The following is a 284,609-nucleotide window of genomic DNA, read 5'->3' on the forward strand; positions in this document are numbered from 1 at the left end:
GCATATGCCCCTTCAAAACAGAACACCTGTGTCCCTTGGATAAATACCTAGTACTGCAATTGCTGGGTTGTAGGGTAGTTCTAGTTTTAATTTTTTGAGGAACCTTCATAGTGCTTTACAGAGTGACTGATCCAGTTTGCATTCCCACCAGCAGTGGAAAAGAGATCCTCTTTCTCTGTATCTTTGCCAACATCTGTTGTTGCCTGAGTTGTTAATGTTAGCCATTCTGATAGGTGTGAGGTGGTATCTCATCGTGGTTTTGATTTGTATTTCCCTGATGATGAGTGATGTTGAGCATTTTTTCATGTCTGTTAGCCATCTGGATGTCTTCTTTGGAGAAGTGTGTATTCATGTCTCTTGCCCATTTCTTCACTGGATTGTTTGTTTTTTGAGTGTTGAGTTTGATAAGTTCTTTATAGATTTGGATACTAACTATCTGATATGTTGTTTGCAAATATCTTCTCCCATTCTGTCAGTTGCCTTTTAGTTTTGCTGATTGTTTCCTTTTGAAGCATTTTTTATCATCGCTGCTTTAAAAGTTTTGTCAGATAATTTTAACAATTCTGTCATCTAGGTATTGACATCTATTGGTTGTCTTTTTCATTCACTTTGATTTCTATTTATTTTTTTTAATTTAATGTTTGTTTATTTGATACAGAGAGAGAGAGAGCAAGCCTGATCAGGAGGAGCAGAGGGAAAGAGAGACAGATCTGAAGGAGGGTCCAGGCTCTGAGCTGTCAGCACAGAGCCTGATGTGGAGCTCAAACTCATGAGCCATGAAATCATGAGCTGAGCTGAAGTTGGATGCTTAACTGACTGAGCCACTCAGGCGCCCCAAAATCTTTATATTTCTTAGTTTGGTGACTAATTTTAATTTGAAATATGGACATTTTCACTTTATGTTATGAGACTCTGGATATTATTTAAAGCTTGCTGTTGTAAATCTGGCTTTCTCTGTCATCACTCTTGCACAGGAAGTAAGGAACTGTCTCATTACTTCCAGATGTATGTAAATAGGAGTCCCACTTCCCCACTTGGCCTCCATTGACAGAGAGTGAGGGATATCCTCATTAGTGATAGGTGGTGTTGATTGTTATCCCTCCTCATATCTTCTTTATAAGCGGGTGTTCTTATTACATCTGGGTTATGATGAAAATCCTGACTCTTTCCTAGCTCTTTTCTGATACCACTCAAAAGGAGAAAGGGGGTAAACAAAAGCTAAAATGAATTATTGGGACTTTATCAAGATAAAAACTTCTGCACAGTGAAGGAAACAATTAACAAAACTAAAAGGCAGCCTACAGAATGGGAGAAGATATTTGCAAATGACATATCAGGTAAAGGGTTAGTATCCAAAATCTATAAAGAACTTATCAAACTCAACACCCAAAACACAAATAATCAGGTGGAGAAATGGGAAGTAGACATGAATAGACATTTTGCCAAAGATATCCAGTGTCTAACAGACACATGAAATGATGCTCAATATCACTCATCATCAGGGAAATAGAAATCAAAGCCACAATGAGATCCACTTCACACTTGTCAGAATGGCTGAAATTAACAACACAGGAAACAACAGATGTTGGTGAGGATGTGGAGGAAGGGGAACAGTCTTTCACTATTGGTGGGAATGCAATCTAGTGTAACCACTCTGGAAAACAGTATGCAGTTTCCTCAAGAAGTTAAAAAAAGAACTACCCTACAACCCAGCAGCTGCACTACTAGGTATTTACCCGAAGGACACAAAAATACAGTTTTGAAGGGGTACATGAACCCTGATGTTTATAGCAGCATTATCAACATTAGCCAAACTATGGAAAAAGCCCAAATGCCCATCGACTGATGAATGGATAAAGAATAGGTTGTGTATGTATATATAAATGGAGTATTACCCAGCCTTAAAAAGAATGAAATCTTGCCATTTGCAATGACATGGATGAAGTGTATTACACTAAGCAAAATAAGTCAGAGGAAAACAAATATACCATATGATTTCACTCATATGTGGAATTTAGGAAACAAAACAGATGAACATATGGGAAGGGGAAAAAAGAGAGAGGGAACCAAACCATAAGAGACTATTAACTATAGAGAGCAAACTGAGGGTTGCTGGAGGGGAGGTGGGTGGGGGGTGGGCTAAATCGGTGATGGATACAAGGAGGGCACTTGTGATGAGCACTGGGTGTCATATGAAAGCGATGAATCACTAAATTCTACTCCTGGAAAAAAAACTGCAAAAGCAGAATATAGAACAGTGTGTCTATCTAGAAAACCATACACCAAATGTTATTAGAGGTTATTGCTGGAAGCTGAGATTTGGGGAAATTTTTACTTAATTCTTATACCTTGATATATTGTTTTCAGTTCCTACAATGAGTCTGCAACTTTTTAATGTAAAGTCACAATTGTGATCACATATATTCCTTTTCTAATGTGGCTTTTTTTCCTTTCCATTTTTTCTTTCCATTTTTTCCCCTATCTTCCTCCCTTCCATGGCAACATGACCTCCACCTTACCATATGTAACCTATATTAAAAATTTGCATACTCTTCCATGTTTTTCTCTATATTCCCCAAATCCTATCTAGATATACACACACATATTTGGGGAGTTTTTTGATTATTGATTTATCAAAAAAGCAGAGGGGGAAGACAGTATCCACATTTTCCCCACATATTTCTGTTTTTACTAAGCAATACTTTATGAAATACATCATTTTTATGATCAAAACTAACAATGAAGCTGTTTTCATTAGGAGAAGAAATAAAGTTCCCATTTGCTAACACTGACTAGTTCTAGGATTGCTCCATTGAGAAGTGTTAGAAGAACCTGAAATAATGTCAGAAATGCTCACCTCTCAAGCCAAGAATCCCCTCAGAATGAATCTAAGCCTTCTATTGGTCAAACTCAGAGAAGTTTGGCCTAGCTCAGAAGGAGGGAAGTCTAGTAAGAGAGGTGGTGCTAGTACTTGTGTTAGTCCTTTAAAATCAGCCAGCTCTCCTGAAGGAAGGGTGCAAGCATCACATCTTACCCATTTTATGTAACTGTCCAGGATTTTTCCCTCTTACTTTTCTGGATAATTTCCCTGGTCTTATGTTAGCGTTTCTGCTGTCTGCTTCTGTCCTCTCAGGATAGGTGATCTGTCTGGACTCTCCTCTTTGGATTACTGATCCACACTCTCAAATGGCACGTTTTCCAGCTCTAAACATACCTAACAGATTTGATGAAAATGTCCCTGATCTTTGCAGAGAGAGGATTCTCATACTTTGGTCCTCTAATGGACCTAGTTCCTTGACACCTTTCATCCTAAGTGTCCCAATGTGAACAACCAGGACCCAATGACAGGCTCTGGATTCCAATTTTGCCACAGCAACCTGGAGCGCACAGGCCTCGGCACTAAAATTTGGTCCTCTCTGAAGATGCGCTCCCTCCAGGATGAAGGTCGCACTCCCCACTGCTTTATGACTGGCCTCCCCCTGATCAGATCCACCCAGAAGAACTATGCACTCCTCAGTGTCCGTTTCCTGCTGACCCAGAGCTCAGTCAGATAAAATTAGCCCATTGCTCACATCTAACAAGTGTCAGAGTCCAGCTGTGGGGAGGGGAGGGTAGAGCTGAGCCCAGCAACACTCTTGCCTGGCCAGTAGGACATGTGGACTGACAGCACCTGTCCAGCGAGTGTCCCCAGCCCAGCGCCTACTTGTTCCCCAGGCCTAACTGCTCCAGGGATTGGAGACTAGAGACAGGCAATTGCTACCCTCCTTTTCCCACTGCACACCCACGCTACACTGCCTTCAAAACGACTGGGCCCTGGGATCCGGGAATGGGGGTGCTCACAGGTATCCCTTCCCACCAGGTCTCCATGCCTACCCTACACTCAGGGAGTGCCTGGAGATGGAGATGGGGCTGTGGTCCCGCGGGTCCCGGGCATCGCTTGGTTCTGCCACCGTCCTCTGGCTACACTGGGCGGGAAAGGGCAAGGTTCCTGCCTCCTCCACCCTGTGGCCCTCCATCCACTTCCGCGTCTGGGGAGGGTAAGAACCCGGGAGACGCGCCACAGAGATGTATCTGACCCTGCTATACTCAGATGGGAATCAGGCCCGCCCAGGGGAAGGGGGCGGGAAGAAAGGCGAGAGAACCCAGCGCCAGGTCCTGCCAACTGCTCAGAGAGCCAGATGAATAGACCGCAACCGCCGCATGTCCCGGGCTGCGCTCCTCCTCCATCCCCCTGCCCCCACTGCCCCGCCCAGACCACCACCTGCAGTGTCGCTGCCCCCACCTAGCGCTTGGTCCCGAGCCCTGGAGGCGATCCGGGCTGGACCAGCGACAACTCTGTCCTACCTGAGACCCTCTTCTCTCTTCCCCTTACCTGATCTGGCCCCAAGGCCCCAAGGTTAGAGTCAGCCTGCAGCTGGTGAAGGATCTAAGCGGTTCTGCGCAAGGGGCTCTCAGAGATGCGGGGACTGGGGGGTGGGAATCGCCTCCAGGAAACGCTTGGGTCCAGAGCAGCCATCCCCCTCCACCTGCCTCTCCAACCTCCAACCCTGGGCAGGGCCTGTGGGGCGCCTCCTCCACGCAAGTCAGCACAATGAGGCTGCTTCTTCCAAAGAATTGACCAACTCCTCAATCCCGAGTCCCCCATAATAGCTGTCCCCAGAACTCCTGGGGAGGGGTGGGCAACCACGTGGGTGAGAGCTCCCAGCTCAGGTCTGCTCCCTCACCACATGGTCCCTGGATACCACTCAGGGTGAAGGTGAGCCCCCACCAGCTGCCCTAGGTTCACACAGGTATACTAGTGGGATTTCCTAGGCTTGAGAAACCTCCCCCAAACATGAACGGACCAGATTGACTCTAAGAGCCCCCTCCTCAATTTGCTCCCCATCCAACACTCCTCCACCCTACTCTCCATCAACCTGCTTCCTTCAGCCATTTGCCCAAGTGGAAGTGAAAGAGAGGGAGAGGGTAACCACTCCCACTCCCCTCTCCCACTCAGCCACATACACTCTTCCTCCCCTAGGATGGAGTCTTCTGGGAGGCTCAGCCCTGCAGTTCCATCTACCTCAAAGCCTTGCAAAGGCCAGAGTTTCCTTCTGTCAGTGAGACATCTTTCAACTACTAGCCTCCTCATTCGCCCCACCCGCACCCCTCATGCACAGACACACTTCCTTCTTCCTTTGGCTCCATGAACACACAGAGACTCCCTTCAATGATAACAGGGTGCCCTCACCTTTGGGTGGGCAACTTACAGTTCACAGGTGCTCCAATATCCCTCATCACATTTTATCCACCCCCTGCAACCCTGAGAGGCAGCTGCTCTTATACCTGCTTTACAGATGGGGAAAGGGAGGCCCTGACAGGAACTAAGTGCCAGTTTTCCAGCCCTTCTCCAAGGATCTTTCCACCTTTCCTTACAGAAAGTAGGGAGATAAGTGAATCTCTCATTTCCCCCTGACTTCTCAGAAAGTCTGCTTGCTGCTCCTGGAGTCAGTACCTGCTGCCCCCAGGCCCCCTCTGTCCCCCAAGGAAAACTGGGCAGTAATGGCACCACAGTCCCAAAATGGAGGCATGAAGCCTGCAGAAGCTGAGCCAGAATCCTTGTGCACCCCCCATCCATCCACCCACCCCAGCCTCTCCTATGGAGGGAGAGGAATGAAGAGAGGAGTATGGAAGAATAATTAGGAGTCCCTAATCTGCCTTTCCCTGGGAATACACAACACTATCTTCTGGGTTACTCTGTGCCTCAAAATGGAGGTAAAACTCCAAAGTGAGTTCTCCTGTGCCTTACTCCCTCAGTCCTCTTATTATTCAATAAAATTATTACCACTGAGGGCTAATTTCCAGGGCTTTGCTTGATATCCAGAGGCCCTCAAAGGCTCTTTTTCTGGGCTGGTTATTGGAGGGGAAGTCAAAGTTACTCATTTTAAAGTAATTGTTATCACATACCCTCTGTCTGACAGCATGTATTTCCCCAGGTCTCTCATCCTTCCACATCTGGCTTATTGTTAGAACTTACATGACCTGCCCAGTTTCAAAACCATGCCAACTCAGATGTCCCCAAAAGGCTAACCAAACTTCCCAGGATATTTGCATGACTTTCTACTTAGGGGCCTACCTCCACAAAGAAGACCACTATGCATACTCACCTATGAGGGTTTCCTGTTCTCTAACAAGAACATGTGGAATAGATCTTAGACGTCCTAAGCTTATATTCTTTGTCATTTATTTGTTCATAAGTTTAGACAGTTACTCTTTGGGCTTTAGTTTATTTCTACAATTGCGTTAATAATAATTATTCCTCAGTGATAATATAAGACCTCACGCCAGTCAGGGTGGCTAAAATGAACAAATCAGAAGACTATAGATGCTGGAGAGGATGTGGAGAAACGGGAACCCTCTTGCACTATTGGTGGGAGTGCAAACTGGTGCAGCCACTCTGGGAAACAGTGTGGAGGTTCCTCAAAAAATTAAAAATAGTTCTACCCTATGACCCAGCAATAGCACTGCTAGGAATTTACCCAAGGGATACAGGAGTGCTGATGCATAGGGGCACTTGTACCCCAATGTTTGTAGCAGCACTTTCAACAATAGCCAAAGGATGGGAAGAGCCTAAGTGTCCATCAACTGATGATTGGATAAAGAAATTGTGGTTTACATACACAATGGAATACTACTTGGCAATGAGAAAGAATGAAATATGGCCTTTTGCAGCAACATGGATGGAACTGGAGAGTGTTATGCTAAGTGAAATAAGCCATACAGAGAAAGACAGATACCATATGGTTTCACTCTTATGTGTTGTTCCTGAGAAACTTGACAGGAGACTATGGAGGAGGGGAAGGGAAAAGAGAGAGTGAGGGAGGCAAACCATTAGAAACTCTTAAAAACTGAGAACAAACTGAGGGTTGATGGGTGATGGGAGGGAGGGGAAAGTGGGTGATGGGCATTGAGGAGGGTACCTGTTGGGATGAGTACTGGTTGTTGTATGGAAACCAATTTGACAATAAATTTCATATTAAAAAAAAAGATCATAAAAGTGAGTCAGTGAATTTATATTGATTGTTCCAAAGTAGATGTGCAATAAATGTTCCTGTAAGGGAGCCCCAAAGCAACCTTTCTACTGTTTGGTTCTAAGACCCTGTCAGGCTTACATTGACTCTTCATGTTAGTTTTATTTGTTGTAGGCACCAGTACCTTAGCCATTTTCCCTCCTTCTACCTTATGTCATACTCCACTATTTTATGCTCTTCCAGATCACTAGTGCTGGCTAAGTAGTCACACTTTTTTAACCACATGACTCAACCTGTTTTCCCTCCCCCACCACAGTAAATTTTTGTGATGAGGAAGAAAGAAAGAAAGAAAGAAAGAAAGAAAGAAAGAAAGAAAGAAGAAAGAAAGACGTTTCTATGGGTATAAACTGTCCTGTATAGGCTGCCTTGAAAGAACTAGCTGGGCTAATCAGATACTTCGTTTCTTAACTAAAAAATATGAAATAGAAAACTACAATAACAAAACAAATAGTGAATTATTATAGCTAAAAGATCATAAGGTATAGCTGGGGCTGAAGAAGCCATGATAGGCCTTGTACAGGGAGATTTGTGAGTAATAATGAGTAATTAGAGGCAGTCAAGTGGTGGTGGGGTGGAAAGAAGAGCCACTTGGACACTAGAATGAAGACTCTAAACTCTTACTGAAATTCTCTAGGGCTAAATTAAAGCACAACTATCCCCCCACTCTAATCTTGGTGAGGTCTGTTCCTATTAGTGCTTATTCTTGGATTTATGTACTACTTCTAACCTGTTCTACTCATAGCCTTAGAATAAACTTCACTTTATATGAGTTAGCTTAAGTGAGTTTCTTGAAGCCAATTGAGCCTGAGTAAATACTCTGTTCTTTTTTGAATTTCTCATGGATTATAATAGAACATTTTTCCCTGGGATAAAATGACCAAATATAAAAATGGATTTCATTTATATTTAGACGTGTACAAAATAATGATAGATCTTAGTCAGAAGCCCAGCTGTGATATATCTATAAATATTTTGCCTGAAAACAGGGATGGAGAGAAATGGAGACCTCTAATAGAATTCAGGATCAGTTGATGTAGGTTGAAGGGCTATTGTGGCAATTACAAAGGAGCTCATCCAAGTCATGTTGATATAAATATAGTGGTGGGAGTGTAGTCTTGCAAAAATAATCAGGAAAGCCAAATCACTGCCTTGAAAGCTCTTGGCTCTGCTAGCTATATCAACACAACATGGAGCTACCTGTCTAGTTTGGCTAACCTCCAGATGAGTCAACTGGTTCCTGACTTAGTGCTTTTAGAATGCTCCAGTTTATCTGTAGGACTTTCTACCTCATTTTTCTTCAATCCTGTCACCTTGCCCCTTCACCTTCTTACCTCTTATTTCCCTGACTTGGATTCCCTGTCTTATCTGGTTACTTACTCCTTAGCTCTTCTTGTATTTCTGCCCTCCCTGCCTCAGAAGCAAACCTATGGCCCATAAAGCCATTTGTCTATCATGACAACTTGATGTTGGAAGAATTGACCCAGAGTTCTCTGCTCTGTCCTGAGGTCCCTGGCTGAGATCCTACAGATTGTCTAATAAATGTGTTTCATTCCTCTACTAATCTGGTGTCTATATTCACTCTGGAAGTCTCCATCCTTCCATTTTTCCTGCAACAGTCTCCTAACCCACTCTAAATGTGTATATAAATTATCTACAGCTATAGACTGGAAATAAATGCAGCTACTTTGCTGGTGCGGGCTTGCGACTTGGCTCTGACTCAATCCCTCACCAACAGTAACTAACTTATCTACAGCATGTCAGCCAGTGCAAAGAAAGGGCCTAGAGAATAGACTGAAGCATGGAGGATAGAGGGTGTTCTTTCTTAGACGTTGTTCTAGACACAGTGCTAAAAGACAAATTTTAAAAAATTGGTCCAGAGACTTAGGCATGACAACCTGACTAAAGTTTCTATACCAAGATTCTTCAGTTACAGGCAACAGAAACCAATGTATGCTACTTCCAGCAAAATAGGGAAATTTATTATAAGGAATTAGAGGTGTCTAACTAAACCCAAGGTCAAGAGTGTTATTGAATTTCAGGAATGGACCAGAACAGGCAACTGAAAAGTCTTTAGAAACTTAGATGTAGACAATATCATTGATCATTCTTTTTAGATGTAGATAATATCATTTATCATTCTCTTTATAATTTGTCTTTTTGCTTCACTCTCTCTGATGAGCAGTTTTCTTAGCTCCACAGAAAGTATGGAGAAATACAATTTCCTTACAGAGCCATGGCGTCATTATTTACTTTCTTTTTTTTAATGTTTACTTATTTTTGAGAGAGAGAGTGTGATCAGCAGACAAGCATAGATGGGGGGGGGGTGGTGGGGGACAGCATCCAAAGCAGGCTCCACGCTGACAGCACCAAGCCCAATGTGGGGCTCGAACTCACGAACTGTGAAATCATGACCTGAGTCAAAGTCGGAGGCTCAACCAACTGAACCACCCAGGTGCCCCTATTGTTTACTTTCTTTTTTTTTTTTTAATTTTTTTTCAACGTTTATTTATTTTTGGGACAGAGAGAGGGCATGAACGGGGGAGGGGCAGAGAGAGAGGGAGACACAGAATTGGAAACAGGCTCCAGGCTCTGAGCCATCACTCAGAGCCCGACGCGGGGCTTGAACTCACGGACCGCGAGATCGTGACCTGGCTGAAGTCGGACGCTTAACCGACTGCGCCACCCAGGCGCCCCTATTGTTTACTTTCTAAGGTTCAACCACAGGGGGAAAACAATCTCTCTCTCTCTTTCTCTCTCTCTCTCTCTCTCTCTCTTCTCTCTTTCTCTTTCAACTTCAATTTTTTGGGAAGGGCTTCTAAATAGTCAGGTGCTCATCCTTAGGCCAATCAACTTAGGCCTAGGATTGGAACAACATTTATATATCACATTCACTGACAGGATCCCACCCCTTTAAGAAAGAAACTGGGAAATGGGGGCAATTTAAGGAGCCATATGAACTGCACAGATACTCCAAAAGGGATTCACCATAATGACCAAGCAGGTTTTTCTTTGAGTTTTTATTTAAATCCCAGTTAGTTATAATGCAGTGTAATATTAGCTTCAGGTGTACAATATAGTGATTCAACACTTCCATACAACACCCAGTGCTTACCATAACAAGTGCACTCCTTAATCTCTATTTAACCCATCCCCACACCCACCTCCCTCCTGGTAACCATCGGTTTGTTCTCTATAGTTAAGATTTTGTTTCTTGGTTTGCCTCTCTCTCTCTTTCCCACCCCCCTTTGCTAGTTTGTTTTGTTTCTTTCTTAAGTCCACATGTGAATGAAATCACATGGACAACATGGCTAAGATGTGAGGTTATCCTCTAGAAGCTGAGAGTCACCTACAACCAACAGCCAGCAATAAAATAAAGCCTCAGTCTTACAGCTGCAAATAAATAAATTCTGCCAACAACTAGTGAGCCTGGAAGAGGACCTCAAGCTCCAGATGACATCACAGTGAATGAGCTTTGATTATTTGTGTCCTTCAAGGAGTTTATCTATTTCATCTAAATTGTTGAATCCATTGTCATAAAGTTGTTCATAATGTTCCTTTTTCATCCTTTTTGCAGAATCTTTAGTGACATCATCACTCTCATTCTTGATATTAGTGATTTGTGTCTTTTCCCAGTTTTCCTGATCAGTCTGGCCAAAATTGTATCAATTGTATTCATGTTCTTTTTTTTTTTTTTTTAATTTTTTTTTCAACGTTTATTTATTTTTGGGACAGATGAGAGACAGAGCATGAACGGGGGAGGGGCAGAGAGAGAGGGAGACACAGAATCGGAAACAGGCTCCAGGCTCTGAGCCATCAGCCCAGAGCCTGACGCGGGGCTCGAACTCACGGGCCGCGAGATCGTGACCTGGCTGAAGTCGGACGCTTAACCGACTGTGCCACCCAGGCGCCCCTGTATTCATGTTCTCAAAAAGAACCAACTTTTGCTTTCACTGATTTTCTCCATTATTTTACTGTTTTCTGTTTCATTTATTTTTACACTTAATCCTTACTATATCTTTCATTCACTTACTTTTGGTTTAGTTTGCTCTCTTTCTAGTTTCTTTTTTTATGTTTATTTGTTTATTTTGAGAGACACAGAGACAGCATGGGCACAGGAGGGACAGAGAGAGCGAGAGCGAGAGCGAGAGCGAGAGCGAGAGCGAGCGAGAGAGAGAGAGAATTCCAAGCAGGTTCCACACAGTCAGTGCAGAGTCCAACACAGGGCTTGAATCTATGAACCATGAGATCATGACCTGAGCTGAAACCAAGAGTCAGATGATTAACTGACGGAGTCACCCAGGCTCCCCTCTTTCTTTATAGTTTCTTAAGATGGAAACTGATGTTGTTGAATGGAAATTACTCTTCTTTTCTAAGAAGAATGCACCTTTTCTAAGAATGCACTTTGTTCTGAAGAAGAAGCACCTTTAGTGCTCTAAAATTTCCCCAAGGAAATACTGCTTTAGTGGCATCCCACAAATTTTGTTATGTTGTATTTTTGTTTTCATTTAGCATATAATACATTCTAATTTCCCTTTTGACTTCTTCTTTGATCTTTGAGTTACTTAGAAGTGTGTTATTTAGTTGCCAAATATTTGTTGATTTTCCAGAAATCTTTGGTTATTGATTTCTAATTTAATTCCATTTGGTCAGAGAATATACTTTGTATGACTTTAATCTTTTATTTTTATTTTATTTTTATTTTTTTATTTTTTTAACCTTTTTATTTAGTTTTGAGACAGAGAGAGACAGAGCATGAACGGAGGAGGGTCAGAGAGAGAGGGAGACACAGAATCGGAAGCCGGCTCCAGGCTCTGAGCCATCAGCCCAGAGCCTGATGCGGGGCTCGAACTCACGGACTGAGAGATCGTGACCTGGCTGAAGTCGGACGCTTAACCGACTGCGCCACCCAGGCGCCCCTAATCTTTTAAAATTTATTGAGACTTATTTTTCTCATTCTGAGATGTGTGTAGTGATATTTCATTGTAGTCTTAATTTGCATTTTTTGGTTGCTAGTAATGTTGAATATATTTCATGTGCTTATTTGCTATCTATATATCTTCTTTGATAAAGTGTCTCTTCATGTCTTTTGTGCATCTTCTAATTGGGCGATTTGCTTTATTATTGTTGACTTTTGAGTATTCTTTATACATTCTAGGTACTAGTCCTTTGTTGGATTTGTTGTTTGCAAATATATTCTTACAATCTGCAGCTTGTCTTTTCAACTTTTCAGCAGAATTTTGAACCAAGCAAAAGTTTTTAATTTGGATGAAGGTAGTATAATTTATCAAGTTTTTTCTTATATAGATTATTTTTTTGTGTGTATAGTCTATGAAGTTTAGTTTTCTCAACTTTATGGAGATATAATTGACATATAACAATGTGTAAGTTTAAGGTATACAATGTGATAATTTGACACAAATGTATATTGTGAAATTATTATCACAATAAGGTTAGTTAATGCCTCCATCACCTCACGTAATTACCATTTCTTTTTGTGGTGAGAACATTTAAGATTTCTCTTAAATTATTAACATATTAAAATAATATGAAAATATATAGTTTTTAATTAAAACATCACTCATCATACAGTGTCTTCAATAAATGGTGCTGGGAAAACTAAATATCCACATGGAAAAGAACGAAATTGGACCCTTACCTAACAACACATGCAAAAATGAACTCAAGATCCTGCTCTTAATTTTTGTTGGATATATATCCAGAAGTAGGATAATTGGATTATATAATTATTTTTTTTTTAATTCTAAATCATCTATACCATTTTACATTCCCACCAACAATACACAAAGGTTACAATTTCTCTGATTCCTCACCAACCCTTGTTATTTTCTGTGTTTTCTTTTTTCTTAGTAACAATCTTAATGGATATGAGGTGGTATCTCAATGTAGTTTTATTTTGTATTAATGATTATTGATGTTGAGCACTTTTTCATGTTCTTACTGGCCATTTGTATATCAAATGTAAAAATTTCTGAACATCAAAAAAAGTAATCAGAGTGAAAAGGCAATCTATGGAATGAATAGGAGGAAATATTTATGAATCATACATCTGATAAGGGTTAATATCCAGGATATATAAAGAATACCTACAACTCAACAACAAAAACCACCTGAACAACCCAATTTAAAAATGGGCAAGGGACTTGAATAGACATTTCTCCAAAGAAGATATACAAATGGCCCCAAAGTGTATGTGCATCCTTGTGCATAGTTGGAGGGAACATGCAGCCATTATAGAAAACAGTATGGAAGTTCCCGTAAAAAACTAAAAATAGAATTACTATATAATTGAGCAATTCCAATTCTGAATATATATCCAAAGGAATTGAAAACACGATCTCAAAGGGATATTGACACACCCATGTTCATAGTCAAGAAGTGGAAGCAACCCAAATATCCATCAATGAATGAATAAACAAAATGTGATATATACATAAAATAGAGTATTACTCAACCTTAAAAAGAATGAAATCTTGTCACATGCTATAATATGGATGAATCTTGAGGACATTAAAAAAGACGAATACTGTATGAGTACACTTATATGAGCTATCTAAAGTGGTCAAACTCATGTAAACAAAAACTAGAATGGTAGTTGTTGGGAGCTGGGAGAACAAGAAATAGGGAGTTGTAGTTCTATGGGTATGGAGTTTCAGTTTTTCAAGATGAAAATGTTCTAGAGATCTGTTGTACAGCAATATGAATACAGTTAACACTACTGAATTGTACACATTTAAATGGTTAAGATGGCAAATTTTATGTTATTTTTTTTACCACTATTTAAAACATTCTAATACTTTCAAGTATTACAGGTTAGTTACATTCTTTGTCTCACATAATTACCATTCTGTTGTCGTTGTATGGTTAAAACATTAAAATTGTACTCAATAGCAACTTTCAAATATACAATAAAGTATTGTCAGCTATAATCACTATGCTGTACACGAGATCCTGAGAACTTATCATCTTATAACTGATGGTTTGTAATCTTTGTCCAATATCTCCCCATTTCTCCCACCCCTTAGCTCTTGTAAATTGCTGTTCTACCATCTTTTGCTATGAATCCATTGTTTTTAGATTCCACATGAGTGACATCACAGAAATTGTCTTTCTCTGACTTATTTCACTTAGAATAATGGCTTCAAGGTCCACCCATGTTATCACAAATGCCATGATTTTCTTATTTCCATGGCCTAATACTCTATTATGTGGAATTCAATACATCACATCTTCTTTATTCATCTGTAGACAGACAATTAGGTTGTTTCCATAGTTTGGCTGTTGTGAACAGCGCTGTAATGAACATGGGAGTGCAGATATCTCCTTAAGATCCTAATTTCATTTCCTTTAAATATATACCCAGAAGTGAGATTGCTAAATCATATATATGATAGTTCTATTTTTATTTATTTATTTATTTTGAGGAACCTCCATGCTGTTTTTTATCGTGGCTGCACTGATTTACATTCCCATCAATGGTGTACAAGGGTTCCCTTTTCTCTACATACTTGACAGCAATTCTTATCCCTTGTGTTTTTTTTTTTATTATGAAATTTATTGTCAAATTGGTTTCCATACAACACCCAGTGCTCATCCCAACAGGTGCCCTCCTCAATGCCCATCACCCACTTTCCCCTCCTTCCCACCCCCCATCAACCCCCAGTTTATTCTTAGTTTTTAAGAGTCCCTTGTGTTTTTAATAACCATTCTAACAGGTGTAAGATAATATCTCATAGTGGTTTTGATTTACATTTTCCTGATGATTAATGATGTTGAACACATTTTCATGGATATGTTGACCATTTGTACATTTTCTTTGGAAAAATGTCTATTAAGCTCCTCTCTCTATTTTGTAATCAGGATTTTTTCTATTTCTGTGAAAAATGACATTGGGATTTTGATACGGATTTTATTGAATGTATAGACACCCAAAGCTTTGGGTAGTATGGACATTTTAATAATGTGAATCATTCTGATCCATAAACATGGGCTATCTTTTCATTTGTTTGTGTTTTCTTCTGTTTCTTTCATTAGTTTTCAGTGTACAGATTTTTCACCTCCTTGAAAAATGTATTCCTAAATATCTTATTTTTTTGGATCTTATTGTGAATGGGATTGTTTTCATTATTTCTTTTTCAGATGTTTTCTTAGTGTACAAAAGCAATAGATTTCTGTATGCTGATTTTGTATCCTTACAACTTCACTAAATTAATTAATTTGTTCTATCAGTTTTTTGGGGGTCTCTTTAGGGTTTTCTATATATAATATCATATCATCTGTAAACAAAGACAATTTTACTTCTACCTTTCTTAACTGGGTGGCTTTTAGGTTTTTTTTCTTGCCTAATTGTTCTGTTTAAGACTTCCAATATGATGTTAAATAAGGATGGTGAGTGTAGGCATGCTTATCTTGTTCCTGATCTTAAAGAAAAAGCTTTCAACCTTTCACCATTGAGTATGATGTTGGGTGTGGGTTTATCATACATGGCCTTTATTGTGTTGAGACCTGTATTTTCTATAATCAACTTGTTGAGGGTCTTTATCATAAAGAGATGTTTAATTTTGTGATTTTTTGCATATATTGGGATGCTCATATGATTTTTATTTTTCATTTTATTTCTGTGGTGTATCACATTTATTGATTTGCATATGTTGAACCATCTTGCATCACAGCTATAAATCCAACTTCATCATGGTGTATGAACCTTTTAATGTGCTGTTGAATTCAGATTGTTAGTATTTTTTTTGAACATTTTTGCATCCATGTTAATCAGGGATATTGGTCTGTAATTTTCTTTTCTTGTGATATCCTTGTCTGGCTTTGATGTTGTAATAATGGAAAAACCTAATGTTTCTACCTCTGTATAAGGAAAAACCCAGCTCTTCCCAACAGTATTTCTTTCCTCTGAGTCACCTTTACTACTAACACAAAACACTTCATTTCTGGTCACCAAATGTGTGGAAGTATTTCCCTATACCACCAAGAAATTCTTAGACACCAGCAAAGAGTCCAAGAATTCAACTCAATTCTGACACTATTTGCTTGGAGATAGCATCATATTCCACTGGTTAAAAGTTCAGTCCTACAAGACTCCCTCCTTCACCAATTCAAATGCCATTTGCAAGCCCAGGTTATCACCTTTGCTTCTGATCAACATACTATATATAGATTGGAGGCTCCAGTGATCTTTTCCTTGTGTTTTACTAATTTGCTAGTGTGGCTCACAAAACTCATAGAATTTTACTTAATAGATCATCAGTTTATTGTAAAATGATATAACCCAGGAACAGCCAAATAGAAGAGATATATAGGGCAAGGTATGGAAAAAGTGTATGCCACTCTCCCAGCACTACCACATGTGCACCAAACTGGAAGATGTCAGAACCCTGTACTTTTGAGATTTTATGGAGGCTCCATCATGTAAGCATGATTGATCATGAACTCTATTTTCAGCCCTTCTCTCTTCTCAAGAGAATGAGGTAGGAATGAAAATTCTTAGCTTCTATTCATGGCTTGGTCTTTCCAGTGACCGGCCCTCACCTAGAAGCCATCCAGCAGCCTGCCCAGAGCTGCCTCATTAGAACAAAATAACCACTCCTATTACCCTCGAAATTATAAGAGTTTCAGGAGCTCTGTGAGAAGAACTGAGGTCAAAGACCAAATATTAGAACAAATGATGTTCCTTGTGCTCTTATCACTTAGGAAATTACAAGGGTTTCAGGAGCTCTGCATCAGGAACCAGAGGCAGAGACCAATATATATGTTTCTATTATCTCATAGATGTTAAGATAATGATGGACTTGTAACATAGTTGGGGAGATTTCCTTCTTCTTTTTTCTTCATTTTTTTTGGGAAGAGTTTGAGAAGGATTGACATTAATTCTGCTTTAAATGTTTGCTAGAATACACCAGTGAAACCATATAGTCCTGGGATTTTCTGTGTTGGGAGGTGTTTGATTACTAATTCAATTGCCTCATTTGTTATTGTTCATTCAGACTTTCTGTCTCTTAGTGTTTCAGTCTTGGTAGGATTTTTCCTTTTGATTTGTTTCTGTTTTTATTTAAATTCCAGTTAGTTAACATACAGTGTAATATTACTTTCAGGTGTACAAAACAGTGATTCAACATTTTCATGCAACACCTGGTGCTCATCACTATAAGTACACTCTTTAATCCCCATCACCTATTTAACCCATCCCCACATCTGCTTCCCATCTGGTAACTATCAGTTTGTTCTCTATAGTTAAGAATCAGTTTCTTGATTTGTTTCTCTCTCTCTCTCTTTGTTACCCTTTGCTCATTTGTTGTTTCTTAAATTGCATGTATGAATGAAATCATATGCTGTCTTTCTCTAATTTCACTTAGCAGAATACTCTCAGGCTTCAAACACATCATTACAAATGGCAAGAATTCATTCTTCCTTATGACTAATATTCGATTTTATACACACACACACACAAATATATATATACCATATCTTCTTTATCCATTCATCAACTGATGGACATGTGGGTTGCTTCATTATGTTCGCTATTATAGATAATGCTGCTATAAATACTGGAGTGCATGTAATCCTTTGAAATAGTATTTTTGTATTCTTTGGGTAAATACCTAGTAGTGCATTGCTGGATTGTAGGGTAGTTCTGCTTTTAACATTTTGAGGAGCCTCCATACTGTTTTCAAGTTGCTGCACCAGTTTGCATTCACACCAAGACTGCAAGAGGGTTCCCCTTTTTCCGCATACTCACCAATACCTGTTGTTTCTTTTATTATTGATTTTAGCCATTCTGACAGGTGTGAGGTGATATCTCATTGGAGTTTTGATTTGTGTTTCCCTGATGATGAGTGAGGTTGAGCAAATTTTCATATGTCTGTTGGCCATCATATGTCTTTTTTAGAAAAATGTCTATTCATATCTTTGCTGATTTTTTAAATTGTATTATTTGTTTTTTTGAGTGTTGATTTGTATAAGTTCTTTATATATCTTGGATACTAGCCCTTTATCAGATATTTCATTAGTGAATATTTTCTCCCATTCCATAAGTTGCTTTATACTTTTGTTGATTGTTTCCTTTGCTGTGCAGAAAGCTTTTTATTTTAAAACAGTCTGAATTATTTATTTTTGCTTTTGTTTTCATTGCCTTGGGAATTTAGAAAGAATTTCCATAAATAATATAGCTGATGTCTAAGAGGTTACCATCTGTGTTCTCTTCTAGGATTGTTATGGTTTCAGGTCTCATGTATAAGACTTTAATCAATTTTGAATTTATTTTTGTGTATAGGGTCAGAAAGTGGTCCACTTTCATTTTTCTGCATGTTTCTATTCAGTTTTCCCAACTCCATTTGTTGAAGAGACTGTCTTTTTACCATTGGATATTCTTTCCTGCTTTGTTGAAGATTAATTGACCGTATTGTCATGAGTACATTTCTGAGTTTTCTAATCTGTTCCATTGATGTAAGTGTCTATTTTTGTGCCAGCACCATACCGTTTTGCTCACTACAGCTTTATTTTTTTGAAGTAGATATTCGGGTTTATTTTACTTTATTTTATTTTTGATGTACATCCATATTAGTTAGCATAAGGCGCAACATTGATTTCAGGAGTAGATTCCTTAGTTCCCCTTACCCATTTAGCCCATCCCCCTCCAACACCCCCCTCCAGTAACCCTCTGTTTGTTCTCCATATTTATGAGCCTCTTATGTTTTGCTCTCCTCCATGTTTTTATATTATTTTTGTTTCCCTTCCCTTATGTTCATCCGTTTTGTCTCTTGAAGTCCTCATATGAGTGAAGTCATATGGTACTTGTCTTTCACTGACTAATTTCACTTAGCATAATACCCTCCAGTTCCATCCACATAGTTGCAAATGGCAAGATTTCATTCCTTTTGATTGCCGAGTAATAATCCATTGTATATATATACCACATCTTTTTTATCCATTCATCCATCGATGGACATTTGTGCTCTTTCCATACTTGGGCTATTGTTGATAGCGCTGCTATAAACATTGGGGTGCATGTGTCCCTTCAGAACAGCACACCTATATCCCTTGGGTAAATACCTAGTAGTGCAATTGCTGGGTCATAGGGCAATTCTATTTTTAGCTCTTTGAAGAACCCCCATACTGTTTTCCAGACTTGCTTTCCCACCAACAATGCAAAAGATATCCTCTTTCTACACATCCTTGCCAACATCTGTTTTTGCCTGAGTTGTTAATGTTAGCCATTCTGACAGGTGTAAGGTGGTATCTCATTGCGGTTTTGATTTGTATTTCCCTGATGATGAGTGATGTTGAGCATTTTTTCATGTGTCGGTTGGCCATCTGGATGTCTTCTTGGAGAAGTGTCTATTCATGTCTTTTTGCCCATTTCTTCACTGGATTATTTGTTTTTTGGGTGTTGAGTTTGATACGTTATGACTAGATTTTGGATAATAATTCTCTGCTATGTCGTTTGCAAACCTCTTCTCCCATTCTGTCAGTTGCATTTTAGTTTTGGTGATTGTTTCCTTTGCTGTGAAGAAGCTTTTTATTTTGATGAGGTCCCAATAATTCATTTTTGCTTTTGTTTCCCTTGCCTCTGGAGACGTGTTGAGTAAGAAGCTGCTGTGGCCAAGATCAAAGAGATTTTTGTTGCTTTCTCCTCGAGGATTTTGATGGCTTCCTGTCTTTCATTGTGGTCTTCCCTCCATTTTGAGTTTATTTTTGTGTATGGTGTAAGAAAGTGGTCCAGGTTCATTCTTCTGCATGTCGCTGTCCAGTTTTCCCAGCACCACTTGCTGAAGAGACTGTCTTTATTCCATTGGCTATTCTTTCCTGCTTTGTCAAAGATTAGTTGGCCATACGTTTGTGAGTTCATTTCTTGGTTCTCTATTCTGTTCCATTGATCTGAGCATCTGTTCTTGTGCCAGTACCATACTATCTCGTTGATTACAGCTTTGCAGTATAGCTTGAAGGCTGGGATTGTGATGCGTCCTGCTTTGGTTTTCTTCTTCAAAATCACTCTGGCTATTCGGGGTCTTTTCTGGTTCCATACAAATTTTAGGATTATTTGTTCTAGCTCTGTGAAGAATGCTGGTGTTACTTTGATAGGGGTTGCACTGAATATGTAGATTGCTTTGGGTAGTATCGACATTTTAACAATATTTGTTCTTCCTATCCAGGAGCGTGGAATCTTTTTCCATTTTTTGGTGCCTTCTTCAATTTCTTTGATAAGCTTTCTATAGTTTCCAGTGTATAGATTTTTCACCTCTTTGGTTAGATTCATTCCTAGGTATTTTGTGTTTTTTTGTGCAACTGTAAATGGGATCGATTCCTTGATGTCTCTTTCTGTCGCTTCATTGTTGGTGTATAGGAATGCAACCGATTTCTGTGCATTGATTTTATATCCTGCAACTTTGCTGAATTCATGAATCAATTCTAGCAGTTTTTTGGTGGAACCTTTTGGGTTTTCCATATGGAGTATCAGGTTATCTGCGAAGAGTGAAAGTTTGACCTCCTCCTGGCCAATTTGGATGCCTTTTATTTCTTTGTGTTGTCTGATTGTCGAGGCTAAGACTTCCAATACTATGTTGAATAACAGTGGTGAGAGTGGACATCCCTGTCTTGTTCCTGACCTTAGGGGGAAAGCTCTCAGTATTTCCCCATTGAGGATGATAGTAATGTTGGGTCATTCATATATGGCTTTTATGATCTCGAGGTATGCTCCTTCTATCCCTACTTTCTTGAGGGTTTTTATCAAGAAAGGATGCGGTATTTTGTTGAATGCTTTCTCGGCATCTATTGAGAGGATCATATGGTTCTTGTCCTTTCTTTTATTGATGTGATGAATCACATTAATTGTTTTGCGGATATTGAACCAGTCTTGCATCCCAGGCATAAATCCCACTTGGTTGTGGTGAATAATTTTTTTAATGTGTTGCTGGATCCGGTTAGCTAATATCTTGTCGAGGATTTTTGCATCCATGTTCATCAGGGAAATTGGTCTATAGTTCTCCTTTTTAGTGGTGCCTTTGTCTGGTTTTGGAATCAAAGTAACACTGGCTTCATAGAAAGAGTTTGGAAGTTTTCCTTCTATTTCTATTTTTTTTGGAACAGTTTCAATAGAATAGGTGTTAAATCTTCCTTAAATGTTTGGTAGAATTCCCCTGGAAAGCCATCTGGTCCTGGACTCTCGTGTTTTGGCAGATTTGTTATTACTAATTCGATTTCCTGACTGGTTATGGGTCTTTTCAAATTTTCTATTTCTTCCTGTTTCAATTTTGGTAGTGTATATGTTTCTAGGAATTTGTCCATTTCTTCCAGATTGCCCATTTGATTGGTGTATAATTGCTCATAATATTCTCTTATTATTGTTTTTATTTCTGCTGTGTTGGTTGTGATCTCTTCTCTTTCATTCTTGATTTTATTTATTTGGGTCCTTTCCTTTTTCTTTTTGATCAAACTGGCTAGTGGTTTATCAATTTTGTTAATTCTTTCAAAGAACCAGTTTCTGGTTTCATTGATCTGTTTTGTTTTGTTTTGTTTTGGTTTGGTTTGGTTTCAATAGCATTGATATGTGCTCTAATCTTTATTATTTCCTGACTTATGCTGATTTGGGGGTTTATTTGTTGTTCTTTTTCCAGCTCTTTAAGGCATAAGGTTAGGTTTTGTATCTGAGATCTTTCTTCCTTCTTTAGGAAGGCCTGGATTGCTACATACTTTCCTCTTATGACCGCCTTTTCTGCGTCCCAGAGGTTTTGGGTTGTGGTGTTATCATTTTCTTTGACTTCATACACTTTTTAATTTCTTCTTTAACTGCTTGGTTAGCCCATTCATTCTTTAGTAAGATGTTCTTCAGTCTCCAAGTTTTTGTTACCTTTCCAAATTTTTTCTTGTGGTTGATTTCGAGTTTCATAGCGTTGTGGTCTGAAAATACACATGTTATGATCGCGATCTTTTTGTACTTACTTAGGGCTGATTTATGTCCCAGTATGTGGTCTATTCTGGAGAACGTTCCATGTGCACTGGAGAAGAATGTATATTCTGCTGCTCTAGGATGAAATGTTCTGAATATATTTGTTAAGTCCATCTGCTCCAGTGTGTCATTCAAAGCCATTGTTTCCTTGTTGATTTTCTGATTATATGATCTGTCCATTGCTGTAAGTGGGATGTTGAAATCCCTTACTATTATGGTATTATTACCAATGAGTTTCTTTATGTTTGTGATTGATTTATATATTTGGGTGTTGCCACATTTGGCACATAAATGTTTACAGTTGTTAGGTCTTCTTGGTGGATAGTCAATCATGATATAATGCCCTTCTTCATCTCTTGTTACATCTTTATTTTAAAGTCTACATTGTCAGATATAAGTATGGCTACTCTGGCTTTCTTTTGTTGACCATTAGCATGATAGATTGTTCTCTGTCCCCTCAATTTCAATCTGAATGTGTCTTTAGGTCTAAAGTGTGTCTCTTGGAGCCAAAGCATAAGAGAGTCTTAAAAACTGAGAACAAACTGAGGGTTGATGGGGGGTGGGAGGGAGGGGAGGGTGGGTGATAGGTATTGAGGAGGGCACCTTTTGGGATGAGCACTGGGTGTTGTATGGAAACCAATTTGACAATAAATTTCATATATTGAAAAAAAAATAAAGTGTGTCTCTTGTATGGAACACTCTCCAGTTCCATCCACGTTGCTACAAAGGGCCATATTTCATTCTTTTCATTGCCACGTAGTACTCCATTGTGTATATAACCACAATTTCTTTATCCATTCATCAGTTGATGGACATTTAGGCTTTTTCCACAATTTGGCTATTGTTGAGAGTGCTGCTATAAACATTGGGGTACAAGTGCCCCTATGCATCAGTACTCCTGTATTCCTTGGGTAAATTCAGCAGTGCTACTGCTGGGTCATAGGGTAGGTTTATTTTTAATTTTTTGAGGAACGTCTTGTAAACAGCATATAGATGGATCTTGTTTTCTTATCCATTCTGTTACCCTATGTCTTTTGATTGGAGCATTGAGTCCATTGACGTTTAGAGTGAGTACTGAAAGATATGAATTTATTGTCATTATGTTACTTGTAGAGTTGGAGTTTCTGGTGATGTTCTCTGGTCCTTTCTAGTCTTTGTTGCTTTTGGTATGTATGTATGTATGTATGTATGTAGTCTTTTCTCCCCTCCCCTTAAAATTTCTTGCAGGGCTGGTTTAGTGGTCACAAATTCCTTTAATTTTTATTTGTCTAGGAAACTTTTAATCTCTCCTTCTATTTTGAGTGACAGCCTTGCTGGATAAAGAATTCTTGGCTGCACATTTTTCTGATTCAGCACATTGAATATATCTTGCTACTCCTTTCTGGCCTGCCAAGTTTCCGTGGATAGGTCTGCTGCAAACCTGATCTGTCTTCCCTTGTAGGTTAAGGACTTTTTTCCCTTGCTACTTTCTTGATTGTTTCCTTGCCTGAGTATTTTGTGAATTTGACTATGATATGCATTGTTGATGGTCGGTTTTTCCTGAATCTAATGGGTGTCCTCTGTGCTTCCTGGATTTTGATGTCTGTGTCTTTCCCCAGGTTAGGAAAGTTTTCCATTGTGATTTGTTCACATAATCCTTCTACCCCTTTTTTTCTCTCTTCTTCTTCAGGTACCCCTATGATTCTCATGCTGTTCCTTTTTAATGAGTCACTGATTTCTCTAATTCTTAAATCGTGCTCTTTCGCCTTAGTCTCCCACTTTTTTTTCTGCTTCATTATTCTCCAGAAGATTGTTCTCTATATCACTGATTCTCTGTTCTGCTTCATCCATCCTTGCCATCGTGGCATTCATTTGAGATTGCAGCTCAGTTATATGATTTTTTATTTCATTCTGACTAGCTTTTACTTCTTTTATCTTCACAGAAAGAGATTCTAATCTATTTTTAACTCCAGCTAGTATTATTATTATAATGATTCTAAATTTTGGTTCAGACATCTTGCTTGTATCTGTGTTGGTTAAGTCTGGCTGTCGTTTCTTCCTGCTCTTTCTTTTGGGATGAAATCCTTTGTTGTCATTTTGAAGCAAGAAAAGGAATTTTTGAGGTAAAAAATTAATTAAAATTAAAAAAATTAAAATTAAAAAATGAAAGACAACAAACACAAAAAAAATCAAATAAATGATGCTAGAGCTTAGGAGTGTTTTCACCTGGGTGTTGAAAGAAGCTTGATAGATTAGAGACAAAAGAGAAAGTAAAAAAGAAAAAAAAGGAAATCACTTGAAAATTTGAATAAATGAATACACTGAAATAGAATAAAATGAAATGATGGAAATGATATAGAATTTGAAAGAATTTACACAAAAGTAAAAATATAGTAGAAAAAATTAAAGAAAACTATTTTAATAAAAATTAAAAATAACAAATTTTTTTCTCTTTCTGTATTCAAGAAAGAGAAAAGAAACAAAAAAGAGCAAAAAAAAAGGAAAAAAAAAAGAAAACTGAGTAGATGGACCAGTGAACAGACTGAAATACGATTGAAATTACTTCATTTTTCCCTAGAGGTCAAACTATGAAGCACCTTATAGTCCGTAAACTAAGCACGTGGAGAGACTTGTGTTCCTGAAGAGCAAGGTTGGTCCATTTGGGTGGGACTTAGTATAATGGCTCCATTCTCTACTAGATGGCATTGCTTAGCTTACTGGGCTGGATTGTTGTGGTGCTTGTAGGTGTGTATGTGCATGTGTGGGAGTGGTGAAAATGGCATCAGCCAGATACCCAGTCTCTAGTATCCGAACTCTGTTCTCCCCGATCAGTAATTGCACACCCATCCTTTGTGGCTTTCATCAACTCCCCGCTTTTATACTGTCCATGACCAAGCTCCTGGCAGCATCTCCCTCCTGAGTTTTATCTCAGATGGGGCTGTGTTTCCCGACCCCTTACTTCTAAGGGACTGTGTCTTTGACCCGTTCTGCCCCTCTGCGGGAGGGTCTCACCAAGCAATGGCTGGGTGCCAGCTGCACCCAGGAACATTCACGGGACATCCTGTTGCCGATGCCCGGAGACTGCAGCTGAGTTCCATTCTGCCCTAGAAAAAGTTCGCGCAATTGTGTGGCAGCAGCGTTTCAGGGATTATGGCAAATCACAACACGCATCTGGCACCAGGCTTCACCCCCAACAATCTTGTTCTAGCACCAGTGAATGTGGTTGTTCCCTGGGTCCACTGGGGCCTTTGCCTTTTGGGGAGCCACACAGCCTCTACCAGATGTCCTCCCAGCAGGGGAAATGCCTCTCCTGGTGTAGCCCAAAGAACCACAGACTTCACTCTGCTCCCGGGGATTCACCCTTCCCACCAGAGAACCACCAGGTATCAAGCTATGGAGTTTCAGACACTGTGCTCCCCCTGTTTATAGAGTCTTAATGGAATTTAAACCCTCTCCTTTCTCTCTTTTTAGTTCAGTCCTTGTGGCTGTATCTACTTTTCCACTTTCTCTCCAGCTGCTTTTGGGGGAGGGTGCTTTTTGTGTATTCTCGCCCCCATCTCCGTCCTCTCTCCACAAGCAAAAACAGCTCCCTGCACTTCGTTGTTTCTCTCTCCCCCAGTTCATCTCTCCGTGCCACCTACCTGCTGAGTTGTGTGGTTCAGATTGTGAAGATTGTTGTATTAATCCTCAAATGAGTTTTCTAGGTGTGCAGGATGGTTTGGTGTTGATCTGGCTGTATTTCATGGATGCGAAACACAAAAAGCTTCCATGCTGTTCCGCCATCTTGGCTCCTCCCCCTGATTTTTAGTTTTATATCATTGTGGTCAGAAAAGATAGTTGGTATGATTTTAATCTTCTTAAATTAGCTGAGACTTGTTTTGCGACCTATCATGTAATCTATCATGGAGAATATTTCATGTGCACTTGAGAAGAATGTGTACTCTGGTGCTATTAAATGGAATGTTCTGTTTATGCCTGTTAGATCCATTTTGTCCAAAGTGTGGTTCATGTACATTTCCTTATTGATTTTTTTTTTGTCTGGACTTCTACCCATTGTTGAAAGTGCGGTATTGATGTCTTCTACTGTTATTGTATTTTTGTCTATTACTCCCTTTAGGATCTGTTAGTATTTGCTTAATAAATTTAGGTGCTCTGATGTTGAGTGCAAATATATTTATGATTGTTATATTTTCTTGATGCATTTACCCCTTATTATATAATTACAATTTTTGTCTCTTTTTATTACCATTTTTGGCTTAATGTTGGTTTTGTCTATTATAAGTACAAAAATTCCTCTTCTCTTTAGTTTCCATTCACATGGACTCTTCTTTGCAATCCTTTCATCTTGAACTTATTTTTTTTTTTTTTTATAATATATGAAATTTATTGTCAAATTGGTTTCCATAAAACACCCAGTGCTCATCCCAAAAGGTGCCCTCCTCAATACCCATCACCCACCCTCTCCTCCCTCCCACCCCCCATCAACCCTCAGTTTGTTCTCAGTTTTTAACAGTCTCTTATGCTTTGGCTCTCTCCCACTCTAACCTCTTTTTTTTTTTTTTTTTTTTTTTTTTTCCTTTTTTCCTCCCCCTCCCCCACGGGTTCCTGTTACGTTTCTCAGGGTCCACATAAGAGTGAAACCATATGGTATCTGTCTTTCTCTGTATGGCTTATTTCACTTAGCATCACACTCTCCAGTTCCATCCACGTTGCTACAAAAGGCCATACTATGGAAAGAGCCTAAATGTCCATCAACTGATGAATGGATAAAGAAATTGTGGTTTATATACACAATGGAATACTACGTGGCAATGAGAAAAAATGAAATATGGCCTTTCATCTTGAACTTATAATATGTCCTTAAAAACTGAAGTGAGTGTCTTGTAGGCAGCATGTAATTTGGGTCTTGTTTCTTTTTTTAAATCTGTCCAGCCACTCTATGCCTTTTGTTGGATAATTCAATCCTTTTATGTTTACTAGAATTCTTGGTAACTAAGGACTTACTAACCTTATTTTTTTTCTGGCTGTTTTGTAGTGCTTTGTTTCTTTTTTCTCTATTGTCTTCTTTTGTGAATTGATGATTTCCTTTAGTAGTATGCTTTGACACCCTTGGCTTTTATGAATCTATACTTGGTTTTTGTTTTGTGGTTACTATGAGGCTTACACAAACTATCATATATATATCATATATATATAGACATATTTCTATTTTATGTTGATAGGAATTTAATTTCAGTCATATATACAAAAACCCTAATCTTTTACTCCCCCTTTAATGTTTTTGATGTCTCTATATCATTTTGTATTGTGTATCCATTAACAAATTGTTTAGCTACAGGTAATTTTAATACCTTTTTATATTAACCTTTATACTAGAGTTAAATTAACACACTGACATATTACAGTACTAGAGTATTCTAATCTGACTAATCTGACTATATGCTTACCTTTACCAGTATGTTGTATATTTTCAAAAGTGTTCATGTTACCAATGAACATCCTTTTATTTCAGCTTGAAGAACTCTTTCTACCTTTTCTACTTTAATTTCTTAAGGACAACTTTGTGTGTAAAGTGTTTTTGGTTGGCAGTTTCTTTCAGCACTTTAAATATATCATCCCATTTTGTCCTGGTCTGCAAGTTCTCCACTGAGAAATCTACTGACAGCATTATGATGATTCCATCACAGGAGAAAAAATTTTTTTTGTCGTTGATTTTAAAATTCTGGATTTGATTTTAGTTTTATTATTATGTGTCTTGGAGAAGATCATTTTGGGTTGAAAATTTGAGGCGACCCATTATATTGATAAATGTGGTTATCCAAATCTCCAGGTTTGAGGAGTTCTCAGCCATTGTTTCTTTAAATAACATTTATACCCCCTTTTCCTTCCACTCTTCTCTTTCTGGTACTCCAGTGTTGCATACATTATTTCTCTTGATGGTGTCCTATAAGTCCCATAGGCTTTCTTCATTTATTTTCATTATTTTTTTCTTTTTGTTCCTACAATTGGATAATTTCAATTGATTTGTCTTGTAACTCACCAATTCTTTGTTCTGTTTGGTCTAGACTGGTGTCGAACCTTTCTATTAAATTATTTATCTCACTCATTGTATTCTTCAGCTCCAAAATTTCTGGTTAGGTATTTAAAAATTTTTTTTAATGCTTATTTATTATTGAGAGAGAGAGACAGAGACAGAGCATGAACATGGGAGGGGCAAAGGAGCAAGGGAGACACAGAATCTGAAGCAAGCTCCAGGCTCTGAGCTCTCAGCACAGAGCCTTATGTGGGGCTCAAACTCACAAACCATGAGATCGTGATAAATTCCTATTGCTCGGTAATAGTGTAATTTTTTGAGGAACTTCCACTTTATTTTCCAAAATGGCTGCACCAGTTTGCATTACCACCAACAGTGCAAGTGGGTTCCCACTTCTCCATATCCTTGCCAATATCTGTTCTGTCCTGAGTTGTTAATTTTAGCCACTCTGACTGGTGTGAGGTAGTATCTCAGTTTGGTTTTGATTTGTATTTCCCTGATCATGAGTGATGTTGAGCATTTTTTGATGTGTCTGTGGCCATCCGAATGTCTTCTTTGGAAAAGAAGTAAGTCCTTAGACATTCTTCTGCCCATTTCTTCACTGGATTGTTTTTCAGATGTTGAGTTTGGTAATTTCTTTATAGAGTTTGGATACTAACCCTTTATGAGATATGTCATTTGCAAATACCTTCTCCCATTCCATCTGTTGCCTTTTAGTTTTCTTGATTGTTTCCTTTGCATTGTACAAACTTTTTATCTTGGTGAGGTCCCAATAGTTCATTTTTGCTTTTTTTCCCCCTTGCCTTCAGAGCCGTGTCGAATAAGAAGATGCTGCAGCTGAGATCAGAGAGGTTGTGGCCTGTTTTCTCCTCTAGGGTTTTGATGGCTTCCTGTCTTATATTTAGGTCTTTCATCCATTTTGAGTTTGTTTTTGTGTATGGTGTAAAAAAATGGTCTAGGTTCATTCTTTTGCATGTTGCTGTCCACTTTTCCCAGCACCATTTGTTAAAGAGAATTTTTTTTCCATTGGATACTCTTTCTTGCTTGGTCAAAGATAGGTTGGCCATACTTTTGTGGGTCCAATTCTGAGCTCTCTATTCTATTCCATTGGTCTATGTGTCTGTTTTTGTGCCAATACCATGCTGTCTTGATGATTACAACTTTGTAGTAGAGGCTCAAGTCTGGGATTGTGATGCCTCCCAATTTGGTTTTCTTTTTCAACACTATTTTGGCTATTCGGGGCCTTTGGGGTTCCATACAAATTTTAGGATTGTTTGTTCTAGCATTGAGAAGAATGCTGGTGCAATTTTGATTGGGATTGCATTGACTGTATAGATTGCTTTGGGTAGTATTGATATTTTAACAATATTTATTATTACAATCCATGGGCATGGAATGTTTTTCCATTTCTTTGTGTCTTCTTCAATATCTTTCATAAGTTTTCTATAGTTTCTGCATACAGATCTTTTACATCTTTGGTTAGGTTTATTCCAAGCTATTTTATGTTTCTTGGTTCAATCAAAAAAGGGATTGATTTCTTGATTTCTCTTTCTGTTGCTTAATTATTGGTGTATAGAAATGAAACTGATTTCTGTAAATTGATTTTGTATCCTGAAACTTTGCTAAATTCATGTATCCTTTCTAGCAGCTTTTTAGTGGAATCTTTCGAGTTTTCCATGTAGAGTATCATGTTATCTGCAAAAAGTGGAAGTTTGACTTCTTTGCCAATTTGGATTCCTTTTATTTCATTTTGATGTCTAATTGCTGAGACTAGGACTTCCAACACTATGTTAGACAACAGTGGTGACAGTGGACATCCTTACTGTGTTCCTGATCTCAGGGGGAAAGCTCTCAGTTTTTCCCCATTGAGGATGATATTAGCTGTGGGCTTTTCATATATGGATTATGACATTAAGATATGTTCCCTCTATCCAGACTTTTTGAGGGTTTTTATTAAGAAGTTTGCTGTATTTTGTCAAATTCTTTTTCTGCATCTATTGACAGGTTCATATGGTTCTTATCCTTTCTGTTATTAATGTGATTGTATCACTTTGATTGATTTGCTACTATTGAATCAGCCCAGTGGCAATGAATCCCACTTGATCATGGTGAATAATTCTTTTTATACACTGTTGAATTTTATTGGCCAGTATCTTGCTGAGAATTTTTGCATCTAGTTTCCTCAGGAATAGGGAATGTGATTCTCCTTTTTATTGGGGTTATTGTCTGGTTTTGTAACAAGGGTAATGCTGGATTTGTAGAATGAGTCTGGACATTTTTGTTCCATTTCTATTTTTTGGAACACCTTGAGAAGGCTAGGTATTAACTCTGATTTAAATGTCTGGTAGAGGTTGGAGAGGAGGAAGATGGCCGTGTAGGAGGATGCTGGGCTCACCGCGTCCTGCTGATCAGTTAGATTCCACCCACACCTGCCTAAATAACCCAGAAAACCACCAGAAGACTAGCGGAACAGATTCTTTGGAGCCAAGCATAGATGAGAGGCTCACAGAAGAGAGTAGGAAAGGCAGAGAGGAGGTGCGCGCTACACGGACTGGTGAGAGGGAGCTGGGGTGGAGGGGCAGCCCGCCGGCAAAGCAGAGCCCCTGAGTCTGGCTTGCAAAAATGGAGGGGCAGGCCTGAGTGTGTTCAGAGAGCAAGCGGGACTTAACACCTGGAAGGTTATAAGTTAACAGCTCTGCTTGCAGAGCAGGAGGGCTGGAGGACAATGGGAGGGAGAGTTGTTGAGCCCCGGAAGACAGAGCTCAGCTTGGTGGGGAACAAAGGCACTTGCCAGCGCCATCTCCCTCACCCATCCCCCAGCCAAAATCCCAAAGGGAACCAGTTCCTGTCAGGGAACTTGCTTGCACCACGCAAACACCAAAGGCTGTGCTTCTGTGGATCCATTCCTCCGGCGGCGGGTCTGACTCTCAGTGCTGCAGGGCCCCTCTGAAGTGGATCACTGAAGGAAAAGTGAGCTGAGCCTGCCCCTCCTGCTCCTGTGCACCTTGCTGATCCACCACAGCTAATACACCAGATCCCCAGCACCACAAGCCTGGCAGTATGCAAGTAGCCCAGACAGGCCACGCCACCCAACAGTGAATCCCGCCCCCAGGAGAGGGGAAGAGAAGGTACACACCAGTCTGACTCTGGCCCCAGCCGTGGGCTGGGGAAAGATATCAGATCTGACTGCGGCCCTGCCTACCAACACAAGTTATTCAAGACAGCACAGGGGAAGTGCCCTGCAGTTCCACACCACTCCAGGGACTATCCAAAATGACGAAACAGAAGAATTCCCCTCAAAAGAATCTCCAGGAAATAACGACAGCTAACGAACTGATCAAAAAGGATTTAAACAATATAACAGAAAGTGAATTTAGTATAATAGTCATAAAATTAATCGCTGGGCTTGAAAACAGTATAAAGGACAGGAGAGAATCTCTTGCTACAGAGATCCAGGGACTAAGGAACAGCCAGGAGGAGCTAAAAAATGCTATAATTGAGCTGCAAAATAAAATGGAGAGGACCACGGCTCGGATTGAAGAGGCAGAGGAGAGAATAGGTGAACTGGAAGGTAAAATTATGGAAAAAGAGGAAGCTGAGAAAGAGAGATAAAAAATCCAGGAGTATGAGGGGGAAAATTAGAGAACTAAGTGATGCACTAAAGAGAAATAATCTATGCATAATTGGTATTCCAGAGAAGGAAGAGAGAGGGAAAGGTGCTGAAGGTGTACTTGAAGAAATAATAGCTGAGAACTTCCCTGATCTGGGGAAGGAAAAAGGCATTGAAATCCAAGAGGCACAGAGAACTCCCTTCAGACGTAACATGAATCGATCTTCTGCACGACATATCATAGTGAAACTGGCAAATACAAGGATAAAGAGAAAATTCTGAAAGCAGCTAGGGATAAACGTGCTGTAACATATAAAGGGAGACTGATAAGACTCATGATGGATCTCTCTACTGAAACGTGGCAGGCCAGAAAGGAATGGCAGGAAATCTTCAATGAGATGAACAGAAAAAATATGCAGCCGAGAATCCTCTATCCAGCAAATCTGTAATTTAGAATAGAAGGAGAGATAAAGGTCTTCCCAAGCAAACAAAAACTGAAGGAATTCATCACCACTAAACCAGCCCTACAAGAGATCCTAAGGGGGATCCTGTGAGACAAAGTACCAGGGACATCGCTACAAGCATGAAACCTACAGACATCACAGTGACTCTAAACTCATATCTTTCTATAATAACACTGAATGCAAATGGACTAAATGCACCAACCAAGATACATAGGGTATCAGAATGAATAAAAAAACAAGACCCATCTATTTGCTGTCTACAAGAGACTCATTTTAGACCTGAGGACACCTTCAGATTGAAAGTGAGGGGATGGAAAACCATCCATCATGCTATGGGAAGTCAAAAGAAAGCTGGAGTAGCCATACTTATATCAGACAAACTAGACTTTAAATTAAAGGCTGGAACAAGAGATGAAGAAGGGCATTATATAATAATTACAGGGTCTATCCATCAGGAAGAGCTAACAAATATAAATGTCTATGCGCCGAATACAGGAGCCCCCAAATATATAAAAAATTACTCACAAACATAAACAACCTTATTGATAAGAATGTGGTAATTGCGGGGGACTTTAACACCCCACTTACAGAAATGGATAGATCATCTAGACACATGGTCAATAAAGAAACAAGGGCCCTGAATGAGACATTGGATCAGATGGACTTGACAGATATATTTAGAACTCTGCATCCCAAAGCAACAGAATATACTTTCTCCTCGAGTGCACATGGAACATTCTCCAAGATAGATCACATACTGGGTCACAAAACAGCCCTTCATAAGTATACAAGAATTGAGGTCATACCATGCATACTTTCAGATCACAATGCTATGAAGCTTGAAATCAACCACAGGAAAAAGTCTGGAAAACCTCCAGAAGCATGGAGGTTAAAGAACTCCCTACTAAAGAATGAATGGGTCAACCAGGCAATTAGAGAAGAAATTAAAAAATATATGGAAACAAACGAAAATGAAAATACAACAATCCAAACGCTTTGGAATACAGCGAAGGCAGTCCTAAGAAGAAAATACATTGCAGTCCAGGCCTATCTCAAGAAACAAGAAACATCTCAAATACAAAATCTAACAGAACACCTAAAGGAAATGGAAGCAGAAAACAAAGACACCCTAAACCCAGCAGAAGAAGAGAAATAATAAAGATCAGAGCAGAAATAAACAATATAAAATCTAAAAAAAAACCTGTAGAGCAGATCAATGAAACCAAGAGTTGGTTTTTTGCAAAAATAAACACAATTGGTAAACCTCTAGCCAGCCTTCTCAAAAAGAAAAGGGAGATGACCCAAATAGATAAAATCATGAATGAAAATGGAATTACAACCAATCCCTCAGAAATACAAGCAACTATGAGGGAAGCCTATTAAAAATTATATGCCATCAAACTGGACAACCTGGAAGAAAGGGACAAACTCGTAACACCCACACACTTCCAAAACTCAATCAGGAGGAAATAGACAGCTTGAACAGACCCATCACCAGTGAAGAAATTGAATCACTTATCAAAAATCTCCCAACAAATAAGAGTCCAGGACCAGATGGCTTCCCAGGGGAGGTCTACCAGACGTTTAAAGCAGAGATAATACCTATTCTTCTCAAGCTATTCCAAAATAGAAAGGGAAGGAAAACTTCCAGACTCATACTATGAAGCCAGCATTACTTTGATTCTTAAACCAGACAGAGATCCAGTAAAAGAAGAGAACTACAGGCCAATATCCCTGATGAATATGGATGCAAAAATTCTCAACAAGATACTAGCAAATCGAATTCAACAGCATATAAAAAGATTTATTCACCATGATTAAGTGGGATTCATTCCTGGGTTGCAGGCCGGGTTCAACATTCTCAAATCAGTCAACATGATACCTCACATTAATAAAAGGAAAGAACCGGGGCGCCTGGGTGGCGCAGTCGGTTAAGCGTCCGACTTCAGCCAGGTCACGATCTCGCGGTCAGTGAGTTCGAGCCCCGCATCAGGCTCTGGGCTGATGGCTCGGAGCCTGGAGCCTGTTTCCGATTCTGTGTCTCCCTCTCTTTCTGCCCCTCCCCGGTTCATGCTCTGTCTCTCTCTGTCCCAAAAATAAATAAACGTTGAAAAAAAAAATTAAAAAAAAAAGGAAAGAACCATATGATCCTGTCAATGGATGCAGAAAAATCATTTGACAAAATTCAGCATCCTTTCTTAATAAAAACCCTCGAGAAAGTCGGGATAGAAGGAACATACTTAAACATCATAAAAGCCATTTATGAAAAGCCCACAGCTAACATCAGAGAGGAAAAGACCTCTCTGTCTTCAGCCATAGCAATTTCTTACTTGACACATCCCTAAAGGCAAGGGAATTAAAAGCAAAAATGAACTATTGGGACCTCATGAAGATAAAAAGCTTCTGCACAGCAAAGGAAATCAACAAAACTAAAAGGCAACCAACGGAATGGGAGAAGATATTTGCAAATGGCATATCAGACAAAGGGCTAGTATCCAAAATCTATAAAGAACTGACCAAACTCCACACCTGGAAAACAAATAATCCAGTGAAGAAATGGGCAGAAAACATGAAAAGACACTTCTCTAAAGAAGACATCCAGATGGCCAACAGACACATGAAAAGATGCTCAACGTCGCTCGTCATCAGGGAAATACAAATCAAAACCACACTCAGCTATCACCTCACGCCAGTCAGAGTGGCCAAAATGAACAAATCAGGAGACTATAGATGCTGGAGAGGATGTGGAGAAATGGGAACCCTCTTGCACTGTTGGTGGGCATGCAAACTGCTGCAGCTGCTCTGGAAAACAGTGTGGAGGTTCCTAAAAAAATTAAAAAAGACCTACCCTATGACTCAGCAGTAGCACTGCTAGGAATTTACCCAAGGGATACAGGAGTGCTGATGGATCGGGGCACTTGTACCCCAATGTTTATAGCAGCACTCTCAGCAATAGCCAAATTATGGAAAGAGCCTAAATGTCCATCAACTGATGAATGAATAAAGAAATTGTGGTTTATATACACAATGGAATACTACGTTGCAATGAAAAAGAATGAAATATGGCCCTTTGTAGCAATGTGCATGGAACTGGAGAGTGTGATGCTAAGTGAAATAAGCCATACAGAGAAAGACAGATACCATATGTGTTCACTGTTATGTGGATCCTGAGAAACTTAACAGGAACCCATGGGGGAGAGGAAGTAAAAAAAAAAAGGTTAGAATGGGAGAGAGCCAAAGCATAAACAACTCTTAAAAACTGAGAACAAACTGAGGGCTGATGGGGGGTGGGAGGGAGGGGAGGGTGGGTGATGGGTATTGAGGAGGACACCTGTTGTGGTGAGCACTGGATGTTGTATGGAAAGCAATTTGACAATAAATTTCATATATTAAAAAAAAAATAAATGTCTGGTAGAATTCCCCTGGAAAGCCATCTTGCCCAGGACTCAGTTTTGAGAAAATTTTTGATAACTGATTCAAATTCTTTTCTGGTTATGTGTCTGTTCAAGTCTTCTATTTCTTCCCATTTGAGTTTTTGTAGTGTGTTGGTATCTAGGAATTTGTCCATTTCTTCCAGGTTGTTCAGTTTGTTGGCATATAATTTTTCATAGTATTCTCTAAATAATTATGTGTGTTTCTTTGGTGTTGGTTGTAATATCTCCTCTTTCATTTGTGATTTTATCTGGGTTCTTTCTTCTTTTTGAAAAGTCTGTCTAGGCGTTTAGCAATTTTGTTTATTTTTTCAACAAAAACCAGCTCTTAGAGTTATTGTTGTGTTCTACTTTTTAAAAAATTATATATTGTTTATTTCTTCTCTAATCTTTATTATTTCTCTTCTTCTGCCTGCTTTAGGGTTTCTTTGCTGTTCTGCTTCTAGTTCCTTTAGGTGTGTGGTGGTTTTGTGTTCAGGATTTTTCTTTCTTTCTTTCTTTCTTTTTTTTTTTTTTTTTTTTTTTTTTTTTTTTTTTTTTTAGAGAGGATTGGATTGCAATGTATTTTCCTCTTAGGGCTGCCTTTGCTGCATCCCAAAGTGTTTGGACTGTCGTGTTTTCATTTTCATTTGTTTCCATATATTTTTAAATTTCTTCTTGAATTGCCTGGTTGACCTATTCAATCTTTAGTAGGATGTTCTTTAACGTCCATGCATTTGGAGGCTTTTTAAATTTTTCTTGTGGTTGATTTCAAGTTTCATAGCATTGTGATCTGAAAATATCATGGTATGATCTCAATTCTTTTATATTTATTGAGGGCCTTTTTGTGACCCAGTATGTGACCTAACTTGGGGAATTTTCAATGTGAACTCGAGAATAATGTGTATACTGCTGCTTTTGGATGAAGCGTTCTGAATATATGTGTCAAATCCATCTGGTCCAGTGTATCATTCAAGGTAATTGTTTCTTTATTGATTTTCTGCCTAGATGTTGTGTACATTGCTCTAAGTAGAGTATTAAAGTCCCCTGCATTTACTGTATTCTTATCAATAATATTGCTTATGTTTCTGATTAATTGACCCATATATTTGGGTGTTTCAAGTTGAAAACATAAAAATTTACAATTGTTAGCTCTTCTTAATGTCTAGACCCCATAATTATGATATAATGCCCTTCTTCATCTCTTGTTACAGCTCTTAATTTAAAGTCTAGTTTGTCTAATATAAGTATGGCTACTGCAGCTTTCTTTTCACTTCCCATAGCATGATGGATGGTTTTCCATCCCCTCACTTTCAATCTGAATATGTCCTCATGTCCAAAATGAGTCTCTTGTAGACAGCATATAGATGGATCTTGTTCTTTTATGTATTCTAATACCCTACGTGTTTTGATTGGAGCATTTAGTCCATTTATTCAGAGTTATTATTGAAAGATATTGATTTAGTGTCATTGTTTTATCTGTAGGTTTCATATTTGTGGTGATGTCTCTGGTCCTTTGCAGACTTTGTAGCATTGCACTCACAGAATCCCCCTTAGGGTCTCTTGCACGGCTGGTTTAGTGGTCATGAACTCCTTCAGTTTTTGTTTGTTTGGGAAAAGCTTATCTGGCTATTCTGAATGATAGACTTGCTGGGTAAAGGATTGGTGGCTGCATATTTTTCCTATTCAGCACATTGAATATTTCCTGCCACTCCATTCTGGCCTGCCAAGTTTCAGTGGACAGGTCTGTTACTACCCTTATGTGTCTACCCTGGTAGGTTAAGGCCCATTTATCCCTGTTTTCAGAATTCTCTCTTTATATTACTATTTTGCCAATTTCAATATGATGTGTCATGGTGAAGACCTATTTTTGTTAAATCTGATGGGAGTTGTCTGTGTCTTCTGGATTTGGATGTCTGCTTCCTTCCCCAGATTAGGGAAGTTCTCAGCTATAATTTGTTCAAGTGAACCTTCTGCCTCTTTCTCTCTTTTCTTCTTCTTCTTCTGGAACTCCTATGATACAGATATTATTAAGTTTAATTGAATCACTTACTTCTCTAATTCTCCCCTTGTTGTATAGTATTTTCTTATCGCTCTTTTTTCTGGGAATAATCATTTTCCATAATTTTATCTTCTATTTCACTTATTCTCCCCTCTGCTTCCTGCATCTTTTCTGCCACTGTATCCAGTTTATTTTGCATCTCATTTACAACATTTCTTAATTCATTGTGACTATTTCTTAGTTCTTTGGTCTCTGCAGCAATAGATTCTCTGCTGTCTTCTATGCTTTTTTCAAACCCAGCTATTAATCTTAACACTATTATTCTAAATTCTTGATCAAGTATATTGTTTATATCTGTTTGAGCAATTCTCTAGCTGTTATTTCTTCCTGTAATTTCTTTTGGGAATTCTTCCGTTTTGTTATTTTTGCTAGTTTTCTGTCCCTTATATGTTTTAATACCTTTTATGAGTCCTGAACCTGCGAGCACTACTATATTAAAAACGGTCCCATTCTGTCCATGGCCTGGCCTTTCAAGAGGTGTTTTGGCATATGCTTCATGCTCTTTGTTGTCACTCTGGTTGCTTTAACTCCCTATTCATAAGTGATGGGTTGGACATCCCACCACAGGTGCTTTGTTTTGTTCATTGAAGTAACCCTGGAGAAAATTTTTTAAAAGGGTTGGTGGTAGAAGAAGACTTATCCAATACAAAAAGAAAAATGACAAATGTGGGGAAAAAGAAAAGAAAATATATTGACCAAGTAGAGAATCAGAGAAACTATATGGCTTAATGCAGAAAGAGAGAGAGAGACAGGAAAATAAAGAACAAGGAGATACATAAGAGGTATAAAAACAATAGATCAAAAATGTCTCCTTAAACAAACCAACAACCGGAATAACCAGAATAGAGAAGGGAAGAAATAAGAGGAAGAAAAGTAAGAGAAAGAATAATAATAATAATAATAATAATAATATATACACATGAATTGACCGGGGAAGAGCCAAGATGGCAGAACAGCATGGAAGTTTTTTGTGTGTCTTACGTCCATGAAATACAGCCAGACCAACACTAAACCATCCTACACACCTAGAAAACTGATTGGATGATTAACAAAACAATCTGCATAACCTGAACCACAGAATTCAGCAGGTACGTGGCTTGGAGAGGTGAATCTGGGGAGCAAGAAGCTGCGGAGGGTAGGGAAACGCTTTTGAGGGCGGAGAGAGGATGGAGACTGGGGAGGGGGGGAGAATACAGGAAAAGCACCCATCCCCAAAAGCAGCTGGAGAGAAAGTGGAAAATTGGAAACAGCCACAGGGGCTAAACTAAAAAGGGAGAAAGGATAAAGGAGAGGGTTTAAATTCCATTAAGACTGTAAACAAGGGGGGCACAAAGTCTGCAACTCTGCAGCTCGATACCTGGCAGTGCTCTGGTGGGAAGGGCGAATCCCCAGGAACAGAGTGGGGTCTGGGAGGTTCTCAGACCACACAGGGAAAAGCGGTTCCACTGCTAGAAGGACATTTGGTAGAGGCTGTTGAAGCCCCCTGGTCCCAGCAGACCCCGGAAGGCAGCCACATTCGCTGGTGCTGGGGCAAGGTCGTTAAGGGTGAAGCCTGGTGCCAGATGTATGTTGTGATTTTCCATAATCCCTGAAACGCTGCTGCTATACTGTCTTGCAAACTTTTTCTGGGATGTGCTGGCACCTGGCCACAGTCTCGGGGTACCGGCAGCAGCAGGGTCCAATGGGTCTTCCTGGGTGCAGCTGATATTCGGCCATTGCTCATTCAGCCATTGCTCGGTGAGATGCTCCCACAGAAGGGCGGAGGGTCAAAGCTGTGGTCCTTTGTAAGTAAGGGGCGGGGAAAACAGCCGCATCTGAGACAAAACTCGGGAGAGAGGTACGGCCTGGGGCCTGAGTGAAGAAACAGGGAGTGGATGAGAGCTGAAGAAAGAGGATGGGTGCATGATTGCTGATCCAGGAGAACAGACTGGGTAGCTGGATGGTGCCATTCTCACCGCTCCCGCACATTCGCATATGCACCTACGAGCACCGCAACAATCCACCCCAATAGGTTAGCAGCGCCATCTAGTGGAGAGTGGAGCCGTTATACTGAGCCCTGCTCAACTGGGCCAACATCGCTCTTCAAGAGCACAAGTCTCACCACCGGCTTAGTTTATAGACTATAAAGTGCTACATAGACTGAATTCTAGGGGAAAACGAAGTAATTTCAGTCCTACTTCAATCTGTTAGCAGGTCCATCTATTCAATTTTCTTTCTTTTTTTTCTTTTTTACACTTCTTTTCTTTTTCTTGAATACAGAAAGAGAAAAAATTCATTTTCATTTTCAATGTTTATTTAAAATATTTTCTTTAATTTTTATTACTATATTTTTTACTTTTGTGTAATTTTTTTCAAATTCTATTTTACTTCCATCATTTTATTTTAGTCTACTTCAGTGTATTCACCTTTTCAAATATTCAAACAATTTCCTTCTTTTTTTCTTCTTTCCTTTTCTTTTTTCTCTTTTTTGTTTCTTTTCTTTTTCTTGAATGTAGAAAGAGAAAAAATTCATTTTTACCTTCAATTTCTATTAAACATATTTTAATTTAATTTTCATTACTATATTTTTTGCTTTTATGTAATTTTTTTCAAATTCCATTTTACTTCCATCATTTCATTTAGTCCACTACAGTGTATTCACTTTTTCAAATTTTCAAACAATTTTTTTTTCGTTTTTTATCTTTTTCCTTTTTTTCACTTCTTTTCTTTTTTCTTGACTACAGAAAAAGAAAAAACATATTTATTTTTTATTTTTATTAAAAATATTTTTCTTTATTTTTTCTACTATATTCTTTACTTTTGTGTATACTTTTCCAAATTCTAATTACTCCCATCATCTCATTTTAGTCTACTTCAGTGTATTCATTTTTTCAAATTCTCAAATGATTTCCCTTTTTCTTTTCTCCCCCGCCTCCTTTTTTCTCAAATCTATCAAACCACTTTAAACACCAGACCAGAACACACCTAGGATCTAGCATCATTTATTCGATTTGTGTGTGTGTGTGTGTGTGTGTGTGTGTTTAATGACAAAACGAAGGAATTCACCCCAAAAGAAAGAGCACAGAGAAACAACAGCCAGGGATTTAACCAACACAGATAAAGCAAGATGTCTGAACCAGAATTTAGAATCACAATAATAAGAATACTAGCTGGAGTCAAAAATAGATTAGAATCCCTTTCTGCAGAGATAAAAGAACAAAAATAGAATGAAATTAAAAATGCTATAACTGAGCTGCAATCACGGATGGATGCAGCGGCAGCAAGGATGGATGAGGCAGAACATAGAATCAGTGATGTAGAGGACAAACTTACAGAGAAAAATGAAGCAAAAAAAGAGGGTGATTAAGGCAAAAGAGCACGATTTAAGAATTAGAGAAATCAGTGACTCATTAAAAAGGAACAACATCACAATCATAGGGGTCCCAGAAAAGGAAGAGAGAGAACAGGGATAGAAGGGTATGTGAACAAATCGTAGCAGAAAACTTTCCTAACCTGGGGAAAGACAGAGACATCAAAATCCAGGAAGCACAGAGGACCCCCATTAGATTCAACAAAAACCGACCATCAACAATGCATATCATAGTCAAATTCACAAACTACCCAGGTAAAGAGAGAATCATGAAAGCAGCAAGGGAGAAAAAAGTCCCTAACCTACAAGGGGAGACAGATCAGGTTTGCTGCAGACCTATCCACAGAAACTTGGCAGGCCCAAAAAGGAGTGGCGGAATATATTCAGTGTGCTGAATCAGAAAAATATGCAGCCAAGAATTCTTTTTCCAGTAAGGCTGTTATTCAAAACAGAAGGAGAGATAAAATGTTTCCCAGACAAACAAAACTTGAAGGACTTTGTGACCACTAAACCAGCCCTGCAAGAAATTTTAAGGTTTAAGGGGGACTCTCTGAGGGGAGAAAAGATGAATATATATATATATATATATGAATATATATATGAACATGAATATATATATATATATATATATATATATACATCAAACATATATAAATACCAAAAGCTACAAAAATTAGAAAGGACCAGAGAACACCACCAGAAACTCCAACTCTACAAGCATCATAATGGCAATAAATTCATACCTTTCACTACTCACTCTAAATGTCAATGGACTCAATGCTCCAATTAAAAGACGTAGGGTAACAGAATGGATAAGAAAACAAGATCTATCTATATGCTGTTTACAGGAGACCCACTTTAGACCTAAAGACACCTTCAGATTGAAAATAGGTATGGAGAACCATCTATCATGCTAATGGCCAACAAAACAAAGCCAGAGTAGCCATACTTATATCAGACAATCTAGAATTTAAAATAAAGACTGTATCAAGAGAGGCAGAAGGACATTATATCATGATCAAGGGGTCTATCCACCAAGAAGACCTAACAATCGTAAACATTTATGTGCCAAATGTGACAGCACACAAATATATAAATCAATTAATCACAAGCATAAAGAAACTCATCAATAGTAATGCCATAATAGTAGGAGACTTCAACATCCCACTCACAGCAATAGACAGATCATGTAATAAAAAAAATCAACAAGGAAACAACAGCTTTGAATGACACACTGGACCAGATGGACTTAACAAATATATTCAGAACATTTCATCCTAGAGCAGCAGAATATACATTCTTCTCCAGTGCACATGGAACGTTCTCCAGAATAGACCACATACTGGGACACAAATTGTCCCTAAGTAAGTACAAAAAGATCGAGATCATAACGTGTATATTTTCAGACCACAATGCTATGAAAATCGAAATCAACCACAAGAGAAAATTTGGAAAGGTAACAAAAACTTGGAGACTGAAGAACATCCTACTAAAGAATGAATGGGCTAACCAAGCAGTTAAAGAAGAAATTAAAAAGCATATGGAAGTCAAAGAAAATGATAACACCACAACCCAAAACCTCTGGGGCACAGCAAAGGTGGTCATAAGAGGAAAGTATATAACAATCCAGGCCTTCCTAAAGAAGGAAGAAAGATCTCAGATACACAACCTAACCTTACGCCTTAAAGAGCTGGAAAAAGAACAGCAAATAAAACCCCAAACCAGCAAAAGACAGGAAATAACAAAGATTAGACCAGAAATTAATGCTATGGAAACCAAAACCAAACCAAACAAAAACAAACAAAAAAACAGTAGAACAGATCAATGAAACTACAAGCTTGTTCTTTGAAAGAATTAACAAAATTGATAAACCACTAGCCAGTTTGATCAAAAAGAAAAAGGAAAGGACCCAAATAAATAAAATCACGAATGAAAGAGGAGAGATCACAACCAACACAGCAGAAATAAAAACAATATTAAGAGAATATTATGAGCAATTATATGCCAATAAAATGGGCAATCTGGAAGAAATGGGCAAATTCCTAGAAACATATACACTACTAAAACTGAAACAGGAAGAAATAGATAATTTGAAAAGACCCATAACCAGTCAGGAAATCGAATTAGTAATAACAAATCTGCCTAAACATGAGAGTCCAGGGCCAGATGGCTTTCCAGGGGAATTCTACCAAACATTTAAGGAAGAGTTCACACCTATTCTCTTGAAGCTGTTCCAAAAAATAGAAATGGAAGGAAAACTTCCAAACTCTTTCTATGAACCCAACGTTACCTTGATTCCAAAACCAAAGATCCCACTAAAAAGGAGAACTATAGACCAATTTCCCTGATGAACACGGATGCAAAAATCCTCAACAAGACATTAGCCAACTGGGTCCAATAATACATTAAAAAAATTATTCACCAGCACTAAGCAGGATTTATACCTGGGATGCAGGGCTGGTTCAATATCCACAAAACAATTAACATGATTCATCACATCAATAAAAGAAAGGACAAGAACCATATGATCCTCTCCATAGATGCAGAGAAAGCATTTGACAAATACAGCATCCTTTCTTGATAAAAACCCTCAAGAAAGTAGGGATAGAAGGAGCATACCTCGAGATCATAAAAGCCACATATGAACGACCCAACGCTACTATCATCCTCAATGGGGAAAAACTGAGAGCTTTCCCCCTAAGGTCAGGAACAAGACAGGGATGTCCACTCTCACCACTGTTATTCAACATAGTATTGGAAGTCTTAGCCTCGACAATCAGACAACACAAAGAAATAAAAGGCATCCAAATTGGCCAGGAGGAGGTCAAACTTTCACTCTTCGCAGATAACCTGATACTCCATATGGAAAACCCAAAAGGTTCCACCAAAAAACTGCTAGAATTGATTCATGAATTCAGCAAAGTTGCAGGATATAAAATCAATGCACAGAAATCGGTTGCATTCCTATACACCAACAATGAAGCGACAGAAAGAGACATCAAGGAATCGATCCCATTTACAGTTGCACAAAAAAACACAAAATACCTAGGAATGAATCTAACCAAAGAGGTGAAAAATCTATACACTGGAAACTATAGAAAGCTTATCAAAGAAATTGAAGAAGGCACCAAAAAATGGAAAAAGATTCCACGCTCCTGGATAGGAAGAACAAATATTGTTAAAATGTCGATACTACCCAAAGCAATCTACATATTCAGTGCAACCCCTATCAAAGTAACACCAGCATTCTTCACAGAGCTAGAACAAATAATCCTAAAATTTGTATGGAACCAGAAAAGACCCCGAATAGCCAGAGTGATTTTGAAGAAGAAAACCAAAGCAGGACGCATCACAATCCCAGCCTTCAAGCTATACTACAAAGCTGTAATCAACGAGATAGTATGGTACTGGCACAAGAACAGATGCTCAGATCAATGGAACAGAATAGAGAATCAAGAAATGAACTCACAAACGTATGGCCAACTAATCTTTGACAAAGCAGGAAAGAATAGCCAATGGAATAAAGACAGTCTCTTCAGCAAGTGGTGCTGGGAAAACTGGACAGCGACATGCAGAAGAATGAACCTGGACCACTTTCTTACACCATACACAAAAATAAACTCAAAATGGATGAAAGACCTCAATGTAATAGGGGAAGCCATCAAAATCCTCGAGGAGAAAGCAGGCAAAAACCTCTTTGATCTTGGCCACAGCAGCTTCTTACACAACACGTCTCCGGAGACAAGGGAAACAAAAGCAAAAATGAATGACTGGGACCTCATCAAAATAAAAAGCTTCTGGACAGCGAAGGAAACAATCAGCAAAACTAAAAGGCAACTGACAGAATGGGAGAAGATATTTGCAAATGACATATCAGATAAAGGGTTAGTATCCAAAATCTATAAAGAACTTATCAAACTCAACACCCAAAATACAAATAATCCAGTGAAGAAGTGGGCAAAAGACATGAATAGACACTTCTCCAAGGAAGACATCCAGATGGTCAACCGACACATGAAAAAATGCTCAACATCGCTCATCATCAGGGAAATACAAGTCAAAACCACATTGAGAGACCACCTCACACCTGTCAGAATGGCTAACATTAACAACTCAGGCAACAAGAGATGTTGGTGAGGATGTGGAGAAAGAGGATCTCTTTTGTATTGTTGGTGGGAATGCAAGCTGGTGCAGCCACTCTGGAAAACAGTATGGAGGTTCCTCAAAAAACTAAAAATAGAACTACCCTACGACCCAGCGTTTGCACTACTAGGCATTTATCCAAGGGATACAGGTGTGCTGTTTCGAAGGGACACATGCATCCCCATGTTTATAGCAGCACTATCAAAATAGCCAAAGTATGGGAAGAGCCCAAATGTCCATCGATGGATGAATGGATAAAGAAGATGTGGTATATATATACAGTGGAGTATTACTCTGCAATCAAAAAGAATGAAATCTTGCCATTTGCACCTACGTGGATGGAACTGGAGTGAAATTAGTCTAAGTGAATTAGGCTAAGTGAAATTAGTCTGAGAAAGACAAAAATCATATGACTTCACTCATGTGAGGACATTAAGAGACAAAACAGATAAACATAAGGGAAGGGAAACAAAATAATAGAAAAACAGGGAGGGGGACAAAACAGAAGAGACTCATAAATATGGAGAGCAGACTGAGGGTTACTGGAGGGGTTGTGTGAGGGGGGATGGGCTAAATGTGTAACTAGCACTAAGGAATCTACTCCTGAAATCATTGTTGCACTATATGCTGACTAGTTTGGATGTAAATTAAAAAAAAATAAAATGTAAAATTAAAAAATAAATTATAAAAAGATTTGACCAAGAATCAAATCAGAAAATGCAAAACCACTGGACCGATATCTGACAGTTCCTTGGAACCAGTGGCATTGCTGGTCTAGAGGATGGGCTGTCTGCTTCAATCAGTGTCAATATTGCTCTGTTAGATACGCAGTTACCAGGCATGGAGGGGCGTGGTTTGATGTAGGCAGGTCCTGCCTCCACTGTGGGCCCTTTTCCATTACTTGAATCTCCACCTTGTTGGTGATGGGGAGAAAAATGGTGACACCCCAGTCTCCCCTCCCTGGACCAGGTGACCCAAAACACTGGGTTCTGGCCATCCTCCCAGTGCCTTGAAGGCATTAGCGGACCAGTCCGTCCTGCTCCACAGTCTCCCACACCTCCCAGGCACTTGGCTGGGAATCAAACCCCAATGTCATAAAGGATCCTGTTCTGGGAGCCCTGATTCCAGAGTAGTGCCACTCTGCCCAGGCAGCCAACAAAGGGCCCTGGCTGGTGGGAACTTGCAGGGTCTTTTGTTCTTGGAGGAGGTATATGTCTTCTTCCCACAGCACTCTAAGGAGGGGATTGCTCTCTCTGACTGCACCTCTGAACTTGCTACCCAGCCGGGGGCTGGCTCCCTCTTCCCCAGATGCATGAACAGGGTGGCCGATCCCAGTCCAGAGAATGCCTCGCAACCCTGGAGCAAGTTAGAAATTAGTTGTTTGCCCTTCTTCTTCTTCTTTTTTTTTTTTTTTTTATTCCCCGGTGTGTGGTTTTTCTCTTGTCCAAATACAATCCTAAAGTTCCACAGCCTCTCTTTCTCTTCCTTTTCTCTCTCCACAGAAGGGGATCCCTCCCCTCTCTGCCTATGCCGACCATTTTATCTCTCCCAATTCGTAATCACACACCTATGGCTCACCAAGTTGTCCCTGTGGTCCCCTAGAGATGTTTCTGTCACTCTGTAGCCCAGATTCCTGGAATTCCAAGTCTTCTGTCTTCAATACTGCTGTATTTGACGGATGAGGAAACTTCAGGTCCCCCTACTTCTCCGTCATGTTAACTCACCTCCCTCTGAGGTGTTTGTGTTAATCTCACCTCTTTCATTCATGATTTTATTTATTACGGTCCTTTCTCTTTTCTGTTTGATAAGTGTGGCTAGGAGGTTATCAATTTTAGTAATTCTCTCAAAGAACCAGCTCCTGGTTTCCTTGATTTCTTCTATTGTTGTGTGTGTGTGTGTGTGTGTGTGTGTGTGTATGTTTATATCATTTATTTCTGCTGTAATCTTTATTATTTCCCTTCTGCTGGCTTTACACGCTATTTGCCACTCCTTTTCTAGCTCCTTTAGGTATAAAATTAGGTTGTTAATTTCAGACTTCTCTTGCTTCTTAAAGTAGGTCTGTATTTCCAAATACTTACCTCTTATGACTGCTTTTGCTGCATCCCAAAGGTGTTGGATTATCATGTTTTCATTTTCATTTTCTTCCATGTATTTTTTAACTTATTCTTTAATTTCCTGGTTAATCCACTCATTCTTTAGTAAGATGCTCTTTAACATGTATTTGTGGTCTTTCCAAATTTTTCCTGTGGTTGACTTCAATTTTCATAGCGTTGTGGTCTGAAAATATGCATTATATGATTTCAATCTTTTTGTACTTGTTGAGGCCTGATTTGTGACTCAGTATATGATCTATTCTAGAGAATGTTCCGTGTGAACTTAAAAAGAATGTGTATTTGGGGCACCTGGGTGGCTCAGTCGGCTAAGTGTCTGACTCTTGATCTTGGCTCAGGTCACGATCTTGTGGTTTGTGAGACTGAGCCCCATGTCAAGCTCTGCACTGATAGAGTGAAGCCTGCTTGGGATTCTGTCTGTCTGTCTGTCTGTCTTTCTGACCCTCCCCTTCTCATGCTGTCTCTCAAAAATAAGTAAACATTAAAAAAAAGAATATGCATTCTGCTGCTTTAGGATGAAATATTCTGAATATATCTACTAAGTCCATCTGATCCAGTGTGTTATTCAAAGCCATTATTTCCTTGTTTTTTTTTAATATATGAAATTTATTGTCAAATTGGTTTCCATACAACACCCAGTGCTCATCCCAAAAGGTGCCCTCCTCAATACCCATCACCCACCCTCCTCTCCTTCCCACCCCCCATCAACCCTCAGTTTGTTCTCAGTTTTTAACAGTCTCTTATGCTTTGGCTCTCTCCCACTCTAACCTCTTTTTTTTTTTCCTTCCCTTCCCCCATGGGTTTCTGTTATGTTTCTTAGGATCCACATAAGAGTGAAACCATATGGTATCTGTCTTTCTCTGTATGGCTTATTTCACTTAGCATCACACTCTCCAGTTCCATCCACGTTGCTACAAAAGGCCATATTTCATTTTTTCTCATTGCCACGTAGTATTCCATTGTGTATATAAACCACAATTTCTTTATCCATTCATCAGTTGATGGACATTTAGGCTCTTTCCATAATTTGGCTATTGTTGAGAGTGCTGCTATAAACAATGGGGTACAAGTGCCCCTATGCATCAGTACTCCTGTATCCCTTGGATAAATTCCTAGCAGTGCTATTGCTGGGTCATAGGGTAGGTCTATTTTTAATTTTCTGAGGAACCTCCACACTGTTTTCCAGAGCGGCTGCACCAATTTGCATTCCCATCAACAGTGCAAGAGGGTTCCCGTTTCTCCACATCCTCTCCAGCATCTATAGTCTCCTGATTTGTTCATTTTGGCCACTCTGACTGGCGTGAGGTGATAGCTGAGTGTGGTTTTGATTTGTATTTCCCTGATAAGGAGCGACGCTGAACATCTTTTCATGTGCCTGTTGGCCATCCGGATGTCTTCTTTAGAGAAGTGTCTATTCATGTTTTCTGCCCATTTCTTCACTGGGTTATTTGTTTTTCGGGTGTGGAGTTTGGTGAGCTCTTTATAGATTTTGGATACTAGCCCTTTGTCCGATATGTCATTTGCAAATATCTTTTCCCATTCCGTTGGTTGCTTTTAGTTTTGTTGGTTGTTTCCTTTGCTGTGCAGAAGCTTTTTATCTTCATAAGGTCCCAATAATTCACTTTTGCTTTTAATTCCCTTGCCTTTGGGGATGTGTCGAGTAAGATTGCTACGGCTGAGGTCAGAGAGGTCTTTTCCTGCTTTCTCCTCTAAGGTTTTGATGGTTTCCTGTCTCACATTCAGGTCCTTTATCCATTTTGAGTTCATTTTTGTGAATGGTGTGAGAAAGTGGTCTAGTTTCAACCTTCTGCATGTTGCTGTCCAGTTCTGCCAGCACCATTTGTTAAAGAGACTGTCTTTTTTCCATTGGATGTTCTTTCCTGCTTTGTCAAAGATGAGTTGGCCATACGTTTGTAGGTCTAGTTCTGGGGTTTCTATTCTATTCCATTGGTCTATGTGTCTGTTTTTGTGCCAATACCATGCTGTCTTGATGATGACAGCTTTGTAGTAGAGGCTAAAGTCTGGGATTGTGATGCCTCCTGCTTTGGTCTTCTTCTTCAAAATTACTTTGGCTATTCGGGGCCTTTTGTGGTTCCATATGAATTTTAGGATTGCTTGTTCTAGTTTCGAGAAGCATGCTGGTGCAATTTTGATTGGGATTGCATTGAATGTGTAGATAGCTTTGGGTATTATTGACTTTTTGACAATATTTATTCTTCCAACCCATGAGCAGGGGATGTCTTTCCATTTCTTATATCTTCTTCAATTTCCTTCATAAGTTTCTATAGTTTTCAGCATACAGATCCTTTACATCTTTGGTTAGATTTATTCCTAGGTATTTTATGCTTCTTGTTGCAATTGTGAATGGAATCAGTTTCTTTATTTGTCTTTCTGTTGCTTCATTGTTAGTGTATAAGAATGCAACTGATTTCTGTACATTGATTTTGTATCCTGCAACTTTGCTGAATTCATGTATCAGTTCTAGCAGACTTTTGGTGGAGTCTATCGGATTTTACATATATAATATCATGTCATCTGCAAAAAGCGAAAGCTTGACTTCATCTTTGCCAATTTGGATGCCTTTGATTTCCTTCTGTTGTCTGATTGCTGATGCTCGAACTTCCAGCACTATGTTAAACAACAGTGGTGAGAGTGGGCATCCCTGTCGTGTTCCTGATCTCAGGGAAAAAGCTCTCAGTTTTTCCCCGTTGAGGATGATGTTAGCTGTGGGCTTTTCATAAATGGCTTTTATGATCTTTAAGTATGTTCCTTCTATCCCGACTTTCTCAAGGTTTTTATTAAGAAAGGGTGCTGGATTTTGTCGAAGGCCTTTTCTGCATCGATTGACAGGATCATATGGTTCTTCTCTTTTTTTTTGTTAATGTGATGTATCACGTTGATTGATTTGTGAATGTTGAACCAGCCCTACATCCCAGGAATGAATCCCACTTGATCATGGTGAATAATTCTTTTTATATGCCTTTGAATTCGATTTGCTAGTATCTTATTGAGAATTTTTGCATCCATATTCATCAGGGATATTGGCCTGTAGTTCTCTTTTTTTCCTGGGTCTCTGTCTGGCTTAGGAATCAAAGTAATACTGGCTTCATAGAATGAGTCTGGAAGTTTTCCTTCCCTTTCTATTTCTTGGAATAGCTGGAGAAGGATAGGTATTATCTCTGCTTTAAACGTCTGGTAGAACTCCCCTGGGAAGCCATCTGGTCCTGGACTCTTATTTGTTGGGAGATTTTTGATAACCGATTCAATTTCTTCGCTGGTTATGGGTCTGTTCAAGCTTTCTATTTCCTCCTGATTGAGTTTTGGAAGAGTGTGGGTGTTCAGGAATTTGTCCATTTCTTCCAGGTTGTCCAATTTGTTGGCATATAATTTTTCATAGTATTCCCTGGTAATTGTTTGTATCTCTGAGGGATTGGTTGTAATAATTCCATTTTCATTCATGATTTTATCTATTTGGGTCATCTCCCTTTTCTTTTTGAGAAGCCTGGCTAGAGGTTTGTCAATTTTGTTTATTTTTTCAAAAAACCAACTCTTGGTTTCGTTGATCTGCTCTACAGTTTTTTTAGATTCTATATTGTTTATTTCTGCTCTGATCTTTATTATTTCTCTTCTTCTGCTGGGTTTAGGCTGCCTTTGCTGTTCTGCTTCTATTTCCTTTAGGTGTGCTGTTAGATTTTGTATTTGGGATTTTTCTTGTTTCTTGAGATAGGCCTGGATTGCAATGTACTTTCCTCTCAGGACTGCTTTCGCTGCATCCCAAAGCGTTTGGATTGTTGTATTTTCATTTTCGTTTGTTTCCATATATTTTTTAATTTCTTCTCTAATTGCCTGGTTGACCCACTCATTCGTTAGTAGGGTGTTCTTTAACCTCCATGCTTTTGGAGGTTTTCCAGACTTTTTTCTGTGGTTGATTTCAAGCTTCATAGCATTGTGGTCTGAAAGTATGCATGGTATAATTTCAATTCTGGTAAACTTATGAAGGGCTGTTTTGTGACCCAGTACATGATCTATCTTGGAGAATGTTCCATGTGCACTCGAGGAGAACGTATATTCTGTTGCTTTGGGATGCAGAGTTCTAAATATATCTGTCAAGTCCATCTGATCCAATGTCTCATTCAGGGCCCTTGTTTCTTTATTGACCATGTGTCTAGATGATCTATCCATTTCTGTAAGTGGGGTGTTAAAGTCCCCTGCAATGACCACATTCTTATCAATAAGGTTGCTTATGTTTATGAGTAATTGTTTTATATATTTGGGGGCTCCGGTATTCGGCGCATAGACATTTATAATTGTTAGCTCTTCCTGATGGATAGACCCTGTAATTATTATATAATGCCCTTCTTCATCTCTTGTTCCAGCCTTTAATTTAAAGTCTAGTTTGTCTGATATAAGTATGGCTACTCCAGCTTTCTTTTGGCTTCCAGTAGCATGATAAATAGTTCTCCATCCCCTCACTCTGAATCTGAAGGTGTCCTCAGGTCTAAAATGAGTCTCTTGTAGACAGCAAATAGATGGGTCTTGTTTTTTTTATCCATTCTGATACCCTATGTCTTTTGGTTGGCGCATTTAATCCATTTACATTCAGTGTTAGTATAGAAAGATACGGGTTTAGAGTCATTGTGATGTCTGTATGTTTTATGCTTGTAGTGATGTCTCTTGTACTTTGTCTCTCAGGATCCCCCTTAGGATCTCTTGTAGGGCTGGTTTAGTGGTGACAAATTCCTTCAGTTTTTGTTTGTTTGGGAAGACCTTTATCTCCCCTTCTATTCTAAATGACAGACTTGCTGGATAAAGGATTCTCGGCTGCATATTTTTCCTGTTTAGCACACTGAAAATATTGTGCCAATCCTTTCCGGCCTGCCAAGTTTCAAAAAAGAGATCAGTCACGAGTCTTATAGGTCTCCCTTTATATGTGAGGGCACATTTACCCCTTGCTGCTTTCAGAATTTTCTCTTTATCCTTGTATTTTGTCAGTTTCACTATGATATGTCGTGCAGAAGATCGATTCAAGTTCCGTCTGAAGGGAGTTCTCTGTGCCTCTTGGATTTCAATGCCTGTTTCCTTCCCCAGTTCAGGGAAGTTCTCAGCTATAATTTCTTCAAGTACCCCTTCAGCACCTTTCCCTCTCTCTTCCTCCTCTGGGATACCAATTATGCGTGTATTATTTCTTTTTAGTGTATCACTTAGTTCTCCAATTTTCCCCTCATACTCCTGGATTTTTTTTATCTCTCTTTTTCTCAGCTTCCTCTTTTTCCATAACTTTATCTTCTAGTTCACCTATTCTCTCCTCTGCCTCTTCAATCTGAGCTGTCGTCGTTTCCATTTTGTTTTGCATTTCGTTTAAAGCGCTTTTCAGCTCCTCGTGACGTTCCTTAGTCCCTTGATCTCTGTAGCAAGAGATTCTCTACTGTCCTCTATACTCTTTTCAAGCCCAGCGATTAATTTTATGACTATTATTCTAAATTCACTTTCTTTTATATTATTTAAATCCTTTTTGATCAGTTCATTAGCTGTTGTTATTTCCTGGAGATTCTTCTGAGAGGAATTCTTCCGTTTGGTCATTTTGGATAGTTCCTGGAGTGGTGAGGACCTGCAGGGCACTTCCCCTGTGCTGTGCTGTATAACTGGAGTTGGTGGGCGGGGCCGCAGTCAGTCCTGATGTCTGCCCCCAGCCTGCCGCTGGGGCCACAGTCAGACTGGTGTAGCCTTCTCTTCTCCTCCCCTAGGGGCGGGATTCACTGTGGGGTGGCGTGGCCCATCTGGGCTACTTGCACACTGCCAGGCTTGTGGTGCTGGGGATCTGGCGTATTAGCTGGGGTGGGTAGGCAAGTTGCACGGGGGCAGGAGGGGCAGGCTTAGCTCGCTTCTCCTTAGGTAATCCACTTCAGGAGGGGCCCTGTGGCAGCAGGAGGGAGTCAGATCCGCTGCCGGAGGTTTGGCTCCACAGAAGCACAGAGTTGGGTGTTTGAGCGGAGCGAGCAAGTTCCCTGGCAGTATCTGGCTCCCTTTGGGATTTTGGCTGGGGGGTGGGCGGGGGAGATGGCGCTGGCGAGCGCCTTTGTTCCCCATCAAACTGAGCTCTGTCTTCCGGGGGCTCAGCAGCTCTCCCTCCCTTTGTCCTCCAGCCTTCCCACTTTCTGAGCAGAGCTGTTAACTTATGACCTCCCAGACGCATAAGTCGCGCTTGCTGTCGGAACACACTCCGTCTGTCCGGCCCCTCTGCTTTTGCAAGCCATACTCAGGGGCTCTGCTTGGCCGGCGAGCCGACCCTCCGCCCCGACTCCCTCCCGCCAGTCTGTGGAGCACGCACCACCTTGCCGCCCTTCCTACCCTCTTCCGTGGGCCTCTCGTCCGAGCTTGGCTCTGGAGACTCCGTTCTGCTAATCCTCTGGCGGTTTTCTGGGTTATTTAGGCAGGTGTAGGTGGAATCTAAGTGATCAGCAGGACGCGCGGTGAGCCCAGCGTCCTCCTACACTGCCATCTTCTTCCCATTATTTCCTTGTTAATTTTCTGCTTGGATGATCTGTCCTTTGCTGTAAGTGGGGGTGTTAAAATTCCCTACTATAATTGTATAATTATCAATGAATTTCTTTGTTATTAATTTCTTTATATATTTGAGTACACCAATTTGAGGTCATAAATATTTACAATTGTTAGATCTTCCTTTTTGATAGACCCCTTTATTATTGTATAGTGCTCTTCTTCATCTCTTGTTGTAGTCTTTGGTTGAAAATCTATTTTTTCTGATATAAGTATGGGTACTTTAGCTTTCTTTTGATGTCCATTAGCATGATAAATCCTTCTCCATCTTTTCACTTTCAATCTTCAGGTGTTTTTAGGTGTAAAATGTGACTCTTGTAGGCAGTATACGGATGGGTCTTTTTTTTTTTCCCCCATCCTGATACCCTATGTCTTTTGAATGGAGCATTTAGACCATTTAAATTGAGAGTGATGATTGATACAAATTTAGTGCCTGTTATAGATTTATAACCTCTTAGTTTGGTGTTTCTGGAGGTTTTCTCTGTTCATTTCTATTCTTTGTTGGTTTTAGTCTTACTTTCCCACTCAAAGAGTCCCCTTTAATATTTCTTTCAGGGCTGGTTTAGTGGTCACAAACTCCTTTAATTTTTGTTTGTCTGGGAAACTCTTTTTCTCTCTTTGTATTGTGAATGACAGCCTTGCTGGATAAAGTATTCTTGGCTGCATATTTTTCCCATTCAGGATGTTGAATATCATGCCACTCCCTTTTGGCCTGCCAACTTTCTGTGAGACATCTGATAACCTTATTTGTTTCCCTGGTAGTTTAGGGATTTCTTTTCCCTTATTGCTTTCAGGATGTTTTCCTTATCTGTATATTTTGCAAATTTTACCATGATATATTTTTTTCGTGTTGGCCTGCTTTTGTTAATTTTGATGGCAGTTCTTTGTGCCTCCTGGATTTGGATGTCTGTTTCCATCCCCTGATTAGGGAAGTTTTCAGCTATAATTTGCTCAAATATACATTCTGCCCTTTTTTTTGTCTCTCTTCTTCTTCTGGTACTATGATATGAATGTTATTTTGTTTTATGGGGTCATTGAGTTGCCTAAGTCTACACTATGATCCAATATTTTTCTTTCTGTCTTCTTTTCAGATTCATTGTTTTCAAATAATTTTATCTTCTATACCACTTATTCATTTCACTGCTTCTTCCATCCTTGTGGCAATTACATATAGTTGGTATTGCACCTTGGTTATAGCATTTTTTTTTTGGCCTGACTAGATTTTTGTTCTTTTATCTCTGCAGTAAGGACTCCCTGGTATCTTCTATGCTTTTATCAAGCCCAACTAGTATTCTTATGATCATTATTTTAATTTTTTAACATTTATTTATTTTTGAGAGACAGAGCATGAGCAGGAGAGGTGCAGAGAAAGAGGGAGACACAGAGACTGAAGCAGGCTCCAGGTTCTGAACTGTCAGCACAGAGCCTGACATGGGGCTCAAACTCATGAACCATGAGATAATGACCTAAGCCAAAGTCAGATGCTTAACCAACCGAGACACCCAGGCACCCCCATTGTTTTAAGTTCTTGTTTAAGCATATTACTTATATTTGTTTTGATTATATCCCTGCTCATGACCTCTTCTCATTCTTTCTTTTGGGATGAATTCTTCCGTCTTGTCATTTTGACTAGGTCTCTGTCTTCTGCATGTTAGGAAAGCTGTTGTTTTCCCTGCTCCTGGGAGTAATGGCTATATTAAGAAGAGGTCACATAGTGTCCAGGGCCTGACACTTCAGGAAGTGTTTCTGGTGTATGCTGTGTGCATTCTGATTTTGCGTTTTGATTTCTCTTTCACTCAGGTAAGTTCTCTGCAGAGTTTCTCCTTGTCTGTCATAGGCATAAGTTTGGATTTTGTCCACTGTGTGGCATGTTTTTTTTTTAATGTTTATATGTTTACTTTGAGACAGAGAGAGAGGCCATGAGCTGGGGAATCACACACACACACACACACACGGGGAGGAATAACAAGCAGACCCCATACTGTCAGTGCAGAGTTTGACACGGGTCGAGCCCACAAACCATAAGATCATGACCTGAGCTAAAATCAAGTTGAACGCTCAACCAACTGAGCCACCCAGGCACCCCCACTTTGTGGCACGTTTTAACTAGGTGTGTTTTGATCTGCTCGTTATAAGAGGCTAGATCCTATTTCCCTTAGAGCTAAAGGTTTGCAGTACTCTATAGTCAGTAGACTTGGTGAGTGAAGGGGGTTTGTGCTGGTCTTCTGGGGGGAGGGGCCTACTGCTGTTCTGACTCTCAGGCACACTTGCCCTAGCAAAAATGCACCTGCAGATGCTTTTTGCAGGGGTATGGGGCTAGATGAAAGCAGCTCCAGCCTCCACTGTGGGTGCTGTGCTGCTCTGTGAAGTCCGTCCATGCTGATGGGTGGGAGTAAAAATGTGTCAGCCAGCTCTCTTAGCTCAGGAGAGGGGAGTTTGTGCCTGACCCTGTTCAGAAAGTCCTCACAGGAGAGTAAACAATCTCCTTTGGTTTATCCCAGACTTCCCTCAGATCCCTGCCTTTACCTTGTCTGTGTCAGGGTTGTCTGCCTGCCTAGCATTGCAGTGCACCTATGTTTTATCTCAGACATAATGGCTGAGTTTTGAAACTCCAAACTTTAGGCACCTGGCATGGTGCTGACCCTCACTGGTCCTCTGGGAGAAGGTCTCACTCTACTGTGACTGGTGCTGTTTTGTCCCAGAATGGCAGTCGCATGAATGTGCAGGGGATTGGAGTTTATGGTAAAGTGCAGCAAAAACCCTGTGTCCAGGTTAGCTGTCTTCAGCAGGTGTCTCTGCCCTTATGCTAAGGAATGGTGCAGCTCAATGGGGCCTGCTTATTCTTTTGTCCTCGAAGAGGACAGTGCCTCTTCTCCCAAATGCACTCCAAAAGGGGAATTGTCTCTCCCAGTGTGACCCAGGGGATCTTCAGATGTTGCTGCTCCTGGGCCTCTGCCCTCATTCTCCACAGGAACACCTCTAAGCCCACCAGACTCCATCCTGGCAATGGTGCTGAATTCTCCAACTTCAGACTTTGAACTCCACTGCTTGTGAAAATTTGGAATTATCAGTCCCTCTCATTCTCCCTGCCAGTAGTTTTGGGGAAGTGTTTTTCTTGTGCAGTGCCCTGTGCCCTGTTCACTCTCTCTCTGTCTCTTTTTTTCTCTCTCTCTCCTCTCTCCCTGATGAAGGCTCTCTCCCCTCCACTGCACCATTGATTCATTTCTCCCCCAAATCATGTCTCTGCATCTCCTACCTTCCATGATGTAGCCTAATTTACCCCTCTAGTTGTGCAGTTTGTTCTCTCAGTCCTCAGATTGATTTCCTGCATGTTCAGAATGATTTGATATTTATCTAGCTGTGTTTGAGGGACAAGGCAAGCACAAGGTCTTCCTCCTACTCTGCCATCTTAACTCCTCCCTTTCTATCAAAGTTTCTTTATCCATTTGTCTACGAACATTCAGGTTGTTTTTTCAAATGCATACTTCATTCCTCTTGGTGTTTTTTTATTTCTAGCATTTCTTTTGATTCTTTCTTAGATTCTTTTCATTGCTTACATTACCCATCTGTTCTTTCATGCTGCTTACCTTATCCATTAGAGCCCTTAGCATAATAATCATAGTTATTTAAATTCCTGGTCCAAAAATTCCAAAATCCCTGCCATATCAGAGTCTGGTTCTGATGCTTCTTATGTCTGGCTTCTCTTGAAATTGTTTTTTTTTTTTCTTTTAGAATGCCTTGCAATTTTTTTGAAAACAGGACACAATGTACTGGGTAAAAGAAGTGGGGTAAATTGGTCTTTATTGATGTCATAATAAGTATGGGGAGAGGGGATATATTCTGTGGACCTGTGATTAGCTCTCAGGCTCTTAGTAAGTCTGTGTTCCTGGGTTGTGACCTTAACAAGTACTTCTCAGTTTATTTTTTCCCCTTATGTAGGTCAGAAGGATCACTATGCTTGAGTTGGGTATTTCCCTTCCTTTAGGTTGGATGGGCTTTAATAAAACCCCAGTAGGGTACACTGTGCTAAAATAAGTTGGAACACAGTCCTCATTGTAAAGAACAGAATACTCTGGGCATATTTCAAAATGACTCCCTTTTCCATTCCCCTGCTAGAAATACAAGGAGATTTTTCTCCTTGTCTTCATTGTGAGAATCTGGCAAGGCTCCTGAAAGTAAAAATTACAAAAGTGTTGGGAAACCTCTATTACTAAGCCCCTTGGAGTTTTTACTCTCAAACTTTATCCACGTTGAACCACCAGCAATTTATCAATTTCAGTTTAGGTTTTCCTATGCCAGCACTGCTTTCCATGAAAGTTTCTGCTTTGGGTTTCTATTGTGGTAAATGTAATTCTTTATCTGCCAGTTTGTGTCTCCAATATTGGGGGCATCACTTTGCCCTGCATCTTCAATTCTTTGACGGATCTACAAAGAGTTGTTGATTTTTTAATCCGTTTGTTTTTTTTTTCCTTGTTGCTAGGATGAAGTGATCATTTCCAAGTTCTTTACATGCTGTACTAGAAAGTGCAAGTCTTTCCTTCATTTTTGAAGGTTAGTTTTGCTAGATACAGAATTCTTGCTTAATGTTTTTTTTTTTCTAGCACCTTAAATGTCATCTCACTGCCTTCTGGTCTCCATGGTATCTGGCATCTGGCTGTTAACCTTATTGAGAATCCCTTGTACATGTTCAGTCACTTCTCTTTTGCTGCTTTTTTTTCCTTTTGGCTTGGGACACTTTGAATAAAATGTGTCTCAGTGTAGATCTCTTTAAGTATATCCTTCTTGAAGTTGGCTGAGCTTCTTGGATGTATAGATTTGTGTCTTTTCTCAAATTTGGGGAGTTTATGGTCATTAATTTTTAAAATATTATTTCTGCCTTCCATCTCTCTCCTTTCCTTATATGAATCCCATTATGTGCATATTAGCACTTTTGATGTTATCCCACGAGTTTCTTAGCCTTTATTCATTTTTCTTCATATTTTTCTCTTTCTACTCTCCAGACTAATTTCAATTGACCTATCATCATGTTCACTGATTCTTTCTTCTGCCTGCTTAAATTGTTGTTAAATCTCCTAATAATTTTTTAATCTCAATTATTGTACTTTTCAGTTTTAGAATTTCTATTTGGTATCATATATATATATATATATATATATATATATATATTCTCTATTTGTTTAAATATCATTCTCCTGGCTTCCTTTTTCTGTTAATGGTTTTCTATATATCTTTGAGCATATTAAGATCATAGATTTAAAGTCTTTGTCTAATTTTTCTAAAGAAGACATTCAGATGGTTAACAGACACAGAAAAAGATGCTCAGCATCATTCATCATCAGGGAAATACAAATCAAAACCACAATGAAGTACTACCTCACACCTGTAAGAATGGCTATAATTAACAACACAAGAAACAACAGGTGTTGGTAAGGATGTGGAGAATAGGGGAACCTTCTTACACTGTTGGTGGGAATGCAAACTGCTGTAGCTACCCTGGAAAATAGTATGGAGATCCTTCAAAAAGTCAAAAATAGAACCACCCTATGACCCAGCAATTTCACTACTAAGTATTTATCCAAAAGACACAATAATACAGCTTTGAAGGGGTACATGCACCCTGATGTTTATAACAGTATTATCAATAATAGCCAAGCTATAGAGAGACCCAAATGTCCATTGACTGATAAATGGATAAGGAAGAGGTGGTATATATCTACAATGGAATATTACTTAGCCATAACAAAGAATGAAATCTTGCCTTTTGCAATTACATGAATGGAGCTAGAGTGTATTATACTAAATGAAATAAGTCAGAGAAAGACAAATACCATATTATTTCACTCATATGTGGAATTTAAGAAACAAAACAGATTGACATATTAAAAGTAGGAGAAAAGAAAGAGGGAAACAAATCATAAAAGAGTCTTAAAGATAGAGAACAAACTGAGGGTTGATGGAGGGAGGTGGGTGGGCTAAATAGGTGATGGGTATTAAGAAGGGCACTTGTGTTGAGCACTGGGTGTTATATGTAAGTGATGAATCACTAAATTCTACTCCTGAAAACAATATTACACTATAGGTTAACTAGAATTTAAATAAAAATTTGAAAAACGTAGTATTTGTCTAGTAAGTCAAATTCCTGGGCTTCTTTATAGATAGTTTCTATTTTCTAACCTGTAAATGGACCATAGTTTCTTATTTCTTTGCATGCCTCATAATTTTTTATTGAAAACTGTACATTTTGAGTATTCTAATGTGACAACTCTGGAGACCAGATTCTCCCTCCACCCTAAGACTTTTTCCCCCTGCTGCCTATTATGGGTTGTTGTTTGCTTATTTAGTGTCTTTTCTAAACTATTTTTATGAAGTCTGTATTCTTTGTTGTGTATGGCCATTGAAGTCTGTTAACTATTGTTTTGACAGAGTTACTTTAAATGCTTGGAGCCAACAAATGAAAAAGAAAAAAAAGGAAAGGGAAAAGAAAGAAATGCAAAAAAAAATGCTCTTCTAATCTCTCTCTATTGGTTATGTGTTTGCACACCTTTTCAATGTTTAGCTAGGTCATTTATAACCCTGCCTTAGCTTTCACTTCCTACATGTGTCAAGCCTAAAAAACAGCCAGAGGTGAAAGCTAAGGGTCTCCTCAAGCCTTTTCAAGCATGTGTCTTGCCCTGGTTATTATACACACGGGTTTCTTGATTACCCAGTATACAGAATAACATTTTAAATAACTTATTCCCACATATATTTCCTGTCCAGCCTATTCCTTTCCAGGCTTCTAAATCTGTCTACTGCTTTTATCACGTGTTGTCCTTTGCCCCAAGTTGCTACAGCCAATACCTATGTCTTTAAATGCTTGTGACAATATCTTGCCTGGAAGCCACCTGAGCGAACTCTGATTCAAAAATAACAAAGAGAAACCTTTATGCCAGTTCTTGAGGGAGCCTCTGGGCAGGTTGAGACCCATAACACAATTCTTTAAGAGTACGGTCCATATTGCTCCCTCTGGCACTAGCAACCTATACCAGTTGAGCCAGCTACTGTCCTCATAGCTGCTGCTAATCTGAGGTGTGGAGGATGGTAAGTGAATAATTTAAAACACCACAGCAATCTCTTACTACAAAGCAACACCTTCTTCCTTTGCCAAATCTTGGTGTTGTTGTAAGTGCACTTTTGTTGTAAGTTTTTGACCTGATTCCAGAGTTTTCCGAATCTGATTCTGATAGTTTTTTTCTAGATCATTAGTTCCTTTTGGGGAAGGTTGTATACCTGGATTTCCCTACTCCATCATTTTCAGTGACTCATATACCCTAATTTTTAAAACACTATGGTTGCCAATATAAACAGTTATGACTGCTATGTGACCCCTAAGGGCTGAAGTGGCTCCAGAATTTCCAAATAGGCACTTTTTAAGGATGGTAGAGGGTACTGGTTGGAGGAGGGGACTAGGGAACTTTTCTTCAAGTTGTGTTTGCAAAGCACATTAATAAATTTGAGAAAACACCAGGTGTCAATATCATAGATGTGTAAGGACTGATGAGAATTATGGAATGAGGTGTTGAATCCTTCCCAGACCCCTCCTGATGCTACTGAAGTAGCAGATGGTTCTGTTATTGGGAACCTGATTCTGAGACTACATGTAAGGATGGGAAGATGAGCCTGCTCAACCACTAATAGTCACTTCTTGAGAGGAACTTAGGAGTCAAGCAAACTCATCTGAATTTTGGGTTAGGCCCAGAATTTATTGAGCCCTTTTCTATCATTCTGTTCTTGGGCTGGAGGAATTATATAGCCTGATCAGGTGTAAAGGCCAGAGCTGTAAATACTTCTCAGGTTCATCTCCATTACAACACATTCCCCTCAAATCCACAGTCTGGGAGGCTGTTGAGAACCACTGTGCTCTGGACCTGGATGCTCTGAATGGATGCTTATCCAGGTCAAAAGGAACTCTCTGACCATACATTGATGCCTATGGCCAGTAGGGGGCAGCTGGACTTTAGAGACTATTAACCATCACCTCCCACCCCTTCCTGCCCAAGGCTAATTTTGAATGGAAACTTCCCATTTTTTTGCCCCCATAACTTCTCCTTGGAGCCTTAAGTACACTGCAGAAAAGTGGGCAGCTTTTTAAATCACCTTAGACATAGTCATCAAATTACCCCTTGGGCCAGGACAACACTCAAGTCTGGCTATTGTGATTTACAGTCTTTGAATGTCATCACTGGGGGACCCTTGGGGATTACCTGGGCCAGGGCTTAGGTTTTATTTTTGTTTTCTTGTTTTTTTTCTTCAAATTAAAGGTGCAAGTCTTTTGGTTAAAGGGTGGTGATGATGGTTGCTAGTAGGAGGCCTTGGGTTCAACACTGGCATGAAGAGATGACTCAGAATTCTAGGGCAGTGTTATGCAGCTTTCAGTTCTATCCAGAGCACCTATATTATTTTCGCCATATCTCCCAGCCAGTGCAATAATATTTATTTAATATGTTTCTTTAAATTGACTCACTTTTTTTCTTAAATAAATTCAGTCTTATTCTATGTAATATTATAGCTTTTAATGCTTTAGCCATATTTTTTTCTAATTCATATTAAAATACATACACAGCTGTTGAAATTTAAGATTTGTTTCTGGTAACACCTAAAATTGTCTCATGTCCTTGTATTACACTCTAGGAAAGGACACTCTATGGCACTAAAAAGCACAGTTGGGAAAGTACTCATTTTGCTTCATTCTATTGTCAGGTAAGGACAGTAAAAAACCCAGAATGGGTAAGGAACTCACCCGAAGTCACTCAGTGACAGAGATAGGACTTAAATCGAAGTCTACTGATTCCCAGTCCTTTGTTACTTTCACTGTACCAGATTCCAAGGGCATTAGGAAGCATCTCCACCATCCAGACTCTCCTATAGGAAGGAAGGAAAGAAAGAAAGAAGGGTGGAAGAAGAAAAAAACTATTGGAGTACTGAATCAGGCTTGGTACAGAAACTGCAGCTCAGTAGGGCCAAGGCAAATGTGGGGTACAATGATTTCTCTTGTCCCACTGAGCCAAGTACTTTTGAGGGCCCATCTTCCAAAGTCTGGTCTCATTTGCTCATATGCACAATGTGAAATTATAGAGCTCTTATCATGTGCCTGAGGACACAAGAAAGGAGCTAACATTCCAGGGGGTGAAACAGCTCAGTAAACAGCTGATTAGAGGGCTGGAATGGCTTTTCTGTCCTCTCAACCATGGGGACTGAGAGGTGTTAAATACCCTTCAAATTCTAGGGCTGGCAACCTATTGCCAGACAAATGCCATGGCCATGGAGTTCTTTGATTTTTTTTCTTTTTTTACTACTGGCATTTGTCACCAGTTTCTCCTCCTTTCCCCTGCTCCTTCATCTCATGTGCAAACACAGAACCCACCATCCAAATAGGAATGAACATATTGAATGTGGCCAGAAACTCAACCCCAAGAATACTGAGCTCTGGGCTATGTCTCTTACCAACCTCCTCCCCTGCCCAGACTTGTTCATAAGGCACTTAAAAAAGGAAGTGTTGGAAATGGGTTTCTAACTGATTATTATCATCTGATTCAGGTAGCTCTATTTGGCTTTCCCTAGTTGAATGAGAAGTTGGGGCTCACTCCCACCTCCTTCATACACGTAATGCCTCCCCAGAAATCTGAACATAGGGATTTTGTTGTTAATTGGCTGGCAGGGCTCTGAGGCTACTTTTACTACCATCTCTACACCTCAAAATTTCCAAGTCCCTAAAACGAAATCTCCTAATAGGAAGAAGACTTGAAATATTGTTTCCTTCACAAGTATTCCATGGATTGGATACCTCCCAGACAGAGGAGTGTTCACTTTGAGGGAGCTCCACTGTTGTAGGTAATAGACTTGGCCTTCCTGCTAAAACTGGGGCTCCTGAGGCAATGAGTAGGGAGAGGGGAAGATATCACCAGACTCATTTTTAGCTCTTTCCCTACCTCTCCTTTCAGTATTCTTCTCCCTGTTTGTAGTTTTCTCTCTGGTTCTTTCTCACTCCATTCACATTCCCAGGGCTCTCAAGTACCCCCACACTTACCAATCTGATAAATTCATTTTCAGTGGAAAAATTTCTGGATGGATATGGGAAAACCTGGGTTCAAACCTTTGCTTTTTCATTTACCAGTTGAGTAACTTGGAGTAAAATAATTTCACTTCTCTGGGCCTCAATTTTCCCTTTGCAAAATGAGCATGATAATCCCTGACCTGGCCACCTCAGAAAATTGCTGCATAGATCAAAGGGAATACTGGACATGAAGTTGCTTTGTGATGAGCCAATCATAATGCACATGTGAAAGGTTGAGTGAGTCACCTCTCTTTGGGGGCTGGTATTTTGAAAGAACATAACTTGAAGGAAGCAGCCATTGTACAGCATTTAAACATCAGGGAAGTATAGGCTAAAGGGGGGAGGCCCAGGCCACTTTGTTGACCTCCTTATTATCCACAACAACCAATTTTAAACATCAGCTATGTGTTAGACATTCTTCTAGATACTGGAGATATAAATTCATCCCTCCGTTAAACTGACATTCTATTAGTATCCAAAATATATAAATAACTTATAAAACTCAACACCCGGAAAACAAATAATCCAATTAAAAATGGGCAGAAAACATGAATAGACATTTTTACAAAGAAGACATACAGATGGCCAACAGACATATGAAAATATGTTCATCATTGCTTACCATCAGGGAAATGCAAATCAAAACTACAATGAGATATCACTTTGCACCTGTCAGGATGGCTAAGATCAACCACACAAGAAACAACAGGTGTTGGCAAGGATGTGGGGAAAAGAGCCCTCTTCACTATTGTTGGGAATGCAAACTGGTGCAGCCACTCTGGAAAACAGTACGGAGATTCCTCAGAAAGTTAAAAATAGAACTACCCTATGATGCAGCAATTACACTACTGGGTATTTACCCAAGTAATGCAAAAATACTAATTCAAAGGGTTACATGCACCCCAATGGTTATAGCAGCATTATCTGCAATAGCCAAATTATGGAAACAGCCCATGCTGTCCACTGACTGATAAATGGATAAAGAAGATGTGGTATATATATATATATATATATATATATATAATGGAATATATTACTCATCAATAAAGAAGAATGAAATCTTGCCATTTGTAATGATGTAGATGGATCTAGAGAGTATTATACTGAACTAAATAAGTCAGAGAAAAACAAATACCATATGATTTCACTCATATGTGGAATTTAAGAGACAAATGAGCATAGGGTAAAAAAAAGAGATAGAAGCAAAGCAAGAAATGGACTCTTAACTACAGAGAACAAACTGTTACCAGGCAGGAGGTGGGTGTGGGATGGGTTAAACAGATGATGGAGATTAAGGAGTGCACTTGCAGTGATGAGCACTGTGTTGTATGAAAGTGTTGAATCATTATATTGTACACCTGAAACTAATATACTGTATAATAGCTGACTAGAATTTAAATAAAAACTAAAAAAAAATAAATAAACTGATATTCCAGGATCATAGCAGGAATCTAAGAAGAAGAGCTCCTATCTCCAGCCTAGGAAACTGAATCCAAGGTCTAGTTCTGAGCCTTAGGGCTATGGAAGAGCCTTCAGTAACTTGATTTGATTCTTCCCATACAAAATCTGTTTCAGCAGTAATTCAGCAATATAACTCATTTGCTGAGGCCCTGGGTAGATCCAAAGTAATGTATATCATGTATTCAACAACAGGCATTTAATTTTAAAAATGTTTATTAAGTGCCTACTATGTGCTTGTCATGCTGTAAGTGTGTGGATAATGAATGGAAGAGAGTGTATAGAATGAAACAAGGTGGAGTTTCTGCCCCTGGAGAGCCCCCAGCCTAGTGAGGGAGAGAATAAAGAAGTAGGCCACATGACACAAAGCTGGGGTTGCTCTAACAGTTTAACCCAGTAATGGGTGAAAATAGATGCCCAGTAAAAGTGAAATATACTTGAGTTAAATGTGCTATGGGAATACTGAAGGAAGCATTTATATGGCCTAGGATATGGAGGTAGCTTCATCAAAGAGGTGACATTAGAGCTGGACCTTGAAGGTAGAATAGATTTTTAGTAAGTAAAAAGGGAAGTAAATCACCCACCAGAACTGTCACAGGTAAAAATATGACAGTTCCGAGAGAATAAACAAATATTTGGTAAACATATGAAAAGTACTTTTAATTAGGGAAATGAAATTAAAATCACAACACCATTTGTACCAGAATAAGTAAAATGAAAAACATAAATAATACCAAGTATTGTCAAAGATGTGGAGCAACTACTAGTGAGGGTATATATTGAAATAATCACTGTTTTACAAGATCTACTAAAATGTGAAGCAATGCATGTCTTCTGACCTAGTGTTTCCATTTCCCAAGTATATATCTAACAGAAATATATACTTATGTGCAACACAAGACATGTTCATAACAGCACCATTCATTATAGTCAAACACTGGAAACAACCCAAATGTCCATGTCCATGTAGTATATTCATTCAACAAAATAATATGCAGCAATGAAAATGAATAAACTATTGCTATACACATGATTACTCTCATAACCATAATATTGAAAGAAGCCAGACACAAAAGAGTACATGATGTATAATTCCATTTATATAAAATGTCAAAATAGGCAAAATTAATCTATGCTTTTAGACATCAGGATACTTGTTACCATTGCAGCAGAAGGAGAGGTTGTAACTGTAAGTAGGCTTCTAGGATGCTGGTAATGATATGGTTGCTATGATAGGGGTTCTGGTTAAATGAGAGTGTTCCATTTGTGAAAATTCAGTGAGTTTTACATATCCACTTTTCTAAATAAAAGAGCTAACAATGAAAATCAAATTACTTTGGTTCCTTACCAAAGTAATCCAGTGGAGGAAATGGAAATCTTTTCAACAAATGGTACAAGAATAATTAGATATCCATATGAAAAAAAAATAACCTTAACCCTTACCTTATACCATATACAAATATTAATGTAAGATGGATGTGTCTAAACATAAAACCTGAAATCATAAAGCTTTTAGAGGAAAACACGAGACTATAATTAGGGGGTGGGCAAATATTTTTAAAACAGGTCACAGAAAACAGTACTCAAACAAGAAAAGAAAGACTAAATTAGACTTCATCAAAATTAAAATGTCTGCCCAACGAAAGACATTGTCAAGAAAACCAATAGGCAAACCATAAAGTGGGAGAAAATTTTGTAAAACATATATCTGACAAAGGACTGGTATCCAAGATGTGTAAAAAAATAAAACTCTTACAACTCAATAACAAAAAATAAATAGCCCAATTAAAAACTGTAGAAAATAGGAGCGCCTGGATGGCTCAGTCAGTTAAGCATCCGACTTCAGCTCAGGTCATGATCTCATGGTTTGTGGGTTACAGCCCCATGTCAGGTTCTGTGCCAACAGCTCAGAGCCTGGAGCCTGCTTTGGATTCTGTGTCTCCCTCTCTCTCTGCCCCTTCCCTGCTCTCTCTCTCTCTCTCTCTAAAAAAAAATAAACATTAAAAAATTTCAAAAAAATGTACAAAATATTTGAACAAACACTACACAAAATAAGATGTATGATTGGCTAATAGGGACATGAAAAAAATACTCGCTATCATTAGTCATCAGGTAATTGTAAATTAAAACCACTTGTACAGTCACAAGAATGGTTAAAATAATATTTTAAAATGAAAATACCAAGTATTGTTGAGGATATTGAATAAATAGAACTGTTATATACTGTTGACTGGAGTATGAAATGGAACAACTTCTTTTGAAAGAGTTCTGGCAGTTTTTTATGTAGTAGTTAAATATACACCTTACCCCATGATCTAACAGTTGCACTTCTAGGTATCTGCCTAAAAGAAATGAAAATATGTTCATGAAAAGACTTGTATACAAATGTTCATAAAAACTTTATTCATAGTAGCTCCAAACTAGGAACAACCCAAATGTCCATCAACTGGTGAATACAATACAAATACAATAGAATACTACCCAGCACAACATGACTAAATCTCAAAAGCACTATGTTGTGAAAGACACCATGCTCAAAAGGCTACATACTGTATGATTCCATTGATATGAATCTTTAGAAAAGACACAACTAATCCATGGTGGTTCTCTTAAAAATGAGGTGGGGGTTTGACTGGGAAGGAACATGAGGGAAGTTTCTGGGGTGATGGTAATGCTCTATATCTTGACAAAGGTTTGGGTTATAGAGGTATATGCGTTTGTCAAAATACAGCAAATATTCCATTAAGATTTACATATTCTACTGTATGTAAATTTTATCTCAAAAGAAAAAAAAACCGTAAAAAATTGAACTCTAGTAATACACATGCTTCTGCATATATATACAAATATTTTCTGTATTTGGGGAAAATATGTATTGATGTCTTCAATTTACTTTGAAGTGCATTAAAAAGATGGATTGATGGATCAATGGAGAGTTAGATGGACAATTATTTCAATTTGGAGAAGAAAGGTTGCAAAAAGGGAGACAAGGGCATTTGGGATCAGTGAGGTAGGAAAGAGCTCTATTCTGCTTGGGTTTAAATCTCATTGTGGGAAGTGGCTCAGGAACTAATGGAGAGTTGAACAAGGTCTGAAAAATGAGGGGCCCAATGTGGCAGCTCAGGAGTTTGGACTTTATTCTTTAGACAGTAGGGAATCATCTGAGATTTTTAAGCAGTTGAATGACATAATAGGAAGTAGTATGGCATGGAGAAATGTCCTGCGGTTAAGGACCTAAGAGACAGGGGTCCTGGTCCCACTCACAGCATTTCTTTAGACAAATAGGTTAAAATCTCCAGGTCTCAGAAAGTTTTAACAAAATACATTCCTCCTCCTTGTTCCTTCCCTCATCCAAAAAGAAGCCCTGGAAAAACTGAGTTTAATCAAGCACAGAAGGAACTCTGTAAATATGTACTGGAGGAAAATAAACTGCCTCTTCTTTGTCCTTACCCTCAACTCCCTTGCCCCTACCCCTGCCCCTTGCATCCTTGCCCCTGATCCATTTGAATAATGTTTTCCTGCCCTTTAACTGGCTTTCTTTATCTGCAGGGTCAGCAAGTTGGACTTGAAACTTGGCCCCTGGGCCAGAGCATACCAGTCACTCTCCTCTAATTCAGTTGCTGATACCTGGTTCTGGCCTCAAGGCACACCACCGTTTATTTTTTCTGTCTCTTACTCTAGAAACTTTCTATACAAGGGTTTTAGGGTCCCTAAAGGCTCTAGGTCTGTGGCTATCTTGGAGTCTGAGAAGTCACCCCCAAAAGAGGTGGACCAGGCAATATCTGGGAGTGCAGAAACACATTGTCTACTCCTAGTTTCCCTCTGCTACACTGAAACACACCCTGCTCCACCCCTCAAGTTTCCCTCACCTTGCTGTCCTATGATCTTTTCAGCAGTTAGTGTTTCTACCACTGACTTGGTGCTTGGGAAGTTATCTTACCATATATATATATATATATATATATATATATATGACTTACCTCTCTAGCTAGATTGTGAATTCTTAGAGGTCCAAATGGGAGGAGGCAAGCAAAAGATATTGTAAGACCAGAGCACTTCCTAAATTGAACAAAACAAAATACCTACCAAATGTGATTCCCCAAAGTCTTTACTGAAAGAACCTTCTCCATGTGGTGGGAAACTCCTAGTTCTTATCATGCCTCTGATATTGCACTTTCCTCCTGAAGTTTCTCACTAATTATTCTCCTTTAACAACCTAACCCAAGCATGGGCACAGAACTGTTTGCTCCATAGGACAGAGGAAACTAAGCTGAAATGTTAAAAAAGACAATAGTAAAGGGAAGGATATTATAGCAAAAGGGAAATGAATATCAACAGTACCGCAGAGCTAGATAACCCAGCTTTAAAGATACAGCCTGTTCTTTAGGGCTAGCAAGTCCTAGTGTATAATAGTTGCTCAATAAATATTTGTTAAATGAATGAATATCTATACACAGCAGAAATAAAACAGTGTCACTCCCTCAAAGAGCTTAGACTCTAGTGGGAAGACATGTTAAATGCGTAGTTTTAATATAATTTTATAAGTTCTGTGATAGAAAATTGTAGTGGTTAAAATAACAGACTCTGGAGCCAGACGGCCACAGTGTGAATCATAAGTCCTTGGACAAATGATGCAATGTTATTCTCTGTCAATTGTAAAATGATGCCCCTACCTTATATGTATACTTATATATCATATTGCCTTCCACCAGGATTGGAGGTAATTGGAAGAAAAATCTTAGATAATTTAGATGGCACCTTAAGTCTTTTTCCTTCTATAGGCTTCAGTTTTCTCATCTGTAAAATGAGGAGTTTGGACTTTGTGGAAGGTCCCTTCCAGCTCTGACAGTCTATGTTTTTTCTACATTTTGGAACTGAACCAATGCCAAATAACATAGTAAATTGTTTTCTTCTTTTTTTTCAGTGAAGGCAATCTTCAAACCATCTTGCTGTTAACATTAATTGACCACAAACTACATGTTAACATTTATTGAGTGCCTACTACATGCCAGGTACTATGCTAGGTGCTTCCCGCATTTTATTGCTAATCCTCATGACAAGCCTGAAAGATGAGCCTCATCCTTATTGTGTATGGATTTTGTTAGTTGAAGTAACTAAATTGATTGATTGGTTGATTGCACCTTTTTTGTATCAGGCATCATGTTAAATGCTAAGGATACAAAAATAAATAATGTTGACCCTGTGTTCAGGGAGTTACAATCTATGAAAGGACATTGAGATGCAACACAGGCAAGGTCCACTCTTTTTTTTTTTTTAAATATAATTTATTGTTAAGTTGGCTAACATACAGTGGATACAGTGTGCTCTTGGTTTTGGGAGTAGATTCCCGTAATTCATTGCTTACTTACAACACCCAGTGCTCATCCCAACAAGTGCCCTCCTCAATGCCAGAAGATGTGGTTTATATATACAATGGAACACTACTTGACAATGAGAAAGAATGGAATCCTGCCATTTGCAGTAATGCGGATGGAACTGAAGGGTATTATGCTAAGTGAAATAAGTCAGTCAGAGAAAGACAGATATCATATGTTTCCACTCATATGTGGAACTTGAGAAACTTAACAGAAGACCATGGGGGAAGGGAGGGGGAAAAATAGTTACAAACAGAGAGAGAAGGAGGGAGACAAACCATAAAAGACTCTTAAATACAGAGGACAAACTGAGGGTTGATGATGGGGGGTGGGGGAGAGGGGAAAATGAGTGAAGGCCGACTCTTTACACTGCATTGCAACCATACACCTGAGACACCTCTGTTCCAGCCATACAAGGGTTCCACTTCTCAGGATAGGAAACTTAAACAAATTTTTTTTTAAATTATTTAATGTTTATTTATTTTTGAGAGAGAGACAGAGCACAAGCGGAAGAGGGGCAGCGAGAGAGGGAGACACAGAATCCAAAGCAGGTTCCAGGCTCCAAGCTGTCAGCACAGAGCCCGATGTGTGGCTCAAACCCACGAATCGTGAGATCATGACCTGAGCTGAAGTCAGAAGCTTAACCGACTGAGCCACATAGGCGACCCTTAAAATTTTTTTTTAATGTTTATTTATTGTTGACAGAGAGAGAGAGAGAGAGAGAGAGAGAGAGAGAGAACATGAATGGGGGAGGGGTAAAGAGAGAGAGAGAGGGAGACACAGAATTTGAAGCAGGCTCCAGGCTCTGAGCTGTTAGCACAGAGCTTCAACTCACCAACCGCTAGATCATGACCTGAGCCAAAGTCAGACGCTTAACAGACTGACCAATCAGGTGCCACAGGACAGGAAACTTTTAAACTAGGTTTAGCACAATGTTTAGCATCTAGTAGCCTCTCAATAAATATCTCTTGAATGAATAAAAATGAATAAATAAAAGGATTAAAAACTCCATTCCATTTCTCCCTTGGATATAATCAAGAAACTAATCCATTTAATCTTTTCTCTCACTTCAAGCTTTGCTATTCCGTGCTGGCCCTCAAAAGGTTAAGTATTTCCTATCTCATTCTTTCCTGTAATGCTCTGCTGCTACTGTCGTCTTTTCCCCTCTAAGCTTGTTCTAATAATACACCAACCATTGAGCAGAATTGTTTCCTTGGCATTCAGGAAGCAGGATCCATGAATATGGCCAATTGATTTGTTTTTAATGTACCTATTATTATGAATAGCCATTGGCTCAAGCTGAAATCAGGATACATCCAATATCTTTTCCTTTCCAAGCCTCCACTTTGCCCATCAGAATGTGTCAATATTCAAATTCATTTCCCCATAATATGAGTTCCTATTAGTGGTATGACCTTATTATGGAGAATAAAACCTAAGTCGTCTCTGTTTTTGGATGTCTTTGGCCACTACTAGAGCACCTTGTCTCCTTTTCACAATCAATCTCACTTGGCTCTTGGATTCAAGGTGGTGCTGTGTCATCACAACTCTTAAGTTACCCTCATATGAATGAAGGTATGAGGAGATGAATAAAGGAAAGTGAGTAAAGGAGGAAAAAAATATGTACTCACTTTCTCGAGAAAGCTCTCAAGACATCATCCATTCCCAAGTAGTTAGGATGAGTTAAGCACAGAGGAGGGGGATAATGAGAATGACCTACTGAATTCTGCTCTAGCCAGAAAAATTCTATTTGAGAATAGAAGAGGCCCAAAACAAGGAAATACCTTTGGCCTAAAATAGAGAATGTCAGGGATCAAAGGGCTTTCAAAGGTCATATAGTGTAGTGAATCCCAAGCACTAATCTGCAGATCCATGATAGTCTGACATTTTCATCAGTAGACACATGAGAAAAATTGTTGCCTACTGACATTTCCTGAGATAGTCTTCTTAGTAAAAGACTATGGCCCTTCTAAATTTTCATTATTTCATTATTAAAATATTATTTCATTAATGATATGCTACTGATGATACATGTCCTCACATGGCAACATTGAAAACTGACATCTTTATGTTGGTCCCAAAAGCTTTCTGAGACATTTTACAGAAATTATCCTAGTCTTTGAGATGTAAATTTTGGGTTGCTATTGTTTTGGTCTAGTGGTTTCAAAACCTGCCTGTGCATCTATATTACTGGGAGACTTGTTAAAACCATGAATTTTTGGCTACCACCACCAGATATTCTGATTGAGCAAATGTGGAGTGGGACTGAAGAGTCATTACTGTTATAAAAGTCTCTAGGTGATTCTGATGTGTGACCAAGTCAGAGAACTACTGTTCTGCTTCACCCACTAGTATGAGTAATCAAGGCATAAGCAATGGGAATCATTCCATACTGGCTTATCTCTGTTAGGGAAAGAAAGAAAGCACATTCTTTCACTTGTATAAACCAGAGAATTTTATTAATATTTCCACTAGAATGTAAGCTCCACAAGGGCAAAGACCATTGTATGTTTCCAGCGCCTGACATAGTAACTGGCACACAATTGTTGCTCAATAACTATTTGTGAAATGAATGACTGAATGGCATAAGAAAAGCAATAGACATGCCTCATTAATTCAAGACTAATCCTCCTATCTGCTTTGATGAACTGAGTCTGGAGATTCAGAAAAGACATAGAATTTCAACTGGAGAACGGTGAGAGGAATGGGTGGTGAGGTTTGAGAGATCAGCAGACAGGTGTCCAGAAGTCACAGAATGGTGGGTAATCCAGTGTGTTTGGCTCCTGAATGGAAAAAAAGAGGGGGGAACAAAGTGACAGAGAATGGTGCTAGACAGGTTGAATATGAGATCTTCAGAAAGAGGCACCAGGTTTTTTGTGTGTGTCCTTGGTATTTAGTACAGATCCTGGCAGATAGAGTCTCTTAGTAAATATTTGCTAAGTGAATAAGGCTGGTCACAAACCATAAAGGACCTTTCATGCCTGGCTGAGGAATTTAAACTTGATTCAAATGGAGAATCATTGAAAGTTTTTAGAGGGGCGCCTGGGTGGCTCACTCAGGTAAGCATCTGACTTCAGCTCAGGTCATGATCTCACCTTAAAAAAAATTAAAAACAGAAAGTTTTTAGAGCAGAGAAATAGCATGATTGAAATTGTATTTTAGAGCTGTAATTGACAGGATTATTTAGAAAGAGAAGTGACCAGAAGTCACAGGCATCTCAGACCTGTGACTCCTAATTCCCAAGCTCCGTTAACACTGTTACCACTCTTTAATAGAAACCAGATCCAAAAATAAATTAAAAGAATTATTCACCATGATCAGGTTGGATTTATTCCTGGGATGCAGGGCTGGTTAAACATCCACAAATCAATCAATGTGATACATCACATTAATGAAAGAAAGGATAAGAACCATATGATCCTCACAATACATTTGATAAAATACAGCGTCCTTTCATACACATAATTTATTGTCAAATTGGTTTCCATACAACACCCAGTGCTCATCCCAACAGGTGCCCTCCTCAATGCCCATCACCCACTTTCCCCTCTCCCCCAAACCCCATCAACCCTCAGTTTGTTCTCAGTGTTTAAGAGTCTGTTATGGTGTGCCTCCTTCCCTCTCTGTAACTTTTTTCCCCCTTCCCCTCCCCGCTGGTCTTCTATTAAGTTTCTCAGGATCCACATATGAGTGAAAACATACAGTATCTGTCTTTCTCTGACTGACAATTTTCACTAAGCATAGTACTCTCCAGTTCCATCCACGTTGCTGCAAATGGCCAGATTTCATTCCTTCTCATTGCCATGTAGTATTCCTTTGTATATATAAATAATATATTTATCCATTTCTCAGTTGATGGACATTTAGGCTCTTTCCATCACTTGGCTATTGTTGAGAGTGCTGCTATAAACATTGGGGTACAAGTGTCCCTATGCATCAGCACTCCTGGATCCCTTGGGTAGATTCCTAGCAGTGCTATTGCTGAGTCATAGGGTAGCTCTATTACTAATTTTTTGAGGAACCTCCACACTGTTTCCCAGAGCGGCTGCACCAGTTTGCATTCCCACCAAAGTGCAAGAGAGTTCCCATTTCTCCACATCCTTTCCATCATCTGTAGTTTCCTGATTTGTTCATTTTAGCCACTGTGACCAGCATGAGGTGGTATCTCAGAGTGGTTTTGATTTGTATTTCCCTGATGAGGAGTGACTTGAGCATCTTTTCATGTGCCTGTTGGCCATCTGGATGACTTCTTTAGAAAAGTGTCTATTCATGTCTTCTGCCCATTTCTTCACTGGATTATTTGTTTTTTTTGGGTGTGGATTTGGTGAGTTCTTTATAGATTTTAGATACTAGCCCTTTATCCGATATGTCATTTGCAAAAATCTTTTCCCATTCCATTCGATGCCATTTAGTTTTGATTGTTTCCTTTTCAGTGCAGAAGCTTTTTATCTTAAGGAGATCCCAATAGTTCATTTATGCTTTTAATTCTCTTGCCTTTGAAGATGTGTCGAGCAAGAAATTGCTGCAGCTGAGGTCAGAGAAGTATTTTCCTGCTTTCTCCTCTAGGGTTTTGATCGTTTCCTGTCTCACATTCAGGTCCTTTATCCATTTTCAGTTTATTTTTGTGAATTGTGTGAGAAAGTGGTCTAGTTTCAACCTTCTGCATGTTGCTGTCCAGTTCTCCCAGCACCAGTTGTTAAAGAGACTGTATTTTTCCCATAGGATACTCTTTCCTGCTTTGTCAAAGATTAGTTGGCCATACATTTGTGGGTCAATTCTGGGTTCTCTATTCTATTCCATTGGTCTATGTGTCTGTTTTTGTGCCATTACCATAAACTCTTGATGATTGAGGCTTTGCAGTAGAGGCTAAAGTCTGGGATTATGATGCCTTCCATTTGGTTTTTCCTCTTCTACATTGGCTATTCAGGATCTTTTATGGTTTCACACAAATTTTGGGATTGTTTGTTCTAGCTTTGAGAATAATGCTGGTGCAATTTTGATTGGGAATGCATTGAATGTGTAGATAGCTTTGGGTAGTATTGACATTTTAACAATATTTATTCTTCCAATCCAGGAGCACGGAATGTTTTTTCCATTTCTTTGTATCTTCTTCAATTTCCTTCATAAGCTTTCTATAGGTTTCAGCATACACATCTTTTACATCCTTGGTTAGGTTTATTCCTAGGTATTTTATGTTTTTTGGTGCAATTGAAAATGGGATCAGTTTCTTTATTTGTCTTTCTGTTGCTTCATTATTGGTGTATAAAAATGCAACTGATTTCTGTACATTAATTCTGTATCCTGCGACTTTGCTGAATTCATGTATCAGTTCTAGCAGACTTTTGGTGGAGTCTACCGGGTTTTCCATGTATAGTATCATGTCATCTGCAAAAGCGAAAGCTTAACTTCATCTTTGCCAATTTTGATGCCTTTGATTTCCTTTTCTTGTCTGATTGCTGATGCTAGAACTTCCAACACTGTGTGAAACAACAGCAGTGAGAGTGGACATCCCTGTCGTGTTCCTGATCTCAGGGGGAAAGCTCTCAGTTTTTCCCCATTGAGGATATTAGCTGTGGGCTTTTCATAAATGGCTTTTATGAGTTTAAGTATGTTCCTTCTATCCACACTTTCTCGAGGGTTTTTTGTGGAAAGGATGCTGAATTTTGTCAAATGCTTGTTCTGCATCGATGACAGGATCATATGGTTCTTATCTTTTCTTTTATTATTATTTTTTTATGATGAAATTTATTGTCAAATTGGTTTCCATACAACACCCAGTGCTCATCCCAAAAGGTGCCCTCCTCAATACCCATCACCCACCCTCTCCTCCCTCCCACCCCCCATCAACCCTCAGTTTGTTCTCAGTTTTTAACAGTCTCTTATGCTTTGGCTCTCTCCCACTCTAACCTCTTTTTTTTTTTTTCTTTTTCCCTCCCCCTCCCCCATGGGTTCCTGTTACGTTTCTCAGGATCCACATAAGAGTGAAACCATATGGTATCTGTCTTTCTCTGTATGGCTTATTTCACTTAGCATCACACTCTCCAGTTCCATCCACGTTGCTACAAAAGGCCATATTTCATTTTTTCTCATTGCCACGTAGTATTCCATTGTGTATATAAACCACAATTTCTTTATCCATTCATCAGTTGATGGACATTTAGGCTCTTTCCATAATTTGGCTATTGTTGAGAGTGCTGCTATGAACATAGGGGTCCAAGTGCCCCTATGCATCAGTACTCCTGTATCCCTTGGATAAATTCCTAGCAGTGCTATTGCTGGGTCATAGGGTAGGTCTATTTTTAATTTTCTGAGGAACCTCCACACTGCTTTCCAGAGCGGCTGCACCAATTTGCATTCCCACCAACAGTGCAAGAGGGTTCCCGTTTCTCCACATCCTCTCCAGCATCTATAGTCTCCTGATTTGTTCATTTTGGCCACTCTGACTGGCGTGAGGTGATACCTGAGTGTGGTTTTGATTTGTATTTCCCTGATAAGGAGCGACGCTGAACATCTTTTCATGTGCCTGTTGGCCATCCGGATGTCTTCTTTAGAGAGAAGTGTCTATTCATGTTTTCTGCCCATTTCTTCACTGGGTTATTTGTTTTTCGGGTGTGGAGTTTGGTGAGCTCTTTATAGATTTTGGATACTAGCCTTTTGTCCGATATGTCATTTGCAAATATCTTTTCCCATTCCGTTGGTTGCCTTTTAGTTTTGTTGGTTGTTTCCTTTGCTGTGCAGAAGCTTTTTATCTTCATAAGGTCCCAGTAATTCACTTTTGCTTTTTTTTTTTTTTTAAATTTTTTTTTTAAATTTTTTTTTTTTAATGTTTTATTCATTTTTGAGACAGAGAGAGACAGAGCATGAACGGGGGAGGGGCAGAGAGAGAGGGAGACACAGAATTGGAAGCAGGCTCCAGGCTCTGAGCCATCAGCCCAGAGCCCGACGCGGGGCTCGAACTCACGGACCGCGAGATCGTGACCTGGCTGAAGTCGGACGCTTAACCGACTGCGCCACCCAGGCGCCCCTCACTTTTGCTTTTAATTCCCTTGCCTTTGGGGATGTGTCGAGTAAGGGATTGCTACGGCTGAAGTCAGAGAGGTCTTTTCCTGCTTTCTCTAAGGTTTTGATGGTTTCCTGTCTCACATTCAGGTCCTTTATCCATTTTGAGTTTATTTTTGTGAATGGTGTCAGAAAGTGGTCTAGTTTCAACCTTCTGCATGTTGCTGTCCAGTTCTGCCAGCACCATTTGTTAAAGAGACTGTCTTTTTTCCATTGGATGTTCTTTCCTGCTTTGTCAAAGATGAGTTGGCCATACGTTTGTGGGTCTAGTTCTGGGGTTTCTATTCTATTCCATTGGTCTATGTGTCTGTTTTTGTGCCAATACCATGCTGTCTTGATGATTACAGCTTTGTAGTAGAGGCTAAAGCCTGGGATTGTGATGCCTCCTGCTTTGGTCTTCTTCTTCAAAATTCTTTTGGCTATTCGGGGCCTTTTGTGGTTCCATATGAATTTTAGGATTGCTTGTTCTAGTTTTGAGAAGAATGCTGGTGCAATTTTGATTGGGATTGCATTGAATGTGTAGATAGCTTTGGGTAGTATTGACATTTTGACAATATTTATTCTTCCAATCCATGAGCAGGGAATGTCTTTCCATTTCTTTAAATCTTCTTCAATTACCTTCATAAGCTTTCTATAGTTTTCAGGATACAGATCCTTTACATCTTTGGTTAGATTTATTCCTAGGTATTTTATGCTTCTTGGTGCAATTGTGAAAGGGATCAGTTTCTTTATTTGTCTTTCTGTTGCTTCATTGTTAGTGTATAAGAATGCAACTGATTTCTGTACATTGATTTTGTATCCTGCAACTTTGCTGAATTCATGTATCAATTCTAGCAGACTTTTGGTGGAGTCTATCGGATTTTCCATGTATAATATCATGTCATCTGCAAAAAGCGAAAGCTTGATTTCATCTTTGCCGATTTTGATGCCTTTGATTTCCTTTTGTTGTCTGATTGCTGATGCTAGAACTTCCAGCACTATGTTAAACAACAACGGTGAGAGTGGGCATCCCTGTCGTGTTCCTGATCTCAGGGAAAAAGCTCTCAGTTTTTCCCCGTTGAGGATGATGTTAGCTGTGGGCTTTTCATAAATGGCTTTTATGATCTTTAAGTATGTTCCTTCTATCCCGACTTTCTCAAGGGTTTTTATTAAGAAAGGGTGCTGGATTTTGTCAAAGGCCTTTTCTGCATCGATTGACAGGATCATATGGTTCTTCTCTTTTTTTTTTGTTAATGTGATGTATCACGTTGATTGATTTGCGAATGTTGAACCAGCCCTGCATCCCAGGAATGAATCCCACTTGATCATGGTGAATCATTCTTTTTATATGCCGTTGAATTCGATTTGCTAGTATCTTATTGAGAATTTTTGCATCCATATTCATCAGGGATATTGGCCGGTAGTTCTCTTTTTTTCCTGGGTCTCTGTCTGGTTTAGGAATCAAAGTAATACTGGCTTCATAGAATGAGTCTGGAAGTTTTCCTTCCCTTTCTATTTCTTGGAATAGCTTGAGAAGGGTAGGTATTATCTCTGCTTTAAACGTCTGGTAGAACTCCCCTGGGAAGCCATCTGGTCCTGGACTCTTATTTGTTGGGAGATTTTTGATAACCGATTCAATTTCTTCGCTGGTTATGGGTCTGTTCAAGCTTTCTATTTCCTCCTGATTGAGTTTTGGAAGAGTGTGGGTGTTCAGGAATTTGTCCATTTCTTCCAGGTTGTCCAATTTGTTGGCATATAATTTTTCATAGTATTCCCTGATAATTGTTTGTATCTCTGAGGGATTGGTTGTAATAATTCCATTTTCATTCATGATTTTATCTATTTGGGTCATCTCCCTTTTCTTTTTGAGAAGCCTGGCTAGAGGTTTGTCAATTTTGTTTATTTTTTCAAAAAACCAACTCTTGGTTTCGTTGATCTGCTCTACAGTTTTTTTAGACTCTATATTGTTTATTTCTGCTCTGATCTTTATTATTTCTCTTCTTCTGCTGGGTTTGGGGTGTCTTTGCTGTTCTGCTTCTAGTTCCTTTAGGTGTGCTTTAGATTTTGTATTTGGGATTTTTCTTGTTTCTTGAGATAGGCCTGGATCGCAATGTATTTTCCTCTCAGGACTGCCTTCGCTGCGTCCCAAAGCGTTTGGATTGTTGTATTTTCATTTTCGTTTGTTTCCATATATTTTTTAATTTCTTCTCTAATTGCCTGGTTGACCCACTCATTCTTTAGTAGGGTGTTCTTTAACCTCCATGGTTTTGGAGGTTTTCCAGACTTTTTCCTGTGGTTGATTTCAAGATTCATAGCATTGTGGTCTGAAAGTATGCATGGTATAATTTCAATTCTGGTAAACTTATGAAGGGCTGTTTTGTGACCCAGTATATGATCTATCTTGGAGAATGTTCCATGTGCACTCGAGAAGAAAGTATATTCTGTTGCTTTGGGATGCAGAGTTCTAAATATATCTGTCAAGTCCATCTGATCCAATGTCTCATTCAGGGCCCTTGTTTCCTTACTGACCGTGTGTCTAGATGATCTATCCATTTCTGTAAGTGGGGTGTTAAAGTCCCCTGCAATGACCACATTCTTATCAATAAGGTTGCTTATGTTTATGAGTAATTGTTTTATATATTTGGGGGCTCACATATTCAGCGCATAGACATTTTTAATTGTTAGCTCTTCCTGATGGATAGACCCTGTAACTATTATATAATGTCCTTCTTCATCTCTTGTTACAGCCTTTAATTTAAAGTCTAGTTTGTCTGATATAAGTATGGCTACTCCAGCTTTCTTTTGGCTTCCAGTAGCATGATAAATAGTTCTCCATCCCCTCACTCTGAATCTGAAGGTGTCCTCAGGTCTAAAATGAGTCTCTTGTAGACAGCAAATAGATGGGTCTTGTTTTTTTTATCCATTCTGATACCCTATGTCTTTTGGTTGGCGCATTTAATCCATTTACATTCAGTGTTATTATAGAAAGATACGGGTTTAGAGTCATTGTGATGTCTGTCTGTTCTATGCTTGTTGTGTTGTCTCTGGTACTTTGTCTCACAGGGTCCCCCTTAGGATCTCTTGTAGGGCTGGTTTAGTGGTGACAAATTCCTTCAGTTTTTGTTTGTTTGGGAAGACCTTTATCTCTCCTTCTATCCTAAATGACAGACTTGCTGGATAAAGGATTCTCGGCTGCATATTTTTTCTGTCTAGCACACTGAAAATCTCGTGCCAATTCTTTCTGGCCTGCCAAGTTTCAAAAGAGAGATCGGTCACGAGTCTTATAGGTCTCCCTTTATATGTGAGGGCACGTTTACCCCTTGCTGCTTTCAGAATTTTCTCTTTATCCTTGTATTTTGCCAGTTTCACTATGATATGTCGGGCAGAAGATCGATTCAAGTTACGTCTGAAGGGAGTTCTCTGTGCCTCTTGGATTTCAATGCCTTTTTCCTTCCCCAGTTCAGGGAAGTTCTCAGCTAGTATTTCTTCAAGTACCCCTTCAGCACCTTTCCCTCTCTCTTCCTCCTCTGGGATACCAATTATGCGTATATTATTTCTTTTTAGTGTATCACTTAGTTCTCTAATTTTCCCCTCATACTCCTGGATTTTTTTATCTCTCTTTTTCTCAGCTTCCTCTTTTTCCATAACTTTATCTTCTAGTTCACCTATTCTCTCCTCTGCCTCTTCAATCCGAGCCGTGGTGGTTTCCATTTTGTTTTGCATTTCATTTAAAGTGTTTTTCAGCTCCTCGTGACTGTTCCTTAGTCCCTTGATCTCTGTAGCAAGAGATTCTCTGCTGTCCTCTATACTGTTTCAAGCCCAGCGATTAATTTTATGACTATTATTCTAAATTCACTTTCTGTTATATTATTTAAATCCTTTTTGATCAGCTCGTTAGCTGTTGTTATTTCCTGGAGATTCTTCTGAGGGGAATTCTTCCGCTTGGTCATTTTGGATAGTCCCTGGCGTGGTGAGGACCTGCAGGGCACTTCCCCTGTGCTGTGGTGTATAACTGGAGTTGGTGGGCGGAGTCACAGTTAGACCTGATGTCTGCCCCCGGCCCACCGCTGGGGCCACAGTCAGACTGGTGTGTGCCTTCTCTTCCCCTCTCCTAGGGGCGGGATTCACTGTGGGGTGGCGTGGCCCGTCTGGGCTACTTGCACACTGCCAGGCTTGTGATGCTGGGGATCTGGCGTATTAGCTGGGGTGGGTAGGCAAGGTGCACAGGGGCAGGAGGGGCAGGCTTAGCTCGCTTCTCCTTAGGTGATCCACTTCAGGAGGGGCCCTGTGGCAGCGGGAGGGAGTCAGATCCGCTGCCGGAGGTTTGGCTCCTCCGCAGAAGCACAGAGTTGGGTGTTTGTGCGGAGCGAGCAAGTTCCCTGGCAGGAACTGGTTCTCTGTGGGATTTTGGCTGGGGGATGGGCGGGGGAGATGGCGCTGGCGAGCGCCTTTGTTCCCCACCAAACTGAGCTCTGTCGTCCGGGGGCTCAGCAGCTCTCCCTCCCTTTGTCCTCCAGCCTTCCCGCTTTCCGAGCAGAGCTGTTAACTTATGACCTCCCAGATGCTAAGTCGCGCTTGCTGTTGGAACACAGTCTGTCAGGCCCCTCCGCTTTTGCCCGCCAGACTCGGGGGCTCTGCTTGGCCGGCGAGCCACCCCTCCGCTCCGGCTCCCTCCTGCCAGTCTGTGGAGCGCGCACCGCCTTGTCGCCCTTCCTACCCTCTTCTGTGGGCCTCTCGTCTGCGCTTGGCTCCAGCGACTCCGTTCTGCTAATCCTCTGGCCGTTTTCTGGGTTATTTAGGCAGGTGTAGGTGGAATCTAAGTGATCAGCAGGATGCGCGGTGAGCCCAGCTTCCTCCTACGCCGCCATCTTCCCTCCTGTCTCCATCTTTTCTTTTATTAATGTGATGTATCACATTGATTGATTTGTGAATGTTGAACCAGCCCTGCAGCCCAGGAATGAATCCCACTTGATCAAGGTGTATAATTCTTTTTATATGCTATTGAATTTGATTTGCTAGTGTCTTGTTGATAATTTTTGCATCCATATTAGTCAGGGATATTGGCCTGTAGTTCTTTTTTTTTTTTTTTTTTTTTTTTTTTTCTGGGTCTCTGTCTGGTTTGGGAGTCCAAGTAATGCTGGCTTCATAGAATGAGTCTGGAAGTTTTCCTTCCCTTTCTATTTGTTGGAACAGCTTGAGAAGGATAGGTATCATGTGTGCTTTAATTGTCTGGTAGAATTCCCCAGGGAAGCCATGTGGTCCAGGACTCTTATTGGTTGGGAGATTTTTTGATAAGTGATTCAATTCCTTCACTAGTTATGGGTATGTTCCAATTTTGTATTTCTTCCCATTTGAGTTTGGAAGTGTGTGGGTGTTTAGGAATTTGTCCATTTCTGTCAGGTTGTCCAGTTTTTTGGCACATAATTTTTCATAGTATTCCATGATAATTTCTTGTATTTCTGAGGGATTGGTTGTAATTATTCCATTTTCATTTATGATTTAATCTATTTGCATCATCTACCTTTTCTTTTTGAGAAGCTTGGCTAGAGGTTTATCAATTTTGTTTATTTTTTCAAAAAACCAACTCTTGGTTTCATTGATCTGCTCTACAGTCTTTTTTAGATTCTATATTGTTTATTGCTGCTTTGATCTTTATTATTTCTCTTCTTCTGATGGGTTTCAGGTGTCTTTGCTGCTCTGCTTCTATTTCCTTTAGTGTTCTGTTAGATTTTGTCTTTGGGGTTTTTCTTGTTTCTTGAGATAGGCCTGGATTGCAATGTATTTTCCTCTCACGACTGCCTTCGCTGTATCCCAACGTGTTTGGATGGTTGTATTTTCATTTTCATTTGCTTCCAAGTATTTTTGAATTTCTTCTCTAATTGCCTGGTTGACCCATTTGTTATTTAGTAGGATATTCTTTAACCTCCATGCTTTTGGAGGTTTTCCAGACTTTTTCCTGTGGTTGATTTCAAGTTTCATAGCATTGTGATCTGAAAGTGTGCATGGTATGATATCAATTCTTTTATACTTATTAAAGGCTGTTTTGTGACCCAGTATGTGATCTATCTCGGAGAATGTTCCATGTGCACTCGAGAAGAAAATATATTCTGTTGCTTTGGGATGCAGAATTCTAAATATATCTGTCAAGTCCATCTGATCCAATGTATCATTCTGGGCCCTTGTTTCTTTATTGATTCTCTGTCTAGATGATCTATCCATTGTTGTAAGTGGAGTATTAAAGTCTCCTGTAATTACCACATTCTTATCAATAAGATTGCTTATGTTTGTGATTAACTGTTTTATATATTTTGCTGCTTTCAAATTTGATGCATAGACATTTATTATTGTTAGCTCTTCCTGATAGACCCTGTAATTATTATATAATGCCCTTCTTCATTTCTTGTTCCAGCCTTTAATTTAAAGTCTAGTTTGTCTGATATAAGTATGGCTACTCCAGCTTTCTTTTGACTTCCAGTAGCATGATAGTTAGTTCCCCATCCCCTCACTTTCAATCTGAAGGTGTCCTCAGGTCTAAAATGAGTCTCTTGTAGACACCAAATTGATGGGTCTTGCTTGTTTATCTATTCTGATACCCTATGTCTTTTGATTGGAGCATTTAGTTCATTTACATTCGGTGTTATTATTGAAAGATATGGCTTTAGAGTCATTGTGTTATATGTAGGTTTCATGCTTGTAGTGATGTCTCTGGTACTTTTTGGTCCTTGCAACATTTCACTCACAGAGTCCCCCTTAGGATCTCTTGCTTGGCTGGCTTAGTGGTGATGAATTCCTTCAGTTTTTGTTTGTTTGGGAAAACCTTTATCTCTCCTATTCTGAATGACAGACTTGCTGGATAAAGGATTCTCAGCTGCATATATTTTTCTGTTCATCACATTGAAGATTTCCTGCCATTCCTTTCTGGACTGCCAAGTTTCAGTAGATAGGTCTGCTACTACTCTTATGTGTCTACCTTTGTATGTTAAGGCCTGTTTATCCCTAGCCTCTTCCAGAATTCTCTCTTTATCCTTGTATTTTGCCAGTTTCCTTATGATATGTCATGCAGAAGATTGATTCAAGTTACATCTGCAGGGAGTTCTCTGTGCCTCTTGGATTTCAATGCCTGTTTCCTTCCCCAGCTCGGGGAAGTTCTCAGCTATGATTTATTCAAGTACATCTTCTGCCCCTTTCTCTCTCTCTTCTCCTTCTGGAATTTCTATGATATGGATATTGTTCCATTTGATTGCATCACTTAGTTCTCTAATTCTCCCCTCATACTATTGGATTTTTTTTTATCTCTCTTTATCTCAGCTTCCTTCTTTTCCATAATTTTATCTTCTAATTCACCTATTCTCCCCTCTGCTTCTTCAATCCGCACTGTGGCTGCCTCCATTTTATTTTGCACCTTATTTATAGCATTTTTTAATTAATCATGACTATTTTTTAATTCCTTTATCTCTGTAGCAGTAGATTCTCTGCTGTCCTCCATGCTTTTTTTCAAGCCCAGCAATTAATTTTATGACTATTACTCTAAATTCGTGTTCTGTTATATTGCTTAAATTGATTTTGATCAATTCGTTAGCTGTCACTACTTTCTGGAATTTCTTTTGAGGAAAATTCTTCCGTTTCATCATTTTGGCTAGTTTTCTGTCCCTTATGTGTTTTAAAAGCTTGTTGCATGCTCTGCACCTGCGAGCGCTGCTATAATAAACGAGGGTCATACACTGTCTGGGACCTGGCCCTTGAGGAGGTGTTTTTTCAGAGATTGTTACTTGCTCTGTGTTGTTGTGACTTTGGTTATTTTATTACCTTATTCATAGTGATATTTTGCACCCTCCACCAGGTGTGCATTGATGTCTTCCTTGGAGTAGCCCTATCTTTTTTCCAGATTTCCCATTTTCTTCCTAGTAGAATCAGTCTCTTTTCCTCCCAGCCTTTGGTGTTCAAAATCCTTTGGCTTCTATACTTCTTTGTTTGAGAGATGTGGGAAGTATGGATCTCCCTACTTCTCTGCCATGTTGGCCAGTCTACAGCATCCTTTCTTGATAATACCCCTTAACAAAGTAGAGATAGAAGAGACATAACTCAAGATCATAAAGGCCATACGTGAAAGACCCGCAGCTAATATCCTCAGTGGGGAAAACCTAAGAGCTCTCCCCTAAGGGCAGGAACACACAGGGATGTTCACTCTCACCACTGCTATTCAACATAGTGTTGTAAGTCCTACCTTCAGCAATCAGACAACATAAAGAAATAAAAGTCTTCCAAATTGGCAAGGAAGAAGTCAAATGTTCACTCTACACAGATGACATGGAAAAGCCAAAAGACTCAATCAAAAAACTGCTAGAATTGATACATGAATTCAGCAAAGTTTCAGGATATAAAATCAATGTACAGAAAATTTTTGCCTTTATATACACCAATAATGAAGCAGTGGAAAGAGAAATCAAGGAATAGATCCCATTTATTATTGCACCAAAACCAATAAAATATGTAGGAATAAACCTAATGAAAGAGGTAAAATATCTATACACTGAAAGCTATAGAAATCTTATGAAAGAAATAGAAAAAGACACAACAAAATTGAAAAACATTACATACTCATGGATTGGAAGAACAAATATTGTTAAAATGTCAATACTACCCTAAGCCATCTACATATTCAATGCAATCCCTATCAAAATAACACCAGCATTCTTCACAGAGCTAGAACAAACAATTCTAAAATATGTATGAAACCAGAAAAGTCCCTGAATAGACAAAGCAATGTTGAAAAAGAAAAGCAAAGCTGGAGGCATCACAATTCTGGACTTAAAGCTATATTACAAAGCTATAATCATCAAAGCAGTATGCTACTGGCACAAAAAGAGACACATAGATTAATGGAACAGAATAGAGAACCCAGAAGTGGACACACAAATGTATGGCCAACTAATATTTGACAAAGCAGGAAAGAATATCCAATGGAGAAAAGAGAGTCTCTTCAGCAAGCGGTGCTGGGAAAACTGGACAGCAACATGCATGAGAATGAAACTAGACCACTTTCTTACACCATACACAAAAAGAAACTCAAAATGGATAAAAGACCTAAATGTAGGACAGGAAGCCATCAAAACCCTAGAGGAGAAAACAGGCAACAACCTCTTTGACCTCGGTTGTATCAACTTCTTGACATGTCTCCGGAGGCAAGGGAAACAAAAGCAAAAATGAACTATTGGAGTCTCATAAATATAAAAAAAATCTCTGCACAATGAAGGAAACAATCAACAAAACTAAAAGGCAACAGATGGAATGGGAGAAGATATTTGCAAATGACATATCTCATAAAGAGTTAGTATCCAAAATCTATAAAGAACTTTGAAAACTCAATGCCCCAAAAATAAATAATCCGGTGAAGAAATGGACAGAAAATGTGAATAGACACTTTTCCAAAGAAGACATCCAGATGGCTAACAGACATGAAAATATGCTCAGCATCACTCATCATCAGGGAAATACAAATCAAACCACAATGAGATACCACCTCACACCTGTCAGAATGATTAAAATTAACAACTCAGGAAACAACAGATGTTGGTGAGGATGCAGAGAAAGGGGAATCTTTTTGCACTGTTGGTGGGAATGCAAACTGGTGCAACCACTCTGGAAAACAGTATGTAGGTTCCTCAAAAAATTAAAAATAGAGCTACCCTGTGACCCGGCAATTGCACTAATAGGTATTGATCCAAAGGATACAAAAATCTGACTCAAAGGGGCACATGCACCCCAATGTTTATAGCAGCACTATCAACAATAGCCAAAGTATGGAAAGAGCCCAAATTTCCATTGACTGATAAATGGATAAAGAAGATGTGGCATATATATATATATATATATACGCATATATGTATGCGTATATATATATATATATATATATATATATATGAATATTACTCGGCAATCAAAAAGAGTGAAATCTTGCCATTTGCAACAATGTGGATGGAACCAGAGTATATTATGCAAGCAAAATAAGTCAGCCAGAGAAAGACAAATATCATGATTTCACTCATATCTGGAATTTAAGAAATACAATAAATGCACATAATTAACATAGTGGAAGGGAAGCAAAATATGATAAAAAACAGAGAGGGAGGCAAACCATAATAGACTCTTAAATAGAACAAACTCAGGGTTACTGGAGGTGTGGTTGGGTGGGGGAGTGGGTTAAAGAGGTGATGGATACTAAGGAGGGCACTTGTTGGGATGAGCACTGGGTGTTATATGTAAGTGATGAATCACTAGATGCTACTCCTGAAATCATTATTACACTATATATTAATTAACTTGGATTTAAAATAAATAATAGTTTAAAAAAAGCCACTGTTACCACTCTTTCCTTCACTCAAGCAAAAAATGTCAGCATCATTTTTGCTTCTTCTTTCCCCTCAGTACCCAAATCTGTCAACTCTATTATAATAGTGGTTCATAGTGTCATCTCTTAGTGTTCATCCTCAGTCAGTGCCCTATTTCATACTATCAAAAATTTTTTAACCTTGTTGGTTTCCTTACCTTTTATCTTTTCAAGCCACAGTATCTTTATACACAGTTAACACAATCTTCTTTATAAAATGTAGATTTGAGGGGTGGCTGGGTGGCTCAGTTGGTTAAGCATCCGACTCTCGATTTTGGCTCAGGTCACCATCTCAGGGTCATGGGATCGAGCTCCATGTCTGGCTCTGTGCTGGGCATGGAGCCTGCTTAAAATTCTCTTTATTTCTCTCTCTACCCCTCCCCCACTTGTGTGCTCTCTCTCTCTCCCTCTCTCTCTCTCTCTCTCTCTCAAAATAAATAATAAGCATTTAAAAAATAAGATGTAGATTTGATGTTTTCTGCTCAAAAATCTTCAGTGGCTCCCTTGTATATCCAAAATAGTCTACACTTCTCAGCATGCCATTTAATAACTGTGAAGTAGGTATTAGCTCCATTCTGCAATAAAGAAAAGGGAAAACAACTTGCTGAGAACCACACAGGTATGCAAAGGTAGACTCAAGATCGGAATCCAGGGGCGCCTGGGTGGCGCAGTCAGTTAAGCGTCCGACTTCAGCCAGGTCACGATCTCGTGGTCCGGGAGTTCGAGCCGCGTCAGGCTCTGGGCTGATGGCTTGGAGCCTGGAGCCTGTTTCCGACTCTGTGTCTCCCTCTCTCTCTGCCCCTCCCCCGTTCATGCTCTGTCTCTCTCTGTCCCAAAAATAAATAAACGTTGAAAAAAAAAATTAAAAAAAAAAAAAAAGATCGGAATCCAGGTCTTTTTGTGCCAGTACTCTAGCCATTATAAAATACCTTCTAAGGAGGGGAGAAAATCGTAGGTATTACATATGTTGTTAGAAGGATGGGATGATGGTTACATGATCCTGTCTTCTAAGAGGGACACATACCTTGGAGCTCACACAAATGAGCTAAGATCCCTGTGCTACCTCTTACTGGCTTTGTAGACTTAAACAACTGACTTAACCTCTTAGAGCCTCTGTGTCCTCAGTTATAACACAGGAGACTCCATCCCAATCTTATAAGGTTGTTAGGATTATATGAGACCGTGTATGTAGAGGGCTAGCATAGTGCTAGGTTCACAGGAGATTCTCAATGAGTGTTATTACCCACCCTTACCCCCCATTCCAGGGATCTAAAAACCCATTTAAGCAATGAGGAAATTGAATTTAGACAGTAGGGTATGAGATGAGCTGCAAGAATCCAGATCTATTCCTAGATGTGAGGTTGAAAATAACCTTTTTCTGGGTTTTATTCAGGTTCCTGGAAATGGACACCAAGGCTAGTGCCCCTTCGGGCAATACTTGGTCTTGTTTATGGTGAGACCCCTGACAAAAAAACCAAAAAAAAACCCAAAAAACAAAACAACCATATCTTAAGCACTAGTGCCCCTTATGTGCATGATTTGTCACTCATGGCTAAAGCACTGTGAATTTGTATTAAAATGCAAATGTTTCCTGGAAAAGGTAACATACATATTAACTTTTTAACCCTGATTAACTTTCACTTACCTCTTTCTATGAGTAGAAGCCTTCTATGCCTTTATGCTTTCTCTCTTTTAGGCAGGGACACCCGACCCCTAGCCCCAGACTGTTAAAATCCTTCTCAATATTCAAGGTCCATCTAGGCCACAACCTCTTCCAGAAACCTACTGAGATTGCTCAGTTAAATCCTGCCTTCCCGCCTCTGCCCCTCTCCCAAAAAGGCAAGCCCTAGACTCCTGTGGCGAAGCTTAGGAAGTGAGGCTTTGATGTATGGAGACCTGCCTTGAATTCCAGCTTGTACTTGATTTATTTCATGACCTTAGGCTAAAAAAAATGCCTTGACCTCCTTGAGCCTCAGGTTTTGTTCTTGACTAAAAAGGTGGCAGTGAAGGCGCTCTATGCGCTCAAGCAATGCCTGCTCTGCTCACCAGTACGGCTCTGGCGATTCGTGAATTTGGACAGATTACTTTCATGACAGGCAAGCTCCTTGAAACCCCTCTATTCTTCCGCCCAGTTCGGTCTGCTTTTACGTGCTTAATAACTCTACGTTCGTCTGCATCTGCCAGAGCCATGAGCTGAATTTTCACCCAGCATATAGTTTTTTCACCCAGCAAGAAGGTTAATGAGATGCTGAGTAGAAACCGCTTGGCACTCGCCGGCCTGCTAGTGGAGACCGGAGTAGCTTAGTAACCACACTACGACCTGATGATCAGTGCATAAGACGCGTGGGCCCTCAGCTGACGCAGAACTTCCCGGGATCGCGGGACGGGTGCCCAGGACTGAGGCTGGACACAGCAGCGCACTTTGGCAGGGGGCCAGGCGGCCCACAGGGCAAATCACCCATCCTGCCTCCTGGGATCCATGCGCTTTCTGGGTACCCAAATCCCCCTTACCCTCGCAGGGCTGGGGCCTTAGTCTGGGACATTCAGTGGGATTCCCACGTCTCTAAGCCTCAAGTAGGCGGACAGGGGCTGTGGGTGCTGGAAAGACACCCTTGGCCCGTGGCTCCGCAGAGTCCTGAGGGCCGGAAGATCCGCGCTTGTCCAAACTGGCGTCTTGACCCGGCCCCGACTCTTCGTTCCCCACTGAGGGACGGAGAGCCAGGAGGAGCCTGAGCTGAGCTTAGGCTCCCGCCCTGCCCGGGCCCGGCCCCCTCCGGTGCCACTGCACCTCCCTCCCTTCCTGGCCCAGCCCCCGAACCAGACCCGGCCCTCTATGGCTCCTCTGGGCTCCAGGTTGGCGCAAACAAAACCCTGATTGACTGCCCAGAGGGGCGGGTTTCGCTGCCGGGCTGTCTCCTCCCATTCGCGTCCCGCCGGGGATTTGCCGGGAAGGGCGGGGGCGAACAGGGAGAGACTGGTGGGGTGGGAGGGTTTGTGCAGGACCGTGGGAGGCTGAGACCCCGGGCTCTAGAAGATTGTGCCCACCATCTGTCCGAAGCCTGGGCTTTCCCCCTCTAGGTCGCTTTTCTCAAGCTCAAGTGGGGGACAAAGGGACTCCCGAGGACAGGGTGGAGTCTCTCAAAGTCCAGCTCTCATCCTGGGGTCCTCAGGACCACTCCAGTTCCAGGATGCGTGTGAGGAAGAAGGGAGTGAGAGCAAAAGACAGTGGGGCTTCCCTGGAAATTTTGGGTTGATCAATGTCTGTTTGGAGCCTGTGTGGAGAAGGCACGGGAAACAGGACAGTTTGTGGAAAAACCATTTTAACTCTCCCTCTATTGGGCATATGGACAAAGAAGACAGGATTCAGTAGTTTTGAAAGGAAGTTGAGGTAGGGAGCAGGGCTGAAGTACGCGGGCGAGTATGGGGAGCAGGAAGGGCTAGGGAGAAGAGCAAGGTTCTAGCGGCTGCCTGTTGAGGGAGGAAGAGGTGGGGGGGAAAAGAGGAGGGGGAGGAGAGAGATGACATGGGGAGAGCAGAAGGGGGGTTGGACGTGGGAGGAGGAGGAGAGGACTCGAGGGACCGTCTGTCGCGGGACAGGCTGGCCAGCTGGGGCGCGGAGCCGGGAGGAGGAGGCAGCGGCAGCAGCAGTGCTCCGAGGAGCAGCAGCAGCAGCGGCGGCGGCAGAAACAAGTACCAGCCACACAGCGGCTCCTCTCGCCTGAGCAGCCACAGTCCCCCTGCCGAGATGGCGCTGCAAAGCCTGGCGAGCAAGGAAGCCAAGGGGCCCTGGCGGGAGGCAGACCAAAAACAGCAGGAGTGGGTGGGAAGCGCCGAGCCAGAGCCAGAGCCTGAGCCGGTGCCAGTGCCCCCACCAGAACCGCAGCCGGAGCCACAGCCGGAGCCACAGCCGGAGCCACAGCCGGAGCCACAGCCGGAGCCACAACCCCTACCGGACCCTGCTCCCCTGCCGGAGTTGGAATTTGAGCCCGAGCCAGTGCATGAACCCAAGTCCACGCCCGCCGTGGAGACCCGCGGCACCGCTCGAGGCTTCCAGCCCCCCGAAGGTGGCTTCGGCTGGATGGTGGTCTTCGCTGCCACCTGGTGCAACGGATCCATCTTTGGCATCCAGAACTCTTTTGGGATCCTCTACTCCATGCTGCTGCAGGAGGAAAGAGAGAAAAATCGCCAAGTAGAATTCCAAGCAGGTGAGTGGCCCCGCGCACCCCTCCTGGCATTTGGACAAGGGTGTCCTCTGCTCCCACTGCTGCTGACCCCTGACCTCTCAGTCGTAGGCGCCCCTTCAGCTTTCCTCTTCTATTCCTCCCCCTTGTCCCTTGCCCACGGCGCTGCTAAGGCGCAAGTTGCGGGGCTCTGGGCACCCTAAGCTGTTGGAGACTAGGCACAAGACGTCCCTTGGGTGGGACCTGGGATATTCATTGATCACATGCAAGGAATGAACTTTTTTGCCCTGGGACAAATCCAGACGCACTTTTTTTTTTCTTTTAATATGCTGACCATGTGTAGTGAGAGAAAATATTTGCAGATTTTTTTGGAGGGGAAGTCACGGAGACAGGAGAGAGTTGGGAGGCAGGGAGGGCTTTGAGAGAAATACTGTACTGCAGATCTTCGCAGCAGCCCCTGTTCCCGTACCGGGAGCCGAGGTGTTTTCTGTCAAAAACACTTTAGGAATACTGGTGACTGAGCGGAGTCAAACATAACCAGGCGTGTGTGTCTGCTGGAGACAGAAAGGGAGGGGGGGGAGTGTGGGTGGGGTGTGCGCGCACGTCTCTTTGCCAGTGGTGGTTATGGCCCAGCCAGGTCAGGCCATCCTCTGTCACTCTGAGGAATCCAGCATATCTCCGTGCCCTCTGAGCTGAACCCCAAAGCAAGCAGAGAGGCGGTCTCCAACGTCTCCTGCCAGAGAATTGTAAGGCGACTGGCAGGCTGGGCCCTGAGACTCACTCCACGCCTCCCCCAACCTGAGCCTTGCTCTCCCTGGCACTCTGAGTTTCTCCACTCTCCGCGGGATGCCTGTTTCGGCCTTAGCGGAAATGCTGGCCTTCACCTCTCTGGCTTTCGCTTGGGGCTGACATGGTCTTCTTCCCTAACCCAAGCAGGGCCAGGGAGCATAGCCTTAGCTTTCTAGGCCCAGCGGCTGCAAGACTGCAAGTTTGCATTCTCCTCGCATTGAATCTGCCTGTGGGCTGGTGAAGTCAGAGGAGCCATCCTGTTTTCTCAGAAAGCCAAACGACGTTGCCCTCTCAGCAGTTCTGATGAGGAGTCTAGGGAAGGAGTGAAAGATTTGGGATGCCCTCTCCCTCAAGGCTCGCTCCTTCTTGTGTCTCCTAGGGACAGCTCCACTAGACTTGCCCAAAGTTTGCCACTCAGAATAGGTGGTTTTTCATAGTGTTGCCCTGGGGCTGAAGGGTTCCCTCTTCTCACCACCATAACATGTACTTCTGCTGCCCTCTGGGGGGGCCTCGGGATTATTTATTGAACATAGAAACCTTGAATTCTAGGGCATTCACTGGTGGATTCCCTGGGCGTTTGGACAGCTTCTCCTACCACTCTGAACCAAGGACCCATCTTTTGTTGTTGTTGTTGTTTGTTTTGTCATTGTTTTGTTTTGTTTGTTTGTTTGTTTGTTTGTTTGCAACTTCATTGGGCTGCCTTTGAAGAAGAGGTTTGGAGCTATTGGTACCTCTTGTGACCTATTGGCACCCCACAGTGTGGGCCCCACTTGAAAGTTAGACTGTGTATCAATGGCTGTCCAGGGTGGAGACTACCAGGCCACATTGATGCCTGAAAGTAGGGGGTCCCTGGACTGTGTGGAACAACTGGAAAGAAGGTCACTGCCACATTTACCCCTGGGAATACCTTTTCCTTGCTTTGATTCAGTTCAGGGGCTCCTGGGAAGGCAGCCAGGGTAAGGCCTTTTGCTGTTGTCTAGGTTACCTAGGAGGGCACCTGCTGAGCATTGCCCTGTGGTTAAAGGCAGGCTGTTGGCCTTCAGAGTCAGTGGCAAAGTCTGGGTGAAACTTCATGGGAGGTAGTGGGGGATGGGCTGAAGCTAGACCCTGGCATTCATGTCCTGTGAGCAGGCTTGGAGCTGGGCCCTTTGGAGTGTGTAATAAAACTTGGGAAAATCACTACTTTACCAGGAAGAGGTTTACTGCTGGGGAACAAACTTCAAAGTAGGTGATCATAGGGGACTCAGGGGGAGGGCTGGCTGGGACTTTCCGGTCAAGACCTCACAGTGCAGCTGGGAAGGGGGGGGGTGCACTGGGCTGTGCAGAGCTGTGGCTGGTGTGTACTCTGACACAGACTAGGTCCATTGAAGGGGTAGGTTTACTGGTTTAAATTATGGTGAGTACAGGTCAAGAAGGGACAGAAAGGAATTTGGTATGTCCCCAGGGTCTCAGAATACTTTGGCTTAGGTCTTTGCTGTGGTGCATCTTGAATTCATGAAAGTTGTTTTGATACTGAATACTCTTGGGAACACCTCAGTTTTTATTTTGAAGAGGTCAAGAACACCCCACCACATTCTTGAGCTCCTAGAAAATCTCATCCTTAGCACTAACTTTCTTTGGCCCCTCAGCTTTCCCAAGCAACCATTCAGATCCTGAGATTACAAACGTGTCTCTGCCTCCACACGCTTTCTGCAGTTTACTCAACATTTCCCAGCAACCTATGTCACAGCACTAGTGTCTCAAGGGATAGAAGAAGCCAGTAGAAGCTTGCTAAAATGTTTACCAGCCAGTATTTGCCTAATAGCCATTCTGGGGAACTTGGAACATATACTCCTATAGTCAAGGAGGTTGGTGCACTCTCCATTTCCATTAATGTCTGACATGCCTTTCATCTCTAAAAATCTATGAATTTATGGAGGCACCACACAGCCCAGATTCTCTTTGGCTAGGCCTAATATCTTCACAGTCCTAAATCTGCTGCTGATTGGCTTTATGAGTCTGAGGTTCTGCAGATAATTGTGACTGTTATGAGGGAGCCCCAGAGGAAGGTAGTTTTGATCTGTGGGAGCTAACTACACATCAGAGAGGTCTCCGGGCATGGGAAAAAAAACCATGGAGAGTAGAAGGAAAGTGGAATTCAGGCCATTCTAGAGCATGCAATGTACACTTTTTGTGGACTCAGTGATGTGTACAGTTCTGTGGTGACACTAGCAGTTTATCTTATGCCTTCACCTGTTTTTAAAGGGAAACCAACTTTCCCTGGGTCTTATGCCTGGGAAGAATGGCAGGCAATAGGTTCCTGTGATGGAGGCAAGTGACCAAGGTCTGATTTAGGGGAAAAGGAAAAGATCAGGAGAGAAATGAGTCTATACTTTTTGCAGAGCTGGTGGGAAATTTGGGAGTCCTCCTGCCCAGACCAAGCAGCAGACAAGACAGGGAAGCCAGGCAATTTGGTGGAAAGTATAGCATGGCCTCCTGGGTTTAGAGGAGAGACTTTTGGAGGGAAGAGGGTAAAGAGGAACAAGGTAACATTGGTTGCAAGCCCCAAGTCATTATTGGAACCCCAAGTGGGTTAGAGCTGAGGCAGGCTTAAGATTGGGGATCCAGGGGACAAGGTAGACCAAGCCAGAGTTGTTAACATTGGCTCAAAGCTTAGGTCTTTTTAAATGTGTTTCAGAGTAAACCCATTAGTCTGCACTTTCCACCTTTACTGCCAGTCTACCACTGAGCCATAAAATATGATGGGAGGTATCTTTTATTGGGCAGTTCATAAGCATGCTCCTTGTAGGCTCCTAGGTTGGAGGATTGGGGCTAGGGCTCTCACCATCCATGGAAAGGGGCAAGGGTCAGGAGAATTTACTACTGGGCTCAAGATTGTTCAGACTCATGGATCACTCTAATGGAGACAGAATTTTCTAGGCATGGGGAAAATGGGTACACTATGCATTTGGGCAGAGAGTCCCAAGGATGGGTGGGGTCAAAGGTAAGTTAAGCTATCTTTCTCTCATTGCTTCGTTCAATGTCTCATTGGGCTGACCAGTAAATTGCTTAATTTAGGAAGCAGGTATTTTTTGAGCAAGTCTGCCAGGATCTTGTCTTTGGCTGAAGGTTTTGCCTACTGTCCCGATAATCTTGACCAGGTTGGCTTAGAGCCTGCAAAGGAGCTTTGGGCCACAGGGTCATTGGCCAGGCATCCTTCAAGTGACTCTTCTGTCTTCTTTCCAATAAACTGGGTCCAAACCTAGGACCTTGACTCATACTGGAAGGGATGAGGAGAAGAGGTTGGGATATTTGGAAGACAACCAGGGGGATGCTTGTTTTAGCTGGAGTAGCTGGTTGAGGCTGGATCCCTGGCTCACTGTCCAGTGGCCTCAAATGCTCATTCTAAATATAAATCTGGACACTAAAGGGCTGGTGATCTCAGTAATACAGCTAGACAGTGACTAAGAGTTAGACAACTTGTGCCTCTGACTTGCTCTGTGACTTTGAGCAGGTACTTTACCTCTCTGTACTTCAATTTACCTATCTGTAAGATGAGAAGGTTTGAGTAGATGAACTTTATAGCTCTGCCGTTCTATCCTTCTAGAATTATGTTATATTTTATTCTTTATTATTCACTTGACATACATTTTGACTCATTCAGACAAAATGGGAATTTGTTAATCTATCTTCCTGAATGAAGATGCAGACAAGGTTAAGAGGCAATTGGGAAAACAATGAAAAACCATGTAGATATTGTTTTCCCATGTCATATGAATTAAAAGATTATAGGACTGCTTATATATACACCATTGTGGTTGAAAAGATCCACTACTTTTTATCCGTGTGTAAAGGCAACTCTGGATGTACAACTGCTTCTCCCAGAATGCCCTGCTTAGCATGGAACTGGAGCCCCAAGAGAATTCCCTCAACTTGGCTTGCTGCAGGCTAGTAGGCTAGTAGTAGTAGGTCTGTATGCTGCTGTTTCCAGTATTTGAGCCTGTTCCTAAAAAACATTAAACTATAAGCATTTACTTAAGCTGCAGCTTGGACCCTTCTCCAGAAACTTAATTTCCCACAGCTCACTCTTATTTCTCAGAAATAATGGTTAGTACGACCTTGATTTGCTGTTACTTCAGGGTAGAAGAGTAAACCAAGATTTTAAATGTGACATAGTGGTTTCCTTCAGGGGGCTTCAGACAGACAATCTTTATAGCTGGCTTAGGGCTACTGCCTGGGTCCCACTGTGGTTGGGTATGGGAGGACTGTTGTTTCAATCCTAGAGGAGGTCCTATTGGGTATCCCTGGTCAACTTCACTTTCATTCAGGACTTAGCTGAGAATGTGGCTACTGAAGTAGCATGCAGAGAGCTCTCTCTCATTTTCCCCTAAATTTATACTTACTTGTCACTGGAAACATTTCCTCCAGTGCCACAAAGAGTAAACAAGCAGCTGGACTGTCAACATTTGCAGAAATATGTAAAGGATGCCATCTCAACTTTTTGAACAGATCAGTTTCCCAAGACGGTGTGCTGCTTTTACCACCAGCATATTTTTGTTTTGTCTTTTTAAAAGAAAGAATCATTTACTCTTTTCAGATTGTGTAAAAGATGGAGTGGACTTTCTTGCCTTGGAACTGTCTCACTTGGGAGTCAACGAGTAAACCTTAGAGAAAAGGCTTTATTTGTAATACACACACACACACACACACACACACACACACACACACACTGTATGCCTCACCTGAAGCCATGGATGATGAAAAAAATTATTTTCCCATCTGTTTATGGAATCAGGTTTAACATAACAGAGGCTTCTGTAGGGGTTATGGGAGATTAGCACAAAGGGCCCAGACTGAACAACTTGTTAGGTGAGAGTGATGGAGAGAATATGGCTAGCCTGGGCTGTATCTCTTGTCCTGGACCCCTTTGTAACTCCCCAACACTGGAACTTGGAAACATTTATTATAAGTTCCTTTCTGTTTCCATCCCTCCCCTTATCCTGCATCACTCTCCGTACTCAAAGGTTACTGGGAAGCGGGTTTAGAACACTCCAGCCCTCTTTCATTTTAGGGATGATAGAGGACAAAGCCCAAGAACATTTAATTACTTACCTTGAAGGAGGGTGCTGTGGTTAGTAATATGAAATCATTTGGCACCTATTTGTGGTGGGGAATGTGGCCTGTGTGGGTGGCTTGAGGAAGTACATGTGTCTTCACCCTGGTAGTCTTGCCTATCTCTATCTTCTACTTTGCTCCAGTTTCTGGGGTTGACAGGAGAAGAGTGGATGAAATTGGCTGTCCCAACCATATTTTCTAGGATCCTCCTATTTTCATGGTGCATTTGTACCACCTTTGTTAGATATGCCATCCCCTTTCCTCCCAGTATTGTTATCTCTATTCTCTTTCTTTCTCTTGCTCAATTAATGGAATAACTGGAGTTCAAGATGTGATAGAGGCCCAACTCCAGCATGGATCTTGGCCCATTTCTACATACCCCACAGAGGCATCGCTTCCTTTTTCCCTTTTCTTCCCTCCCTTACTCTTCACTTTCTGGGGGAAAGGTGACTTTCTATGTAGCAGTCAAGAGTGTGGAAGCCATTAGCTCTGGATTTTTGTAATAAGATAGCTACCATGAACTCTCTTTTGTCATTTCCACACTCCTTTTCATAGCCCCAGGACCCCAAACAAGGAGATAGTATTGTAGCAAGTCTTACCCAATTATATTCAACAAATGTCCTGGTCAGTTGTACCCCTTTGTCTTCAAATCCTTACTTTCCTTGTTCTGGGGCAACTGAACCTTCAGAGATTTCAGATTGGTTTTCAGCAGCTTCGGTGGTTCTTGAAGAACAGAAGTCTTCATTCCATTTTGAGTCTCATCATCTCTCTTCTTGCTAAAAAATACTACAGAATTGGTTATAGAGGAGTCAGAGAAGGGAGGAGACAGACACTAGGTCCTAACTAGAGTTAAAAGTGCCTTCAGTGATGGTAGAAAGAGAGGAAGTAAAGCTTCCAGGTTAGTTGCTTCCCTGCTTCTATGTAGCTGAAGGGAAAAGAGGAAAGAAAATGTCGCTAAACAAGCAGTTCCTACACAATCTTTTTGCTCAATTTACCTTGTGGATCTACCCACCCACAGAGATCAGCCTCTTATCCAGGCTGAAAAGGTATGTGCATGAACTCATATGTCCAGACATATGTGTATGTGTGTATATCTTGGCATGTGATGTCTGTCTGGGCCAATTAGCACAGTTTCTTAGAACATACACCTATGAGGCTGAGATCACAGGTTCAGTCATTTGTTCAGGTCACTGAGCTTCTCACAAAGAAAAGAGCTCTTTGTCTATTTACCATTCATACTCTTCATGTGGGATTGCCACTAACCCCAAGGTGACTGGGTAAAAGTATGGAGATGACTCTCTATAAGCCCACCCTGCTACTTACTATTATTATTATTAACATTTATTTAGTATTTAGCAAGTAAATTTGTGCCAGGCATTATATTAAGCTCTTTACATGTACCAGCTCATTTTAATTCTCAACAACACTAGGAAATAGGTACCATTATTTTCTCCATTTTGTAGATAAAAAGACACAGGCACAGAAGTTAACTAATTTGCTTAAGCTCATATGTCAAGAAATGGCAGAGCCAGGATTTGAACACACAGAATCTGAGTCCAGAATTCCTGCTTTTAAATATCACCTAATATATAGTAAGGATGGGAATAGGCAGCTACCAAGGGGACTGCTGCCAAGCTTTCCATTCCTGTAGCCTCAGGGCATCCTTTTGACTAATGGATAAAAAAGATGACCAAGAAAAGGTTTAATAGACAAAAGTTTGACAGTTTTCTGATATATGGCATACTCCTCTAACTACCCATCTCACTCTACCCAGAGTCATGATCCTTGGGTACAAAAAGGGCTAGAGAAATGGTCTCTTCTTAATTGGTTAGACTTGAACAAGTCATATAAACTTCCACGTCTTCAGTGTTCTCATCTGCACAATGGAACCAACAGTATTTTATAGGTCTATGAAGGATCCAATGGAATTATGTATATGAAAGGTCTTTGTAAATTGTGAAGGAATTGGTGCTATTTTTATTCTTATTATCCAGTGACCTGTTCTAGCCCTTAGAAGTTGAGTTGCTATACCTTTCTTTAAATGTTTCTGTAAGGAGAATCAACCCTCTTCCCCACCTTCCACCTCCCCATTCAATCTCTTTCTCATATCCCCTCTGTATTATTCTGCAACTTGATCTGGGTGTCCTGTAGCTAAGGACTGGCTGTGTTTTCTTTGTTCCTCAGTTCTCTAAGAGCCCTGAGAAAGGAGGGGCCAGATCCCAGGTCATATACATTCAAGGAAACAAGACATGTTAAAATATTTACAGCTCTTGGCAGGAGCTCACAAACCTCCCTACAAGTCAAGGACTGAGTTTTTTAGGAGGAGTTGCTAGGGATTGGGGGGTGGGTGGGTTGAGTGGTGGGTGAACTTAAGGCTTCACTTCCTCCCGAGGGTCTCTTACAGAGCCTCTGTTCTCCTGCAGGTAGTAAGGAAGAAGGAAAGGGATATTTAGGGTCAGAAGGTCTGGGCCAGGGTATATTAAGCGTAGAAGGGGCTTTGCTCTTTTGTATTCAGTTTTGGAGTGGGCCAATTTCCTTGTGTTCTAAACAGGATAGCCCTGGAGAACAGAGGACGCAGAAGGCCAGAGGCTTGGAGACTGCAATAGCAGTTTTGAACAAGCATTTTAGTGACCCTTAGGGAGCTTCCATTAAGACCATTTAGTAGGCAAATCAGAATGGAAATGTTTCTATTTTTTGTTACAAACAACAAAACAAAATCTCCAAGTCTTTCTTTGAGACTAAGATTTCAATACAGTAGGATTCATCATCTTGATTTGTGGTTATTTTTTTTAATGTTTATTTATTTTTGAGAGGGAGAGGGAGAGAGACAGAGTGCGAGTGGTCAAGGGGGCAGAGAGAGAGAGGGAGACACAGAATCCAAAGCAGGCTCCAGGCTCTGAGCTGTCAGCACAGAGCCGGATGCAGGGCTCCAACTTACAAACCGTGAGATCATGACCTAAGCTGAAGTCAGACATCTAACTGACTGAGCTACCCAGGCGCCCCGATTTTTGGTTATTTAAATGTCTGAGCTAGAAGGCATTTTACAGACCACCTCATCCTACCCCATCTGGTGTCTATTTTATAAGTAGAGAACGGAGTTCTGGAAAGATGTGACCTCAATCAACATTATTAGTCAGATGATTATAGTGGAGATTGGTTTGTAAGAGGGTTTGGGAAATAGGTGCAAAGGATGGGGTTTTTGTCACCTTAGGGGGTCCTCAATCCAATCCACTGTCGTACTGCCCCTTCTTCTCTCCCTGAATTTTTCCAAAGTCAATCCCCAGGCATTACTTTGTGTAGATTGTATTGTGTTTTAACAAATGTGATTTATTTATTTAATATGAAACAAAATCCAAGAGGTACAACACTGTAAAGTCTCTCTCCAACCCCTGTCTCCCAGTTACCTTGTTCTCCTCCCTAGAGGCCACCAGTGTTGTCTAGTGTGTCCTTCCAGAGATATTCTGTTTATGTACAAGCAATTGTGGTGTGTGTGTGTGTGTGTGTTGTGTGTGTGCCTACACATTCTATTTCTAAAGCACAAATGGTAGCCCATATTTCATATTATCTTCCACCTTGCATTTTATACTTTAAAATATATCTTGGATATTATTATGCATTAAATACATAAGCTCACACTCTTTTTTTATAACTGCACCGTATTCCATTATATGGGTATATCATAATTTACTTAATCAACACTTTGCTAATAGGCATTAAAGCTGTTATTAATCTTTGAATATGGGCTTTTGAATCAAACAGCACTATATTCAATTAGTTACCACATGGCTGGCTGTGACAAAGGTTTTAACTTGTTGAAATCTGAGTTTTCTCATGCATAAAATAAGGATAATAATAACATCTTTCATTATTGGTATGGAGATTAAATGAGATGAGGCATACAAAATATGTAGCATATAGTCAGCACATATTTTGTTCAATAAGTGTTATTTTTTTTCATGCTCACAAGCCCTCCCCATACCCTTTACCTCCAATTCAATTAACGTTGGTTCAATTCAAGTCAATAAGTGTTTATTATGTGCAAGGCTAGACATTGGATAAGCCAGAGAAGGAAAAGTGTCCCTCAAGAAGCTTATAATTTCTTTGCAAAGACATAACATACCAAACAATTGCAGATTGTTTTTAAGTAGTAAAAACATGTGTATATATAAAATTGAGTGCAATTTTTGTGTGGTTATGTGGAAAAGGAGAGATGAGTGTGAGGATTCAAGAGGAATCAAGGAAGGTTTGCTGGGAGAGTTGTAACTCAAAATGGGATTTAGCTAAGTCAAGAGGTACCTATGAATTGGGTAGTTGCAGGATGAGTGTTGAGAATTAGACACTTTGGTTGTTGCTCAGAGTCTGGGTCTTTGCCCTCTGAGAGTCCAGTGAGTCACTTTTCCCCATTAGGCCCTGACCCAGAAGACAGGGTGGAGTAGAGGGGTAGGAGGAGAGGAAGATACTGAGGACATTTGGAGAAGAGCATGGGGTGGGAGGATGTCTGGGCATTGGGCCACGGAATGAGGCGCCTGCAACTGGCTTGTAGCATAGCCTGCCCAACCTACACCACCCGCTCTTCCATGTCAGCAGCCCAGGCACTTTTTCTGAGGTCCGAGGGGAGGAATAAAGGGCAGGAGAGAAGAGATGGCAACAGCTCTCAGCTCCTTACCCTTATGCTGTGAACCCTAGGAAAAGGGAAGACTACTGAGTGGTGACAATCCCTTCTGTATGTGGCACATTGTAATTTATATCTTAGTTGATGTCTATCCTTGCAACAGAGACAGTTATGAAATAAAATACATAGTTGAATCTCATCATGTGCCACCATCTCTGATCACAAGTGCTATGTTGAGGGGTTCTGGAAAATGGAAAGTCAGTGTGGTTCATATTTAGTTGGGGAAAATTTCACAACAGGGAAGGGTTGTGTAGAGACTTATATTCCCATTTTATAGTTGCAGAAAATGGAAAACACACTGAGAGTAAGTGAGTGGCCTAAGGTCATACACTTAATATTTAGCAGAGGTGAGGCTAGAACCCAGGTATTCCAGTTCCATGGTCAATGGGAATGGATACTAGGAGCTCCCTGAAAGCTAGAATAGAGCTTTCCCTAAATTTGATAGCAGCCTGAAGTTTAAGTGTGTGGATAAGAAGAAGTGTGGTATGATGAAAAACAAACAAACAATTGGGAAGCAAAAAGTTAAGGGAGATGGAAATTAATGTCATGGAAGGAAGGATCTGGGCCTCACTAACTTGCTGGTTGGGATCAAGAAAGGTACTGGATTGGGAATCAGGAGACCTGGGTTCTGCTTTTAGCTCTGTTTACTGTCTTTGTGACCCTGATAAGTCCCTTTCTTTTTTCTTGGCCCCAAGTTCTTCACTAATGCAATGAGAAGGCTGGACATCCCAGAGACTTAGTGCTTATAACTAGTGGCTTATATAAACCAAAGAGGCCTTGGGGTGCTTCCTGGCAAGGTGATGGGGAATGGTAAGGTAGTAAGAAAACAACTTCTCTGATGAAAATGGAAAACAATTCCTCACAGATTTAAGAAACGATGAATTTTGGAAAGGATAGCTATCCTGTGTTGTCCATCCTGTCTCCTCGGAGAATTCCATCCAAGAGGGGGCAAAGACAGCATGCATGCACAAGTGAACAAGTACCTCAATGCAAAGCAGAAATTTGGTGGGACTGATTATGATATGCTGAGTCAAGATGCCTAGAAATATTTCCTAAATATTCTCCACTTTAAGACCCCTTTCCTAAGATCTTGGCTTTATCTTTAAAAAGGTGGTTGTGTCTTAAGGGTGAAATACAACTGAGAATTCTCCTTTCATGGAGCCTTCTTGAGTGAGCACTAAAGTGGAGCCAAACTGCTTGAGTAAATCCTGGCTTCACCACTTAGCCAGGTCCTTAGTCAGGCCACTTAACCTATCTGTGCTGCTATCTCCTCATTTGTAAGAGGCGGATAGTAAGATTACTTACTGTATAGGGTTGTTAAATGAGTTATATATAGCTTGAAAGAGCGTCTGGCACGTGCTAAGTGCTGTATAACCATTTGATATTCTTATTATCTCACTAGTAGGCTAGTGTAACCCCAGGTGAGCCCAAGGGAGCTTAGCATTACTCAGTCAGGAATTCTGGGGGGTAAACTTACCTTATCAAGGTATCATCTGAGCTACTCTGCTGTGGGCCATCCTCAAGACCAGATTAAGATCTTTCAAGGCCTTAAAAACTATTTTTCCAAATGCCAACTTCTGAAACAATTCATTAAATCTATACTTTTATCATTTGGGGGTGGCCCTGCTTCACTGGTGCCCTAAACTCATAACTTTGTCCACATGTTGGGTAATCCTGCACTTGTCACATCTATAAGCTCCTCCCTGAGTTCTTAGGAAACCAATGCCTGTGCATGGTCTACACATCCACATGCAGCAGTTTTGAAACCTGGATAACTCCATCTACAACAGGGTGCTCTGTGTCCCACCTTCTAAGAGCTTGCCAAGATCCTCCCAAGCCCTGTGACCTCTTGCCAGTTGGGACCTCCCATCCTGTTACTTGGAAGGAGGGCTTATCTTTTGGAGCTAGCAGGAGAGGAGGATAAATGCCTGGAAGTCCCAGTGGGGGCCCCTGCAAGAATCTCTGAATGTTGTCAAGTTAAAATTCTCGTGCCCAGTTGGAATGACTGAGCATAATCATAGTACAGCAGAAGAATGATGAAGACCTCCTGCCTTGAGATGACTAGGAGACCATCCCTCTTCCCCTGAACCCTGACTTCTCCAAGGTCTTCAAATCAGTGATCCTGAAACCTTGGAGACATTATCATTATCTCCATTGCCTTGACCAGGTTCTAAGCAGCGAAATGGTAAACAACAGAACACTGTGTGTTCCAAGAGTCACAGTGTTTTTTTGCCTTGACCTAGATTTTGCCTACTAGTCAAAAGCAAGTTTTCCTTAGATCTATAGTCCAACAAGCTAGAGGGACCTAGTGGCCAGAGTAAGGGAGGCTAGCAGAACCCCAGATGGATTTATTTTCTGTTTTGCCCTGGGATGGCACCATTCACATTCAGGCCTAGCCAGACTGGTGCTACCTGCCCTCCTCATAGGATGTCTCAAACATGAAAGGCTCAGGTAGAATGAATCATATCAGATGTTGGGAGCCTGTGGTTTTTAGGAAGAGGAAGACAGATAGCTAGAGCAGAGAATAGAGAGGGAACAAACCTATTTTCCCAGCTCCTAACTCCAGAAAGTACTCCTAATGGGCTCCAGAGTATCACCAGTGAACATCTGCTCAACAAGACCATGGCTCATCTGTGTCCCATGAGTGAACTTGGCTAATATCTCTAGCCAGGACCAGCAACCTGCATACTACTCTCCAGACCATGGCTCAACAGAGAATAACACTTGCTCTGAGGCCCTCTTTATTTTTCATGGAATTTGTTTTAGCACTAATAGAAAATCTGGCCTTGGAATGGGAGATCATAAAGTAGACCCTGGAGTTCAAATCTCCCTTGCCTCATTTCTTTCTGGGCTGTGTGGTAGGCTCAGGCATGGGATCTAACATAAGATAGACCAGAATTAGAATCTTGGATTTGCTGTTTACCTAATCTGAAACCTTGGCCAAATCACTTGGCCTTTCTGAGCCTCACTTTCTTTATCTGTAAAATGCGGGGAAGGAGTAATAATCTCTATCTTACAGTCTTGTAATAAGGCTCAAATGAAAGGATGGATGTGACAACATTTATTTTATTTTTTTTAATTTATATCCAAGTTAGTTAGCATATAGTGTAACAATGATTTCAGGAGTAGATTCCTTAATGTCCCTTACCCATTTAGCCCATCCCCCCTCCCACAACCCCTTCAGTAACCCTCTGTTTGTTCTCCATATTTAAGAGTCTCTTATGTTTTCCCCCTCCCTGTTTTTATATTATTTTTGTTTCCCTTCCCTTATGTTCATCTGTTTTGTCTCTTAAAGTACTCATGTGAGTGAAGTCACATAATATTTGTATTTCTCTGACTGACTAATATGTGACAATATTTTGAAAACTGGTTTGAGCCTTATATATAAATTATCATCATGTCTACCAGGTATATAAGTTTATCTGTAGATTTGAACATGTTCTCATGCATGTATAGCTGGATTGAGGCATCACCAATGATACACATATGTATAAGTAACCACTTATGTGTACAAAATTATACACATAATCTGACCTAAAGCTTGAACTCATGATGTAGACAATAAAAAGGACACACATTCATAGGCATACACATACACATTTATCTACATGGATAGCCCCTTTTTCTTTGTATCACACACATACCCACACACAGGCAGATGTATATGTATTTATGTGCATGTGTACATATATGTACAGCTCCATAGCTTCACAGGTGAGCATACCATACCCCTCAGCTTCTCCCCAGACTATTCAGTTTTCTCAGGATCTAAGAAAGGCCATGTACATAAATCTCCCCACTTCATACTAATAATGTCCCTTTTGCTCTTGTTGGGGCCTCTTCCCTGCTTCCCCTTATTTGCAGATTAACACAGCTGCTGCCAAAATTCAAGCTGCAGTATGTGTTATCCACATGTCTGGAGAGCATGGATCCTTGTCCAGTTGCTCTGTGAATAGCATTATGAATCGGTTCTGCACAATATATTTATAGCCATGTTTGCAAAGAGCTGACAGAGTTTTCAGATTGTTTCAAAACACAGTTAATCCAGCCACAAAAATAGTCACTAGCTCCCATTCTCTTAGGCTAAAAGAAATTGTGTATAAGACCTAATGAAAATTAGTCATGGAGTCTAAATGAGGTTGAATTTATCTCTCTCTTTCCCTCCCTCCCTCCTTTTCTTTTCCTCTACCTCTCCTCTCTCACTTTCCTTTTGCCATTTCTTTTTATTCCAAGGATCTCTGAATCTAATGTAGGGTGGGTGGTGGTGGCATGGGGTGTAATTTGCTCCAGAGAGAGTCTGAAGTCATCAGAGCCTAATGTTTTGGGAAGCACGGAAGCACAAACAGAAGGAAAAGGAGAAAAATAAAGTTAGGGTGTCCAGGATTATAAGCAGAAAGAACATATAAGGGGAATTAAATGGGGTAAGAACAAAAGCAGGAAGGTTAATGTCTACCATGAGGCCAACTAGAATGGCAAAGTACCCCAGCCTCCCCTTAATCACTGGGACACGGGCTAGTAAACTGTTTTGCTTAAATGCAAGGTTAGAACACTAAAAAGAATCTCCAGTGATAGAATTGTAAAGTTAAGCATGGTTAAAGAACAAGTTATTTTCCCAGGAAGACACTAGGCCCAGGCCTGAAGTGATGGGCCCCATCCCTGGTGGCTCAGCCAGGACCCAGGGTGAAAAAAGGTTTAGGTAGGGCTATCAGATAATTTATTATCCAAACTGGGATACTTTTGAGAATGAAAGGAGACACTACTACTATTATGCTGGGACAACAGGCATAAATTAGGTTTGTCCCAGGCAAACCAAGATGTATTTTCATTCTAGATTTAGGCCATACTTCTCCAGCTTGCCAGGAAAAGACAAACTGTAAGCGCTCCTCAAAAGATGACCTAAAAATGTGTGTGTGAGGAGGCATCTGGGTGGCTCAGTCAGTTAAGCGACCAACTTTGGCTCAGGTCATGATTTCACGGTTCATGAGTTCCAGACCCCCTGTCAGGCTCTGTGCTAACAGCTCAGAGCCTGGAGCCTGCTTTGGATTCTGTGTCTTCCTCTCTCTCTGCCCCACCCCTGCTTGCACTCTGTCTCTCTGTCTTTTAAAAATGAATAAACATTAAAAAAAAGAAAAAAAATGTGTGTGTGGGATTGAGTAGTAGGGATCAAGGCAGGGAGATTAAATCTTTCTCTTGTTGTTGTCCATAAATATATAATGGAACTTCCTTCCAAGTGTTTTTATTTCCTGGTAAGCTTCATAAGAGGAGGAGCTATGTGTGTATGTGTGCTTGTGTATATGCAGTTTTGTGCATTGCATGTATATGTTTGTGTTGAGGGTAAACTAGCAATTGTCACAATAATCCTGATTGGGAGTTGACTGTCAATCCATGCATTGGAGTAAAAAGCCCAGCTATTTCTTTAAAGTTTCTGATAAAGACAGATACCATATGTTTTCACTCATATGTGGATCCAGAGAAACTTAACAAAAGACCAGGGGAGAGGGGAGGGGGGGAAAAGTTACAGAGAGGGAAGGAGGCAAACCATCAGACTCTTAAATACCGAGAACAAACTGAGGGTTGATGGGGGTTGGGGGAGAGGGGAAAGTGGGTGATGGGCATTGAGGAGGGCACCTCTTGGAATGAGCACTGGGTGTTGTATGGAAACCAATTTGACAATAAATTGTTATATATATATATGTATATATATATATATGTATATATATATATATATACATATACATATATATATATAACTACAATATGATCCAACAATTAAAAAAATAGTTTATGAAAACCAGTGCTTGACAAGTGTGGGAAGAAGCTGCTTAAGAGTAAGCTTGAGGTTTCTGTAAAGCCTAGATTTGAGCTCAAGGGGGAAGATTTGACAGCTGGCCAGTTCTCCTAGGCCTGCCCCTCTGAAGCACCCTGCCAGATAGTGGAAAATTTCTGTGCTTTGAACATAATTTAACCCCCTTCCGACCACCACCACTACACACATACACATACACAACCTACAAATGAGGTTTGCCTTGTAGACAATCCTGGATAGTAAAGATCCACTAAAAGGCTTTTATATGATGCAGGCCAGATGTAAGCTGAAAGTATTTCCAGGCTTAGCAATAAAAGACAGGAATAAGACAGCAATAAAAGCAGTAAGACACCAGTCCTTGACCTTTCTGCTTCTGCCCTCATCACTTTGGGCTTTGGGCAAGGGAAATGGCTAGAGAGGCCCCAGGAGTGTTAGGGTTGGCTGTTGGAATGGGAATTTATGCCTCCAGGAGAAGAATGGGGAACTACCTCATGAACCTTGGCCTGTTATATCGGTGGCTGAGGAATTAGCTGTGCAAATGAGCAAGTGCAAGCCATGTGTTAAACCAGCACAAATGAAGTCAAAATCCCATACCGTGGTTTAGTACTCATCTGAACAAATTCAGCTTACTTGAGGCTCTGTTTAGGCTGTATCCATTTGCCTGACCAGTCACATAAAGGATGAGGCAAAAGAGTATGGGGTGCTATAGCACAACTCTGAGAAAATAGTACAGCTTTCATCTCCTGGTTATATGCCCATTCAAATTCAGCCAATATTTATTGAGAATTTTACTGTGTGAGCACCATGCTCACTTTTACATGTATTAATTACCTCATTGAACCCTCACAACAGCCCTGTAAAGTAAGATTAATCTCATTAATATACACCAAGAGGTAAAATGGCCTTTCAAAGTAAAACAGCTAGAAAAGGGGGAATCAGAATTTAACCACAACTCTGCTTGATTAATGGTATTAAAGCCATTTACATGTCAAAGAAATTATTGACAGCCCACTGCATGCCAGACACTATGCTAAGATTTTTTTTCCATGATACAAATCAAAACCACATTGAGATACCATCTCACACCAGTCAGAGTGGCTAAAATTAACACTCAGGAAACAACAGATGTTGGCGAGGTTGTGGAGAAATGGGAACCCTCTTGCACTGTTGGTGGGAAAGCAGCCACTCTGGAAAACAGTGTGGAGGTTCCTCAAAAAATTAAAAATAGAATTACCCTAAGACTCAGCAATAGCACTGTTAAGAATTTATCCAAAGGATACAGGAGTGCTGATTCATAGGAGCACTTGTGCCCCAATGTTTATAGCAGTGCTATCAACAATAGCCAAATTATGGAAAGAGCCCAAATGTCCATCAACTGATGAATGGAAAAGAAGATGTGGTATATATATATACACAATGGAATACTACTCAGTGATCAAAATGAATGAAATCTTGCCATTTGCAACATGGATGGAACTAGAAAGTATTATGCTAAGTGAAATAAATTGGTCAGAGAAAGGTAAATATCATGTGATTTCACTCATATTTGGAATTTAAGAACCACAAGAGATGAACATAGGGGAAGGGAAGGAAAAATAAGAGGAAAATACAGAGAGAGAAAAACCAGAAGAGACTCTTAAATACAGAAACAAACTGAGGGTTGATGGGGGCACTGGGGGGAGGGGAAAAAGGGTGATGGGCATTGAGGAGGGCATTTGTTGGGATGAGCACTGGGTGTTGTATATGAGCAATGAATGATGGAAATCTACCCTTGAAGGCAAGAGCACACTGTATATATTATATGTTAGCTAACTTGACAATAAATTATATTTAAAAAAATTTTTAAATTAAAAAAAATGTTTCCATGGATTATGTCACTTAATCCTCAAAATAGCCCTATGGGTATATTCATACCCCCTCCTTTTTTTACAGATAAATGCATTGAGGAACAGAAATGTTAGGTAACTTATCCAAGGTCAAATGCTAGTATAGCACTAGTATAACCTGTTGATTCCTAGAGTGTCTTTCCTTTGCTCCTCCATGGATATCAGATTCCCTGTCCAGATGATTCCCAAAGCCCCTTCTAGCTTTGACACTCTAAAGATCAGCAACTCTATGGTAACCCTTCCCCATGAACTCAGGCAGCCTTGAGTCACTTGACTGTGGAAACTATCATACTTCTCTTCTTACTAGGCTCTCTGTATGTGTGGTACAGGGCAGTAGGCAAGTGCTTCCGCAATAAGCTCAGTCTGAGTTCACTGGGACTCTGACTCAGCTCCCCACTTCTGGCTGGCCCCAGGTACTAGGTGAGGTGGGTTTTGTAATAACTTCTAGAAGCTGCTCTGAGCTCTAGGCCTGGGCCATGTAACTCTTTTCGTTCTGTAAAAACAAAAACAAAAAACAAAAAAAAACCCCACAAAAAAACACTAGGAAATATCTCCTTAAATTGGCAAATGAGAAAATCCTACAGAAAGGGCCCAGGGAAGCTGCCTCCAAGCCTGGAGTGTTTGTACCTGTGTCTGTATGTGTGTTTCTCTGGGTTCATGGTACAGCCAGGAGTTGCAGACAGAGGTCAACCTTGATTCTGCATTGTCCACAGCCCTCTTTGGGCTAAGATGAATATTTCCTTCCCTACCTACTCCATCAGGCCTTTTCCCCTTAGAAGCTGCTGATGAATTTTTACATCTCTTTCTGAACCTTAAGCAGAAGAAGACTGGCTCACTAAGGGATTAGTCAGGGTCTGGTACCTGGTAGAGGTGGTATTGGTCTACCCCATAAAAGGACTACCCAGATTTGCCTAGTGCCTAGTGTCTGGGTTGAGCCAAGTTGCTTGTGGAGCCAACATCTAGGGAAGGGAGTTTCACTAGGAGAGCTCTGAGCAGCACTTGGGAAATTACTATGTGGGAGAGGCTATGGTTCAGATACCTCCTCATTCTCCTTCACCTTCCCTAATCTTGATGCTTTCTGAATTCCTTTTCTGTAATGCCTCCCTCCTCAAACCTTGCTGTTCTTGCACTATATCCTGCCCCTCACTCCTCTACCCTTGTTATTTGGTACAGAGTGAAGGAGCACACCACAAGGAATGAAAAAATGTGGATTCTACCACTATCTGCAATTTTTTTAATTTTTTTATTTATTTATTTACTTACAGAGCATGCGTGGGGAGGGGGGGAGAGGGAGAGAGAGAAAGAAAGAGAGAGAGAGAGAGAGAGAGAGAGAGAGAGAATCCTAAGCAGGCTCTGCACCATCAGTGCAGAACCCGATGCAGGGCTTGATCTCACAAACTGTGAGATCATGACCTGAGCTGAAACCAAGAGTCAAATGCTTAACTGACTGGGCCACCCAGATGCCCCATGCAAATTTTACCACTATTACCCTGTGTGACTTTGAGGAAGGTACTTTACTGCCCTGAACTTCAGTTCCCTCATTTGTAAAACAGGCAAAGAATAGACTATTTTTAAGATTTGACTCATAATTTAAATGAAAAAAAAAACATATGCAAAAACATCTAGGACAATTCTGTTGTTTGTTTTGAAGATCAAATGACAGAATAATCTGGAAATACTTAGTGAGCTCTAAAGTGCTGCTCATACAGGAGAAGTTGCTATTGTTTATACTCCCTGTTCCCTGACTGCCTTTCCATACAAGTAATAATTCAAATTTACCCAGCTTGGCTAATGTCCTGTTCACCTCCAGTGTTTGTTCCGAAGCCTAGGTAGTCATCTGTTTCTGGAATCTCTATGTCTATGGTGGAAAATCACAAGGTTCCCACAGGGTCCTCTTTCTTCTCCCAGGGACAAACTTAGCTGGGCTTTTGTGTACATAAAAGCTTTGTCATTTCACCCACAGAAGCAGTGGCAATCTTGTCAATACAATGAGTAGGAAAGATCTATATGGAAAGATGAGGCTTGACTTAGGATATTATTATCAGCCCATTCTTGCAGATGAGAAAACTGAAGCTCAGAGAAGTGAAGGGCACGTAGATAACAAGTGGCAGGTTCTAAGTTGTGTGTGCATGTGTGTGCATGTATGTGTGCGTCTGTGTTGATGTGGGTAGGAAGCTAATCTTGAAGCATATGAAAGGTGAGAAGTCTGCGTTAGCTATTAAGATAACCATAGGTCTCCAGGAATTAAATAAAACCAGGCAGCACACCTAATAAAAATTAGGTAGTGAACCAAAAAGATACTGACTGTGTACAACCTTTCCATCTCCTTCTCTATTTGGCTTGAATTCCTGAAAGAAGACTCCTTTTATTTCACTACATATATCAAATTTTGCTAGTTTCTATGATTGGAGCGTCAAGGGGAGATAGAGAACTAAGTCTTATGTCTTATGTCAGTACGAACAGATATACAATTAAGTACAGTGTTTTATAAGGAGAGGCATAGTGTTCCAGGTCCTAACACAATGCACTATATATAACAAGTGTTTAATAAATGTGTACCAAAAGAAATGAAGGCCAAAGGTAAGAGAACAGGGGCATGTTTGGGGAAAAGTTAATGCATTGTGGGCAAAAAAGCCCAAGTGTTTCATGCCTCTCACTCTAGGCATCCTAGCCAAAGCCAGAATCCACTGCTGATTTCTGAGGCCTTATTTGCAAGGCTGTTTTATTTTTTAATTGTTATTTTTAATGTTTATTTATTTGAGAAAGAGACAGAGTATGAGTGGGGGAGGTGCAGAGAGAGAGGGAGACACAGAATCTGAAGCAGGCTCCAGACTCTGAGCTATCAGCACAGATCTTGACGTGGGGCTTAAACTCATGAACCATGAAATCACAACCTGCTTCGAAGTTGGATGCCCAGCCGACTGAGCCACCCAGGTGCCCCATGCAAGGCTGCTTTAAAGTTGTGATGTGTTCGGATTTGTTTTCCAGATCATTCTTTTTAACCAACAAGGTTAGAGTTTTAGGCTTTTCCTTTGACTGCTGACCTAAGAAATCCATAAGAATCTTCAAGCTTCACTTTGCTCCTGCAAATGACTCTCCCATTTCTTTGCCCTGTGTATGGACTCTGATTTTTTAAGTTTATTTATTTATTGAGAGAGAAAGAGAGAGAGAGAGAGAGAAAGAGAGAATATGAGCGGGGGAGGGGCAGAGTGGGAAAGAGAGAGAATCCCAAACAGGCTCCACACTCTATGCTGAGCCTGACACAGGGCTTGATCTCACAACCATGAGATCATGACCTGAGCAGAAATCAAGAGTCAGACACTTAACCAACTGAGTCACCCAGGCAACCCTGGACTCTGATTTTTCATTGTGGGGACGAACATTCCCTCCCTCTTTACCCTGGAACCAATCAGGTTTCCGAATTCCAGAGTAGAGCCACACTCTCACCCATCCTATGGCTGAATCTGGAATTCTCAAATCATGCCTTGTCTGCATTCCAGGTGCAGCTGGACAGGGTAAATATCCTGGACATCTGCCTTTTTCTTCCCTGGGCAGCCTGGCATCCCTAACCCCAGTTTCCAGACTCAACCTAAGTCAATTCTCTGATTACTTCCCCCTTTATGAGAAAATCTGGCAGGGAAAACAGGATCCTCCTCTGTCACCAGCTCAGTGATAACCTTTGGATGGAGCAAGATTGCATCCCAGGTTTGAGTGGATTCTGGCACATAATTATCCAGGGATTGATAACTTAAGCTTGCTTACCTCTCATACAAAGACCAGAGTATTGGTGAAGTAAACTTGCAGCAGAAGCAAATCAATCTAGAATAAAGAATTTGTCAACTTTGAGAATTTTAAGACATTGTTACAGATACAGTTCTCCCTAAGCCCTTGGATTCAGACTCTTGCCTCCAGTAATGCCAGAATGTTGAAGATCTCTGTCGTTTTCTTACTGTCGGAAGTTCAGATTTTGGCTTAGGGCCTGGGTGAAGATGAGGATGACAGAATGACAGAGTTACCTAAGTGCAACAGAGAATGCATTCCTCCCCACCTGGTCCTGCCCCAACATGTAATTGAATAACTCTCCCTTTGCCACCCCTCAATAGGCTTTTGCCCTTCTCTTCCTAAATAAGGTTTTTAACTTACTGACTTACTTATTCAAATAAAAGATCCAATGTTCAAATGACAATAGGTATGTCCTCTGAGTATGAACATATGGTCAATTTCAATCTTTGTGAGTTTTCAGAGAGGTACACAAACTCCCTGTGTGAAGTGCCTAAATCTGAGTCATGTGAAGGTAGTTGCATGATAATGGCTTTCTGGATGGTGACATTGATAATTGTGATAAAACACTTCATCCAAACTTGACTTAGATTCATAGAAGTTTGGAGCTAGAAAGTCCTCAGTGGTCATCTAGTCCAGTGGTTCCTCACCAAGGCTGACCACCAAAATCATCTAGGGAGTGCGTTAAAAATATAGCTTCTTTATGTGACACACACACACACACACACACACACACACACAGAGGAATATTACTCAGCCATAAAAAGGACAAAATCTTGCCATTTGCAAAGACATAGATAGAGCTAGAGAGTATTATGCTAAGCAAAATAAATCGGTCATAGAAAGACAAATACAATATGATTTCACTCATACATAGAATTTAAGAAACAAGACAAATGAGCAAAGGGAGGAGAGAGAGAGAGAGAGAAAGAGGAAAACCAAGAAACAGACTCTTAGCTACAGAGAACTGATGGTTACCAGAGGGGAGGTGGGTGGGAGGATGGGTTAGCAGGTGATATGGATTAAACAGTGCACTTGTTGTGATGAGCATTGGGTGTTGTATGGAAGTGTTGAATCACTGTATTGTGCACCTGAAGCTAACATTACACTGTATGTTAAGTAATTGGAGTTTAAATAAAAGCTAAAAAAATACAGCTTCTTTGTGGCCCATGATAAACCATCTAGATCAGTTTCTGAGGTGGAGCTTCAAAATCTGTATTTTAAGTAATCTCATCAGGTAATTCTGATTAATAGGCCTGTTTTGAGACCTGCTTGGTTGAATTCTTTGATTTTTTTTTTAGATGAGGAACTGAGGCTCAGAGGGGCAGTGGCAGCAATGTGGACAGATAAGAAAATAAGGACAGAGCCTTTCTGCCTTTGTTATCACCATCCTGTCTTTGCATAGAACACGTTACTTTCCCTCATTCTGCCATTACTTATCTTTCCATGCCTCCAGGACTGTGAGTACCTTAATGGTGGAGTCATGTCAGATTCATCTCTGAGGGCTTTATGTCCTTGAGCTTAATCCTTGAATCCAGGCTGCCAACTTGGTGGGCGGACGCACATTCTTATCTCCTGTACTTCCATTTTTTCTGGAGATAGAGGGCTGGGGCTGGAGTATAGTACTCCCTTCCTTTAAAAAGCAGGGTTGTCTTCAAAATTTCAATATTTTGTGCCGCCAGAGATCTGTCCAGAGCTGTGTAGGACCCAGGAACCCAATTCTTGTGCTGAGGGAGCCAGAATGTCTAGTGGCAGCAGGTTACCTGAAGCTCAGTCTGGGGCTGAGTGTCTATTTGTTTATCTTGGGGAATTTTGGCTTTATTCCCATCACACTATTGCCAACAGCAACCTTAAGTGCAAGGATAATAACATGCTTTGAAAAATGCTTAAAACGTCACTTACCCAGCATTGAGACAACCTCTGGGAGTTGTTCCTTCATGTCCACATCTTAAGCTGTGCTTATCATTCTCATAGCACTGTGTTTCACCCTGCATAAATCTGGAGGACTGCCCACAGCTTTGCCTTGCTGTTTTTTTTTTATTATATGAAATTTATTGTCAAATTGGTTTCCATACAACACCCAGTGCTCATCCCAAAAGGTGCCCTCCTCAATACCCATCACCCACCCTCTCCTCCCTCCCACTCCCCATCAACCCTCAGTTTGTTCTCAGTTTTTAACAGTCTCTTATGCTTTGGCTCTCTCCCACTCTAACATCTTTTTTTTTTTTTCTTTCTTTTTTCCTCCCCCTCCCCCATGGGTTCCTGTTAAGTTTCTCAGGATCCACATAAGAGTGAAACCATATGATATCTGTCTTTCTCTAAATGTCCATCAATTGATGAATGGATAAAGAAATTGTGGTTTGCCTTGCTGTTTTTCAGGGCCAAGGTAGGAAGTAGAATGGAAAGATGGCTGGAGAGAGGCAAGGCAGGGCTGGTCTGTAGTCTGCATTTTGGTGCATTGAGAAGAGCTCAGAGCCAAGCTGGGTAGGGGAGTATGGTAGAAGGAGTACTGTCATTAGACCTTGGTTTTAGCCTAATGACTGTTGTGTTCACTCACTGTGTGACTGTGAAGTAGGCCTTCACCCCTCTAAGCCTCAGTTTCCCTGCCAGCACAATGAAGAGGTTAAACTCAGAGCCTTTCAGTTCTGATTGAATGGTAATAATTCAAGAGCAAAGCTGTAGGGTCAGGGAGGGGTCACCTAATGGATGATTCTTATTCCCTAACCTCATGGTGCCCTATTCATCTTAGATCTTGAGTTAACGCTTGGAAAATATGTGTTATTACCCCAGTTTCAAAATGTGACCTCAAAAGCAACTTGCATTTGTTCATCCCCCACTGTGCTATCTTCAGTGGGCCTCAACTGGGTAATATCTTAGTGCAGCCTGGCTCCACTGCACTCTGGATATTTCAGCTTCTTGAAGGCAGCCAGGAGCAACAGAAAACTGCTTTTCCCACTGGATATGGGTGCCTGAAGATATAGTTAACTCTACTTTTTAAGATCCCCTCTTCATTCTCTGTTGCCTGCTTGCAACATCTGTGGGGCTTTTTAGCACATTGACTCCCTCAAGCCACACACCCCTCTAACTAGGTCACCTGCTGGCACTGACTCAGTACCAGCAGCCTGTGGTTTCTCTGTCTGGAAAGGCCTTGCTTCATCCTGTTGTGAGGAACTCTTCTATTTGGAAGTTTTGCTCTGGGGATTTCTCCTCTGCTTAACCCTTCTCCTAACAATTCTCTCTCCTTCCCCCTTCTCCTCACCCCCTGCCGCAATCAATCCCTTAGGGATAATTGGATGGTCTTTGTCCTGGAACAGAACGCTATGGTATACCAGGAATGTCCACCTTTTATCTACCACCAGTGATAGCAACAAAGGCTAGCTTGGGTGAAACTTTAGCATGCCCCAAAGCCATGACTAATAAACCAATAATCTAAGCAAAACTCATGTGCTTGCTATGCAAGTAAGCATTGAGACAAGTCCTCCAGTCACCTCCTTCCAACAAATTGCTTTCTTTATGCCCTTCCTTTTGAGAAATTATGCCCCCCTCCTTGTACCAAGAAATAGACTCTTAATTGTAGAGAACAAATTAATGGTTACCAGAGGGGAGGGGAGAGGGTGATGGATTAAATAGGTGATGGAGATTAAGGAGTGCACTTGTGATGAGCACTGGGTGATGTATGGAATTGTTGAATCACTATATTGTACACCTGAAACTAATATAATGCTGTATGTTAACTATACTGGAATTGAAAATAAATTTAAAAATTCCACATAAGAAAAGTGTAGGGTGGGGCGCCTGGGTGGCTCAGTCTGTTAAGTGTCTGACTTTGGCTCAGGTCACAGTCTCATGGTTTGTGGGCTTGAGCCCCACATTGGGCTCTGTGCTGACAGCTCAGAGCCTGGAGCCTGCTTTGGATTCTGTCTCCTCTCTCTCTTTGCCCCTTCCCCCCGACTCATGCTCTCTCAAAAATAAATGCATAATTAAAAAAGTTAAAAATTGTGGGCTCCTCAACCACAACAGCCCTCCAGGTATAGTCTGCCTAGGGCAAAGGAAAGCATAACTGTCTCTTCCTTTGTTCTGATCAGTACATTTTGGACAATTCAGCTCAAAATTTCCAATAAGGCAGCACATTATACCTTTGAAACTTATTGAACTTATAATTATGTAAAACCCCTAGATTCATACATGTCTCTACTAAATCATAGCTCCTTTATTATACAGTTGTTTAGGGTGCTTTTTATTTTATTGAAGGATAACTGACATATAATGCTATATTAGTTTTAGGTGTACAAAACAGTGATTTGACATTTATATGCACTATGAAAGCATCACCATGAGTCTAGTTATCATCTGTCAACATACAAATTTTTTTTTATGACTTAGTCTTTGGATTTTATTTATTTATTTTTCTTAATATATGAAATATATTGTCAAATTGGTTTCCATACAACACCCAGTGCTCATCCCAAAAGGTGCCCTCCTCAATACCCATCACCCACCCTCCCCTCCCTCCCACCCCCCATCAACCCTCAGTTTGTTCTCAGTTTTTAAGAGTCTCTTATGCTTTGGCTCTCTCCCACTCTAACCTCTTTTTTTTTTTTTTCCTTCCCCTCTCCCATGGTTTCTGTTAAGTTTCTCAGGATCCACATAAGAGTGAAACCATATGGTATCTGTCTTTCTCTGAACATACAAAATTAATACAATATTATTGTCTATATTGCCCATGTTGTACATTACATTTTCATCCCTCATTTATTTTATTACTGGAAGTTTGTATCTCTTGATTCCCTTCAGCCATTTTACCCAACTTCCAAATCTCCCTCTCTGCTGACTGTCCATCTGTTCTCTGTATCTATGAATCTGGTTTTGCCTTGTTTTTTTTTTTTGCTTGTTTGTTTTCACATATAAGTGAAATCACATGGTATTTGTCTTTTTCTGTCTGACTTGTTTCACTTACCGTAATATACTTCAAATCCATTCATGTTGTTGCAAATGGCAATATTTCATTCATTTTTATGGCTAAGTAATAATTCCATTGTGTGTATCCATTGTGTGTATCTTTATCCATTCATGTATTGATGCACAGTTGGGTTGTCTCCATATCTTGTCTGTTGTAAATACTGGTGTAATGAACTTAGGGAGTGCATATATCTTTTTCAGTTAGTGTTTTCATTTTCTTTGGGTAAATACCCAGAAGTGGAAAAGCTGGACCAAACCTCCACACTGTTTTCCATAGTGACTGCACCAATTTACATTCCCACCAATGGTGTATGAGAGTTCCCTTTTCTACATATCTTTGCCAACATTTGTTATTTCTTTTTATTTTTTGAAAATATCTATACTGACAGATGTGAAGTGATATCTCATTGTTGTTTTCATTTGCAATTCCCTGATGATGAGTGATGTTGAGCATCTTTTCATGTACCTATTGGCCATCTGTATTTCTTCTTTGGAGAATATTTATTCAGATCTTTGGCTGATTTTTAAATTGGATTATTTTAAACTGTTGACTTGTGGAGAAGATGGCAGCATAGGAAGACACTGGGCTCACCTCGTCCTGCTGATTGCTTGGATCCCACCCATATCTGCCTATACAACCCAGAAAACTGCCAGAAGATTAGCAGAACAGACTCTCCAGAGCCAAGCATAGACAAGAGGCCCACAGAAAAGGGTAGGAAGGGTAGGAAGGGCGGAGAGGCAGTTTGTGCTACGTGGACTGGTGGGAGTGAGCCGGGGCAGTGGAGGGGCAGCCCACCAGGCAAGGAAGAGCCCCCAAAGTCTGGCTTGCAAAAGTGGAGACACCAGATTCTGAGTTCTGACAGCCAGTGGGATTTAACATCTGGAATGTTAAAAGTCAACAGCTCTGCTCTTGGAGAGTGGGGATGGCGAGAGGGCACCAGGGGGAGAGCTGTTGAGTCCTGGAAGGACAGAGTTCAGTGGGGGAACAAAGGCATTGGCAAGGGCCATCTCTCTCTCCCATCCCCCAGCCAAAATTCCAAAGGGAACCAGTTCCGGTCACCGAACTTGCTTGCACCGCTCAAACACCCAACACTGTGCTTCTGTGGATCCATCCCTCCTATAGGCCTGCCTCCCTCCCGGTGCTGCAGGGCCCCTCCTGCAGGGGACCACTGACGGCAAAGCTACCTAAGCCTGCCCCTCTTGCCCCTGTGCACCTTGCAGATCCACCCCATCTAATATGCCCTTGGCCAGATCCCATCAAAGCAGCACCACAAGCCTGGCAGTGTGCAAGCAGCCCAGATAGGAGCCATACCACTCCACAGTGAGTCCTGCCTCTGGGAGAAGGGAAGACAAGATACACACCAGTCTGACTGTGGCCCCATAGGTGGGCTGGGGGCAGACATCTGGTCTGACTGTGGCCCCGCCCACCAACAAGTTTCTCCAGATGGCCACAGGGGAAGTGACCTGCAGTTTGGAGCTACTGCAGGGACTACCAAAAATGACAAAATGGAAGAATTCTCCGCAACAGAAATTCCAGAAAGTAGTGACAGCTAACGAACTGATCAAAACCAATTTAAGCAATATAACAGAACACGAATTTAGAATAATAGTCATAAAATTAATTGCTGGGCTTGAAAAACGCATAGAGGACAGCAGAGAATCTATTGCTAGAGATCAAGGGACTGAAAAACAATCATGAAGAACTAAAAAATGCTATAAATGAGGTGCAAAATAAAATGGAGGCGGCCATAGCACGGATTAAAGAGGCAGAGGAGAGAATAGGTGAACTGGAAGATAAAATTATGGAAAAAGAGGAAGCTGAGATAAAGAGAGATAAAAAAAATCCAATAGTATGAGGGGAGAATTAGAGAACTAAGTGATGCAATCAAATGGAACAATATCCGTATTGTAGAAATTCCAGAAGAAGAAGAAGAGAGAGAAAGGGGCAGAAGGTGTACTTGAACAAATCATAGCTGAGAACTTCCCCGAGCTGGGGAAGGAAACAGGCATTGAAATCCAAGAGGCACAGAGAACTCCCTGCAGATGTAACTTGAATCAATCTTCTGCATGACATATCATAAGGAAACTGGCAAAATACAAGGATAAAGAGAGAATTCTGAAAGAGGCTAGGGATAAACAGGCCTTAACATATAAAGGTAGACACATAAGAGTAGTAGCAGACCTATCTACTGAAACTTGGCAGTCCAGAAAGGAATGGCAGGAAATCTTCAATGTGATGAACAGAAAAATATATGCAGCTGAGAATCCTTTATCCAGCAAGTCTGTCATTCAGAATAGGAGAGATAAAGGTTTTCCGAAACAAACAAAAACTGAAGGAATTCATCACCACTAAGCCAGCCCTACAAAAGATCCTAAGGGGGACTCTGTGAGTGAAATGTTGCAAGGACCAAAAAGTACCAGAGATATCACTACAAGCATGAAACCTACATATAACACAATGACTCTAAAGCCATATCTTTAAATACTAACACTGAAGGTAAATGGACTAAATGCTCCAATCAAAAGACATAGGGTATCAGAATGGATAAACAAGCAAGACCCATCAATTTGGTGTCTACAAGAGACTCATTTTAGACCTGAGAACAACTTCATATTGAAAGTGAGGGGATAGGGAACTATCTATCATGCTACTGGAAGTCAAAAGAAAGCCTGAGTAGCCATACTTATATCAGACAAACTAGACTTTAAATTAAAGGTGGGGGGGGGGAGGGGAGGGTGAGTTCAGTATTGAGGAAGGCAATTTTTGGGATGAGCACTGGGTGTTGTATGGAAACCAATTTGACAATAAATTTTACATAAAAAATAATAAAATTACCCTTTATCTGTAAAAAAAAATAAATTTATTATTGGAAGAAACAAAAAAATAAAGGCTTGAACAAGAGATGAAGAAGGGCATTATATAATAATTACAGGTTCTATCCATCAGGAAGAGCTAACAATTACAAATATGTATGTGCTGAATACAGGAGCCCCCAAATATATAAAACAATAAATCACAAACATAAGCAACTTTATTTATAAGAATGTGGCAATTTCAGGGGACTTTAATACCCCACTTACAACAATGGACAGATCTAGACAGAGAATCAGTAAGAAACAAGGGCCCTGAACAATACATTGGACCAGATGGACTTGACAGATACATTTAGAACTCTACATCACAAAGCAGTAGAATATACTTTCTTCTCGAGTGCAAATGGAACATTCTCCCAGATCACATACTGGGTCACAAAACAGCTCTCAATAAGTATAAAAGAATTGAGATCATACCATGCGCACTTTCACACCACAATGCTATGAAGCTTGAAATCAACCACAGGAAAAGTCTGGAAAACCTCCAAAAGCATGGAGGTTAAAGAACATCCTACTAAAGAACAAATGGGTCAACCAGGCAATTATAGAAGAAATTTAAAAATACATGGAATCAAATAAAAATAAAATACAACAATCCAAACCCTTTGGGATGCAGCGAAGGCAGGCCTGAGAGTACAGGACATTGCAATCCAGGGCTATCTCAAGAAAGAAGAAAAATCCCAAATACAAAATCTAACAGCATACCTAAAGGATCTAGAAGCAGAACAGTAAAGGCACCCCAAACCCAGCAGAAGAAGAGAAATAATAAAGATTAGAGAAGAAATAGACAATATAGAATCTAAAATAACAGTAGAGAAGATCAATGAAACCAAGAGTTGGTTTTTTGAAAAAATAAACAAAATTGATAAACCTCTAGCCAGGCTTCTCAAAAAGAAAAGGGAGATGACCCAAATAGATAAAATTAGGAATGAAATTGGAATTATTGCAACCAATCCCTCAGAAATACAATCAGGGAATACTATGAAAAATTATATGCCAACAAGCTGGACAACCTGGAGGAAATGGACAAATTCCTAAACACCCACAAACTTCCAAAACTCAAACGGGAAAAAATAGAAAATTTGAATAGATCCATAACTAGTGAAGAAATTGAATCAGTTATCAAAGAATCTCCCAACAAATAAGTCCTGGACCACATGGCTTCCCAGGGGAATTCTACCAGAAATTTAAAGCAAACATAATACCTACCCTTCTCAAGCTGTTCCAAAAAATAGAAAGGGAAGGAAAACTTCCAGACTCATTCTATGAAGCCAGCATTACTCGGATTCCCAAACCAGACAGAGACCCAGCAAAAAAAGAGAACTACAGGCCAACATCCCTGATGAATATGGATGCAAAAATTCTCACCAAGACACTAGCAAATGGAATTCAACAGCATATAAAAAGAATTATACACCTTGATCAAGTGGGATTCATTCCTGGACTGCAGGGCTGGTTCAATATTTGCAAATCAATATATGTCACATCAATAAAAGAAAAGATAAGAACCATATGATCCTGTCAATGGATGCAGAAAAAGCATTTGACAAAATTCAGCATCCTTTCTTAATAAAGACGCTTGAGAAAGTCAGAATAGAAGGAACATACTTAAACATCATCAAAGCCATTTATGAGAAGCCCACAGCTTATATCCTCAATGGGGAAAAACTGAGAGCTTTCCCTCTGAGATCAGGAGCACGACAGGGATGTCCACTCTCACCGCTGTTTTTTAACATAGTGTTGGAAGTGCTAGTATCAGCAATCAGACAACAAAAGAAAATCAAAGACATCAAAATTGGCAAGGATGAAGTCAAGCTTTCAATTTTTGCAGATGACATGATACTATACATGGAAAACCCTATAGACTCCACCAAAAGTCTGCTAAAACTGATACATGAATTCAGCAAAGTCACAGGATACAAAATCAATGTACAGAAATCAGTTGCATTCTTATACACCAATAATGAAGCAACAGAAAGACAAATAAAGAAACTGATCCCATTCACAATCGCACCAAGAATTATAAAATACCTAGGACTAAACCTAACCAAGGATGTAAAAGATGTGTATGCTGAAACCTATAGAAAGCTTATGAAGGAAATTGAAGAAGATACAAAGAAATGGAAAAACATTCCGTGCTCATGGAGTGGAAGAAAAAATATTGTTAAAATGTCAAAAATACCCAAAGCAATCTACACATTCAATGCATTCCCAATCAAAATTGCACCAGCATTCTTCTCGAAGCTAGAACAAGCAATCCTAAAATTTGTATGGAAACACAAAAGATCCCAAATAGCCAAAGTAATATTGAAGAGGAAGACCACAGCAGGAGGTATCACAATCCCAGACTTCAGTCTCTATTACAAAGCTGTAATCATCAAGACAGCATGGTATTGCCACAAAAACAGACACATAGACCAATGGAATAGAATAGAAACCCCAGAACTAGACCCACAAAAGTATGGCCAACTAATCTTTGACAAAACAGGAAAGAACATCCAATGGAAAAAAGACAGTCTCTTTAACAAATGGTGCTGGCAGAACTGGACAGCAACATGCAGAAGGTTGAAACTAGACCACTTTCTGACACCATTCACAAAAATAAATTCAAAATGGATGCAGGACCTGAATGTGAGACAGGAAACCATCAAAACCCTAGAGGAGAAAGCAGGAAAAAAACCTCTCTGACCTCAGCCGCAGCAATTTCTTAGTTGACACATCTCCAAAGGCAAGGGAATTAAAAGCAATAATGAACTATTGGGACCTCATGAAGATAAAAAGGTTCTGCACTGCAAAGGAAACAATCAACAAAAGTAAAATGAAACTGACAGAATGGGAAAAGATATTTGCAATTGACATATCGGACAAAGTGCTAGTATCCAAAATCTATAAAGAACTCACCAAATTCCACAACTGAAAAACAAATAATCCAGTGAAGAAGTGGGCAGAAAACATGAATAGACACTTCTTTAAAGAAGACATCCAGATGGCCAACAGGCTCATGAAAAGATGCTCAACGTCACTGCTTATCAGGGAAATACAAATCAAAACCAAACTGAGATATCACCCCACGCCAGTCAGAGTGGCCAAAATGAACAAATCAGGAGACTATAGATGCTGGAGAGGGTGTGGAGAAACGGGAACCCTCTTGTACTGTTGGTGGGAAGGCAAACTGGTGCAGCCACTCTGGAAAACAGTGTGGAGGTTCCTCAAAAAATTAAAAATAGATCTACCCTATGACCCAGCAATAGTTCTGCTAGGAATTTACCCAAGGGATACAGGAGTGCTGATACATAGGGACATGTGTACCCCAATGTTTATAGCAGCACTTTCAACAATAGCCCAAGTATAGAAAGAGCCCAAATGTCCATCAACTGATGAATGGATAAAGAAATTGTGGTTTATATACACAGTGGAATACTACTTGGCAATGAGTAAGAATGAAATATGGCCTTTTGTAGCAACGTGGATGGAACTGGGGAGTGTTATGCTAAGTGAAATAAGTCATACAAATACAGATACCGTATGTTTTCACTCTTATGTGTATCCTGAGAAACTTAACAGAAGACCATGGGGAGGGAAAAGGGAAAAAAACAAGTTAGAGAGGGAGGGAAGCAAACCATAAGAGACTCTTAAAAACTGAGAATAAACTGAGGGTTGATGGGGGGTGGGAAGGAGGGGAAAGTGGGTAATGGGCATTGAGGAGGGCACCTGTTGGGATGAGCACTGGGTGTTGTATGGAAACCAATTTGACAATAAATTTCATATTTAAATAAGTAAATAAATAACTGTTGACTTCTATGCATTCTTTACATATTTTGGTTATAAGCCTCCTTATCAGATATATGATTTGCAAATATTTTCTCATTGCCTTTTCGTTTTGTGGATAGCTTCCTTCACTGTGCAAAAGCTTTTTATTTTTTAATTATTTTTTTATTTAAAAAAATTTTAGTGTTTATTTATTTTTGAGAGAGAGAGAGAGAGAGATCAGAGGAGAGGCAGAGAAAGAAGGAGACACAGAATCCAAAGCAGGCTGTAGGTTCTAAGTTGTCAGCACAAAACCCAATGAGGGCTCAATCTCAGGAGCTGTGAAATCATGATCTGCGCTGAAGTCAGAGGCTTTTAATTGACTGAGCCACCCAGGTACCCCTGTGCAGAAGCTTTTCAGATTGATGTAGTTTCATTTGTTTATTTTTGTTTTTCTTGCTAGTGGTATCAGATCCCCAAAATATCATTAAGATTGATGTCAAGGAGCTTACTTTCTAATTTTCTTCTAGGAATTTCATGGTTTCAGGTCTTACATTCAAGTCATCAATCCATTATGAGTTAATTTTTATGTAGGGTGTAAGATATTGGTCCAGTTTCTTTCTTTCTTTCTTTCTTTCTTTCTTTCTTTCTTTCTTTCTTTCTTTCTTTCTTTCTTTTTCTTCTTTCTTTCTTTCTTCTTTCTTTCTTTCCTTCTTTTTTTTTGCATCTAGCTGTAACGTCATTTATTGAAGAGAGTATCTTTTTCCCATTGTATATTCTTACCTCCTTCGTCATAGATTATTTGACCATTTAGGGGTGGGTATATTTTTGGGCTATCCTGTTCGTTTGATCTATGTGTTACCATGTGCTAGTAACATACCATTTTGGTTACTATAGCTTTGTAGTATGGTGAGATCTGAGAGTGTGATACCTCCAGGTTTGTTCTTTCTCAAGATTGTTTTGGCTTTTTGGGGTCTTTGGGTGTTCTATACAAATTTCAGGATTAATTGTCCCAGTCCTATGAAGAACGCTATTGGTGTTTTGATAAGGATCACATTGAATCTGTAGATTGCTTTGGGTAGTATGGACATTTTAAAAATATTAATTCTACAATCCATGAGAATGGTATATATTTCCATTTATTTGCATCTTGTTCAATTTCCTTCATCAATGTCCTACAGTTTTCAGAGTATGGGTCTTTCACTTTCTTGGTTAAATTTATTCCTTGGCATTTTATTCTTTTTGATGCAACTGCAAATGGGATTGTTTTATTAATTTATCTTCTTGATAGTTTGTTATTAGTGTACAGATATGCAGCAGATTTATGAATATTAATTTTATATCCTTCACCTTCACTGAATTCATTTATTAGTTCTAAAGCTTTTTGGTAGAGTCTGCAGCATTTTCCACATATAGTACTATGTCATCTGCAAATAGTGACAGTTTTATTTCTTTCTTTTGAGTTTAGATGCCTTTTAAATCTCTTTTTCTTGCATATTGCTGTGGCTGGAACTTCCAATACAGTGTTGAATAAAAGTGGTGAGAGTGGGCATCCTTATCTTCTTCCTGATCTTAGAGGAAAACCTTTCAGCTTTTCACCACTATGATGTTAGCTGAGAGGTTTTCATATATGACCTTTATTAGGTTGAAGTACATTCCCTCTATACCTACTTTGTTGAGAGCTTTCATCATAAAAGGTTGTTGAATTTTGTCAAATTCTTTTTCTGCATTTAAAATCCCATTTGATCATAGTGAATGATCCTTTTAATGTATTGTTGAATTTGGTTTGCTAATATTGTTTTAAGGATTTTTGCATTTGTTCATCAGATATATTGATCTATAATTTTCTTTTTTTGTGGCAGGTTTGCTTGCTTTTGGTATCAGGGTAATGCTGGCTTCATAAAATGAATTTGTGAGGGTTTCTCTTCTTGAATTGTTCAGAATAGTTTGAGAAGAATAGATATGAAACATTTGAATGCTGAGTAAAATTCACCAATGGAGTTATTTGGTCCTGAACTTTCATTGGAAGGTTTTGATTGCTGATTCAGTATCATTACTAGTAATTGGTCTACACAGATTTTCTATTTCTTCATGATTTAGTGTTGCAAGATTGTGTGCTTCTGTAATTCTTTCATTTCTTCTAAGTTGTCCAATTCATTGGTATATAATTGCTCATGGTGATCCTTATAATCCTGTGTATTTTTGTGGTATTGGTTGTAACTTCTGTTTTATCTCTGATTTTATTTGGGCACTCTTTCTTTTTCTTGATGAGTCTACCTAAAGGGTTGTCAATTTTATTTATCTTTTCAAGGACCCAGCTCTTTTATTAATTTTTTACAATTGTTTTTTAGTCTTTATTTTCTTTCTTTCCACTCTTATCTTTATTATTTCCTTTCTTCTCTTAACATTAGGATTTGTTCTTCTTTTTCTAGTTCCTTTAGGTGCAAAATTGGATTCTTTGAGATTTTTTTTGCTTCTTTTTTTTGATGACTATCATAGTGTTTATTTTCTCTTCTTTTAAAATACCTTCTTTTTTTAGTTTTTGAAAAAAATTTTAATGTTTATTTATTTTTGAGAGAGAGAGACAGATTGCAAGTGGGTGAGGGGCAGAGAGAGAGAGGGAGACACAGAATTTGAAGCAGGCTCCAGGATCTGAGCTATTAGCACAGAGCCTGACATGGGGCTTGAACTCACAAACTGCAAGATCGTGACCTGAACTGAAGTCGAATGCTTAACTAACTGAGCCACCCAGGTGCTCCTAGGTTTTTATTTTAATTCCAGTTACTTAACATACAGTGTTATATTAGCTTTAGGATACAATATAGTGGTTCAATAATTCCACACATCACCCAGTGCTCATCACAAGAAGTGAAATCCTCAGTGCTCATCACTAATTTAACCCAACCACCCTCCCTTCCCATCCAGTAATGGTCAGTTTGTTCTCTTTAATTAAGAGTCCATTTCCTGGTTTGTCCTTTTCTTTCCCTTTTTTCCCCTTTGCTCATTAGTTTCTTAAATTCTATATATGAGTGAAATCATATGGTATTTGTCTTTCTCTGACTGACTTATTTTGCTTAGCATAATACTCTCTAGCTCCATCCGTCTTGTTGTAAATAGCAAGATTTCATTCATTTTTATAGATGAATAATATTCCATTCTATATATATACACACCACATTTTATTTCTTTATTCATCAATCAGTGGACACTTGAGCTGCTTCCATACTATAGCTATTGTAAATAATGGTACTACAAACATAAGGGTGCATGTATCCCTTTGAATTAATGTTCTTGTATTCTTTGGGTAAATATTCAGTAGTGTCATTGCTGGATCATAGGGTAGTTCTATTTTTAACTTTTTGGGGAAACTCCATACTGTTTCCCCCACTGGCTGCACAATTTTGCATTCCCAGCAGCAGTGCACAAGTGTTCCTTTTCTACACCTTCCTCACCAACACCTGTTGTTTCTTGTGTTGTTGATTTTAGCCATTCTGACAGCTGTGAGTTGATATCTCATTGTAGTTTTGATTTACATTGCCCTGATGGTGATGATGAATCTCTTTTCATGTGTCTGTTGGCCATCTCGATTTTTTTTTTTTTTTTTTGGAGAAGTGTCTGTTCATGTATTTGGCCCATTTTTAATTGGATCATTTGTTTTATGGGTGTTGAGTTAAGTTGTTTATGTATTTTAGATACTAACCCTTTATTAGATATGTCATTTGCAAATATCTTCTCCCATTCCATAGGTTGCCTTTCAGTTCTGTTGATTGTTTCCTTCACTGTGCAGAAGCTTTTTATTTTGATGAAGTCCCAATAGTTTACTTTTGCTTTTTTTCCCTTGACTCAGGAGACATATCTAGAAAAAAGTTGCTGGGTCAGATGTTGGATTCAGTTTGCTAGTGTTTTATTGAGGATTTTTGCATCCGTTCATCAGGGATTTGGCCTGTAGTTCTCTTTTGTAATAATGTCTTTATCTGGTTTTGCTATTAGAGTAATGCTGGATTCATGAATGAAATTAGAAGTTTTCCTTTATTTTCTATTTTTTTTTGGAATAGTTTGAGAAGAATAGGTATTGCCTCTTCTTTAAATGTTTGTAGAATTTACCCATGAAGCCGTCTGGTCTTGGACTTTTGTTTGTTGGGAGTGTTTTGATTACTGATTCAATTTCTTTGCAGGTTATTGGTCTGTGCAAATTTTCTATTTGTTCCTATTTCAGTTTTGGTATTTTATATGTTTATCCATTTCTTCCATGTTGTCTAATTTGATAGCATATATTTTTCATAATATTATTTTATAATTGTATTTCTGTGATGATGGTTATTATTTCTCCTCTCTCATTTGTGAATTAATTAATTTATGAGTTCTTTCTCTTTTTTCTTGATAAATCTGACTAGGCGTTTATCAATTTTATTCATTTTTTTCAAAGAACAAACTCCTTGTTTCATTGATCTATGCTATTGGGTGTTTTTTTTAGGTCCTATATCATTTATTTCTACTCTAAGCCTTATTATTTATTTCTCTTTGCTAGTTTTGGGTTTTGTTTGTTGTTATTTTTCTAGATCCTTTAGTTGTAAGGTTAGGTTTTTTATTTGAGATTTTTCTTGCTTCTTGAGGTAGTCCTGTATTGCTCTAAACTTCTGTTTTAGAACCAATTTTGCTGCATCAGTTTTGGACCAATTTGTTTCATTTTCATTTGTTTCCATGTACCTTTTTATTTCTTCTTTTATTTTCTGGTTGAGCCATTCATAGTTTAGTAGCATGTTATTTAACCTCCATATATTTATGGTCTTTCCATTTTTTTTCATAGCATTGTGATCAGAAAAGTTGCATGATGGGGCTCCTGGGTGGCTCAGTCAGTTGAGTGTCTGATTTCTGTTCAGGCCATGATCTCACAGTTCATAAGTTTGAGCCCCGCATTGGTCTCACTGCTGTCAGCACAGAGCCCACTTCAGATCCTCTGTCCCCCTCTCTCTGCCCCTCCACCTCCTGTTCTCTCTCTCAAAAACAAATAAACATTAAAAAAAAAATAAAAGTTGCATGGTATGACTTTGATCTTCTTGAATCTGTTTAGGCTGGCTTTGTGGGCTAATATGTGGTCTATTCTGGAGAATTTTCCATGTCCACTTGAAAATAATGTGTATTCTTCTGTTTTAAGATGGAATGTCCTGGATATAGCTATTAAATCCATTTGTTCTAGTGTGTCATTTAAAGCCATTTTTTGTTGACTTTTTGTTTAGATGATCTTTCCATTGATGTAAGTAGCGTGTTAAAGACCCCTAGTATTGTTGTATTATTATTGATTATTCATTTATGATTGTTATTAACTGTTCTATGTATTTGAGCACTCCTATGTTGAATGCATAAACATTTACAATTGTTAGATATTATTTTTGGATTGTCCCCTTTATGATTATATAGTGTCTTAGTCTCTTGTTACAGCCTTTGTTTCAAATCTATTTTGTCTGATATAAATATTGCTACTCTGGCTTTCTTTGAATATTCATTTGCATGATAGGTGTTTCTCTCTCCCCTCACTTTCAATCTGCAAGTGTCTTTCAGTCTAAAATGATTCTCTTGTCGGCAGTATATACATGGGTCTTGTTTATTCTTTTTATCCATTCTGTCACCTTATTTTTTTTTATTGGAGCATTTAGTTCATTTGCATTCAAAGTAACTATGCGTTGATATGTATTTATTGCCATTTTGTTACCTGTTTTGTGGTTATTTCTGAAGTTTTCTGTGATCCTTTCTTTTCTTTCTCTCTTTTATGGTTTGTTTATTTTCTTTAGTGATATATTTGGATTTCTTCCTCTTTATTCTTTGCATGTTTGTTAGTGGTTTTTGATATGTGGTTACCGTTAAGTTTATATATAATCTTTTCTGCATATAGCAGTCTATATTAAATTGATGGTCATTTAAGTTTGAACTCATTCTTTTCTCCTCTCCTTCCTACATTTTAGGCATATGTTGTCATATTTTATATCCTTTTATTTTATGAGTTCCTCGACTGATTTTTTAAAAAAATTTTAAAATGTTTGTTTATTTTTAAGAGAGAGATTAAAAGTGCAAGCAGGGGAGGGGCAGAGAGATAGGGAGACACAGAATCTGAAGCAGACTCCAGGCTCCGATCTGTCAGCATAGAGTCTGATGTGGGGCTCGAACTCACGAAACGTGAGATCTTGACCTAAGCCGAAGTCGGAAGCTTAACTGACTGAACAACCTAGGCGCCCCCCCCACCCTTGACTGATTTTTTTACTGAAGTATTCATTTTCACTGCTTTGGTGTTTCCTACCTTTGTACTGTCACTTTTGGTCTCTCCTTTCCATGCAAAGAGTCCCCCTTGATATATCTTGAAGGGCTGGTTTAATGGTCACAAACTCCTTTTGTTTATGTTTATCTATGAAACCTTTTTATCTCTTTTTTTATTATGAATGATAGTCTTGTTGGAGACAGTATTCTTGGCTGCAGATTTTTCTCATTTAGCACTTTGAATATATCATATTACTCCCTTCTGGCTTGCCAAGTTTCTGTTGAAAAGTCTCCTGCTAGCCTTATGGGTATTCCCATAGGGAACAGTAAGTTACTGATTTCTTTTGTCTTGCTGCTTTTGACTTTTTTCTTTATCATTGTATTTTACAAATTTAATTACAATATGTCTTGGTGTGAGTATGCTTGTGTTGATTTTGATGGGAGTTCTCTATGCCTCTTGAATCTGGTTCTCTGTTTCTTTCCCCAGGTTAGGGGGGTTTTCAGCTATTTCTTCAAATAAATTGTCTGCCCTCTTTTCTCTCTCCCTTCTTCTGGGACTCCTATTATACAAATGTTAATACATTTGATGGAATCACCGAGTTCCCTAAGTCTATTCTCATATTGTGTAATTCTTTTTTCTCTCTTTTGTTCAGCTTGATTACTTTCCATTACTCCATCTTCTAGGTCACTGTTTCATCCCTCTTATTCTTCCATCCTACTACTCATTCCATCAACCATGTTTCTGATTTCATTTATCAAGCCCTTTATCTCTGCTTTGTTATTTCTTATCTTTGTTTTAACGGTCTCACTCATGTCTTCCACTTTTTTCTCAAATCCAGTGAGTATCCTTATGATCGTTGCTTTAAATTTTCTATTAGTAATGTTACTTAAATCTGTTTTACTTAGATCTCTGGCCATGACCTTGTCCTGTTCTTTAATTTGGGATAAATTTCTCTATCTTCTCATTTTGTCTGCCTCTGCAAGTCTGTTTCTTTGTGTTAGAAAAGTCAGCTATGTCTTCTGCTCTTGAAAGTAGTGAATTTATGTTTATGAAGGGGAAGTCCTGGAGTGCCCTGCAGTGCAATGTCCCATGTGCTACCACAATGTGGCACTTCAGGAGAGTATCCTATGTGTGTTGCTTATGCCCTGTTGTTGTGTCTGTGTCACTTTTCCTTTCAGTGCAGTTGTCTGCACTGACTCTCTGCCTACTGTGGTTGCTCTCTATGGTGTTATTGGGGCTGAGACAGGACAGCTCTGAGGGGCCTTGCCTATTGGGGAACTTGGGAGCAGGGCATCAGTATAAGAAGACAATGCACTGGGCCACTAGTCCTATGCTGGATCTCCTAAAGTGCTGTGGTGTCTGAGGGCTTTGTGGTGCAATAATGGCTGGGTTTGGCTGCACCCAGCTTCTGACAGTTGCTTGGGGGCATACAGTGCAGTGGCTGGTTGCAATGTGTGGTGGCAACTGTGCACTTGGCATCTGGGTGTGGTGTGCAATGGTGGCTGGGTGTGCATGCCTGAGTACACTGTGGCTGGGTGGGGCACATATACGGCTTTAACAAAATTTCCCCTGAGCCTTTGGCCAGGCTACCACTGACAGTGCAGCCATACCTCCCACAGGTGGCTCTACATTTATGCTCTGGGTTGGGGGAAGAAAATGGTGCCTGCCAGGTTCCACATTTTCAACAAAGTCTCCCAACATTCTCTAAAATCAGCATGAACAGATCTGTCTCCCATTTGACCCTGGCGCTGTGTAAACTGATGTTTTTATGTTGTTTTGCTTTGTAGGCTGCTGTCTCTTTACGGGCATTGACCTAGCTCTCATTGGCCTTCCCGGCTCGCCCAGTGCTAAGTTAGCTGACTTTTAAAACTCTAGGCTCCAAGTCCCACTGGTTTTATAAACAGGCAATTTAGCTTTTCTGATTTTTCAAACCCAAACATTATGGGAATTAGTCTTCCCTGTGTGAGCTCCCTGGTGTGAGGGCCCACTTCTCTGCCCTCTCTGCATGCAGCTTCCTCCCTCCTGTGGGTAGCCTCTCTCCACCTTTCTGACTTTCCTAACCTTTCAGATGCAGCTTATTCTTTATATTTAGTTTTGGAGTTTGTTCTGTCAGTCTTCAGATCACTCTCTAGTTTATTGACTTGGATGTGGAGGATATCTAGTTGTAAACGTGGGATAGGGTGAGCTCAGGGTCCTCCCACTCCACCATCTTCCCCCTACACCTTGTCTCTTGTTTCTTGAGGTAGGCCTGTATTGCCATGAACCTCCCTCCTTGATTGCCTTTGTTGCATCCCATAGATGTGGGATGTTGTATTTTTATTTTCATTTGTGTCAAGTTATTTTTTTGTGTTTCCCTTTTGGCCCACTTATTGTTTAGTAGCATATTGTTTAGCCTCCAAGTGTTTGTGTTTTTTTCCCCAATTTTCTTCTTGTAATTGATTTATAGTTTCATACCATTGTGGTTGCAAAAAAACCTCATTTTCTTAGGAGAAAGTTACATAAAGGGCTTTAGAGATATTAGCAATCTATTCTTTTTTATTAAAGTATAGCTGACACACAATGTTATATTAGTTTCAAGTGTACAACATAGTGATTTGACAACTCTATATGTTATGCTATACTTACCACAAGTGTAGCTACCAGCTGTCACCATATAATGCTATTACAATACCATTGACTATATTCTCTATGCTATACCTTTTATCCCTGTGACTTATACTTTCCATAACTGGAAACCTATATTCCCACTCCCCTTCACCCATTTTTCCAATTCCTCCACGTGGAAAAGATTCTTGATATAATGTACATTTTCTTAAATTTATTGAGACTTGTTTCGTGGTCTAACATAAGATCTATCCTGGAGAATGTTCAATGTGCACTTGAAAAGAATGTGTAGTCTGCTGTTTTATGATGGAATGTTCTGAAAATGTCTATTAAGTCCATCTGGTCTAATGTGTCCTTTAAGGTTGGTATTTTCTTATTTATTTTCTGTCTGAATGAGCTATACACTGATATAAGTAGGGTATTAAAGGTCTCTACTATTATTGTATTTTTGTCAATTCTTTTATGTCTATTGATATTTACTTTATATATTTAGGTGTTTCTATGTTGGGTGCATAAATATTTACAAACATCCTATTGTTGAATTGACCCCTTTGCCATTATATAATGCCTTTATTTGTCTTGTGTTCTATTCGAAAATGTTATTTTCTCTGATACAAGTATTGCTACCTCAGCTTTCTTTTTGTTTCAATTTGCATGGAATATCTTTTCCCACTCATTCACTTTCAATTTGTGTGTGTCTTTAGATCTGAAGTGAGTCTCTTGTAGGCATGATATAGGTGGGTCTTTTTTTTTTTTTTTCAACGTTTATTTATTTTTGGGACAGAGAGAAACAGAGCATGAACGGGGGAGGGGCAGAGAGAGAGGGAGACACAGAATCGGAAACAGGCTCCAGGCTCTGAGCCATCAGCCCAGAGCTCGACGCGGGGCTCGAACTCGCGGACCGCGAGATCGTGACCTGGCTGAAGTCGGACGCTTAACCGACTGCGCCACCCAGGCGCCCCTAGGTGGGTCTTTTTAAAAAATCTTTTAAAACTTTTTAATTGTAAAATTTAGTCCATTTACATTTAAGGTAATTATTGGTAAGTTTGCACTTATTACATTTTCTTAATTGTTTTCTGGTTGTTTTTATTGTTCTCTGTTCGTTTCTTCTTCTCATGCTTTCTTCTCTTGTGGTTTGATGACTTTCTTTTATTTTATTTTATTTTATTTTATTTTATTTTATTTTATTTTTTATAATATATGAAATTTATTGTCAAATTGGTTTCCATAAAACACCCAGTGCTCATCCCAAAAGGTGCCCTCCTCAATACCCATCACCCACCCTCTCCTCCCTCCCACCCCCCATCAACCCTCAGTTTGTTCTCAGTTTTTAACAGTCTCTTATGCTTTGGCTCTCTCCCACTCTAACCTCTTTTTTTTTTTTTTTCTTTTTTCCTCCCCCTCCCCCATGGGTTCCTGTTACGTTTCTCAGGATCCACATAAGAGTGAAACCATATGGTATCTGTCTTTCTCTGTATGGCTTATTTCACTTAGCATCACACTCTCCAGTTCCATCCACGTTGCTACAAAAGGCCATATTTCATTTTTTCTCATTGCCATGTAGTATTCCATTGTGTATATAAACCACAATTTCTTTATCCATTCATCAGTTGATGGACATTTAGGCTCTTTCCATAATTTGGCTATTGTTGAGAGTGCTGCTATGAACATTGGGGTACAAGTGCCCCTATGCATCAGTACTCCTGTATCCCTTGGATAAATTCCTAGCAGTGCTATTGCTGGGTCATAGGGTAGGTCTATTTTTAATTTTCTGAGGAACCTCCACACTGCTTTCCAGAGTGGCTGCACCAATTTGCATTCCCACCAACAGTGCAAGAGGGTTCCCGTTTCTCCACATCCTCTCCAGCATCTATAGTCTCCTGATTTGTTCATTTTGGCCACTCTGACTGGCGTGAGGTGATACCTGAGTGTGGTTTTGATTTGTATTTCCCTGATAAGGAGCGACGCTGAACATCTTTTCATGTGCCTATTGCCCATCCGGATGTCTTCTTTAGAGAAGTGTCTATTCATGGTTTCTGCCCATTTCTTCACTGGGTTATTTGTTTTTCGGGTGTGGAGTTTGGTGAGCTCTTTATAGATTCTGGATACTAGCCCTTTGTCCAATATGTCATTTGCAAATATCTTTTCCCATTCCATTGGTTGCCTTTTAGTTTTGTTGGTTGTTTCCTTTGCTGTGCAGAAGCTTTTTATCTTCATAAGGTCCCAGTAATTCACTTTTGCTTTTAATTCCCTTGCCTTTGGGGATGTGTCGAGTAAGAGATTGCTGCGGCTGAGGTCAGAGAGGTCTTTTCCTGCTTTCTCCTCTAAGGTTTTGATGGTTTCCTGTCTCACATTCAGGTCCTTTATCCATTTTGAGTTCATTTTTGTGAATGGTGTGAGAAAGTGGTCTAGTTTCAACCTTCTGCATGTTGCTGTCCAGTTCTGCCAGCACCATTTGTTAAAGAGGCTGTCTTTTTTCCATTGGATGTTCTTTCCTGCTTTGTCAAAGATGAGTTGGCCATACGTTTGTGGGTCTAGTTCTGGGGTTTCTATTCTCTTCCATTGGTCTATGTGTCTGTTTTTGTGCCAATACCATGCTGTCTTGATGATTACAGCTTTGTAGTAGAGGCCAAAGTCTGGGATTGTGATGCCTCCTGCTTTGGTCTTCTTCTTCAAAATTACTTTGGCTATTCGGGGCCTTTTGTGGTTCCATATGAATTTTAGGATTGCTTGTTCTAGTTTCGAGAAGAATGCTGGTGCAATTTTGATTGGGATTGCATTGAATGTGTAGATAGCTTTGGGTAGTATTGACATTTTGACAATATTTATTTTTCCAATCCATGAGCAGGGAATGTCTTTCCATTTCTTTAAATCTTCTTCAATTTCCTTCGTAAGCTTTCTATAGTTTTCAGCATACAGATCCTTTACATTTTTGGTTAGATTTATTCCTAGGTATTTTATGCTTCTTGGTGCAATTGTGAATGGGATCAGTTTCTTTATTTGTCTTTCTGTTGCTTCATTGTTAGTGTATAAGAATGCAACTGATTTCTGTACATTGATTTTGTATCCTGCAACTTTGCTGAATTCATGTATCAATTCTAGCAGACTTTTGGTGGAGTCTATCGGATTTTCCATGTATAATATCATGTCATCTGCAAAAAGCGAAAGCTTGATTTCATCTTTGCCAATTTTGATGCCTTTGATTTCCTTTTGTTGTCTGATTGCTGATGCTAGAACTTCCAGCACTATGTTAAACAACAGCGGTGAGAGTGGGCATCCCTGTCGTGTTCCTGATCTCAGGGAAAAAGCTCTCAGTTTTTCCCCGTTGAGGATGATGTTAGCTGTGGGCTTTTCATAAATGGCTTTTATGATCTTTAAGTATGTTCCTTCTATCCCGACTTTCTCAAGGGTTTTTATTAAGAAAGGGTGCTGGATTTTGTCGAAGGCCTTTTCTGCATCGATTGACAGGATCATATGGTTCTTCTCTTTTTTTTTGTTAATGTGATGTATCACGTTGATTGATTTGTGAATGTTGAACCAGCCCTGCATCCCAGGAATGAATCCCACTTGATCATGGTGAATAATTCTTTTTATATGCCGTTGAATTCGATTTGCTAATATCTTATTGAGAATTTTTGCATCCATATTCATCAGGGATATTGGCCGGTAGTTCTCTTTTTTTCCTGGGTCTCTGTCTGGTTTAGGAATCAAAGGAATACTGGCTTCATAGAATGAGTCTGGAAGTTTTCCTTCCCTTTCTATTTCTTGGAATAGCTGGAGAAGGATAGGTATTATCTCTGCTTTAAACGTCTGGTAGAACTCCCCTGGGAAGCCATCTGGTCCTGGACTCTTATTTGTTGGGAGATTTTTGATAACCGATTCAATTTCTTCGCTGGTTATGGGTCTGTTCAAGCTTTCTATTTCCTCCTGGTTGAGTTTTGGAAGAGTGTGGGTGTTCAGGAATTTGTCCATTTCTTCCAGGTTGTCCAATTTGTTGGCATATAATTTTTCATAGTATTCCCTGATAATTGTTTGTATCTCTGAGGGATTGGTTGTAATAATTCCATTCTCATTCATGATTTTATCTATTTGGGTCATCTCCCTTTTCTTTTTGAGAAGCCTGGCTAGAGGTTTGTCAATTTTGTTTATTTTTTCAAAAAACCAACTCTTGGTTTCGTTGATCTGCTCTACAGTTTGATGACTTTCTTTAGTTTAAATGTTAAATGTTTAAATTCCTTTCTCATTGTATTTTGTTTATCTAGTATAGGTTTTTGGCTCATGGTTATCATGAGGTTCATATATAATAACTTTTATACATAACAGTCTATTTTAACTTGATAGTCACTTAAGTGTGACTATATTCTAAAAACATTATATCCCCTGAGCCGGCATCTTATGTTTTGGATGTCATATTTTACATCTTTTAATTTTAGCTCTTACCTAATTATTGTAGTTATAGTTGATTTCACTACTTTTGTCTATTAATATTCATAGTAGCCTTAAAAGTGGTTGAATCACTACCTTTACTGTATATTTGCTTTTATTTTTAAATTTTTTTTAAATGTTTATTTATTTTTGAGATGGGGGAGAGAGAGACACAGAGTGTGAGCAGCGGAGGGACAGAGAGAGAGGAAGACACAGAATCTGAAGCAGGCTGCAGGCTCTGAGCTGTCAGCACAGAGCCTGATGTGGGGCTCAAACCCACAAACCGCGAGATCATGACCTGAGCCAAAGTCAGACACTTAACCGACTGAGCCACCTAGGTGCCTCTATATTTGCTTTTATTGATGAAATTTTTCTTGGGGCACCTGGGTGGCTCAGTAGGTTGAGCCACTGACTCAGCTCAGGTCACAATCTCATGGTTCATGAGTTCAAGCCCCGCATTGGGCTCTCTGCTATTAGCGCAGAGCCTGCTTTGGATACTCTGTACCCCCCACCCCCTCTCTGCACCTCCCTTCTCACAAAAATAAACATTTAAAAAAAAGAAATTTTTCTTTTCATGTATTTTCTTATTTCTATTTATGACCTTTTAAGCTTAAAAGAGTCTCATTAACAATTATTGTAAAGCCAGTTTAGTGGTGATAAATTCCCTCAGGTTTTGCTTGTCTGAGAAAATCTTTATTTTTCCTTCAATTCTGATCGATAACTTTGTGAGGTAGACTATTCTTGATTTGAAATGTTTCCTTTCAGAATTTTGGATATAGTAAGTCACTCCTTTCTGACCTGCAAAGTTTCTGCTAAAAAATTAGTTTATTGTTGTGGTGTTTTCCATGTATACAACTAGTTGTTTTTCTCTTGCTGCTGTTAAGATTCTCTTATCTTTTAAACTTTTGGCATTTCAATTATAATGTGTCTTGGCGTGGATAGCTTGGGGTTCATCTTGTTTGGGAATCCCTGTGCTTCTCAGACCTTGTTTTCTCTTTCCTTCACCAGGTTAAGAAATTTTTCCACCATTATTTCTTCAAATAAACATTCTGTCCCTTTCTCTCTCCCTCTTCTCCTTCTGGGACCCCTGAAAAGCCAGTGTTAGTATACTTCATATTGTCCCACAGATCCCTTAAGCTACCCTCATTTTAAAAAAATCTTTTTTCTTTTGCTGTTCTGTTTGGGCGAATTCTACTACTCTGTCTTCCATGTCACCAATCTGTTCTGTATCATCTAGTCTGCTGTTGATTACCTCTAGTGTATTTTTCAGCTCAATTATTATATTCTCAAACTCCATGAGTTCAGTTTGGTGCTTTCTAACATTTTCTGTATCTTCGTTGAAGTTCTTGATGTATTCATCCATTCTTCTGAGTTCAGGGAGCATTTTTATGACTGCTACTTAGAACTCCTTATCAGGTAAATTATGTATCTTCATTTCATTAAGGTTTTTTTCTGAAGTTTTATCTTGTTCTTAATTGGAACACGTTCCTCTGTGTCCTCACTTTGGTTGGCTCTCTGTGTTTCTGTGTATTATGTAAAACAGCTATCTCTCCCTGTTTTGAAGGAGTTGCAATGTCTTAGTGTGCTTCTTCTATTCTTTGTTGTGGAGCAGGTGTTCAGCTAGTTCTCAGGTTCTTTTCAGAGGAAATTATTCCATATATAGCTGCATATTTGTTGTTGCTGTGGGAGGTAGTGAATTCAGGTCTTCCTATGCCTCCATCTTGAGCTACCTCTGTACAAGTTGCTTTTTAGTTCAAGTGCAATAACTGTCATTTATCTCTGTTACAGTTTACCTTTCACCTTGACTCACATTTTTAAATCCACTTACTTAGCCCATCCATGACCGTCTTCATGCATATTTAAATTTGGTTTAGTGGTGTCTGGCTGGCTCAGCTGGTAGAGCATGTGACTCTTGATCTCAGGGTTGTGAGTTTGAGCCTCATGTTGGGTGTAGAGATTAATTTTAAAAATCTTTTAAAAAATAAAATAAATTTTGTTTAATTGGATCAAAGAGAGCTATATTTAAACTCACACAGCTCTTGCTCAGCATGTCATTTTTTCTAAAAACCCTCCCTTTTACTGCTAATCTATTTTTTTCTGTCTAACTACCATGATGTTCCCACTCAATCCAAGCCAGAATCCTCATTGTTTACCTCCCTACACCACAGACATACTTCTGTCTCTGGGCTTTTGACTACACTAAGCCCTCATATTATGATGCTTTTCTTGTTCTAATCCTTCTTTCATGATGCAACTTAAGTCACTACATCTTCCAAGATGCTTTACTCAGCAGCTTTAAATCACATATATCTCTCTCTGAATTTTTACATCTGTTTTGCATTTCCTGTATATTGCTTCACACAATATTATATAAGAATATGCATATATATATATATATATATATATATATATATATAATTGCCTGCATTGGTGGTGTATGACTGAGTCATAGAAGTGGGAACTCCAATACCAGACTGCCTCAGTTCCAACCCAGTTCTACAGCTTACTAGTTGTGTGTCCTTGTGTACATTACTTAATGTCTCTGTGTGTCTCAGTGTCCTCAAAATCAGGTTAATAATTGTATGCATTACATATGGTTGCTTGGTTAAGTGAATTGATATATATGAACTAGTTAGAATGGTGTCTGGTCCATATAAAGTACCTATTAAATATTAAATATTATGATTATATACATATGCTTTCACATATTTTCTCATTTGATCTGGGAAGAGGTCAAAACATGGATTGTCATCTCCATTTTACAGATGAGTAACTAAAGTTTGAGAGGTTAAGTGACTTGTTGAAAGTCACACAACAAGTAAGCTGTCTTAGGGTTATGGGAGATTAACTATGAAGTAGAGTAGAAAATGCTAAGGTCCATGAGAGAGGGAAGTAAAAGACCCCTGAAAATTTAAAAGTTCTTCTGGCTGGAGGAGAAAGGAAGGCTTGCTGATGGTGATAAGTAAGCAATGAGGAAGGAGTAGGATAAGATTGGTCTTGATAAGAGTCTATTGAGCTATTCCAGACAGAGGGGGCCCAAATGGGGTGGGGGTAGATGAGGTGGGGTGTTGTTCCTTATACACTTATACTTGTGATATAGGGGACTTGGGTGGGAGGAGAATGGACTTGAAGAGGAGACACCAGGGCATGACAGTCATGTGGGGATCAGGCAGGAGTAGTTCTGTGGTATAGGGAGGGTTATACTGTGTGGGAGAGGGAGGATGAGAGTCTGCACTGGCAAGTCAAAGCTTTGGACCTATTTTCCAAAATACCTACTTTAAAAATCCATTAATATTTGGCTACTTCATTGAGTTCTTACAACCCTTGATTGATCAGACCTGACAACTTTATCAGATGAACCAACTGGCCTCTTGTGAAAGGTATGCAGTGTCTGCTCAGTTCTGTTTTAAGCTGTAGGGGACTAAGGAGAAAGAGGAATCAAAATATCTTTCCTAACGAACTTCCAGTCTAAGTAATTGACTTACATGTAATTTGTGGCTGTTGCATGGTGAAATTGTTATTTAATTGATTGTGTTCTATAACTCATGATTGGGGCTCTGGGGGAGAGGTAAGAAATGGATGAAGAAACTGCCAAGGGGCATCAGGGCACTGGCTGGGAAAGGTGGTTCAGAAAAAAAGAGGTTAGGATTTTGATTGGTCTGGGGGAGAGCCAGTACATCAGTATTTTTTAAAGCTTCCCAGGGCATTTTTATGGGCTATAAACCCTTCCCAACTGAAAAGCCATCCATACTTAGAGTCCAATGTATGTGCTGAGAATATTGGCTAGACTTTAACTTGGAAAACAGTGACTTGAAGTATGAATTACCATGTACACTTCTACCTCAGCTTCCTGGGCCTTTGTCTCCCCAGTGGGGAGATAATAGGAATGAAGAAGAGAGTTCAGCTGAAGTAGTTTCAGCTCCTTGGGATGCTGCCGTGGACACATTTGAGCTGTCATTATGAAATGGTAAAGCTGGATGTCAAATTAAAATCACTACTATTACCACTACTAATACAACAAATAAGAATATTAATAAACGTGTATGATGCCACCAGGGGGAGTCTGAACTTGGGCACTGTCCTTGCCTTGTGGGCTCACAATTGAAGAGGATCTAAGGACAGTTTCCATGCCTTTCAATATGGGCTCTGGATAGGCAGTTTCCTGAGACTAACCCTTCTCAGTGGGCTGGGTTAGCAGTGCTCTTTTGCACCCCCTTGCACACCATGCAGCATCAGCAAATATCTGCACCTCTCCCAGCCAACCCCACTCCCTTCTCCTGCCTGGTAAATTTCTAGAATGTTGAAGAAGTCAGAAGGATCCTTAGAAGCCACAAAGTCCAACTCCTTTGTTGTATTGAGGGAAATGGGGGCCTCAGAGAGAGATGGGTACTTCACCAGGGTCACACTGGTATAGTCAGGCAAAAACAGGCTGGCTCATATAGGCCAGTGTGTGTTCTTTCCATTGCATCTGCCTCTTACTACTTTCTATCTCTCTATCTACACCAACTCCTGTTACCTAAGAGAGCATCTGACTGAGACTATGCGTTTCCTCCAGAGCAGTGATTCTCAGTATCAGCAGACCATCAAAATCCCCTGGGGACCTTAAAAAATACTGATGTCCTGGATCTACCTCAGGCCAATTGAATCAGCATCTCTGGGGGGTGGGGCAGTATTTTAAAAGGCTCCCTAGGTGATTCTAATGTGAAGTCAAGATAAAATAAAACAAGCAAACACTGTTCTAGAGAAAACAAGCCTCATATATGTGAGATCTAAAGGACAGATGCCCAACAAAGCAGGCTTCCCAACCACTGCTCCCTTGATTCTGGGCCATTGTGTCCTTCAGCAAACCCCTAAACCCTGGTATATGGAGGGCCTAGAAGTTTGGGAATCTGAGTTTCAGAGTCACCCATGCTGCCTTGAGCTCCATTGACCCTCTTGTCATCACCTTTCCCCCTCATCCTAGGCCAGAGGTATTTTATTTCCAGCCTTCTTATTCTTTCTTTACCTATCACAAAAACCTCTGAAGAGACTGCCTGCCTCCAATGGGAAGTCCACTAACAATCTGCCTATTTCTGACTTTTTTTTGAAGACCTTCACACATAAGGCATATATCGTCTCTGGCTCCCTCCAAGGTGCTTGTGTTATCTAGAGCCATCCTCCTGGCTACCACCCCATCTGCTTACAGTTCTCACACATAAGCCTACTTCTTAAACACTAGACTTTCAGGGACAGTCAGTACAGAATAGAGAAATAAGAGACACTGAGCACTGGGACCCCTGATGTCTGTTCAGCTTTTTGCCTATTATCTTGCTGGCTCTGGACTAGTAGTTATGTGTAAGTTTGACTTGCCTGGGGATGAGAAGATAGAGATGTATATCTTTTCACACACCATGAAGCAGTTTTTCTTTCTTCAGAAAAGTAAGATTTTGAAATAGTCCAGTAGTAAAGCTAAACATTAGTAAAACTAAATTGACAAAACATCATCTTGCACATACCACATACACCTATTTTCAAATAATCAGGTTGGAAGGGATTATCAATAATTGTTTGGCAACATAGGCATTTTGCTATGTTGTGGTCTTTTAATGCCCTCCCTTAGTCAGATTTCTGCTCCCTCCTCTACCTCCTCCCACCTATGACTCAGTGTCCAGGAATGTGCTTGTTAAATCTCCTGGACTGTTGTTTTGTGAGATTTTTAAATGTAAAATCAAAGCTAGAGAGCAATAAATAAATCCCTTTGGGCCATTGTTGTGGGAGGATAGCATATTCTGTTTACTGCAGTGGGTGGTGGGTGGACTGGGGTACTCAGAAAGCCCAGCTAGGCTCCAATACCTGCCATACCAGAGCCTTTCCTGGATTGCTTCAAGCCAGTTACAGACCTCTGGTCTGGCCTTTGTCTATAACTGAGCCTGACTCTGGTCTTAATCCAGAGTTTCCCCCGACTCCTATCAAGGTCAGAAGCTGAGAGGTATCCTGGGAAGAAGACACTGAGACAGTGGCCTCTGAGTGGCTGGAGCTGAGTTGAAGGCATGGCAATCAGCAGACAGAAATGCAGATTAGTGATGGCCTCCAGTAGAAGCATTTTGCAGAGAGGGATGTGCCCCTGTCAGTTCCTAGTGTTCTAGAAGAGGAAAAACTCACTGAACGTAAAGTCTGTGTCCCCTTCTTACTGGGATTCAGGTTCATTGTGAATTTGGGGGTTCTGCTACTTACAGCTGTGTGACCATAGGCAAGCGGCTTATATGTATCTTCAGTTTTTTCATCCATCTAGCAGGTACACTAATACCTATCAGTGCAGGTATGTGGAATAATGCAGGTTAGGAATAATGGTGTGGGGAGGTCAACAAAATGTTAGTTTCCTAGTCTTTCCCTATCCTGATTCCAGTAGTCACATCCACTGTTAGAAGAAAACAATTGCTTGTGACACTGTCCAACTCTCACCCCATCTCCTTGGCCATTCTGTTTTGCTCTGTGTTCTCTAGACTTGGGTGATTAGGAGGCTAGAGAAAGCAAAGATAGGGGGTGTCTGAAACAATAAGAGGTTTGTATATTCAGGGCACTTAGAAGGGTGGTTTTGATTGACAGCTAGCATGGATGGTATGAACATGTTAGCTCATGACAGAAGGCAGGGTCATGGAAGGAAAGAGCCACACCTCAAGTAGGTGTGACTTTAGTGCTTCAGGCAGAGGGTCTCTGGTCTGTCACTTCCTATTTTTCCTCTCTAGAGATTCAAGGCCCTAGCTGGGCGTATGGGTATGGGAAAGCACCTGAAGCTGGGCACAGAAGGGATATAGTATAAGCTAAAGGTGCAGTTCTGTAGCACCCAAGAGAATGTGCCTTGCAGACCTCCAACTACAAAGAGCACAACTGACCAATTGAGCATAATTGAGCCTTGGCTGCTATGCTCTGAAATTCATCCCAGCATTTGCACTGAGGCATCTACTACAAGAGACACTAAGGTAGGCCCATTCCTGGGAGACAAAGAAATCCCCTGACAACTGCTTTTGGCTTCATCAATCCCTGTTGGCCTTACCAAACGTTCCTTAGAGTGCAAGGCAGACTAGGACACTTTCACCCAGCCTTCCCTCCCTCTCTCTTTTGTTCAGAGTCAAACTGATATAGTCTCACAGCTCTCCTAATCTTCCCAGACTCCTTCTCCATTTACTTTCACTTTCCTTAATAAATCCTTGCATATTTAATCCCATTTTATTGTCTATTACTTGGAGGACCCAGACTAACACAAGTTCTGAGCAATGTGAAATCTAATACATTGTCCTGGAGTCTGGACCTATCCATACCCAGGGTCCTGTGTAATTAGAAGCCATGGGCTATCCTTAGATATGTTTCTAAACAGCATATTTCTAAACATTGGAGAAAATTTCCTAGGGTTTAGAGATACTTTGTGAGTGATTGAAATTTATTACCTTGCTTTAATCCAGTATTTCAGATAATTTTCTCTCTTTGTTTTCAGTGTTCTCTGTGTCTTATATGCCTTCATATGGAAGAGGATCTTTCTTTTTTATTGAGGTTTAATTGACATAACATTATATTAGTTTCAGGTGCACATGTAATGATTTAATACATTGCAAAATAATCACCATAATAAGTCCAGTTAGCATCCATTACAATACATAGTTACACTTTTTTTTCTTATTGTGAGAATTCAAGATCTACTCTTCTAGCTCCTTTCAAATATTCAATACAGTATTATTAACTATAGTCACCATGCTGTATAGTACATCCCCATAGCTTATTTATTTTATAATTGGAAATTTGTATCTTGTGATCCTATTCACCCATTTTGCCCACCTCCACCTCAGGCAACCACCAGTCTGTTCTCTATATTCATGAGCTTGGGGGGTTTGTTCATTTTTTTGAGATTCCACATATAAGTTAGGTCATATGGTATTTATTTTTTTCTGTCTGACTTATTTCACTTGCATAGTACCCTCAAGGTCCATCCATTTTGTCACAAATGGCAAGATTTTGCAGAAAGATTTTCTTTAGTATAGGTATCGTGTTGCCTAAGAGGCATTCATTTCATCTTGATCTCCATTGCCACTGACAAATTGTATTACCTTGGACAAGTCCCTACACTCTCTATGATCTTCCCTTTCTGGGCCTCAGTTCTTATTTTTTGTGACTTCTACTTTTTTTTTTTTCTGTTTACTCAGACTTTTCTTATCCAAATTGTGGTGTTCAGGTTCTAAAGAACAACAATGTGTTGGAAAAGGAGTGTGTGTGTGTGTGTGTGTGTGTGACAGAGGTGGGAGAAGACATCTCCTTCTTGCAGCTTGTTTCCAGCTTTTCTTGGCAATTCCTTTGAATGCAGTGCTAAGCAACACACATGGTGACCTACTTTTGTAAGAAGCCTGTTTTTGGAGTTACAATCTTCTTTACCTTGCTGCTTGGCCTGGGTTGGGTCTGCAATAAATGTCAGGTACAGATGTATGGAACATAGGATGTGTGGCTCTGGTATCATCAACAAATTAAGGAAACTATAAGATTGAAAGGCATCTGGCTCTCAGCTATATGTTGCTAGAAACCACCCCAGAAATTTAAAACTTAATCACCTCTAACTCCTTCTATGAGAGATTCAGCCTTAATCTCATCTCCGGCTTTTTCTGGAGAGGCTATGATGGTTTGTTCCAAGCTCCTGATTTCTCTAAATCTTACCTTGTCCCCTACAGTGGCCTTTCTTCTCTCCTACCTTCAGTAGAGTGTCTCTTCCTGAGCCCTTCAGCCCAGTCCAGGCCAGCTCCTTTTATAGCTACTGCTTCCCCTTGAATTCCCTCTTCCTGTCTCCTCTTCCCTCTGTTGACCCAGTATCTTTGAAGAGGGTCTGGAGCTGCCCCTCTGAGTTTGGGTGGAGCCCCTTGTTGGCATCCAGAGAACGAATGGGAATCAAGATTGTTTGTGCTTTCTAGTTCCCAGGCTCTTTGGGGGCTTGAAGTTCTCTTCATCGGTGGTGGTACTTGTACTGAGGTACTGGTTTCCTGTGTTGCCTCCTTACCGCTAGTGTTTCACCAAGAGCTTTTGATTCAAATTTGGTGTCCTTATCCCAGCATGTCACAACTTCACCACTGAGTGAGGCTGCTGCTGATCTGTTGAGAATGAACTGCTTCAGAAGGCAGAGGGAAGGTTCACAGGCTTGGAAGATGCTGGCCAAAGAGAAATAGGACTAAACAGGGGACAGGGAAGCTGTTGTTCTTGGGAATAGTGTAGCAGGAATTCATTAAGGGTTCAAGACACTTGAAAGATACTGAAGAGAAAATCCCATCAAAATAAAAGCCATTCAGAAACACCATCCACAGGCACAATACAAGGAACTATCTTAGTACTCCTCAAATACTTGGAACACCAACTTCTGCTTCTGTGAGACCATGTGCAGTTCTCTTCACCTCTTCATGGCTCAATTTCCCCACCTATCAAATGAAAGGATTGTGCTCTATCATCTTTTAGGACAGATAGTAAGAAAGTAGCTAACCTGGGAAAGAGGACATCTGTACAACTCCAGAGATTATTTAGTACCCTTTAGGGACTATAGAAGAAAGAGAAGATAAATGAAAAATATCAGTGGAGGTTCCAGTATCATGGCAAGCACCCACATAATATCAGTGCATCCCTGCTTTTATATGATTTATATAATGTGTTCCAGTGTAAGATTGCAATTGGAAAGGAAAAGTGGTTCCATGAATTTAGAAACACTTTAAACTTTCTAACTTCTGGCTTTAAGTCTGGAAAAGCAAGCATTTAGTGTTTGTAGCTTCTGTAACGGTGACAGAAATAGAGAAGAGAATTGGATATTGAGTTAGCCCAACAGCATTTGGTATAATTAATTTTTGTTCTAAATCTAATTAATTTTTTTACAGCTTATAAAGGTGTAATTGATGTACGATTAACTACACATATTTAAAGTGTATAATTTGGTAAATTCTGACACATGTACATATTCATGAAGTCATTGCAATAATTTAGGTAATGAACCTATCACTCTCAAAAGGTTCTTCATGCCCTTGTGCAGTACGTCTCTTTCCACCACTATCTCCAAGCAACCACCAATCTATGCTCTGTTACTATAGATTAGTTGGCAATTTTTAGAGTTTTATATAAGTTGAATTATACACCAGTCGTTGCCAAAAGGAAGGGGGATGGAAAGATAGGTAAAATGGTGAAGGGAATTAAGCAGTATAAACTTCCAGTTATAAAATAAATGAGTTATGGGGACAAAAAGTACAGCATAAGGAATATAGTCGATAATATTGGAATATACTTATTGTGGTGAACATTCTGTAATGTATATAATTGTTGAATTACTATATTGTATACCTGAAACTAATTTAATATGTCAACTATACTTTAATTAAAAATTTTAAAATAAATACATAACAGAGTCATGCAGTATGTGTTCTTTTTGTCTAGAGATTCTTCCACTCATCATAATTATTTCAATATTCAAAATAGGGGTGCCTGGGTGGCTGAGTTTGTTGAATGTCTGACTCTTGATTTCTGCTCAGATCATGATCTCACATTCATGGGATCAAGCCCTACATCGGGCTCTGTGCTGACAGCATGGAGCCTGCTTGGGATTCTTTCTCTCCCTCTGCCCCTTCCCTGGTCTCTCTCTCTCTCTCTCTCTCAAAATAAATAAATAAACATTAAAAAAAAATAAAGTGTGTGTAAATATATTGTTACTTTTTACTGCCAAGTAGTATTCCATTGTATGGATATAATAACACAGTTTGCTTATTCTTTCACTTGTTAATGGATATTTTGGTTGTTTTCAATTTTAGATTTATAAATAAAGCTGTTATGAACAGTTATGTATAAGTCATTTACAAGTACTTTTTAATTTAATTGATGACTTTCATTTTCAGAATATTTTTTTAAGAAACTGACTTGGCAAATGTTGCATTTGTGTTTCTCTTTTGTACTCAAGGTTATTTTTGGCATTTTTGTTGTTGTTGATGTTTTACATCCTTTTGATATTATTACACATTGTTGACCCTACAGTAACACTTCCCCAAGCATAGGGAATGGGTGTCTGAAAACCCACACAGGGAGAATTTCAGTTGAAAACTTAAGACCCTTGTATAAAGGTTTCTTGGGGAAAATGAGAGGCAAAGCCCTTGTAAATATTTTATATTTAGTAAAACAAACCAATAAATATAACACCAAATAAAGACAGTACTAATTCCTTTTTAAACCCACTGGCTTAGACAAAGCTTAGGGTCTTCACTCATATAGGAGAGACTGGATATCCATGAATGGAACAGGGCACAGGATCCTAAAATAGTGTCAGACCTATTGCTCTGCCATTGAGCCAGAAAATATGGCAACACAGACGACACTGACCTTCAGGGCTTGGCTGGCACATGGCCGGCAAGCAGCTGTTGTTCAGGAAAGGGGTTTGGAGATGAATTACATGATGTGCATCTGTTAACAGGACAGGATATGAGGTCTATCTCATGTCTTCCTTCCAGGCCTCCCCAAGGAAATGGCCACACTTTTATTTCATCCCTATTTTATTTTAGTTTATATTTCCTTAATAAAATTTAAAATGCACACATGGAACTATTTGGAAACCAACAGTGACTCTCAGGCCCAGAAATAGTGTGACTTAACGAGATTTCGCCACAGTGTGGGCAGCCTGGAGTGGGGAATCCAAGCACAAAATCTTTGCCCTAGAGTCTGGAGTCCCTTCATATGTCCTTGAGAATGAATTACTGCAAAGAAAGACAAGAGCAAAACCCTTCAGAAAGCATTGATTCATCAACTGCTGCAACTCCACAGGTTCTTGCTGCCCTTGCCACCCTTCAGATTCTTCCCCTGGGCCTTGAGACCACTCAGGTCAGCTTGAACAGTATTTCACTATGCTGGGCTGCCAAGAAGGCTGGGGGTGGAACTCAGCCCATCCTGTAGGTTGGAGTTAGTGTTTCAGCACCAGGGCAGTCCCCACTGCCAGACAGGAAAGGGCTGGAGAAAGACCTAGTGAAGAACACGCTGCAGTTTTCTTCCTCAGCCAACCCCTATCTTTTAGTGACAATTCCACAGAGATGGGATGCATTGTTCTTGGCTTGCTGCAAGATTCTGGGCAATGAATAAAGCAATCAGGAGACAGGATAAAGATGAGGAGGGGACTGAAGGGAAGGTAGTGAAAGGTATCTGGACCAGAAGCCCCAGGGCTGCCCAGGCCACTGACTGATCTGCTTACAAACATTAGAACTTCCCCTCTCCGGCCCTCCCAGACCCCAGGGAATGTGGACTGCTTTGCTTTCCCAGATCAAGAAGAACATTATGTCCTTATCTTGTGGGAGAGGGCTGGTCAATACCACCTCCAAGGAAAGATGAGAAAAGAACCAAGAGAACCACAAACTCAGCAGGCAATGCCCTTGAGGGAAACCTAGGAAGAAGAGTACAGGCTCCATCCAGAGCCCCAGGGTTCCAGGAGTCCGGATGGGTGGTGGATGTTGACTCCATACTCTCTCATCAATGTTCATAGCCCTGGTGTTTAGGGCTAGTGTGAACTTTAACTTTCATTATCTTTATGATCTTTCTCTAGACCTGGCTCCTCAAAAGCTATGAAAAAGCTGCTCAGGTGACAGAATTCTTCACCCCTTTCCCTGACTCCCCACTTGTCATTCCTCTCACCTGAATGTGTTTTATCTGTAGACCCATGCTTATTCTAGGGCTCTCATGCTTTGTGCCTCTTTTTGCCACAGAGAAATTGATCTATTATGCCTATTGAAAACAAAGTTGCCCTTCCCTGAATTACTTTACCAAGCTCCATCCCATCCATAGTTGCTCTGATTGCCAGTTCAATGACTTTAGGGGTACAATAAAACTCTCACCTGGTTAAAGGCATCTTGGAGTTTTGACACTTGTGGCTTGGGTTGAGACCGTGATGTCCCAATCTAAGTTACAGTTGCCATAAGTTTAACATGGTCCAGAAACGCATGGCTTTGTCATAATACTCAGTAATTAGTGATGTGGCCTTAGAGAGGTTTTAGACTTTTTAGCCCTGGTTCTAGTTTTGTTTTGTTTTGTTTTGTTTTTTGGCCCAATTTTGTCAACCCAGATCACTTTAAGTCCACATAACAAATCAAGCCAGACACTTTCCTGGCAAAACGGATGGATTTCTTTCAATTCAACAAATCTTTCCAAAGTACTTTATTGTGGGGGAACAGGCAATCCTGGAGAGAAGTGGAGTAGAGAAAACAGGGTTCTGGCTAGTACTTAGGAGACCTAGGCTCAAGATCTGACAGAACCAAACTCACTATGTGACGTCAGACAAGTTACTACTATTCCTTGGATCTCTGTTTCCTCATGAGTAAAATTAAATGTTTGGATTCTGTCAGCAGTTCCCAAATTTTTTACCCTTTAAAATATTTCCCCTCCTGAGCCATGTATTTATCAAGATTTTGTTTACCAATAAATATATTGATTACATGATAATTCATTTCCTCATCTTATTAGCCTAAGTCATAACTGCCAACCAGAACTTCTGACCAATAAAGATAATGACTGTTATAGCCAAAAAAAACCTTCACAATTTAGTGAGCATGTGCCACATGTCACCTTATTCTGGGTCAATTTAAAATTTCTTTAAGGGTTTGGGATTTATTCAAAGACTTCTCTCTTTCTACTCTGTTTTTACTACCTTCTACCACTCTTAGAAGCTGCTGGAGTACATGCTCACTATGCTCCCATCAGCCCTATGGATGCCCCAGGGAATCAACCCCTGCTTCCTTTGCCTGATCCACCCCTACTTACTGCCTCCAAACTTGGACCCTCAGCTTCTGTGACACTGCCATACTAGCCTTCTAAACCATAGCTCTTTTGTGGGGTGGTAAACCTACTTTTCTGGGTTATTTCTCCTCAATTTTAAGGCCTCTATGAAGTACGGATAGGAATCCAGAAACCTCTTAAAGATAAGCACAAAGGACCAAGACAAGGATCCTCACTATAGTTTTACCATGCCTGAACTCCAAGGCCCTTTTGGTCTGACTGGCATCTTCAGTGGACTGTTCAGATTGTTAATGAAGGGTATGCTTCCTAGTGGTTCTTGTCTGAGCCCAAAACAATATGTTCTCCTGAGATTTGAAGACACAGAGAGCACTGGAAAATATGAAGTACATTTTGGATTTGAAAGTGGAAAAAAAAGAAAGTGGAATGTTCCTAAGGGGAGATAGGGACAGTTCCCACCTTTCTCAGGCTGAACTAGATCACTATATACCCAGGTAGCTCCCAGCCAGAGATAGAGGTCTAAGGCCCTCTGAGGGTCTATCCCTCTTCTTTGTCTTCCTGCACTCCTCTATCTTTGCCCCTTCTCTGCTCACTCAGGCTTAATTCAATTTAAAGAGAGCTAAGCTGGAAAGTGATAAGGACCCTTAGAGAAATTCTTTTCATAACTCTTCATGATATAGATGGAGAAACGGGGACGCGGAAGAGTAAGGGGCTTGATTTAGGCCACATAGCAGATTAGTGGTAGAGCTGGGAACTGGAGTCTAGGGCTAAGGGTGTAAGGGAAGTTTCCAAAACAAAGAGGATATCTTAAATTATGTGGAGGGTGGCATGCAGGAAGGAGGTCAAGACCTATAACCTGGACTTTATGGCCACCTCTAGGGTTGGTTTGTTGTTTACCTGGTAAGCTTCTGGCACAGGAACCAAGGTATCTCTCAGAAACAAAAATGCTACCTCTGAGTAATTATTTTGGAGCTTGAAGACTGTGCACATGTAACTTTTCAAAAATAAAATCCTAGTATAGACAAGACCCTGTGGGAACAAGGCTCAGGGCAAGCCCTCAAGGAGGCAGCTCAGACAAGAAAATTGAGAAAGTCCCCAGTGATAGCCTTTGCAGGCAACAGTTTGCAAAATCCTAGCTGGTATTCTTGCCTCCTTTCATATATTCTACAGGTTGATTATTGTCGGAGCATGTTCCATAAAATGGAAATCTGATTTTTTCAGTCCCCAGCACAAAACTACTCATGAATCCCCATTAACTTGGTGAGATTAGATCCAAACTCCTGAGTATATCATTCAAGTTCCCAGGTTACTTCCCCAGGCTCATCTTCCACCTAACACCTATCTATACCACCCACACCTGCCTTCTTCATTCACATCATATCATTCATATTTCACACCATATTATTAATATTTTGTTCATGCTTTTTCATTAGCTTAAACTGCCTTTCTTTATTTTGTGATTCTTTGATTATTCTTCATGGATCTACCCAAAGATTATCTTTTGTTCTGTTAAGCTTTTAAAAATAACAACTTGAGACAAAATTCATATGCCATATATTCAGCCCACTTAAAGTATAGAATTCAGTGTTTTTTAGTACATTTACAGAATTGTGCAACCATCACCACAATCAATTTTAGAACATTGTTATCTCCCCAAAACAAACTTATGCCCTTTAGCTATTACCCCCCAATTTTCTCATTCCCCCCATTCCAGCCCTAGGCAACACTAATCTACTCTGTCCATATGTCTTTACATGTTCTAAAACATTTCATATAAATGTAAAAGATGTGGTCCTTTTTTTACTGGCTTATTTCACCTGGCAAAATGTTTTTTCTTTAAGTTTATTTATTTTAAGAGATAGAGCAAACATGAGTGGGGTAGGGGCAGAGAGAGAGGGAGAGAGAGAGAATCCCAAGCAGGCTCCACACTGTCAGCATGGAGCCTCACACCAGGTCAATCCCATGAACTGTGAGATCATGACTTGAGCCAAAATCAAAGAGTCTGAGCCACCCAGGTGCCCCTGGTAAAATGTTTTTCAGAGTTTTCTATGTTGTAGCATTTATTACTTTTTGTGGTAAAATAATATTCCACCGTATGGTTATATCACATTCTGTTTATCCATTCATCAGTTTATGTACATTTGGGTTGTTTCTACTTTTTGGCTATGAACATTTGTATTCCATCTTGTTTTGTTTTGTTTTGCTTTTGTTTTTTGGAGACATATGTTTTCATTTGTCTTGGGTATATACCTAGGAGTACAATTGTTGGATTATATGGTAACTCTATGTTTGACACTTTAAGGAACTGCCAAAATATTTTCCGAAGAAACTGAACCATTTTATATCCCCACCAGCAATGCACGAGGATTTCAATTTCTCCACATCCTCACCAACATTTGTTATTTTCTTTTTAAATTATTTTTTACACTCTAAATTTTATTTATATTTTTTATTTTCCTTTTTAACTGTTATTATTATTACTATTACTATTATTATTATTATAACCATCCTAGTGGGTGTGAAGTGCCATCTCATTTTGACTTTGATTTGCAGTTCCCTAATGATGTTTGGCATCTTTTCATATGCTTATTGATGTCGGGCATCTTTTCAAATACTTATTGTCCTTTCACATATCTTCTTTGGAGAAACGTTTATTCAAATATTTTGTCTGACTTAAAAAAAGCTATTTTTTGAGCAGTTTTAGGTTCATAGCAAAATTGAGTGGAAGATACAGAAATTTCTCATATTTTTCCTGCATATGCATATGCATAGCCTCCCTTGCTATGAACATCCCAAAGTGATACATTTCAAGGAACAATCAATGAACCTACACTAACACATTATTATCAGTCAAAGTCCATATTTTACATTAGGTTCACTCTTCATGTTGTACATTCTATGAGCTCTGACAAATATCAAACTCCACCATTATAATATCCCCCCTTATACAGAATATTTTCACAGCCTTAAAAATCCTCTGTGCTCTCTACCTATTCCTCTCTCCCTCCCTCTGAACCCTGGCGAAACCTGATCATTTTACTGTCTCCACAGTTTTGCCTTTTGCAGAATGTCACATAGTTGTAATTATATGGTATATAGCTATTTCAGATTCGCTTCTTTCACTTAGTAATATGCATTTCACTTAGTAACATGTCTTGATAGCTCAATTCCTTTTTAGTGTTGAATGATATTCCATTATCTGAATGTACAACAGTTTGTCAGTTCACCTGCTACAGTACATCTTGGTTGGTTCCAAGTTTAGGCAATTATGAATAAAGCTGCTATTAAAAATTGTGTGCAGGGGCACCTGGGTGCCTCAGTCGGTTGAGCCTCTGACTTTGGCTCAGGTCATGATTTCACAGTTTGTGGTTTGAGCCCCGCATCAGGCTCTGTGCTGACTGCTTGCTCAGAGCCTGGAGACTGCTTCAGATTCTGTGTCTCCTTCTCTCTCTGCCCCTCCCCCGCTCACGCTTTGTCTCACTCTGTTTCTCAAAAATAAATAAATGTAAAATAATTGTGTGCAGATTTTTGTTCAGACATAGGTTTTTTGACTCATGTGGCTAAATACAAGGAGCTTAATTGGGGGATCATATGGTTAGATGATATAGTTGTGTAGGAAACTGCTAAAATGTCTTCCAAAGTGGCTATACCATTTTGCATTCCCACCAGTAGTGAATGAGAATTCCTAATGCTCCACATCCTCACCAGCATTTGGTGTTGTCAGTGTTTTGGATTTGGGCCATTCTTACAGAAGTGTAGAGGTATTTCATTGTTGTTTTCATTTGCAATTCACTAATGACACACGATGTGGAGCATCTTTCCATATGCTTATTTGCCATCTGTATATCTTCTTTGGTGAGGTGTCCATTAAGATCTTTTGCCCATTTTTAAAGACATGAATAGATACTTCCCCAAGGAAGACATCCGGATGGCCAACAGACACATGAAAAAATGCTCAATATCACTCATCATCAGGGAAATACAAATCAAAACCACAATGAGATACCACCTCACACCTGTCAGAATGACTAATATTAACAACTCAGGCAACAACAGATGTTGATGAGGATGCAGAGAAAGGGAAACACTTTTGTACTGCTGGTGGGAATGCAAACTGGTACAGCCACTCTGAAAAGTAGTGTAGATGTTCCTCAAAGAGTTAAAAATAGAACTACCCTACAACCCAGCAATTACACTACTAGGTATTTGTCCAAAGGATACAGGAATGCTGATTTGAAGGGGCACATGTGCCCCAATGTTTATAGCAGCACTATTAACAATAACCAAAGTATGGAAAGAGCTCAAATGTCTATTGATGGATGAATGGAAAAAGATGTGGTGTATACACACACACACACACACACACACACACACACACAATGGAGTTTTAATTCAGCAGTCAAAAAGAATGAAATCTTGCCATTTGCAACTACGTGGATGGAACTAGAGGGTATTATGCAAAGCAAAATTAGTCAGTCAGAGAAAGACAAATATCATATGACTTCACTCATATGAGGACTTTAAGATACAAAACAGATGAACATAAGGGAAGGGAAACAAAAATAATATAAAAACAGGGAAGGGGACAAAAACTCTTAAATACAGAGAACAGAGGATTTCTGGAAAGGTGGGAGGGGCATGTACTAAATGGGTAAGGGGAATTAAGGAATCTACTCCTGGAATCATTGTTGCACTATATGCTAACTAACTTGGATGTAAATTTTAAAAAATAAATAAATAATAAAAGTGCGAAAAAAAGATCTTTTGCCCATTTTTTAAATTGGGTTATTTATTTTCTTATTTTTGATATGTCTTCTACAAATATTTTCTCCCAGTCTGTGACTTGTTTTCTCATTCTTGTGAATGTCTTTTGCAAATTAGAACTTTTTTAATTGTAGTGAAGTACAGTTTATCAGTTCTTTTATGGATCATAGCTAAAAAGCCATTACCATACCTAAGGACATCTAAATTTCCTTCTATGTTATTTTCTAGGAGTTTAAGAGTTTTGCATTTTGCATTTAAGTCTGTGATTAATTTTAAGTTAATTTTTGTGAGGAATGTAAGGTCTGTGTCTAGATTCATCTTTTTTTGCATACGGATGTCCAGCTGTTCTAGCATCATTTGTTAATAAGACTGTCTTTGATCCATTGTATTGTCTCTGCTTCTTTGTCAAATATCAGTTGACTATACTTAGGTGGGCCTATTTCAGGGCTCTGCTGATCAATTTGTATGTTCTTTCACCAATACCATACTGTCTTGATTACTGTAGCTTAATAGTAAGTAAGCTTTGAAGTTGGGTAGTGTCAATCCTCCAACTTTGTTCTTTTCCATCAATATTGCTTTTAAAAGATAAAAAAAATAATTTTATTATTGAATAAGTATTAAACAAGACTATGATGCCTGCATCACAGGCAATTGACTAAGAGACTGAAAAGACAGAAAGAAAAATTGTTCTTTTATATAGCCAAGCAGATACAACCATTATATGCTTTTTCTCAAGATAATAACTAGTCCTCAAATAAGAGGACTTGACAACACCATTTGTGACACAGAGTTCTTCCAAACTTTTCTTGGCAATTGGGGTATACTCTTTCATATTATATTGGCTATTTGGGGTCTTTTGCCTCTCCATATAAACTTCAGAGTCATTTTGTCAATAAACACAAAATAACTTGCTGGGATTTTAATTGAAACTGTGTTGATCAAGTTGGAAGAATTGACATCTTGACAATATTGAGTGTTCCTATCCATGAACATGGAATATCTCTCCATTTGTATAATTATTTTACTTCTTTCATCAGTTTCATAGTTTTCCTTATATAGCTCTTATACATGTTTTTTAGATTTATACCTAGGTATTGCATTTTGAGGGGTGATAAAGTGAATGAGATTGGGCTTTAATTTCAATTTCATTTGTTAATTTCAGTATATAGGAAAGTGATTGATTTTGTATATTAACTTAGTACCCTGAAACATTGCTCTAATTTGTTATTAATTCCAGGAATTGTTTTTAGGCCACTTTTTTTCATTTTTATTTAAATTACAGTTAGGTAACATACAGTATAATATTAATTTCATGTATAGAATTTAGTGATTCATCACTTACATACAACACCTGGTGCTCATCACAGTAAGTGCCCCCTTAATACCCATCACCCATTTAACCCATCCCCATCCCCACCTCCTTCTAGCAAATCTCAGTTTGTCCTCTACATTTAAGAGTCTGTTTTATGGTCTCACTCTCTTTCTCCCCACCCCCATGTTTAACTGTTTTGTTTATTTAATTCTACTTATGAGAAATCATGGTATTTTTCTCTGACTTATTTCACTTAGCATGATACTCTCCATCTCCATCCACATTGTTGCTAGTGGGAAGATTTCATTTTTTATGGCTGATATATGATATATATCCATTCACCAGTCAATGGACATTTGGGCTCTTTCCATAATTTGGTTATTGTTGGTAATGCTGCTAAAACATAAGTGTACATGTATCCCTTCAAATCAGTATTTTTTTATCTTTGGAGTAAATATCTAGCAGTGTAATTTCTGGATCATATGGTAGTTCTATTTTTTTTTCTTTTTTAACTTTTAGAGGAACCTCCATACTGTTTTCCAAAGTGGCTGCACCAGTTTGTATTCCCACCAACTATGTAAGAGGGTTCCCCTTTCTACACATCCTCACCAACATCTGTTTCCTGAGTTAATTTTAGTCATTCTAACAGGTGTGAGGTGGTATCTCATTAAAGTTTTGATATGTATTTCCCTGATGATGAGTGATATTGAGCATCTTTTCATGTGTCTGTTAGCCATCTGGATGTCTTCTTTGGGAAAGTGTCTATTCATGACTTCTTCCCATTTCTTCACTGGATTATTTATTTTTTGGGTGTTGAGTTTGCTAAGTTCTTTATAGATTTTGGTTACTAACCCCTTATGAGATATGGCATTTGCAAATATCTTCTCCCATTCTGTAGATTGCTTTTTAGTTTTGTTGATTATTTCCTTCACTGTGCAGAAGTTTTTACCTTGATGAAGTCCCGATAGTTTTATTTTTCCTTTTGTTTCCCTTGCCTCAGGAGACATATTTAGTAAGGAGTTTCTATGGCCAATGTGAAAGAGGTTATTGCCTGTGTTCTCTTCTAGGATTTTGATGGTTTCCTGTCTCACATTTAGGTATTTTATCAATTTTGAATTTATTTTTGTGTATGGTGCAAGAAAGTGGTTCAGTTTCATTTTTTTGCATGTTGCTGTCTAGTTTTCCCAGCACCACTTGCTGAAGATACTGTCTTTTTTCTGTTGAATATTCTTTCCTGCCTTGTCGAAGATTGATTGAACATATAGTTGTGGGTTCATTTCTGGGTTTTCTATTCTGTTCCGTTGATCTATATGTCTACATTTGTGTCAGTACCATACTGTGTTGATCACTACATCCTTGTAATAAAATTTGAAGTCTGGAATCGTGATGCTTTCTGCTTTGCTTTGCTTTTCAGGATTGCTTTGGCTATTTGGGGTCTTTTGGGGTTCCATAAAAATTTTAGGATTGTTTTTTCTATCTCTGTGAAAAATGCTGGTGGTATTTTGATAAGGATTGCATTAAATGTGTAGATTGCTTTGGGTAGTATAGATATTTTAACAATATTTGTTCTTCCAACACATGAGCATGGAATGTCTTTCCATTTCTTTGTGTCATCTTCAATTTTTTTTAATCAGTGTTCTACAGTTTTCAGAGTACAGGTATTTCACCTCTTTGGCTCAGTTTATTCCTAGGTATCTTATGGTTTTTGCTGCAATTATAAATGGGACTTATTCCTTGGTTTATCTTTATGCTGCTTCATTATTGGTGTATAGAAATGCAACAGATTTCTATACATTGATTCTATGTCCTGAGACTTTACTGAATTCACTTATCAGTTTTAGTAGTTTTTTGGTGGAGTCTTTCAGGTTTTCTATATACAGGGTCATGTCATCTGCAAGTAATGAAAATTTTACTTCCTTCTTGCTGATTTGGATGAAACTTTTTTGTGTTTTGTTTGATTGCTATGGCTAGGACTTCCAGTACTATGTTAAATAAGAGTGGTGGGAGGGGACATCCCTGTCTTGTTCCTGACTGTAGAGGAAAAGCTCCCAGTTTTTCCCCATTGAGGATTATGTTAGCTATAGATTTTTCATATATGGCCTTTACTATTTTGAGTTATATTCCTTGTAAACCTGCTTTGTTGTGGCCTAAAAAAAAGGTTTATTTATTTTGAGAGAGAGCAGGAGAGCAGCAGAGAGAAAGAGAATCCCAAGCAGGCTCTGCACTTGACAGTGACTTGATACCATGAAAATGAGATCATGACCTGAGAAAAAAATCAAGAGTCAGATGGATGTTCAATTGACTGAGCCACCCAGGTGCCCTGTGGATTTTTATCATGAATGGATATTGTGCTTTGTCAAATGCTTCTCTGCATCTATTGAAATGATCACATGTCCTTATTCTTTTATTTTTTTTTTTTTTGACTCTTCTCGAGTTTTATTGAACAGAGCATGTTAAATGGCTACTTCTAGCTGGAAGAAAGTTTTATTTTATTTATTTATTTATTTTTTATTTTATTTTATTTTTTTTTTATTTTTTTTTTATTTTTTTTATTTTTTTTTATTTTTTATAATATATGAAATTTATTGTCCAAATTGGTTTCCATAAAACACCCAGTGCTCATCCCAAAAGGTGCCCTCCTCAATACCCATCACCCACCCTCTCCTCCCTCCCACCCCCCATCAACCCTCAGTTTGTTCTCAGTTTTTAACAGTCTCTTATGCTTTGGCTCTCTCCCACTCTAACCTCTTTTTTTTTTTTTTTTTTTTTTTCCTTTTTTACTCCCCCTCCCCCATAGGTTCCTGTTACGTTTCTCAGGGTCCACATAAGAGTGAAACCATATGGTATCTGTCTTTCTCTGTATGGCTTATTTCACTTAGCATCACACTCTCCAGTTCCATCCACGTTGCTACAAAAGGCCATATTTCATTTTTTCTCATTGCCACGTAGTATTCCATTGTGTATATAAACCACAATTTCTTTATCCATTCATCAGTTGATGGACATTTAGGCTCTTTCCATAATTTGGCTATTGTTGAGAGTGCTGCTATGAACATTGGGGTACAAGTGCCCCTATGCATCAGTACTCCTGTATCCCTTGGATAAATTCCCAGCAGTGCTATTGCTGGGTCATAGGGTAGGTCTATTTTTAATTTTCTGAGGAACCTCCACACTGCTTTCCAGAGCGGCTGCACCAATTTGCATTCCCACCAACAGTGCAAGAGGGTTCCCGTTTCTCCACATCCTCGCCAGCATCTATAGTCTCCTGATTTGTTCATTTTGGCCACTCTGACTGGCGTGAGGTGATACCTGAGTGTGGTTTTGATTTGTATTTCCCTGATAAGGAGCGACGCTGAACATCTTTTCATGTGCCTGTTGGCCATCCGGATGTCTTCTTTAGAGAAGTGTCTATTCATGTTTTCTGCCCATTTCTTCACTGGGTTATTTGTTTTTCGGGTGTGGAGTTTGGTGAGCTCTTTATAGATTCTGGATACTAGCCCTTTGTCTGATATGTCATTTGCAAATATCTTTTCCCATTCCGTTGGTTGCCTTTTAGTTTTGTTGGTTGTTTCCTTTGCTGTGCAGAAGCTTTTTATCTTCATAAGGTCCCAGTAATTCACTTTTGCTTTTAATTCCTTTGCCTTTGGGGATGTGTCGAGTAAGAGATTGCTACGGCTGAGGTCAGAGAGGTCTTTTCCTGCTTTCTCCTCTAAGGTTTTGATGGTTTCCTGTCTCACATTCAGGTCCTTTATCCATTTTGAGTTCATTTTTGTGAATGGTGTGAGAAAGTGGTCTAGTTTCAACCTTCTGCATGTTGCTGTCCAGTTCTCCCAGCACCATTTGTTAAAGAGGCTGTCTTTTTTCCATTGGATGTTCTTTCCTGCTTTGTCAAAGATGAGTTGACCATACGTTTGTGGGTCTAGTTCTGGGGTTTCTATTCTATTCCATTGGTCTATGTGTCTGTTTTTGTGCCAATACCATGCTGTCTTGATGATTACAGCTTTGTAGTAGAGGCCAAAGTCTGGGATTGTGATGCCTTCTGCTTTGGTCTTCTTCTTCAAAATTCCTTTGGCTATTCGGGGCCTTTTGTGGTTCCATATGAATTTTAGGATTGCTTGTTCTAGTTTCGAGAAGAATGCTGGTGCAATTTTGATTGGGATTGCATTGAATGTGTAGATAGCTTTGGGTAGTATTGACATTTTGACAATATTTATTTTTCCAATCCATGAGCAGGGAATGTCTTTCCATTTCTTTAAATCTTCTTCAATTTCCTTCATAAGCTTTCTATAGTTTTCAGCATACAGATCCTTTACATCTTTGGTTAGATTTATTCCTAGGTATTTTATGCTTCTTGGTGCAATTGTGAATGGGATCAGTTTCTTTATTTGTCTTTCTGTTGCTTCATTGTTAGTGTATAAGAATGCAACTGATTTCTGTACATTGATTTTGTATCCTGCAACTTTGCTGAATTCATGTATCAATTCTAGCAGACTTTTGGTGGAGTCTATCGGATTTTCCATGTATAATATCATGTCATCTGCAAAGAGCGAAAGCTTGACTTCATCTTTGCCAATTTTGATGCCTTTGATTTCCTTTTGTTGTCTGATTGCTGATGCTAGAACTTCCAGCACTATGTTAAACAACAGCGGTGAGAGTGGGCATCCCTGTCGTGTTCCTGATCTCAGGGAAAAAGCTCTCAGATTTTCCCCGTTGAGGATGATGTTAGCTGTGGGCTTTTCATAAATGGCTTTTATGATCTTTAAGTATGTTCCTTCTATCCCGACTTTCTCAAGGGTTTTTATTAAGAAAGGGTGCTGGATTTTGTCAAAGGCCTTTTCTGCATCGATTGACAGGATCATATGGTTCTTCTCTTTTTTTTTGTTAATGTGATGTATCACGTTGATTGATTTGCGAATGTTGAACCAGCCCTGCATCCCAGGAATGAATCCCACTTGATCATGGTGAATAATTCTTTTTATATGCCGTTGAATTCGATTTGCTAGTATCTTATTGAGAATTTTTGCATCCGTATTCATCAGGGATATTGGCCGGTAGTTCTCTTTTTTTACTGGGTCTCTATCTGGTTTAGGAATCAAAGTAATACTGGCTTCATAGAATGAGTCTGGAAGTTTTCCTTCCCTTTCTATTTCTTGGAATAGCTTGAGAAGGATAGGTATTATCTCTGCTTTAAACGTCTGGTAGAACTCCCCTGGGAAGCCATCTGGTCCTGGACTCTTATTTGTTGGGAGATTTTTAATAACCGATTCAATTTCTTCGCTGGTTATGGGTCTGTTCAAGCTTTCTATTTCCTCCTGGTTGAGTTTTGGAAGAGTGTGGGTGTTCAGGAATTTGTCCATTTCTTCCAGGTTGTCCAATTTGTTGGCATATAATTTTTCATAGTATTCCCTGATAATTGTTTGTATCTCTGAGGGATTGGTTGTAATCATTCCATTTTCATTCATGATTTTATCTATTTGGGTCATCTCCCTTTTCTTTTTGAGAAGCCTGGCTAGAGGTTTGTCAATTTTGTTTATTTTTTCAAAAAACCAACTCTTGGTTTCGTTGATCTGCTCTACAGTTTTTTTAGACTCTATATTGTTTATTTCTGCTCTGATCTTTATTATTTCTCTTCTTCTGCTGGATTTCGGGTGTCTTTGCTGTTCTGCTTCTAGTTCCTTTAGGTGTGCTGTTAGATTTTGTATTTGGGATTTTTCTTGTTTCTTGAGATAGGCCTGGATTGCAATGTATTTTCCTCTCAGGACTGCCTTCGCTGCGTCCCAAAGCGTTTGGATTGTTGTATTTTCATTTTCGTTTGTTTCCATATATTTTTTTATTTCTTCTCTAATTGCCTGGTTGACCCACTCATTCGTTAGTAGGGTGCTCTTTAACCTCCATGCTTTTGGAGGTTTTCCAGACTTTTTTCTGTGGTTGATTTCAAGCTTCATAGCATTGTGGTCTGAAAGTATGCATGGTATAATTTCAATTCTGGTAAACTTATGAAGGGCTGTTTTGTGACCCAGTATGTGATCTATCTTGGAGAATGTTCCATGTGCACTCGAGAAGAAAGTATATTCTGTTGCTTTGGGATGCAGAGTTCTGAATATATCTGTCAAGTCCATCTGATCCAATGTCTCATTCAGGGCCCTTGTTTCCTTACTGACCGTGTGTCTAGATGATCTATCCATTTCTGTAAGTGGGGTGTTAAAGTCCCCTGCAATTACCACATTCTTATCAATAAGGTTGCTTATGTTTATGAGTAGTTGTTTTATATATTTGGGGGCTCCGGTATTCGGCGCATAGACATTTATAAGTGTTAGCTCTTCCTGATGGATAGACCCTGTAACTATTATATAATGTCCTTCTTCATCTCTTGTTACAGCCTTTAATTTAAAGTCTAGTTTGTCTGATATAAGTATGGCTACTCCAGCTTTCTTTTGGCTTCCAGTAGCATGATAAATAGTTCTCCATCCCCTCACTCTCAATCTAAAGGTGTCCTCAGGTCTAAAATGAGTCTCTTGTAGACAGCAAATAGATGGGTCTTGTTTTTTTATCCATTCTGATACCCTATGTCTTTTGGTTGGCGCATTTAATCCATTTACATTCAGTGTTATTATAGAAAGATATGGGTTTAGAGTCATTGTGATGTCTGTATGTTTTATGCTTGTAGTGATGTCTCTGGTATTTTGTCTCACAGGGTCCCCCTTAGGATCTCTTGTAGGGCTGGTTTAGTGGTGACAAATTCCTTCAGTTTTTGTTTGTTTGGGAAGACCTTTATCTCTCCTTCTATTCTAAATGACAGACTTGCTGGATAAAGGATTCTCGGCTGCATATTTTTTCTGTCTAGCACACTGAAAATCTCGTGCCAATTCTTTCTGGCCTGCCAAGTTTCAAAAGAGAGATCAGTCACGAGTCTTATAGGTCTCCCTTTATATGTGAGGGCACGTTTACCCCTTGCTGCTTTCAGAATTTTCTCTTTATCCTTGTATTTTGCCAGTTTCACTATGATATGTCATGCAGAATATCGATTCAAGTTGCGTCTGAAGGGAGTTCTCTGTGCCTCTTGGATTTCAATGCCTTTTTCCTTCCCCAGTTCAGGGAAGTTCTCAGCTATTATTTCTTCAAGTACCCCTTCAGCATCTTTCCCTCTCTCTTCCTCCTCTGGGATACCAATTATGCGTATATTATTTCTTTTTAGTGTATCACTTAGTTCTCTAATTCTCCCCTCATACTCCTGGATTTTTTTATCTCTCTTTTTCTCAGCTTCCTCTTTTTCCATAATTTTATCTTCTAGTTCACCTATTCTCTCCTCTGCCTCTTCAATCCGAGCCGTGGTGGTTTCCATTTTGTTTTGCATTTCATTTAAAGCTTTTTTCAGCTCCTCGTGACTGTTCCTTAGTCCCTTCATCTCTGTAGCAAGAGATTCTCTGCTGTCCTCTATACTGTTTTCAAGCCCGGCGATTAATTTTATGACTATTATTCTAAATTCACTCTCTGTTATATTATTTAAATCCTTTTTGATCAGCTCATTAGCTGTTGTTATTTCCTGGAGATTCTTCTGAGGGGAATTCTTCCGCTTGGTCATTTTGGATAGTCCCTGGCGTGGTGAGGACCTGCAGGGCACTTCCCCTGTGCTGTAGTGTATAACTGGAGTTGGTGGGCGGAGTCACAGTTAGACCTGATGTCTGCCCCTGGCCCACCGCTGGGGCCACAGTCCGACTGGTGTGTGCCTTCTCTTCCCCTCTCCTAGGGGCGGGATTCACTGTGGGGTGGCGTGGCCCGTTTGGGCTACTTGCACACTGCCAGGCTTGTGATGCTGGGGATCTGGCGTATTAGCTGGGGTGGGTAGGCAAGGTGCACAGGGGCAGGAGGGGCAGGCTTAGCTCGCTTCTCCTTAGGTGATCCACTTCAGGAGGGGCCCTGTGGCAGCGGGAGGGAGTCAGATCCGCTGCCGGCAGTTTGGCTCCGCAGAAGCACAGAGTTGGGTGTTTGCGCGGAGCGAGGAAGTTCCCTGGCAGGAACTGGTTCTCTTTGGGATTTTGGCTGGGGGATGGGCGGGGGAGATGGCGCTGGCGAGCGCCTTTGTTCCCCACCAAACTGAGCTCTGTCGTCCGGGGGCTCAGCAGCTCTCCCTCCCTTTGTCCTCCAGCCTTCCCGCTTTCTGAGCAGAGCTGTTAACTTATGACCTCCCAGACGCTAAGTCGCGCTTACTGTCGGAACACAGTCCGTCAGGCCCCTCCGCTTTTGCCCGCCAGACTCCGGGGCTCTGCTTGGCCGGCGAGCCGTCCCTCCGCTCCGGCTCCCTCCCGCCAGTCCGTGGAGCGCGCACCGCCTCGCCGCCCTTCCTACCCTCTTCCATGGGCCTCTCGTCTGCGCTTGGCTCCGGCGACTCCGTTCTGCTAATCCTCTGGCGGTTTTCTGGGTTATTTAGGCAGGTGTAGGTGGAATCTAAGTGATCAGCAGGACGCGCGGTGAGCCCAGCGTCCTCCTACGCCGCCATCTTCCTGGAATCCCCCTTATTCTTTTATTAATGTGGTATAACATGTTAATTGATTTGTGAATATTTGCAACCCAGGAATAAGTCCCACTTCATTGTGGTGAATGAGTTTTTTAATGTATTGTTGGATTCAGTTTGCTAGTATTTTATTGAGAACTTTTGCATCCATGTTCATCAGGGATATTGGCCTGTAGTTCTTTTTTTTAATTATGTCTTTATCTGGTTCTGATATCAGGGTAATGCTGGCCTCATAAAATAAATTTAGAAGTTTTACTTCCTGTTCTATTTTTTGAATAGTTTGAGAAAAATAGGTATTAAGTCTTCTTTAACCGTTTGGTAGAATTCACCTGAGAAGCTATCTTGACCTGGACTTTTGTATGTTGGGAGATTTTTGATTACCAATTCAATTTCTTTGTAAATTACGTCCATTCAAGTTTTCTATTTCTTCCTCTTTCAGTTTTTGTAGTTTATATGTTTCTAGGAATTTATCCACTTTTTCCAGGTTGTCCAACTTGTTGGCATATAGTTTTTCATAATATTATCTTATAATTGTTTGGGTTTCTGTGGTATTGTTTGTTCTCTCTCTCCCTTCTCGTTTGTGATTTCATTATTTTGGGTCCTTTCTCTTTTCTTTTTGATAAGTCTGGTTAGTGGTTTATCAATTTTATTAATGTTTTTGAAGAACCAGCTCCTGGTTTCTTTGACTTGTTCTATTGTTTTCTTAGTTTCTTTATCATTTATTTCTGCTCTCATATTTATTATTTCCTTCCTTCTGCTGCCTTTAGGTTTCATTTAATGTTATTTTTCTAGCTTCTTTAGGTGTAAGGTTAGATTGTTTATTTGAGACTTTTCTTGTTTCTTGTTGTAGGCCTGTATTGCTCTACACTTCTCTCTTAGGACCACTTTGCTATATCCCAAATGTTTTGGACCATTGTGTTTTCATTTTCATTTGTTTCCATGTATTTTTTTAATTTATTCTTTGATTTCCTGTTTGATCCATTCATTGTGTAGTAGCATGTTGCTTAAACTACATGTATTTGTGGTCTTTCCAAAATTTTCTTGTGGTTTTCTTCTAGTTCCTTAGTGTTGTGGTCAGAAAAGTTGCATAGTATGTCTTCAGTCTTTTTGTATTTGTTGAGGCCTGTTTTGTGACCTAATATGTGATCTTTTCTTGAGAATGTCCCATGTGCACTTGAAAAGAATGTGTATTCTTCTGGTTCTGGATGGAATGTTCTGAATATATCTGTTTACTCCATCTGGTCCAGTATGCCATTCAAAGTCATTTTTTCCTTGTTGATTTTCTATTTAGATGATCTATCTATTGATGTAAGTGGAATGTCAAAGTTCTCTACCATTATTGTATTATCAATTAGTTCCTTTATGTTTGTCATTGATTGTTTTATATATTTGGGTGTCCCATATTGGGTGCATAAATATTTACAATTGGTAGATCTTCTTTTTGAATTTCTCCTTCATGATTACATAGTGCCCTATTTTTGTCTCTTGTTACAGTCCTTGTTTTAAATTTTTTTTTTCAACGTTTATTTATTTTTTTGGGACAGAGAGAGACAGAGCATGAACGGGGGAGGGGCAGAGAGAGAGGGAGACACAGAATCGGAAACAGGCTCCAGGCTCTGAGCCATCAGCCCAGAGCCTGAACGCGGGGCTCGAACTCACAGACGGCGAGATCGTGACCTGGCTGAAGTCGGACGCTTAACCGACTGCGCCACCCAGGAGCCCCTACAGTCCTTGTTTTAAAGTCTAGTTTGCCTGATATAAGTATTGGTACTCTGGATTTCTTTTGACATAGTTACAGGATTTTTTTTGTCGATTCTTTCAGATTATCTACATTGACAATCATGTAATCTGAGAACAAAGATAGTTTTATTTCTTCCTTTCTGATCTGTATACCTTTTCTTGTTTCCTCTTATTTCATTAGCTACTACTTCCAGTTTGAGATGGAAAGGAGTGATGAGAAAATATCTCCCTTTCTTGTTCCTAATCTTAGTAATAAATCCTCTAATTTCTCACTATTAAGTATTGATGTTAGCTATAGGGTTTCTTTTACATGCTCTTTATCAAGTTGAGGATGTTCCTCTCTATTCATAGTTCACTCAGAGTTTTTATCAAAATGGGTGATGGATTTTGTCAAATGTTTTTTTTCTGTGTGTAGTGATATGCTCTTAAATACAGAGACAGGGAGTTGTTGAAGGGGAGATGGGTGAGAGGATGGGTTGGGTGGATGATGGGCACTGGGGAGGGCACTTTTAGGGATGAACACTGGATATCATATGTAGGAGATGAGTCACTGGGTTCTACTCCTGAGGCCAGGACTACACTGTAGGTTAACTAACTTGAATTTAAATTTAAAAAATCATAAGGGAAAAAAATGTTCAGTAGAATTAACTCAACAGGGGGGTGCATGTGTGCCGAAGTCAAGTATCCAACTCTTGATCTAGGCTCAGGTCATGATCTCACGTTTCATGAGTTCAAGCCCCACATTGGGCTTTGCTCTGATGGTGTAGAGCCTGCTTGGGATTTTCTCTCTCCTTCTTCCTGCCCCTCCCCAGCTTGTGCTCATGCTCTCTCAAAATAAATAAATAAACTTAAAAATTAAAAAAAAAGATTCAAGAGGGGACAAGCCAGATGTTCAAAGGCAAAGAGACTTCTGGGAATATGGTGGTGTAGGAGAATGCTGGGCTCACCATGTCCTGCAGATCACTTAGATTCCACCCACACCTGCCTAAATAATCCAGAAAATTGCCAGAACACTAGCAGAACGGATTCTCCGGAGCCAAGCATAGACAAGAGGTCCACGGAAGAGGGTAGGAAGGGTGAAAAGGCAGTGGGCGATACACGGCCTGGCAGGAGGGAGCCGGGGCAGAGGGGCAGCCTGCCGGCAAAGCAGAGCCCCCGAGTCTGGCTTGCAAACATGGAGGGGCTGGATGGAGTGTGTTCTTACAGTAAGCGGGACTTAACATCTGGAAGGTTATAAGTTAACACATCTGCTCAGAGAGCGGGAGGGCTGAAGGACAACGGGAGGGAGAGTTGTTGAGCCCCGATGACAGAGCTCAGGTTGGCAGGGAACAAAGGCACTCGCCAGCACCATCTCCCTTGCCCATCCCCCAGCTGAAACCACAAAGGGAACCAGTTCCTGTCAGGGAACTTGCTTGGACCGCTCAAACACCCAAGGCTGTGCTTCTGCAGATCCATCCCTCCAGTGGGTCTGACTCCCTCCTGGTGCCACAGGGCCCCTCCCCAAGCGGATCTCCGAAGGAAAAGTGAGCTGAGCTTGCCCCACCTGCCCCTGTGCAACTTGCTGATCCACCCCAGCTCATATGCCAGATCCCCAGCACCACAAGCCTGGCAGTGTGCAAGTACCCAGAAGGGCCACGCCGCCCCACAGTGAATCCTGCCCCTAGGAGAGGGGAAGAGAAGGTACACACCAGTCTGTGGCCCCAGCGGTGGGCTGGGGGCAGACATCAGGTCTGAATGCGGCCCCGCCCACCAACGCAAGTTATTCAAGACAGCATAGGGAAAGTGCCCTGCAGCTCCCCACCACTCCAGGGACTATCCAAAATGAGGAAACAAAAGAATTCCCCTCAAAAAAACCTCCAGGAAATAACGACAGCTAATGAACTGAACAAAAATGATTTAAACAATATAACAAAAAGTGAATTTGGAATAATAGTCATAAAATTAATCACTGGGCTTGAAAACGGTATAAAGGACAGCAGAGAATCTGTTGCTACAGAGATCCAGGGACTAAGGAACAGCCAGGAGGAGCTAAAAAATGCTACTAATGAACTGCAAAATAAAATGGAGATGACCACAGCTCGGATTGAAGCAGCAGAGGAGAGAATAGGTGAACTAGAAGACAAAATTATGGAAAAAGAAGAAGCTGAGAAAAAGAGAGATAAAAAATCCAGGAGTATGAGGGGAAAATGAGAGAACTAAGTGATGCACTAAAGAGAAATAATCTACGCATAATTGGTATTCCAGAGGAAGAAGAGAGAGGGAAAGGTGCTGAAGGTGTACTTGAAGAAATAATAGCTGACAACTTCCCTTATCTGGGGAAGGAAAAAAGGATTGAAATCCAAGAGGCACAGAGAACTCCCTTCAGACTAACTTCAATCGATCTTCTGCATGACATATCATAGTGAAAAGGGCAAAATACAAGGAAAAAGAGAAAATTCTGAAAGCAGCTAGGGATAAACGTGCTCTAACATATAAAGGGAGACTGATAAGACTCATGACGGATCTCTCTACTGAAACTTGGCAAGAAAGGAATGGCAGGCAAGAAAGGAATGACAGGAAATCTTCAATGTGATGAACAGAAAAAATATGCAGCCGAGAATCCTCTACCCAGCAAATCTGTCATTTAGAATAGGAGAGATAAAGGCCTTCCCAAACAAACAAAAACTGAAGGAATTCATCACCACTAAACCAGCCGACAAGAGATCCTAAGGGGGATCCTGTGGGACAAAGTACCAGGGACATGGCTACAAGCATGAAACCTACGGACATCACAATGACTCTAAACCCATATGTTTCTATAATAACACTGAATGTAAATGGACTAAATGCACCAACCAAAAGACATAGGGTATCAGAATGGATAAAAAAACAAGACCCATCTATTTGCTGTCTTACAAGAGTCTCATTTTAGACCTGAGGACACCTTCAGATTGAAAGTGAGGGGATGGAGAACTATTTATCATGCTATTGGAAGTCAAAAGAAAGCTGGAGTAGCCATCCTTATAACAGACAAACTAGACTTTAAATTAAAGGCTGTAGCAAGAGATAAAGAAGGGCATTATATAATAATTACAGAGTCTATCCATCAAGAAGAACTAACAATTATAAATGTCTATGCACCAAATACAGGAGCCCCCAAATATAAAAAATAATTACTCACAAACATAATGACAAGAATGTGCTAAATGCAGGGGACTTTAATACCCCACTTACAACAATGGATACATCATCTAGACACATGGTCAATAAAGAAACAAGGGCCCTGAATGAGACATTGGATCAGATGGACTTCACAGATGTATTTAGAACTCTGCATCCCAAAGCAACAGAATATACTTTCTTCTTGTGTGCACATGGAACATTGTCCAAGATAAATCACATACTTTGTCACAAAACAGCCCTTCATAAGTATACAAGAATTGAGATCATACCATGCATACTTTCAGACCACAATGCGATGAAGCTTGAAATCAACCACAGGAAAAAGTCTGGAAAACCTCCAAAAGCATGGAGGTTAAAGAACACCCTACTGAAGAATGAGTGGGTCAACTAGGAAATTAGAGAAGAAATTAAAAAATATATGGAAACAAACGAAAATGAAAATACAACAATCCAAACGCTTTGGGATGCAGCGAAGGCAGTCCTGAGAGGAAAATACATTGCAATCCAGGCCTATCTCAAGAAACAAGAAAAATCCCAAACACAAAATCTAACAGCACACCTAAAGGAAATAGAAGCAGAGCAGCAAAGACAGCCTAAACCCAGCAGAAGAAGAGAAATAATAAAGATCAGAGCAGATATAAACAATATAGAATCTCAAAAAACTGTAGAGCAGATCAATGAAACCAAGAGTTGGTTTTTTGAAAAAATAAAGAAAGTTGATAAACCTCTAGCCAGGCTTCTCAAAAAGAAAAGGGAGATGACCCAAATAGATAAAATCATGAATGAAAATGGAATTATTACAACCAATCCCTCAGAGATACAAACAATTATCAGGGAATACTATGAAAAATTATATGCCAACAAAATGGACAACCTGGAAGAAATGGACAAATTCCTAAACACCCACACACTTCCGAAACTCAAACTGGAGGAAATATAAAGCTTGAACAGTCCCATAACCAGCAAAGAAATTGAATCAGTTATCAAAAATCTCCCAACAAATAAGAGTCCAGGACCAGGTGGCTTCCCTGGGGAATTCCACCAGACATTTAAAGCAGAGATAATACCTACCCTTCTCAAGCTATTCCAAACAATAGAAAGGAAAGGAAAACTTCCTGACTAATTCTATGAAGCCAGCATTACTTGGATTCCTAAACCAGACAGAGACCCAGTAAAAAAAGAGAACTACAGGCCAATATCCCTGATGAATATGGATGCAAAAATTCTCAATATATACTACCAAATCAAATTCAACAGCATATAAAAAGAATTATTCACCCTGATCAAGTGGGATTCATTCCTGGGATGCAGGGCTTGTTCAACATTCGCAAATCAATCAACGTGATACATCACATTAATAAAAGAAAACATAAGAACCATAAGATCCTGTCAATGGATGCAGAAAAAGCATTTGACAAAATTCAGCATCCTTTCTTAATAAAAACCCTCGAGAACGTCAGGATAGAAGGTACATACTTCAACATCATAAAAGACATTTATAAAAGCCCACAGCTAATATCATCCTCAATTGGGGAAAAACTGAGAGCTTTCCCCCTGAGATCATGAACACGACAGGGATGTCCTCTCTCACCGCTGTTGTTTCACATAGTGTTGGAAGTGCTATCATCAGCAATCAGACAACAAAGGAAATCAAAGACATCAAAGTTGGCAAAGATGAAATTAAGCTTTCACTTTTTCCAGATGGCATGATATTATACACGGAAAATCCGATAGACTCCACCAAAAGTCTGCTAGAACTGATACATGAATTCAGCAAAGTTGCAGGATACAAAATCAATGTACAGAAATCAGTTGCGTTCTTATCCACTAATAATGAAGCAACAGAAAGACAAATAAAGAAACTGATCCCATTCACAATTGCACCAAGAAGCATAAAATACCTAGGAATAAATCTAACCAAAGATGTACAAGATCTGTATGCTGAAAACTATAGAAAGCTTATGAAGGAAATTGAAGAAGATATAAAGAAATGGGAAAACATTCCATGCTCATGGAGTGGAAGAATAAATATTGTTAAAATGTCAATACTACCCAAAGCTATCTACACATTGAATGCAATCCCAATCAAAATTGCACCAGCATTCTTCTTGAAACTAGAACAAGCAATCCTAAAATTCATATGGAACCACAAAAGGCCCCAAATAGCCAAAGTAATTTTGAAGAAGAAGACCAAAGCAGGAGGCATCACAATCCCAGACTTTAGCCTATACTACAAAGCTGTCATCATCAAGACAGCATGGTATTGGCACAAAAACAGACACATAGACCAATGGAAGAGAATAGAAACCCCAGAACTAGACCCACAAATGTATGGCCAACTCATCTTTCACAAAGCAGGAAAGAACATCCAATGGAAAAAAGACAGTCTCTTTAACAAATGCTGCTGGGAGAACTGGACAGTAACATGCAGAAGAATGAAACCAGACCACTTTCGCACACCATTCACAAAAATAAACTCAAAATGGATAAAGGACCTGAATGTGAGACAGGAAACCATCAAAACACTAGAGAAGAAAGCAGGAAAAGACCTCTCTGACCTCAGCCGCAGCAATTTCTTACTTGACACATCCCTAAAGAGAAGGGAATTAAAAGCAAAAATGAACTATTGGGACCTCATGAGGATAAAAAGCTTCTGCACAGCAAAGCAAATCAACAAAAGTAAAAAGCAACCAACGGAATGGGAAAAGATGTTTGCAAATGACATATCGGACAAAGGGCTAGTATCCAAAATCTATAAAGAGCTCACCAAACTCCACACCCGAAAAACAAATAATCCAGTGAAGAAATCGGCAGAAAACATAAATAGACACTTCTCTAAAGAAGACATCCGGATGGCCAACAGGCACATGAAAAGATGGTGAACATCACTCCTCATCAGGGAAATACAAATCAAAACCACACTCAGCTATCACCTCACGCCAGTCAGAGTGGCCAAAATGGACAATTCAGGAGACTATAGATGCTGGAGAGGATGTGGAGAAACGGGAACCCTCTTGCACTGTTGGTGGGAATGCAAACTGGTGTAGCCGCTCTGGAAAACAGTGTGGAGGTTCCTCAAAAAATTAAAAATAGACCTACCCTATGACCCAGCAGTAGCACTGCTAAGAATTTACCCAAGGGATACAGGAGTACTGATGCATAGGGGCACTTGTACCCCAATGTTTATAGCAGCACTCTCAACAATAGCCAAATTATGGAAAGAGCCTAAAGTCCATCAACTGATGAATGGATAAAGAAATTGTGGTTTATATACACAATGGAATACTATGTGGCAATGAGAAAGAATGAAATATGGCCTTTTGTAGCAACGTGGATGGAACTGGAGAGTGTGATGCTAAGTGAAATAAGCCATACAGAGAAAGACAGATACCATATGTTTTCACTCTTATGTGGATCCTGAGAAACTTAACAGAAACCCATGGGGGAGGGGAAGGAAAAAAAAAAGAGGTTAGAGTGGGAGAGAGCCAAAGCATAAGAGACTCTTAAAAACTGAAAACAAACTGAGGGTTGATAGGGAGTGGGAGCGAGGGGAGGGTAGGTGATGGGCATTGAAGAGGGCATCTTTTGGGATGAGCACTGGGTGTTGTATGGAAACCAATTTGACAATAAATTTCATATATTAAAAAAATTTTAAAAAAGATTAAACACATCACTAAAGGGATTTGTTTTGTTTTGTTTTGTTTTTGAGAAGGGGAAGAGTGTTTTAATTACTAATTAAATTTCTTGCTTTATCTCTATTCAGTTTTTTTTGTTTCTTCTTGCATCAATTTTGGTAGTTCATGGTTTTGTAGAAATTTGTCCATTTTATGTAAATTTAGTTGTTCATAGTATTCTCTTGCTCTCCTTTTATTTCTGTAAATTTGTAGATATCCCATACTTATTCTTAATTTTACTAATTTGAATCTTTCTTTCTTTCCTTCTTTCTTTCTTTCTTTGTTTCTTTCTTTTTGGTCAATCTAGTTAAAGGTTGTCAGTTTTGTAAATCTTTTTAAAAAACCAACTTATGGTTTTATTGTCTCCATTGTTTTTTATTGTCTATTTTATTTATATATCTTTTAGTCTTAATTATTGCCCTTCTACTTACTTTGGGTTTAGTTTGATCTTCTATTTCTAATTTCTTTAGCTGGAAAGTTAGGTTAGTGACTTGGAATCTTTATTTTTAATTTTTTATTGAGATAAAACTCACATACAATTTTTCCCGTATATTTTTAATGTTTTCCAACCATTACCATTATCTAATTCCATAACATTTTTATTACCCCAAAAATATTGTATTTAGTAGCAGTCTCTCCCCTAGCTCCCCATCCCCTTGCCCCTGATGAAGAATAATCTACTTTCTGTCTCTATGGATCGTGGACATTTCATAGAAAAGATTTTTGGCTGACAGTTTTTTCCTTTAACCACTTTGAATATGTCAACCCCCTGCCTTCCACCCTCTATTCTTTTTAGTAAAGGTCAGCCATTAATCATATTGAAGTTTTCTTGTCCATGCTGAGTCTTCTTTTCTCTTGCTGCATTCAAGATTTCCATTTGTTTTTGGCATTCTACATTTTGACTGTGGTGTGTCTGGGGTGTCTCTCCTTGTTTTTTCCTACTTGTTTTTGTAGGGCTTTTTAGATGTGTAGAATAATATTTTACTCAAATTTGAGGAACTTTCATTATTTTTTTTCTGTCCCTCCCTTTCTTCTCTTCCTGGAATCTCCATTGCATGTTTATTGGTGTTTTTCATGGTGTCCCATATTTCTCTGAGGCTTTGTTCATTTTTCTTCATTCTATGTTATCAATCTTTTTTCAATTTGAATACTATGTATTGATATACCTTTAAGTTTGTTGATTTTTTCTTCTGCTGACCCAAATTACATTGAGCTCCTTTTTACACTTTTTAATTCACTTACTGTACTTTTCAATTCTAAAATTTCCATTTAGTTTTTTTTAATTGGTTTTTCTTTATTGATATTCTCTATGTGATGAGACATTGTCATTATGCATTGTTTTAATTCTTTAAGCATGATTTCCTTTAGTTCTTTGAACATATTTGTACTAGCTGCTTTTCTTCTAATACCAACATCTGGCCTCCTCAAGACAGTTTCTATTGCCTGCTTTCCCCCCTGTTTATGGATTATACTTTCCTGTTTTTTGCATGTTCCATAATTTTTTGTTGAAAGCTGGACATATTTCAGATAATATATTGTAGCAATTCTGGATACTGTGACTGACTTTTCTGAGCTTGTTTGATGAAGTATATTCCTTGAAGTATATGGCCTTTATGTTGTTCCTCAGAAGTTACAGCCTTGGACATATACACAGCATCACCACCAACTGAGGTTTTATCTGACCCTTGCGTTCTTTCACTGAGATCCCCATCTAGCTACTGGCTAATCGGTCTCCAGTGGTATCACTCCCAGCTATTAGCCTCCATTAATTGTTACTTAATTCCACTATTGTGTTTTTAATGATGCCTGTGGGCACAAATTGTTCCACAATCTGTTCCAATTAACTTTGTACTCCATTGCCAGGGTAGGGTGTTATCAGTCTTTGAGGTTTGCTTAAACCCTAGAATAGTACTTCTTATTTCTTTCCGTGGGTTTTTTCTGTTAAATTTCTAGCTGGTCTACCACTCTTGAGTTGCTCCTAGAATCATAGAGAAATTCATTGTTTCTGACAGTACCTTCAGAGAAGAACTTTTCCACTTTCTTTTCCAAATAATTTAGTCCATTTAGGGAGAACTAAAGTGTTCTCCATTCTTTATTCTGCCTTTCCTCTGGGAAGAATTTCTGCTTCACTGCACTTAACCTGGAGGTGGGGATAGCAACCAACATTTTCCAGAGTGGCACCCCTACTCTGTGAATAGGGTGCTAGAAACAATAATAGCTACTGCATTTCTCATCTTGTTTTAACCTAGCATGGAAGCTGCACCTTATGAGGGAGCTGAGGCAGAGAGGTAAACAGTGACACAATATTCTTGGCCAACCACACTAGGAGAAGTTGGGTGGTAGAAAAGTCTTTCCAGTCCTCTTGGCCCCACCAGTCTGGAACAAAGCTTTTACAACACAGAACTAGAGGGTAGGGATGAGATTCTAGCACCTTAACTTACCATGGATTCAACTGTAGTTCAAAATTAGAAGATTGAGTTCCCTGTCACACAGAATAGAGCTTCTATCACACTGAGCTGGAAGTGGACAGGGATGGGATGGGAACAAGTCATGGTGAAATGCCATAGACTCTTCCTGTTCTTACCAAGGTTTATTAGATTCTTGAAAAAATACTGCTTCATTATCTCTATGACATTAGGACAACTTCTAATAAATATAATACTTTTTCACCAATTATGGTTCCTGCATTAGAAAATAGGTTTACAGAGCTGGTTGCATCCCCATTCCAAAACTGGAAATCTCTCTGTTAGGTTTATAAACACTCCCCACAATGACTTATTTCCCTCTGTTCTAAGACTGCCCCAGGCCAGGAGGTCTCCACCTGAGCAGGGCACTGCAAAAAGCCTGGACTCTGGGGCAGAAATTGGATCCAGGACCTCTGTAAATTTGTCCACCCTAATGGCCTACCCTTTAAGGAGGCTAACGATCAGGCTGAGGGGGAGGACCAGAGGGCACCAGTCATGGTAAGGCTTCCACCAACGCTGTCTCCCAAGAAGTGGCAAGAGGTGGGGGTGCAGGGCTCACAAAAGAGAGACACTACAGGTCCCTATAGCAAGGCAGATTGGACTAGCTCCCATAGCCCTTGAGGGAAAGAGCCACAGTGAGACTGACTTGGGCTACAAAGGGACAAGGCACTTTCTAAGGGTAAAGTACAGAAAGGGCTTCCCCAGGAAGAAGTAAGCTCCCTGTCATCCTGAGGTTATTATCTAAGCAGAGAGCAGAGGACCACATGCAGAGGAGCCTCTGGCAATCAGCAAGGGGTTGGACCCCAGGACCCTTGAGGGTCCATGGACCCTAAAATGCTCCATCTTTGAAGGACAAACCCTGCCCAGTCCCGTCTGGCCCAGTCAGGTGATTCAGAAGCACCCCAGGGACTGCAGCCCTTTCCTGAAGTTTCAAAAAAGGAGCAGCATTAGCATTCAGTAGTGCTCTAAGCGGCATTTTAATTGCCAGTCTCACTGTCTGCCTTTTAGTTTTTACAGTGAGTACCTGGTGCAGACTCCTCTCCCTATTCCTCCCACCCTCTTTCTCCCTAGGGATCAGCTAAGAGTTGCACCTCACCTTCCTTTCACCCACTACCCACATCCCCCATCAAAGCCTGGAGGCTGGAATGAGCTTCTCCAGGGCATCTGCATTGCACTTTCTCTCCCTCCCCCTGCCAGTGAGCTCAGAAAATTGGTTTTAATCCACCAGGCTCCAGTTGCTTAGCAACAGAAAGGCCTGCTCCTAGCAACCAGAAGCCACAAAGATGCTGCAGAAAGAGGGGGTTGTCTGGGCCCTGCTCTCGCTCAGCTCCTGACTGCTGGCCTCCCTGATGTTTTTCTCATCGAGTACACACACCCTTCCTTTCTCAGATGCCAGGTCTTGAAAGCCTGATCTCTGGGGAAGCTGCCTTGATTTCAACCCCCACCCATTCTTCCTGCCTGGAGCCTCTCTGAATCTTACCTCCCAGACCAGCAGGAGCTCATGATCACAGCAGGGTGGCTCTAGGCAGTGCCCTCACCTTCCAGTGACCAGTGACAGAGATCACTGGCTGTATAGGCTCCTCCAGTCTGACTGGTGGGTGGGCCAGGCTCCTTTAACTCTGGGTGAGAGCAATTCCTGCCCTGGATGTAGGGGACTGTGCATTATAATCCCAGTCCACCTGAGCCTGAAGGGAGGCAAGGGATAAATCCCCACTTCTACAGGTCAAAAAACTGAGAGTCAGATGGGCTCAGACCCACACAACATTTCAGTGACAGCTGGGTCTGAACCCAACACAGTCAGCATCCATGACACTGCCAGGCCACTGTGCAGTTCCAAAGGCTTCTGCTTCCACTCCCCAAAAGACAGTGAGCACGGGGTTCTGCACCACAAAGAAGAAGCCTTCTGCCCTCCTGCGTTTTGGCATGGCCCCAGCTCAGGGTGATCATTGGTGCAGACTTCACATTTGATGAGCTGCTTTCCTAGATTTTTTTTAACTTAATAAGAGTTCAGGAGTGTCCCCCAGGAGAGGCTGGATCAGAATTCTGACTCTATGAATGGGGGCTGCTGGTATCTTAATCTCAGATCTCACTGGATTTCACAGGAGGTGCACGTGGGTGCATTCCTCCACCTCTTCTGTAGGGCCTCGAGCTCTGACAACAGGGCTGCCCCCTAGAAATAAACCATGGAAAGTGGGGGCTGTGGGAAACTGACATCTAACAAGCGACCCCATCCCCATCTCTCACCCTGAGTCAGGCCCCTAGGCAGGGGCAAGCCTTTCCCTGGGCAACTTCTCTCTACCCTTCCCCCCACTCCCAGCTTCTTGCTTCTCCCTCCCTTTCCTCCTTTCTCCTTCCCAAGACAAGGGCTTCTGGCTTCCATTGCCTGGCAACCAAAGGACTGCCACAGGCTGGGAAGAGCAGCACAGATGCTGCCTAATGAGGGGGATGAAATGAGGGGCAAAATCTCTGTCTCCAGTCATAAGCCTCTGCCAGCAATGCTGCTGGTGCTCACAAATTACACATTTTCTTAAACTTTCAATCACTATGCTCTATGATGAAAAGCCTTTCAAAATCAGACAAATAACCCACATATGGATAAATACCTCCTTGATCCACCCTTCTCTATTTCATATTTATAACCTCTTGTTATGGAAAATTTCAAGCCCACACGCAAAGTAGGATGGCATAATGAGCCCTCCTGTGCACACCGCCCAGCATCAGCAATTATTAACTCCTGGTCAGATACCACATCATTGTATCTGCAAGTATTCAGTATGTGGCTCTGGCTCTGGAACATTAGAATTATCATTTTAACATAACTAAAAAGTTTTTTATTTTATTTATCTTATTTTTTTAATGAAATTTATTGTCAAATTGGTTTCCATACAACACCCAGTGCTCATCCCAACAGGTGCCCTCCTCAATACCCATCACCCACCCCCCATCAACCCTCAGTTTGTTTTCAGTTTTTAAAAGTCTCTTATGTTTTGGCTCCCTCCCTCTCTAACTTTTTTTTTCCCTTCCCCTCCCCCATGGTCTTCTGTCAACTTTCTCAGGATCCACATAAGAGTGAAAACATATGGTATCTCTCTTGCTCTGTACGACTTATTTCACTTAGCATAACACTCTCCAGTTCCATCCATGTTGCTACAAAGGGCCATATTTTATTTTTTCTCATTGCCAAGTAGTATTCCATCGTATATATAAACCACAACTTCTTTATCCATTCATCAGTTGATGGAAATGTAGGCTCTTTCTATACTTGGCTATTGTTGAAAGTGCTGCTATAGGGGCGCCTGGGTGGCGCAGACGGTTAAGCGTCCGACTTCAGCCAGGTCACGATCTCGCGGTCCGTGAGTTCGAGCCCCGAGTCGGGCTCTGGGCTGATGGCTCAGAGCCTGGAGCCTGTTTCCGATTCTGTGTCTCCCTCTCTCTCTGCCCCTCCCCCGTTCATGCTCTGTCTCTCTCTGTCCCAAAAATAAATAAACGTTGAAAAAAAATTAAAAAAAAAAAGTGCTGCTATAAACATTGGGTACATGTGCCCCTATGCACCAGCACTCCTGTATCCCTTGGGTAAATTCCTAGCAGTGCTATTGCTGGGCCATAGGGTAGGTCTATTTTTAATTTTTTGAGGAACCTCCACACTGTTTTCCAGAGTGGCTGCACCAGTTTGCATTCCCACCAACAGTGCAAGAGGGTTCCCGTTTCTCCACATCCGCGCCAGCATTTATAGTCTCCTGATTTGTTCATTTTAGCTACTCTGACTGGTGTGAGGTGATATCTCTGTATGGTTTTGATTTGTATTTCCCTGATAAGCAGTGACGTTGAGCATCTTGTCATGTGCTTGTTGGCCATCTGGATGTCTTCTTTAGAGAAGTGTCTATTCATGTTTTCTGCCCATTTCTTCACTGGATTATTTGTTTTTCGAGTATGGAGTTTGGTGAGTTCTTTATAGATTTTGGATACTAGCCCTTTGTCTGATATGTCATTTGCAAATATCTTTTCCCATTCTGTGGGTTGTCTTTTAGTTTTGTTGATTGTTTCCTTTGCAGTGCAGAAGCTTTTTATCTTCATGAGGTCCCAATAGTTCATTTTTGCATTTAATTCCCTTGCCTTTGGGGATGTGTCAAGTAAGAAATTGCTGCGGCTGATGTCAGAGATGTTTTTTTTCCTGCTTTCTCCTCTAGACTTTTGATGGTTTCCTGTCTCACATTCAGGTCCTTTATCCATTTTGAGTTTACTTTTGTGAATGGTGTCAGAAAGTGGTTTAGTTTCATTCTTCTGCATGTTGCTGTCCAGTTCTGCCAGCACCATTTGTTAAAGAGACTGTCCTTTTTCATTGGATACTCTTTCCTGCTTTGTCAAAGATGAGTTGGCCATACATTTGTGGGTCAATTCTGGGTTCTCTATTGTATTCCATTGGTCTATGTGTCTCTTTTGTGCCAATACCATGCTGTCTTGATGATTGCAGTTTTGTAGTAGAGGCTAAGGTCTGGGATTGTGATGCCTCCCGCTTTGGTGTTCTTCTTCAATAGTACTTTGGCTTCAGCATCCTTTCTTAATAAAAACCCTCAAGAAAGCCAGGATAGAAGGAGCATACTTAAACATCACAAAAGCCATTTATGAAAAGCCCACAGCTAACATCATCCTCAATGGGGAAAAACTGAGAGCTTACCTCCTGAGATCAGGAACACGACAGGGATGTCCACTCTCACCGCTGTTGTTTCACATAGTGTTGGAAGTGTTAGCATCAGCAATCAGACAACAAAAGGAAATCAAAGGCATCAAAATCGACAAGATGAAGTCAAGCTGTCACTTTTTGCAGATGGCATGATACTATACATGGAAAACCCGATAGACTCCACCAAAAGTCTGCTAGAACTGATACATGAATTCAGCAAAGTCGCAGGATACAAAATTAGTGTACAGAAACCAGTTGCATTTTTATACACTAATAATGAAGCAACAGAAAGACAAATAAAGAAACTGATCCCATTCACAATTGCAACCAAGAATCATAAAGTACCTAGGAATAAACGTAACCAAGGATATAAAAGATCTGTATGCTGAAAACTATAGAAAGCTTACGAAGGAAATTGAAGAAGATACAAAGAAATGGAAAAGCATTCCATGCTCCTGGATTGGAAGAATAAATATTGTTAAAATGTCAATACTACCCAAGGCAATCTACACATTCAATGCAATCCAAATCAAAATTGCACCAGCATTCTTCTCGAAGCTAGAACAAGCAATCCTAAAATTTGTATGGAACTACAATGTTATTTTAAAGTAATTAACAGTAATTCCATAATATCATCAAATACCTAGTTGGTGTTCAAATTTTAAATGTCTCATCCGTATCATGAAGGGTTGGTCTTTTTTTTTTTTTTAACAGTTTATTTGGGTCAGGATCTAAATGAAGTCTACACATTAATTTATGGATTCCACTTCCTGAATATTGTAAGGGAGGGAAAACTTTTCCTCTAGTCTCTTAAGCTCAGTAACTGAGATGTGTAAATTGAGCTGATAAAACACAGACTAACAGGAGGGGAAAACCAGCATTTCTTTAAATGTGCAACCTCCATATATATGGCAGAACTCAGTGATGATAACTCAAAGGAGTGATTGGCTTTTGGGGCTTATATACCATCTTAATAGGTGAGGGCTGGGAGAGAAAGGCACTTTCTGGAAAACAAATGCCTTTTTGGAAAGATAAATGGGTTTTCAGGAGAACAAACAGTTGATAGGAAAGTTTGTGATAATGTTTGTCTCTACAGGTGTGAGTGGTCTTTCTGTCTCTTTCAGGGCCACAAAACCCTCCTGGAGAAGAGATTTGAGGTAAATTTTACTCACGGTCTACCTTCCGGGAGTAGATGGCCTGAGAAGGAATTTATAACCACCTCATTTCCCAGAAGTTGCTGCTTTTAGTCAGATAAGGGAAGCTCCAAGAAGGCTTTTTCCCCCCTTGTTGTCTGTTTAATTGCATATGTCTTCAGCTTAAACTAATCTTTATAGCAACTCTAGGGTTCCAAGTGGGTGCCCATAATATAGTGACATAACAAGGAATTGAAATTACCCTGGAAACCATTGACCCCTGGGCTCTTCATAGACTTCCTGTGAGCTCTACTGTGAGCTGTGTGAGGCATTATTAGTTCCAAATCTTAAGATGAGGAGACTGAGATTCAAAGTGGTGAAATGAACAGCTCAAGGTCCCCCAGCTAATGAGGCTCTGGGCCAGGCCAGTAACTCATGTCAGGAGTCCAAACTCCTAACTGTGTGAGTCCTGGCAACCATACTCTGCCCACACCACCCCCCCCAACCTGTCCTGCCTCCAAATAGGTAAAAGAAGGCTTTAAGAAGGAGTCAGGGAAGGCCTCTTCTGACCACCTCTTAGTCCAGGTCCTACCCAACATCTGTGAAAGACCCATGCAATCCCACCTCTTCTGACTGCCCTGGACCATTTCTTTCCTCCCAAGCATCTGCCTTTGGATGCATGTGCGTCAGTCTCCCACTCACTCAGAACTCCCTGAGTGCAAGGAACTTGGCTCTGGATGTTGGTGACCCGCCCCATCTGAGGCTCACCCAGAGGCATTTGGAAGATGCTCCCCAAATGGGGGGCCTACTCACTGACTGCCTGAGTCAGGGGCCTTCTGGAGGGTGGGTGTGCTGGAAAGACAGTTGAGTCTTCGGGAGGAGAGTTCCTGGACCCCAGGAAGGAGCAACCATCAGACACTGCAGAGTGAAAGCAGTCTCTCGTGTCCTCAGAAGAAGCAAGGAAGTGTCTAGGGAGTAGCCAGACATCCTGAGGACAGGGGCCTTTGGCCTCACCCCTCCCTTTTATAGACCATTTACCCTGTGAAGGCATCAGGGAGTCCTCCTCTGTGCAGCAAAGACACTCCAGAGAATCGGCTGGGCTGTCTTGTGGTTGAAGGAGCCCTCTCAGATTGGAGCAATAAAATGTGCTCTGGCTGGAGAGCCCTGATGTCAGGTCTGGGTCTCTGCTCTTTCATTATGCTGCTCGGTGACCCTGGGCAGGCAATTTCCTCCCTGTAGGTCTCAGTTTCCTTATCTATACGATGAAGGGATTGGACCAGATGATCTCTAGAGGCCCACTAGCTTCCACATTTCTCTGACCTCCAGGAAAGGGAGACCCACAACATTTCTTGGTAAATTGTTACTGTTCTTAACTATCTTTACAGTCAGGAGGGTCTTCCTGCCTGTTTCCTACTGCCTTTGAGCTTGTTTTCTCCTGCCAAGACCCACGTCTGGATAAGCATGTTCGTTGTCCCAGAAGTACCTGGGTGGGCAATAGGCATTTTCATGGACTAGAATGCACAACTCAAGTCACAATGGTGGGAGAGTGGGGCTGAAGCCCTGCAGTCCCTGCTCCCAATCCCAGAGGTGATCAGGAGGCAGCAGTGTTCAGACATCATGGAGATGAACAATTGTGACACTGATCAGCTCCTTGCCCTCCATGTAGCCCAACTTCCCCATTTTCCAGACAAGGAAACACGGACTTGTCCAAGGTCACAAAACTAAACTAAAACCAGTTTACGAAACCCACCATCAGGGAGCTCCCAGGTTCTCCTGGGGGAACACACACACACGCACACACACCCCACAGGAGAAGAGGTCACAAACATTTCTGACTACCAAGTGCCTGAGCTGGGGCTCTAACTTGGCCACCCCACCAGGAGCCACTGAGTCTCCCAGGTACTCTATTTATTCAACAAATAGTGACTAAGTTACTGGGAACCGAACTGTGAACAAGTGGGATGTGGTCCCTGCCCTCTCAGAGTTTGCAACCTAGCTAGGCAAGCAAGTGCTCAAGAGGAGATTCCAACCCAGGGAATTCCCAGGCTAAAGGAAGCCAGGCAAGCAAGTGCTCAAGAGGAGATTCCAACCCAGGGATTCCCAGGCTAAAGGAAGCCAGCATCTGTGGGAACCCAGTGGAGCCTATCTCAGGGGCTCAGGTGTAGTCCTATGCTACAGGCACTGCCATGGCTGTGCCCATTTCTGGAGGAGTCAGTTCTGGTTGGTTGGGAAGGTAGCTGTGGGAAGCAATTGGTCTCCCTTCTTCAGGTCAGGCAGGCATAGTCAAGGATGTGGATGACCCTCAGGAACTTTTTGTTATCTCAGCAAGAACTGGGAAATTTCTGGGGCTTGGAGGAGAGGTGAGGCTCCCCTTCTATAGACAAGGGTTCTTGAAGTATTGGTTGGGATCCTCAAGATCACTGTTGAGTGTTCAGTGGCTCTTCTGAGCAGACATTGCATATGAACTTGGCCCCTTTTTCCTGCTGGTTATGGTGATGTGAAGTGTGGGTTGTGGGGACTCAAAAAGTGTCAGAAGTTAAATTGTTCTGAAAAACAAATTCCCCTACTCATTCAGAGGGTCGTTTTCTTCTTCAAACCTGTGTTTGTGATTTAGCTCCCATTGATCTTGACAATTAATATAAAGGGCACCTGAGCAAGGGCACTGTGCAAGTCTGCCCCTTTTCTCCATCCTTGCTGCTCTTCTCTTATGTGTGTGGCGGGAAGTGACCCAGGAAACAAGGGGGCAGGTATGGAAAGTGTCTTGTGGATTCTATATTTACTGATTCCAGTGACATGTAGAGATGTTTAAGTGACACTTTCAGGGAAAAATATAAGGAAATGTCTTGTTTTAGCTGCCTCGTCATTCCTATTGTTTGGCTTCTGAGTCTATTTGCTTCCAGGCTCTTTGTAAGTGCTGAGCTATTAAGGAGCTGAATGTTTTCTTGGATCATAAACGGAAGGGCCCTCTTGTCCCTTGGGCCTTTCCTACCCAAGACTCTCCATCCATTTCTAAGCACTCCCTTTTTGCCATTGGCCGTGATGTGGGGCCTGTACCCATGGAAAACAGTGGGTCCCCAGTCCTTTGGGGCCCAGGATGTCACCTTCCTTTTTTCTCCCATGCTGAGTTCCACCAGTGTCAGTCTTTGAATCAGAAAGGAACACAGGTGTGATGATATGTAGCACCTTCTTGCTAAGAGCTGGGCTTCAAAGCCTAGAGAACACAGAGTACCTGCCTTTGTCCCAGGAATCAGAAAAGGTGTAAACCTCTATTTCACTTAGTTGTTAGGAATTTAAAGTAGTGCTTACTGCAGAGCTGTATTCTGGAATAGAATGCACAATCCTGATGTATCTCTAAGAAACAATTACCAACCTCATTGTAATTCTGAGCCTATCCCTTATGCATTATGTACTCTGTTTCTCAGATAGACTCACTGAATTTCAGAGAAGTGAAGTCATTTGCTCAAAGCTCCATGGCAATCAACTATAGAACTAAAACTCAGGTTGGGGCCTCTGGGTGTCTCAGTCAGTTGAGTCTGACTCGACTCAGGTCATGATCTAGCGGTCTGTGAGTTCAAGACCTGTGTCAGGCTCTGTGTTGATAGCTCAGAGCCTGGAGCCTGCTTCAGATTCTGTGTCTCCCTCTCTCTCTGTCCCTCCTTTTCTCATGCTCTGTCTCTCTCTCTCTCTCAAAAATAAAGATTTTAATTAAAAAAAAAAAGAACTGAAACTCAAGTTTCTTCATAATAGTATATTTTGTTTCTTAATAATAATTTTAGTTTCTTAACTAATAATAATTAAGTTTCTTAATAATAATATAAATTGAATAACTGGAAGTCCCAGTTTATGAATATTGTTGCATTCTAATTATTAGAAGCAAAAGTCCCTGTATACTTTGGCATGATTTGGATGATAAATTATGTTCTCCCCCTATCTAAATGCCATTCATTTTAATTTGTATGCATTATTTTATATTATCCTTACAATAAGTTTATTATATGACTACTATTCCTTCATTTTAAAGAGCAAGAAAATTAATTTGAAGGGGTTGTGTTACTTGTCTGAAGGTATATAGAAGGCAAATGATGAAGCTAGGGCTGTGCATTCAATTGTCGAGATTATTGTTTAGTGTCTCCAGACCAAACTCTCACCAGAGAGACCTGGGGCTATGTACAGAACAAGTGCTTGGTTTCAACTTATGCTCTTTTAGAGATGTATTAACCTGAGCTGGGCAGATAATGCATAGATCAAGCAGCTCAGAGTAGGAGGGGGCAGAGCGATACTATCCCCAGGCCTGGTGGTGAAGAACACTTTTAGTGGCAGCTGATGACAATAGCATGAGTCAGTTGAGTAGGGTTGTTGGTGAGGGTGCAGCTGTAGCCCCTTGAACAAAGAAGGCAAGGAGCAAGAAACCAATGCTGCTACTGTTATCTCTGGTGGGCCCATCTCTGCTTCAGCTCCCTTTGGTTTTAGTTCACAGTAGAACTAACTTTGTAAAACTATTTCCCCATAGATAAATGTCACTTCCTAGCCAGAGGGGATTGCTGAGGGGTACTGGCGACACCCACTTCCCACTCTGCCCTGTCATGTTCCCTTTCTGAAGCCTGGCACTGAAGACTACAAAAGTTCATCCTGGACAGAGCAAGTTCTCTCTTTCTAAACCTTAAACTCCAAACCCATAATTAGTCTTTTGTGTACAATATTTATTTCCGAAGGAGTTTGTCTTGGCATGGAGGCCACCTCCTCCAAAAAGCATATGTCTCAACAAACAGCTCCTGCTTTTCTTCACCTTGGTGTTTGCTAGCTTGTTCACTCTGCTCCCACCCTGGCCCTTGGGGAATGCCACCCACAGAGAAGAATGGAATAGGCTGCAGTGGTTGCTTAACAGCCTGGTTTTTACTGGTATCTGCTGCTCCACCAAAACCCACCAGGCAGAGATCCTTAGCCAGAGCTCAGACTGGCACCTGGTCCACTGCATGGAAAGAGCCCCTGGAGTCTTCCATACACCCCAGCCTTGAACCTGAGGGTAAGGCTTCAGCCATTCTCTATGAAGTTTCCCTGAAATCTTGGCCATCCTCCAGGGTGGGAGAGCCCAAGGAACATCTTCACATCCTGTGTCCAGGCACTATCTGAAATGCAGGTACATGCTTGAAATTTTTTAGTCCTTCTCAGTTTTCTCTTCCCCCCTCTCCAGGAAGAGTCCTGTCTCTTTTTAATATCTCAAGTATTTGTGTACTAGAAAAATAAAATGTGTTTCTATAGGCTCTGGCAGTAACAGATTAGTGACTAGGTGATATACTTTAATTTCTCTGGGCCTCAGTGCATAAAATGAGGATGTTGACTTAGACAAGTACTAATTGTTGTTATTCCAAACTCTTGTGTTATGTGGTTCAAACTTAAGTCTGCTCCCATTGGCAGGTCCCCAGTCCAGACTCTCTCTTACTCTCCCTGATACCAGCCTCCTCAATGGTGGCTTCTAATCCTACGTTCATACCCTTATGAACACAATGACCACAATTATCTAACATTCTAATGGAACCACGTGTGGGCTCTCTAGTACCTAAAGATCCAGGTCCTTTTCCTGACCCTGTCATTCAAAACCCTCCACATTCAAAGTTGGAGAAAGGCTCAGGACACGTCCATTTTGTGAGGATTTCTGGATATTTTAAAATGAAAAAAAAAGTCAAAATATGTGATCAGAAATTGTGGTAATTTTTAAATATTTACCTTTAACAACTAAACATTTTAATACACATCACACAAATAAAATGCAACCATAATTACTGGATTAATAAGGTCTGTATTGGAGACGTTTTCGGATTGAGAGCTCTAGCCTAATGGTTCGTCTGATCTCTTCCTCCTGATCTCTCTACATCCCACAATGGATCTTGACAATGGGCAATACTAGTTGAGCCAATCCAGAGCTTCCCAAACTTGGCAGGCCCCTTTAATTACCCTAGATAGTCTCCAGGCTGGCATTTGGGATCACTGGACAGGCTCCCTTTACACATGTGTTAGCCTCCTGCTGGGACTGGCTATACCTTTGGCTTTGCATTGCTCCATAGCCACCTCAGTCCTTGGTGTCAGGCCAAAATGCTGGCAGGTTATTGGTCAGTATTGGTTTCATTGCTGAAGACCAACCAGGGTAGAAATGCATTTACAACTTGCTCCTCACTCACTTATGGGATGCTACATAGCCTCTACAAAAAGACACGCTATGCCTTCAAGACCTTGACATTACCTTCCTTCTACCTCTACCCAAATTATATGATTTTTCAAACCTCTCTTGTCCTATCCCTGCAGGCCCCCGACCTTTCTTTCAGCCACGCCACTTCTGTGTTAGCTCCCTTTGGCCCTGTCCTGAGGGCTTCACAGACCCAATTTTTAAAAGACAGAGAGTATACTGGGTTTCTTTTGTCTGATTTTATTTTGACCTACAGCTTTCTTTGCTGCCTGTGGGTACATGCATAGGTATTCAAGTGAAACAAGCCCAGACTTGAGATAAGAGTTAAGAACTTCAAGGAATTTCTCTGCTCCTTGTACAGCACAGATCCTGGGGGTAAGCTGTTTGCCTTCTTTGCACCTTGGTTACTTTACCTATAGAACAGGTATCATAAATAATGAAAGATTAAACTCTGTCCTTGCTGGAAGATAGCATATTTATCTGATCTCTGGTGTTCCAAGTGCATGGCGACCACAGCGCCCTTGGAGCATAGTACTAATGGGTGGGAAGTCATGCCAGTGATAGAAATAAGGTAAGGAACACTAGACTAAGGGCCAGAGGCCGAAAGTTAGGCCTCCTTCTGGTACTAGCTTGCTTTGCATCCTAAGGCAAGCCACTCAAGCTCTCTGGCTTTATTTTCTTCCTTTGCAAAATAGGGTATGTATAGCATAGTAGCTAAGAACAAGGGCTTTAAAGTCAGACAGACCTGGGTTGGAGTCCCAGCTATACCACTTACTAGCTGTGTGACCTAATCTAATCACCAAATCCCTCTTGGTTTGTTTACTAACTTGAGGGAATGTAAATGGGACACTAATTCTATTTATTATATTGTTATAAGTATTAAATGAGATAACATAGATAATATAAAGAATTTAACATAGTGCCTGTCACATAGTAAATGCTATGTAAGTGTCAGCTATTACTACAATTACTACTATGAAGAAAAGGAAGACCTGGGGGAGGACATTTGCTGGCCTATCTATCTTACACAGTCGCTATGAAGATCAAATGAGATAAGTGCTAGAAAAGGCTTTGGAAGACAAAATGACTCTTAAAATGTGAGATGGGATTGAAATTAAAAGATAAAGGTATTGGGACCTTCCCCCTTGCTGCCAAGAGGTTTATCTTGAGTCTATGGGCTCTGGCTTGCTTAGTGCTGGCATGAGTGGCTATGGCCTTCCTTCCTACTGACATATCTTTGCATTCATGATGATTTGCTCCTCCTGACATATTGAATTAGAAGAGGGGATTTGAAACCTTGACCTCCATCCCTCTGCCACTCTTACTGCAGAGGAACCTATCAGATAAGTAGCCAGTGCCCAGGCCACACCCAGACAGCACTTCAAGTTTGCCCTACTAAAGGTCTGGCTCCTAGTTGCCAATGGCCAGCCTTCCTGATGCATTTTAGATTTTGAGGTGTGTTGGAGCCTATGGAGTGCCATGAGGACTCACCACTCTGAACACAAAAACATACTGTTGCATAATGGTCATTCAACAAACCTGGACTAACTAAAAGAGAAGGGTGTCTGTTTGTGGGTGTAGGGTTTCCTTCAGTAGAAGCTTCAGAGGAGTGACTGTCTTCATCTGTATGCATTCCCCAGGACAATATTTAATTTCTACATGCCAAGTCTCTTATATTACCTTATTTAATCTTCACAAAACAAAGATTTAGTTGGTGCTTTTATGATACCCATTTTCCACATGAGGAAACTGAGGCTTAGAGATCTGATTAAGTGGCTCTAGGTCAAACAGCAAGTAAGAAGATCTTGTTCTTAAACCCATGTCTTTCTGACTGCAGAGCCTACACTTTTAACCTATACATTGTAGAAAGACTAATGCATCCCAGAACCTTCTTGTGGTGGTATAAGTCCCAACCTGATTCCACAATGGCCATGCTGAAGTTTAAGGAAATTTCTTGGTTGCCACCACTGCAATATCCTCTGGCCTGCAGGGACTTTTGATTTCCTTTCTCTGCTCTTTCTTTCATTTCCCCCATCTAGCACAGAAAACACTTAACAGAAAGAGTTATCCCTGGAAAAAGCATTTTAGATAGAAAAGTGAGGTCTGCCCATGTTTTCCCAGTCCCTCACTCTACCCTCTTTTCCCTACCTCTATCCCTCCATTCTGACAAAGAATGCAGGAGTTCTAGGGAGTGTAGTAAGAAGATTCCTATTTAGAGGCAGGAACATAGTCTAATCTCAAGAGTGAGATTTACTCTGGCTTGGACATTTCATGAAGCCATAGCAAGAGGCCCCTAACTGTTAAATCAACATTAATGTTTCTCTAAGCTCTGAGAATGAAATCCTTGATCCTGGCAGCCAGTCTTCCCTGAATTGATTACCTTGTTGTTTGTCCTAGACCAACCACCCAAGGTTTCCTTCCTAATGCTGGACTGCAAGTGTGGGGAGAGCCACTTCTGGAGACAGTGACCACCTGTCTCCTTCGATTGCCTCAAACTTGAGGGCAGTTGAGAACCTTTTTGAGCTAAGAAGGTGGCCAGTTTCAGTCTCAGGACAGGAAGGGGCTCATCAGTGCAGCATTTGTTTTATTGTTCTTGTTCTGCAAAGGCCCTGATGCTTCCTGAAAGCAGATTTTAGAAAATTAGCCATCTGACTTCTGCTCTTCCCTGGTGGTTGGACAGATCATTGGAGGCCTGTCAGGCATCATGTTACAGTGGAAGGAATACTATATTAGGAGTCCAGGGAAGAAGGTTTTAGTCCTGGCTGAGCAATGGACTTGAGTAGTTTGTATCCTCTCTGAGACTCCATTTCCCCTATCTATGAATCTTTAAAACTTTATCAAGGTATAATTAACATACAATAAACCATACACATTTCAAGTGTATTATTTGATGAGTTTGACATGTACACACTGATGAAACCATCACTGCAATCAAAGTAAAGGACATATCACCCCCAAAAGTTGCCTCTGTCTCTTTATAATTCCTCCCTCCCACCTTACTCCTTGCCCCTCCCCACACCCAGGAAACCAGTAATATGCTTTCTGTCACTATAGATTAGTTTGTATTTTTCAAGAGTTTTACAGAGCTGAAGTCATACAGTATGTATTTTCTGGTAGGCTCTGTCTTCTTTTACTCATTATAATTATTTTGAGATTCATCCATGTTGTTGCATGTATCAATTGTTCATGCTCCTTCCTTCCTTACTTCTTCCCTCCCTCCCTCCTTCTCTTCCCTCCTTCCTCACTTTCTTCCATTTTATCAAATTGGGGAGGTGGTATTGAATTTTATTAACATGGAAAGGTCTCTGAAACATGAAAAAAAATTTTAAAGCATATGATAAGTGATATGTGCCAAATATATTGTCTTTGACAAAACTATAACTAATTAACTATATATGTATATATACACATATAAATACTTTTACAAATTTATATATTTAAATATAAATTAAATACAAAATTTATTTATTTATATATATATATCCAGATGAATACATACCAAGGTAAAAATACTTGTCTCCAAGTGATTGGAATTGTGGAGATTTTTTTTGCCATACTTTTCTGCATTTTCTAATTTTTCAATTGTGAAAATATATAGCTCTGTTTAAAAATAAGAAAATGCTACTATTTTTTAAACAGCTTTCTTAAAGTATAATTGACATACAATAAACAGCTCATATTTAAAGTATATACTATAAGTTTTGATATATGCATATATCATGAAGCCATCACCATATTGAAGATAAATGAGCATATTTATCATCCTCAAAAGTTCGCTCCCTATCCATAGGCAACCATTGCTTTTCTTTTTGTCACTACAAGTTAGTTTGCATTTTCTAGAATATTATATAAATGGAATAAAAAGTGGGTCTTTTTTTAGTCTGGCTTCCTTCATATACCACAATTGTTTGAGATTCATCCAAATTATCGCATACATCAAGAGTTAATACTTTTTATTGCCAAATACCATTTATTGGTATGGATGTGTTTACTATTTACATATTGATGGACATTTTGATGTGAACAGATGCTTTCATTTCTTTTGAGTTGCTGAGTCATATGTTTAACCATTTGAAGAACTTCCAAACTGTTTTCCAAAGCAATTGCACTATTTTACATTCTGAGCTGCTGTGCACCCGTAGCTAAAAGTTCCAGTTTTTCCAAATCCTTGCCAATAGTTTCCATGGTCAGTTTTGCTTAGTTTTAAATGTTTTATTTTTTTTTCAATATATGAAGTTTATTGTCAAATGGGTTTCCATACAACACCCAGTGCTCGTCCCAAAAGGTGCCCTCCTCAATACCCATCACCCACCCTCCCCTCCCTCCCACCCCCCATCAACCCTCACTTTGTTCTCAGTTTTTAACAGTCTCTTATGCTTTGGCTCTCTCCTACTCTAACCTCTTTTTTTTTTCCTTCCCCTCCCCCATGGGTTTCTGTTAAGTTTCTCAGGATCCACATAAGAGTGAAACGATATGGTATCTGTCTTTCTCTGTATGGCTTATTTCACTTACCACAACACTCTACAGTTCCATTCATGTTGCTACAAAGGGTCATATTTCATTCTTTCTCATTGCCACGTAGTACTCCATTGTGTATATAAACCACAATTTCCTTATCCATTCATCAGCTGATGGACATTTGGGTCCTTCCATAATTTGGCTACCGTTGAAAGTGCTGCTATAAACATTGGGGTACAAGTGCCCCTATGCATCAGTACTCCTGTATCCCTTGGGTAAATTCCTAGAAGTGCTATTGCTGGGTCATAGGGTAGGTCTATTTTTAATTTTTTGAGGAACCTCCACACTGCTTTCCAGAGCGGCTGCACCAATTTGCATTCCCACCAACAGTGCAAGAGGGTTCCCGTTTCTCCACATCCGCGCCAGCATTTATAGTCTCCTGATTTGTTCATTTTAGCTACTCTGACTGGTGTGAGGTGATATCTCTGTATGGTTTTGATTTGTATTTCCCTGATAAGCAGTGACGTTGAGCATCTTGTCATGTGCCTGTTGGCCATCTGGATGTCTTCTTTAGAGAAGTGTCTATTCATGTTTTCTGCCCATTTCTTCACTGGGTTATTTGTTTTTCGGGTGTGGAGTTTGGTGAGCTCTTTATAGATTTTGGATACTAGCCCTTTGTCCAATATGTCATTTGCAAATATCTTTTCCCATTACGTTGGTTGCCTTTCAGTTTTGGTGATTGTTTCCTTTGCTGTGCAGAAGCTTTTTATCTTCATAACGTCCCAGTAGTTCATTTTTGCTTTTAATTCCCTTGCCTTTGGGGATGTGTCGAGTAAGAAATTGCGGCTGAGGTCAGAGAGGTCTTTTCCTGCTTTCTCCTCTAGGGTTTTGATGGTTTCTGCCGCACATTCAGGTCCTTTATCCATTTTGAGTTCATTTTTGTGAATGGTGTGAGAAAGTGGTCTAGTATCAACCTTCTGCATGTTGCTGTCCAGTTCTGCCAGCACCATTTGTTAAAGAGACTGTCTTTTTTCCATTGGATGTTCTTTGCTGCTTTGTCAACGATTGGTTGGCCATACGTTTGTGGGTCTAGTTCTGGGGTTTCTATTCTATTCCATTGGTCTATGTGTCTGTCTTTGTGCCAATACCATGCTGTCTTGATGATTACAGCTTTGCAGTAGAGGCTAAAGTCTGGGATTGTGATGCCTCCTGCTTTGGTCTTCTTCTTCAAAATTACTTTGGCTATTCGGGGCCTTTTGTGGTTCCATATGAATTTTAGGATTGCTTGTTCTAGTTTCGAGAAGAATGCTGGTGCAATTTTGATTGGGATTGCATTCAATGTGTAGATAGCTTTGGGTAGTATTGACATTTTGACAATATTTATTCTTCCAAACCATGAGCACGGAATGTTTTTCCATTTCTTTTTTTTTTTTTTTTGGAAATTTTCTTTTTTTTAATATTAATTATTATTATTATTTTTTTATTATATGAAATTTATTGTCAAATTGGTTTCCATAAAACACCCAGTGCTCATCCCAAAAGGTGCCCTCCTCAATACCCATCACCCACCCTCTCCTCCCTCCCACCCCCCATCAACCCTCAGTTTGTTCTCAGTTTTTAACAGTCTCTTATGCTTTGGCTCTCTCCCACTCTAACCTCTTTTTTTTTTTTTTTCTTTTTTCCTCCCCCTCCCCCATGGGTTCCTGTGAAGTTTCTCAGGATCCACATAAGAGTGAAACCATATGGTATCTGTCTTTCTATGTATGGCTTATTTCACTTAGCATCACACTCTCCAGTTCCATCCACGTTGCTACAAAAGGCCATATTTCATTTTTTCTCATTGCCACGTAGTATTCCATTGTGTATATAAACCACAATTTCTTTATCCATTCATCAGTTGATGGACATTTAGGCTCTTTCCATAATTTGGCTATTGTTGAGAGTGCTGCTATGAACATTGGGGTACAAGTGCCCCTATGCATCAGTACTCCTGTATCCCTTGGATAAATTCCTAGCAGTGCTACTGCTGGGTCATAGGGTAGGTCTATTTTTAATTTTCTGAGGAACCTCCACACTGATTTCCAGAGCGGCTGCACCAGTTTGCATTCCCACCAACAGTGCAAGAGGGTTCCCGTTTCTCCACATCCTCTCCAGCATCTATAGTCTCCTGATTTGTTCATTTTGGCCACTCTGACTGGCGTGAGGTGATACCTGAGTGTGGTTTTGATTTGTATTTCCCTGATAAGGAGCGACGCTGAACATCTTTTCATGTGCCTGTTGCCCATCCGGATGTCTTCTTTAGAGAAGTGTCTATTCATGGTTTCTGCCCATTTCTTCACTGGGTTATTTGTTTTTCGGGTGTGGAGTTTGGTGAGCTCTTTATAGATTCTGGATACTAGCCCTTTGTCCGATATGTCATTTGCAAATATCTTTTCCCATTCCGTTGGTTGCCTTTTAGTTTTGTTGGTTGTTTCCTTTGCTGTGCAGATGCTTTTTATCTTCATAAGGTCCCAGCGATTCACTTTTGCTTTTAATTCCCTTGCCTTTGGGGATGTGTCGAGTAAGAGATTGCTACGGCTGAGGTCAGAGAGGTCTTTTCCTGCTTTCTCCTCTAAGGTTTTGATGGTTTCCTGTCTCACATTCAGGTCCTTTATCCATTTTGAGTTTATTTTTGTGAATGGTGTGAGAAAGTGGTCTAGTTTCAACCTTCTGCATGTTGCTGTCCAGTTCTCCCAGCACCATTTGTTAAAGAGGCTGTCTTTTTTCCATTGGATGTTCTTTCCTGCTTTGTCAAAGATGAGTTGGCCATATGTTTGTGGGTCTAGTTCTGGGGTTTCTATTCTATTCCATTGGTCTATGTGTCTGTTTTTGTGCCAATACCATGCTGTCTTGATGATTACAGCTTTGTAGTAGAGGCTAAAGTCTGGGATTGTGATGCCTCCTGCTTTGGTCTTCTTCTTCAAAATTACTTTGGCTATTCGGGGCCTTTTGTGGTTCCATATGAATTTTAGGATTGCTTGTTCTAGTTTCGAGAAGAATGCTGGTGCAATTTTGATTGGGATTGCATTCAATGTGTAGATAGCTTTGGGTAGTATTGACATTTTGACAATATTTATTCTTCCAATCCATGAGCAGGGAATGTCTTTCCATTTCTTTAAATCTTCTTCAATTACCTTCATAAGCTTTCTATAGTTTTCAGCATACAGATCCTTTACATCTTTGGTTAGATTTATTCCTAGGTATTTTATGCTTCTTGGTGCAATTGTGAATGGGATCAATTTCTTTATTTGTCTTTCTGTTGCTTCATTGTTAGTGTATAAGAATGCAACTGATTTCTGTACATGGATTTTGTATCCTGCAACTTTGCTGAATTCATGTATCAATTCTAGCAGACTTTTGGTGGAGTCTATCGGATTTTCCATGTATATCATGTCATCTGCAAAAAGCGAAAGCTTGACTTCATCTTTGCCAATTTGGATGCCTTTGATTTCCTTTTGTTGTCTGATTGCTGATGCTAGCACTTCCAGCACTATGTTGAACAACAGCGGTGAGAGTGGGCATCCCTGTCGTGTTCCTGATCTCAGGGAAAAAGCTCTCAGTTTTTCCCCATTGAGGATGATGTTAGCTGTGGGCTTTTCATAAATGGCTTTTATGATCTTTAAGTATGTTCCTTCTATCCCGACTTTCTCAAGGGTTTTTATTAAGAAAGGGTGCTGGATTTTGTCAAAGGCCTTTTCTGAATCGATTGACAGGATCATATGGTTCTTCTCTTTTTTTTTTGTTAATGTGATGTATCACGTTGTTTGATTTGCGAATGTTGAACCAGCCCTGCATCCCAGGGATGAATCCCACTTGATCATGGTGAATAATTCTTTTTATATGCCGTTGAATTCGATTTGCTAGTATCTTATTGAGAATTTTTGCATCCATATTCATCAGGGATATTGGCCTGTAGTTCTCTTTTTTTACTGGGTCTCTGTCTGGGTAAGGGATCAAAGTAATACTGGCTTCATAGAATGAGTCTGGAAGCTTTCCTTCCCTTTCTATTTCTTGGAATAGCTTGAGAAGGATAGGTATTATCTCTGCTTTAAACGTCTGGTAGAACTCCCCTGGGAAGCCATCTGGTCCTGGACTCTTATTTGTTGGGAGATTTTTGATGACTGATTCAATTTCTTCGCTGGTTATGGGTCTGTTCAAGCTTTCTATTTCCTCCTGGTTGAGTTTTGGAAGAGTGTGGGTGTTCAAGAATTTGTCCATTTCTTCCAGGTTGTCCAATTTGTTGTCATATAATTTTTCATAGTATTCCCTGATAATTGTTTGTATCTCTGAGGGATTGGTTGTAATAATTCCATTTTCCTTCATGATTTTATCTATTTGGGTCATCTCCCTTTTCTTTTTGAGAAGCCTGGCTAGAGGTTTGTCAATTTTGTTTATTTTTTCAAAAAACCAACTCTTGGTTTCGTTGATCTGCTCTACAGTTTTTTTAGACTCTATATTGTTTATTTCTGCTCTGATCCTTATTATTTCTCTTCTTCTGCTGGGTTTGGGGTGTCTTTGCTGTTCTGCTTCTAGTTCCTTTAGGTGTGCTGTTAGATTTTGTATTTGGGATTTTTCTTGTTTCTTGAGATAGGCCTGGATTGCAATGTATTTTCCTCTCAGGACTGCCTTCGCTGCGTCCCAAAGCGTTTGGATTGTTGTACTTTCATTTTCGTTTGTTTCCATATATTTCTTAATTTCTTCTCTAATTGCCTGGTTGACCCACTCATTCGTTAGTAGGGTGTTCTTTAACCTCCATGCTTTTGGAGGTTTTCCAGACTTTTTTCTGTGGTTGATTTCAAGCTTCATAGCATTGTGGTCTGAAAGTATGCATGGTATAATTTCAATTCTGGTAAACTTATGAAGGGCTGTTTTGTGACCCAGTATGTGATCTATCTTGGAGAATGTTCCATGTGCACTCGAGAAGAAAGTATATTCTGTTGCTTTGGGATGCAGAGTTCTAAATATATCTGTCAAGTCCATCTGATCCAATGTCTCATTCAGGGCCCTTGTTTCCTTCCTGACCGTGTGTCTAGATGATCTATCCATTTCTGTAAGTGGGGTGTTAAAGTCCCCTGCAATGACCACATTCTTATCAATAAGGTTGCTTATGTTTATGAGTAATTGTTTTATATATTTGGGGGCTCACATATTCAGCGCATAGACATTTTTAATTGTTAGCTCTTCCTGATGGATAGACCCTGTAACTATTATATAATGTCCTTCTTCATCTCTTGTTACAGCCTTTAATTTAAAGTCTAGTTTGTCTGATATAAGTATGGCTACTCCAGCTTTCTTTTGGCTTCCAGTAGCATGATAAATAGTTCTCCATCCCCTCACTCTGAATCTGAAGGTGTCCTCAGGTCTAAAATGAGTCTCTTGTAGACAGCAAATAGATGGGTCTTGTTTTTTTTATCCATTCTGATACCCTATGTCTTTTGGTTGGCGCATTTAATCCATTTACATTCAGTGTTATTATAGAAAGATACGGGTTTAGAGTCATTGTGATGTCTGTCTGTTCTATGCTTGTAGTGTTGTCTCTGGTACTTTGTCTCACAGGATCCCCCTTAGGATCTCTTGTAGGGCTGGTTTAGTGGTGACAAATTCCTTCAGTTTTTGTTTGTTTGGGAAGACCTTTATCTCTCCTTGTATCCTAAATGACAGACTTGCTGGATAAAGGATTCTCGGCTGCATATTTTTTCTGTCTAGCACACTGAAAATCTCGTGCCAATTCTTTCTGGCCTGCCAAGTTTCAAAAGAACGATCAGTCACGAGTCTTATAGGTCTCCCTTTATATGTGAGGGCACGTTTACCCCTTGCTGCTTTCAGAATTTTCTCTTTATCCTTGTATTTTGCCAGTTTCACTATGATATGTCGTGCAGAAGATCGATTCAAGTTACGTCTGAAGGGAGTTCTCTGTGCCTCTTGGATTTCAATGCCTTTTTCCTTCCCCAGTTCAGGGAAGTTCTCAGCTATTATTTCTTCAAGTACCCCTTCAGCACCTTTCCCTCTCTCTTCCTCCTCTGGGATACCAATTATGCGTATATTATTTCTTTTTAGTGTATCACTTAGTTCTCTAATTTTCCCCTCATACTCCTGGATTTTTTTATCTCTCTTTTTCTCAGCTTCCTCTTTTTCCATAACTTTATCTTCTAGTTCACCTATTCTCTCCTCTGCCTCTTCAATCCGAGCTGTGGTGGTTTCCATTTTGTTTTGCATTTCATTTAAAGCGTTTTTCAGCTCCTCGTGACTGTTCCTTAGTCCCTTGATCTCTGTAGCAAGAGATTCTCTGCTGTCCTCTATACTGTTTTCAAGCCCAGCGATTAATTTTATGACTATTATTCTAAATTCACTTTCTGTTATATTATTTAAATCCTTTTTGATCAGCTCATTAGCTGTTGTTATTTCCTGGAGATTCTTCTGAGGGGAATTCTTCCGCTTGGTCATTTTGGATAGTCCCTGGCGTGGTGAGGACCTGCAGGGCACTTCCCCTGTGCTGTGGTGTATAACTGGAGTTGGTGGGCGGAGTCGCAGTCAGACCTGATGTCTGCCCCCGGCCCACCGCTGGGGCCACATTCAGACTGGTGTGTGCCTTCTCTTCCCCTCCTCTAGGGGCAGGATTCACTGTGGGGTGGCGTGGCCCGTCTGGGCTACTTGCACACTGCCAGGCTTGTGATGCTGGGGATCTGGCGTATTAGCTGGGGTGGGTAGGCAAGGTGCACAGGGGCAGGAGGGGCAGGCTTAGCTCGCTTCTCCTTAGGTGATCCACATCAGGAGGGGCCCTGTGGCATCGGGAGGGAGTCAGATCCGCTGCCGGAGGTTTGGCTCCGCAGAAGCACAGAGTTGGGTGTTTGCGCGGAGCGAGCAAGTTCCCTGGCAGGAACTGGTTCTCTTTGGGATTTTGGTTGGGGGATGGGTGGGGGAGATGGCGCTGGCGAGCGCCTTTGTTCCCCACCAAACTGAGCTCTGTCGTCTGGGGGCTTAGCAGCTCTCCCTCCCTTTGTCCTCCAGCCTTCCCGCTTTTGAGCAGAGCTGTTAACTTATGACCTCCCAGACGCTAAGTCACGCTTGCTGTCGGAACACAGTCCATCAGGCCCCTCCGCTTTTGCCCGCCAGACTCGGGGGCTCTGCTTGGCCGGCGAGCCGCCCCTCCGCCCCGGCTCCCTCCCGCCAGTCCGTGGAGCGCGCACCACCTTGCCGCCCTTCCTACCCTCTTCCGTGGGCCTCTCGTCTGCGCTTGGCTCAGGCGACTCCGTTCTGCTAATCCTCTGGCGGTTTTCTGGGTTATTTAGGCAGGTGTAGGTGGAATATAAGTGATCAGCAGGACGCGCGGTGAGCCCAGCGTCCTCCTACACCGCCATCTTCCCTCCGGACCCCTGTTTTTCCATTTCTTTATATCTTCTTCAATTTCCTTCATAAGCTTTCTATAGTTTTCAGCATACAGATCTTTTACATCTTTGGTTAGATTTATTCCTAGGTATTTTATGCTTCTTGGTGCAATTGTGAATGGGATCAGTTTCTTTATTTGTCTTTCTGTTGCTTCATTATTAGTGGATAAGAGCGCAACTGATTTCTGTACATTGATTTTGTATCCTGCAACTTTGCTGAATTCATGTATCAGTTCTAGCAGAATTTTGGTGGAGTCTATCGGAGTTTCCATGTATAATATCATGTCGTCTGCAAGAAGTGAAAGCTTAATTTGATCTTTGCCAATTTTGATGCCTTTGATTTCCTTTTGTTGTCTGATTGCTGATGCTAGAACTTCCAACTCTATGTTAAACAACAGTGGTAAGAGTGGACATCCCTGTCGTGTTCCTGATCTCAGGGAAAAAGTCTCAGTTTTTCCCCATTGAGGATGATGTTAGCTGTGGGCTTTTCATAAATGGCTTTTATGATGTTTAAGTAGGTTCCTTCTATCCCGACTTTCTCAAGGGTTTTTATTAAGAAAGGGTGCTGAATTTTGTCAAAAGCCTTTTCTGCATCAATTGACAGGATCATATGGTTCTTATCTTTTCTTTTATTAATGTGATGTATCACGTTGGTTGATTTGCGAATATTGAACCAGCCCTGCATCCCAGGAAAGAATCCCACTTGATCATGGTGAATCATTCTTTTTATATGCTGTTGAATTCAATTTGCTATTATCTTACTGAGAATTTTTCCATCCATATTCATCAGGGATATCAGCCTGTAGTTCTCTTTTTTTTTTTACTGGGTCTCTGTCTGGTTTAGGAATCAAAGTAATACTGGCTTCATAGAATGAGTCGGGAAGTTTTCCTTCCCTTTCTATTTCTTGGAATAGCTTGAGAAGGATAGGTATTATCTCTGCTTTAAAAGTCTGGTAGAAGTCCCCTGGGAAGCCATCTTGTCCTGGACTCTTATTTGTTGGGAGATTTTTGATGACTGATTCAATTTCTTCGCTGGTTATGGGTCTGTTCAAGCTTTCTATTTCCTCTTGATTGAGTTTTGGAAGCGTGTGGGTGTTTAGGAATTTGTCCATTTCTTCCAGGTTGTCCAGGTTGTTGGCATATACTTTTTCATAGTATTCCCTGATAACTGCTTGTATCTCTGAGGGATTGGTTGTAATAATTTCATTTTCATTCATGATTTTATCTATTTGGGTCATCTCCCTTTTCTTTTTGAGAAGCCTGGCTAGAGGTTTATCAATTTTGCTTATTTTTTCAAAAAACAACTCTTGGTTTCGTTGATCTGCTCTACAGTTTTTTTTTGGATTCTATATTGTTTATTTATGCTCTGATCTTTATTATTTCTCTTCTTCTGCTGGGTTTAGGCTGCCTTTGCTGTTCTGCTTCTAGTTCCTTTAGGTGTGCTGTTAGATTTTGTATTTGGGATTTTTCTTGTTTCTTGAGATAGCCTGGATTGCAATGTATTTTCCTCTCAGGACTGCCTTTGCTGCGTCCCAAAGCATTTGGATTGTTGTATTTTCATTTTCGTTTGTTTCCATATATTTTTTAATTTCTTCTCTAGCTGCCTGGTTGACCCATTCATTCTTTAGTAGGGTGTTCTTTAACCTCCATGCTGTTGGAGGTTTTCCAGACTTTTTCCTGTGGTTGATTTCAAGCTTCATAGCATTGTGGTCTCAAAGTATGCATGGTATGATTTCAATTCTTGTATACTTATGAAGGGCTGTTTTGTGACCCAGTATGTGATCTATCTTGGAGAATGTTCCATGTGCACTCGAGAAGAAAGTATATTCTGTTGCTTTGGGATGCAGAGTTCTAAATATATCTGTCAAGTCCATCTGATCCAACGTATCATTCAGGGCCCTTGTTTCTTTATTGACCGTTTGTCTCGATGATCTATCCATTTCTGTAAGCGGAGTGTTAAAGTCCCCTACAATTACCACATTCTTATCAATAAGGTTGCTTTTGTTTGTAATTGTTCTATATATATATATATATATATATATATATATATATATATATTTTATATATATATTTGGGGCTCCTGTATTCGACCCATAGACATTTATAATTTTTAGCCCTTCCTGATGGATAGACCCTGTAATTATTATATAATGCCCTTCTTCATGTCTTGTTCTAGCCTTTAATTTAAAGTCTAGTTTGTCTGATATAAGTATGGCTACTCCAGCTTTCTTTTGACTTTCAGTGGCATGATAAATAGTTCCCCATCCCCTCACTTTCAATCTGAAGGTGTCCTCAGGTCTAAAATGAGTCTCTTGTAGACAGCAAATAGATGGGCCTTGTTTTTTTATCCATTCTGATACCCTATGTCTTTTGGTTGGTGCATTTAGTCCATTTACATTCAGTGTTATTATAGAAACATATGGGTTTAGAGTCATTGTGATGTCCGTAGGTTTCATACTTGTAGCGATGTCCCTGGTACTTTGTCTCACAGGATACCCCTTAGGATCTCTTGTAGGGCTGGTTTAGTGGTGATGAATACCTTCAGTTTTTGTTTGTTTGGGAAGACCTTTATCTCTCCTTCTATTCTAAATGACAGATTTGCTGGGTAGAGGATTCTTGGCTGCATATTTTTTCTGTTCATCACATTGAAGATCTCCTGCCATTCCTTTCTGGCCTGCCAAGTTTCAGTAGAGAGATCAGTCACGAGTCTTATAGGTCTCCCTTTATAAGTTAGAGCATGTTTATCCCTTGCTGCTTTCAGAATTTTCTCTTTATCCTTGTATTTTGCCAATTTCACTATGATATGTTGTGCAGAAGATCGATTCAAGTTATGTTTGAAGGAAGTTCTCTGTGCCTCTTGGATTTCAATGCCTTTTTCCTTCCCCAGATCCAGGAAGTTCTCAGCTATGATTTCTTCAAGTACACCTTCAACACCTTTCCCTCTCTTTTCCTCCTCTGAAATACCATATTTGCATAGATTATTTCTCTTTAGTGCATCACTTAGTTCTCTCATTTTCCCCTCATACTCCTGGATTTTTTTATCTCTCTTTTTCTCAGCTTCTTCTTTTTCGATAATTTTATCTTCTAGTTCACCTATTCTCTCCTCTGCCTCTTCAATCTGAGCCGTAGTTGTCTCCATTTTATTTTGCAACTCGTTGGTACCATTTTTTAGCTCCTCCTGGCTGTTCCTTAGTCCCTTGATCTCTGTAGCAAGAGATTCTCTGCTGTCCTTTATACTGTTTTCAAGCCCAGCGATTAATTTTATGAGTATTATGCTAAATTTACTTTTTGTTATATTGTTTAAATCATTTTTGATCAGTTCGTTAGCTGTTGTTATTTTCTGGAGATACTTTGAGGGGAATTCTTCCGTTACATCATTTTGGATAGTCCCTGGAGTGGTGTGGGACTGCGTGGCACTTCTCCTGTGCTGTCTTGAATAACTTGTGTTGGTGGGAGGGGCCGCATTCAGACCTTATGTCTGCCCCCAGCCCACCGCTGGGGCCACAGTCAGACTGGTGTGTACCTTCTCTTCCCCTCTCCTAGGGGCGGGATTCACTGTGGGGTGGCGTGGCCTGTCTGGGCTACTTGCGCACTGCCAGTCTTGTGGTGCTGGGGATCTGGCGTATTAGCTGGGGTGGATCGGCAAGGTGCACAGGGGCATGAGGTGCAGGCTCAGCTTGCGTTTCCTTCAGAGATCCACTTCGGGAGGGGCCCTACGGCACCAGGAGGGAGTCAGACCCACTGGAGGGATGGATCCGCAGAAGCACAGCCTTGGGTGTTTGAGAGGTGCAAGCAAGTTCCCTGAGAGGAACTGGTTCCCTTTGGGATTTTGGCTGGGGGATGGGCAAGGGAAATGGCGCTGGCGAGCGCCTTTGTTCCCCTCCAAGCTGAGCTCTGTCTTCCCGGGTCCAGTAACTCTCCCTCCCTTTGTCCTCCAGCCTTTCCGCTCTCCGAGCAGAGCTGTTAGCTTATAAACTTCCAGATGTCAAGTCCCTCTTGCTGTCGGAATACACTCGGTCGGGCCCCTCCGCTTTTGCAAGCCAGACTCGGGGGCTCTGCTTGGCCGGCTGGCTGCCCCTCTGCCCCAGCTCCCTCCCGCCAGTCCTTGGAGCATGCACTGCCTCTCCGCCCTTCCTACCCTCTTCCACAGGCCTCTCATCTGTGCTTGGCTCTAGAGACTCCGTTCTGCTAGTCTTCTGGCGGTTTTCTGGGTTATTTAGGCAGGTGTAGGTGGAATCTAAGTGATCAGCAGGACGCGTGGTGAGCCCAGTGTCCTCCTAGGCCACCATCTTCCCAGGATCCCCCTAATTTTAAATGTTTTAATAGGTGTGTAGTTGCATCACACTGGGCTTCGTTTGCATTTCCTTAATGACTGATGATGTTGAGCATCTTTTCATGTATTTGTTTACCATCTAAATATCTTCTCTGATGAAGTGTAAGTGCATGTATTTTGTCTGTTTCAGTTGGATTTATTTTCCTATTTTTCAGTTTTGAGAATGCACACACACACACACACACACACACACACAGGATATGAGTCCTCCTTTATCCAATATATAATTGGCAGATATTTCCTCTCAGTTTGTAGCTTGTGTTTTAATTCTCTTAAAAGTGTATTAAGGAGTAAATTTTTAAATCTTGATGAAGTAAATTTTATGTACTTTTTTTTATTCTTTTGTTCTTTGTGTTCTATTTAAGAAATCTTTGCCTCACCCAAGCCCACTGTGATTTTCTCCTGTTTTCTAGAAGTTTTATAGTTTTAGTTTCTACATTTAGGTATATACTCCATTTTGAGTTAATTTTAGAATATGGCGTGAGGTAACAATTCAACTTCACTCTTCTCCATGTGGATATCCAGTTAACACAGCACTATTTGTTGAAAAATATTACTCTTTCTCTATTGAATTTTTGTGATACTTTTGTTGAAAATCAACTAGTCATAGATGTGAGGGCCCATTTCTAGACTATTTTTTCCATTGATCTATGCATTTATATTTATGCCAATACCATAATGTCTTGATTGCTATAACTTTATAGTAAGTCTTGAATTCATGTCACTATATGTCCTCCAACTTTGCTCTTTATTGTCAAAATTATTTTCATAATTCTTTTTTTAAATGTTTATTTATTTTTAGAGAAAGAGAGCAGAGGAGGGGCAGAGAGAGGGGGAGAGAGAATCCCCAGCAGGCTCCGCACCCTCAGTGCAGAGCCCGACGTGGTCCCCATCTGACAAACCATGAAATCATAACCTGAGCCAAAACCAAGAGTCAGATGGTTAACTGACTGAGCCACCCACTCGCCCCTTTCACAATTTTATATCCTTTTCATTTACACATAAATTTGAGAATCAGCTTGCCACATTTTACAAAAATACCTTTCTGGGATTTTGATTGGGATTGCATTGTATCTATGGAACAATTTGGGGAGAATTGATAGCTTAACAATAATGAGCCTTCTGACCCATGAACAAGGTATATCCCTCCATTTATTTAGGTCTTTCTTAATTTCTCTCATCAACACTTTGTAATTTTCAGTGTAGAAGTCTTACACATCTTTTTAATCAAATTTATCTTCAAGTATTTTAAGTTTCTGATGATATTATAAATGGTATTTTAATTCTACTTTTAATTATTCATTGCTAGTATATAAAAATACAATTGGGGTTTGAATGTTGGCAATGTATCTTGTGAGCTTGTTTAACTCACTTATTAGTTCTAGTAGCTTTTTGTTGTTTTTTAAAAAATGTTTATTTATTTATTTTGAGAGAGAGAGAGCACGTGTGCACATGAGTGGGGGAAAGAGGGAGAGTGAGAAAGAGAGAAGGAGAGAGAGAGAGAGAGAGGGAGAATCCCAAGCAGGCTCTCTGCAGTGTCAGTATAGAGCCTGACATGGGGATCAATCTCACCAAACATGAGATCATGACCTGAGCTGAAATCAAGAGTCAGATGCTTGACTGAGCCTCAGGTGCCCCACCAGTAGCTTTTTTGTAGTCTTTGAAATTTTCTAGATAGATAATTGTGGGAGGTACAGGAGACAAGCATCAAAGGAAAAGACTTCAAAAGGGAAGGGCTGGAGAAGGTGCAAGGACTTAGGACATGTTTACACAGCTGAACACTGCTGCAGCTCATAAGGAATGTCTCTCTTTCTGTCTCCTTATTTCTTATCTGTCTGTCTCTGCCTCCTCCCTCTTGCCCATACCTTCTATCAGGTGAATGACAATCTGAGTCTGTAGGTTCTCGCTAGCCTGCTCAGAAAAAGCTGAGGAAATTGTTTCAATTCATTGTTCCTCTAAGCACTGATGGTTTTGGTTCAAGAACCACCTGTAATATACCTTAGTTGCTAATGTAGACAACTGACTATTGTCCTAAATCAATGGTTGCCAAATCAGTGGGCCATAGGCCATTAGGTAGAGCCCAGTCACCCATGAAAGACTGGGGCAGTAGTTAGAGGGACTGCACTTTCAGGTGCAGTCTCTCTGGGCCTCATTTGGACTACCTATAATATTAGGAACTGGATTTCTAGATTGTCTGATTCCAAAAATGGAAGTAAGTAAACAATAGCAGCAGAAAGAATAAGGCCAAATGACTTAATAAGGGGGTAATAAGACAACTTATGTTTTCAGTGATTATTTACTTTATAAGTTTTGATACTAAAAAGTAGATAGACCATTAAAGTTGGCATGTGTTTAGGCAAAGTGTGGAAAGTTAAAAATGGGATTTGTTTAGATACTGAATGCTTAGAAAAGAATGTTTTCCAGTATTGCTGTGCCAACCCAGAAAAACACCACCACATTCTAATGAAGAAAAGAATTAAATACTGGCAGGATAAATGCCAGGATAAATATAAAAATACTTTTGGAATTTTAAAATAAAGCCTTGCTACAAATTTGTAGAATTCTAGACACAATTAATGGATGTTGAGTAGCTATCAAAGTAAATGGATTTAGAGAAGCTGAAAACTGGAACAAAGAGCTTCTCAACTTAAGTGTTGGTCAGAAAATGAAAAAAAAAAAAGTTTATAATTAGCTTTCCTGAACAAGAGATTTTCGTTAGGTGGAAAAATAACTACCTAGCACTTAACTTTGGGTCCTGTACAAAGCTAAATAAGTAATTAATAAATTAAGCTCAGCTGGACGTCACTCTCTGGTCAGGCACAGAAAGAAAGGGGGTCAGGGCTCTTCCATCTCAGTCCCTAAGGAAGACCAGGGTGTTGCATTTCTCCCCTCTGGAGCTCTCTAGCTAACCGCTAAAGTGCCTTTACTTTCCTCCTCTTAACTGTTCCACAATGCTTTCAGTCATCTGACTAGTATTTGATGACCACCTGACCCAATGTACTAGCATACTATCAGCCTATCCTGAGCTTCCTGCCACCTATCCCACATGGTACCCATGCCCTAGTTATGCCATTATGACCACCCTCATTTGTCCCAAGTAGGTTTCATCTCTTTACTATAACCTGGGGACTCTGAAGAGGGATAGAGATGAGGCAGAAACAGGGAAATACTTTTGGAAACAGAGACACTAAACTAATTCATAGTGCCTCTTTTTCCCACTTACCATTAGGTACAACAGTTGGATAGCTAAGACTCAAAACATTACCTTCTAATCCTATTTGCTATTCTTTCATTAAATTGTACACCTTGTCAGGAAGTGGGGGGGGGGGGCTCCTGAATAGAGCCATCTCTGTTTCCATGCCAGCCTCCCTTCACCTCTCTGATCTTTTCCCCCAACTTTGCCCATTCTTTGGCTTTGTTCCATCATTCCCTCATTTGAGCTTTAGTTAGTTCCCCCACAACAACAGGAATTTGTAAAAGCCTGTAATTTATTTTGAGAGTTTGGCTCTTACACTTTCGTCCTTTGCAACTCAGAGAGAGAGCTCAGAAAGGTTGGCTTTTGGCAGCCAAGGGATGAAGAATCTGGTCTTGCATTTGAGTTCTTTTCTGAGAAGTCTCCTGGTTCATCAAAGGCATTTGCCTGTGGTAAGGATCCAGGGCACTAATTGGGCACTTGACTGAAAAGACTTTAAGCATAAGGAATCTTGATGACCAGTAGGCTCAGGATGAAGCTGGAAAGGCCAGCTCATGTTATCACAATAACATGAGTCAAGTGATTTTTGTGGTTTCCCAGTACATATAAAAGTTATGTTTACACTATACTGTAATCTGTTAACCATGAAATAGCATCATGTCTAAAAAAATTTATATACTTTAATTTAAAAATACTTTATTGCTAAAAAAATACTAACCATCACCTGAGCTTTTAGTGAGTTGTATTCTTTTTACTGGTGGGGAGTCTTGCCTAGATGTTGATGGCTGCTGACTTATCAAGATGATGTTTGCTGAAGGTTGGGGTGGCTGTGGCAATTTCTTAGAATAAGACAACAATGAAGTTTGTCACATCGATTGGCTCTTCCTTTCACAAACAATTTCTCTGTAGTATAAGATGCTGTTTGAGAGAGTTTTACCCACAGAATATCTTTCAAAATTGGAGTCAATCCCCTTAAACCCTGCTGCTGCTTTATCATATAATTTATGTAATAGTCTAAATCCTTTGTTGTCATTTCAACAATCTTCACAGCATCTTCACCAGGAGTAGATTCTATCTTAAGAAACCACTTTCTTTGGCTATCCAAAAGAAGCAACTCTTCATCCATTAAAGCTTTATCATGATTGCAGCAATTCAGTCTCATCTTCAAGGTCCACTTCTAATTCTAGTTATCTTGCTATTTCTACTACATCTGTAGTTACTTCCTTCATTGAAGTCTCAAACCCTTCAAAGTCATTCATGAGTGTTGAAATCAACTTCAAAACTCCTGTTAATGTTGGTGTTTTGACCTCTTCCTATGAATCAAATATTATTCTTTAAAAATATTTTTTACTATTTACTTATTTTTGAGAGAGAGAGAGAGAGCATGAGCAGGGGAGGGGTAGAGAGAGAGGGACAGAATCTGAAGCACGCTACAGGATCTGAGTTGTCAGCACAGAGCCCAACACAGGGCTTGAACTCGCAAACCACAAGATCATGACCTAAGCTGAAGTCGGATGCTTAACCAACTGAGCCGCCCAGGTGCCCCTCAAATATTCTTAATGACAACAAGAATGAAGAATCCTTTCCAGAAGGTTTTCAACTTACTTTGCTGGGATCTACCAGAGGAATAACTGTCTACAAAATGTATTTCTTAAATAAGAAGACTTAAAAGTCAAAATTACTCCTTGATCCACAGGCTGCAGAATGGATGTTGTGTTAGGGGACATGAAAACAATGTTAATATCACTGTACATTTCTAATGTACAGAAGTCTTGGGTAACCAGGTGCATTATAAATGAGCAATATATTAAGAAGAATCTCCATTTTTTTTTAGCAGTAGTTCTCAACAATGCTTCAGATATTCAATAAACCCTGTTGCCAACAGATGTGCTGTCATCTAGGCCTTATTGTTCAATTTATAGAGCACAGGCAGAGTAGATTTGGCATAATTCTTAAGGGACCTAGGATTTTTGGAATGGTAAATGATCATTGACTTCAACTTAGTGTCACCAGCTGCATTACCCCCTAACAAGAGAGTCAGCCTGTCCTTTTGAAGCTCCAAAGATAGGCATTAACTTCTCTCCAATTATAAAAGTCCTAGATGGTATCTTCTTCCAATAGAAGGCTATTTTATCTACATTGAAAATTGGTTGTTTAGTGTAGCCATCTGCATCAGCTAGTTCTTCTGGATAATTTGCTGCAAGTTCTACATCAGTTCTACATCTACATCATGTAGAACTTTGAATATAGCCAACCTCTGCTATATTCAAACTTTTCTTGATGGCTACTGAATGATCAGAGTGGTTGTTGCTGATGTTTGGGTAGCTGTAGAAATTTCTTAAAACAAGACAGCAATGAAGTTTGCATGCATTGATTGATTCTTCCTTTCACAAATGATTTCTCTGTAGCTATCCACAGTAGAACTTCTTACAAAATTGGAGTCAATCCTCTCAAACCATGCTGCTGCTTTATCAACTAAGTTTTTGTAATATTCTAAGTCCTTTGTTGTCATTTCAACAATCTTCACAGCATTTTCACCAGGAGTAGATTTCATCTCAAGAAACCACTTTCTTTGCTCATCCTTAGCACTTTATCCATTCAAGTTTTATCATGAGATTACAAAAATTCAGTTGCATCATTAGGCTTCACTTCTAATTCTATTTCCCTATTTCCACCATATATGCAATTACTTCCTCCACTGTAGTCTTTAATCCCTCAAAGTCATCCATGAGGTTTGGAATCAACTTCTTCCAAACTCCTGTTAATGTTGGTATTTTGACTTCTTCCCCTGAATCACAAATGTTCTTAATCCCATCTATAATAGTATATGATTTCCTGAAGGTTTTCAATTTATTTGTCCAGATCCATCCCTGGACATGGAGCTATGTAGAATGGAGCTATAGCCTTATGAAATTAATTTCTTAAAGAATAAGACTTGGAAGTCAAAATTACTCATTTATCCATGGGCCACAGAATGGATATTGTGTTAGCAGGAATTAAAAACATTAATCTTATTGCACATTTCCACCAGAGTTCTTGAATGACCAGATGAATTGTAGATGAGTAGTAATATTTTGAAAGGGATTTTTTTTCAGAGCAGTAGGTCTCAACAGTCTTAAAATACAGTAAGCCATGATGTAAACAAATAGGCCATCATCCAAGCTTTGTTCCACCTATAGAGCACAGAGTAGGTTTAGCCTAATCCTAAAGGATTTAGGATTTTCAAAATGGTAAATGAGGATTGGCTTCAGCTTAAAGTCATCAACTACATTAGCCCCTAACAATAGAGTCAGCCTGTCCTTTGAAGCTTTGAAGCCAGGCATTTGCTTCTTTTCTCTAGCTATGAAAGTCCTAGATGGCATTTCTTCCAACAGAAGGCTGCATCTTCTACACTGAGAATCTGTTGTTTAGTGTAGCCACCTTTAATCAATCCATCTTAGATGTATTCTCTGGAAAACGTTACAGCTTCTACATCAACATTGGTGCTTCACCTTGCAGTTTTATGTTATGCAGGTGCCTTATTTTCCTCAGTTTCATGAACTAACCCCTGCTAGCTTCAAACTTTTCTTCTTCACCTTCCTCACCTCTCTTAGCCTTCATAGAATTAGAGTTAAGGCCTTGGTATGGATTAGGCTTTGGCTTAAGGGAATATTGGGGCTGGCTTGATCTTCTATCCAGACCACTAAAACTTTCTCCATATCATCAATAAAGCTGTTTCACTTTCTTATCATTTGTGTGTTCACTGGAGTAGCACCTTTAATTTCCTTCAATAACTTTTCCTTTACATTCACAACTTGACTGTTTAGTAGAAAAAGCCTAGCTTTCAGCCTCTCAGCTTTTAACATGCCTTCCTCACTAAACACAATACATTCTAGCTTTTGATTTAAAGTGAGAGACATGCAACTCTTCATTTCACTTGAATACTTAAAAGCCATTGTACGGTTATTAACTGGCCTAATTTCAATATTGTTGTGTCTCAGAGAATAAAGAGGCCTGAGGAGGGGGAGAGAGATGGTTGGTGGAGCAATCAGAGCACACACAACATGTATCCATTAAGTTTGCCATCTCATATGGACACAGTTCATGGTGCCCCCAAACAATTACAATAGTTAACATCAAAGGTCACCGATCACAAATCATCATAACAAATACAATAATAATTAAAAATTTTGAAATATTGCAAGAATTACCAAAATGTGACACACAGGCATAATGTGAGCAAATCCTTTTGAAGAAATGACGCCAATAGACTTGTTCACTGAAGGGTTGCCACAAACCTCCAACTTGTAAGAAAAATCCCTCAATGTCTGTGAAGCACAATAAAGTGAAGCACAATGAAATAAGGTATGCCTATACTTTTCATGTTTCACAACCATCGCAGGTGTCAGTTGCTTCATTGAAATCTCTTTGTCTTATACATGAGCAAGAGTAATATGGGGAACATAAAAATTCCCTAGCTTTGAGTCCAAGGACTATCAAAAGTTCTAGAAAACCTTTGCCCATGCTTCATATTTGCTAAAAAAGGAAACTGAGTTCAAGGAAGATAAAGGATAACCAATAGCATCCAATCATCATCATTATTATAATGATTATGGGTTCTTTTTTAAATATAGTCACCCCTTGATTATTTTTCTTTTTCTTTCTTCTGAAAAACCTTTACTTCTATCAATCCTTCAAATACATATCTCTTATATCATACTATTCTTTTTCAGTTATTAATCTAGCTATTAGATTACCTTTCTTTCCCTTAATATAGCAATTTTTCTTTCACTTGGAATGTCTGACTTGCCTGAAAATCTATAAATAGAAATTTTTACTCTAGTCTTGAACCATGGAATTTATATTTTGTAATGCCTTATTTTTTTTAAATGTTCCCTATTCTACAGTGAGATCCTTGAAGGCAAGAACCATATGTCACTCATTTATCAATCTCAGTGTCCTTATAGCCATGTGTTTGTGCCAGAGAGGATGTTAAATAACTGTTGAATAAATGAATATCATATATGGATGGCTTAATTTTTTATAATATACATTTAGCATTAAAAACTATATCAAGGTACTTTTCAATATTCCTCCCATGAAGTATGGCTAAAAACACTGGGCACTGTATACAAAGCAAATATAAAAGGCTGAAAGGTAGAGAGAAGTTGATGGGCCAGGGACCTCAGGACCCAAGGAACAACATAGCAGTGAATGAAACAGTTTTTATTTTGCCACATATATCTTAGACCTGGAACTGAAAAAGCCAACAACCCAGAAGTACCAATGGATAAGCCGCTAGAAAATCCTGATTTTTCTAGCTAAACGACCAGGAAAGGGGTAGCACAGCAAGACAGAACACTTTTATTTTATTTATTTATTTATTTATTTATTTATTTATTTATTTATTTTAGAACACTTTTAAATAACCACTCTGCTCCAGCCAAACACCATGGGAAAAAAAATTCATCTGACTTTTGTCAGCAAAGTCCTAGTGGGGAGCCTAGACTTCTACACTCACCCAATTGTAACAAGGTGCCCCAAACTACCCCCACCATGCTTAAGTAGTATCAAAGAAAACCGAGTGGAGAGCTAAGAATTTCATTCCATCTCAGTGGCAAGAAGGCCTACTCCTCTCCCATTGCATCAATAGAGGGAGCCTGGACTTTCATCCTTCCAGACTTTAACCTTTGACTCTCTTCCCACTCCTGGAGAGATTCCAAAGTGTGTCAGTGAAGGCTTATCTTTTAACAATGTTCATTATAGCATCAGTTAAAGCAATGTGGGAAATAATGAGCAATCACTACCCCTCTTATCCAGGAAAATATCAGAGGAGGTCCAGTGGGGATCTTGAACACCAACCCCTGCTCAGCAGTAACAAGGCATCCATCCTTCACAGGGTATCAATGGAGGCTAAACAAGAAACCTAGACTTCCATCCCCATCTTTTCTACCCCATCTAGCAATAATGAAGTGGTGCCTTACTGGCACAGTGTCATAGTAGGCTTGCTAAAACACAAGATTTAAATAAGACCCAGAGTCTTATAATATCCAAAATGTCTAGGAGAGAAAACCACTTGTCACAGCAAAGTCTGGGGAAATCTCAACTTCAATGAGAAAAGATAGTTAACTAACGCCAGCACCAAGGTGACAGAGATGTTGGAATTATTTGACAAGGATATATAAAGCAACCATCCTAAAAATGCTTCAATGAGCAACTACAATACTTGAAACAAATGAAAAAAATACTGTCTCAGCAAATAAATATAAAATATAAAGAAGAAACAAATGGACATTTTAGAATGAAAAAATACAACAACTGAAATAATGATAAGAGCCTCATTGGATAGGCTCCATGAAAGAATACAGAGGACAGAGGAAATAATCAGTGAACTTGAAGATAGAATGAATGATAAAAATTATCAAGTCTGAACAACAGAGAGAAAAAAAAACTGAAAAAAAAAATGAACAGAGCCTCAAGGAACTGTGGGACTCTAACAAAAAATGCAACATTCCTATCATCAGAGGAGTCCTGGATGGAAAGGAGAAAGGAGATAGGGCTGAAAAAGTACTCAAAGAAGTAGTGACTAAAAATTTTCCAAATTAGGAAAAGACAAATCTACAGTATCAAGAAGTTGAGTGAATCCCAAAGAGAATGAACTCAAATTTATGCTAAGATATATCATAATCAAACTTCTTAAATCTAAACACACAAAATACTCTTGAAAACAGTGAAAGAGAAATGACACCTTAACCAAGGAGGAAAAACATTCAAATGACAGTGGATTTCTTATCAGAAACCATAAAGGGCAGAAGGAAGAAGTGGCACATGTTTCAAGTGCTGAAAGAAAAAATTTGTAAACCCGGAATTGCATATCTAATGAAAATATCATTTAGGAATGAAGGGGAAATCAAGATATTCTTAGATGAATGAAAACTAAGAGAATTTGTCACTAGCAAACTGACCCTAAATGAATGGCCAAAGGAAGTTCTTTAAATAGAAAGGAAACAATAAAAGAAGGAGCTTTGAAACATGAAGAAGGGCGAGAAAACAAAAAGTAAAATTATGGATACATACAATAGACTTTCCTTCTTTGGTGTTATCTAAATTATGTTTAACAGTTGACCCCAAAATTATATTGATTCCTGATGTGGTTATCAATGTATATAAAACAAATATTTAAGACAATTTTATTATAAATGAGGGCGAGTGAAAGGACATGAAGGAAGTTAGGTTATTACATTCCACTCAAACTTGTGAAATGTCAACATCAGTAAACTGATAAGTTATATACATGTAATATAATAGCTAGAGCAACCACTAAAATATATACAAAAGGAGACACTCAAAAGCACTATAGATAAATCAAAATGGAATTCTAAAAACTGTTAAAGAAACTTCAGGCAGGTGGGGAAAGGGGAAATAGAGGAAGGGAAAACAGAGGGAACAGAAAACAAAAATTAAATGACTGTACATATCAATGATTATGTCCATTGTGAATGTTCTAAACACATCAAGTAAAAGACAGAGATTAGTAGAGTGGATAGAAAAAACAAAAAACATGTCCGAACTATATGCTGTTTACAAAAAACTCACTGCAAATATGTATCTCCAGGGAATTATACTGGGTGAAAAAAGGCAATTTTCAGAGGTCATATACTTTATGAGTCTATTTATGTAACTTTCTTAAAATAATATTATAGAGATGTGAAACAAATTGGTGGTTGCCCAGGAATAGTAGGAAAGTGGACTGAGTGTGACTATGAAGGAGTAGCACAAAGGAGATGTTTGTGGTGATGGAACAGTTCTGCATCTTGATTGAAGTGGTGGTTACATGAATCTACATGTATAATAAAATGACATAAAACTATACACATATAATGTACCAATGTAAATTTCCTGGTTTTGATATTTTAGTATAGTTACATAAGATGTAACCATTGGGGGGCATTGGGTGAAGTATCCACAAGAGTCCTCTGGATTATCTTGGCTATTTCCTGTGAATTTATAATTATTTAAAAATTTAAAAGTTTAAAAGAAATCAAAACAAACTGATCTTTTAAAAATCTGTATTAAAAAACCTACAGCTAACATCATACTTAATGATGATAAACTTGAAGCTTTCCTACTAAGATCAGGTAAGGCAAAGGTATCACCTCTTACCACTCTCATTCAATATCATACTGGAAGTTCTAGCTAATGTAATAATGCAAGAAAAGGAAATAACAGGAATATAGATTAAGAAAGAAGATATAAGGGTGCCTGGGTGGCTCAGTCAGTTGGGCATCCGATTTTGGCTCAGGTCATGATCTCTCCATTCCTGAGTTTGAGCCTCACATTGGGCTCTGTGCTGCCAGCTCGGAGCCTGGAGCCTGCCTCAGAATCTGAGTCTCCCTCTCTCTCTGCCCCTCCCCCACTTGCACTCTCTCTCTGATAAAAAAAAAAAACACATGTTTTTAAAAAGAAAGAAGACATAAAACTGTCTTTGTTCACAGATGGCATGATAATCTATGTAGAAAATCTGAAAGAACCAACAAAAAACTCCTTGAACTAATAAGTGATTATAGCAAGTTTGCAGGATACAAAGTTAATATACAAAAGTCAATTGCTTTCCTATATATCAGTAATGAACAAGCAGAATTTGAGATTTAAAAATGATTACCATTTAGGGGTCCCTGGGTGGTTCAGTCGGTTAAGCGTCCGACTTTGGCTCAGGTCATGATCTCGCAGTCTGTGAGTTCGAGCCCCACGTCAGGCTCTGTGCTGACAGCTCAGAGCCTGGAGCCTGCTTCGGATTCTGTGTCTCCCTCTCTCTCTGCCCCTCCCCTGCTCATGCTCTGTCTCAAAAATAAATTAAAAACATTTTAAAAAAATGATTACCATTTAGGGGCATCTGGGTGGTTCAGTCAGTTAAGCATCCAACTCTTGATCTTGGCTCAGGTCACGATCTCACGATTCATGAGTTTAAGCCCTGCATCAGGCTCTGTGCTGACAGCATGACCCCTGGTTGGGATTCTGTCTCTCCCTCTCTCTGCCCCTTCCCTGCTCGCTCTCGCTCTCTCTCTCTCTCAAAATAAATAAATAAACTTTGAAAAAGTGAATATATTTATATTAGAACCCCCAAAATGAAATAGGTATAAATCTAACAAAATACATACAAAGTGTATATGATGAAAACTACAAAACTCTGAATAATGAAATAAAAAAAGAACTAAATAAATGTTCATGCATAGGAAGACTCAATTCTTCCCGAATTGATATATAGATTCAACACAATCCCAATAAAAATTCAAGTTAGGTATTTTGTGGATATCAACAAAATGAACCTAAACTTTACATGGAGAGGCAAAATATTCCAAATAGCCAATGCAATAATAGAGGAAGTGAACAAAGTTAGAGGATGTCACTATCCAACTTCAAGGATTACTTTAAAGCTACAATATTCAAGACACTGTAGGATTGATGAAAGAATATACAAATAGATCGGTGGAAGAGAATAGAGAGCACAGAAATAGATCCACATAAATATAGCCAACTAAGACAAAGAAGCAAAGGCAATACAATAGAACAAAGACAGTTTTCTTTTTCAACAAATGGTGCTGGAACAACTGGGCATCCACATGCAAAAAATGAATCTAGACACAGACTTTACAACCTTCAAAAATTAACTCAGAATGGATCACAGACCTAAATATAAAATACAACACTATAAAACTCCTAGAAAATAGCATATGAAAAAAACCTAAAAGACCTTGGGTAGGACAATGACTTCTTAGAAATGACACCAAAGGTACAATCCATGAATAATTCATAATGTGAACTTCATTAAATTAAAACCTTCTGTTCTGTGAGAGAAAATGGCAAAGGAATGAGAAAGTAAGCCACAGACTGGGGGAAAATATTTGCAAAATATAAAAGACTATTATTCAAAATATAAAAATTACTCTTAAAACTCAACAATAAGAAAATGAACAACCAAACTAAAAAATGGGCCAAAGATAAACAGAAACTATCAAAGAAAACACACAGATCTCACAGGTTAATGGTGGTGGAATAGGCAGCCCTAGGTTCACCTTGTCCCATGAACACAACTAAATAACTATCAAATTATCCTAAATTCCTCAGAAATTGACCTGAAGACCAAAAGAAAGAACTCCACAACTTAAGGAACAGAAGAGGCCACACTGAAGAAGGTAGGAAGTGTGGAAATGTGGTTTAGAGGAGAAATGGATCACAGATGATGAGAGGGAGGGAGCCATGGTCATAGAGAAAGGTGAGAGAGGAGCAGACAAGGGAATGCACAAGGAGAATGTTTCCCCAAAGCCATTGTCATGGAAAAAAGGGGCTGAATTTTGTAAGTCTCTGCAGTCAGTGGTACTTAAAGTCTGGAGTTTTAAGCTGAGCCAATGGACTCGGCTAAGATAGAGCAAGGAGGGCAATGCACTGCTCCTGAAGAGAAGGCAGGCAAACAACTGGGGATAGGCAGTGTGGAAATAGCAATCTGAAGAGTGCCTGGGGTACACAGTGGGGAGATTATTCACTCTTCTTGGAACAGTCCCTGAGAGGCAGCATTCATGGAGACACTTAAGGAGCTAGTAAGTTACTCCCTCTCCTGCCCCTCAGATTAAACACAGAGCCACCTGTGGGAAACAGCACTGTGCTGACACTGGCTGCCAAACTTGCATACACCAAGCCCCACCACCCGTGTGCTCTGGTGGGATTGCCCTTCTCAGTCACACTTGCCTCAGTCCCAGTGTAGCAGGCCCCTTCCCCAGAAGACTAGCACAAACCCCTGCCCACACTATGTCTCTTAACCAGAGAGTTTTGCAGGGCCTCAGTTCTGGTAGAGGAAGTGTCCGGTCTAATATCACAAGCAGACCAGAGGGCATCTAGTTAAAACGTGCCGCGTTCAGGCCAGAGACCAAATACTGCCCACAACAGGCAAGAAGAACCTCTGCAGATGACTGGCCTGAGGACAGAGCAGTCAAAACACAACAGCAGAGGGTATGAAGTGTACACCAGAGACACTTCCTGAAGCGCCAGGTCCTGGGAACGAATGACCTCTTCTTCATAAGGCCATTAATTTCAGAAATAGGAGACATAACTGCCTTTTCTAATATAGAGAAAAAGGCGGAGATTTTGACAAAATGCAAAGAAAGAGGGATTTATCCCAAATGAAAGAACAAATGAGTCTACAGACAGAAATCTAAGCGAAAGAGATATAAGTAGCCTTCCTGATGGAGAATTTAAAGCAACAATCACAAGGATACTCACTGGGCTTGAGAAAATAATAGAAGATATCAATGAGACCCTTACCACAGAGATAAAAGAGTTAAAAAGAATCTGAGATGAAGAGTGCAATAAATGAGATTGGAAACAGGCTTTATGCAATGAACAGTGGGCTGAAAGAAGCAGAAGAATGAATTAGTGACCTAGACGACAAAGTAATGGAAAGTGAGGAATCTAAACCAAAGAGAGAAAGAAGCATTATGCAACACAAGAGTAGACCTAGGCAACTCAGTGACTCCATCAAAAGTAATAACATTTGTATTATAGGATCTCAGAAGAAAAAGAGAAAAGGGGGCAGACAATTTATTTGAAGAAATAATAGCTGAAAACTCCCCTAATCTAGGGAAGGAAACAGATGTCCAGGTCAAGGAGGCACAGAGGACTCCCATAAAAAAAAAAAAAAAAGCAGGCCAACACCAAGACATATTGTAATTAAATTGGCAAAATATCGTGGTAAAGAAAAATCCTAAAAGCAGCAGGAAAAAAGGCCTTAATTTACAACAGAGAACCCATAAGGCTAGCTAGGGACTTCTCAACAGACTCTTGGCAAGTCAGAAGGGAGTGGCATGATATATTCGAAATGCTGAATGGGAAAAATCTGCAGCCAAAAATACTCTATCCAGCAAGGATATCATCCAGAAGAGGAGAGATAAAGAGTCTCCCACAAACAAAAACTAAAAGAGTTTGTGACCAACTAAACCAGTCATGCAAGAAATATTAAAGGGGACTCTTTGAAGGTAAAAGAAAGACCAAAAGTGACAAAGGCAAGAAAGGATCAGAGAAAATCTTAGGGGAAAAAAAAAAAAAACAAGAAAACAAGTAATAAAATGGCAATAAATATGTATCTATCAATAATTACTGTGGATGTAAGTGGACTAAACACTTAAATCAAAAGACATAGGGTGTCAGAATGGATTAAAAAAAAAGACCATCTCTACACTGCCTACAAGAGACTCATTTCAGAGCTAAAGACACCTGCTGAATGAAAGTGAGGGGATAGAGAAAAATTTATCAAATGAAAGGAGGTTAAAAGAAAGCCAGAATAGCAATACTTATATCTAATAAACTAGACTTTAAAACAAAGAATGTAAGGAGCACCTGGGTAGCTCTGTTGGTTAAATGCCCGACTCTTGATTTCAACTCAGGTCATGATCTCATGGTTCATGGGATCGAGATGTGTCAGGGCTCCACACTGACAGCATGGAACCTGCTTGAGATTCTCTCTCTCCTTCTCTCTCTGCCCCTTCCCTACTCACACTCTTTCTCAAAAAAAATAAACTTAATACAAAGAAAAGTAGCATTAAAACAAAGACTGTATCAAGAGACAGAGAAGGGCACTATGTCATCATAAAGTGGACAATCCAAAAAGATCTAACAACTGTAAATATTTATGGCACCCAACATGGAGCACTCAAATATATAAAACAATTAATGAGAAACACAAAAGAACTAATTGATAATAATACAAAAATTATAGGGGGCTTTAATACCCCACATACCTCAAAGGACAGATCATCTAAACAGAAAATAAACAAGGAAACAATGGTTTGAAATGACACACTGGACCAGATGGATTTAACAGATGCATTCAGAACCTTTCATCCTAAAACAGCAGAACACACATTTTTTTCAAGTGCACATGGAACATTATCCAGAATAGATCACATATTAGGCCCCAAGACAGGTTTCAAAAAATATAAGAAGATTGAAGTTGCACCATGCAACTTTTCTGACCACAACACGGTGACTTCTAGAACCACAAGAAAAATCTGGAAAGACCATAAATACATGGTGGTTAAAAAATATGCTACTAAAAAATGAATGGATCAACCAGGAAATCAAAGAAGAAATTAAAAAAATACATGGAAACAAATGAAAAGGAAAACAAAATGGTCCAAAACCTTTGGGATGTAGCAAAAGTGGTCCTAAGAGGGAAGTGTATAGCAATACAGGCCTATAACAAGAAACAAGAAAAGTCTCAAATAAACAATCTAACCTTACACCTAAAGAAGCTAGAAAAATAACATTAAATGAAGCCTAAAGGCAGCAGAAGGAAGGAAATAATAAATACGAGAGCAGAAATAAATGATAAAGAGACTAAGAAAACAATAGAACAGGTCAAAGAAATCAGGAACTGGTTCTTTGAAAACATTGATAAAATTGATAAACCCCTAGCAAGACTTATCAAAAAAGAAAAGAGAAAGGACCCAAATTAATAAGATCACAAATGAGAGAGGAGAAAGAACAACCAACAACACAGAAATCCAAACAATTATAATAGAATATTATGAAAAACTGTATGCCGACAAATTAAACAACCTGAAAGAAATGGATAAATTCCTAGGAACATATAAACTACCAAAGCTGAAAGAGGAAGAAAAATAAAAAAACTTGAAGAAACCAATAACCTGAAAAGAAATTGAATCAGTCATCAAAATCTCTCAACAAAAAGTCCAGGACCAGATGGTTTCACAGGTGAATTCTACCAAACATTTAAAGAAGAGTTAATACATGTTCTTCTCAAACTATTCCAAAAAAATAGAACAGGAAGTAAAACTTCTAAATTTATTCCATGAGGCCAGCATTACCTGATACCAAAATCAGATAAAGACATGGATAAAAAAGAGAACTACAGGCCAATATCCCTGAACATGGATGCAAAAATCCTCAATAAAATACTAGCAAACTAAATCCAACAACATTGAATGAATCATTCACCATGACGAAGTGGGATTTATTTCTGGGTTTCAAAGGTGGTTCAATATTCACACATCAACGTGATACAGCACATTAATAAGAGAAAGGATAAGTACCATGTGATGATTTTAATAGATGCAGAAATGGCATTTGATAAAGTACAACATCCATTCATGATAAAAACACTCAACAAAGTAGATTTAGAGGGAGCATATCTCAACATAACAAAGGTCATATATGAAAACCCCACAGCTAACATAATCCTCAATGGGGAAAAAGTGAAAGTTTTTCCTCTATGGTCAGGAAGAAGACAGGGATGTCCATTCTCACCACTCTTTTTTTTTCATTCCCACCGCTCTTATTTAAAATAGTACTGGATAGGGGCACCTGGGTGGTTCAGTCGGTTAAGTATCTGACTTCAGCATAGGTCATGATCTCACAGTTCATGGGTTCAAGCCCCACATCGGGCTCTGTGCTGACACAGAGCCTGGAGCCTGCTTTGGATTCTGTATCTCCCTCACTCTCTGCCCCTCACCCACTCATGCTCTCTCTCTCAAAAATAAACATTAAAAAAATTGAACATGATCTAGCAATTGTGTTCCCTAGTATTTAACCAAATATATCAAAAATGTTTGTCTACACAAAAATTTGCACACAAATGTTTATAGCAGATTTATTCATAATTGCCAAAATGTGGAAGCAAGCAAGTTGTCCTTCTGTAGGTGAGTTGATAAACTTTGGTACATCCAGACAATGGAATATTATTCAGTGCTAAAAAGAAATGAGCTATTAAGCCATGAAAAGACATGGAGGAAGCTTAAATGCAAATTACTAAGTGAAAGAAGCCAATCTGAAAAGGCTACACACTATATGACTCCAACTATATAACGTTCTGGAAAATGCAAAACTATGAAGACAATAAAAAGGTCAGTGGTTGCCAGAGGTTGGAAGGGTGAGGCAGGATGAATAGGTGGAGTACAGGATTTGTAGTGAAAATATTCTGTATGATACCATAATTATGGATACATGTCATTAACCAAAAAATTCTATATCAAATATAATTTAAATTTTCTTTGTACAAAAGTTACCTTCAAGCCCAATCATCAGTTTTAGTTGTACTGTAAATATTCAGAAAGGTCAAACAATGGTGAATAATGGTGAGTTCTAGTTGGTTAAATGTCAGCAAGATGATTTGGTGACTATACATAATTTTTTCCTCTTTGACAATATACTTGAACTATGCTTTTTGGGAAAATCCTGCCAGAATAAAATACATACATCATAAATGAGACCTCCCGTTGGCACTTTCTACTTCTCTGCCCCCTCTCCTTTTTTTTTATAACATCAGATTTATTGAGCTATAATTTACATATGGTAATATTCACTCTTTTTATATGCTCAGTTCTATGAATTTTGACAAAAGAATATCATCACCACATTAAGATATATAACATTTCATCACTCCAGAAAGTTCCCTCCTGCTCTCCTGTAATGAATCCTCTCCCTACACCCATCCTTCCTCCTGGTACCCACTGATCTGTTTTTCTGTCCCCATAATTTTGTCTTTTCCAGAATTTTATGTAAATAAAATCATTTGTGTCTAGCTTCTTTCACTTACTGTAATGTCTTTGAGAATTGTTGAAGTTGTTACTGGTATCAGTAGTTCATTCCTGTTTATTGCAAAGTTGTATTCCACTGTATTAATGTATTACCCACTTATTTATCCATTTACCAGTTGAAGTACATTTTGAGTTATTGCTAAGTTTTGGCAGTTATAAAAAAGGCTACCATAAACATCTAGGCATAGGTTTCTCTGTGGACATAAGTTTTCATTTATTTTGGGTAAATACCTAGGAGTGGTATTTCAAGCTTATGTGGCAATTGCATGTTTAACTTTATAAGAATCTGCCAAACTGTTTTCCAAAGTTGGTATACCATTCTGCATTCCCACCAGCAGTGCATGAGATTTCCAGTTCCTCTATATCCTCCCCAGTACTAGGTATTGCAATTTCTTAAAAGCCTTTTTAGTGGGTATGTAGCGGTATCTCACTGTGGCTTTAATATGCATTTCTTGAATGATTAATGATATTGAGCATATTTTCACGTGCTTAATTGACATTCATTGTGTGTGTGTGTGTGTGTGTGTGTGTGTGTTTATATGTGTGAAATGTCTGTTCAAATCTTTCCCTCATGTTTTAACCTGGATTGCTTGCTTTATTGTTGAGTTGTGAGAGTCAACACTGTGTTCTGGATACCAGTCTCTTATCATATCTATGTGCTGTAAATATTTTCCCCAGCCTGTGGCTTGCTTTTTACACTTTGATAACAGTATTTATCAGAAGTTTTAAATTTTGATAAAGTCTGATGTATCAATGTTTTTCTTTTATGGATCATACTTTTCGTTAATATCTGTGAAATCTTTGCCTAATTAAAGGTCAGAAAGATTTTCTCCTATACTTTGTTCTGTAAGTTTTTTAGTTTTAAGTTTTACATATAAGCCTATGATCCATTTGTATTAATTTTTGTATATGGTGTGACTATTGGTATTTATAAAGCTCTCTTAAATATGATTATCTCTGATTATTATTTATTTTTGTTAATATTCATTTATTTTTGAGAGAGAGAAAGAGAGACGGAGCATGAGCAAGGGAGGGGCAGCGAGACAGGGAGACACAGAATCCAAAGCAGGCTCCAGGCTCTGAGCTGTCAGCATAGAGCCGTTGCGGGGCTCGAACCCACAAACCGTCAGATCATGACCTGAGTTGAAGTTGGATGCTCAACCGACTGAGCCATCCAGGTGCCCCACCTCTGATTATTATTTAAAAGAAAACTTGGGGACGCCTGGGTGGCTCAGTCAGTTAAGTGCCCAACTTCGGCTCAGGTCATGATCTCACAGTTCGTGGGTTCAAGCCCTGCGTTGGGCTCTGTGCTCACAGCTTGGAAGCCTGCTTCAGATTTTGTGACTCCCTCTCTCTCTGCCCCTCCCCTGTTTGTGCTCTGTCTCTCTCTCTCAAGAATAAATAAGCATTTAGCATTACACTCTCCAGTTCCATCCACGTTGCTACAAAGGGCCATATTTCATTCTTTCTCATTGCCACGTAGTACTCCATTGTGTATATAAACCACAATTTCTTTATCCATTCATCAGTTGATGGACATTTAGGCTCTTTCCATAATTTGGCTATTGTTAAGAGTGCTGCTATAAACATTGGGGTACAAGTGCCCCTATGCATCAGTACTCCTGTATCCCTTGGGTAAATTCCTAGCAGTGTTACTGCTGGGTCATAGGGTAGATATGCTAAGTGAAATAAGCCATACAGAGAAAGACAGATACCATATGTTTTCACTCTTATGTGGATCCTGAGAAACTTAACAGAAACACATGGGGGAAGGGAAGGGAAAAAAAAGAGGTTAGAGTGGGAGAGAGCCAAAGCATAAGAGACTCTTAAAAACTGAGAACAAACTGAGGGTTGATGGGGGTGGGAGGGAGGGGAGGGTGGGTGATGGGTATTGAAGAGGGCATATTTTGGGATGAGCACTGGGTGTTTTATGGAAACCAATTTGACAATAAATTTCATATATTGAAAAATAAGAATAAGCATTAAAAAAAAAGAAAACTTGGAGGAAGGCACATCGGAAATTTTAATCCTTATTTTGCAGATGAGAAAACTGAGGATTAGAGAAGTGCTGTGTGACTTGCTCAAGGTCCCACAGCTGATAAGAAGTGAAATTGCACAGCAAGAGGTAAAATTGTGATGAGAGACTTCAGGTTTCCTGCTGTCCCAGGCCGGTACTTTTGAAGCCAGGCAGCTAGGACTCACGTTAGTGCCCTGGAAAGCAAAGATTCCCAATGGAAATCTGAGCAACCAATTAGGCACTGAGATAAGAGACACAGATGGTGAACTAGCCCTGACCAAACTCAGACTGCACTTCTCTGACTGACTTGGGGTTATACAACTGAAGACAGCCAGAAGCTGGCCTGGCACCATGCTCAGGTGATACTCAATGAATGGTTGTTTTTTTGTTTTTTGTTTTGAGAGAGAGAGAGAGAGAGAGAGTTGGGGAGAGGGGAAGAGGAAGAGAGAATCAAGCAGGCTTCATACCCAGTGCAGAGCCCAATGCAGGGCTCAATTCCACAACCCTGGGATCATGACCTGAGCCAAAGTCAAGAGTTGGGTGCTCAACTGACCGAATCACCCAGGCTCTCCTCAATGAATGCTTTTAGATGATGATGATGATGATGATGATGATGATGATGATGATGATTTGGAAAATGGTCAGACGAGAGCTCTGAAAGTAATTACAGAGTTAGAAATAGAAGCTAAGGGAAGAAGTTAAGGAAACTAATATTACTTAGACTAGAAAAGAGGCCAAAGAAGAAACTTGATAACAGCTTTAAAAGAAAAAAAAAAAACTTGAGCTTTCTGAGGGCTAAGCAAAGGGAAGTGGACTAGAAGAATCTAAGTAAAAGGGTAAATTTCTTCCTTCCTGTTGAGGATTGTTATGGACACTTGAGAGCATTTATAAACATAATAAACTCTTTTTATTTGAGCTTAGAGTCAGGGATTTGCCAAACATGGGCTCTGATGAAGGATTTCAGCATGAGGGTTGCATGACCTCTTGCACAGTGTCCTTAGAAATCTCTGGGTGGCTCCTAAATCTGCCCTATGTCCTCATACAATTTGAGGAGGCCTTTGTGGACTTCCCTGCTCCTTAGTCTTAGCATCTTTACAGGACTGTTCCAATGCCCAACACAAGCCTTACTTTAGCTCCTCAAGGCTTAATTAATTCCTATACTCCTTGGCCCTGAAGCCAAGTGGAACAATGCTCAAGGCTATAAATTTGGCTCAGCATGCCCATAAGGGCCTAAAATGCTGGCTAGTCCAAATATGATACCAATTCTTAAATCCCCTGTTTTATATCTAGCATCTGCTTGCACACCTCCAATTATGGGAAGCTTCATTCATCCCCATAGAAGACATAATACAATGAACTTTGGACTAGGAATGAGGAGAGTTGGGTTTGAGTCCCAGATCTGCCACTAACTTGCTGTGTGATTTTTGTCAAGTCCCTTCACATTTATGGGCCTATTTCTTTATCAGTAAAATGGTAGTGGAGGAATCTCTTTGTTTTAGTTTATGTTGGTTTCATTGCTGTAACAAATGGCCCTCAAAAATTCAGTGACAAGAAGTTTGCTTCTTTTTAAAATTTTTTATTTAAAAAATGTTTAATGTTTATTTATTTTTGAGACAGAAAGAGAGAAAGAGCATGAGTGTGGGAGGGGCAGAGAGCGAGGGAAACACAGAATCTGAATCAGGCTCCAGGCTCTGAGCTATCAGCACAGAGCCTGATGCAGGGCTCAAACTCATGGACCATTAGATCATGACCTGAGCCTAAGTCAGACACTTAACCAACTGAGCCACCCAGACACCCCTGTTTATTTCCTATGCAATATTCATGGAAGGGGTTCCAGATTAGAGAGAGAATTTTGCTCCATGTAATTATCTAGGGACCCAGACAGAACTGATGGCAGTTCTTCCAGTCTTAATACATGGCTTGCAAGATGACTTTGCAGTTGTAGCTCACAGGAAAGCAGAAATATCATGGGAGTTTTTTTATGGTCCAGGCCTGGAAGAGGTGTGTATCACTTTTATCCATACTGTATTGGTCAGAATTCAGTCATATGGTCATACCAAAGTGTTTGACCAAAGTGGTGGAGAAATGGAGTGCAGCCATATGGTGGCTAGCTAGAAGGTCCCACCATAGACTTGATGATCTCTAAAGGCCCTCTGCCCCAGCTCTGAAACTCTGGGTATGTTTATTAACTAGACTCCTGGTTCCCACATTGCCCTGCTACAAGTGCTTTGAAAATCACCTAACTTCTCTGACCATTAGGGACTAGAAAGATGGCAATGAGGCCAATGCAATGACCCCTGTGAAAGGTCAGAGAAGAACTGAGATACCAGCTGCACCACCAGGTACCACATTAAGTTAAGTTGTCTTTGTGCTTCTTTTCTCTGCAGCCTGGGTAGGAGCCCTCTCAATGGGCATGATCTTCTTCTGTTCTCCCATTGTGAGTATATTCACTGATCGTTTGGGCTGCCGAATCACAGCAACTGCAGGGGCTGCTGTCGCTTTCATAGGCCTCCATACCAGCTCCTTCACCAGGTAAGGCTAGGAGTTGCTGGCCATTTGTCCAAGGCTGAAGGTTGGCTTCTTTCTGGGCTTCAACTAGGGATACTCATTGAACAATCCTCTGTGGTCCTTTCCATGTAGAGTTCTCAAGACTCTGCTCCTGAGAATCATTGTACAATGGGATTCATCTAGGTAGGTTCTCCAGGACACATTGATATATAATATCCCCAAAAGAGGACCCAAGAGTTCCAAAGTGGTGGGTGGAGCCTAAGCTTGAGAGTTCATGAAACTGGGCCTAAGTCCACTTTGGGCCACTAAATGGCTATGGAACAATATATTAGTACCATTTCCCCTATCTGGGCCTCAGTTTCTATATCTGTAACATGAGGGAGTTAGACCAGATGGTCTTTTCAGGTCTCTTCCAGCTCTGCCATTCTATTCCCCCTTCCATGTGCCACACAACGCATGACCTCACTTGCCTTCCTGGAAATGAGCTTCTGGAGTGAATCCATGTGAAACACCTACCATTACAGGATTCCTGAGGGAATCTTATATTGAAAAAGAAGTCAGCTGCGCCCAAGGCTGTTTAGCATTTCTGGCTCCTTTCCAGGTATTTTTGGCTGCCAATGTATGGATAATTTGGGAAAGAAAAAAAAAATCATGTCTTGGGCATAAGAAAGGATGTTTAGCAGCATCTCCCACTGGGGTATAGACCTAGCACCCAGCTACCCAGCTAGGCCTAGGCTAACCTCAAACTCCAGTGCAGTTGGTCCTACTGGCAAAACTTGGTAGTATCAGGCAAGAAGCAGGCTATAAGTTAATGTTCTGGTTTCTTTCTGCCAATCCTGCAGGATCATGTCTGCAGGCGAGGGGAGAAGTAAAAACCCTCCACCATGGCCTGAGGAATATGGAATTCCTAAAGAAGTCTGTTGGCTTTCAGCCAAAGATGCTTTGGAAGTTATTATACCTCCTACTTCCAATCTGCCTGGGCTGGTATATGAAAATGCTGGCCTGGAGACATGGGTAACTTGTCAGAGACTTGTTTTCTGAGCTTGGCTCACCAGAGAATGACTATGGTTATGCTCTCTAGGCCTAAGGTTTCACACAGAGTGGAGAATGATAATTGTGTTCTGCCACAACTGGGCCCTCTGAGGGGGATCCAGCTTTCCTTATGACTTGAGCATTTCTGGCTACTCAGCCTACCCTCCAGCAGAGCTTGTATATGACCTACAATGATTTCTTGGCTTCATCCCATCCAATTGGGACAGAGGAGGGGAAAACCATGTTCTGCTTGGAATGTGCTCAGCCCTCCTATGGCAGCAGCTCCAAGCCCTTTCAGGATCCCTCTGGTGGTTGGCCTCATTTGCCCTCAGTAAGCTGGTGCCTGGCCCCTTGAGGAAAGGAGCTAGGCCTCAGAAGTGGCTCCAGTCTTGGCACTACACAGCAGAGGTCTGTTTTTTAAGGTTGAGCTGAGCAAAGTATAAACAAATTAGCAACATACGGATCCCACTTCTCTTCCAATACACGTGAGCTCGGTTATAGGAGGGGAAAGAGCTTAGATGTATTTTTTTCTGGCATTCTTCTTTAGGCACATTGGAGTAAGCATTCTGTTTTCCAGCCCCTAAGCCCTTCCCCACCCCCTTTGCCTTTTCTGGAAGAACATCTTTAGAGCCAAGAATCTATCTGAATGGCTTCATGTCTGTTGGGAAAGTGGTTCTGCTTGTGACTAGAGCTCCAAGTCATCCCTCCTGTTGTCTGAATTCGGGCTCTGAGTTCCATTGGATGACATGAGGTGGGACAGAGTGCAGTCAGGGCTGGAGATGCCTTGTCAAGCCTATTCAGGGGCTTCCTTCCTTCCTTGAGGCCCAGCTAGAAACAGATCCATCATATAGCACTCTGAACCAAATCCCATGTTTTGCCCCCACTTGCCCTCTCCTTGAAGGTCTACTTTAGACCTTCCTAACTCCTCTCCCTTACACAAGGTCCCCAGACCAAGCCAATCCCAAAAAATCTGACAGAAGAGGAGCAGTTAGTTTAGCTATGTATTCCAAGTGGAGGCAACACTTTTGAAACCAAAGCTTTTGCTCATATCCAGTGAATGTCAGCAGATGAGAAGCAACCTTGCCATTTGTAATGACACAGTTCGAACTAGAGAATACTATGCTAAGTGAAATAAGTCAGTCAGAGAAAGACAAATACCATATGATTTCACCCATATGTGGAATTTAAGAAACAAAAAAAACATGAGCAAAAGTGGGAAAAAAAGAGGGAGAGAGGCAAACCAAGAAACAGACTCTAAACTACAGAGACCAAATTGATGGTTACTAGAGGAGAAGTTGTTCAGGGGATCAGTTAAATAGGTGATGATTAAGGAATGCACTTGTTGTTATGAGCATTGGGTGTTATATGGAAGTGTTGAATCACTATATTGTACTCCCAAAACTAATATTATACTGTTAATTGGAATTTAAATAAAAACTTAAAAACAAAGAAAAGCAATGGTGACGCAGTTGTCTTACAACTGTTGAGTGTTAATACATCATCTCTGCAGCATAGACCTAGTGCTTTAGTATAAGGACTGGGTCCATCTACGGGGACCAACCGCTTGACCATGGAGAGTATTAGTTAATTAAGTGGTCAGATAAGATCTGTTGTAAAATATGTGGAGTCTTCAAAAAGAAAACAAAATTCTTCATTAGGTTGTGCGAATATTGTCTAAGGGCAGATGGCTGGCCAAGGTAACCTTCCCATGGCCTTTACTCTTTTGAAACTTTGCCTTCTGTTACAGAGGCTTATGGCCACAGCAGAACATAAGAGTTTTAAGCCAGAACCTATCTTACTTGGCCAGGCCCACAACTTCTTTGAAGCTCCACTTCCCATCAAGCAACTAGGCTACTCTGAGAGGCTAATCCATATCATGTCCAGCAACAGGAACAAGGCTCTGGAAGTTAAAGGGACTCCTTACTTCAGGATCCCCAGGGAGATCATCTAGGACCTATAGTAAAGGGTCATGGGATATCTAGACCTTGGGCAGGGTTGGAGATAAGGTGTCTCTCAGCCATTTTCTGAAATATTAAGGGCCCCTACCATGGAAAAAGGTAGTAGAGTCCCATGGAGGATCTTGACTTTCCAGGATCTTGGCTTCTTGCCAACTTTTGTTACTTGGGATAAAGCTTTGGCTATCAGCCTACCCATGGTGTCTAGGTGAGCAGTAGGTGAAACTGTTCTAAGGCCCTGTCTTACTCCTTATAGTCTCTTATCAAGCCATTGCATAGGTTGATTCTGGCATTCTTTTCAATGATTCTCTCTGATTGGGTACTATGATTCAAACTAGAGTCATACAGACCAAGAGTCAAGTCCAAGTTTCCTGATCCTGTTATGCTACATTGGGTGAATTAGTTCTCTGAGCCTCTGTCTCCCTATCTGCATTATTATTAAGTCTTGTTCCTTGTCTTTTCTGAGGGTAAGTGGTAAGTGGGGCTGTGGGTTAAGGGTGGGGGTATGCAGGTCTCAGGAGGGTGAAGGGAAAGGGCAGACGGATTCCTGGTAAGGCTGCTGAGAATAGTTCTTGGTGTTTCTCCCACAGCTCATTAAGCCTGCGTTATTTCACCTATGGGATTCTCTTTGGTTGTGGCTGTTCCTTCGCCTTTCAGCCATCTCTCGTCATCCTCGGCCACTACTTCCAACGTCGCCTGGGTTTGGCCAATGGTGTGGTGTCTGCTGGAAGTAGCATCTTCTCCATATCCTTTCCTCTTCTCATCAAAACACTGGGGGCTAAGATCAAGCTCGCCCAAACCTTCCAGGTGCTGAGTACCTTCATGTTTATTCTTACCCTGCTTTCACTCACCTACCGGCCACTCCTACCCAGTTCTCAGGACACCCCAAACAAGAGAGGTGTCCACACCCTGTGCCAACGCATCCTGGCTCAGCTTAGAAAGTACTTCAACATGCGAGTGTTCCGCCAACGTACCTACCGCATCTGGGCCTTCGGGATTGCTGCTGCTGCCCTTGGCTACTTCGTTCCCTATGTACACCTGGTAAGGAATATTAGGGTGGGCCCACCTTACCTCTAGGAAGCTGCCCTTGGCCTGCCTGAAGTCCAGAGAATAGTGGTGGAGGACACTAGAAGGGCAGAGCTGGGACCTTCGGTAAAAGAGACCAAACAGTGTTTGAAGAGACCCAAAGTGGGAAAGAACACAGACTGAGGGAAGATCTCAATGGGAAATGGGTAGAATTCATAAAGGGAAAGTCCATGCCTGTTTCCCCCTTGATAAATCTAGATAGATTTTTCCCCCTTGATAAATCTAGATAGATTTTCAAGAGAAGATAAGCATCACTGGGATTGAGAAGACTGGCTGAGATGACCCAAGGGCAGGGTTTTCTAAGAGTGTGTTCTGTGGAATGCTGGTCTTTGTGGTCAAATGATTTGTTTAGGAACCAATGTATAATCAATCTCTCTAGCTTCATATTGTCACAATCTTTTAAAGGTACCAAAAAATCAAGCAGTAAAAGAAACCCACTTAGCTTCATTTAACCATTATCCACCCAAATTATACTACCATGGTTATAGTCCAGCTATTATCTTCCATAGATCTTGTGTTTCTTAAAACACATGTCTGGAAATTTTACATGGAAGTTAGTTCTCTCCCCTGGTGACCTGCTGTTGCCCCAGGGTATCAATTATGGGTCAGGGAATGGGGAGATTTGGGGGGAGCCCTTGGGTTTTCTTAGTTGTTAAGGCTGTATTCTGTCCTTCAAGCCAGGGCTTGGAGATACCCACTCCCCTTAGCTGTTGCTCAGAAGCCCAGAATCCAAAAAGCCAAGGGATATGAAGCCTTTTAAGCAATTAGAAGTAGCCAGAAAGCTTGTTCTGGATCTAGGGCTACAAAGGAGGGGGTTGAAGGGAAGGGAGCTCTTGCTGTGGTCCAGGAAAGCAAGCAGTAGAGGGTTCTGGATATACCAACAGTTAACCAGTCAGCTCCTTTTCTTCCCCCTGTCCTTGGGGGTCCTGGTGTTATGCTTTTCAGATGAAATATGTGGAAGAGGAATTCTTGGAAATCAAGCAGACCTGGGTGCTCTTGGTGTGTATTGGGGCTACCTCAGGCCTTGGGCGTCTTGTGTCGGGCCGTGTCAGTGACTCCATTCCTGGACTTAAGAAGATCTACTTGCAGGTGAGTGTTACCACCTTGCCCTGATCAGAGTGGTGTGGGGAGGAAAAGCCTGCCACAGATGCTAGGTTACCCCCAGCCTTTGGGATAGAATGGTAGATTGTATCATTACTATGCCCTGGGCGCCAGCTCTGACACAAGCTTGTTGTTCAGCATGGGAAAGTCAATCAAATTCTCCAAGCCTCAGTTTGCTTGGCTTTCAAATGAAGACAGTCATCTTTGTTCTGCCTCCTTCATCAAGATGGAGTAAGTATCCAGTGAGAGCACTGTGTAAATCGAACCTATAAGAACACTTACAAGAAAGCGTTTATTAATAATGGTTCTTCCATCTGAAATAGGAAACCTGAGGCTAGGAGTTAGATGCTGACTCCCATTGAGGACTGATCTCCTTGCTACTCCATACTCTTTTAGAAGGTCATGGGCATCTATAGTACTCTGTGGCCCAGTGTTTCTCTCCTCTAAGCCAGCAGGACCAAGTCAATCACTTCTTACATTTCCAGAGTTACTTGCACCAAGCATTGGCTCTCAAATATTATCCTCTTGATGGACGCAAAAATAGTGCCAGAAAACACAACCTTACTTCCCCTCTCTGGGCCTCACTTTCCTCATTTGTACAATAAGAATAATTCTTGCCCTTCCTATCTTACCTTACAGAGGAGGATCAAACGAAATATAGGTGTAACCAGGATTTGGGAAGTAAAAAGCTGTTATAGCCATGAAAGATTTTAATCCTTTGGGCAGTAACACAGTGCATCATATTGCAGGCAGTTTCTGTGTGAACTGAGCTCTGGTCTTGCTTGGGACTACTGCTCAAGCTGTCTGTCTTTGTCTACCTGGCAGCACTAATGCCTCTCTGACCCTTGCTCATGCTTTTTGCTCCTGCAGCTTGGTTTACCACAATGTTTTCCACAAATGTGGAACCCTGTGAAGGGACAACATCAGCCCTTCAAAACATGTGGTCACAAATAATCCATTAAGAAGGTGGTTGAGTTCTGACTCTCCTGGAGAAGCCCTAAAAGCACTTCCAAGGGGCCCTGACTATTCTCATAGTAGGGATTTCTCTGTCTTCTGACAGCTTCAAGTGTTTTCCTAAATATTCTAAGATGTCTTAGACAAGAATATGATTAAGGATTTCTGTTGTGTTTAACTCTGTGTTAGATTTGCAAAAGCTGGTGAATCTTCTTTGTCAGAGCTGGGGGTGACCTTGTGGTTTATCCAGTCCAACCTCTCATTACACAGAAACTGAGAGAAAGACATACAGACAGTCATGGCAAAGTTGAATTCATATGTAGCACTTTTCTCATATTTCACTTCATACTAAGTGATGGGTGGCAGAGCCATGTTCTAGAGATAAGTAACTTGACCAAAGTCAACTCAAAAGACTGTGATTGAGATAAACCAGTTATGAAATTTTGAATTCCAGGGCAAATATCAGGAATTGCCTTATCTGGGTGGCTTTTTGTATAGGAGAATGTATGTCTTTTTCAGCTTCTTCCACATGCCACCCCTGTATGTCTTCCCTGTCAGTATCAGCAGCTCCAAGATGCTAACAGTGCTGGCATTGGGCCAGGACTTTATCTTGAGGAAAAGAGCAGCCCCTGTCTAGCCATATAGCTCATTTCTCATTACAGTCCCTAGGAGAGAAGTAGGGCCCAAGCAGCTTTTGCTGTCTATTGTGTAAAGAAAGTTCCAAGGGAGGTGGAGGCATTAACTAGTCAGAGGCAGAACTAGGCTTAGGACCCAGTGCTTCTGCTGATCACTTCCCCTACCCACCCAACATTCTCTCCCCTTTTCCAGTCTTACTTGACCCAACTTTGCCACTTAGAGTAATATAAAATAATCTTAGAATGTTATAGCTGAAATATATCTTTATCAATTATAGTCCAACTGCCTCATTTTACAAATTGAGGAACTGAGACCTAGAAAGGGAAAGATGAGTCCAAACTCATCTTTCTGGCAAGTGTCTCAGGCTAAGAACACAAGACAATGGATAAACTCCTCTTGAGCTGCTCAAGATACTCCATCACAGGAATTTGCCTCCCTTTCTCCCTGGGTCAGATACAGGAGTATAAGCTTGGGAGAGGAAAGGAGTGTACATAACTTCAGGTTCTGAAGAGATACCCACTAGACCCTGTAGTTCCTACTATTGGAAAAGACAGGCACATGTATCTGATATACAGACTTCCCCTTGACAGTCTGCTAGAAAAGAAATGGTGACAGCCTGCAGGACAACCTCACTTTGGGCCAATTCTTGAGGTCTGATTCTCAGTTTAAAGAGATATTTTTAATTTCTGAACTTTTCAAGGCCTCATGGAGGATGTTAAGCAGCAGCTAGATACAATAGGTAGTAACTGGAGATGACAGAAATCAGTTAATGGGATCCTCTGTGTTGTATAACGCTATTAACTCTTAGTTGCCATACCATTATGGCTTGGTTGATAGGTGGATCTGGTTTTATCTTCTAGCTGTGCATGAATCTCCTAGAGGACGAGCTGGAATATCAGGGTTCTTATTCCTAGATTCCACCTAGCTATCCCAAAACAGCCTAGGCAAAGTTCAAAAAGTTTTCTAGCAAAGAGATTTCCTCACATGGCATGTCCAGGACATTTCTTATCCTCTCTGAAAACCAACCAATCATCCTAACAAACCCACTGCCAGTACAACACAAAATCTTTAGGGCTTGAAACAGCCTTGACCCTCCTATCCCATCCATGTGGTGATTTGGTGATTTACCCTTACTCTGTGGTCACTTACACTTCCTGGGTAAGTTTACCCTCCTGTGTGAAGCATTAGAAAATCCTGGGTCCTGTTAAGGCTTTGGTAAACAGATCAGGTCTTACCCCTGACCCTGCGATGACCTGGCTCTGCTGGCTACAGTGGGTGAGAGGAGGGGGTTTATTTCCCTGCCTGCAGCCCAGGTCTTCAGTCTGGCTCACTGACACAGGTTGCAGATGACCTTAATCAAAAGACCAACTGTGTTTCCAGTTTCTCTTCTCTCTTTTGAGTGGGAAAAACCAGCCTCTGGAAAGGCAGCTTCTTTGTTTTAGAGTCATTTTGCTCAGCCCAAAGAAAGCCCAGTGGCTAGTCAGTGCCCCTGAACTTGTTTCAGCTCCCTAGACACCCTCCTAGTGTCTTGGTTCTCCTTAAAGTCCCCTTTGTTGTCTTTGCATGGTACCCAACCAAGTCCAGAGGACCCCACAGCCATGCTGAGATAGGTGGTGTGTCTCATGTCCTAAATCATAAGGAACCTGGGTGAACCTCCCAATGGTCTTCTTCATGCCAAGGTGTTTTCTAAAAGTGGCCACCCAATAAATGAGCACTGCGTCCTTTCTTATTTCAGAAAGCTCTGCCTTCCATTCACGCCCCCATCTAATCATCATTCAAGTTATCCTCATTTCCTTCTCTTCCTCTTCTCAGACCTTACTTGGATCTGAGAACACCAGCATGATCTGATCCCAGACCCTAATACCTGGGCAGCCAAACACAAGATCAGAACAACAGCAATTTCTTTTAGCTTAGAGTCCAGTGAAAAGACAACTTCTTAAGGGTGGGGCCATGCCCCTTACCTTTTTAAAAAATGTTGATGGAATCACAGTTAAGTAGGGACTGTCTTAAAAACTTCGAATCTTTCAGTGCAGGACTTAGAAAGGGCCTACGTAATTATTTAGCCCAACTGCTTTCTCTGCTGACACTCCCTGTCCTAATTTATAGATGGTAGAAATGAAACCCTGAGAAAGGAGATATGATTTGCTATGTGGTCTTGACTGACAAGCACAACATGACCTAAGGTCCTTGCTCCTCCAGGTCATCTCCTTCCTGCTCCTGGGCCTGATGTCCATGATGATTCCCCTGTGCCGGGGCTTTGGGGGCCTCATCGTTGTCTGCCTCTTCCTGGGCCTGTGTGATGGCTTCTTCATCACCATCATGGCCCCCATCGCATTTGAGCTGGTGGGCCCAATGCAGGCCTCACAGGCAATTGGCTACCTCCTTGGCATGATGGCCCTGCCGATGATTGCTGGGCCCCCCATTGCAGGTGAGGCTGATACTACAGGGAGGGCATGAGTGTGGGAGTCCTGTCTTCCCTGGGCCCTAGCAATCCTGAGTACCTCTGCTGTAAGTCCTTTTTTTACTCTTATTCTCTATTTAAGCAGCCTTGTCAAAGTGTATGAAACCTCTTACCTCTATTGGTGGAAGAGATTAACTACAGTATATGTGCATGGATTCATTTTTTGGGAATGGGCTGTTCATGGCTCTCTATCTGTTTCAGTGGGGTTTATTTTAGACAGCCTGGATGATTCCAGGAGGGTAAAGAGAGAAATGGGTTTGGCTTTTTGATCATTCTATTGGTTCAGTGTCTTCTATCTTTCTCTTTATAAGCAAATAATTATTTGCAAGGTAGTTGGGCAGAAAGAGAAGAAAAAGTGGACCCTGGCTTCATTAAGACTTAGAGATGCTCCCCCTCCTTCTCTATTGGCTTCTGAACTAAGCCTGTAGAAGAGACTTTGATTAAAACCAAATCCTAGGACTGGGCCAGTGAGGCTTACTTCTAGCAGGTAGTAGGCAAAGTGTTGGCTTGCTGTCTTTCAGTATTCTCAGTTTCCTTCTCCACTCTCCCAAAAGAGCATTGTTGATACCCCAGGGGACATAGGAAACAAGGAAAACCAATGAAAAGAGAACTCCATTTCTTTTCTTTAGGATTTAATGCAAATATTGATTTGTGGGTTAGCCTTCTTAGGCTATCCAACTGGGCTAACTCAACAAATATCCCTTGAACACCAATTGTGTCCAAGGTGTTGTAAGGGCATGTCATGCTGTGTGGCAGTGACAAAAGCTTCCACCCATGCCCTTGTGCAACAGCCATGGGGCTCACTGAAGGAGGGGAGCCTCTACCCAGCCCCCAGTCCCAGAGGTGTATCCCAGAATCCACATCTCTTTCCATTTTGTTTACCATCTAAGCAGCCCAAGGGCCTACTTTCTTTTCCTCAGTAGTGTTTCTGTGATCATCTTTCCTGTGAGGTGCCCCATGTTAGCTTCTGAAGGTAAGCAGGGGAATACTTGCATACCATGCCAAACATATCCATGTTATTAGCAACCTATAGAAACCCAGAGGGGCCAACCATATCTATAACCGGATGAAGGATATACAAACAGCCTTCCCTTAGGGTGAATGGGAACTTCAGAGAAAGGGCACTTAAGAGAAAGAGAAAACAGAAACTTAGCTGAATTGTTCCATAAGAACACTCTAGCCTAAGTTGGGGGTGGAGGGTATATCACTATAAATCAAGTCAAGACTTGGCCATCTGTGGAACTCTTTTGAACTAGCTTCCCTCCTAACTCCATACCTAGGAGTGACTGGAAGTCAAGCTGTAGCTTCATGAAAGTAAAAAATGGAGAACTTCAAGAGAAGCTTCATTAGCCTCTTTCATAATAAGCATTAACCTCAAGGGCTTGCAACTCCATTACCTCAGAGAGGAGCCACCTGAATTTGTAACAGAGGTTTTATTTTTTTCATTGCGAACGTTTAAATTGAGGGGATCCTGGGTAAAGGTAGTGCAGGCCAAGATCCACTGGATAGGCATTGTGATGGCCCCTAAAAGAGGCAGATAGCACCTTTGGGCAAAAGGGCAAAGTTGAACTTGACTTGTCTCTCTTATTTCAGGCCTCCTCCGCAACTGTTTTGGGGACTACCATGTGGCCTTCTACTTTGCTGGTGTGCCCCCAATCATTGGGGCTATAATCCTCTTCTTCGTCCCTCTGATGCATCAAAGGATGTTCAAGAAAGAGCAAAGGGATTCCAGCAAGGATAAAATGTTGGCCCCTGATGCAGACCCTAATGGGGAGCTGCTGCCTGGCTCCCCCATCCCTGAGGAACCAATCTAATGTGTTTTCCTTGCCATTGTGTGCTTCTCCCCAACCCTTTCCCTTCACTCCACCCTGCTCAGCTTTTACATTTTTGCCATCAGCACACTTGTTCTCAAACATGCACACACAGCAGTTCAGACACCTGACCATCCCCTTGGAGCCAAAGCTCCTGTTAAACTCATTAACCAAATTCTCCCTGTTAATGCCTTTAAATTTGCCAGGGTCCTTCTCCCAGGAGCTAGAAAAGCTTGGGATCCCCCTGGCCTTTGGAACATCTCCATATACTTTCTAACACCTGGAGATGGTACCTCCTGGCCCCAGATTGCTAGTCACCCACTAAAAGCAACTTCCAAAGGTGCTACTGTGTCCCTCGGAGCCTGGTGGGAAGACCCAAGCCTCTGTGTGCTCAGGATTTCCTTGTCATCTGTCCTTGGAAACCATTGGTAAAGGGGAAGAGAAAGGGCAGAGAGGTAAAATCAGACAATGAGCCTTGCTTAATCTCAGAGCCTCTGAGGGCTGTGGCTTCCCAAGAGCTGTGGGTGACATCACTTTACAAGTGTACAAATAGTTTCCCCATCATACAGTTGGTTAACAGTCTGCTTCTTTCTTCCCTTCATTTGTTTCCTTTACTGCTTCTTCTCCCTTCTCTTCCCCCTCTATTTCTTTTTATGACTGTCATAGATGCATGGGTGCTTGAAGACAGGAGGGATCTAGAGCTTGTGCCAATCAGCCTCACCTTGGCCCAGCCCACCCCTAACATGTCATTAATTCCACTCATCTCAGGCTGAGAAGCTCAAGCTATAATTATAAACTGGAAGAGTAGAGTAGAATATCACATAGGGAAAGGGATCTTAAACACCATAAAGCTCCACTCACTGATTTTAGAGTTTAGAGTTTAGAGTTTAGAGTTTCCAGGCCAGTGCAGTAACTTGCAGGCACTACCAGCTCCCCATCCTTATATTCATCTGTCAAAATGTGAAGAAATTCCTTTCATTTCAGCATGCAGAGGAGGACTGATGATGGGGGAGGGCATGATTGGGGGAGGGGCAATAGTTATTGACCTGGCAAAGGACCAACTCCTCCATCTCTCATTATTCATGATAGGTTAATATTACCATCTGGGTCAGGGCAGGAAAGGGACTGTGTTAGGGAAAATCCCATTCCCAACCTGGATGCCCCAAGGGTAGAGGCAGCAGCTGCATGTAGTGTTGAACAATTTCTCTTAGGAAGAGGGAAGCCTCCTAGCCTTTATCACTGAATGTGTCTCCCATGCTGGGCATTCTGAGCCATTCTGCTTAGCAGGCATTAAAGGTGCCAGGAAAGGTAGCGTCTGGACCATCTTAATCCCTCTGAAATAGGTGCCAGATGTTCACCTATGCCCAGATTCTGGGCAACACTCTTGCTGAAGAGCATTCCCAGCCAGGCTGTGTCCAAGCTAGCACAACTCACCCCCTTAGGAGCTCAGTTTCTCTCCTTACTTGGTCTCTTTGTGTCTCTTTCTCCCTATTCTGGGCATTTGTCTGTTGTGCTCCTGTTACTCTAATCTTTCATCACCTTCTTGTCAGGCATCCTTGGCCATTACTAGGAGCTAACAGTGACTTGCCACCCTAAGACAGGGCCATCCCAGGGACAGAAGGGTGAGGTTGCCTGTGAGGAACTCCAAAGAAAACAGTGGTCCCCACCCATAACATTTTCCGCTACAAACAGGCAGCTGTGGCATGGTGGGCCTATGATGGCCTCATTCAAGTCCAAAGTCCTGTATGCCCTCCGTTGGTCCTAGTCCAGCTTTTATCAACCCCCCCAAAGGAAAACCCACTGGCTCTTAGACCTGTGGATAAGAAGGGGCCTAATTACTATCGTGTTGGCTCCAAAAGCAGTGGAACAGGGGGAGCTGGGCCCCAGAAGCCTTGTAACTGACCACTGAAAATGTTGGAGCAACAAACCCCTGCTCTCATTCTTCCTGTCCTTCCCCTACCAAGTCACTAAAGGGCAGTTCTGTAGGGCCTCAAGGTGAAGGCCTTGAGGTGAGCATCTTTTGTTGCTCAAGGTGAAGATAGCTCTTAAAAATCAGGTGCCAACTACTTCTCTCCAGATGAAGGAAAGACATTCACAGGTTGCAAATGTGCCCTATCAGTTGTCACATGACATAGTAGGATATCAGTTTATTTCTTCCACATATGTGCATGTACATGTGTGAGCTTGTGTGCTTTTGGAGAGAATGCTGGTTGGTGAAAGCAGCTCAGTATTAATATTTCGGGTAGGATGCAGCCTCTAATGCACCACAGTTAAATCTAGGAAAACGAACAAAATTTGGGAGCTTGAGATCTGGGACATTTAAATCCTCAAAAGTTTTGGAACAAAATAAACATATCTAAAAATCTAGATTTGGTATGTGTGTTGCCTACAAGGGTGAAATACTCAACCTAGTTAACAGCAAGAAGTTTAGGCTTCAGAACTGAAATTTCGTTTCAAATAAAATTTCTGCCAGGGTCTATACTCTCTGTGAGAGCAGAAATTGGAAAAGGAGCTATATAGGGGGTTTGGAGCTGGGTGGATTCTAATCTAATCTAATAGATTCTAATTCTAATCTATTCAGGATTAGATTTTTAGGAGCTCTAAAGTAGAAAAGCAGTCACTTTACAAAATGAGAACACAATTAGTGGCTGAGGCTCAGTGGAGGCCCCACCAAGGCTACCGCCTTGGGACTTACATGCCATGTTGAAAATGGACATAGACCTTAGCAACAATCCAATTTAATCCTCCCCCTTGTTATTGATGGAGAACCTGAAGGGACTGGTATAGCTGGGTTACACAGTCAAAACAGCAACAGACCCTGGAATTGAGGGTGATGCAAAAGAGAGACCTACAACAATGACAAAAGATGGGAGTAACTTGAGTCTCCCTTGTCCACGTTCTGCATTGAATTTAAGTGAGGAAACCTGAGGCCTAGCGATAGTAAGGGACTGAGCAAGTTCACATAGTTCATCAGTGACAGAGCCTACTGAGACTTGGACTCAGGTAATTGACTTCCAGTCCAGTCCAAATCCCTTATTTTACAGATGAGGAAACGAACTCAAGAAGGGGGAAATAATTTGTGTACTTCATTTAACAACTTATGTAGTGAGCTCATTTCCCAAAGGATGTCAAAAGGACCAGCTCCAAGCAAAAAAGAAATCTGAACAGTTTGATTTTAGCATATCACGTCTTTTCAAGATTACCCTCACCCTCAACCATCACATGCATTTGGTGTTCTCTCTTCCTAAGCACTCAAAACCTTCATGCAGCCTTGCCCTTGGAAAGCTGGCCCCACTTACTGCTCTTCCATCTCTAGTAACCCAAGAGGTACAAATAAAGTCCATCTCTCTGTGGCCATACACTGAACAGGGGAGGGGTAATGAGAGGGGGATGGTTTCCTCTAAAAGAGGGTGGTTTACCATTCAGCTCTTGGCAATTGTCATTTCTCCCCTGACTTAGTGCAGACATCCCTAGGCTACCAGACTCCTCATCTCCTCCCACTGAGACTAATTACTCGGTCCTGCTGCCTGGCCCCAGGCTCTCCCACCCAAGTTATACTGCCTCCTCTATCCCCTCCTCCAGTAGCCCCAAGGCCCCAGTCTGTGTTTGATCACTCAGATCATTAGATTTCAAAGCTGTGGAATCCCATAAATTTTATGAGCACATGCTTTCCTCCAGGGCCTTTTCAGGTCTGAAGAGGGAGCCAGCAGCTGCCTGCCACTTCTTCACAGCAACAGAACAGGCCAGCTGACAGGGATTACAGGTGCCCCCCAGCAAATCCCTGATGTCTGACAGCTGGCACCTAGATAGGGTGGATGCTGGTTTGAACCAGAACCCTTGAAGGGAGTTTTGAAATTTTAATGAGCTGAAATGTACAGGAGACTCCAGAGGCATAAGGAAAGGGATTAGATACCACTCCTGTAAGGGTTGAGGAGGTTTTGCTTCAGAAGGCCCTTCAATTCCTGCCTTCCAACTCTCCCTAGTGGTCACCAGAAGCAGAGTTCCATGACTGATTTTCAAGTCATTCAGAAATATTTTCTAGGAACCTGCTATATGTCAGGCATTCTGCTAGAACTCAGGGATTTCACAATGAAAGAAGCAGAGGTGGAGAAAACAAAGAGAAAAACACAAAAAGGAATTTATACTATCTTTTTTCTGAGATACATTTTTCTCTTCTGGATCCCAACAGCCCCACAGCTTACAGACCTCAGAGCTTTGGGATGGGAATAGGAACCACCATGGCCCTTCCAGGATGGAGGCCCCAGCATTTCCACCTTACTGTCTGGCCTCCCCCTGGCCAAAGCCACCTGGGAGAACTATTCGCTCCTCAACATTGGTTTCCTGCTAAGCCAGAGCCCAGCCAGATAAAATTAACCACTGCTCACATCTAACAAGTGTCAGAGCTTAGCCCAGCAGCACTCTTGCCTGGCCAGTAGGACTCCTAGACTGACAGTACCTGTAGAGCGCCCCCAGCCATACCTGCTTCAGGGATGAGAGACTAGAGACAGGCAATTGCTACCCTCCTTTTCCCACTGCACACCCACGCTACACTGCCTTCAAAACGACTGGGCCCTGGGATCCGGGAATGGGGGTGCTCACAGGTATCCCTTCCCACCAGGTCTCCATGCCTACCCTACACTCAGGGAGTGCCTGGAGATGGAGATGGGGCTGTGGTCCCGCGGGTCCCGGGCATCGCTTGGTTCTGCCACCGTCCTCTGGCTACACTGGGCGGGAAAGGGCAAGGTTCCTGCCTCCTCCACCCTGTGGCCCTCCATCCACTTCCGCGTCTGGGGAGGGTAAGAACCCGGGAGACGCGCCACAGAGATGTATCTGACCCTGCTATACTCAGATGGGAATCAGGCCCGCCCAGGGGAAGGGGGCGGGAAGAAAGGCGAGAGAACCCAGCGCCAGGTCCTGCCAACTGCTCAGAGAGCCAGATGAATAGACCGCAACCGCCGCATGTCCCGGGCTGCGCTCCTCCTCCATCCCCCTGCCCCCACTGCCCCGCCCAGACCACCACCTGCAGTGTCGCTGCCCCCACCTAGCGCTTGGTCCCGAGCCCTGGAGGCGATCCGGGCTGGACCAGCGACAACTCTGTCCTACCTGAGACCCTCTTCTCTCTTCCCCTTACCTGATCTGGCCCCAAGGCCCCAAGGTTAGAGTCAGCCTGCAGCTGGTGAAGGATCTAAGCGGTTCTGCGCAAGGGGCTCTCAGAGATGCGGGGACTGGGGGGGTGGAAATCGCCTCCAGGAAACGCTTGGGTCCAGAGCAGCCATCCCCCTCCGCCTGCCTCTCCAACCTCCAACCCTGGGCAGGGCCTGTGGGGCGCCTCCTCCACGCAAGTCAGCACAATGAGGCTGCTTCTTCCAAAGAATTGACCAACTCCTCAATCCCGAGTCCCCCATAATAGCTGTCCCCAGAACTCCTGGGGAGGGGTGGGCAACCACGTGGGTGAGAGCTCCCAGCTCAGGTCTGCTCCCTCACCACATGGTCCCTGGATACCACTCAGGGTGAAGGTGAGCCCCCACCAGCTGCCCTAGGTTCACACAGGTATACTAGTGGGATTTCCTAGGCTTGAGAAACCTCCCCCAAACATGAACGGACCAGATTGACTCTAAGAGCCCCCTCCTCAATTTGCTCCCCATCCGACACTCCTCCACCCTACTCTCCATCAACCTGCTTCCTTCAGCCATTTGCCCAAGTGGAAGTGAAAGAGAGGGAGAGGGTAACCACTCCCACTCCCCCCTCCCACTCAGCCACATACACTCTTCCTCCCCTAGGATGGAGTCTTCTGGGAGGCTCAGCCCTGCAGTTCCATCTACCTCAAAGCCTTGCAAAGGCCAGAGTTTCTTTCTGTCAGTGAGACATCTTTCAACTACTAGCCTCCTCATTCGCCCCACCCGCACCCCTCATGCACAGACACACTTCCTTCTTCCTTTGGCTCCATGAACACACAGAGACTCCCTTCAATGATAACAGGGTGCCCTCACCTTTGGGTGGGCAACTTACAGTTCACAGGTGCTCCAATATCCCTCATCACATTTTATCCACCCCCTGCAACCCTGAGAGGCAGCTGCTCTTATACCTGCTTTACAGATGGGGAAAGGGAGGCCCTGACAGGAACTAAGTGCCAGTTTTCCAGCCCTTCTCCAAGGATCTTTCCACCCTTCCTTACAGAAAGTAGGGAGATAAGCGAATCTCTCATTTCCCCCTGACTTCTCAGAAAGTCTGCTTGCTGCTCCTGGAGTCAGTACCTGCTGCCCCCAGGCCCCCTCTGTCCCCCAAGGAAAACTGGGCAGTAATGGCACCACAGTCCCAAAATGGAGGCATGAAGCCTGCAGAAGCTGAGCCAGAATCCTTGTGCACCCCCCATCCATCCACCCACCCCAGCCTCTCCTATGGAGGGAGAGGAATGAAGAGAGGAGTATGGAAGAATAATTAGGAGTCCCTAATCTGCCTTTCCCTGGGAATACACAACACTATCTTCTGGGTTACTCTGTGCCTCAAAATGGAGGTAAAACTCCAAAGTGAGTTCTCCTGTGCCTTACTCCCTCAGTCCTCTTATTATTCAATAAAATTATTACCACTGAGGGCTAATATTCAGGTCCTTGTTTAATGCCCAGAGACCCCGCAAAGGCCCTTCTGTCTAATTTGGTTATTGGGTGGAGAAAGAACAGTTCCTGAGCGGACCTACTTTTATGGGAAAGGATTTGTGTGTCCAAGTAGTCAACATAGCTAGCTCAAAGGATTTCTCTCTTTTAGACTTCCAGTGCTTTGCTAAGCTTCAGAGAGGAGATGGGAAAGAGTAGCAAATATTATGCAGTTAAAGGTAGGGGAGCTCCTAAGCCAGGAGCTATGGAAAGGAAAAGTGGAGAACATGCCTAAACTTTTGCCCATACACCTCAGTGAGGTAGACTTTTCCTGTCTGTGACTCTCAGCAGTTGTGGCCATTGCCTTCCTCCTCGTTTCTTCTACTCCCAGGTGAGAGATTCCCTATATTTACAGGGGAGGTTGGTCATCTAGCAGTCCCTACCATTCAGTACCACATTGTTTGGTAGGCTCTAAATTCCCTGATCCCAGTAAGACCTAGATTAAGCCTTTCCTTTAGGATGAACAGCTTCAAGCATCCAAGTGGGGTCCCTTCAAGGTTAGGACTCATTTGTCAACCATGCTGGGCCTGGAAAGCAGGGGCAGCCAGGTTTCAGGGAAAGTCGAGTTCTAGGCAAAGCCAGTTGTAGTTCAATAGCTTTGTAAATAGTTATAACTAGTGAACTCTAGGAGCACTTTAAATATTATATTGACAGAGCACAGGGGCTACAAACAAACTTACCTTGATTCCCTTTTTTCTAGCCAGCTGACTTCTGTCTTCATAATCATTGGTCAATACAATTAAGGGCTGTCATACGAGGAGGAAATCAAAGATCCAAAGAAGGTCGGGGTTGAAAGAGTGGAGAGGTTCAGATCCAGTAGTTTTCACACTGTATTCTGTGACTTTTTAGGGGATTTACAGAAGTACCTCAAAGTCATTGAAATTTCTGGGACTGGTTTTTACTTATTCAAAATTCACATGAACAACAGATAAAAATGCTGAATATTATATGAAAAACAAATTTTAAAAAACTCTGAAAGGTGGAGATAAGAAGGTAGACCAGCTAGGGACCTCAGAACCTGAGGAGTGACTTCCTTGAGGTGAGTGCTCTAGGTTTTTACCTTGTATATCCCAGACTTGGTGTTGGAGAAGCCAAAAACCCAAAAATGCCAATGGGTACTGACACAAAAAGCCAAAGAAAATATTTTCCTCTCTATCCAATCAGAAATTGTCAGCCTAGAAAGACAGAAAACTTTTACACAATAACCACTTTACTTTAGTCAAACACCATGGAAACAACTGTTGTCCCAGCCCCACCCCAGCCAGCAAAGCAAAGTGGAGAGCCTAGATTTTCACTTTCATCATGTTATAGCAATTAACCTCTCCCCCCTTCACCACCATGGTGCTGTCACAGAAGACCAAGTATGGAGCCCAAACTTTCATCCCAGTCAGGCAGAAACACCTAATATCCCTGTCCCTTGCATCCCTTGTGGTATCAAAGGAAATCCAGTGGTGTGCCTTAACTGCCACGCCCACAAAGCAGTAATGAGGAGCCCCTCAACACTGGGGTGTCAATGGTGGACCAGTGAGGAATCTTAACTTGACAGTAATGAGTAATGAGGTAGTGTGCCCTTTCTTCCACTGGCATGCTGTCAGAGGGGCCTGCTAAAACAGATTTTTTAAAAACCCACAGTTCGACTAAAAACCCACATACAACTAAATTGTCCAGGTTTCTATAAAAAATCATTCATGATACAAGGACATCATACCAGACCCAAGAAAATATCAATTTGAGTTTAAAACAAAATAATAATGACAATAACGAGATGGCACAGATGTTAGCATCATCTGACAAGGAACTTGAAGCAGTCATCATAAAAATGCTTAATTTATGAACATGCTTGAAATAATTCAAAAATTAGAAAGTCTCAGCAAATAAATAGAAGATATAAAGAAGACCAAGTGGAAGTTTTGGAACTGAAAAATACAATAACTGAAATAAAAAACTCAGTGGAGAGGCTCAACAGCAGAATGAAGAAGAAAGAGGAAATAGAGAACTTGAAAAAAAGCCAATATAAATTATCTTGTCTAAATGAGAGAAAAGAGGGTGCCTGGCTGGCTCGGTTGGTAGGGCATGCAACTCTTGATCTCGGGGTCATGAGTTCAAGCCCCACATTGGTTGTGGGGCCTACTTACAAAAACAAGCAAGAGAAAGGAAATAAACTAAAAAAAATTAACAGAACCTCATGGAGCTGTGGGACTACAACAGAAAAAAATTACTAATAATGTCATCAGAGTTCCAGGAGAAAAGAAAGAAGGTGTGGCTGAGAACATATTCAAAGAAATAATGGCAAAAGAGATCTTGAAAGCAGTAAGAGAGAAATAACACCTTAATTATAGGGAAAAAGCAATTAGAATGATAATGGATTTCTCATCAGAAACCATGGAGGGGAAAAAGGAAGAAGTCATAAATTTTTCAAGTACTGAAAAAAAAAGAACTGTTATCTCAGAATTGTATATCCAGTGAAAATATCCTTAAGGAATGAAGAGGAAATCAAGACATTCTCCAATAATGGAAAACTAAGAGAATTTGTTGCCAGCAGACCTATCCTAAAATAATGGCTAAAGGAAGTTCTACAAACAGTAAAGAAATGACAAAAGAAGGAATCTTAGAACATCAGGAAAGAAAAAAGTACAATGGAAAGAGTAGAAATATGAGTAAAACAACATATTTTCCTTATCCTCTTTAGTTTTGTAAGGTATGTTTGACAATTGAAGCAAACTTTATAACAATGTCTGATGTGGCTTTCAATGTATGTAGAGGAATCATTTAAGACAATATTATAAGTGGGGGACAGTGAAGTGACAATAAAGGAGGTAAGGTTTTTATATTTCACTGAGGCTGGCAAAATATCAACACCAATAGACTGCAGTACATTATGTACATAAAATGTAACACTTAGATCAACAACTAAAGAAGCTATGTAAAAAGATACCTTCAAAAACACTATAGATAAATAAAATAGAATTCTAAAAAAAGTTAAAAAGAAAACCTATAGGAAGGCAGGAATAAAGCCAGAAATGAAGAACAGAGGCAACAAACAGAAAACAAATAATAAAATGTCAGACCTAGGCCCTAACATATCAATAATTACACTAAATGTAAATGACATAAATACATTAATTACAGAGATTAGCAGAGTGGTTTAACTAATGACACAAGTATATGTTGTGTATGGGAAATTCACCTCAAATATATAATGATAGTTAGGTGGAAAGTAAAAGAATGGGAAAAGTATGCCATATATACATTAATAAAAAGAAATGAGAGTGGCTGTATTAAGTTTTGATACGCTAGAGACTTCAGAGCAAAGAAAACTACCAGAAAGACAAAAGGACAAAACATAATGATAAAATGTTTAGGCTACCAGGAAGATATAACAGTCCTAAACAGTGCTTCAAAATAGCTGAAGCAAGAACAGGAAACAAAGGGGAAATAGACAATTCCACAATATAGAGACTTCAACAATATATCTCAAAAGTTGATGGAAAAACTAGAGAGAAAAAATAAATAAGGACATAGAACCAACAACCAGTAAGATCTAATCAACATTTAAGGACCACTCTACCTCACAACAGCATAATAAACATTCTTTTCAAGCACCCATGAGATATACACTAAGATGGGCCATATCCTGAGCTATAAAACCAACTTTAACAAATTTAAAATAATTGAAACCATAAATAATGTGTCTTCTCAGTATAATGATATCAAATGAAAAATCAAAACCAGAAAGACAACAGCAAAGTCTCTAAATAAGTGGCAATTAACACACTTCTTAACAATGCATAGATCAAAGAGAAAGTCTCAAAGGAAACTTAAAAATACAGGCAGTTGGGGGCATCTAGATGGTTCAGTTCATTGAGTGTCCAACTCTTGATTTCCATTCAGGTCATGATCCCAGAGTCATGGGATTGAGCCCCATGTTGGGCTCTGTACTGAGCATGGGGCCTCCTAAGTTTCTCTCTCTCCCCCCTCTGCCCTTCTCCCTGATCATGCTCTCTCAAGCTTTCTCTCTAACAAACAAACAAACAAAACACAAAAATAAAGGCAACTGAATGAAAACCAAAATGCAACATACCAAAATATGTGGGACAAAGCTAAAGCAATATTGAGAAGGAAGTTTATAACACTAAATGCTTACATTATAGATTAGGAATGATTTAAAATCAATAATCTAAGTTCCTACTTCAAGAACTATGAAAAAGAAGCAAAATAAACTCAAAGCAAGCGGAAGGAAGTAAATAATAAAAGGCATTAATGAAAGAAAGAGAAAATAAGAAAACAATAGAAAAAAATCAATGAAACAAAAAGTTAGTTCTTTGGTTTTTTTTAATGTTTATTTATTTTTGAGAGAGAGAGATAGAGCATGCGCAGGGGAGGGGCAGAGATGGAGGGAGACACAGAATCCCAAGCAGGCTCCAGACGCTGAGCCATTAGCACAGAGCCTGACATGGGGCTCAAACTCACGAACTGTGAGATCATGACCTGTGTTGAAGTCAGATGCTTAACCAACTGAGCCACCCAGGCACCCCTGAAAGTTAGTTCTTTGAAAAAAATCAGTAATATTTATAAACTTTTAGTAAGAGAGAATAAAAGGAGAGAAGACCCAAACCACCAATAGCTGTAATGAAACAGGAGATAATGTTATAGATCCTGCAGCCATTAAAAAGATAATAAGAGAGGATCCTGGGAAGATGGCAGCGTAGGAGGACGCTGGGTTCACGGCCAGTCCTGCTGATCACTTAGATTCCACCTACACCTGCCTAAATAACCCAGAAAACCGCCAGAAGACTAGCAGAACAGAGACTCCGGGGCCAAGCACAGATGAGAGGCCCACAGAAGAGGGTAGGAAGGGCGGAGAGGCAGTGCGCACTCCACGGACTGGCGGGAGGGAGCCGGGGCGGAGGGGCGGCCCGCCGGCCAAGCAGAGTCCCCGAGTCTGGCTTGCAAAAGCGGAGGGGCCGGATGGAGTGTGTTCCAACAGCAAGCGGGACTTGACATCTGGAAGGTTATAAGCTAACAGCTCTGCTCTGAGAACGGGAGGGCTGGAGGACAACGGGAGGGAGAGTTGTTGAGCCCCAGACAACAGAGCTCAGCTTGGCGGGGAACAAAGGTGCTCACCAGCACCATCTCCCTCGCCCATCCCCCAGCCAAAATCCCAAAGGGAACCAGTTTCTACCAGAGAACTTGCTTATACCGCGCAAACACCCAACGCTGTGCTTCTGCGGACCCATCCCTCCGGTGGGTCTGACTCCCTCCTGGTGCCATAGGGCCCCTCCCAAGGCAGATCTCCAAAGGAAAAGTGAGCTGAGCCTGCCCCTCCCACCCCTGTGCACCTTGCCAATTCACCCCAGCTAATATGCCAGATCCCCGGCACCACAAGCCTGGCAGTGTGCAAGTAGCCCAGACGGGCCACGCCACACCATAGTGAATCCTGCCCCTAGGAGAGGGGAAGAGAAGGTACACACCAGTATGACTGTGGCCCCAGCGGTGGGCTGGGGGCAGACATCAGGTCTGAATGTGGCCCCGCCGACCAACGCAAGTTATTTAAGACAGCACAGGAGAAGTGCCCCGCAGTCCCACACCACTCCAGGGACTATCCAAAATGATGAAACGGAAGAATTCCCCTCAAAGTATCTCCAGAAAATAACAACAGCTAACGAACTGATCAAAAATGATTTAAACAATATAACAAAAAGTAAATTTAGCATAATACTCATAAAATTAATCGCTGGGCTTGAAAACAGTATAAAGGACAGCAGAGAATCTCTTGCTACAGAGATCCAGGACTAAGGAAGAGCCAGGAGGAGCTAAAAAATGGTACCAACGAGTTGCAAAATAAAATGGAGAAAACTACGGCTCAGATTGAAGAGGCAGAGGAGAGAAAAGGTGAACTAGAAGATAAAATTATGGAAAAAGAAGAAGCCAAGAAAAAGAGAGATAAAAAAATCCAGGAGTATGAGGGGAAAATGAGAGAACTAAGTGATGCACTAAAGAGAAATAATATACGCATAATTGGTATTCCAGAGGAGGAAGAGAGAGGGAAAGGTGCTGAAGGGGTACTTGAAGAAATAATAGCTGAGAACTACCCAGACCTGGGAAAGGAAAAAGGCATTGAAATCCAAGAGGCACAGAGAACTCCCTTCAGACGTAACTTGAATCGATCTTCTGTACAACATATCAGAGTGAAACTGGCAAAATACAACGATAAAGAGAAAATTCTGAAAGCAGCTAGAGATAAACGTGCTCTAACATATAAACGGAGGCCTATAAGTCTCGTGACCGATCTCTCTACTAAAACATGGCAGGCCAGAAAGGAATGGCAGGAGATCTTCAATGTGATCAACATACAAAAATATGCAGCCGAGAACCTTTTATCCAGAAAGTCTGTCACTTAGAATAGAAGGAGAAATGAAGGTCTTCCCAAACAAAAACTGAAGGAATTTGTCACCACTAAACCAGCCCTACAAGAGATCCTAAGGGGGATCCTGTGAGACAAAGTACCAGAGACATCGCTACAAGCATGAAACCTACGGACATCACAATGACTCTAAACCCATATCTTTCTATAATAACACTGAATGCAAATGGACTAAATGTGCCAACCAAAAGACATAGGGTATCAGAATGGATAAAAAAACAAGACCCATCTATTTGCTGTCTACAAGAGACTCATTTTAGACCTGAGGACACCTTCAGATTCAGAGTGAGGGGATGGAGAACTGTTTATCATGCCACTGGAAGTCCAAAGAAAGCTGGAGTAGCCATACTTATATCAGACAAACTAGACTTTAAATTAAAGGCTGTAACAAGAGATGAAGAAGGGCATTATATAATAATCACAGGGTCTATCCATCAGGAAGAGCTAACAATTATAAATGTCTATGCGCCGAATACAGGAGCCCCCAAATATATAAAAAATTACTCACAAACATAAGCAACCTTATTGATAAGAATGTGGTAATTGCAGGGGACTTTAACACTCCACTTACAGAAATGGATAGATCATCTAGACACAGGGTCAATAAAGAAACAAGGGCCCTGATTGATACATTGGATCAGATGGACTTGATAGATATATTTAGAAGTCTGCATCCCAGGGCAACAGGATATACTTTCTTCTCAAGTGCACATGGAACATTCTCCAAGATAGGTCACTTACTGGGTCACAAAACAGCCCTTCATAAGTTTACCAGAATTGAAATTATACCATGCATACTTTCAGACCACAATGCTATGAAGCTTGAAATCAACCACAGGAAAAAGTCTGGAAAACCTCCAAAAGCATGGAGGTTAAAGAACACCCTACTAAAGATTGAATGGGTCAACCAGGCAATTCGAGAAGAAATAAAAAAATATATGGAAACAAACGAAAATGAAAATACAACAATCCAAACGCTTTGGGATGAAGCGAAGGCAGTCCTGAGAGGAAAATACATTGCAATCCAGGCTATCTCAAGAAACAAGAAAAATCCCAAATACAAAATCTAACAGCACACCTAAAGGAACTAGAAGCAGAACAGCAAAGACAGCCTAAATCCAGCAGAAGAAGAGAAATAATAAAGATCAGAGCAGAAATAAACAATATAGAATCTAAAAAAACTGTAGAGCAGATCAACGAAACCAAGAGTTGGTTTTTTGAAAAAATAAACAAAATTGACCAACCTCTAGCCAGGCTTCTCAAAAAGAAAAGGGAGATGACCCAAATAGATAAAATCATGAATGAAAATGGAATTATTACAACCAATCCCTCAGAGATACAAACAATTATCAGGGAATACTATGAAAAATTATATGCCAACAAATTGGACAACCTGGAAGAAATGGACAAATTCCTGAACACCCACACTCTTCCAAAACTCAATCAGGAGGAAATAGAAAGCTTGAACAGACCCATAACCAGCGAAGAAATTGAATCGGTTATCAAAAATCTCCCAACAAATAAGAGTCCAGGACCAGATGGCTTCCTAGGGGAGTTCTACAAGACGTTTAAAGCAGAGATAATACCTATCCTTCTCAAGCTATTCCAAGAAATAGAAAGGGAAGGAAAACTTCCAGACTCATTCTATGAAGCCAGTATTCCTTTGATCCCTAAACCAGACAGAGACCCAGTAAAAAAAGAGAACTACCGGCCAATATCCCTGATGAATATGGATGCAAAAATTCTCAATAAGATACTAGCAAATCGAATTCAACGGCATATAAAAAGAATTATTCACCATGATCAAGTGGGATTCATTCCTGGGATGCAGGGCTGGTTCAACATTCGCAAATCAATCAACGTGATACAGCACATTAATAAAAGAAAAGATAAGAACCATATGATCCTGTCAATCGATGCAGAAAGGGCCTTTGACAAAATCCAGCACCCTTTCTTAATACAAACCCTTGAGAAAGTCGGGATAGAACGAACATACTTAAAGATCATCAAAGCCAGTTATGAAAAGCCCACAGCTAACATCATCCTCAATGGGGAAAAACTGAGAGCTTTTTCCCTGAGATCAGGAACACGACAGGGATGCCCACTCTCACCGCTGTTGTTTAATATAGAGCTGGAAGTTCTAGCATCGGCAATCAGACAACAAAAGGAAATCAAGGCATCAAAATTGGCAAAGATGAAGTCAAGCTTTTGCTTTTTGCAGATAACATGATACTATACATGGAAAATCCGATAGACTCCACCAAAAGTCTGCTAGAATTGATACATGAATTCAGCAAAGTTGCAGGATACAAAATCAATGTACAGAAATCAGTTGCATCCTTATACACTAACAATGAAGCAACAGAAAGACAAATAAAGAAACTGATCCCATTCACAATTGCACCAAGAAGCATAAAATACCTAGGAATAAATCTAACCAAAGATGTAAAGGATCTGTATGCTGAAAACTATAGAAAGCTTATGAAAGTAATTGAAGAAGATTTAAAGAAATGGAAAGACATTCCCTGCTCATGGATTGGAAAAATAAATATTGTCAAAATGTCAATACTACCCAAAGCTATCTACACATTCAATGCAATCCCAATCAAAATTGCACCAGCATTCTTCTCGAAACTAGAACAAGCAATCCTAAAATTCATATGGAACCACAAAAGGCCCCGAATAGCCAAAGTAATTTTGAAGAAGAAGACCAAAGCAGGAGGCATCACAATCCCAGACTTTAGCCTCTACTACAAAGCTGTAATCATCAAGACAGCTTGGTATTGGCACAAAAACAGACACATAGGCCAATGGAATAGAATAGAAACCCCAGAACTGGACCCACAAACGTATGGCCAACTCATCTTTGACAAAGCAGGAAAGAACATCCAATGGAAAAAAGACAGTCTCTTTAACAACTGGTGCTGGGAGAACTGGACAGCAACATGCAGAAGGTTGAAACTAGACCACTTTCTGACACCATTCACAAAAATAAACTCAAAATGGATAAAGGACCTGAATGTGAGACAGGAAACCATGAAAACCTTAGAGGAGAAAGCAGGAAAAGACCTCTCTGACCTCAGCCGTAGCAATCTCTTACTCGACACATCCCCAAAGGCAAGGGAATTAAAAGCAAAAGTGAATTACTGGGACCTTATCAAGATAAAAAGCTTCTGCACAGCAAAGGAAACAACCAACAAAACTAAAAGGCAACCAACGGAATGGGAAAAGATATTTGCAAATGACATATCGGACAAAGGGCTAGTATCCAAAATCTATAAAGAGCTCACCAAACTCCGCACCCGAAAAACAAATAACCCAGTGAAGAAATGGGCAGAAAACATGAATAGACACTTCTCTAAAGAAGACATCCGGATGGGCAACAGGCACATGAAAAGATGTTCAGCGTCGCTCCTTATCAGGGAAATACAAATCAAAACCACACTCAGGTATCACCTCACGCCAGTCAGAGTGGCCAAAATGAACAAATCAGGAGACTATAGATGCTGGCGAGGATGTGGAGAAACGGGAACCCTCTTGCACTGTTGGTGGGAATGCAAATTGGTGCAGCCGCTCTGGAAAGCAGTGTGGAGGTTCCTCAGAAAATTAAAAATAGACCTACCCTATGACCCAGCAATAGCACTGCTAGGAATTTATCCAAGGGATACAGGAGTACTGATGCATAGGGGCACTTGTACCCCAATGTTCATAGCAGCACTCTCAACAATAGCCAAATTATGGAAAGAGCCTAAATGTCCATCAACTGATGAATGGATAAAGAAATTGTGGTTTATATACACAATGGAATACTACGTGGCAATGAGAAAAAATGAAATATGGCCTTTTGTAGCAACGTGGATGGAACTGGAGAGTGTGATGCTAAGTGAAATAAGCCATACAGAGAAAGACAGATACCATATGGTTTCACTCTTATGTGGATCCTGAGAAACTTAACAGGAACCCATGGGGAGGGGGAGGAAAAAAGAAAAAAAAAAAAAGAAAAAAAGAGGTTAGAGTGGGAGAGAGCCAAAGCATAAGAGACTGTTAAAAACTGAGAACAAACTGAGGGTTGATGGGGGGTGGGAGGGAGGAGAGGGTGGGTGATGGGTATTGAGGAGGGCACCTTTTGGGATGAGCACTGGGTGTTGTATGGAAACCAATTTGACAATAAATTTCATATATTTAAAAAATAAATAAATAAATAAATTAAAAAAAAAAAAGCGCTTTTCAGCTCCTCCTGACTGTTCCTTAGTCCCTTGATCTCTGTAGCAAGAGATTCTCTGCTGTCCTCTATACTGTTTTCAAGCCCGGCGATTAAATTTATGACTATTATTCTAAATTCACTTTCTCTTATATTATTTAAATCCTTTTTGATCAGTTTATCAGCTGTCGTTATTTCCTGGAGATTCTTTTGAGGGGAATTCTTCCGTTTGGTCACTTTGGATAGTCCCTGGAGTGGTGAGGACCTGCAGGGCACTTCCCCTGTGCTGTGGTGTATAACTGGAGTTGGTGGGCGGAGCTGTAGTCAGACCCGATGTCTGCCCCCAGCCCACTGCTGGGGCCACATTCAGACTGGTGTGTGCCTTCTCTTCCCCTCTCCTAGGGGAGGGATTCCCTGTGGGGTGGCGTGGCCCGTCTGGGGTACTTGCACACTGCCAGGCTTGTGGTGCTGGGGATCTGGCATATTAGCTGGGGTGGGTAGGCAAGGTGCACGGGAGCAGGAGGGGTAGGCTTAGCTGGCTTCTCCTTAGGTGATCCACATCAGGAGGGGCCCTGTGGCAGCGGGAGGGAGTCAGATCCGCTGCTGGAGGTTTGGCTCCGCAGAAGCACAGCGTTGGGTGTTTGTGTGGAGGGAGCAAGTTCCCTGGCAGAAACTGGTTCCCTTTGGGATTCTGGCTGGGGGATGGGCGAGGAAGATGGTGCTGGCGAGCGCCTTTGTTCCCCACCAAACAGCTCTGTCGTCCAGGGGCTCAGCAACTGTCCCTCCCTTTGTCCTCCAGACTTCCGGCTTTCTGAGCAGAGCTGTTAACTTATGACCTACCAGATGCTAAGTCGCGCTTGCTGTCCGAACACACTCCGTCTGGCCCCTCCGCTTTTGCCAGCCAGACTCGGGGGCTCTGCTTGGCCAGCAGGCTGCCACTCCGCTCTGGCTCCCTCCCACCAGTCCGTGTAGCGCGCACCGCCTCTCTGCCCTTCCTAACCTCTTCCATGTGCCTCTCCTCTGCACTTGGCTCCGGAGACTCCATTCTGCTAGTCTTCTGGTGGTTTTCTGGGTTATTTAGGCAGCTGTAGGTGGAATCTAAGTGATCAGCAGGATGCGCAGTGAGCCCAGCATCCTCCTACGCCGCCATCTTCCCCAACCAAGCTTTCACTTTTTGCAGATGACATGATATTTTACATGGAAAATCCGATAGACTCCACCAGAAGTCTGCTAGAACTGATACATGAATTTAGCAAAGTGCAGGATAGAAAATCAATGTACAGAAATCAGTTGCATTCTTATACACTAATAATGAAGCAACAGAAAGACAAATAAAGAAACTGATCCCATTCACAATTGCACCAAGAAGCATAAAATACCTAGGAATAAATCTAACCAAAGATGTAAAATATCTGTATGCTGAAAACTATAGAAAGCTTATGAAGGTAATTGAAGAAGATATAAAGAAATGGAAAAAACATTCCGTGCTCATGGATTGGAAGCATAAATATTGTCAAAATGTCAATACTACCCAAAGCTATCTACACATTCAATGCAATCCCAATCAAAATTGCACCAGCATTCTTCTCGAAACTAGAACAAGCAATCCTAAAATTCATATGGAACCACAAAAGGCCCCGAATAGCCAAAGGAATTTTGAAGAAGAAGACCAAAGCAGGAGGCATCACAATCCCAGACTTTAGCCTCTACTACAAAGCTGTCATCATCAAGACAGCATGGTATTGGCACAAAAACAGACACATAGACCAATGGAATAGAATAGAAACCCCAGAACTAGACCCACAAACGTATGGGCAACTAATCGTTGACAAAGCAGCAAAGAACATCCAATGGAAAAAAGACAGTCTCTTTAACAAATGGTGCTGGCAGAACTGGACAGCAACATGCAGAAGATTGAAACCAGACCACTTTCTCACAACATTCACAAAAATGAACTCAAAATGGATAAAGGACCTGAATGTGAGACAGGAAACCATCAAAACCCTAGAGGAGAAAACAGGAAAAGACCTCTCTGACCTCAGCCACAGCAATTTCTTACTTGACACATCCCCAAAGGCAAGGGAATTAAAAGCAAAAATGAACTACTGGGACATCATGAAGATAAGAAGCTTCTGCACAGCAAAGGAAACAACCAACAAAACTAAAAGGCAACCTACAGAATGGGAAAAATATTTGCAAATGACATATCGGACAAAGGGCTAGTATCCAAAATCTATAAAGAACTCACCAAACTCCACACCCGAAAAACAAATAACCCAGTGAAGAAATGGGAAGAAAACATGAACAGACACTTCTCTAAAGAAGACATCCAGGGGCACCTGGGTGGCACAGTCTGTTAAGCGTCCGACTTCAGCTCAGGTCACGATCTTGCGGTCCGTGAGTTTGAGCCCCGCGTCAGGCTCTGGGCTGATGGCTCACAGCCTGGAGCCTGCTTCTGATTCTGTGTCTCCTTCTCTCTCTGCCCCTCCCCCCTTCATGCTCTGTCTCTCTCTGTCTCAAAAATAAATAAACGTTAAAAAAAAAAAATAGAAGACATCCGGATGGCCAATAGGCACATGAAAAGATGGTGAACATCACTCCTCATCAGGGAAATACAAATCAAAACCACACTCAGCTATCACCTCACGCCAGTCAGAGTGGCCAAAATGAACAAATCAGGAGACTATAGATGCTGGAGAGGATGTGGAGAAACGGGAACCCTCTTGCACTGTTGGTGGGAATGCAAATTGGTGCAGCCACTCTGGAAAACAGTGTGGAGGTTCCTCAGAAAATTAAAAATAGACTTACCCTATGACCCAGAAATAGCACTGCTAGGAATTTACCCAAGGGATACAGGAGTACTGATGCATAGAGGCACTTGTACCCCAATGTTTATAGCAGCACTCTCAACAATAGCCAAATTATGGAAAGAGCTTAAATGTCCACCAACTGATGACTGGATAAAGAAATTGTGGTTTATATACACAATGGAGTACTATGTGGCAATGAGAAAGAATGAAATATGGCCATTTGTAGCAACAAGGATGGAACTGGAGAGTGTTATGCCAAGTGAAATAAGCCATACAGAGAAAGACAGATACCATATGGTTTCACTCTTATGTGCATCCTGAGAAACTTAACAGAAACTTCACAGAAACCCATGGGGGAGGGGAAGGAAAAAAAAAAAAGAGGTTAGAGTGGAAGAGAGCCAAAGCATAAGAGACTCTTAAAAACTGAGAACAAACTGAGGGTTGATGGGGGCTGGGAGGGTGGGGACGGTGGGTGATGGGTATTGAGGAGGGCACCTTTTGAGATGAGCACTGTGTGTTGTATGGAAACCAATTTGACAATAAACTTCATATATTGAAAAAAAAGAAAAAAAATAAAAAGATAATAAGAGACTACTACAAACAACTTACATACATAACCTTAATAAGTAAAGAAAAATTGGATAAATTCATCAAAACCCAGAAACTACAAGAACTCAATCAAGAGGAAACATATTACATGAATAGTCCTAAATTAGGACTAAAAGAAATTGAATTTATAATTTAAAAGCTTCACTCAGAGAAAAGCCTATATGGATTCATTGGAAAATTTTACCAAACATCCTTCCAAAGAAGAATTAACACCAATTTTACACAATCTTTTCCAGAAAACCTAAGATGAAGAAACACTTCCCAACTGATCCTGTGAGGTCAGCATTAAAACCAAAGACAATACAGAAAGTAAAAGAAAAAGGAAATTATAGAGCAATATCTTATGTGAATATAGATGCAAAATCCCTCTAAAAATATTAGCAAACCAAATCCAATAATGTATAAAAAGAATTATGCACCGTGCCAAAATGAGATTTATTCCAGGTATGTGAGGCTGTTTCAATATTTGAAAATCCATTAATGTAATGTACCATGTCAGCAAGTTAAAGATGAAAAGTCATATGATACTATGAATTGGTACAGAAAGAGCATTTGACAAAATCTAATACTACTTATGATTAAAAACTCTCAGCAAGTTAGGAATAGAGGGCAACTGCTTCAATCTGATAAATAATGTATTTAGAATCTACATCTAATGTCATACTTTATGGGGAAATACTCTGTTTTCTTGCTAAGATCAGGAACCAGGCAAAGATCCCCATTTTCACCACTCTTATTTAAAATACTAATGGAAAATCTAGCCACTGCAATAAGTTAAGAAAATAAATAAAATGTATGCAGATTGGAAAGGAAGAAATAACACTGTATTTGCAGATGCCAGAATTATCTACATAGAAAATCCCAAGGAATCTACAAAAACTTTATAAAACTAAAAGGGAGTTTAGCAACATTGAATTATACAAGATTAACACACAAAAATCAAACACATTTCTATATAGTATTAACAAACATGAAGAAACTGAAGTTGAAAATACAGTAACATTTATAATCATTACAAAGAAAATGACACAAAAAACCATAAAATACCTAGGAATAAATCTAACCAAAGAGGTGAAAAATCTATACGCTGAAAACTATAGAAAGCTTATGAAAGAAACTGAAGAAGACACAAAAAAATGGAGAAAGATTCCATGCCCCTGGATAGGAAGAACAAATATTGTTAAAAGGTCAATAGTACCCAAAGCAATCTACATATTCAATGCAATATCTATCAAAATAATACCGCACTCTTCACAGAGCTAGAACAAATAATCTTAAAATTTGTATGGAACTGGAAAAGACCCCAAATTGCCAAAGCAATCTTGAAAAAGAAAACCAAAGCAGGAGGCATCACAATCCCAGCCTTCAAGCTATACTACAAAGCTGTAATCATCAAGACAGTATGGTACTGCCACCAGAACAGACCCTCAGATCAATGGAACAGAATAGAGAACCCAGAAATGGACCCACAAACATATGGCCAACTAATCTTTGACAAAACAGGAAAGAATATCCAATAGAATAAAGACAGTCTCTTCAGCAAGTGGTGCTGGGAAAACTGGACAGCGACATGCAGAAGAATCAACCTGGACCACTTTCTTACACCATACACAAAATAAACTCAAAATGGATGAAACACCTAAATGTAAGACAGGAAGCCATCAAAATCCTCGAGGAGAAAGCAGGCAAAAACCTCTTTGATCTTGGCCGCAGCAACTTCTTACTCAACACATCTCTGGAGGTAAGGGACACAAAAGCAAAAATGAACTATTGGGACCTCATCAAAATAAAAAGGAAACAACCAGCAAAACTAAAAGGCAACCAACAGAATGGGAGAAGACATTTGCAAATGACATATCAGATAAAGGGTTAGTATCCAAAATCTAAAAATAAACTTACCAAGCTCAATACCCAAAAAACAAATACTCCACTGAAGAAATGGGTAACGACATGAATAGACGCTTCTCTAAAGAAAATATCCAGATGACTAACAGACACATGAAAAAATGCTCAACATCACTGATCTTTAGGGAAATACAAAGCAAAACCACTATGAGATACCATCTCACACCTGTCAGAGTGACTAAAATTAACAACTCAGGCAACAACAGATGTTGGTGAGGATGTGGAGAAAGGGAACCCTTTTACACTGCTGGTGGGAATGCAAACTGATGCAGTTACTCTGGAGAACAGTCAAGAGGTTCCTCAGGAAACTACAAATAGAACTACCCTATGACCCAGCAATTGCATACTAGGTATTTGTCCAAGGGATACAGGTATGCTGTTTCAAAGGGACACATGCACCCCAATGTTTATGGCAGCACTATCAACAATAGCCAAATTATGGAAAGAGCCCAAATGTCCATCGATGGATGAATGGATAAAGAAGATGTGGTATATATATACAATGGAGTATTACTTGGCAGTCAAAAAGAATGAAATCTTGCCATTTGCAAGTATGTGGATGGAACTGGAGGGTATTATGCTAAGTGAAATTAGTCAGAGAAAGACAAATATATGACTTCACTCATATGAGGACCTTAAGAGACAAAAGAGATGAACATAAGGAAGGGAAACAAAAATAATATAAAAACAGGGAGGGGGACAAAACATAAGAGACTCATAAATATGGAGAACAAACTGAGGGTTACTGGAGGGGTTGTGGGAGGGGGGATGGGCTAAATGGGTAAGGGGCACTAAGGAATCTACTCCTGAAACCATTGTGGAACTATATGCTAACTAATTTGGATGTAAATTTTAAAAAGTGAAAAATAAAATAAAATAAAATACTTAGTTATACACTTTTAAAACATGTACTAGATCTGTATGCTAAAAATGTCAAAGTGCTGGTGAAAGAAATCAAGGAAGATCCAAATAAGTGGAAAGACATGCTGTGTTCATGGGCTAGAAGATTCAACATTGTAAAGATGTCTACTTTCCCCTAACTCATACAGTTTTAACTCAATTCCTATCAAAATATTAACAAGGGTTTTTTTTTATAAATATGGACAAGATTATTCTAAAAGTTATATGGAAAGATAAAGGAATTAGAACAACTGAAACAATTTTTAACAAGAATGAATGAGAGGAATCACTCCATCTGACTTCAAGACTTATTATATAGCTATAGTAATCAAGACTGTGATATTGGTAGAGAGATAGATATATAGAACAATGGAACAGAATAGAGACCCTTGACATAGTCTTATACAAGTATGATTGACTTTTTTTACAATGGTACAAAAATAATTTAAGGGAGAAATTATAATCTCTTTAACAATGCTGGAGAAATTGGATATTCATAAGGAAAAAGGAAAAAAACTCAAAATGTATCATAGATTTAAATGTAAAATGTAAAACTGTAACACTTAAAGCAGGAGAAAATCTTCAGGACTAATGGTTTTTTAGATATGACACCAAAAGCACCATCCATAGGGGGGAAGAATCAATCAATAAATTAGATGTCATTAAACTAAAAAAATTGCTCTGCAAAAGACTCTGTTAATAGGATGAAGTGAAAAGCTATACTCTGGAAGAAAATATTTACAAACCACATACACAACAAAGGACTAGTATCCAGAATGTATAAATTAAACTCAACGGAAAAAAAAAACCAAACAATCTAATTGGAAAACAGGCAAAATATATGAAGAGACATTTCACCAAAAAGGATATATGTATGGAAAATAATCACATGAAAAGATGTTCAACATTACTTGCACTGGGGAAATGCAAACTAAGATCATGATGAGATGACATTATATATTTACCATAACAGCTAAAATAATAAATGGTGACAATGCCAAAACCTGGAAGGATGTGGAGAAAATAAATCTCTCATACGGGAATATAAAATGTTACAGCCCCTCTAGAAAATAAGTTGGCAATTTCTTTAAAAGCTAATCATAAAACACCCAGTGCTCATCCCAAAGGGTGCCCTCCTCAATACCCATCACCCACCCTCTCCTCCCTCCCACCCCCCATCAACCCTCAGTTTGTTCTCAGTTTTTAACAGTCTCTTATGGAAACCAATTTGGACAATAAATTTCATATATTATAAAAAATAAAAAAAAAAATAATTAAAAAAAAAAAAAAAAAAAAAAAAAGCTAATCATACATTTTTACCATGAGATCCAACAATTACACTCTTGGATATTTATCCCTGAAAAATGAAAATTTATGTCCACACAAAATCTCTACACAGTTGTTCACAGCATATTTGTAATGGTCCAAATCTGAAAGCAAACAACATAACCTACAATAGATTAGTGGTCAAACTGTGGTACATCCATACAATGAAATACTACTCAGCAATAAAAAGGAACAAACTACTGATACATGTGACAACCTAGATGGATCTCAATGGGATTATGCTGAATGACAAAAAGCCAATTTTAAAAGGTCACATACTATGTGATTCTATTTCTGTAACATTCTCCAAATGACTAAATTATAGAGATGAAAAAGATTGACTGCCAGGGATTAGAGATGGTGGGGGCAGGGGAAAGTAGGTGTGAGTGTGAGTGTAAACTGGTAGCATGAGGGAGATCTTTGAGTTGATGGAATAGTTCTATATCTTGATAGTTGTGGTGGCTATATGAATCTATATATGATAAAAGGACATAGAACTACACATTTGCATTGTACCAATATAAATTTCTTGGTTTTGATATTGTACTATATTACTTACGATGTAGTCAATGGGGGAAAATGAGTGAAGGGCATACAGTACCTCTAATTTCCTGTGGATTTATAATTATTTCAAAATAAAAAGTTAGAAATTGAATTATCTGGGAAAAATTATCCAAATTCCCTGTTTTACAAATAAGGAAACTGAGATGCCAAAGGGCAGGTAACTGGCCCAATATTTCACAACTGTCAGTGCAGCACCGACACTTTGCAACTTTTATTACTTTCCTGAAACGTAACCTCTCAAAACTAATTAATTTTCACCAGTGTACTTTCTAGCATCAACTTGTCCATACTTCCATCATATTTTCTTGTACCAAATTTCTTCTAGTTCTTCTTGCTGGTCAGATTTCCCTCAGAAGTCTTCCTGCATACTGGACTTTTCCCCTCTAGAAGGCTTAGACTTTTTTTTTTTGACAGCCATACACTTAAATATACATTGCTAAGGTAGATTTTCTAATCTTCACTCCTAACTCTTTACACTAATCCTTAGGATCTGGCTCAATAATGTTCAAGAATTCTTAGAAGCTTCTTGCCTGCTTCATGATCTTTTTAGTTGAGAAATGGCTCACTCATTAGCTAGACCTAGCAGTTCAAGTCCAGTGACAATCACTACATGGTTCCACCTACTGAAATAGGAGAAGGACATTCCACAACTCTAAAGTATCTGTAAAATATTCAGGTTGAGATGCCCAGCAAACAACAGGAGAAAAAAAGTATCTAAAGTTCCAAGGAGAGGTCAGGCCTAGAGATACAGATTTATGAATTGTTGGGGCATGGATAATAGACCATGAGAAAATTTATTCTGTAATAGGAAGATAATTCTTACATAAAGGAGCAATACCATGGGGGTGGATAAAATCAAAAAGTGTTAATTAACTAGAGAAGAATGAAGGGTCCAATTGTGCTTTTTTCTCTGAGCAATTATCTCAGGTGGTTGAAGCCTTGAACTGTTCGGAGCATATTGAGGAAAGTATCAGGGCTTTGTGTGATGGATGGGGTAACGTAAGGAGAGATTTCCTCTAGATGAATTGTCTCAGTGGTTTTCTTTGCAGGCTGTTCATTCCTTTTAGAAGAACAAAGGAAAATCTCAGTTCAACTCAGACCTGGGGATGCTGATTACAAACAGAAGACTGCTGGATATAGTGTATAAAATGTTGGTAAGGGGTATCTGAAGTCTGCTGTTCCTAGTGAAGAGGACCCCAAATTGTAAGAGAAAGGGAAACAGGAAAAATTCTAGGTAAGATTCTGGGAGTCACTGCTTTGTGACAAAAGCTTTCCCTGGCCTAAGATCCACACTTTCCACATTTCTTTCTTTTCCTTATCAATATTTTCCAACTCTATCAAAGATTTTTTTTTTAGCATCACTCCACATGTGTGGAATCTTTGTTGAACCACATGCAAGTTTTAAAAGAACCACTATAAGATGCTTCTTTTTGGCATTTAACAGATTTGTGTGTGTGTTTAGCTTTTTTTTTTTGCACCTGGCATATCTAATTATTTGCCTATCTAGCTACAGTTGTTGTAGCCTCTAAACAGTTGGCTATACACTGAGCAAAAAGAAAAAATAAGGTTGCCATAGCAACAAATCTTCAGCCACTGATTTGTTGTTTCACAGGCAATTAAGTATAATCCTAGTTTACCTGGTAAAGCAGGAACCTGTTACATGGGCTTTTATTTTTTTTTAACTGTCTCAATGGACAGGTCCCAACTTATTCTCCAACAACTGTGTCTGTCATCCTGCCTATCTCCTTCACACACACCTACTAGGCTTCCTTGGGCATCCACAGAATATTGTTCAGATGCATTCATATTTATTGAAACTTGTTTCCCAGACTACATGCTCAGTGTTCTTTAAATGTCTCAAAATCAGATGTGCAGATTTCACAGCCATTAGAGGTTGGTTCGGCCACCTTTCCCACATTGGGCAATACTGCTTTCCTATTTTACTAATATCTTAATAGACTATCTCTCCCATGAAAGTGCTAGGGAATTTACCTATGTGATCTCTACTCTTCCCAACAAAGTAGCCATCATTATTCCTGCTTTGCAAAAAGTAAAACTACGACTCAGAGAAGTGTCATTTAAAACTACACAGCTTGTCAGAGGCATTATGAATCTGAGTCTGATTGGTTCTTAAACCTATATTCTTCTCACTGCATTTTTAGGTCTCTAAACAACCTCTCCAATGGGCCATTTGGTCAATAGAATAATTGTTGCTCATTATTGTTAAGGTTATATTGCTTCTCCAGGTGAATATTGGATCTCCAGGTGAATAGATTCTTCTGAAGGAAGAAAGATGGAAGTTTCGGGGAGGGGGAAGCCAACTGTCTTACACAGGAATAGCGTCCGTATCAGATATCCTATTTGCAGAGCTCTTTGTCATAATAACTTAGTAATATAGTAACTTAGTTTCCACAACCACTGAACTAGGGCCTCTTCCCAAAATTTGTTGCTTAGCCTGAGAGATCTCTGCAAATGAGTCAGGCTCCAGGTGCACTCACCTGAAGCCCTAGAAATCCCAGGGCTGGGGATCCAGAGGGAATGTGGTTATGAAATCACCACCAGACCCATCCCAACAGTTAGTGGTGGCATGGCAGAGGGATGAGGTTAAGACTGCAACATGAACCTACCTACTAGACTAAGGAAGCAATATATGCCACCATGATAAGCAGAAAAGGAGCCAACATGCATGCCGCTGTCCTGATTCTTATGCTGTACCTGGAACTGTCTTTCCTTTGGCCCTTTGCTCTTATACCTGAAACCCAGAAGATGAACTTCCTAGGAACTTCAACACCAAGGTTAGGACCCCTACTCCATGGTTAGGTTAGGGCCCCATACCCCCTAAATAACTGGAAGTATTCAATCTGGAGTTTCCATTTTTTCATCTACCAATTCTCTCTCAGGCTGGTTTAAATATAGACCTGCTTAGATGCAGGCAACTGAACTGGGTGACTGTCAATCATAAAATGATAGGGCATATTAGCTAATCCACAAATGTATGTTGAATTTGCTAGATTCGTCTGAGTTTGTTGAATTTAGTCTACCCATAAGTAAAATCACTGACAAGAACTCACCTAGAGGCATCCAATGAAAAGGATTTTAGTAATCACCTCTTTAAAAAAATTAAAAAGAGCTGTCCCTTCGGTTCATTATATGGGCAACCCTGCCCCCTACAGGTATTAGCAAAGAAAAACAGAGCAATGCTGGCCCAGTTATCAGTGAGAAGTTAGTTCCATTGTATTTGTTGCACTGGGTCCCTGTTATCTGAGGATTTCTCAGTGATGACAGAAAAGTCATTCAAATTGGATTAGAGTGTAAAATACATAAAGAGCCACCTTGCTGTTTATATGAATCTCACAAACCAAGTTTCTTAGGAAACCTACAAAAGAAGTCAAAAGCTTAGAGCACTGCAGAGCCATCTTCACTGGGTTCTGTGGATCCAGCTTCCCTGCACTTCCACTTGTAGAAAGGGACAGGGAAGCAAGAGCCTCCTGCGATGTTATGGAACATGCAGCAGCCCTAGAGTCAGATCTGTTTTGTAGCTCTGATTTTGCCACTTTAAGTTCGAACATTTCACTTCCATGATTAAGTCTCCAACAGCTTCTCATCTCAGAATAAAATCCTAGGTATCGGGCCCTAACAACCTAACCTATAATGATCTGAGCTCATTTCCTGGGGCTGGAAAGTTCTGCTTCCCTATTCATTCAGGTCTCAGCTTGTGTCACCTCCTCAGAAAGGTCTTCTACTAATCACGCTATTTCATCTCAGTCACAATCACATCAGATCATTTTATTTTCTCTACAGCATTTAAGCACAGTTTTAATTTGTATTTACAAAGGTATTATCTGCCTCTCCCTCCTAGAATGTAAGCTCCATGAACACAAGGACCTTTGTCTTATTCACCACAGTATCCCCTAAACCTGGAATGGTGTTTGAGATGTAAATTCAAAAAAAAAAATTATTTTTGGATGATTATACTAGTATGGGTCCCAGAAGATGTCACTTATACTCTGATTCTATTTCAGTTACAAAGTGAAAATATCCAATTTCCCACCAGCTGTTATGAATATCAAACAAGAGGACAAATGTGAAAAAGTCTAGCCTGGTAGCTGATAAACAGGTACAACACATCTATTGATCTGTTCACAAATCCATAATCATCTCTCCACATCCTCTTCCTTTTCAGGGCCATGCTGGCAATACACGTTAACCTTTCAGTAGAATTAACATGTGTACACAGTGCTGGTGATTGAAGGGTGGATGCTATAACTCACAATATGCTTTCTAGTGGGTCCCACAGTACCTCTTCAGAACAGTTATGTGTAGATATTTGTCATCCACCAAATTGTCTCTCTTTCTCTCTGCCCCTCCCTCACTCATGCTGTCTCTCTCAAAAATAAACATTAAAAAAGTTTTTTTTAAAAAAAAAGTAACACGGAAAGGGCCCAGTCAGTGCCCATGTTTGTACAAGTGCTGTTAGATAAGTTCTATACTAAAGTGAAACTTGGAATGTACTTTTATTTATCAGATTAGGCTGAATGATTTTCCTGTTTAAAAATGTAGATGCTACTTGTCCCCCAAATGTGGAGAAAAGGGATTAACTCAGATGCTGGAGAAGATAGCATTATCAGGGGAGTTTCCTTCTCACTAAAGCAATAGGGAAGAATTTGGGCTTAGTTGCTGAGTTGGTCTCCTTCTTAGGAATAATCCTGTATCTTTGTGCTAACAGAGCTCCAGACACTGTTCCATTCTTTTCCTTATCCAGGAAAGTGCAGGGCAAAGACAAAACAGGACTCTTCCTGAATTTTCACCTTTAATCTAGAGGAGCTACACCCAAAATATTGAAAAAATCCCAGTGATGTGTTTCTGTGACCTCTTCCAAACAAGCAGTCAGATTCACATGCTGGAGATAGGTTTGAGTCACACATGATAGAAACCTATATCCATCCTCTACTACTAAATAGATTTTTAGATTCTTCAATAAAAAGGCCACAGAAAATGTTCTTATATTCACACAGAAAATACAAGTAAAGCCAACCTGGATGAATCAGCTTTTCCCCAAACCTCAATTCCAAAGGCTCTCTTTTTCATAGGAGTTAATATTTCACTCTGTGTTGCCGAACAAAACAAACTTTCAGTAATGGCACCAGAAAGATTTAGCGTTAGGAAATACTTGCTTTTACTTGGGCTGAAGTCTAATTTGGTAGTCTCGATTCTCAGGTCAGCTTTCCCCCTTACACTCAATAAATTTAAACATAATATATCACTTACTACCTAACCACAAAGTAGAAACATAAACATTCTAACAAATGCCAAGAATATTCAAATGCAGTGATTTCAGATGACAGGGCAACTGCTTGGAAATTATTTGTATTATTTTAACATAACTGAACTAAGGGAATCCACATAAAGCTTTGGGTGCTTATTCCTGCAATAAATAAATGTGACAACCGGTATTTGTTTGTTTGCTTCATAATGCTGAAGTTGTGATGGGCTTCCCTAATTTTTAATCATTGGGCCCTCAACCAGCTAAGGTCATTTGCTAATTCTTAATGGTTAGATTTCAAGCTTTAGTAGGGAGCATTTTAACCTCAAAAGGGGAGAATGATGGTAGTTTTGTAAGCTTGGATAGATGCTCTTAAGCTACAACTTTGACACACAAAAAAAAATTATGCCCATTTAGTTTTAGGGTGGTGTAGGGGACCACGTAAGATGTGTGTATCTACAGGTGAACTTTTAAAACTCATCACCAGTTGCATCCTACCTACTTTAACCACTCTCATATTCTAGAACTGCACTGTCCAATATGGAAGCTGCTAGCCACTTGTTGCTATAGAGCATTTAGAAATGTGCTTTATTCAAATGAGACATACTGCAAGTATAAGATACCAGATTTTGAAGACTCAATTTGAAAAAAATTAAATATTATTTTTTATATTATTTCAACATGTTAAAATATTTTGACCTTATTGGGTTAAATAAAATTATTAATTTAACCTATATCTTTTAACCTTTTGTGCTGTAGCTGCTAGAAAACTTAAAATTGTATCACTTGTGCTATACTCCTACTGAACAGTGCTATTCTGGGACATTTGGTGCAGACAGGGGACCAAGTGTGTATTTATTTTAAAAGTAGGTATAAAGGGAGCACCTGGGTGGCTCCGTTGGTTAAGCGCCTGACTTCAGCTCAGGTCATGATCTCAGAGTCCATGAGTTTGAGCCCTGCGGTCGGGCTCTGTGCTGACAGCTCAGAGCCTGGAGCCTGCTTTGGATTCTGTGTCTCCCTCTACCTCTCCCTGACTTGTTCTCTCAAAAATAAAAACATTTTAAAAAGTAGATGTATCAGTCACCAACACTGTCTGCTAATAAGCTCAACAGTATATCAGAGGCTTTAGGTCCCAATCTTGCCAAAACCAAGAAATCTCGGACCAGCACAATGCTTAGAACGTAGTGGGAGTACACATTATCTATTAGCAGAGGAAACTCTAACTTCAGATTAGCCCATTTTCACTTCATTATTCTTCATTGCTCCTCTCAATTATCATTTGAATGGGGACAGATACTTATAGTATGTTTATCGTTTAAGGTTTTTGTAATACTTTATTAACTATTTACACATCTCCCCACTGAAATGCCTGCTCCTTGTGAGTAGGGATTATATATTTCGCCTATACTTGACGTTTGATGAGGAGCAATAATCATTTCAAAGTACTTACCTTGGCAGCCACTTACTTTTTCTAAATACTACTTACTGCACCTATTCTTTGAAATGCCTTGTTTGTGATTGCCTTTAGATCACATAGATTATTCTGAATATGCTTAAAGGTGGCAAATCTCTATTCCGAGGTAAAGATAATTCTTGGAAATAGCCAAGACTTGTCTCAGAGTGGCAAATAATGTGAACAAACTCAATAGGGCTGCTTCTCTCAGTTCATAAAATTGTTTCTGAAAGCAATTTCAAACAAGCTTCAAGTATCTTCTGAGCAATGACAACATTCTTAGAATGCCTATGGCTGCCCAAGGCAACTTTAAAGGACATTTGCTTGGATGCCAATAAGCTAGCTGACATACTTTTAAAAGGCTGCAATCTTTTCTAATCATTTCATATTTCAAATCAAGTGAAAACTGGGGCAAAGAGCACATGTAATAAGGTGCTGAGATGACCAGTAAGATTCCTAAAATGTATTCCATCCTCCCTCCAGAATTTGAGACACCTTGATATACATAGTACTAAGGTTTACTTGGTAATGCCCAAAGTGATTTACTGAATTTACAGTATATAAACTTTAATCCTCCTCATAAAGTTTTCCTTGGCAAACTAGCCAAAACCTATGTTTATTCTAAGAAATAATACCTTATAAACAATCTAGTCTAGGGCTTGCTTGGGATAAATACTTAGAAAATCAGGGGCACCTGGGTGGCTCAGTTGGTTGAACGTCCGACTCTTGATTTTGGCTCAGGTCATGATCCCAGGATCATGGGATAGACCCCTGAGTCAAGCTCTGTGCTGAGCATGGAACCTGCTTAAGATTCTCTTTCTGCCCATCTCCCCAGCATGTGCGCTCTAAAAAAAAAAAAAATAAATAATAATTAGGAGCCATATAGCAGCAGGGCTAAGAGTACAATGGAAATAAGGCCTGGAATCAGAGATGACTGGAAATACTTGGCCACTTACCATGTGACCTTGGGAAAATTACAAAATGCCTGTTTCTCATCTGCATCACCTATAAAACAGGGTGATAACAATACATCTCAGAGTCACTATGGGGATTACATAATTTATAGAGTGCCTGATACAATGCCTAACAGCAATCAGAAAAATTTAGCTATTTTTAATATAGCTATTAGTAATCCATTTGGAATGTCTTAAATTTAAATCTTGCCTGAATTCAAAGACCTCAAAGAACTTGGACCCTAGATTTCCTATTTTTTTAAAAAAAGACCATTAAAAGTATAGCTTATATTCCACTCTGATGAACCAGATCCTCTCTTCTGGGTAATGGTCTCTTCCACCAAATTTCCCTCAAGATGCTTGTGCATTGGCTTATTTTGTTGTCTACAGTCAACTTTTCAGTGGTGTTCTTGAGTTTCAAAGAGCAGAATCATGAACAACACTTAAAAACCCTGGGAAGGTCGGTCATAAGGCAAAGAGCTGACCACACCAAAGTTATTCCGAGGAACTGAGTTCCCATGCCAATAACAGGGCTCAGTGGACACCAGAGGAAATGAAACTAATAAAAACCACCATCAGCTAAATGATTATCAGTACCAAGGGGAAGTCTCATCCAGGTATCAGAATGTGACAACCTACTTAAGAAACAAGGACATGACATCTTAGTGGCTTAAGGAACATGTGTTAAGAGGTTGGAGATAGGGATGGAAAACAAAAGCTACATGAACACATGTGCACACCTAGATGAGTTTTTGCATTTACAGAGGTCAAGCAAGAGAGTAGGCAGGGTAATGGTGAGAATACAAGTTAACAGCAAAAATGCACCTACTTAAGATGTCTTATTTACATAAATCTTTTCAAGATTCTTGCATCGGAATACACTTTAATCTTTTATTTTACCACTTGAAGATAAAGGATAAAGCCATTAAACTACACAACATAAAATGGAGGTCATATCCCATAAACCAGTACCTACTCAAACTCATGGAAGTGAGGAAAATCAAAATCAAGGTTGTGCTAAGGAATTTCACTTGATTCTAAAAATCAAGTCTATGTGACATTGGTTTGATGCAACAAAACCTTTATTAGATTTATCAGATTCCCCTTTTTAAAGAAAAACCCAAGAGATGATCAAGCACAAATGATCACTTCATGCATTTTATTGATAGTCTATATTTTAAATCTGCAGTATGACATCTTACATAGGGAAAAAGCTTCTTCCTAAAAGATAACTATTAATAATCAAACCAGCTGTAATATGACTGACCTTTCAAGGTCTTGTTTTGCATTAAACAAGTTATTTTTTAGCAGGTGTAAAGCACTGTACAAAAAAAAAAAGGAAACTGGGTACATTCTCAAAATTTAATACAGGGCTTCCCAACCAGGAGTCTTCTGGATAGATATTGGAGAAGGGTGTTTCGTTCAGATTTAAAATTGAAAGAAAATGAGAAACCAGATAAAGCAAGCCAACCAAATTCACTTCACTTTGTGCTCCTTTCTGCTTTTTTGAAAATCTCTCCCAGAGGTCAGGAAGCCCTGGTATAACAATCACTTTAGTCTTTACAGAACATACATTTATGTGCTTCATGTTCAAAGACATAAAGGCAGCTTTTGTTACTATTCCCCCTCCAAATCCCTTCAGGTTCTTTTGGCTTCAGAAAGCTTTCTAAGACTGCTGCCCAGTTAGTTCTTTATATATGAATCCAAGTAAACATCTATACCAAAGCAGCTCTTCATGGGAGAAGATAAAACAGGCACAGATACATAACCAGGCCAACTGCATACCTACTCAACCTGATACCTGATCACATGGCCCTATATCTTTAAAAGCAGCACCAGGGACAAATGGAGCTAACAAGAGGTAAAATCCAAACATCTGACAGTTCAAACACAAATTAATCAGTTCAAAGAATGTTAGCAGAGGGCCACTAAATAGAGTTTAAGGCTGGGCAGCTGGTTCAACCATACATTGGTATTGGAATAAATCTGCAAGATGAGGAACTGAGAGGAACCCTGAAATAACCAGGCACAGTGTTATGGTGGGGTTCACTTTCATTGCATGTATTTAAGGTATCATTCAATCCAAGTGACTATAAAGCAGCTTGTCGCTCTTTAGTAGTAAACAAATCCTAATCAAAACCAAATATCTCACTGTAATTGTATTTGAGAGTGTTGGAGAGTGTGTTCATTTGCTTCAAATTTGAATTAAAACACCTATATAGACATGGAAATCATCATGAAACTGATAAAAACTGTTGTTATCCCTTGAGAGTTCCAACACTTGAGTACCAGCTCTATCCTACACTGTTAAGTACAAAATGGAGTTACTAAAGCAAGTGAGATCACTCACCTATTGGGAATATTACAGTATTTTAGAAGTGTTCCAGTTAAGAACTCAATTTCAAGATGCTAAAAATTTTAAAGGGCAAGTACTTAACTCGTAGCTGTTTCTTAGTTGCTAATTAAAAATCCAATTTAAAAATAAGTGAAACACTCATTCCTCGGACCTTGCACCTTTAACTTTCCAAATGAAGCATGTTATTTTTGATTTACGTCTTCAAGTGTTTTTCAAAAGTGTACAATTTACCAGTTAACTCATTGAATTACAACACTGTTATTGAATATTAAACATAGTGAACAATTATACTATAGATAAGGGGGGGGGGGAAACAACGCCTAACACTTTCATATGTGCCTTATCCACCTCTTGCATCACTAAGGTACAGAATACTTTAGAAAATAGCAATCAACAGTCTCATAAGAAAAGAAAAAAGTGCCCTGCAAACATGGCTTCTGTGTACTTAATATTGACCATACATTTGATAGGGAAGCCAGTAAAGTAAAACTTAAAAACTCAAGGAAGATTATATTTTTTGTTCACAAAAGAACAAAGGAGAATAAAAAGGGGTGGAGGGGAATACCCTCCGTTTTTAAAAGGAAAGTATCGACAACCACCACAAGGTGCCACTGTATTCTAGCAAGCTGTAAAAATGGCCTCGTAAGAGTCATTTTGCAACATTAACCTCCCTATCGCATGGGTATTTTGGGAAATGACTGAAAGTCACGACTGATGCTTGACCCGTTTCAGGTCATAGACACTTGAGAAGCAGGTGGTTAAATAAAAAAGCATATTGAGTGATAACCCTTCATAAATACAATTTGAGACACTGACACTAGGAGAGAACACTTGGCACAGAAAGGACATGTTTTCCCAAAGGAAAAAAAATTACTTGAGGTAACACTTATAGCTAAGCAGTTTCCTAATCTTAAAGTTTGGATAAACTCAACAATCATGTTTATAGAGATTGTATGTGTGTGTACATTACACACACACACACACACACACACACACACACACACACACACACAATCCTGGTACTAAACTTTTTTTGTTAACTTTACAATTATTTCCTATACTCCCAACACTAATGTGAACACTTCTCTCAATCTCCACCTCCATTAACCATTAACACCACTGAGGTGTAACTAATGTGTTCTTTTTAGAGCAAATATTCCAAATTAACAATATGGCTCATCTTCTAGTGTTGCTATAGATAAAGTCTGCACACTTCAAAACCTAACTTGCTCAATTTTGGTTTTAGTAATAATAAATCTCAACCTTGTCAGCTGCTTGGAGTTAAACAACATAACACCTCAAACACTTCATACCAGTAAGTGAATTTTTAAAAATATCTGAAATACTCAAGAAAACTCAGTTTTTAGTATTCTTCCCTATGCTCTGAACGTTATTTCCCAACATTGTTTTTTCTTGTTCCTATTACTGCATGAAGTTCAAACTAGGTCTTCAACACAGAACCTTTTGTAATAAAGAAAAAGTGCAAAGATACAAAATGAAATGTAGTCTTTAGCAAGAAAATGTTCCCTCAAGAGAACAGGTGTTTTGGATGCTGGTGGGGAAAAAAGACTCTTGTTCTCCATTGTACATCTGACACCTACAAATGACCTTGTCTTCCAAGGTCCACAACACCAGTAAGTATAGTCATGGGCCTTGTAAAAAAAAAAAAAAAGTAGCAAATTTCACTAAAATATTTGTATCCATTCTACACAATCCAATGGAAATTAATGAGTGCTACTGAAAAAGGTGTCCACATGCACATGTCCAATATGTGCATTCTACCGAAGGCTAAAAACTTAAAATCCTATTTCCAGTGTTTATGAATAGCTTCAATATCTACATTCATAACCAGCATTCTGCATGAGTTACCTCTTACCTTAATATGTCACAAATGAGTAATACATCTTGGGAGGTTAGGGAGGTACCTGTTGTCAATAACTTTTATGCTTAGAATGTGCTGTAGTTGTTTTTAAACTATTTAAAATAAACACCCTTATAATGGGACATTTCAAACCAAGAGGAAAATGGGTTTGTTTTTAGCCAATTGGGACTACCCTGCCGATCTGAAAACTGTAGATTACACCCTTGGGAAAGGAGACAAGGAGGCTCACAAATATAAAGGAATCCTGACTTTTACATGGACATTTTTTTTAAAAAGATAAAATGTATTACATAAGCGCCATAAACAGTGAAATCTGCTTATATTAAAAAAAATAAGTGAAGCTTTGTTTGGACATTATTTCCTTGCAAGAGCAGTACATATCCTTAGTAAACAACTACCATATTTACAAGTTAATTACCTTGATACTTAGGTAGGATTGAAAGCTGGAGGAAAATATAAAAGAATGAGCTTTGAAATAACCTTTACAGACAGGTTGATAACAGATAAGGTAGCCAGATAATTCCTGAAGCAGACTTGTTTATTTTGTAGAGTATCTGACTATGCGTGGATAGTTGTCACTTTAAAGACCAAGGATGCATTCAATTCCTCTTTGGGTCCACTATCTTTTCCCAGATAAACAAACAAGTCCTCCACAGTCAGATTAATCCTAACCAAAACTGGCCTCAAAAGAGAAATTTGGCAAGAGTACTGGGGTTTTTCATAAACCTAATCTTATTACTAAGGAAACAACACAAAAACACATGTGCCATTGATTTTGAGTTGGCAGCCTCATCTTCAAATATGAGCAGTACAATGAAAAATTTGAATTTCAAATAACCCAACTTTCAACAAAGGACAAATATCCCTTAATTCTTCAATTGGTCTTTAAATATGAGATGTTAAGTGTGTGTTAGATAGTAATGAAATATTAACAAGTGTGGCCTGGTACCTTAAATGACAAATCTCGAAAATAATGCAAATTGGAGACTTTCTTACAGAGTACACACCTCTGTACCAACTTTAATTCTTATGCTAAAAGTGGTTTATAGTCTCTTTCCTCCACCTTTTTCTTTTTTTGAGGAGCAGACTTGTAGAAACATCAATGTAAACTTGTGCTAGGTGGTAGTGGTTTGTTTTCTTTAAACCAAAACTCTACCAAAGTTGTTAAATCTATTTCATCAGCTCAATTAGAATACTGTGTCAAGGATCTCACCATGTGAAACCAGTTCACATCTGTATGGTTACTGTCTTCATAAAAATTTTAAATTCTTCAGAGCAGTTTTCTTTACTCCTCCTATCTTTCATTTCCTGCCTAAATCCAAGTTAAAGTACAAAATTTCCATTGGTTATCTTCAACGCAGTTCAATTCTACACTCCGTCCTTTCCTCTGCATGTCACAGTAGCTGTTCACATACATTATAAATACTATAGATATGTTCTGCTCTTGACATCTACACACTTACAAAAGCAGCTTTGTACTTTGTTTGGTGTGTTTTTTACTATGTTGGCTCACAAAAAGCAGTTTTTTTCATTTCTAAGCATGGTACTTTACAATTTTTAATGCATTAATACAACAGTGCATTGGAAAAGTACTGAGCCTCTACAAAATAGCTTTACATTTTTAAACAAATGAATGTGATTTTTTCACTTACACAAGCATAGGCTTTTTTTAATATTTCCACAAGATAAATATCTCAATTAAACTATAAGCTCACTCTACAGTGTGCCACAGTGATGGGCTTAGGAGACAGTTATACATTTAGAAGATCCTAACCTTAGTGTTATTTACACTGACGTCCAATATCACCTTATCTGAAAGGTGAACAAATGACATTCAGCATGTAGCTGAATTTGTGCCAACTAATAACTGGGAATGGCAAAGCTTTAAGCAATCACTTATTATACATGTACTGTAACTTAGTCTAAACTGGGAATTTCCTTTGTCCCTCTCTCCTATGGCATGGGAAACATTAAAGATCAAAGATCAATGAGAAACAGATAAAGAGTCATTGCTAAGGCTGATCTTTTAAGATAACAAAGGAAAAACTGATAAATGTAGATGATGAATCACCAGTAATAGCAATTACTGGTACTGAAATCAGATTTTTATGTCCTAAAACATTGCTTTTTAAATATTTCCTTTTATTCTGGAACAGAAATTGGAAAAAGGACAATGATGCATTCAGAAAGCAATGACTCAATTCAGGTTGCTACTTTACATTTAAGCACCACCCAAAAAGTGGGCATAAAGTAAGTGATTCCTGTTTGCCCATCACTATACCAGCTACATAGCTGAGAGTTCAGACCTTAATTACACAACACTTTCTCTGTTACCAGAAGCTAAGACTGCTCTGCGACAAATAGGACAAGTAGAATTCTCAGATAACCAGCGATCGATGCAGTGGACATGGTACTCATGGGAACAAGGTAGTTTACGAAGTTTGTTGCCTTCTGTATATTCTGTAATGCAAACACTACAGGTTTTTAATGCATCGTTTTCACCAAAACTTCTCATTGCCAAGTTGTCAATCTGTTCTTTGGTGAGTCCTCTAGGTTGGTCATCATCATCCTCATTTAAGAGGAAAAACTGAGCCAGACTAAGGAAGGGCAAAGAGCCACTTTCATCAAATGTTACTGGGGCCCTGTGTCGACCCTCTCGCCTGGCACCTGATGAGCCTGATGATGAGCTTCCTTCATTACTGCCTTCAAACACCTCTGAGCTAGTCTCTGAACTTTCACCACTGGAACTGGAACTAGGACTGGAACTAGAACTGGAACTAGAACTGGAACTAGAACTGGAACTGGAACCAGAACTGCTACTACCACCAGAACCCCCTCTTCCATTCCGTGACTCTGCCCTTTCCACATTTCGACTCGAGACTGAGCCACTAGGCTCTGAATCACTATCACTATACATAAAGTAGCTTAACTCACCAAAACCTGTCATTATCTGCCTTAACATGGTCTGAATTGCAACAGATGTAGTCTCACTTAAACCAGTATTTAAGATTCTACGAATCGGAATTCTGATGGTACTGACATAGGTTCTCACACCTGCCCGTTCGGAACGTGAAAACGTACGCCTAAAACCTCCTCGTTCACTTTCATAAGTGACAGTGTTGTTTGGCGTCTGAGACCTTGACCGAGTTCTGCTAGCTATGCTATCTCTCTGCCGATACTCTCCAGGACGAACTCTTCTTACTTGAAGATCAAGGACTATGGTTGGAGGTCTCTGTCCTGATCCTGTAGATTCACCACTGCTGGTTGTGTCTGAAGAACCTGCTCCTTGTGAAGCATTTCTGGTTCCTGAAGCTGCAAAAAGACCTCTACTTAGCAAGTCAGGTCCACTTATTTGTTGTCTCAATGTCACATGGTGCCGGGTTCTAGAACTTCCCTCAGTCTCATTTACCAAAGGATGCTCAAAAGTCTGAGATGAGATACTATGATGAGATCTTCGTGGAATTTCACTCATTGGATGCAGAGGCGACCTACTTCGTTCAGCTCTTGCTCGGGTTCTCCGATGGTCTGGGCTCCTGCTTCTTGCCCTTCTCTGACCTCTGGTAGGTGCAACTTCTCCCGTTAATGCTTCAGTTGAATTTCGTTCTGATCTGGAAGGCCTTGCAGATGTTGATTCAGATCGTGGATTTTCCACTTGCCTTTGGCTGTTGTTGTCTGTATTTTCTCCACCAGAACGTCTTGCAGATGGCTCATTTTCATTCTCTGGATTTTGGCTCCCATTATTTCGGTTAACATTGATCTCTAAACTGAATCTGAAATCACCACTGTTTGGATTAGTCCGGCTCACTGCTCTCCAAGATTGGTTTCCTCTTTGCCCACTTCTTGTTGTATTTCCAGTTTGTCTGACAGAGTTAAGCCAGTCTATTATAGAGTCACCATTAGACACATCATCTGAAGAGTCTCCACCTGTTTTTAAAAAAGGGAGGGGTGAGGGAGAAAAAGGAACTACTAAAATTAGGACAATCATATAATAATGCTCTGAAACTCTGCGTTAGAGAAAAAAGAAAGATTCCCAATGGATGTCACATTTACAGATATTTGTAAGCTATACTGTATAGATTTGCAAAGTAAAGACAGGAATGTTTTAATTTCGTTTCAAAAGAACAAGCTAATCCTAGAGAAATTTAGAGAATGTTTTTTTAAGGGAATCTGTAGGAAGTCTATTTTCAATACTTCATATACAGAAGACATTTTTTCAGTCCACTGTCAAAACACTAATGTAATCAAATAAGACAAATGCCAGTTAAGGTACAAGGCTACTGCTTTAGTGCAAAGTACATTTCTCTCAAATTTTCATTACTTTACAATATTTCTTCTAGGATCCTGACTTAAATGCTTTTGATATATAGGTCTTTTAAAACACAAGACTGCTGTAGCCGTTGCAAAAATATAAATGGGGTTTACTAGTTTAAAAGTATTGAGTACTTTTTCATATTACCAAGAGCTTAAATTAACATGAAACTAGAGATCAGAACAAATGAATAGTCTGAATCTGGCATAGTACATGTAATGGCATGCTCAAGAACAAAACTGTTATCATAGCCTCTTATGTTAGATAGCCAAATTCCCCACAATCCTATTTAAAACATAAAAGCAGGATTTCTCAACACTGGCACTATTTCCATTTTGAGCCAGATAATTCTTTGTTCTGGGGGCTGTGTTGTTGTGAATTTTAGGATGTAAAGATGTTTAGAAGCATCCCTGGCCTCTACCCACTAGCTACTAGTAGAAATCCCCAGCTTGTTATGACATCCAAAAAACGTCTCCAGATATTGCCAATGTCCCCTGGGGGGCAGCGGGGGGTGGGGGTGGGAATTATAACCTGTTGATAGCTACTAGGTTAGAGAATATAGCCATTTCTTTCTGCTGGTGGAAAACTCACATGTTTATAAGGAAAAAATAATTCAGTAGGAAGGAAAAAAATTCAATGGAGGTAAAAAAAATCAAGAAAAAATATCACATTATTTAAATGTGGCTTATTTAAAGCCATTTCTCACTGTCTCAATTAATACAAACAACCCAAAGGTGAAGCAGAAAAAAAACACGCTGACATTCTCACCAAATATCAAGAAAATGCCAGTTCTCTTTTTATTAACAATTACTTAGCACTAAATTAATTTGTTCCATTTCTCGGTAATCTCTCGCTGACATTTACTGAAGTTCCTTATCTATTTCATCCTCTACCCACCCTCCAAAGCAAAATATACCTCTATTTTCATCTGAGTTTTGTGGTGGTGGACCCTCTTTAATTTGTTGTAGTCTTCTCAGCAACTCTTCCTCAGTACTTTCACCTGAAAATAGTTTAAAAATGTTTGCCAAATTACGAAAACTGAGATGAAAACCAAGGAGTAGGAACCTGGGTATGGGAGCATGACATTAAAACTTATATAAGTTTCTTTCCAGTTTACTAAATGCTTTGGCATATAACAGCTCATTCTTTAAAACTGTAACTCTGGGAAGCAGACATTATTATCTGCATTTTAAAACAAGGAAACTGAGACTAAGTGAGAGACTGATGTATCAATAAATGGCAGGGCCAGAATACCAACTTAGGCATTCTAATTCAAGTCTGGTTCTGTTGGCTCAAAACACACTCCTTCTCATAAGAGGCATGCTAACTAACACCTTACCTTTTAAAATTTAAACAATAACTCAAAAGTTAGTAGAATTAAATAGAGGGGCGCCTGGGTGGCTCAGTCGGTTAAGCGTCCGTCTTTGGCTCAGGTCACGATCTCGTAGTTCTTGAGTACGAGCCCCACAATGGGCTCTGTGCTGACAGCTCGCAGCCTGGAGCCTGCTTCTAATTCTGTGTCTCCCTTTCTCTCTGCCCCTCCCCTGCTTGCACTCTTTCTCTCAAAAATAAAAACATTTAAAAAAATTTTAAAAAGAATTAAATAGATATGAGGAGGACTAGAGATAATGAGTTTTAATTAGGATCAAATGGGACCTAATTGGGCAAAAGAGAATAACCAAGCACAAAGTTCTGAATTAACAATTTTACCCAAGGCCAGCTTTGGAGGATTATGATTAGAATATAATCTGGGAATCAGAGATGACAAAAAAGGAAGTCTGTCTTAGGAACTAACATTCCCATTAGCTCTTCCACACTCAGATTTATGTCTTGTAGGTTAAATAAAGCTAACTAAAAACAAAAATATTGTTCAGTTCCCAGTCTTTTCAATTCAGCTTGCTA

General features: G+C 40.3%; 2 protein-coding genes across 3 annotated transcripts in view; one reads left to right on the plus strand and one right to left on the minus strand.

The window, feature by feature from the left end:
- The first annotated feature begins 91,032 nt into the window (after positions 1-91,032).
- SLC16A2 (solute carrier family 16 member 2) lies at positions 91,033-243,469 on the plus strand. Its single transcript, XM_045470623.1, has 6 exons — positions 91,033-92,317; positions 229,946-230,090; positions 233,644-234,094; positions 235,085-235,228; positions 239,030-239,258; positions 240,885-243,469. Exons 1-6 carry the CDS (start codon positions 91,636-91,638, stop codon positions 241,103-241,105), a joined length of 1,872 nt encoding a protein of 623 aa, XP_045326579.1. The 5' UTR covers positions 91,033-91,635; the 3' UTR covers positions 241,106-243,469.
- A 31,833-nt stretch (positions 243,470-275,302) lies between these two features.
- Positions 275,303-284,609, minus strand: part of RLIM (ring finger protein, LIM domain interacting) — a 26,121-nt gene continuing 16,814 nt past the window's right edge. For both annotated transcript variants that reach the window (XM_045473050.1, XM_045473051.1), the window contains 2 exons: positions 283,624-283,707; positions 275,303-282,322 (listed from right to left, as the gene is read on the minus strand). In XM_045473050.1, the coding sequence (XP_045329006.1) occupies positions 280,710-282,322; positions 283,624-283,707 (1,697 nt within the window). In that variant the 3' untranslated portion in view covers positions 275,303-280,709. The remainder of the gene's footprint in view (positions 282,323-283,623; positions 283,708-284,609) is intronic.

This window comes from Leopardus geoffroyi, chromosome X (assembly GCF_018350155.1).
Source record: "Leopardus geoffroyi isolate Oge1 chromosome X, O.geoffroyi_Oge1_pat1.0, whole genome shotgun sequence".
Lineage (NCBI taxonomy): Eukaryota > Metazoa > Chordata > Mammalia > Carnivora > Felidae > Leopardus > Leopardus geoffroyi.

What these genes read in the sequence shown, in the direction of transcription:
- SLC16A2 (XM_045470623.1), top strand. Translation starts at nt 91,636, where the DNA reads ATGGGGAGAGCAGAAGGGGGGTTGGACGTGGGAGGAGGAGGAGAGGAC. An exon ending in CCAAGTAGAATTCCAAGCAG is followed by an intron (nt 92,318 to 229,945) that starts GTGAGTGGCCCC and finishes TTTTCTCTGCAG; the next exon opens with CCTGGGTAGGAGCCCTCTCA. An exon ending in CATACCAGCTCCTTCACCAG is followed by an intron (nt 230,091 to 233,643) that starts GTAAGGCTAGGA and finishes TTTCTCCCACAG; the next exon opens with CTCATTAAGCCTGCGTTATT.